This window comes from Euprymna scolopes, chromosome 6 (assembly GCF_053919585.1).
Source record: "Euprymna scolopes isolate OS-2025 chromosome 6, ASM5391958v1, whole genome shotgun sequence".
NCBI classification, from domain to species: Eukaryota; Metazoa; Mollusca; class Cephalopoda; order Sepiida; family Sepiolidae; genus Euprymna; species Euprymna scolopes.
In genome coordinates, this window is record NC_136487.1 from 42,269,564 (window position 1) to 42,557,921 (window position 288,358).

At 34.3% G+C, this 288,358-nt stretch overlaps 1 pseudogene; it reads left to right on the forward strand.

The window, feature by feature from the left end:
• The first annotated feature begins 265,788 nt into the window (after positions 1–265,788).
• LOC145278158 (elongation factor 1-alpha 1-like) lies at positions 265,789–266,519 on the forward strand (annotated as a pseudogene).
• The last annotated feature ends 21,839 nt before the right edge of the window (positions 266,520–288,358 follow it).

Consider the following 288,358-nt stretch of genomic DNA (forward strand, 5'->3'; position numbering starts at 1 on the left):
TACCAGCAGGACCCGTGGAAATTCCACGGTTGTTGACAAATATTTTAAACGCTTTATGATGAATAAAATGAATAAAAACTAAAATAAAACAAATAACAACGAATTTAAAACAATTTTTAGAAAATTTTCTTTTAACCATTTTATAGCTAAAAAGAATTGATTAAAAAAATTTAGACGTTTTCAATCAAAATTCAACACAACACATTATTTTGTTTTGTTTATTCTGAATATTTTTTTATAAATTATAAAGAAACAGATATCAATTAACTTGCACATATTTGTTTAATTTTAAAAAGAAACTATAATAAAAAAAATAACCTAAAACTTTTTTGTAATTATAAAATAGCCCATTTGAAACTGTCAAAAGGTAGCCATGTTTTTTTTTTCAGATGAAATGGTTATAATGATTGTTAACTGATAAAAAGCGCCTATAAAGGGAGGTAATTAATTTCTCATTAATTAATGTTTGCGATAATAATGTTTTAATGTTTTTGTTACACTGGACGTACGGTGAGTAAATTAATATTTAGATTTAGATGGTTAAAGATAAATATTTTAATCGTAAGCGTATATAATTTTTATCATAGAACTGATATTCTTATACTAATGTGTCAACACTAACAAGGCTAAAATCTACTCGAGGATAAGTATTAATGAGATTCACAATAGATAATGAATAAATATCATCAGCGAATTGAAAACAAAAAGATGGAATTAGCAAAATTTGAGAATTGAAGAGGATGCTTCCAGAAGTATCTGTCGATACTACACTTGAAAAAGATCATGTGCCAGTAAGCAGGAGTTCTGTCTTATGGTAATGGTATCCAAAAATTGGTAGTTTAAAAAAAAACTCTGTTTATGAAAGTTTTATTTGGATTTATGGTTGAGCTAAAAAAAATCATACATGAGTCATATACTGCGATGATGATGATGATGATGATGATGATGATGACGACGACGACGACGACGACGACGACGATGATGATGATGATGATGATGATGATGATTTGGTCTTTCACTGTTTGTTTCCTGATACTGTGGGGTTAAAAATCTCTTATTAATCTATAACCTTAAAGAAGACTTTTTCTTTGCTGGAACGAGACATTTTGGTTCTTGCTAATTACAAGTAAGTAACGAATAGTAACGATATCTTGTTCGTTATTCACTATCTAATTACCATAGGTCACCCTTTGCTTGGGAGGAGAAATGTATCCTCTGTTTTCCCCTGATAATTTTAAACAAATTCGTTTTATTCGTTCTACTCGATTCTCTTCCAAACGGTTTCTTACTAATAATCTCATATAACTTTCTTAATATGCTCATATAAACCATCATTTCGTGCATACGCATGCTGAACTAGACGTATTGACCTTTCACTGGCAGAAAAATTCTCATAACTACCCTTAAATGGATTTAAAACCACCTAATATACAACAAGTATACGAAACTGTGTACATAAATATCATGTAATAATATGTTTATGAATTTTATTTCTGACTCACAATGTTTTTAGTATTTATGCAGAAAAAAATGCCGTGTTGAAATAATAATAATATTCTTATTCATAAAAAATATTTGTAACTAAATTTTTATTTGTTTAGTGCATCTGTTTATTTTCTAAAATAGGTACGATCCATACCAGGACCGTGTATAAGTATAAGGATCATGTTATTGTCGGAATCGTCCGGGCTATTTATGAAAATTGCCGGAAGTCTCCAAAACGTTGAGCACATTAATTCTAATAATAAAAAATCGTAAAGAAAACATTTGTTTATTATAAAAGAAATCGTAAATATTTATCTTGATTTGGAAAAGCACACCATAAAAAATCATTTAAAATTTTTTATTTGCTATCTCGTATTTTTTATTAAAAAAATATGTATTCATTAAATGTTTTATTTTCTTGAGTTGAATGCTAATTTTCTAAAACTTTCATAAAATTTGTCCAATAATTATACACGAATATTGTTTTCATTTTTCGATTAATTGTGCATTGAATTAGTTTAGCACTGAAAGAAATAACATTTTTCATGAAAGAAAATGGACAGTGTTTACGTTAAAAAGAAATCACGAAACTTTTGTTCGGGACCTTCCGGCTTTTTCCGAATACCAATCGGTGATTTCAACGATGGCACGGTCCTTATAGTGCTTTCGTACCCTAAAATCTTACTGGAGTCTCAACGTTTAAAGATTAAAGAGTTATCAAAACAATCCTCAGACTAAATCCGGAAGTTTTTATTATTCCCTCGTTTAAATCATTCCAGAAAGCGCAATCATTACACGCAGCATCTGGAGTTGACGTATTCTACGAGAATTCGTTTTCAAGATTTTTGTAATAGGATATTTTTTTCTGCACTTTTCCACATATGTTTTCGTCGTATGGTATAGTAAATAACGCAGCCTCAATTCGCATGAGACGCAAAATAAGAATTTTTCGGATTATTTGATTCTGCTACGCTGGCATTGATTTCCCCTAGGTACGCTCGAGCAGGACAACGTGAAGTTTACCAACATTTCTAATGTAAATTAAGCGATCGATCTGACAGGAACCTGATAATGTCATTTTATCACTGGTATCCACTGTCACCAATACACAGTGATGCTTATTAGCAAACGTACTCTTTTTATTATCTACTCAATTATAATATGTGGGTAATTTGTAGTTATGGTCCCATCTTTAACACCTATAAAGTGCTATGATATTATAATTGTTGCTTACGTTTATGATTATGTAGTTTAAAAATTCCGTACACAAAGCTATAAAAAATATAAGAGGACCGTTCTAAAACTAATGCCTCTTACTTTTTATCGTTTTAATTCAAAATGACAAAGACGGGAGTGGTATCATTATCAAAACTACCTTTTGTGTTACAGAATTTATTTTTCTGCATTGTCACCATCATCCTGAATGCACTTTTGCCAGCGATAAACGATGGCTGTTTATGGGCGTCCGGAGCTCGCTTTCTCATACGAAGGTTGTTCTAAAATTAAAGCCTCCTATATTTTAAGTACGAAAGTTGAAAAGCTATGAGACGGATAATTTGTATTTATTGTTCAATTTTTATGCACCGTAAGAGTTTTATAATATTATTACAAATTTTGTCTATTCCATTTATGATGAATTTATCAATCGCACACATGTCATCAATCGCACAGTATGTCACACTAGAGTCGGAAAGTATGATTAAAAGGAGCATTCTGGCCTACAAAAAATGCCTAGGCCGCCCCGTTAGCATTATTAGCTAATGACGCCCCAGGAAAGTAACAATAAAGTAACCCCTTTCCCAAAGAGAGAGGGCAAAGCCTGGGAAGGTTGGTATCCTAGAACTGCACATGACAAGCATCATACCGCAATTAACAGAAAAAAGTCTGTCAGAAATGGTTGATTTTGATGATGAATGAAGAAATCTCATGTCGAAGATTTCATTTATGATTATTGTAATTAAAAATCCGTACACAGAGCTATACTTCATATTTATGGACATAAAACAATGAAATTAAAGTTAATGACGAACAAAGATTTATGAAAACATTTTTATTAACAAAGTTTGATAACTCACCGCTGTCCATTAAGCTTTTTAATTTCATGTAAGCCATTATTTTATGTAAATTGAACCTCAAATTGACATGATTGTTATGCATTCCTCGTTTTTTATATCTCTCTTATATATATATATATATATATATATATATATATATATATATATATATATATATATAATTGCGTGTGTGTGTGTGTGCGTGTGTGTGTGTGTGTGTACTTACTATATGCCTTCGATAAGTTTTCAGACTATTTTCATATGGGGACTTTTATTTATAGTACACAGGAAACCCTAGTCCCCCTCGAAGTAATCTCCTTCGGCTGCAATGCATTTGTTGTACCGTTTCCACAACTTCTGGAAGGCACCATGGAAGTCCTCTTGCATGAGGATGTCAATGATCCTCGTCACAGCCTCTTCCATCTGCTCAATTGTCTAATAACGACAGCCTCTAAAGTTTCTTTTGATCTGAGCGAATAACCAAAAGTTACAAAGAGCAAGATCTGAACTGTAGGAAGGGTGAGAAACTGTCTTGGTGCCTATATTGGTCAAATAGTCTGTTTAATTTTGATTTTTGTTTGATTTCTGTTTGACAAGGATGCAGTTGTGAACTGGTATATTGTCCTGGTGGAAATGCCATTGACCTAGTTTGAAGAGTGCTGAACTCATCTAATGGAATCTCTTCTTAAACTCCCTTAAAACTTCAACATAGTATTTCTTTGTTGACTTTCTGTCTAGTGGGAACTCGGTGCAAATAGATCATTCTCTTGCTGTTAATAAAAGGGGTGATCCAGTTTCTGGGTGAATTGGTTCTGTCTGGCCTTCTTGAGTCTGTGAGAGCCTGCATGCTTCCACTACGAAACCCTCTCTCTCTCTCTCTCTCTCTCTCTCTCTCTCTCTCTCTCTCTCCCTCTGTCTTTCTCTCTCTCTCTCTCTTGGCCTCAGGGTTATAGCAGTAGATCCAACTTTCATCGCAGATCACCAGAGCCCCACGAACTGAAGGATCTGAATTGATCAGCTCGACCATCTCACTATTGTCATGACAACGTCTTCTTACTGATCTTCTCTGCACATCCTTGGGACAAATTCGGGCAAATTGCCCGCATCTTCATTTCCCGCGAATAAGTGTGTACAGTTCCCACACTGACATCAAAATGTGCACTTATTGTCTCTATAAACACACGAGTTCTTAGCAATGAAATTCTTTGTTTAGCCAATCAACTCGTGTTCTGACTACCTTACTTCTCCCACACTTTTCATTATCCCTCACAAACTCCCTGCTTAACTTAAATCTCTTGTGCCGCTCAAAAACTACTGTTCGATTTATGTAAGATGATCCAAAAGTTTTCTATACGTTAATGCGAAATTTTTTCTATGTTTAAAACAGAATCTTGTTGCATGTTGTTCTTCTAAAGTGTTATCACCTTTAGATTGCCTTTCTGAGATTCACTAGCTACGATAGGCTGTAGTTAGATGTATGCTAATTCCTCCTGTAGCCGTTTATTAGAATCTGAAATCATAAAAATTGGCCAGTCATCTCCTAAGATGTATAGCAATAACATGCTTAATTTTAAAGAGCTTACAACAATTATAAATGCCTGTACAAAAAAGTCTGCAAACTTATTTAAGGCACCTCATACAGAGATTAAATGAATTCAAAGGTATTGAATTAAAAAAACGATAGCTTTTATAAGTGATGCAGACGTTTGTAAGTAAAATAAAATTATTTCTAATATTTATTATGATTTAAATTTTATATATATATTTTAATTATAAATATTATATACCATATATTTTATATTTATATTACACTAGCCTGGTGCCCGGCATTGCCCGGCGTTGCGCGGCGTTGTCCGGCGTGGCCCGGGTGTTCGAAGGCGGAAAAGAAAGTGTTAAGGTTAAGGGTGTTGGTTGAGCAAAAAAACAAAAACGAAAATTGCAAGCGCAAAAAAAAAAAAAGAAATAAAGATTTTTAAAAAAAAAAAATGGTAGTATGCAGGCAGGCTCGAACCCGTAGTGCGAATGAGGAAAAGAAAGTGGAAAAAAAAACGTGACGCGTACGCTGTTGCGCCTATCGCCAAACCGGAAGTGACGTAGGTTTAAATTAAAACTAGACAATCGGAAAGAGGCGATGACTTTTTGAAAATATCGGTGAAAAAAATGACCTCTCTCTGTAAAAAATTGCTCAGTTGAGGGTGAAAAATTCATGTTTTTGGCCAATTTTTCGATATTTGTCGTCCGAAGGGTCGAGGTTCAAAATGATACCGGTCTCGTGAAAATTCGTCGCCTTTCTCGAAATTTTAGGCAGAATGCAAGCATACATACATACATTCGCACACATACACACACACACACACACACAGAGATGAGATCCATGTAATAGACTAGTCTGGGTGCCCAGTGTTGCCCGGGTGTTTGTAGGTGTGTTGAGTATTAAAAATGTTGTAGGGGGCAGGCAGGCTCGAACCCTTGACGGGAAGGCAAAAAGGAAATTGGAGGTGTGTGTAAGGATGTTTGTTAAGCAAAAAAAAAGTGGTAGTAGACAGGGAGGCTCGAACCCATACCGCGAAGGAGGAAAAGAATGTGAAAAAAACACGTGACGCGTTAGCTGTTGTATCCATCGTCAAACCTATACATTTTAGCAGACAGGTGAGATTTATATTATAAAAAATTATATATATTGCAGGTTACATATATTTTATATATAGGCGATCTTACTATTTTTATTCCGCCCGAATGGATCAGATAAGTTTGTAAATTGCATTGCTCTTATGACTAAACTAATGCATTCATACACTAACAGTTTCATGTTTTTATTGCAGATGTGTGAGAATCTCAAAAAGCAACAACTCTCATGGACGTACGTCAGAGGGAGACTTATGTCATTCAATTTTTTTATGCAGAAAATCGCTGGCAAAAGTGCATTGAAAATGGTATTGTCTATGTAAAAAAATAAATTCTGTAGCACTTTAATGAATAAAAAATACAGTTAATAATATAGTTTTTGGTAGTATGCTGGTTTTTTACATTCATTTTTGTTTCACTCACTTTCCATTTTGTTTGCGAAGCTGGAAATTGTTAACATTATTACATATATATATATATATATATGTGTGGGTGTGTGTGTGGGTGTGTGTGTGGGTGTGTGTGTGGGTGTGTGTGTGTGTGTGTGTGTGTGATCATTTGAACGTCAATCAATATATAAGGGACATTTATTTTCGCTATAAGGTCTTCTCACACAGTTAGAAACTACGTTATTTTAACGTAGTCTCCCAGCCAATGCCACACGTTTTCCCCATCTGCAAACAAGCTTCCGTATTCCCTCAGCGTGAAAATCTTTGAACTGATGTCTCAGACAGTCGCTCATAGCACTTGACTTCATCGACACTTTCAAACTTTGTGCTTCTCGTGAACGATTTCAAGTGACTAGTCAGGTGAAAATCCGAAGGGGCAAAGTCTGCGCTGTAAGGGGTATGAGGGGGCAGTTCACAGCCCAGATTGTTGATGTTCTGTACTGTTTTGGATACTGTGTGATGGCTTGCGTTGTCATGAGGCAAAATGGCTTCTTCCAGTGACGGTCTGATTAGTGCTTTCTCTCCTGGGTCTTTCTGCACTTTTTGACCCTCCTCGATTATTTGGTGTAGCGCCAATTTATGCCAACACTACAATTTGACGGAGGGGGGGTAACTTAAATTAAGTTAAGTTTCAGTTTTTATGTTTACACGTGGGGTTTATTATTATTAGTTTTATTATTATTATTATTAGTAGTAGTAGTAGTAGTAGTAGTAGTAGTAGTAGTAGTAGTAGTAGTAGTAGTGATATTATGTACAGAGATCGACTCAAGGATGTAGTATGGAATAGCTAACTAAATTTTAAATTTAGATTTTCTTCTGTTATTATGATTTGGGCAATGAGAAAAGATGGTTGTAGAAACTATTTCGGTGTTTAACAGTATTAGAACTACATTATATATATATATATATATATATATATATATATATATATATATATGCATATATATATATACATATATATACACACCCAAATTGTAAACCCAAGTAATATGAGCCTTCTACATTGTTAGTAACTCTTCTGTTCTCCAAATATTATAGTAAAAGTCTGACTTATTTCTTTACTTTTTTCACCTCAGGTGTATTGTCAGCTACATGGAATGGACTACTATTTTGAATCATTTTAACAGAGAATAGAGAGAAGTAGTGTAGTGAGATGGCTGTTCTTATTACATTTAAAATTGTACATGTCAGTATAGTTATGGAAGCTGAAGCAGGGAGGGAATTCCAAATGAAGCAGTTCGATGAAAAAAATGTTTTTTTTTTCTCAAATTTAGGAACTTCAAAAGTGAAGGGGTGTAATTTTGCCGCTTGTCGGATTAGTCGAAATTATCTGCGTCGAGAGGGCACAAGGGCTATAAGTTCATCAAAGCACATTCAACTCAAGTACTTGTAAAGTAGACACAGAGACGGCACATTGCGGCGATGGGACATACGTTGGAGCCTGAGCGATAGTGCGAGACTTTTTTAGATTTGAGACTGTTTTTTTTTTTAATCTGTCAAAAGAATGACAGACTAGTGGTAAATGTACCAGCCCAGGCAACAATATTCTATGAATGAGCGAATGTATGCTTCTAGATGTATAAAATACTCTCAGGTGCGAGTAAAGTGTCCTTAATGTATTTGTTCCAATTCATGTTGCCTGTGAATGTTAAGCTGAGGAGTTTGAGCGTTCTCGATAGTGTGTTATTTATCATAGCAATCGGTAGTTAAAAATGTTGTTCTTAATTGTTAAAAGAAAAGAAGCTTTGTCTTAGTGGCATTAAATGTTACCAACCAACTAATACAGACTAAAGGTCGTTTTCTATAGTTTCTATCATTGCACTGGATTGGTGTTAATTCGTTGTTCCCTCATATCTACTATAGAGCGTGATATCATCAGCATATATACATACTATGAACAAAATATTATCAGGGAGGTGGTTAATGAACACTGAATAAAAAATACAAGCTGGAAATTCCACAGGGGACTCATTCATATGTAATATATTGATGTTGGCATTCTGTAGATTTCAGTGTAAATGGAGACACTCTGATATTATTGTTGCTCTTTTGTTTTAACTGAAAAAATAGTGATCTAAGCTAGTAGAGACGTCTGACGTAGCCCGGTCGTAAAGTACGCTTAAATATGATATTTTAATTCTTGCAGATTTCGTATATAGTATTATAGAGTTAATGTTCTATTGATTCTTATATATTGTAACATTGCGATTTCCATAATAAAAAAAATGTATCTATATGATTTGTGTTCATCAGCTTGAATCGAAATCGAATCCCAAACTTATGAATATATAAGTTTAGTTCCTTCAGCTATAATCGAAACCGAAACCAAACCTTTTGAAGAATTCTTGGTAAAATTCTTTATGACAGGAAATAGAAGTACATAACAATTAAACGATCCGGATACAAGCGTAACACAGAAAATAACACACGCTATCGCATCAATATATAGAAAATAATATGAAAGTTTGCTGTAGTTCAGCGGTTCATTAAAACAAGATTATGTTGTTGCTTCCTTCTGTAATTCCAATGGATAATAATGGAAAACAAACAAATTATAAGTTTTCAAGATATCAAAAAGATAAATAAAAATATTAACTTATGAATACACATTTCGAATAATATCATCTACAAGTCCAATAGCTTATAAAATCTATACACGAAGTAAATGTGAATACTCTTAAATTGTAATATTAATTTTCGATAATCAGAGAAGTTTTATTGCTTTTTTTTCTGTTTCAATCTAAATCTTCCAGACAGAAATTATTTCATCTTATTTCTAGTTAGCCGCTTCGCATATAACCTTTCTAAAGGGGAAATAATCAATTCTACACAAATAAGTAAAAGTCTATGGGTCAACAACATTTCTACTAGAAGATTACCCACTTACAAAATAATGAGATAAATCCCCAGATCTACTTAACGAAGCATTGGAAAGTAAATGAACTCCACCCTCATAAAGTATAAATTTAATTAATATATATATTATTAAAAATTAAACATTTATATCCTGCTTATCTATCTATCTATCTTTCTCTCTCTCTCTCTCTCTCTCTCTCTCTCTCTCTCTCTCTCTCTCTCTCTCTCTGTATGTATATATATATATATAATATATAAATATATATATATATATATATACGTAGGATGAACTCGGATATGTGTATACCTTTAGCTAATTAGGATTGAGCTATCCACAGCTACGAAGTGTTTTAGGTGATCCACGAGGCGCAACTTTGTGTCTTACACAAGTCAGATGTCACTATTCGCTGCGGCAAACATGTGCTTGACATGCAGGTTCAGAAAGGCATCTTGCAGTAGTTGCATGTACACCATAACACGGGGAACACCTTATTACCTACCTGCCAAAGTTTATTCAGAGGCGTATCTCTCCCAATTAATTAAACTCACCCCAAGATACCAACCATGAAATTTCTACGATTCGGCTGTATATATATATATATATATATATATATATATATATATATATATATATATATATATATATATATACTCATTGATACAATAATTGATTGATTTTGTGTTACGAAACAGACATTGTCAAGAATTATAAGTGTCAATTGAATTAAAGGAATAAACTGAAGATGATTAACATCATAAAATTTGTAATATGACTTCTGTCATTTATTTATTATGTGCCCTGTAATTGTATTCAGCCTCTTAAATAAGAATTGGGATGACTTTCGAAAATATCGGCGTAAAAATCAAATCCTCCCTTATGAAAAGTGTCCAGTTGAGGGTGAAAAAATTAATGTTTTTAGCAAATTTTTCGGTATTTGTCATCTGAAGGGTCTAGCTTCAAAACGATATTGATCTTGTAAAAAGCTGTCGTCTCTGTCGAAAGTTTTAGGAAGACATGCAAACATACATACAGTCATACATACATTTATACATTGGTAACTAAAAAATTTCGACCCAAACCGATTAAAACGCTTGCCCTATCTCTGAATACCCTTTATGAAAAATTTCAAACGTTTAGACCAGAAAGTGTCTGAGTAATTTGGTAGAGACCGCAGAGATTTAATTTTTTTAACTTTGACCTCTATTATGACCCCGTAACAGTTATTATTTGGGGCTTAAATCAAGTTATTAATAATATCCATGTCCAAGGAACTTATATCTAAAATTTCAATTGTTTATACCCAAAATTGGCGGAGTAGTTTGGTAGGTGAAATCGTTGAACTTTGACCCCTGAACAGGCAAATTTCTGGCCCAAGAAAAGGTTACAAAGATTTTACCAAATCTCAGTACCCTGTATATCAAATTTTGAGTCTGTAGGCTTCAAATTGACAGAGTTATTGCGTAGGGAAATGTACACACACAGACACACACACACACACACACACACACGTTCACTTTTGTAGACATACTGACATGGGTGCCCGGCGTTGGGTGTGAGGTGTATGCTGAGCAAAACAAAAAACAAAAAAAACGGTCAATTTTTTTTTTTTAATTTGACCCCTATTATGACCCCTTAGGGTTTATTGTTTAGGGTTCAAATCAAGTTATTAAGTAAGATCCATGTCCAAGGGACCTATATCTAAAATTTCTACTGTTTAGACCCAAAATTGTCGGAGGGGTTTGATAGAGTTGTCAATTGTCAAATCGTTTAACTTTGACCCCTTAACCGCCAAATTTCTGGCCGAAAACCCATCACATAGATTTTCCCAAATCTCAGTACCCTGTATATCAAATTTCGAGTCTGTGGACTAAAAATTGTCAGAGCTATTGCATAGAGAAATGTACACAGACAGACACACAGACAGACACACAGACGCGTTCACTTTTATAGATATACTAGCATGGGATCCAGGCGTTGCCGGGGTGTTTGGAGGTGTATGCTGAGCAAAAAATAAAAAGCGGCCAATTTTTTTTAAACTTTGACCCCCATTATTACCCCTTAACATTTATTGTTTTGGGCTCAAATCAAGTTATTAAGTTAGACCCATGTCCAAGGAAACTATATCCTAAATTTCAAGTGTTTTGACCCAAAATTGGCGGAGGAGTTTGGTAGAGTTCTCAAAGGTCAAATCGTTGAACATTGACCCCTTACTAGTAAGATTTCTGGCCGAAAATCGATCACAAAGATTCTCAGTACCTTATATATCTCAGTATCTTATATATCAAATTTCGAGTCCGTAGACTGAAAATTGACAGTTATTACGTAGGGAAATGTACACACGGAGACATACAGATACACATAGACACGTTCACTTTTATAGATGTACTAGCATTTCAGCCCGGCGAAGGAGAAAAAGAACGGAAAAAACCTGATGCCTTTGCCGTTACGACCACTGCCAAACCGGAAGTGACTAATGTTTAATTTAAGGCTAGACAATCGAAAGAAGAGGATAACTTACAAAAATATCGGCGAAAAAAGCGACCCCCCCCCCTGTAGAAATATGTCCAGTTGAAAGTAAAGATATTAATGTTTTTAGCCAATTTTTCGATAGTTGTCGTCTGAAAGGTCGAACTTCAAAACGATACTGATCTAGGTAAAATCCATTTCCCCTTTCGAAAGTTTTAGGCAGACATGCAAACATACATACATACATACATGCATACATACATTTATATATTGGTAACTAAAAATTTTTGACCCAACCCGATTAAAAAGCTTGCCCTATCTCTGAATACCCTTTATGTCAAATTTCAAATGTTTAGACCAAAAAGTGTCTGAGTAATTTGGTAGAAACCGCAGGGATCAATTTTTTTTAACTTTGACCCCTGTTATGACCCCTTAACATTTATTATTTTGGGCTCAAATCAAGTTATTAAGTTAGATCCATGTCCAAAGAACCCATATCTAAAATTTCAAGTGTTTATACCCAAAATTGGTAGAGGAGTTTGGTAGAGTTCTCGAAGGTCAAATCTTTGAACTCTGGCTCCTAAACAGCCATATTTCTTGCCGAAAACGGATAACAAAGATTTTCCCAAATATTACTACCATGTATATCAAATTTCGAGTCTGTAGGCTTAAAATTGACAGAGTTATTGCGTAGGGAAATGTACACACACGCACAGACACACACACAGACGCGTTCACTTTTATAGATAGATAGATAGATAGATAGATAGATAGATAGATAGATAGATAGATTAAACAAAAATATATACGTAAACATGAATTTATATAGAAATAATTTTGTGTTTACTGTAAACTTTTTACGCAAATATTATGCAAGTATAAATCATGTAGAATATATGCATGAATATAATTACACGTAATAGTAAAATGACCATCCCATAAGAAAACCGAAAAAACTAACAGGGAATTAATTAAAATGATGTTTAAAAGAATATGCAAATTAGCTAGATCTTTTACCAGTGAATGTAATTCCACAGCCCATATATAAGAAAATTGTAGTTTCTTTTTAAATAAATAGAAAAGAGTGTTTTTCATACGAAGATCAATACATACAAAATACACACAAAAGAAAAACGAATTTAAAGGAGTGTAGATATAGATAGATCACGTGTAATTATATTAATACAGATGTTCTACATGATTCATACTTGCATAATAATTGCGTAAAAACGTTAAATATAACTCTTTCCATATATATTTATGTATACGTATATATTTTGTTTAAAAATTTTTGCCTACTAAACTCTTTCTAGAGTTTTTAATCTACAGACATGAAACTTCATATATATGTGAAACTTTATATTTGGGTTTTAGCCCTTGAAAATCTGTACAAGATGTAAAAATTGAAAAAAGTAAAATTTTCCAGGTGAAGGTGGAACGAAGGTTGAATATGCATGCATAACGTAATAGTTATTGGTTCATGTTTTAATTTATAACCTTGCAGTGAACATGTCTTCATAATCTAGTCATTAACGGCAGAAGCGAAAATAAATCGCAAGCTGAACGTTCTGGTTTCAATTATCGGTTGTGCCGCACGATTTATATCTTTGTTTAACTTTTTAAATCATTATTATATATTGGGTCCAATATAATTTATAATATAAATCCCACCTCTCTATTTAAATGTACGTATATACGTTTGTATGTCTGCCTGAAACTTTCGACAGAGGCAACTGATCATTTTGAAGCACGATCCCTCGGAAAACAAATATCGAAAAATTGGCTGAAAGCATTAATTCCTTCACCTTCAACTGAGCACTTTTCTACAGGAAGTGGTCGCTATTTTCGCCGATATTTTTTAAAGTCATCGCCTCTTTTCGATTTGCGATGGGCACAACAGCTAACCCTTACGTTTTTTTTTTTATTGTTTTTGTCACTTTCTTTTCCTCATTCGCGGTACGGGTTCGAACCTGCCTGCGTACAAACACTCGGAAAACGCTGGGAACACAGGCTAGTCTATAATATAAATCTCGCCTTTCTGTTTAAATGTATGTATATATGTATGTCAGCCTTAAACTTGCGATAGCGGCGACCGATTTTAACCTGATTGATATTGTTTTGAAGCTTGACCCTTCGGATGACAAATATCGAAAAATATGCCAAAAACATTAGATTCTTCACCCTCAACTGGGCACTTCCCCACAGGCAGGGTTCGCTTTTTTCACCTCTTTTCCATTGACTGGCATTGATTTAAACCTACGTCACTTCCACTGTGGCAGGGGGGTGACAGTAGAGACGTCTCGTATTTTCTCACGTTCTTTTCTTTCGTGTACGGTTTCGAGCCTGCCTACCTACTACCACTTTTTTGCTCAACACATACCTTCAAACCCCCGAGCACGTCGGAAACCTAGGCTAGTCTATGATATAAATCTACCCTGTCTGGTTAAATGCATGTACGTATGTATGTATGTTTGCTTGACGATGGATGCAACGGCAAAGACCTCGCGCTTTTTTCTCACGTTCTTTTTCTTCTTCGCGGTACGAGTTTGAGCCTGCCTGACTAATACCATTTTTTGCTTTGTTTTTGTTTGCTCAACAAACACGCCAAACATTTGGGAAACGCCAGGCACCCAAGCTAGTCTATATATAAATCTCATCTGTTTATATAAATGTATGTACGATGTATGTATGTGTGCTGCCAAAACCTTTCGAGTAAGGCGACGGATTTTAACGAGATCGGTGTCGTTTTGAAGCTCGATCATTCAGACGACAAATATCGAAAAATTTGTAAAAACCAATAACTCCTTCACTCTGAACTGGGCACGTTTCTGCATGGATGCGTCGCTTTTTTTCACCGATATTTTCGAAAGTCATCTCCTCTTTTTGATTGACTAGCCTAAATTTCAACATTCGTCACTTCCGGTTTGTCGGTGGGCGTAACAGCAAAGACATTAAGCTGTTTTTTACGCTCTTTTCCTCCTTCGCGGTACGGATTCGAGCCTGGTTGCCGACTACACATATTTTCAAACACCCGGGCAACGGCGGACACCCAGGCTAGTATAATAATAAATACAAAATCTGCATTAATCAATATATCATATTTAAACGTATTTTATGACCGGGCAATGCCGGGAAATGCCGGGCGCCCTATATATATTGGACTAGGCTACCTGTGGACCGTTGGGTCACTGTGTTATATTAGCTATGGAATTAATGCATGAACGGGACGGCTGTGACGTAAAGAAAATAGTTTTTGTGACATAACAGAAACATTTCTATGAAAGTATATTAAAATGAAAAAAAGAATATAAATAGATTTTTATGAGTCGTTCTGTTTATAATTGTTTATTTTTGAAAAAAAAAACTTACAGCCATTGAACTATAAGTGGTTTGCCATACTTATGTAAATGTGCACTGAACAGATACCATAGTACCTAAAGTTAAATTCAAATTTGGTATATCTTTTAATTTAAACGCGAAAAAACAAAAGAATTGGGGCGCTGAAAATGTACACAGTAAAACAATAAATTTTATTGTCGCGTTGATTATTTATTTGTAATGCAATTTTAAATAAACATATTTTCAAGGTTATTTATTTATGTTGGTAGTGTAGAAGCAAATGTATGAATGTTTTTAAGAAAGATATATTAAAAAATGGAGAATAAATTTTAAAAAGAGGAAGGCGATTGGTAAATCGCCGTTGTAAAATGCTTTTATGGTATCAACGGGTTAAAATAGATTTATTTGTAAGAAAATTGCGGTAAAATACATTTAATGTAATATGGAAATGAACGATGGAAAAAAAACAGAAAGTATAAACAATTGTTTATTTGGACAATTTACACTTGAAGAAATAAATTGAGACGCTGAAAACGTACACAGTAAAATAATACGCCGTATTGTCGCGTTGATTTAGTATAATATATATATATATATATATATATATATATATATATATATATATATATATATATATATATATATATATATCGTAATCATCGGTCGATGATTATACGCATTATTTGTAATCACGTTTTGCGTTTGCATCTCATATCTTGAAGTTTTTTATTCCAAAACGTAAAGATATTCGCTTTTCTAAGGACACCCGTTTGTTTACGCTGTTATGTATGGGTTTATGTTTATGTACGCATGTGCAACTGGAAGTCGCAAACCGGATGTTTGGTTACAACACCCGTTACAAGGTTGTTTGAGTTTTATTATTATGATATATATATATATATATATATATATATGCATATATATATATATATGGGGGGGGTATGTGAACATACAGGCATATGTTTTGTCGTTAAGAGCTAATGATCAGCGTTATCAAATTTAGCAGATTCGAAACCGAAAAACCAGTTGATGAAAAGCGGTACATTTACCGAACTATGAACACCTGTTAGTAGTAAAAGATAAATATATTGCACTTTGACATCGTCAATTTGTTTCTGCCACAGTAGCATATATATATATATATATATATATATATATATATATATATATATATATATATATATATATAGGTGTGTGTGTTTGTGCTTGTGTATATATATGTATATATATATGAATATATATATATATATATATATATATATATATATATATATATATATACTTCAGAATAATGAAATGCAATATATCTACTGGTATGCAAATCTAGTTATTATCGGTCTTACAAAATATTATTAGATGTAATATTTTATATAAAACAATCCCAGCCAAATAAAATTGCCCAACATACCATATAGAGCAAATAAATCATAATTTAGGTATTTGAATTTTATAATTTGAAAAGGTTAATTTTCAATTATAGAATTTGTTTTTTGTTGTTCATATTGGCATTAAATACTCATATTTATTTAATCCCTAATGTGCATCAAAGATATACTCAAATACTTAGCTCGTTTCATTTTACCATAACAAAAGTTTATATAAAAATTTCACCAAGAACGACCCTAAATTTTCCGAGAAAAAGTGAAACGGGCAGACGGAAAGAATAGGAGAAATACAAGAGGCATTACAAAAATAATGCACAATATTGTTTATTGCGCTCGAATGTTTGTAAATTGAATTCTTATAATGACTTAACAAATGCATTCATGACCTAAATATTTATATCTGTTGCAGTTATTGATGCTAACAACTCTAAGAAAGTAACTCCTCTCGTGGACGTGCGTCAGAAGCAGAGATGCGTCATTGAATTTCTGGGAAAATACATTGTGAATAGAAATGACTTTTCGAAAAAATAAATTCTGAAACAGAAAAGGTTGTTAGTTAAAATGATACAACACCCGTTTTGTAGCTCTTCAACTTTTTTAGTTAAAAAAAATAGGAGACTTTACTTTTGGAACAACCCTAGTATGACAAAGATGACCCAGACTACCAGGAACACTTATCATTCACCCCTTGAAAAATTGCTTTGTGAATGGTGGTGACTATGTAGAAAAATAAACTCTGGAACACAAACGGTATTTAGTTTTAATTATGGTACTATCTCCAGCTTTCACAGCTCGTCAAGTTTTGAATTAAAGCAACAAAAAATAGGAAGCTTTACTTTCAGAACATCATTCTTATAATCTGTATATCTTTGTGTACAGGTTTTTAAACTGCATAATCATTAACGTAAGCAACATTTATAATATAGCACTTTACAGTTTCTAAATATTGGACCCTAAATACAAATTACCCACATATTATAATTAATTAGATAATAAAGAGAGCATGTCTGCTAATAAACATCACTATGTATTAGTGATGGTGAATACCAGTGATAACGTGACATCATCAGGGTTCTGTCAAACCCAGCGCAAAATTTTCATTAAAAATATTGACAAATTTCATGTTGTCCCGTTCGCGCATACCTAGTTCTGAAGAACCAGAGGAAATTACTGTCAGTATAGCAGAATTAAATCATTCGATAAATTCTTATTTTCCGCTTCGTCTGAATTGAGATCGCGTTAATTTACCGTACCATCCGACAGAAACATATGTTTAGTAAAAAAAAAATAAATAAAAAGGAAGAGAAAAAGAAAAAAAAAGTGACACAAAAATAAACTTAAAAGATTTCCGGGATAGTACTAAATAAAATAAAGAATATTGTCATTTCTTAAGACTGATAGCAATGCTGAATACCGAGAAGATAAAATATAACAAGTAATCAGATACAATATTTGTAGCAGTAATCGCCGCAATTATGTATTTTAATAAACTTTTCACATGGAATATCTTAGTAGATATAAAAGTCACTGCTTATAACTTTTAACTAGAGAAATTTTAACTAAATAAGAAAGAATCTACGTTCACACACGTATTTGTTTTTTTGTTTTGTTTTGTTTTTTGTTCTTTTTTTTTGTAACACTCTGCTTGCGTATTTGTTAGTTTTTTTGTTTTGTTTTTTTTGTGTTTTGGAGTTTTTTTGGGGGGGTTGTAAAACTCTGCTAGCGTATTTGTTAGTTTTGTTTTGTTTTTTGTTTTGTTTTGTTTTTTTTTGTTGTTTTGGGTTTTTTTTGTAAAACTCTGCTTGCGTATTTGTTAGTTTTGATTTGTTTTTTTTTGTTGTTGTTTTTGGGGTTTTTTGTAAAACTCTGCTTGCGTATTTGTTAGTTTTGGTTTGTTGTTGTTTTTTTTTTTGCTTCTTTTGTAAAACTCTGCTTGTGTATTTGTTAGCTTTGATTTTTGTTTTTAGTGGATTTTTTTTTTTTTTGCTTTTTTTGTAAAACTCTGCTTGCGTATTTGTTAGGTTTTTTGTTGTTTTTTTTTTGTAAAACTCTGCTTGCGTATTTGTTAGTTTTGTTTTTGTTTTTTATTGCTTTTTGCTTTTTTGTAAAATTATGTTTGCGTATTTGTTAGTTTTGTTTTGTTTTTGGTTTGTTTGTTTTTTTTAAACTCTGCTTGCGTATTTGTTAGTTTTGTTTTGTTTTTGTTTTGTTTTTTTGTAAAATGTTATTTGAGTATTTGTCGTTTTTGTTTTGTTTTTGTTTTTTGCTTTTTTTGTAAAGCTTTACTTGTGTATTTGTTGTTTTTTTTTAAACTTTACTTGAGTATTTGTTGTTTTCGTAAGATTTAACTCGTGCGTTTTGTTACTTTAATTATTTATTAATTAATTTATTTATTTGTTTATTTAATGTAAATTACGCTTAAATATATTTGAATTCATGCAGATATCGTAGTTATTATTACAGAGCTATTTCTTTATTGACGATTATATTGAATTCAAAAATTAAGAAAATATGTTTTGGCTGCCATCAACTAATCGAAACAAAAACATTTAGCGCTCCAGTCACGTAGCTATCAAGAGATAGGTAAGAAAGATTTAATATTAAATTACTTGGATGAATTGAATTGAATTTGGAAAGAATTAAAAATATTTCGGCAAGTTGAAATGAACAGATTGCACTTTAAGTTGCCGGTGCATGGTATGTCTGTACGCGTCATTCACCCATCCAAACAAAGAGTTTATTCTTTACTTTTTAATTTTTATTTATACAACCAAATATCGCAAGCGCATTTGAGAAATTTTATTCCCGCACAACCAGAAAGGCACCGCATATAAAATTAACAGTAGGTTTTTGATATGACAGGGGTGCATTCGAAATGAATGTTTCTGTTTAGAGAACAGTTGAACCATAATACATGACTTTTACATTCACATTTTTATTCAAGCCATTATATAAAAATTTATTCATAAATTAATATTAGGTTTTTAACGGCACAATGGAAACTAAAATATAGTGTGAACTAAGTCACAGCGAGGAGGCATGTGAAGCTTCCTCCCGGTCCACCGCGTTCGGTCCCCAGAGAGAGCATACAATTAGTTGATTTAATTGAAATATGGACGATTTCACCGATTTCAATACCAATAAAATGTGGAAAGGGTGGCATTTTCGTTTATCTTCATTCAATCCCGTGCAACAACGTGTCTCCCTGCTAGTTTTTAATAAGAATTTTAAAGTTTAGTTTATATTTTAATCCTAAAGTTATTAATTGAACTAAATTTTTATAAATCTGCAGCAAGGTACAGTATGTCAATTCATTTTTATAAAAGCATTGGGCGTAAATAGCCTCCAAAAATTTGAAAATATTAATAAATGAAAATTTTCTAAAAGTTGTGAAGCTATTAATTACTGTCAATTCAACAGTTTAAAAATGGTAAGAATCAAGATTCACGCCGGGGACACATTCTTCGAAAATTTTGTATAGGCGATAATATAAAGAAAGAAACATAAATGATACATAGTTACTCCTTTGTAAAAAAAAACTGAATAAATAAAAACATTTTATCACCTATTACTTTATCGACATCTGCCGCCGACTCCAATCTGGACTTTTACCGGAAATGCTTCCGAAAATATCAATCATCGTTATCTAATCTAGTTCAATATATGTGTAAATTTGCTGACACTCTCATTCTTAATATTTACAACTTTCTATCATTCCTCGATACAAATAAAGTAAATGCCTTATTGCAAAACGCCATGTTCATTTACTTCTTAGTTTCTTTTATATGTCGACCGGTTTGTAGGTAGTGTTGATCCTAGATTTGATAAATAGTAGACGATTGTTGCGTCTTTCAGAGACACCAGCGGCTAGGTTATTGTTGGGGTGACTTATTCTTTGTTGACTAAGGTGTGTGGGACTGCGTCTTGTGCAGTTCTAGAAGGTCCGTCCTGTCATGCTCTGATTTCTCGCACTTCGAGAAGTGGTTAGTCGATTGCTGAAACGTCTTTACCTGAGACCTTACCCGGGAAGTCAATGAGGCTATCCAGGTATTTTTCAGGCCGGAGTGATCTTTCTCATTTCAAATTCTACATTCCTGATTTTGTGTCACATATTTTCAGCTTGGGATACGGCTGATAAGATAAACATGTGTGTTGTTTTAAATTACTTTGTTTATTTTAAAGACGCTGCTTCTATACTGCCTCTGACGTGTACTCTCCTTGAGCTGCACTTTCCAGTGCCATGCATTCTTCTTCAGTTGCAAATAATGCAACACAAGTATTTTCATATTTATTCAGCTTATAGTCATCCCATTTGATTTAAGCAGGAAATCTGAGGTTGATCTTCTGTCATCAAAATAACCAGTCTAGTCTACATCTGAATCCCGCATGACTTTGGTTGCCTTCTTCTTGCCATATAATAAGCCATACTTCCCTACATTATTCACAAAACGCTTTATATTCTTTACAGAATTTTAATTTTTCTATTGTAATCTAGGAATATATTTTTTCTACATTTTTGACGCCATAGGCAATATTGGGTGATGCCCTTCTTGACAGATACATTAAGCTCCCATGTGGCTGGAATATCTCTAGAGAAGATCCTAAGTTACCTCATATGTGCTTGCGGGTCGCACTTGCTTGCACCACTGCATTTATATTTGCCCTCTATCGGCCCCATAACAGTGGAGTTACTATCTTTAAGAGTATATCTGAGAAAATTGATCACATCCTGTCTGCACATCCCTCGGCTAACATTCACATTTGTGGTGACTTCAACCTCCATAACGTGGAATGCCTGCCCCACACAAATAAGACAGAAGATGAAGGGAGGTTCTGTCATGATTTTGCCATTGCTTATGACTTCACTCAGATTGTTCGCGAGCCCACCCGTGTGCCCGATACTACAGGTAAGTATGCAAGCCTTCTAGACCTTTTTCTCTCAACTTCCCCTGAGCTATGTTCATGTTCCGTTCTTTCTCCTTTAGCATCCTCCGACCACTCCGTCGTACCAGTTAAGATAAAAAATGAAATGTAATAAGCCCTCAGACATACCCCTCCACCGTACTGTATACCGATACTCCATAGTTGACTGAGATAGCTTCCGTACATTCATATCTGATCTACTTCTGCATTCCATGTTTAAAAAGGAAGTGTCCTCTATAGTATCAGACCTGACCGAATGGCTAATTGTAGGCATAGACCGATTCATACAATCTAAAAAATTCCAACAAAAACCCAACAGCCAGCCATGGTTCTCCCCAGAATGTGCTGCTGCCATCGCGCACAGAAATCACTTTTTCCATAGCTACCAACGTAATAGATGCACTGAGACCAAAGCCACTTTCAGGAACGCCGGCAACCACTGTAAAAGAGTAATAAAAAATGCAAGAGAGCTATATGCTCAGTCCGTTAAATCCAAAGTAGCTGATCAGCGGCTTGGTTCCCACCAGTTTTGGCAAATAACAAATAGAATTCTGAACAGAAGTGTGCGTTCTATCCCAACCATTATCAATGGACCCGAGGTCATCTCGTCAGCATCAGACAAGGCCAAACTATTTGCCAAGAACTTTGCAGCTAATTCTACCCTATGCGACGAAGGCCATCAACTCCCCATATTTCCTTCTATAATACAGAACACGCTAGGTAACATACAAATATCTGTGCATGAGGTCGCCAAGCTAATATAGAACCTAGATTCCAGTAAAGCAACTGGCACTGACGGCATCCCAATCATAGTGTTAAAAAAGCTTCAACCTGAACTTGCTCCCATACTTAGAAACTATTTAAGCGTTGCCTTAAGGAGAAGTGCTTTCCAACACCCTGGAAAACCTCATCAGTATGCCCTGTATTTAAGAATTCAGGTGATAAGTCATCTCCCTCTCAGTACAGACGAATAAGTCTCCTGTGTGTCATGAGTAAGTTGCTGGAATCCATATTAAATAGAGAAATAGTCAACCACCTCAGCAAAAATAACCTTCTTAGTAACATGCAATATAGTTTCCGTTCTGCAAGATCTACCGCAGATGTGCTAACGGTTATATCTCATAGGATTAGTGAATCTCTTGACAAAGGCTTCCTTTCTAGGACAATCTCTTGACATATCAAAGGCCTTCGAAAAGGTATGGCATAAAGGCCTACTTCACAAGATTTCCAGCTACGGTATCACTGGTAATGTTTTCTCAATCATTAAATCATTTCTCTCCGATAGGCTCATGAGAGTAGTGGTCGATGCGATGGACAAAAAAGTGGTTGATGGTCAGAAATCAGAAGCCCACAGTATTAATGCTGGAGTCCCTCAGGGGTCCATCCTAGGCCCAACTCTTTTCCTAATCTACATCAATGAGGTCCCTAAACACATACTTAAATCATTCGTTGACATCTATGCTGATAACACGACCATCTACGGCAACACATCAAAGGCTGCACATGACAAAGTTCTCTCTGATTCTCTCTCCTCTGATCTCGGACACGTGGTTCAGTGGGGGAAGACGTGGCTGGTTACCTTTAATGCATCTAAAACCAAACTCCTATCTTTACATCATCAACAATTTGATCCCCATCTGGCATCAATTGAAATGGATGGCTCTCGTCTGGGAGAAGCCCCATGTTTAGACAAGCTTCTGGGCTTGACTTTTGCTCCTGATCTGAAACGGAACACGTACATCAAGTCTGTTGTCAAGGTCGCTGGAAAGATGCTGGGATCTTTCTACCGCTCAAGAAGATATCTCACTACTGATGCAATTTTCTATCTATATAAAAGCCAAGTATGCCCAAGGTTGGAATACTGCTGCCTTATCTGCTAAAAACACCCTTGACAGAGTACAAAATAGACTTCGTGGCTTCGTGGGGGATGCCCTTTTCTCTTTCTTGCAACCTCTCTCCCAAAGAAGAGATGTTGCGAGCCTATCCTTGTTTTATCGTTATTTCCATGGCAGGTGCTCGTCTGAGCTCCAATCTCTAGTCTCCCCTCGCAAATCTTTTATGAAAAACATCCGTCTAGCTTAAACCACTGTCAAAATTTTCCCCACTCTTTATCTGTGCCTAAATCAAAACGTAGATTCCATGAACAAAGCTTCTTTCTCAGAAGTGCACGCCTGTGGAACTCTGTTCCATCTGCCTGTTTCCCATCTGACTACAATCTGGATGTCTTCAAGTCCAACGTAAACAAATTCCTGATGAACCGCCCCCTTAAGTAGACATTTTTATTAAACCCTCACACTAACGTACTGTACATGCAATAACCCTTTTCCCTGAGTGACTTCCGGGCCTTGATAAGTTGTGATTACCTTGTAAAAAAAAAGCTTGAAATTGCTAATTGATACAAATCTTTGTTATCTTGCTTTCTTTAGCGTCTTACCCCGCATCAATTGTATTTACAGTAAGTTTTGACATTTTCATTAGGAATATTTCTGACATTTCTATATGTCCGATGCATCTTTTCTCTCATGTGCATTAAGCAATTTTGACAACCAAGAAATGATATAGTTTTCACCATGTCTTTGATGCTGAAAGTTTCCGAAATTGTTTAGACAAATTCTTCGATGCGTGTCAGAGACTTGCTTGCCAGAATGATATCATCAACATAAAAATCATTTTTTAATATCTCTTCTCAGAGGAATAATATATAAATCAAGGATCATTCTTTAACTGCTTCGGGCGAATCTTAGTTGACAAACAAGTGCTGCATGCCAATATATTGATGCTCGATTCAAACCATAAATGTAACGCTTAAGTGTGCGGACAGGGTATTCTTTGTCTTTAATTAAAGCCATTCTAGTTGCTTTATATATTTTATTCTTCTGTCTACCATTTAAGAATGGATCGATTATGTCCAACTGATGCAATTCCACTTCATGTTCTTCTGCTAACTTATTCAAGCATAACCACTCGATAAAGAGTTTTAGCATAAATTACTCCATTTTTCAGAAGAAAACATCAATTCATCAGTCGAACCTTATGTTGTTCTATGTCTCCGTCAGCTTTATAGTTTCGTTTGAATAGTCATTTGCTACCAATATCTTTCCGCCCACTATGCCATACGTTATTAGAATGTAATCAAGCAATTTTTATTATTCATTGATTTTTTTCATGGTCATTGATCCGGACAAATTATAAATCCATTTGATGTAAGGAACTAAAATACCACTTTAAGGTGAAAATCAAGGCATTAATACATTTTATATTGATAACTTCTGACAATAGTAGTTATTTCCCCTTTGCCTGAAACATCGCTCATTGAAAGTAAGAACGAAAGGTCTAAATAAAAATAATGCCAAAATAAATCTAAGGTCCACTTGCTATTTTCCTTACATTTACAAACGTTAAGTAGCCTTGAACTATTTTAAGCTAATCTACTTTATCTGTTACTAGCGGAGGTACCCGGCGTTTCCCGGTTGTTTGTGTGTGTGTGTGTGTAAATGATTTTTAAGGGTAAAGTAAAGAATAAGCGAAGTAATAACCTTGTTTCAATATACAAAAAAAAAACAATGTTAAATTTCTTTTCAAAAATCGGCAAAACCAAAACAAACAAAAAAACAGCAAACAAATGTAAAACTTCTTTAAAAAAAAGAAATCGGAAAAACAAAAAGCAAAAATCAGGAAAAAAATGATGGACGTGTTCGAAAAAATAAAAACAAAAAAAAACAGCGAAAAATGGCATATATATATATATATATATATAATTATTTACTATAATAATTATTAAACACCCATAGACACTACTGTTTCATCCTTTCAGGAATCATCGATTAACACCAGTCAATAGATTCGAACCCGGCGACAGTAGCAATCCCTGGCTTCATTTGCAAGGACCTAATCCATTCGGCTACCGTTAACCGCGCTAAATACTGTTGAATTTAAACACTTATTTTTAAATGATTTTTAAACGTCTTTCAAAGTGATCTAATCATTATATGATGATCTGCGCAAAAGAGCTAAATTGACCGACTTTTATTCAACTGAAAGTTCTTAACGATAAGAAACGAGTTTCTTAAAGTGGCTGACATAATTATTTACTAGATTAATTAGTAAATACCTATAGACACTAGTGTTTCATCCTTTCGGGAATCATCAGTGCAGGCTGTCACGATTAACACCAATCGATAGATTCGAACCTGGCGACAGAAGCCATCCGTTGCTTTATTAGCAAGGACCTAATCCATTCGGCTACCGTTAACCGCGAGAAATAGTGTTTAATTTAAACATTTATTTTTAAATGCTTTTTAAACGTCTGTCAGAGTGATCTAATCATTATATGAGTATCTGCTCACACACACGCACACACACACGCACACGCACACACACACGCACATACACACACACACATATATATATATATATATATATATATATATATATATATATATATATATATATACTAGCAAGAAGACACAATGTTTCTCGGGATTGAACGAAGATCAACGAATACTCCACATTTCCAATATGCTTATAACGCTATCGTTTACCCTGAGAGAGTTACGAGATTGGGAAACGTCCTGTATACGGCAACCAGCTCTATGGATATTAGACAGGATCAAACGATAGGGACCAAATTATAACACATCCGTTTACCTTTGAAGAGTACCCTGGCTGTCATTGGGACTTCTCTCGTTTCACCGGTGTTAACAAACGATTGTTTGCCGGGGAAAGTTCCTTGTTTCGTCGTGTGGAGGACATCAGGCCCCTCAAGTGTTAACAAACGGTATTTCAAAAACAATAAGAGATACCTCAATGGTGAGGACTTCTGCTTGATTGATGTCCAGTTCAGTTCAATTCTTCTTGGGTCGTTCTGGCTGTGATGTTTGCTTGGTCTTGATTTCTGGTTGTGATGTCTGCTTGGATGGCAACGCAACTAACACGCAACAAACGTTTGTAGAAAAAAAATTTTTACAATATTTAAATATTTTACAATATTTATTTATACATTATGCATTAATAAAATAATTATGACTGTCTTCTTTTACTCTAGCTAGGCTACCTTAGTTAATTCTTTGCGCATGAAGTAGGGAATTGTCCCTCCCCCCTCGTTTCCACAGGAGACACCAAAATATGCGTGTTCACTGCATGCTGGTCAGACGAGAAAGAAAGAGAGAGTTGTAAGAATAGGATTATGGGAAATCTATTTACTAACTCTTCCGCGACAGGCCTCATCACTCAACACATAAACAAATAGTGCCACATATTATTGTCATCAAAATCGACGAAATCGACAATTTTTTAATCAAATCGAGTGATTAGTTACTCTAGTCGGAAACACACTGCAGTGCACAATAAGGAAGCTTGACATGCCTTCCCACAGTGTATTAAATCACGATATATTGTATTCTACATTGGACTGTAGAGAATCTACCATTGATTTAAAAAAATATATTCGTATATGATAACTTAAACAACAGAGCATATATACAATAATATCAGTATGGCTACATTCCATGATTCAATACTTATTTTTCTTATCAAATAACTCTTTCAGCCTATTAAAATTTCCGTACATTTTACATGCCCGTTTCGTTATGCAGAAACAATCATATATCATGTTGTCAATTTAAAATCTTCTTGTGCTTTTACTAATCAGAAAAAATGATGTTTTTGCTTAGAAAGAAAAAATACATGACAATATAATGCCAGAAAACGGGAAAAAAATAATAAAAAGGACAGAATCGCTTATTTGTTAAGGAAAGCATCTTCAAACATTACAAACTATTCTGGTATTAGTTAACGTTTGAATTAAACATATTCTAAAAATGTCTGAAGTATACATATAAATTATTTATATATATATCTTATTATATTACTTGATTTATTTCATTATATATTTATTACCTGTAATATGTTAACTTGGTTCATATCTAAACTGAGGTTACATACGTAGTTGATACGAAACTACTCACTTTTAATAAATTTTATTTCAATTTTTTTATTAAATTATTTGGTAATTTACAAATATCTATGAAGTATAAATATACATATTTAAAAGCATAAATATATATCAAATAAAGCAATATACTTTAATTTAAATTCATAAATTAATATCGTATTCTAAGAGATTATTCTTTAATTAATATAACCTATTAATCGGCCTAGTCTTAAGGAGATATTTTAATGAAAAAGTTTTATCAGTTCGCTCCGTTGTATTATAGACGTAATTGCATTTTTCCCCAAATATATTTTATTTCTTTCACATATATTCACATATATATACATATACACAGGCACATACGAACACACACACATATATATAACTACTTCATTTACTCACATAAAATTAATATACGAAAGTATATATTTATGCGTAAACTTTAAGTATTTACTTCAAAAGTGCTCAATACGTAGGTAGAGCTAGTTAGTAATTTATAAAATATATATGACGATTAAGCTACACTGAATATTCGGCGTTTCATCCACTCTAGGATTCCTAGAGTGGATGAAACGCCGAGTATTCAGTGTAGCTTAATCGCCATATATATTTTATAAATTACTATATATATATATATATATATATATATATATATATATATATATATATATATATATATATATATATATATATATTGAGTAAAATGATTTCTAATTTTTTAATTGAAAATCAGTTTAAAAAGGAAAAAACGAACAAAATCAATAATTTGTACGATCTTTTCGGAAACGATGTTTTATTAAAATAGACAATATGTCTTGAACAATAATTTCATAAACAGATTTTTTATATATATTTAAACAAAATCTCCTCATCAGCAAAAAAATGCTGGTGGGGTGGGTAAAAACAACAAAATAACCTAGTATTTTTGTATTAAAGCAGATATTCCTTTTTTCCGCCCGTTTTTAAAGTTAGTTCGTATTTTAGTCCAAAATATAATTATTTCAACCATTAAGAGACAAATTTTAAAAACATGCCAATCAATAGATTTTATTCTATGTCGTTTCTACATAGTTCTCTGACCCATTTAGCTAAAGATGTTTATTTCTTATTAGTGGCCTTATTTTTTTTTTAAGAATGCTATATTGTTCCGTAATCTGTCCTTAAACCGACATCTGTAGGCTGTATATATATTTCCAGGTTTAATTATTTTCAATGACTTCGCATTTATATACTATATCATTATTATTACATCCAAGAGACATTCAATATTGTTTATAGTTCCAGAGAAGGTCATTTTTAGTGTTCTGGCTACTATGTTGTTCACTTTCCTTAATTTCTTTACTTTTTGCGTTACTAGAATTTATTATAATTTTTGCTAGGTTAACGACGTTAAGAATGACACTTGTACAGTATTTTTCTTAACTTACTTAAATTACTACATTTAGGAAAGTTTCTATGAATCTGGTAAAATTCCCTTACGAATTGTTTTGGATGAGTGCACTGTAAGACGGATTAAACTATATAGAATCTCAAGGCCTGTTTTTCTTATTATTCTTATTTTCATAATGATTGTTTTGAGTATCTATTCCTACTTAATTGAAGTTAATAATGCCTTTTCTAATGTTTTCAGGATTGCTCAGCACCTCAAAAAGAATATCTAGGTGACGTTATTACGAAACGATATTTAATATTTCGTTTCTGACTTTTTGAAAAGAGACTTGGTTTTGTATTATTTGAATTCATCGAACTACTGCTGTTATTTTGAGTGTCATTTCCACAACGTTTAGGTAGATGTAACATCTGTCCTTCTTCAGTAGTATCTTGTCGAACTTGGGAATGTTTCTGCTGAACTCAGAATTTTGGTCAGCAAATGTCTGTGTCGCAGTTGTTAGAGTACTGGAAAAATCGATTGTAAAAGTGATATTCTTTTAAAGGTTGAAGGTTTAATTCTCAGGCGACCGAAAAATACAACTGCGAATTATTTATAACCTCTATCCCATCATGGCTGATGGACCAAGGACATACTAAACCCCCCCCCCCGTGAATTAAATAAAGGGGTCCGTTCGGAATCCGTCCAAATTCCCGAGTTCAACAGAAATATTCCCAAGTTCGACAAGATACACGTGAATAAGGTCAGAGATTGCATCGATCAAAACGTTGTGAAAATGACACTCAAGATGAGAACAGTAGTCTAATGAATCCAAATAATGCAAATGTTTAATAGTAAGAAAATATAGTATAACGAAGTGTTAGCTAGATCAGGTTTTAATTGTAGAAATTAAGTATATTAGCATGAACATAATAAACCTAAGGTTGGCAAGAATGAAAACGGGACGCACCATCTTATTTTTCCTGCTGACTTCCATGAGATAGTTTGCCTTCGATTATTTGTGCATCGAGTATCCGTTTTAACAGGCAATCATCGAGTTCAAGAGTTTGGGTTGAGCGTATAAGTGGATGATGAGATAAATATTTGACCCCAACAATTGATAACCGTGACGGAATATGTCACTATGACGTTGAAGTGTGCCATCCAGATAGCTCCTTGTGGTTCGTTTTTTATTTCCTCAAGTCTCAGTTTGTATCAGTCTCTTCATGCTTAACTCTAGCAACAACAATGCTTGCCCATGAATGAGCCAGTAGTCAACTTCCCCCATTGAAGTAAGTAGTTATGCTGCAACCGTTAACCTTTTCTGACTGTGCAGTATAGATAGTGCAGTTGTTTTTCTCTTATGATCAAGTGGACCAGTCAATGTTTAATGCCTTTGCAATATTCCCCTCGGCTTTCATAATCTATTTAGCTTTTGATTATTTGTGCGTCAAATGTTTGTTTCAACATTTTACCAAGTTCAACGGAGAATGCAATGATTGATTGCGGCTTCAGCGAGCTGGCGATGATCTGTTTGCTGCGTCAAAATGGTATACTTGCTTCAGAAATGATGAGAAACTAATTCCACAGCTCATATACTTTTGTAGCAATTAATTTGGCTAATTATGTAAACGAAATTAAATCATAGCAAAAGCATCTCGTAATTTATAGTACTTTAAAATGAATGTGAACCTTTGAAATAAACTTGCATGTAGCATTTGTTTCTCCTGTGATTTTCTATCTAATGTATACATAACGTTTGGTTCGAGTATATACTTCGTTATTTGCATATACAGTTTACATTCTTAAACTAATTAACTGATCAGTATAAATTTTAAGAATTAAGCTGTTGAATTAAGGATTAATAATGTGGGCTATATATATATATATATATATATATATATATATATATATATATATATATATATACATATATATATATATATATATACTTTAATTTAGTTTCCTGCAAATGGAATAAAATGGGGTCTTTTGTGAAAATTGAGATATCTGTGATTTAGTAAAAATAGACATCAATTAATAAGTAATCTACAAAAAGGTTATTTGGAGTATGATTATATATGATTAGATATTTCAGGGTACGTAAAATTTAATTCACAGTAATTAAACATCAATTAAGTATTTATCATTATAGAGTGAATTTGCTATTAATTATTATATAATATATACAGTAGTGATTTTAAAATGATTTTTATAGTATGGTTTGGATACTGTCAGCTAAAATAGAAATCAACGCATGTGACGTTTCAGTGGTATAAGCTACCAAATAACCTAAGCACAGATGATAATCAAAGCTTAAAAAATTAACACAGTTTAACGTATAAATGTAGATTTGCACACACACACACACACATATATATATATATATATATATATATATATATATATATATATTTATGCACTTTAATTCTACTTATGTATGCCAAGTATTGATTTTTCAATTTTGAACCCATAACAGCTATTTCACTATTTGTTTGTCTATTGTGTGAGGAACGGTCTCCACTGAACTATTTTTTGGTGTACACGAGTGAAACATAATATATAGGAGATTTGAACCTGTGAAACAAATTTGACTTAGTTTCTACTCGATAAATAAAGTTGCTAATCTGTTAAAACATTTTAAACTCGAACTTGGTAGGCATCAGTCGACTAAACGTATACATTCTAAGTATGCGCAAATATACATTTAGAGGTTTAACACCTTTATTTTTTAATTTTTTTATGATTATGGACGTGGCTCAGACAATAACAAAAAATGTAGAATAGCTATATGTTTTAGGTTCGATTCTGGCTTATTGCATCACAATAATATTTTTTTTAACTTTTGAAATCAGTTGAGTAGATTAAGGAAAGTTGGCCACGTAATCTACCTTATATTTCTTCCACTAGTATTGAGATGATTGGTTTTATCAAACTGAAAATTTGCATATATGAACAACACACATTTTTTCATGATATGGAACAAGTTTTACTTATCTGATGATGCAAAAAATGTTGAGAACAAAATTCCAGACATACCATGCATGCGGAGAGTTGACCTGAGTATTGGGTGACTTGGTCACTTCAGTGGGAAGAATAGGCCACAGATGGGGAGGGTTGATCATATTAAAAGAATACAGCTTTATCTAGCTTTCAATAACAAAATGAGCATATTTACTAGTCTTCACATTTCTGCATCATAATAATACCTGATAATATTCTGAAATGTTCTGGGCCCAGCGATATAGTGGCATTCATATGATCAATACTACACATGAATGATGAAATATAAATGCACACACACAAACACACAAACACACACGCACTCACACACACACACACACACACACACACACACACACACACACACACACACACACACACACACACACTAGTTAGACTTTTGTGCACCAGATTTGTTTAATTAGTAAATGTTCAAGTTTTCCGATGACTCTTGAAAGAATCAAAATGTTCTTGGTGCGTCCTGTTGTTCCAGAGAGTTTGATTCGGGTCAGATTTATTTGATAACGCTAAGTGGCGCTGTATTAATGTTTTCAATTTGAGGCTTGATGATCTTTCCCTGGACTTTTACGCTTCTTCTTAGAAAATCACTCTCTATTATACTCTCTGTGTCCATGTCATTAATGACTTCACCAATGTACAAAGACGCACTTTTTGCCTTCATACTGACACAACATTAAATCTCCAGATCTAACACTGTCTATGCTGCACAAAATCAGTTCTCGATCTTCATCTTCGTTACTTTCACTTTCGTAGTCATTGGATTTGTTATCAACCGAAGTATAACCGTTGTCATATCATCGATGGGGACAGTTGTGCTAACTGATTTAAGCGCCACTTTCCTTCTTTTTTTTTGGGGGGGGTAGTTACTTTTGACTAAAACTTTTCATTCAGTTCCTCAAGATATTCTGGCGCACTTGCTTCTCTTGTACTGTTTATCCTTGATGAAGCTTTGGGAAATCCTCTGGCTGAGCTGGGGAAACAAAAAGGGTTGCGTTGCTTTTTTGATAGAGGCACAGGTTTGTTTCAGTTGGTGTAGTTCGAATAGATGTTGATGTTGCTCTTGACAAATTGGTGCTGACTCCGGATGTGGAAGGCTGTGGAGAATTAGGTGCTTGATCTGATTTGGCGATGGTTCGAGGCAGTTGAGACACCTTGTTTGAAGTAGGATGAGAGAGTTTCTGCAAGCTTGTCAAAACATGGGGCTTCTCCCAGACGAGAGCCATCCATCTCAATTGATGCCAGATGGGGATCAGAGCGTTGATGATGTAAAGATAAGAGTTTGGTTTTAGATGCATTAAAGATAACCAGCCACGTCTTCCCCCACTGAACCACTCGCTCGAAATCAGAGGAGAGAGAATCAGAGAGAACTTTGTCATTTACAGCGTTTGATGCGTTGCCGTAGATGGTCGTGTCATCATTAATCAGCATTAATACTGCAGACCTCTGATTTTTGACCATCGACCACGACTCTTATGAGCCTATCAGAGAGAAATGATTTAATGATAGAGAAAAAATGGTCGTGTCATCATTAATCAGCATTAATACTGCAGGCCTCTGATTTTTGACCATCGACCACGACTCTTATGAGCCTATCAGAGAGAAATGATTTAATGATAGAGAAAAAATTTCCAGTTATACCGTAGCTGGAAATCTTGTGTAGTAGGCTTTTATGCCATACCTTGTCGAAGGCCTTTGATATGTCAAGAAACATTTCCCTAGACAGGAAGCTTTTGTCAAGAGATTCACTTATCCTATGAGATATAAACGTTAGCACATCTGCGGTAGATCTTGCAGAACGGAAACCATAGTGCGTGTCACTAAGAAGTTTATTTCTGCTGAGGTGGTTGACTATTTCTCTATTTATATGGATTCCAGCAACTTGCTTATGACACACAGGGGATTTATTGATCTGTACTGAGAGGGAGATGACTTTTCACCTGAATTCTTAAATACAGGGTACACTGATGCGGTTTTCCAGGGTGTTGGAAAGCACTTCTCCTTAAGGCAACGCTTAAACAGTTTTGTAAGTATGGGGGCAAGTTCTGGTTGAAGCTTTTTTAACACTATAATAGGAATACCGTCAGGGTCAGTTACTTTACTGGAATCAAGGTTCTTTATTAGCTTGGCGATCTCGCGCACAGATATTTCTATGTTACCTAGCGTGTTCTGTGTTACAGGAGGAAATACAAGGAGTTGATGGCCTTCGTCGCATAGTGTAGAATTTGCTGCAAATTTCTTGTCAAATAGTTTGGCCTTGTCCGTTCCTGACGAGATGACCCCTGGTCCATTGATAATGGTTGAGATAGAACGCACACTTCTGTTCAGGATCCTATTTGTTATTTGCCAAAACTGGTGGGAACCAAGCCGCTCCTCAGCTACTTTGGATTTAACGGACTGAGCATATAGCTCTCTTGCATTTTTTATTATTCTTTCACAGTGGTTGCTGGCGGTCTTGAAAGCAGCTTTAGTCTCAGTGCATCTATTACGTTGGTAGCCATGGAAAAAGTGATTTCTGTGCGCGATGGCAACAGCACATTCTGAAGATTACGATGGCTGGCTGTTAGGTTTTGGTTGGAATATTTTGATGGTATGAATCGGTCTATGCCTAAAATTAATCATTCGGTCAGGTCTGATACTGCAGAAGACACATCCTTTTTTTAAACATTGAATGCAGAGGTAGATCAGATATGAATGTACGGAAGCTATCCCAGTCAGCCATAGAGTATCGGTATACAGTACGGTGGAGAGGTACGTCTGAAGACTTATTACATTTCATTTTTATCTTAACTGATACAACGGAGTGATTGGAGGATCCCAGAGGAGATAGAACGGAACATGAGCTCAAGGGAAGTTGAAATAAAAGGGTATGGAAGGCATACTGGCCGGTTGTATCGGGCTCACGGATGGGCTCGCAAACAATCTGAGTGAGGTCATAGGCAATGGCAAAATCATGACAGAACCTCCTCTCACCATTTGTCTTATTTGAGTGGGTCAGCCATTTCACGTTATGGACATTGAAGTCACTACAAATATGAATGTTAGCCGAGAGATGAGCAGACAGGATGTGGTCAATTTTCTCAGATATACTCTTAAAGATAGTAACTCCGCTGTTGTGGGGGCGATAGAAGGCAAATATAAAGGCGGGGGTGTAAGCCAGTGCAATCCGGAAGCACATATAAGGTAAATAGGGGGTCTTCTCTGGAGATATCCCTGCCACACGGGTAGCTATGTTTAATGTAGGCACATAGTCCATGCCCATGGTGATCTTAGGGATCAGACTTTGATGTTAAGTGAGAGTATCCTTTAATTATGAACTCGTCTAGGGAGGAGGTCGACCCTATTCCAGTTTCGCTTAGAAAGAATATGTCCAGTGTCGTCTCCTGTAATTGGGTTTCAACCTCTGGAAGGTTGGAACGTAGACCCCGATGTTGGAGAAGGAGACATGGTAGTAGGGGTTTACGTTGGAGGGTGGGGTTCTCGGCTTATTCGTGTTTTCTTTGTTGTTGTTTTGGAGATATTTCATGCTGAGGATTTGGGGATTTGTGGAACAGGTCGACAGACTTGGTTAGAGCAGGACAGAGAGGGAAAGTAATAGAGAAAGGACAGGATTTTTTTTGTAGCACATGATAAGGTAAAGCCGTAACAATCACCGACTAGTATGGCATCGAGAGGGCCCACTTGAGACTACTGCATGGTTCAGAGTCCATTCACCAAATGGCAATACAGCAGCCCCAATACTTTCCGCCTTTGTTGATAGGACATCCTCCTTAGTGGTTAATCCAAGTTCGGGTCCCTTACTATCAGGCGGATAACATCAACCCAGACAAAACGTTTACCTCCATCACCCTTACTAGTGACATGGCCGCAAGACCACATTTGGACTCCCATACACGCAAGTGCAATCATCTTTCGTGATGAGTAGGAAATGTTTCCCTCTAGCAACACAATATATAAGGAATTGAATATTCTATCACCCGTCGTCACCTTCTGTAACAGACCGCGTATGGGCGCGTGTGAGAAAATTAGCAGCAGCCGAAGGATAGCTGATTATCGAAAATATTAGCAGCAGCCCTTAAAGCACGTATGCAAATTAGCAAGTGTGTGCAAGCTTGCGTCACAAGAAATGGAGAGAAAAATAAACCACGTAGTTAGGGAGAGAAGAAAAAGTTGCGTGCGGGGAAAATGGCTGTGTGAATACGAGATTGCGAAAGCGCTGGTTAACAGCCGGCTTCAGGTGGTGGGGACAGAGACTTTTAAAATGCATGTGTGTGCGCCAAAATAATTTTGAAAGATAATGGAATGCGTTGTTTTGGAAGAACCACGAGTAAATGCATTTCATTTGCACTTAAATAAAATGCGTAGTCGAGTATGTCCAAGAGCTTTGACGTGTAATGACACGGCTCGAGTGTAACGGTCACGTTACATTTCTACTCTTGATCCATCCAGATTTATTTCTACATCTTGATATGCATATCAAACGGAAATTAGATTTTAGAATTCGAACGTCCCTCTTTTTACGCCGAATTGTCTTTGATAAACAAACCCTTTTTCTGTCTGCTTTCGCGTTCCTTCGGAACTCATGTTTTTATTCTTATTCCTATGTTACATGACATCGTTTATCCATCGTATTTATTATATCTCATCTCTTCTTTCCATATACATTGTCTCCTTCTCTATTATCATCTCTCAGTTATCTTTATGTTAGCTCTTCCTCATCTTGCAACTTTATTTTTTTATATACAACCTCCCCGTTGTCCTACCTGTCTCTCAAAGCCCTTTTCATTTTTTCTACCGTTTTATCACATTATCTATATTTTCACCATAAGCTTCTTTATGCACTACAGATACCGTATTAGTAATATTACTTTCATTTGATATTTTATATCTTTTATACTTTTCATTCTTTCATTTTCATCTTTCTATGTTATTTATTTTTTCAGTTTAATTTTTTCAGTTTAATTCTTTTTAATTCTTTTTATTCTTTTCATTGTTTTTACATTTATGTAATTTTTTATCTCTGTTTTATTATTGTGCATTTATTTTATTTTTATTTTTTTACTTTATTATAATTTAATCCTTGTTTAATGCTGCATTGTATTTCTATGCTCTTTCTTACATATACTGGCTTAACTTCCGTTCTCTATATCAAGAAACTCTCCTCTATAATCATGTCCCCTAATTCCTTATGTTTGTAAAAGCCTCTACCTATATACCTATTGCGTTCTTCTTCTATTGTTTCTCAATGTTAAATGTACATCTCTACATATGACTCGTGTATTAAACTTATACTCCCTAACGTATCGTGGCAAACCCTCTAATCCATTAATACCACGTACATTTTTGCATGTGATAATCACAATTGTATCCTATACCACCTTAATCAATTTAGTTCTCCAATTTTCCTCCCTGTTATACTGTTTAGCGTCTACCATGGACAATCAAATTATTTTGCTCCTAATGTAGTTATCGCTAGACGTCACATTTATAATATATTACCTAGCACTGTTTCTCCTGTTCAGATAAGAAGTTTTAGTTTCCAAATACCTAGGTATAAAAAGTATATATATCCCGTACAGCTAATTGATGTAATCTCAGTATTAAATGAATAATTAAGATTATTTGCATTGCAAAGTGGACCGATTTATTTAAAGGTTAAATGGTATAGGGTTGAACGATAAAGTTGTCACCCTAAAGAAAACAAAACTTCAGCTTTAATTTAAAACTTTTATTGAAAAAGTTAATTAATGTAACTTGATTATGCAGTAGAACTGACATCTATTCAATGCAGTTACCTTCAGCCTCAATCACTACCTCGATATCGGTTCAAAACTGGGAGCATGCATTTCCACAAGCGCCGTTGGGAGCTCGGCGAATACTCGGTGGATGTCAGAGATCAGGCTGGCTTTAATCATGTTGGTAATGTTCTCGACGTATGACCAAACGAATTAGTTCAACGGGTTCAGGCTGAGGAAGAAGGGGGGGTAGTGAGAGAAGGGTACAAAGTCGTGACACTCCTTCTGCATCTTTTTAAGCAAAAAAAATGCGGGTTGTCAATTAAACTTCCACTATGAATCCGAGTTCTCTCTCCTCTAAAAAAAAGAAAACAGTTTTATATTCCCATTGTGTAGTTTCTTTTCTCAACAGACAACCAGAAAGAAAACAAATAAATTAACTTTCTTGTCGATGTTTTATTTGTTTTTCTAATTTGCGACGAGTACCTGGCTTTATGGCTTACGAAAAACACAAAAGGAAGATATCTTCATGAAAACCACCACATTAAATATCGGCAGTACAATGCATTTGGACTTGTGTACCGGAACCGAGTCCTGCTGCAACACCCAGGATCTGCCACCGGTCATCAAGGTACATTTTGGTGTTGAATTTCAAGCCGACTTCAAAGATGTGAGGTGGCATAATGTGACCCTCATTTGAAACCACATTGAAGACTATAACTTTGGCCGAAAACTTCGTCGAGCTGTGCCCTTAAGCATTTAACCGTCCAGGTTTGCATTTTAAGGGTGCTGACAATGGTCCTGTTGTCATAACTTGAATTGATAGAGAGCATGAGTTGTACAGCAGCACATCTTCGATCTCGCACTTTGAGCATTGTGTCACATTCAGACATGATAGAAGGCTCCTATCAATTTTGGGATTTGTACACAACTGATCAACTAGTAGATGGTTTGCAACAAAAACTTATTTCATCAAACGGAAATGGACACGCCATCTTTGTAAGGGCGACAATTTAGTATATATCTTTATATCCTTGTTTTTTTTCCTTTTTCCTTCCGTATATAAGCTCCAACTCAACTGACGAGCTTTGTATTATCCCAGTAAGTTTCATTTTAAAGAATTTCTCTAATTCATCTCGGTTTCTTCCATTATGTAAATATCCTGTAAATATACTTTTTCCTAATACATTTCTTATTTGATCTACCTTTGTTTGTTGAGTCGTCATTTGTATTGCTTTCTACGTTACTTGTTTCAACCTGCAAACTTAACAGATAGATACGCGGATAATCGCAAAGATAAACAAAAAAACTAAGGTGAGATAAATCTTTGCTATTCTTATAAAGGTATTTTTGCCTTAGAAGAAAAATTGATTTTGTTTTTCTTTTGTTTTGCTGACGCATTTAATCATGACGACCGGAAGTTTATGATCAATTGCTATCGGGAGGGTGTACGAAAAATAATTAACCTACATTGCAATTTTCGTTCAATTTTCTAGAAAAGAAAGCAACATATTAACTTCAGAAAATATACAAATATATACGCGTACAGCTATTGCATCAATGTATGCGTGTGTATATATATATATATATATATATATATATATACATGTATATATGTATATATATATATATATATATATATATACATTATATATATACAGTATTATAGATGTAATTGCATTTTTCCCCAAATATATTTTATTTTTTCACATATATTCACATATGTATACATATACACAGACACATACGAACACATATATACATATATATATATATAAAAAACTACCTCATTTACTCACATAAGTTATTATACGAAAGTATGAATTTATGCGTAAACTTTAAGTATTTACTTCAACAGTGCTCAATACGTAGCTAGAGCCAGTTAGTAACTTATAACATATATATGGCGATTAAGCTACACTGAATATTCCGCGTTTCATCCACTCTAGGATTCTTCAGGTTTCAGGCATATATATATATGCATATATATATATATATATATATATATATATATATATATATATGAACAAACAGTTAATAAAATATATTAAAAACACTTTAAAATGAGTTAAAGACATATTTAATCTGAAAAGGAAATACTAGATAAATAGATATTATAAGCTCCATTTCCTATTTGGTTTTATCGAGTTTTTACATCTGGCTGAGATAATTTTATAAATATTAATTCTTTAATATTTATAATATATTTTAATTTTACCATCTTGGATTATTTTGGTAAATTTAATTGTAATTTTTATTTTATATATATATATATATATATATATATATATATATATATATATATATATATATATATATATATAAAGTGGATTTTTTGTTTGGTTGAAGTATTGTGCGAAATGTGAGAGTCATGTTAAAGTGCTATGGAAATGGTCTACTGTAAATATTTATCTCCGAAAAAAGTGTGTCGCATAAGATGCTAGGTGTGTGCATTTCCCTAAAATTTAGAAAATATATCCTCTCTTTAGAGAAGGGTAGGAAGCGTAAACAGCTCTCTAGTATATGTTTGTGTTGGCGCTGAATGTTAGATGTTGGATGTCAGCGTAAGTCCCGCATTCAAACCGGCTCGCATATTTTTAGCTCAGTTTTTAGAATATTGATTTGGAATTCGATGAATGAAAGTTGCTGTCTAAAGTATTAAATTTTTTATTTTATTTATTGAATTTTGCTATTGCTGTAGCTTGTTTCGTGCAAATTGTATGTTCAGGCGTTCAACGTTACGTGCGGATGCGCGTAAAAGAGAATCGGTAAAATGGGAGCAACCAGTATACAGAGGTATTCCCCCTGTACACGGAAGGATCGAAGGGAGTTCTCTAGTGCAGAAGGAAAAGAGGAAAGCGTGCATGTTAACATGCGCGCACGTACGCAAATAGACACACATATGAGCTTTTCAGTCAAATCGATTAATGGACTTGCTTCCCCACACTGACTATTCCACAATAAATTGTAGCTTACATTACCCTGTGGAGAACCTGCTGTTGATTTTATGAAATTATTTTTATATAATAGCTTGAATTAAAGTTTAAAATGAAAAAGATATCGTGGTCCAATTGTGCAAAAAGAGCAATATATTAATTTATCAACTTTACGCGAACAAAAATACGTTTAGTCGCGACAATAAATCTACTGCTTCAGTCTAAAAAGACTTCATCAGGAGACAGACGCAGGCATGATCTTGTGATTTAAAGATCATGCGTCGACTAAGACCAGAGGATGTTTTTATCGCCTAATAATTTTTTCAGACTGAAACAGTAAATTTATTGTAGCGATTAATGGTAATTCTGTTGATGTCAATTGAAAAAATAATGCATTGCTCTTTTTATTGAGCACTATTAACAATCTCGTGAAATTATTTACATCAATATTATATGTTATATCTCGACTGAAATGTTACACTCCTCAAGAAAATCGAAAAGGATTTTGCGATGCTTTCTAATTCATTGTTGATGGAAAGGAGAGGTAAGTGGAAAAGTGTACATTGGAAGGCTCTAGTTTTGATCCTAGAGGAGTTTATATATAAGTTAAATATTAAAGTTTTTTTTTTAAATCTGAAGAAATTCGAATTTTTATATCTTCAAATCTGGCGAAAAAACTGACCCAGTAAATTATCGCCCCGTTACCCTCCTCCCGCTTTTCGCCAAAACATTTGAGTTCATAATTAATCAAGCACTAGTCCATCACCTTATAGCTGCTAAACTTCTGGTCGATCAACAATATGGATTTAGGCAAGCTGGTTCTACAGCAGATATCCTTATTGTAATCTCTAAACGTATATACCATACACTGGACAAAGCAGAGGAGGGTAGAGCAGTAGCCCTAAAGCTATTTGACAGTGTATGGCACGATGGTCTGCTCAGGAAAATCAGATCATACGGTATCATTGGGCGAATACTTAACCTAATTAAATTCAACTTAAATAAGAGAAAAATTCAGGCTATCCTCGACAGTCGTACATCTAAACAATATTATATAAATGCGGGAGTACCTCAGAAGTCTATACTTGGACCTTTATTATTCCTAATATTCATAAAAGACCTCCTACTTTTTTCTCAGATGAGTAAATTTGCTGAGGAAACCACGCTCTATAACAGATACGAGAGGAAAACAAATGAAAACATATCTAAGGAAATTGCAGAAACAATAGAGGAAGACTTCCTATCTGTAGTGGAATGGAGACAAAAATGGATGGTCACATTAAATGCTGCCAAGACTAAGATTGCTTCCTTCAATAATTACAAGAAACCTTCTCAACAACTAATATCTATGACTAAAGATACATTATCTGAAAATACTTCTTTAAATCTCCTCAACTTAACGTTCATAAGGAACATGAATTGGAACAGATACACTAAGAGCATTGCCAGGGCCGTTGCGAGGAAGGTGGACTCTCTCTCTAGCGTGTTAGAAAGTTACCTACGCCTGAAAGTATCCTGTACCTCTACAAGACCACCATATGCCTATATATAGAGTATGTTATATAGGAGTCTTAGAGTCTTAGAAAGAGAGAGAGAGATGTTGTTGAGAGACTTAGAGAGAGATGTTGTTGTAAGAGATCTTGTTGTAACAAGAGAGATAGATTGTTCGTTTTATGAAGATATTCATATATATTAAATGTTCGTACTTAGACGTGTTGCTATGAGATGTAGAGTTCACATTGTAGATATGAGATGTGTATGTCAAGACATTTTAAACCGCATGATATACAAGACATATAATAACAATTTTCACTTTACCTTTTGGTAGAATTACAACACAAAGACGACGTTTATAAAAACACACGATGAGTTTATTTCTTCTGCCGACCGGCCGTGGTTTTCATCATCAAGAATTCAAAGCTTCACATATTAAGTTTCAAAAGTGACCGTCTCGCTTCTAGACGTTCGAATGTCCATGTCTGGACTGTCGTCTGTCGTCCCCAGACTCTCTCTGACTCTCCCCCAATCTCTCCTCAAGTTTCTTATATCTAGAACTTCCCATTTTCCATGACGTCATACACATGTTAAAACATGTGTCTTCTTTCACGTGTTCTGGACATGCGTGTCCAAAACTTTTTCCTTTGATTACAAAAGGAATTTTAACCTATATTCCCAGTAACCTATTTTTCCAATATGTTAAAAACATGTATATTAAATTATCAATTGAATTTTTCATAACAAAATTGACAACGCACATTCTTTTCTTGAAACTATTTTATCTCTAAGCTAAACAATGGTTTGTTTTACATTCCATTTTCTAATTCTCTCTCGTTATCTATTTCTAAACCTAATTTACATATTTGGGCTGATACACCTGTTAAACCTAATTTACATATTTGGGCTGATACATCTGTTACTAGACTCTCGCTCCTGGAAAGGGTTCAAAAGAGTCGCCAACCTGATAGTTCCGGAACTGTCAGCCAAGCTTCACCCTCTATCCTATCGATGAAATGTTGCCCCTGTTCTACAAGTCTTTTAATGGTAGATTATCTGACGAACTACAAGCCCTTGTACCACCTGGACGTAAATCCCCCGACAAACCCGACAATCAGCAAAATCCCACCCTTACACGGTAGAGATAGTTTCTTCCCCAGAACTGCTAACCTCTTAAACTCCTTCCGAATTTCTGTTTTCTCAACTGTACTGAAATGCAGATGTCCAAGTGAATAGGCATATTGCTACATAACTTCCTACAAAGTATCCTTGCAACTTATGTCCCCGATAGAAGCCCCCTACATCAAAGTGGCACTTTGCCTTGTTTGGAGTGAAAATGGAAGTTAAAAAAAAATGAAGTGGCTTTTACTTTTGGAAATTTTACATTGAACATATATATTAGTGTTGGGACGATTACTCAGAATCGTGAATCGAGAAAAATCGGAACATTTGAAGGTATTGGAATCGGTACCGGAATCAGAAAAATCTGAGCCAAATTTTTACTTTCCAAAACGATCTTTTAATATAATTTAAATTTAATTTTGTATTTCTAGTACTGATGATGAATATTTATTGTTTTTAAACTAGCAGTACAACTTATAGAGTATAATATCATCAAAATAAGATGTAAATTTATTTTACTTGCGAAAAATGAAGAAAACAAAAATAGAAAATTTACGAATATTCGCTGGGTAACCTTTAAAAAAATGCAGTTTATTTAGAAGGTTTCGATAAAATGTTTAAACGTTCGATAAATATTTTGCCTACAAAAAACAACCAAACATTATTAATCAAATTGAAAGCAGAAAAATATTATTTTTAATCATTTCAATTTATTTATTTTATGCTGTTCCACATTTGTCCAGTTAATTCTGTCCCATAGACTTTTGTGCGGTCCCTCGGCCAACATTGGAAAATATTACAAAGAATGGGTAAAAAGTGTGGAGAAAGCTTGGCCTTGAAATGAATAAATGGATTTGCGATTTTTCACGTTTCCGTATTGAACAACCTTTGGCGTAATTTTTCTTTGATTCTGTCTGTATTATCTACTTACTTAGACTTAGGGATTCCTGCGGGGACTGGAGCAGTATAACCCGTTGTTTTCAGTCTGAAGCCAAATCCACCTCACCTAACATGTCTGTATACTGATTGTAATAAAAAAATAATTAAGGTTGTTTTTGATGGATATAGAAAGTAATACATTCGCGACTATTAATAAATCCTTGGTTATTGATATTATTGAGGCCTTTGGGTGGTTTATTTGTAACATTTCTCTTCCAGTAACGTATTATGTTACTGGCTCCCGGAAAATACTGGGTGTGTGTGTGTGTGTGTGTGTGTGTGTGTGTGTGTGTGTGTGTGTGTGTGTGTGTGTGTGTGTGTGCGCGTGTGTGTGCGTGTGTGTGTGTGTGTGTTTGTGCGCGCGCGCGTGTGTGTGTGTGCATGTGTGTGTGCGTGCGTGTGTGTGTGGTAAGCAAATAAGAAAAAAAACGAAAACATACACACGCACACAATGAGAAAATATATTTAAGTAATTAAGAAAAAAGGCGATATGCTGCAATGTGTTATGTCAAAAATATCATGAAATATAATGTTCGTGAAACAACATTGCTGAATATGTGCCAGTTTAAAGTTAACAGAGAAAGATGTTAGACTGTGTTAAGTGAAAAGAAAAAGGCAGAACGATAAAGTTTTGCATACGTGATATTTGTGAAAATGTTATTATCGCCATTTTGTTTCTTAAGATCGTTGTGAATTTTTCAATCACACAACTCAAAATATGCCTACAGCGCCGCTATGTCGAGGTATTGCTCTTTTTGTTGATGTTTTGTTGTACCTAAAAAGGTGTTCAGACGATGTTCGTGATAAATATACTTTTGTGTCGAGGTTGCAATATTAAACTTTTCAGTTTTTTAGTGTTTTCTGAAAAAAAAAACAATTGAAATGTGTTGCTGTATTAACATTATATTGTGTTTTGTGGCATCATCTAGAGAATTATTTTTTGTTTGTTTTGCAAAGGACAATATTACTGAATGCATGTGAATGTTATTTGAACTATGTGTAATTTTATAATGTATTGATAAATGTATGTGTTTTGTGGAAGCTACACACTGTATATTAATTATTTTTTTATAAAAAAAGAGATAGAGAGTTAAGTAAGAGAAATTGATGGTCAGCAAAAAGATTAGTTACGAAAAATAAAATAAAGGGAGAGTTACGACGTTTTGGTGAATTACTTCACTATTTTTGATGATTCGCGAAGAAAAATGTTGTTGTTGTTGTTGTTGTTGTTGTTTGGTGTTAATCTACAAATCTGACATTTTTATTATGAATAGTAGTAGTAGTAGTATTATTTCTGTTATTATCATCTGTATCTGGTTTACATAAAAACAAGCCAATGTCTATATAGATAAAGTGTGTGCGTGTGTGTGTGTGTGTGGGGGGGGGGTATACAACTCTCCACTACAGCCCACATTATTGAACCGATCATGACCAAATCTGGCATAATGATGGTCCCCCACCTAAGAATGGTGCACAATATTTTTCAAGGTTAAGGTCAAAGGTTAATGTCATAGCCTATGTATATATACTCTCCTATATCCCACACCAGTACACCGATCATAAATAAACCTGGCATGATGATGGTCCCCCACCTAAGGAAGTATCATACCATTTTCCAAGCTAAAAGTATAAGGTCAAGGCTATAGCTTATATATATAATTTCCCACACCCTACATCACAATACCGATCATGACAAAACCTGACATGATGATGGTCTCCGATCTAGGGATCGTGCACACCATTTTTCAAGGTCAAGGGTCAAGGTCATATTTGGTGGGGCTATTACAACATCCACTTACTGCAAGGGTGTCCATGAAGCAGGTACCAGAGCGTACAGCAAAGTCCCGCAAAAAGCGCTCGTAACTTTGTGAGTACTACATATCAGCCATATTGTCAGTGGCAATAACCGACCAAATATTTATAAGTAGAGTCAACACATGAACATTATTTGGTAGAGGGGGCAAACAGAATAGATAACAATATATCTCTGTCTTATTTTTCCTATGTTAAGAATAGTTTTCTAAATATTAACAATGCTATTTAGGAAATTATTCTTAATATAAGGACGTAGTTTTGTTAACTATTCTGGACCTAAGTCTTATTTTGCATACCAATTAAAAATCCTGGGGATCGGTTATCTGACTTTAACTACAGATCAATAAATCTCCTGATGAGTAAGTTGCTGAAATCTGTGAAATAAAAACGTGGTTAACTACCTCAGAAAATAATAACCTACTGAATAAAATGCAATATTGATTTCCGTTTCTGCTAGATCTACAGCTGATGTGCTAACTGTAATACCACACAAGGTTAGAAAATCTCTTGACGAACGCTTTATTTCTAGAGCAATTACTCTTGACACATCAAAGGCTGTTGATAGGGTTTTGCATGAAGGTCTACTTCACAAGATTTCCAGCTACGGAATAGTTGAAAATGTCTTCTCGATTATTACATCCTTTCTCTCTGATAATGTTATAAGAGTAGTCGTCGATGGGCAGAAATCAGAAACGCATAGTATTAACGCTGGCGTTCCTCAGCGTTCGATCCTTGGCCCAACTCTCTTCCTGATATTTATCAATGATTTCTCAAATCACTTTCTTAGATTATTTGTAGATATTTATGCAGACAACACTATCATCTATGGCAATACTTCAAAGACCGGCAATGGCAAAGATATTTCTGATTTTCTTTCTTCGTATCTTGAGTACGTGGTGACAATTGGAGAAATATAGGCTGGTTATTTTAATGCACCTAAAACCAAGTTTCTCTCTTTTCATCATCAACGCTTGTACCTCCAGAGTGCCAATTGAAATGATCGGCCTACGTATTGAGGAAGCACTATGTTTTGAGAAGCTTTTGGGACTGACCGTCGCTCGTAATCTGTAATCAAATTTGTTGCAAAGATCGCCAGATAAATGGTTGAATCATACTAGCGCTCAAGTAGGATCTCACTGCCGATGTAATCCTCTACCTGAATCAAAGCAAAGCACTCCTAGCATGGAATATTGTTGTCACATATAGGGAGATGCTGCTTATAGTATTCTTTTCTGTTTCGGTAGGATACAAAACCGACTTCAAAATTAGGTGGGTGATGACTTTTTCTCCTCTCTGCATTACCTGTCGGATAGAAAAGATTTTGCAAGCCTCTCTCTACTCTATTTTTATTTTCATGGCAGGTGCTCGATTGAATTTCACTTTATAGTTCCCCCGCCAAGTCTTTCACAGCAAAACACCTGACTAACTACAACAACTAACAGCGATTTCTTTACTCTCTCTCTCTCTTTCTCTTTCTCTTTCTCTCTCTCTCTCTCTCTCTTTGCGCCTAAATCTAAACGAAAATTTCATGAGGTGCTCACTTGCGGAACACAATACTACGAAGCTGCTTCTGAACTGGTATGGCATGGTTGTTTTCATGCCCAATGTGAACAGATTTTTAAAAAGCCGTTTTCTAAAATTAATTATTAAATTTCCATTACGATACCAATTAAACTTTATCCTTGAGTGGACTACCTGGCTTGATGTGTACTGACTATAGGATGCAAAAAGAAAACTAGTAAATAATAACTTATAAGTCATATTGAGGTAAGAAATACAAACATAGAAAGACACGAGGAACGGTTACACAATATATAGAGATCATTTCATCGCTTGATTCGGCCCGTAGACCCCTGTATTTACTACATTACTGACACCATTTTGACTCCACTTTTTTTTTAATTCGACATTTTTATTCCAACCAATTGAATGTTATTGAGATAATTATATTTTTGTTCCTACTTGCTCCACTCTTTCTTTTTTTTTATCTTTTCGTATTTCATTTCTTTTATAAACAAAATATTTTATGTTTACTTCACTATAGAATTATTGGGTGTAAGAGCGGTCAAGGGCATAATAATATGGACTGTTTAAAATTCGAATCTAATTCGTTCCACAAAATCACTTTCGCTTAAAATGTTGGCAACCTTCACCCGATCCCCGTGATGACTTTCTCGAAAGAATTAGAACATGAAATAACGCCAAGAATAAAATCCTCAGATTCATATGATATGATGATAGTGACTATGCATTCTCTCTTTAAAAAGGTTTGTTCTATTACTGTTAATAATACTCCATGTTTTTTCTTATAATTATCATAATTATTATTGTTGAATTCCTGCATTCACTTTTGTGTTTTCCTTCTTCCTCCTTTTCCTCTTCTTCATGATCCGCCTATTCTTCTTTATGTTATACTTTCTTTTCTTCGTTTTCTTTCCCCCTTTTCTTCTTCTTCTTTTTCTTCTTCCTACCCTTTTTTTCTATTTCTTCCTCTTCCTCTTCCTCTTCTTCTTCCCATTTTCTGTTCGTTTAATTTTGTTTACATCTTTTCTTTCCACTCAACATCTGACTGCCTTTCTTATCGCATCACTTTTTATACTATTCTTTCTTTTCTTGTGTGTTAAATGATTTTCTGTTGTCTTTTTTCATTTTTTTTTTCTTTAAAATTTTTCTTGGCCTTTTATTTATATATAGTGGCTTCACCTTTTTTTGTCATTAACTGCTTCCATTTTCTTACTCTGGTGGGAGACCAGAAAGTATTTAAAAAGAATCTATTGATTGTAAAAAGGTCAAAAAACATAACCATCACCGGAATGGTTGTTTCTTGTGAGTTCCATTTGCCACTTGAAGATTAATATTTTTTGTTTCTTTGTTTAAGGACAAAGAATACCTACAAGAGAAAAAGCACAATGCAAAATCTAACCTATCGAATACCGACAAAAGTTGACAATTTATTCGATCTCTACAAACGTTGAATTCGTATTATCCTAAATATACATTGGATTGATTACATCAGAAATGACCAAACACGAACAAAAGGTCAGGTCCCACTTGTATTGAGACTTTGCCGCTCAAAATCTAGCATCTATGGGATAAGAAAAGCATGTCTCAATATTGAAGGAGATTCGACGTAAATATCATTTTCTGTTGGGAGCGTAAGAAGTGTTCCGAAAGAAACAATAGAAAGTTTTTATCAAGATGTATACAATCTCGTATGGAGAATAAGAAGAATAAGAATAATAAGAAGAATAATTATAAGAAGAAGAAGAAGAAGAAGAAGAATAGGAAGAAGAAGAAGAAGAAGAAAAATAAGAATAAGAATAAGAAGAATAAGAATAAGAATAATAATAAGAAAAATAATAATAATAATAATAATAATAATAATAATAATAATAATAATAATAATAATAATATAAAAGAGCATCAACATGTACCCGGTAGCATGCAAAAGGAAAAGCTATAAAGTATTCATGTTTGTTGGTTCACAATTTGTTTAATATATATTAAAGGTGAAACGTTTCACAAATGGGTTTTAATGCTGAAAAAAAATGACATACTTTTATTTCCGTATGATTTCTATATATACTATTTATTCGAACAGAATCAACATTCAGGGTGTGGTCTCATTTGCATATTGCATTAAAGAAATTAATTCTAATTTTTTTTTAATGGAAGATAGTAATAAAATATTTTTAATAGTCTATGTAGAAATATCATAGTATGTTCATTTATTTAATTTATTTTTAATTTAATTCAATTTGATGTATATTAATTATTATTACAACTAAGATCAGCTGCGTTATAAAACGGAAGTAAGTTTTTATTTAATCTATTAATTATTTGCCTTTCTGCTACGAGATTGTATTTCCCCGTGTGAATTCCATGGGTGAAGATTGCTGTTTTATGCTTCCAAGAATCCCAAATATGGTCAACTTTCCAAAGAATTTTTAAAAATATAGGATATTTGGTGTATCTTAAAAAGTATAGGACTAAACCATCACCCCGTCAATAGGTTTTACACCTGAAAAAGTCTTCTGTGTACAGCTAGTATGAGATAAGTTAAAGTGTATTTTCGTAATATTAGCTGAAAAAAGTTTTGGACGAAAAGTATAAAATACTCAGTTCAGTTTAGGGTAAATCAGGTAATTCCTTTGTAGCAGCATAACCATCACATAAGTATTAATTTCATGTTTGCTTCAGTCATGAAGAAACGTATATTCGATTGCGATTTTACAGTTTCTATAAAATTTAAATTGGAAAAATATCATTCGTTTTATTTTATGTTCTCTTGTTAGCAGTTATTTATGTTTTATTTATTAAGTGCCCTTAAAAAGTTTCCAGTGTTTTCGTATAAACACTTCTTTATAGTACACACATGAAACTCTAGACCCCTTCGAAGTACTCTCCTCCGGTTACAATGCACTTGTTGTACCGTTCCAACAACTTCTAGAAGGCTCCATTGAAGTCATCTTGTGAAACCGTGTCAGTGACCTCGCCACAACCTCTTTTATCTCCGCAATTGTCTAATAACGACAGCCGCTAAGGTTTTCTTTAAGCTTAGGTAATAACTAAAAGTCACAGGAAGCAAGGTCTGGATTATAGGGAGGGTTGGGAACATTTTGATGCTCATCTTGATTAAATAGTCTGTGACAAAGATGGATGACCCTTGGAATAAACTTCGTGGAAATCTTCCGCATCTTCAGTTCCTATCGAATAATTGTGTGTACAGTTCCCATACTGACATCAAACTGTACATTGATTGTCTCTATATATACAAAATGGTCGAAAAGCAAGTTTGAAGCATTCCATATGTTTCTGTGACATTTTATTTCAAGTTTAAAATATAATGTGATTGCATATTGTTCTTCTAAAGTGTCCTCACGTCTAGATTGCATTTTTGAAATTCACCAGCAGTGACAATCCGGCTTTGGTAGGATCTTTCCAATTACTGCTGTATCTTTTCATTTGAAACTGTAATCATAAAAATTGGTCAGTCATCTCATAAGATGTACAGCAATAGCATACCAAATTTTCAAGAGTCCATGGCGATATAAAATGCCGGTACAAAAAGTTTGGAAACTTCTTGAAGGCACCATATATGCTACTAAAAAGAAATAATATTTTGGAGTTTTGTTCTTTCGTATGCAAATAGAAACGTATGATTGATTGGCAAAAAAAGATATAGACAGAGAATATATTGCTAAGGCAGTAGTTTTTACGACCTCAGAATCTTCGTTCGAATCGCAAATGCATTTGAAGGATTTTAACTGGATACATATTTTATTGGTTTAAAGAAATTATCATACTATTATAACATATGGAAAAAGTGTATGCATATAAAAAAACAAAGTGACATTTTGTTGTAATATTTTTTATATAATAATGGTGGACGATTAAAGAAAGTTGACGGTTCTATTTATAGGCACTGGCGATAGGAACTGACCAATCAAATGGAGCCACGTTCTGCTCGCAACCAACCAGAAACCGGAATCGCTCCAGAAAAATACTTGATATGTTAGAATTCTTGCACATAATTTTTCGTGTCTACATGAGAAAGATCTTTGCTCTTCGCCTGCAAACTTTTGAAGTTCAAAATTTATACAGATTATCTACCCATTGGAAACACTATTTTTATCTTCTAAAATTAAACATGCTTTCCAATTCAACACATGTTATAATCCTCAAATAGTACACATAAAAGGTTATTAGGCTTTTGTTTAAAATGATTTTTTGGGACTTATAAAAATGTTTTTGAAAATAAAAACAATACGAAAATACATTTATCATAGTTACTTATTCTCTAATGCAAATAAAAAGTAGCGCATTTTTACACCGAAATTTTTTGTTCATTTCATTATTCTGTTGTTGTTTTTTTTTTGTTTTTATGTTCTTCATTTTTTCCTTTTGTTTTCTTATACCTCGCCTTTTTTTTCATTTATTTTATCTTTTTTCTTTCTTCGTCTTTTTGTTCTGTTCTTTTTTGCATTTTTAAGTACTTTATTTGTTGCTTTTGAGATCTATATTCTTTCTTTCGTTTTGTAAACCTTTTTTACTATTTGTAATCATTTTCCTTTGTTCTTTCAATATGTTTATTACTTGTTTCTCTATTTTTAATCAAGTACGTTCCTGTTTCATTTTTGTTTTTCATTTTTATGTAATAATAGCTAACTGATTATAAAGGCTTATATGCTACTTAATGAATTTGTCAAGTGGACGGCGAGACTACACCTTTTAGTAACAATAGTTGAAACTGAGCAGAATTTGATTATTGTGTAAAATTGAATCGAACTTGTTTTGTTTTGCGGCATATCAACCACATTTGGATCATTTAATGCCAAAACGTTTATTGTATCGTGCCAGGTGTTAATTGGTTATTATTGTTTCTGTGAAATATTTTGGTTATAATTTGTTATATATTTTTATAACCTTCCCTTAAATTATCTTCATTATAATGTCTCATTCGAGTTTGTTTAAAGTCTTGAATGTATGCTGTATCGTATAGAGTCTTTGGCATGTTGTGCAGAAATGGGCTTCTTCACTTTTCAATACATAGAAGTGGGTAGCATAGGGGTGTCCTATTCGGAGTCTGGTCAATGTTTCTTCTTGACATTCCTTCTATGTCTTCTACTGAGGGACGGCTCACCATTGGATTTTCAAACGCACATGTTGTAGTTAGCTGGAAATTAGTTCCGTGATAATCTTTCACAGACGCGTATTTTTTTTTAAATAAATTTTACTCATAGATGCTTCGGTTTTTAGTTTTGAATTCTTGCTTATTCGTCTATAATTTTTTTTCTTGTAATTTTTTTCTATTCATTTTTCCATCCATCATTTTTTTCATTCTGTTTTCTCTTTTCTTTTATTATATTTTATTTCGGTATTTTTTCCTTCCTTTGTTTCCGTAATTTTGCTCTCCTATGTTAACTTTCCAACTAATTTTAATTCCGTATTTTCTTTTTTATTTTGTCTTATTTTCTACTTTAATTTCTCATCGTTTTTTTTCTGTTACCTTACATTTTCTCTCATTTTATTTTTCGTCGTTCTTTTCATTCTTTATTCCATTCTTTACTCTTTCTCTTCCTTGTTAGTTCCTTTTTAGTTCTTACTTTGCTTGTTTCTTTTTCGTTCTTTTAACTGTTAGTACATCTATCCTCTTTTCTTTATATTTGACCTCCATTGTTATTTTTAGAAACTCATGGAATCACATCCATTCAATGCATTTTATAAGTTAAAACTGTCAATGCTGAATTTCTTTATTGATCACTTACAGATGTTACCACAGGAAATACTTCCGGCAAATTGATAGTATCTTCAATTCAATAAATTCAAAGGAATTGCTACAAGCTATTCTCAGAAATAATAAATATTGCATAAAACTTTCGATATCTAGATATAACTAATTCAGCCTAAAGGATTTGAGAATTGTCTTGAAACGGAACAAAAAAATGCACAATCCTGAAGCTACAAGGGTGAATGTTCGTTAGTTCCGCTTTACAACTGAATTATTGTGCATTGCGGCGAAATAACAATATAAATAATCCTACATATTATAAGAACTCCGTTTCAATTCTCTTATCGTGTTTTCTCCACCGGTTATTTCAAAGATTCCAATCTAGTGATCGTTTTAGGAATCTTACTGCCCTTTAAGCTCAATTGTTTTGATCTGTCTTGCACTTAGTTCGCTACATATATTCTCCAGATAGTGTTCGATATTTTTGATGGGCTCAGTTACTAACTAACTAACAAATATTATAGCGGTATAATGGTTCTGTTGTTTATGTCATACATAAAACCTCAGTATTTAGTTTTATTCTTGCTTGAAGTTCTGTTAAAGTTAGCATCATTACGCATACTAACTTTACGAGGGGCGTGCAATAAGTAATGCCCCTGACCCACTTCATATAGCAGTAGAGCAACGAAAATTGGCACAGTTATTAGTCTTTTCTACATAGGAACCATCCAGAGTTATGCATTTCTCCCATCGTTTGATGCAGCTCTGGAGACCGTTTTTAGTCGCGTGCAAGCGACTCTATAATTCACTCCGTCGGTCGGTCAGTGGGTCGGTCGGTCTGTCGGTCTGTCTGTCGGTCTGTCTGTAACACTTTTGTGCTTGGCCTTTTTGGTTGAGATCAAAGGTCTGTTGTTAATAGATGCTGTTCTTAGCTTTTCAAGCTTTTCTTGGCCTTTCGGCAAAGACTACATGCTGTACTTATTGTGATATAAAGTGGGGGATCACTTTACTGTATTAATTTAATGTAAAATGATCACCCATTTAACAACCAGTCAGTCTCAAAGCCATTCAAGTAATTCTCCAGATCATTCAAGTTGTTTTTGAAGGATTCCAGTTATTTTTTAAGCATTCAAGTCATTCTTAAGGGCATTCAATTCATCCTTAAGTTCATTAAAGTCATTCTAAGTCATTTAATTTTTATTTATTTAAGTCATTTCAGCCCATTTTTCGGTCACTTTAGTTTATCTTTAAGAATTTCATGTCAATCCTACATTCACGCATTCATTCATTACACAAGAGCACGTGACTAATGGCTATCGGCCTTGTTATAGAACACCCAGGGTTGGTCCTCCAACCACGACGTGACTTCAGAAATCAAGGCTGCATCATCTGGGAAACGCTTTCCTTTCAAAAACAACTTCATGGCTGGAAAGAGATGAAAGTCAGAGGGTGCAAGGTCAGGAGAGTAGGGAGGATGGGGAAGGATTTCATAACCACACGCCCGTGCTTCTGATCTGGTGACATGCGAGTTGTGGACCGGAGCGTTGTCCTGCAGGAGGAGGATAGCTTTGCTGATCTTGCCCCGCCTCTTGATTTTGATAGCTTCCCTTAATTTCCTCAAAAATGAAGCATAATAGGCTCCTGTAATGGTGGTAACCTTTGCCAGGAAATCTGTCATAACTACTCCGTCCTGGTCCCAGAAGACTGTGAGCATGACCTTGCCAGCGGAGGGCTGCACCCTTGCCTTCTTTGGAGGTGGTGAGTCCAAGTGCTTCAACTGCATTGACAGGGCTTTGGTATCTGGATCATAGTGATGGACCCAAGTTTTATCCTGTGTAATCAATCTTTTGAAAATCTTTGACTCATCTTCTGGCACATCTCTAAATCCATCCTCGAGCACTCGACGCGTTCTCGCTTCTGGAATGGTGTGAGCAACCTGGGAATCCATCTGGCAGACACCTTATGCATATGCAAATGGTCATGAATGATAGTTTCCACACACCCTGTACTAATCTTGACATTGGCGATTAGTAATTCGCCGATCTTCCAAAATGGCAGCCTAAACTTGACAGACAGATGCCTCATCAATGGCAGAAGGGGAGCGACCAGGTCTGGGAGCTGTTTTCACAGACTTCCGGCCATGTTTGAATTCACGGTGCCAGCGTTTTACAAGGTCATATGATGGGGCATTATCACCATAAGTTTTATTCATTTCATCAAAAGTCTCCTGTAGTGTGCGTCCTTTCAAATACAAAAACCGGATCACTACTCGACATTCAACAGGCTCCATTTCACACCTGACTCAGTTCAAACACCTGTAAAACAGAAACCACAATTAGTTCATAGCTGTAATTTGCCACATAATCTGTAGATATATAAATCATTGCACATGCAAAATTTCAGCTAGATCAGACAACTGGAAGTGGGTCAGGGGCATTACTTATAGCACGCCCCTCGTAACTCCCTTTTCTTGTCCTATATCACTATGACAAGTTCAATAGCTTCGTTTTATAAGCATTTATTAGTAGGTATAGCATAGTAATAGTGAACATGCTATTAACGTTTTTCACAGATGATATAACACATATGCTTATACACTCCACTGTTTCATTATAGAGTAGTCGTTCTCTAGCAGATCTACAATACTGGATATTAAATGGCTCACAGCCTTTACATTTGTGTAGCAGGATGTTCATTTTTTTTTCATAAAATTTAGCTTTTATGAAAAAGCTCAGTTTATTATTTGCTTTGCTGAATAGTAAAAGATCACAAGCCGGCATGTAATAGTATAATTATGTAATTTAATAACATCTAATATAATAGTATGCCATGTAATAATGTAACTGTGTGATGTCATAATGCATGTAATATAATAATATAATAATGTCATGTAATAATACATGTAGTGTAGTAATATAGTGCTGTGATGTAATAGAGCATGTAATATAATAATATGTTTTGATGCATTAATACATGTAATGTAAAACTATAATGATGTAACGTAATAACAAAGTAACTGTAATAATATTACGATGTGATGTAATAATGCATGTCATGTAATAATATAACGATGTTATCTAATACCACATGTAATGTAATTATAGAATGTGATGTTGTAACAGAACCGCGGACGCGTATTTAGACGAAGCAGCTGCATGATACGTATGCAAATTAACAATCCAATGGGTAAGCTGACGTCACAGCAGAGGAAGCGAAGGAAAAGGAAAATAGAGAAAAAAAGCACCACGTGGTGAGAAGACCCACAAGGATGTGTGGCCAGGTGTGAGGAACTGGAGAGGACGTGTCGAGAGGTAGAGTTTTGTAAACTTCATGGCAAACGTTTAAAAAGATACAATGCTTTATTCTAGAAAGTATCATTTTATTTTTATTTCAACTGAAAAGCTGAATCGAATTTCTTCCCGATTTTGTTCCTTTACAACTTTGAGTTCGTGTTAACATGTAACACTACTGTTATATTCCTAAATACTTAGGAAATAAAGACAAACGTGAGTTACACCGAGTGGTATGTGTAATGGGGTTTATTTATAATACAGAAACGTAAGGCTGCTCGCCTAAGGTAAATAGAAGTACATAGTAACAAGTATGGGGAAGAAAGTCTGATAATCAACACGTAAGACTATCCGTCTTACTGCGACTGCTTGTCTGCCGCTGTCTGCCGCTGTCTGCCAAACAGTCCAATATATATATACAGTTTGTAACCGGTGTATAGCCAGTTATGTTCCTTCACAACACCTCCCCCTGAAGCTGAAATCTTCCTGATTTTAGCTTAAATACCTCTTCCTTTTAGGGTCAGGGCTTAATCTCCTGGTAACTTTTCTCTTTCTTGCGCTTTTCCTTCTGGTCAGCGTTACCCGGGGTAAAGGTTTCTGTCCAGCCCGTATGGTCGGTTCAGGCGAAATATTCATTGTTTGCGGTACACACGCTGGTTTTGGTATATCAAAAATATCGCACAATGTTTCCATTGGTGTCTCTTCCACATTTGGAGACAGTCTGGGACGTATTTGATTTCTGTGTCTTTTGCAGACAAAACTTAATCCTTGGATGGTATAGACCATGCTCCCAATCCTTTTTTTGATAATACCTTCAACCCACTGATTTCGTCCATTTTGAAAATTTTTGAAATATACATTTTCACCTGGGGAGAAGCACTTGGTATTAAGGTTTTCTTTTTTGAAAACTTTCTTTTTCTCTGGTAGCAGCCTATCGAAGACAGATCTTATCTTTCTTGCAAACATTAGCTCAGCCGGGGAAGAATTGACATTATTATTAGGATTTGGTGTCACCCTGTAAATTGCTAAAAATGTTTGAATACATTGTTCGTCTGTGTCCGTAGTAAGATTTTTCTTAAGTGCCCTTTTAAACGTATCTACAAATTTTTCGGCCAACCCATTCGATCGTGGATGGTACACAGGTGTTGTCATATGTAGAATATTTAGTGAGTCACAGAATTCTTTGAATTCATGAGCAGTAAATGCTGTTCCATTATCGCTCACTAAGGTTTTTGGCACTCCAAAACGGCTAAAAATTTCATTAAGCGCACTCACAGTGTTTTTTGCTGTTGGATGTCTAAACTTAAATATTTCTGGCCATTTTGAAAAAGAATCTACAATAATCAAGTAAAAATAACCATTTATAGGTCCCGCATAATCAATATGCAGACGTGACCAGGGTAGGTCCGTCTTTGGCCATGGCGTCGTTTTTACTGGAGGATCTCGAGCTGCTAATTGACATCCTCTGCATGTCTTGACACATTTTTCAACTTCCTTGTCCATACCAGGCCAGTACACATATCCTCTCATAAGGGATTTCATTCTCGAAATGCCCGGATGACCTGTATGAAATTCCTTCAGAATTTTCCTCTGTAACGTTAGTGGAATTACGATCCTCTCACCATACATGAGCACATCTTCACAGATGGAAAAAGGCGTTGTTTGATCTACCTTTTTATTTTTTTTTATCCATCCCAATTGATTTTTCATTTTCTTAATGAAAATGTCATTTACTGCCTCTTTTTTTATTTTTTCGAAAGTTACCGGAAGTTCACGTATCATATTACAAATTGAACTTGTACATTCACTTTCGTCTTTAAGCGCAGCAATTACCGTTTCTTCGAAACTTTCGCTTCTTTTAGGGATCAACCGTGATAATGCATCTGCGTGTCCTAACTTTTTTGAGGATACATGTTCCATCTTAAACTGATAGTTTAAGAGGGTTACAGCCCATCGCTGTAATCGATTCGCAGTATGTGTGGGAATGCCTTTCTTTGATCCAAATATGGTAAGTAGGGGTTTATGGTCGGTTTGCAAAATAAAAGATCGTCCATGGAGAAATCGATTGTACTTTGTAATTCCAAATATTATCGACAGCGCCTCTTTTTCAATTTGGCTGTAATTTTTCTCCGCTGCAACCAACGTTCTTGAAGCATGGGCGATAGCTTTTGTCCTACCATCCTCATACTTGTGAAGTAATACAGCGCCAACACCGTAATCACTGGCGTCCGTTGCTAGTATTAGTTCCTTTTCTGGATTGAAATGTGCCAATGCTAAGTCTGACAGTAAACATCTTTTGATATTTTGGAAAGCAGATTCACATTCCTTATTCCAGTTCCATTTAACACCCTTTTTCAGTAACTCGTTAAGAGGAGCTCTTAAATTATGTATGTTAGGGATGTAAATTGCATAGTATTGAACTAATCCCAAAAACGATTTTAATTTTGTCACTGAATCTGGAGCAGGCATCTTTTCAATTGCTTCAGTCCTTTGTGGATCCGGTCTTCGACCCTCTTTGTCGATTATTTGACCTAGATATTTAATTTTTTTCATAAAAAAATCGCATTTTTCTGGGCTCAATTTAAAACCAAATTCCTGTATTCTTTTGAATACTTCTTTTACATGCTTCTTATGATCTTGCAAATTTTCACTTTTAATTAGGATATCGTCAAGGTAGGCCATTGAAAATTCCAACCCTGCCAGCATCGTGTCCATAATTTGCTGGAAAATAGCAGGAGCAACCTTTAATCCAAAAGGAAGCCTCTTTAGCTTAAAAATGCCCTTATGAGTATTTATGCCTAAGTATTTGGAGCATTCATCGCTGATCTTAATTTGCAAGTAAGCATCTGAGAGGTCTATCTTAGAAAAAATTTTTCCTCCGTTAAGCTTAGAGAACAGATCTTCTGCGGACGGAAGGGGATAATTATGGTCCAATAGACAGTCATTTAAACCCGTTGAAAAATCTCCACAGACCCTTATTCTGTTATTTTTTTTCTTTACATACACGGTTGGACTTGCCCAATCTGTGTGGTTAACTTTTTCAATGACTTCCAGTTGTTGAAGTCTATCCAACTCTTTTTCGATTGCGTCCATCGCTGAAAAAGGCACATTCCTTTTAGGTTTGAATACTGGAGTGGCATTTTTCTTTAATTCAAATTTTGCCTCTGTCTTAATACAGAGTCCTAGTCCTTCGGCAAAAACATTGGGAAATTCAGTTTTCAAATCCTTCAGGAAGTCTTCCCTTTGGTTTGCTTTTTCTGCAGTTAAAACGTTACAAAACGAATTTATGGGTTTCTCCCATAAATTAAACAGGACAATCCAATCTACCCCAAACAGGCATGTATTCTTTCCTGGTACGACGTACACTTTGGATTTATGAGTCTGGTTAGCGAATGTCACTTTGCATTTTAATTCTCCCTTGAACTCTAATCTTTTGCCGCACACACTTCTCGCCGTCTTTCTGGTTTTCGTTAATTCAGGTCGACCTATCCTTTTCCATATATCTTCATTTATAATACTAATATCTGCACCGCTATCCAGAAGCAATGTAACCAGATGTCCATTTATCCGAACATCAACATATTTCCGTCTTTCGCAGCTTTTTTCTTTATTCATGCGAAGCGTATTTACATTATCGGTCCCTTGTCTTTTCTTCTGGGCACAGTATGTTCCCTTGTGACTTCTGAGACCACATTCATAACATATTTTGTTCCTAAACCAGCAGGTCTTATTGTTGTGTCTTAAACTACCACAACATTTACACTTTAGCTTTGGGTCTTTGTATCCTTTAAGGATCCTGTGTTCTTGGAACCTGGACTTTCTTGTGGTCCCTTGCCTTTTTACTTGCTGCACCTTAAAAATATTTTTCTCTTCAATGCGAGTGTTGTCTTTCTTTATGTTAATCAGACGTTGACACTCTTCAGTGACTTTTTGCAATGTTATGTTAGGATCCGCCTCCATAATTGTTAGGATCCGTGAACGTATATCTTTGTCCCTTGGTGCTGTGAGACCTTGTACAAAGATTAAACATTTAAATTGGTCTGCGGAAATTTCATTCAATTTAAATGATTCGCATAAACAGTTCACAGTGCAAGCATATTCTAGATAGTCTTCAGCTTCTGCCTTCTGAATGTTCAAACATTTGTATCTAGAGTGAAATAGGCTATCCCTTTTATCAAATATTTTCGACAAGGTACTAATTGTTTCCTCGAACGAAACCTCCTCCGGTTTTTTTGGTAGAATTAGATTTGCATACTTGGTGTTTTCATCAGTACCCAGTTTTTGTAGTAGCAGGGTAACTTTTTCCTCATCGGTCCAGTCTAAACATCTTTTCGTAAAAATTGTTTCGTATCTTCTGTAGTATGCAGGGAAAGTAACACCAGTATCCGGGGAGTAACGAAATTCCGTTAGTGAATTTGAAATACCCTCGGCAGAAAAATTAGTCTTCTTCCCGGTCGACGTTAGAATTAGCTTTTCTAAATTCTTTTGCTGTGTCGACATTTGTCGTTGTAGTATGTTTGTTTGTTCTTGTTGTGCCTCTAAAGTTTTTTGTGTTCTTTCTTGTTGTTGTTGCAGCTGTTGCTGTAGCTGTTGTTGTTGAATTTGTTGTTGTTGTTGTTGTTGCGCTAAAAATTGTTGAGTCATTTTTGTCTGTTCCTGGATGCTAAGGGCTAGAGCCTTAGTTAACTCTGCTAATTGTTCCATGTTAGCTTCTAGTACAAAAATGTCTTTTCGAATTCTACACAATAATTCCAAAGAAAAATCGTAAATTTACGTATATCGTAAATTAGTAGCAATATGCAGACACAACACGTTTCAACAAAGTTCATCCATAGTAATTCAACAGGCTTTGTAAAATAATTCTTTTTTTTTTTTTTTTTTTTTTTTTCAACAACGTAAGTTCATACACAAAATATTTCTTACTTCCCACGACAAATAGTTCCAATTATTTATATAAAGGCAATAACAAACAATTAATTTTCCAAAAAAAAAAAATATATGGCTGCCGTTCCCACGTGGCATAAAATGGTACAATAGTCGTTGTATTTATATTTTTTCTTTCGAAACTCGTAATCCTTTAGTGTAGTTTCGAATTCAACTTGCGACCATTTTTTTTTTTTTTTTTTTTTTTTTTTTACTTGTCAAAATAAATATAAATTCCACTTTACCTTGAACATGTTTCTATAATTTCTTGTGAGTTCTTTACGAAGAAAAATCTGTACTTTTCGCTACTTTAGGTAGGAAAAATTTTTAAATTCATTGACGCACGTGGTCAAAAATCCTTGTGTAGTTTGTTTTTTTCGTAAAACAAAAAATCCTTGCATTGTACACAGTCCTTGGTACGGTAATTTATCTCTGTTAAGAGAAAGAACATCCTTTCGTCGCCATTGTTATATTCCTAAATACTTAGGAAATAAAGACAAACGTGAGTTACACCGAGTGGTATGTGTAATGGGGTTTATTTATAATACAGAAACGTAAGGCTGCTCGCCTAAGGTAAATAGAAGTACATAGTAACAAGTATGGGGAAGAAAGTCTGATAATCAACACGTAAGACTATCCGTCTTACTGCGACTGCTTGTCTGCCGCTGTCTGCCGCTGTCTGCCAAACAGTCCAATATATATATACAGTTTGTAACCGGTGTATAGCCAGTTATGTTCCTTCACAACAACTACGTTACAGTGTAATAGCACATATAATTTAATCATATAATGAAGTGTCGAGAAGGTCAACTCGAGTGCATAAATGATTTATTTACGTATCAGTGATGCATGGGGATTAGTTTAATTCTTTTTATGCATGTTCCTATGTTCTTCGTTTTGTCTTGTATATTAAAGACCTTGATAATCTCACAAGTATTTTTTGCTTTTATAATGATTACATTTATAAGACACTTTACATCTGGCAGGTTTCTTGCAAGTTAATATTCCAAAAAATCGAACTTTGCAATAAGTTCCAGGAAGGATACCATATCAGTATATACCTAATATTTAAGTTGTATAGTTATATTGCAAATGAAATTTTTGAAATCTGAACGGTGCTTTAATTTCAAATTGAGATCAACTACGTGTTTTGTTTCTTTCATGGTTTACAAAGATATTTTGTATACTTATCTTCTCTTAGTTGTGTTCTCAACTCATCTTCTGATCTCATCCACATTTTCATAAATCCTATTATAAAAAGTTTAAAAACAAAATATAGACGCAAATCTCAACTTGAAACGTGAATTTTCTTCTAATGGGTTTTCTTTGCCAACGTCAGTGGTCTACAGTCTAAATTGTCAGATGTCTTGTGATTTGTAATTTGTAAAACCCATTCGTAGGATACTAAATTTGACTTGTTGATTCAATGTGACATAGGCAATGCTCCATCAACTTCTATTAAGGACTTTAAATATTTCAGGTCATCCTAATTGAATTCGAAACCCGATCTCCAGCATTGCTAAGAATATGGAATGCGTACCTTTATTAGGGACTATTTTCCATGTGACAGGGACGTCTTCTCTGTATGTCTCTGTCGTCCCCTATTGGCAGTATCCATTCATGCCATACCCACGACTATAAAGTTATTGTCATTTAGAGTATCTAAATTAAATAATGTAATGATCTAGTCTTATTATTCATTCACCAACAATCATATCCGTGGCGATTTCAATGTAGACAATGCTGAATGGTTAGTATATTCCAACAGAACTGATAATGAAAGAAGGATGTGTTATAATTTTTCCATTCAATAACCTACATGGTGGACAAACAAATTAACGTATTTCATTTTGCATGTTGTTGTTTTTTTCTGACATCTTGCCCTGAACAGGGCACATCAACTGTTGATCACTCGGTTGTATTTATCAAGATCATATCTAAAGTCAGAGAGACCTCTGGGGCCTTTTTCCATCGCAAGGTATATCGATACTCATGCATCGATTGTATGAGTTACAGGTCTTTCATCTCGAAAATCTTTCTACGTTAAAATTCGGAGAGAATATGTAGTTTCCGATTTGGAACGAGTGGGGTTGACTTTTATCTCCTCTAAAACTTAAAACAGAAACACAATTTCTGGCGATCATTCACCCATGGAAGTAGTAGTGTCATTACTCATAGAAATATATATTTCAAACGTTATCAACTGAATATATTCTGTAAGACCAACACCTTTATAACCGTAAATGGGTTATAGTAAACGTGAAAGTGGCCTATGTCTATTTTGTAAAAGTTTGGATCGCTGAGAAGCGGCTTAGTTTACGCGCGTATTAAAAATTATAGAGTACCGATCATAAGTAAGATTCCAACAATTATAACTTTTTCATACTGTGATCTCTTTAAGATCTGAAAAGCCGAACTCATATAACAGAGGCCTTTGTTGCAAATAATAACCATTTCGATTAGGATCACCAACTTCCGAAATTTTCCTTATGACTATAAGTATTGTTAGTGATATACATATCTCGTTCTGAGGCGGTGTCAGATTGATTAAAAGCATCAATTACAGCAAGGATTGTGATAACATTCAAGTCATTGTTATGAAAAAGCTGCTAATCGAGCTTGCTCGTATTTTATCAAAATAATACGCCGTTTCTTAAAAGAGGAATGATTTCCATCTCTTTAAAACACTTGTTGGTCTGCCGCGTATTTGAAAATACTGATGATCAGTCATCTGAAACCTTCTATGCATCAGGGATACGTTACTTACAACAAAGCAAAAACAATCTATTTAGTCCAAAAAATACAGTTTTCGTACCGTTGATGTAATAACTATATGAAAGTTATAGGATATATAATAACTATAATATCGCATACGAATCGTTTCACGGGTGATTTGTTTCTGGAAAATAACTCCTGACATATTATTGTACTTTGATAAGATCTGGCACAAAAGGTTGATTCACAAATTTATTTCGCCCTCAACTATCTGGTAGTCAGCTTTTAATTGTTAAATACTTACTCCCAAATAGGTCTATAAAAGTAATAGAGAGAAATATGAAACATGTTGTGTAAATGCCGGTGTGCCTCGAGTATATATCCTTGATTCAATCTCTATTTAATCTTCATTAGTAATTTTCCAAATCATCTGAGATCATTTATTGATATGTACGCAGACGACAAAATTGGAGCAAACTGAATAGCAATGTGATAAGGCTTTCTCACTTATGATTTGCAGCAGGTGGTGCAATAAGGAAAAGTGACATGTCACATTTAATACTTCTAACACCGAGCTGCTCCTGAATCAAGAGCTGGATCGAAATTAATTGCTTTCTCATCGAGAAAAACCTTCTACTTTGATGATATTCTTGAAACTGTTAATTGAGATTTAAAATATAAAACTTACATCCAAATTGTTGCTAAGACTACTGGGAGATAGTTTGCATATTCTATCATTTCAGGAAATACCTGACTTCCGGAGAAATCATCCACTTTTATAAAAATCAGATACTCTTCATATCTGAGGAGGTGCCGGTCCGTCTAGAACACTCTTCGTTACTTTGATAGAGTTCAGGATTGACTTCAAAAGTTAGTGTGAATATTCTTTCTACTTTTACACCGCCTTTCTCTATTGAATATATATATATATATATGATATGGGTGTCATCAGCTAAAATCGAAACTATCTTATTTTGCTCTTCAGCTGCGTTCGCTACTGTTTGAACTAATCTAATATATAGCTAAGAATGCTATAAAATTCAACCACTTTTAGTAATGATTACTTTACGCATGCACAAACTAATAGAAATATCAGCAAGTTGAGCGGAACATTTTGCATTCCAACGCTTTCTTCTGCCCACATTATTTATCCATCCAAACAAAGATTTTATTCGTTATGAACTATCCTGCGTATATAATTACTGATTCCTGTTAATTTCAGTGCTATGTAACTAATAGATTAAAAGTTTAGCAGTTAACTATTTACACACAGGCAAACACATATACACCTATCTACTGTTTTATCTAGAGAGATTATTAGTATTACTATTGTTATTTTAACTAGTAATAAGATTTGTTATTATATAGTATATAGGATGTAAGTTTTCAGTTTGTTACTGAATAGTCAATCGTCTTAATTTCTTTGTGACGTATGTTATCCCTACAAAGAGGGAAGTAATACTTAAGGGGATGTTTTCATGATAAGAGAACAGATACTACACTACCCGACTGAGGCTTTCATACTTGGAAGGAAGATTTCATGACAGCAGAATAAAATTTATGTTACCCGCCTCACCGGAATGGAGCATTAGTTATACAATAGTAGGATGAATGAAACATTAAAATATAGTACAAGATTACAATTAATAGAGATACCCGTGTAGTTTCGGATTTAGGCAGACACGTACTAAATCTGTATTAATAATAAATTAGTATTATGTGATCACTAGGAGCTTTTGCATGGGTTATCCTAGGTGATTACTCACTGATAATAACCGGTGGTGTACTCTGGATTCTGAGTGAAAGGAACCTAAGATATCTAGTACTCTCCACCTTTTTTGATATGTTTTGCAAATAACTTTGCGTTTTCGCAACAGCTACTTATCATTGATCTCTCATTGAAAAAAATAACCCTTGTAAACCGCGTGTAATTATGCCTCCTTAAAGCCTCAGTTCTCTTCGTACTTTTCCCGTGGAAGTCTGGACAGTGTTCCTTCGCGTTGTTCCCCCCCCCTTGATCCTTCATTGTTATTTTCTTTGGTACTAGCTGGTATTTATGCCGTTTTTAGTTGTTTTTTGTCTTCTTTTTTTTTTTGGAGCGGAAACAAATTGTAAGGTGTCTTATATTTTCAGTTTTCTTGGTTTCATACAACGTTCCTTCAACCATTTTGTTTTATTATCTATATATTAATATGCGTGTCACGTCATCATCATCGCAAACATTAATTAATGAAACGCGTCATCATCATAGCAAACATTAATTAATGTGAATTATCTCCCTTTATTGTTCAATCTTTATTAGTTAAAAAATCATTAACCCCTTTTATATTCCAAAACTTCCCGAACAACAACAACAAAAAATAAATATATATGAACTGTCTATTTATGGTTCTGGATATTTTTAAATGCATAGAAGGTATCGTTCCACAGTTTAAATAGTATAGTATTTTACTTACATTTTTAACGATGTCTTCTAGTTATTATTGTAGTGAATACGGAACGCTTATTCTATTTTATTCAGTAATAAATATATTTTTTACATTTAACGTTACGAGTTCGTTCGTTTTGTTTTTTTTACTGTGCTACTTTATCTTTTTTTATATTTTTATTTACTTTTGAGTAAGCCTTACATAACAAAAAATATGTTTCGAAATAAATGTTACAAAAGTCAAGAATGACTTTATTAAATAAATCACCAAAGTCTCCATTCGCAAATACACTGAGTAACACAGAGTCAAAACATATTTTACGTCTTGTTCTGTTTTGCTTTTGTTTTACGGCATATCAATCTTTTTTCGTGTTATTTAATGCAGAATCGAGTAATTTTGTAACATTTATACATCTTCACGTTGTTTACATAGTTATTATTTATGTTTTGTCTGTTTTATTTTGCTTCTTTTACAGGCATTCATCATCTTCTAATGCCCACCGACAGGGCATACATATTTAAATACTATAAAAAATGGACACGACAATTTTTTTTAATGTGAAATATTAACACTTTGTTTCATTACTTACAATTTAATTTATTTAAAGAAATATTTATTTCCTATTTAAAGATTTTCAGTATATTTTATTTAACTGAAGAAATATTTATTGTTCATAGATATATTTTTTCCATTATTTGTATTACATTGTTAGGTGAAGTTTCAGAATAGTTAACCCCCCTCCCCATATTAAGAATGGCTTTCAGCATGATTCTTACAATAGTGTTATCAAAGTTTATTGATTTTTCTTATTTAACAAAAATTATAAAAAAGATACAAGAACATTTTAAACATTTTTTTCATTAAATGGTTATTTAGGTGAAGATTTAGAATAGTCAAACCCTCTCCCCTTATTAAGAATGGCATTTTTATTATTTCAGCATGATGCTTACATTTTTCTTAATATAAAAAAAGATACAAGAAAATGTTAAGCTCTTTTTTTAAATTAAACTGTTAGATCAAAGTTCGGAATAACTTTATAGCCAATTGGCCAGCTGTATTAAAATGTTTTAGCATTTAATACCTAATAAGGTTTTCGCTTCTATTGTCACAAGCAGACGATATCGATTCAAAGGAGGTAATTCGTCAACAATTGTTTTAGCCGAATTCTACGGTAAAGTGTAGTAGATTGGTGGATATATTATACATATCCCCCAGTTTGTATTTATTTGCTTCCCCACTGAGCAAATTAGGCACAAGGCCGTTTTTTAATGTGGAGAGAGAGAGGGAGGGGGAGAGAAATGGGGACCAGCTCCCGATGGGTGGTAAATGGGAGTTGGATAGGAACTGTTGGTATGAAGAGTTGCCCCTACATTGACCAAGGTAGATATGTGGGGTTACCCCTACATATGGTCTTTGCTTGCAGTATCTGTCGGAACAGATGGTATTTATTTGCTCCCCCACCGAGCAAATTAGGCACAAGGCCGATTTTTAATGTGAGGAGTGAAGGGAAGGGGAAGGGAAAAAGGGGACCAGCTCCCGAGAGGTGGGAAATGGGAGCTGGTTAAAGGTCAGACATGTGGGGTTGCCCCCACATCTAGTCTTTGCTAGTCATAGCTAGTCATAGCTTGCAGCATCTGTCGGAACAGATACTATACTTTGATCTTGTCGCCCGGGCCGCAAAGGGCGGGGGCCAGTGTATATACATATCCCCCAGTTATTCATTCGATAAAAGCAATATTTAATGAGCATGGTTCTTCTTGCCTGAACCAACAGGTGATCCTCCAATAGATAATATGACTCGAAATACAAACGGGCCTAATGTTGAATTGTTAAACAATGAACAATTAGAGGTCTTTAATACTATAATCAAGGCTGTCATGGCAACTGAAAAAGAAGCCCCACACAACAATTGCTTCTATTTAGATGCCCCAGCCGGATCAGGAAAACCCTTTTTATTCAACATGTTATATGATTACTTCACCTCCAGCAGTACTGTAACCGCCACTGCGGCATTGCTGCAATGCTACTAACTTCAGGGAAAACACTCCACAGTATATTCAAACTACCTGTACCTCTGACAGAAACCGGTGTCTATAACGTTTCTCCTGTATCAGAGCATGCTTCTTTTTGGAGAAAGGTAAAGGTATTCATCATAGACGAAGCCTCTATGATACCTAATTATGCACTGCTTGCTATAGATAGATGTTTACAAGATATAACGGGTAACGATAAAATATTTGGTGGAAAATTTCTCATACTTGGAGGTGACTTCAGGCAAATTTTGCCAGTAGTGCCACATGGATCACCTACATCTATTATAGACACCTGTCTTAAAAGATGCCCATTGTGGCATCATTTCAGTCAATTACAACTAACACAAAACGTCAGAACTAACATAAATGAACAGGAGTTTTCTAGATGGCTCCTTCATTTTTGTAATGGTACACTAACGAGCAGTCTTAATGACGTTCCTGTAGATGCCATAGATGTTCCTGACTATTCGGTATGTAACGGTTCTCTAATCTCAGAAATATTTGATTGCAGCCCTCAAGAAATGGAAAATAGAATCATCATGACTCCAAAAAATACAGAATGTTTAACAGTAAATGTAGAAATTCTAAATAATCTTCCCGGAGGCATAAGTATATATTTAAGTACAGATTACATCTCCGATGATGATGCTGAACTTCAAAATTATCCTATCGAGTTCATAAATTCATTAACTCCATCTGGAATGTTACCTCACCGACTTAATGTGAAAATAGGGGCAATAGTAAGTATAGTATAGGATATATAATAACTATAATATTGCATACGAATCGTTTCACGGGTGATTTGTTTCTGGAAAGATAACTCCTAACATATTATGGCACTTTGATAAGATCTGACACAAAAGGTTAATTTATCACCATTTTTAATATTTTCTAATGATATAATGTACAGCAAATCTGCTGTCAGTTGTGTATAAAAGCAACACAATGAAATTAAAATCGTTTTATAAATAAGGAATAACGAAGAGTCAATATGTGGTGTTAATTTCACGTGATTAACAAACTTCTGCACCAGCATCGTCCTTGTGAGCAGGTCTGAGACTGGATTATGGTCACACATAGGATTACGGAAGTGTCTGCTTATTTGCAATCTAAGATAATGGGCAGGTTGATTAGTTAGAAGTAGACATTGAAACGATGAAGTAAATTTATTGTATTCATAAGAACAAGCTTCTCTTGCTTCACCTTATCTCGTATTAATTTAACCGTACATAATCGATTTAACTGATTTATGGATCTGATTGCCAGTAAATTTACCATTATGACTCTGGATGCCAAAAGAATATATGGCTATATCTCTTCATAAATACGCACTATCACTCTTTCACACCCACCAAGCAAAAGGCTACTTACAAACATACGGAATAGCGATGCATATATATATATATATATATATATATATATATACTAGCTGTACTCTGCCACGCGTTGCTGTGGCTTAATTTCGTGTAATGGAAAATTCTAATAAAAAGAGATAATGCATGTTTCTTATATCTTTAGTAAAGCAATCCACTCAAAAAGAAAAAAAAAGGCGAACATGAAAAAAAAATGGTACTCTTGCAGAATTGGATCCGGATCCTCGGGAGTTACCATCAATCATGGCTTGGGCTCGACCAAAATTCAGTGGATTAAGCCGAAAGTTGCTAAAACGTTGAAACACTAAATAGTTTTCTTTTTTTATTGTATTCAAAAATGTGAGTTTTTAATTAATATTTCGGTAAGGGGGGTACTATACACAGATTCTAAAAAGTTATCCAAAAACGAATAAATGAAAGCAAGGTAAGGTAAATTACGTTTCTATCTAACTGAATAAGTTTTTAGTGTTTTTATTTAATGTAAAATGTTTAATCGGCTCAATGTTTTTTGAGCCGAATAAACATTTTACATTAAAAAAACAAAAAAATTATCCATTTTGGTAATAAAGTAACATATCTTGCCTTTGATAATATTTGTTATACATTTATTTTTTTACAACTTTTTCGAATCTATATGTACAGTAGTACAAATCCAATAAAAACACTAAAAATTATCCAATTAGGTAGAAAAATAACTTATCTTGCCTTTGAAAATATTTGCTTGTTATATATTTGTTTTTGTTGACAACTTTTTCAAGTCTTTGTGCAAGTACAAACCCAAAAGTGTATTTTTCTGTCTAATTTTATTTTTAGTACCGCACTTAAATTTAAATTTCACAATATCTTTTGGGGGGTATTTTTTTTTACATTAGGTTCACCTTCACAATTTTCGACTATGCTGAATAAGATCATTTAAAATTTGCAGAGGCAATTAGTTTTCGAAATATAAATACCTGTACCATGCACTATAATTCACTGACGGCCATGAATAAACACTCCTAACCTCCCCATACTATGAACGGCTTTCGGAATAAGCAACACCCATGCCTAACCACATGTTTTAACCTTTTACCTGTCTTTCGTCTTTTAAAAACGGCTTTTGGAATAAATACCACCATTCTTCCCATGTTAAGAACGGCTTTCAGAATAAACGCCCCCTAACCTACCCATGTTAAAAATTGTGGAGGTGGACCTAATGTGAAAATTAACTGAAACTTTTAAATAAAATAAAATGAAATGACAGCTCAAGCAAAAGTTACGTTTAAACCAGGACCAAACTCAAAGAAAACCAACCTGCCTCCTCCCTTGAGGCTTGCATTTACTAATATCCGCGTGCTTAGAACTAACTTAGATGATGTTGAGTCATTTCTCCTTGTAAACACCCCGGATATCTTAGCATTAAGTGAAACTAACCTTCACTCCTCCATTCCATCTAATCACTTTAACATGCCTGGTTATCTCCCACTCTACCGTAAGGACTCGGGCAGACATATGCATGGACTTGGAGTCTATATTCGTAACACCCTCTCCCTGACTAGAGAAATAAAACTAGAATCAGAGGATCAGGCCTTTATGTGCTTCAGACTAAATATGCAACACAATATTAGCTACTATTATTTTCTCTACCCCTCTCCCTTAAACCAAGACTGTACCCTAATAAACAAAGTCTCAGACAGCATAGATATAGCACTCTCCCTCGATATTAGCGCACAAATACATGTATTTGGTGACTTCAATGTCCACCACAGTAACTGGCTAGGATTCTCTAATCACACACACGTAGCTGGTAGCGCAACACATAGCTTCTCTATACCCCATTCCCTATCTCAGTTGGTTACATTTCCGACACGTTTCCCAGACCAGCAAGATCAACATGCCTCACTTCTAGATCTCTTTCTGACAACGGTTCCCAATGACTGTGCAACAAATGCCCACAGCCCACTCGGGAATGCTGATCACGCTGTGATAATGGTAGAAATCAGCCTAAATTCTCGCCCTTAAACTGAAGACCGACTACTCAAACCAACGAGGTATTACAAAAAGGATGATTGGGAAGTCATCAGGGAGCTCATCAGAGATGCTCCATGGCAAAATATATTTACTCTTCCAGCGGAACAGTGTGCAAATGAGACCACTGAATGGTTTTAAACTGCTATTGAAGCACATGTTCCCGCACGGAAATTCTATAGCAAGCCCCACTCTCCCCAATGGTTTACTTCTGCTTGTGCAGCTGCCATTTGTCAAAGGCAGCATGCGTTCCGCAGATTCAACCGACATAAGTCCAGCTCAAATAAACGGAAGTTTATAGAAGCTAGAAATAATTGTAAGAGAGTGATAGAGACAGCTAAGACAGATTACTCTGAAACCACCAGAAAACGCATCGAATCACTCTCTACATGAGTACCTAATATTTTTTTCAGTTATTCTTACCATAGAGAGAGGATGGTGTTTTGTAACTATTCTGTGCTTTTTTAACTAACAATTTATTATTAAAAAAAGATATTGTGAAATTATAAAAAAATAAAAAGATATTGTGAAAGTTGAATTTAACTTGAAAAAAAAATGTGAACGGCGCGTTCAACATTGTAGCCGGACCTTATTTGGCAATAAGGTGACGTTAGTCGATTAATGGGTGCTAATGCACTTACTGATCCGCGCTGTTTTTTTAAAATCATATTTCCAAGTTTAATTAAAGTTTTATGTTTTTTTTGGTATTTTTTTATGATGAGATCAACCTTTACAATTTTCTTTTAAATGACGACTTCTCAAGGTTTCCGACTATGCTGAATACAGAAATCGCATTGAAATTTTGCAGAAATAAGTAGTTATCGAGATATAAATAGTTGTTTTATGCATTGTATTCTTTGGCGGCCATCTTTGTTACGTGTGTAGATTTGTTTATGACGCGCGCAAGCGTGTAAAAAAGATGGCTGCCAGAGATTACAATGCATTATACAAATTTTAATATCTCGATAACTACTTATTTCTGCAAAATTTCAATGCGATTTCCGTATTCAGCAGAGTCGAAAACCTATAAAGTCGTCAAATTGTGGAGGTGGACCTAATCTAAAAATTTACCGTTTTTTTTTATTCAATTGTAAGGTTAAAGTACAAATTGGTACAAAACACTTTCTTCTCCCTATGTTAAGAATGGCTTTTTAAATAATAACGTTATTATTTCAGCACGGATCAATAAGTGCATGAGTACCCAATTTCTTTAAAAACATTCATATTTTCTTATATAAAAACAACTTCTGTAAAAAAAAAAGAAAAGAAAAAACGTGCACTTTCAATTTCTGTTAAAAAAGTTTTCTTAAAAAAAAACAAAAAATACGGTAAGAACAAAACGTTATTCGGTATTCATACAGAGAGTGATCCGTGCTGAAATAATAACGTTATTATTTAAAACCCCATTCTTAACATGGGGAGGGGGTTTTGTACCTATTCTGTACTTTAACCTTACAATTGAATAAAAACATATCATCAAACTTTAATTAAACGTGGAAATACGATTTAAAAAATAGCGCGGATCACTCTCTGCATTAGCACCGAAAGTACAGAATAGTTTTAAAAAATCCTCCCTCCATATGTTAAGAATGGCTTTCTAAATAATGTTAATGCTTCAGTACTGTTCCTTGTCTGCTTAAGTTTAACTTTTGTTTATTAAATTGTTAGGTGAAAGTCCAGAATAGTTACAAAACACCCCTATTCCCATGTTAAGAATGGCTTTCTAAATAATAACGTCATTATTTCAGCAGGGTAGCTTCTCTGCATAAGTACCATATTTTGGTTTTAAATTGTTAGGTGAAAGGACAGAATAGTTACAAAATACCATCCCCATGTTAAAAATGTTTTTCTAAATAACATTATTTCAGCACGGTATTTTCTATGCATAGGTACTATCTATTTTTGTTTATTAAACTGTTAGGTGAAAGTATAGAATAGATGCCAAACTCCCTCCTCGTGTTAAGAATAGCTTAACGATAGTACTATTTTTTGTTTATTAAATTGTTAGGTGAAAGTATAAAATAGTTACAGAATACCCTCCCTTTCCCATGTTAAGAATGGCTTTCTTAATAGGATTATTTAAGCACGGTACCTTCTCTGCATAAGTACCATCATTTGTTTATTAAATTGTTAGTTGAAATTATAGAATAGTTTCAAAACGCCCTCCCCATGTTAAGAATGGCTTTCTAAATAACGTTATTATTTTAGCACGGTACTTTCTCTACATAAGTACCATGTTTTGTTTATTAAATTGTTAGGTGAAGTATGGTACTCATGCAGAGAGTGATACGTGCTGAAATAATAACGTTATTATTTAAAAAGCCATTCTTAACGTGGGGAAGGGAGGGTGTTTTGTACCTAATCTGTATTTTAACCTTACAATTGAATAAAAAAACATATAATAAAACTTTAATTAAACCTTGAAATACGATTTAAAAAATAGCGCGGACCACTCTCTGCATTAGCACCAAATATTATTTAAGCAAATTACCAATCCGTAAAATTTATTCGAAAAAAAAAACTGAACTTTTACCAAACAATAGTGTTAATAATAATAAAAAGTTCATATTTTCTTATATCGAAAAATAAAAAAAAACAAAAACAAAAAACGACTTTGACCCAAAAAGCAAGCGACAAACTTTTTTTTGCCTGATATAATAAAGAAAAAATGTTTCAATTAAAACATTTGGAAGATAAACAAATGAATTATGTTTTTTTACTTTTCGAGTAAACAGAAAATGAAATCTTCTAGTTAGTTTCGTCCATTCGTGGGTGTGAAATGAATCGAACCGGAAGTTCAGTTATATAAACAAAACAGGTTCACACTAACGGATTACGAAAATATATTTATTTTATTTAATATTTTAATAATTGGCGATGTCAATTTATTTTAATAACATAAAAACAACCCTCGACTCTAAAGATGGGTTGTCTGAAAATTTCAAATAAATTGTTAATGCAGAAATATAGTTGTATAAACTTTGAACAAACCAAAAATTACATTTATATATATAGATATATATATATATATTAACCTGTTCCACACATTCGAAATAACGGCAATAAAGAACTATGCGATGTTATATCTCTAAAAATATTTTTTATTTTTTTGCTTCATGGATGACGTGCCCAAATGTATTTCATTTCTTTTTTAGGTAAATAAATTCATGTTTTCTAAAGAGCCTACGTGTAATAAATTTAGTATTTATATGCAAATAAATGATTGGATCATGGTAACGAAACAGTTGCTTTAAAAACATTTGGCGTTTTTGACATGTTAAATGAAATATAATAAAAAATTTTGAATATATGCTTTATTATATATATATATATATATATATATATATATATATATATATATATATATATATATATATATATACTATATTGGCCATAAATGATAAAGGTGCGTGTGGTTTTTAGTTTGGAACTTCAGTTTGGAACTTCAGTTTGGAACTTCAGGTTAAAACTTCAATTTTTAGAAAAGTATGAATGCATCTGTTTTACTCGCGCCTATTGGAAAAATGACAAAAGTAAATCCACTTGTAAACTTGGTCTGATACTCAAACGCTTGTATGAAAATATATTTATGGAATGTAAACCACACAGAAACGTTTATGTTATATTTCCAGGGACTATCATCAGGCATTTTGTACATATATATGGTTTGCGATTGTTTATATATCTCAGTAGTGTTTACTGTAACTTACAAATTAGATCTATTGGTTTTCTAACTCATTCCCGTTTAAATTTTTCCATCGGCCCTTATTTGAGCGGAGTTTTGATACTCCCTACTTTAGAATAAATGGAAGTAAAAAAGGTGACTTTACTTTGACACGTGGGAAATGGAAAAATTAATGTGCTTTATATAGTGTTATGTATTGCCATTTTACATTGTTTTTTTATATATATATATATATAATTACAATGTTTGCATTTATTAAGTTTATTTTTGTATTTATTTTTATATAATTCTGTGAAGTTGTTTTTCCCAAATCGCTCTCGCTATTATAGATTTTGTACCAAAAACGTTACATAATAATCTGATCCTCACTCGCGTTTTTCTAAATCCTATGAATTTATCTTTTATTCTTTCCACGTTTTCTACATTTACTTAGGAGTTACGGACTCTCAAAATAAAATACAAAGAGAAAGTTGTTAGTTCAAATAAACACTTTTTTTTACAAGGTGGTCACCACTTATTAAGGCCCGGAACCCACTCAGGGATAAAGGTTATTGTAAGTACAGTACGTTAGTGTGGATATTTAAAGTGTCTACTTAAGGGGGCGGTTCATCAGGAATTTATTTACGTTGGACTTGAAGACATCCAAGTTGTAGTCAGGAGGGAAGCAGGAAGACGGAACAGAGTTCCACAGACGTGCAGTTCCTAGAAAGAAGCTTTATTCATGGAATCTAGGTTTTGATTTAGGCATAGATAAAGAGTGGGGAAAGTTTTTGACAGTGGTTTAAGCTAGACGGGTGTTTTTTGTAAAATGTTGGCGAGGGGGGACCGGAGATTGGAATTCAGACGAGCACCTGCCATGGAAATAACGATAAAAGATAGGCTTGCAACGTCTCTTCTGTGGGAGAGAAGTTGCAGGGATGAAAAAGGGCATCCCCCACTAAGCTAGGAAGTCCGGGCAGGATAGGCTGTTTTTAGCCGCTCCTGCCCAGATATGGCAGCAGTACTCCATCCTTGGACGTACTTGGCTTTTATATAGATAGAGAATTGCATCAGCAGTGAGATATCTTCTGGGGTGGTAGAAGGATCCCACCATTTTTCCAGCGACCTTGGCAACAGACTTGATGTACGTGTTCCATTTCAGATCAGGAGTGAAGGTCAAGCCCAGAAGCTTGTCAAAACATGGGGCCTCTCCTAGACGAGAGCCATCTATTTCAATCGATGCCAGATGGGGATTAGAGCGTTGATGATGTAAAGATACTACTATTGCACCGGATTCACCGGATCTTTTCATGAAAGAGAAGAACTTCTGTTGAAACACTGAAATTATTTCATTCTAATCTCCTTAATATCTTCTACATAATGCACAAGCTTTTGAAAAAAAAATAACAATCGCTCCCTTTTATAAATTAAAGGAATACCCGTTCTGAATGGTTGTTTCTTATAATGTTTGTAACTATTTAAGTTTACCAATTCAATAAATACTGAACACATGGCCGCTTGCAAAATACCAGCATTTAGGTGATGCCTTTAAACATTTTCCGGTGATCTCTGCCTTCCCCATCGTTGCCTTTTATGATACATGGCTACCAATTTTCTTCAGGAGATCCAACAGCAGCTACAAAATAAAAACTCATTTTAGAAACGGAGAATGAATAAACACTCATTGATTTATTCACATGTTTTTATTTTATGATTGATACTTATGTATATAGATAAACCTTTATTACTGGTAATATAGACTCGATAAAATCTGCCACTATGTTAAAGCAATGCCCTATAAAATAAAAATTAAATTATACCCGGAAACAGAAAGCGGAAAACACTCACTGATTTAGTTGCCTTCTTTCATTTTTATGATTATAACTTATATAGATCAACCCACTGATTTATTTATGTGGTTTCTATTCGACAGTATTTTTGGAGTATTACTCGAGTCTCTAATTCGAACTATTAAATGTATTTACATATTTCTGGGGTTGTAATTGTTGCTTTCGTTGTTGTTCATTTTGCAGGGTTTGTTTTGCATACGTTTTAGTATTTTATTTTCGTTAACATTTGGTTACGCCTCCTCCTAAATTTCATGCATCTTTTTAAGCAAAACAAATGCGAGTTGCCAATTAAACTTCAACTATAAATCCGAATTCCTGTTTTTCCAAAAAAAACAGTTTTATATTCACCTTGTGTGATTTCTTTTCTCAATAGACAATCAGAAAGAAAAGAAAACAAATAAATTAACTTCCTTGTCGATGTGTTATTTGTTTTTCTTATTTGCGACAACCACTTGGCTTTATGGCTTATGCAAAACACAAAAAAAGAAGATATCTCCATGAAAATCATCACATTAAGTATTGGCAGTATACTGCATTTAGGCTTGTGTACGAGCACAGAGTCCTGCTGAAACACCCAGGATTGCACCAGAGGATCACCACATATTTCAGCACATCCAGGTACATTTTGGTGTTGACATTCAAGCCGACTTCGAAGATGTCAGGTGACATTATGTGACCCTCAATAGAAATTACACTAAAGACCATAAACCGGAAAGTTCGTTGAGCTGTGCCCACAAGCGTTGAACCGTCCGGATTTGCATTTTTGAGACTGCTGGAAGTGATCCTGTTGCCATAGCTTGAAAGAGTACAGCGGCGTATCTTCGATCTCGCTCATTGAATATTGTGCCACTTTCAGACATGCTAGAAGGCTCCTGTCGCTCTTCGGAGTTCTACACAACTGGCCTAGTAGATGCTCTGCAACAAAAATAGAAAACTATTTTTCATCAAACAGAAATGGAATTATGTGGGCTTTTATAAGGCAGAAAATTTATCGTTCTACCCTGTATTGCATTGCAATATACCTCGCTACTGCATGAAAAGACTACATTCCGATTAAAGTACTAACCTTTTTTATTGTGTTTCACCCATGTTCTATTTCTTTAGCGTTTTGTTTTATTTTTCCCCGTTTTCTATTTTAAAGTCTTGATAGAATTTTATTTTTCAAACACTTACATACATCCTCAAAACATACCAATGTGCGTCTTTTTTCTAAGTTTTATTTTACCGTAATTTTAATAAATTTAAAGCCTTGACTTTTTCTAAATTTTCACTAATAGCCCTAGTAAAGTTATGAATCCATAAATCTTTTAGCCGGATATGGTTGAATTAGTACAGAACAAAAATTCTTTAATAACACCAGGCGTTATCTGTTTATTCTTGCATAGTTTCCCAGCACTTAAGCAGGAGAGATGTGGTTGAGGATTTAGATATAAATATTTAGTCATTAACTCATGCCAGTCACACTTATAAAGCGTAAACATAGCCTCTTGAGATTGAAAGACAAGCCGGATACTTAGCTGTATATATATACTTATATATAAATACAAATATCTATGACTATAGGCATATATATGCATCCATAGACATATTTGCATGTATATACACGAATATATCTAACATATATACGTATTTATATGCATATGAATATATATATAAACTAATACGTTAATTTTAACCTGTATAGATGTGTATGTGTGTTTACATATATATATATATATATATATATATATATATATATATATATATATATATATATATATATATATATTAGCACTTCATCCCAGCGTTGCCCGGGTGTTTGGATATGTGTGTTGAGCAAAAAAAAAAGTGGCAGTAGGAAGGCAGGCTCGAACCCGTACCGCGAAGGATGAAAAGAAGGGGGGAAAATACCTGCCGTCTTTGCGGTTACGACCACCGCCAAATCTGAAGTAACTTATGTTAAAATTAAGGATAGAGAATTGAAAGGAGAGGATAACTTTAAAAAAATATCGGCGAAAAAAGCGACCCCTGTAGAAAATTGCCTAGTTGAAGGTGAAGATATTAATGTTTTTAGCCAATTTTTCGACATTTGTCGTCTGAAAGGTCGAACTTAAAAACAATACTGATCTTGGTAAAATCCGTTACATCCGTCGAAAGTTTTAGGCAGACATGCAAACATACATACATACATTTATATATTGGTAACTAAAAAGTTTCGACTCAAACCGATTGAAAAGCTTGCCCTATCTCTGAATACCCTTTATGTAAAATTTCAAACGCTTAGACCACAATTATCTGAGTAATTTGGTAGAGACCGTAGAGGTAAATTTTTTTATCTTTGACCCCTGTTATGAGCCCTTAAAATTTATTGTTTTGGGCTCAAATAAAGTTATTACGTTAGATTCATGTCCAAGGAACCTATATCAAAGATTTCAAGTGTTTAGACCCCAAATTGTCGGAGGAGTTTGGTAGAGTTCTCAAACTGAACTTTTACCCCTAAACAGACAGATTTCTGGCCGAAAACCGATCCTAAAGATTTTCCCCAAATCTCAGTACCCTGTATATTAAATTTCGAGTCTGTGGACTAAAAATTGACAGAGTTATTGCGTACACACACGCACGGACACAATGACAGACACACAGACACGTCCACTTATATATATTAATCTATAAAAGTGGACGTGTCTGTGTATCTGTCATTGTGTCTGTGCGTGTGTGTACATTTCCCTACGCAATAACTCTGTCAATTATATATATATATGTATGTATATATATATATATATATATATATATATATATATATATAGTTTGTTTATTAAACAAATATTGTTCGTTACATATGCGCATACAAGTTTCAGTGAAATCCTAATTCAGAGACAACACTTCATCAGACCAAAAAAGAATTGATATTGAAATAGGTGTCACGACCACATTGATTTTTATAGTCTGTTTATTATATAAACATTATTGGTTATATATATATATGCAATTACAGCAGCCTCCTTTCCCTCACCACACCTTCGAAAAATCCTATTGCTCACATTTACAAATTATATACCCCAATTTTCCCCGGACTGTAGATCGCACTCAAATATCTTCTAAAAATCAATGTGGTCTTGACACCCGTTTCAATTTCAATTCTTTTTGGGTCTGATGATATGTTCTTTTTTTTTTTTTTTTTTTTTTTTTTACACAGTGATCACCACTTATCAAGGCCCGGAAGCCACTCAGGGATAAGGGTTATTGCAAGTACATCACGTTAGTGAGGAGATTTTATGAAGTGTTTAATTAGGGGGGCGGTTCATTAGGAATTTGTTAACATTAGACTTGAAGACATCCAAGTTGTAGTCCGGAGGGAAGCAGGCAGACGGAACAGAGTTCCACAGGCGTGCAGTTCTAAGAAAGAAGCTTTGCTCATGAAATCCGCGGTTTGATTTAGGCACAGATATAGAGTGGGGGAAACTTTTCACAGTGGATTCAGCTAGACGGGTGATTTTCGTGAAAGTTTGGCGAGGGGGGACCAGGGATTGGAGTTCAGACGAGCACCTGCCATGAAAATAACGATAAAACAAGGATAGGCTCGCAACGTCTCTTCTGTGGGAGAGGGGTTGCAGGGTAGAGAAAAGGGCATCCCCCACTAAACCACGAAGTCTATTTTGTACTCTGTCAAGGCATGATAGGCTGTTTTTGGCAGCTCCTGCCCAGATATGGCAACAGTATTCCATCCTTGGCCGTACTTGGCTTTTATATAGATAGAGAATTGAATCAGTAGTGAGATATCTTCTGGAGCGGTAGAAGGATCCCACCATCTTTCCTGCGACCTTGGCAACAGACTTGATGTACGTGTTCCATTTCAGATCAGGAGTAAAGGTCAAACCCAGAAGCTTGTCAAAACACGGGGCCTCACCCAGACGAGAGCCATCCATCACAATTGATGCCAGCTGGGGATCAGAGCGTTGATGATGTAAGGATAGGAGTTTGGTTTTAGATGCATTAAAGGTAACTAGCCACATCTTCCCCCACTGAACCACGCGCTCGAGATCAGAGGAGAGAGAATCCGAGAGAACTTCGTCATTTACAGCCTTTGATGTGTTGCCGTAGATGGTCGTATCATCAGCATAGATGTCAACGAATGATTTAAGTATGTGTTTAGGGAGGTCATTGATGTAGATCAGGAAGAGAGTTGGGCCGAGGATTGACCCCTGAGGGACTCCAGCATTTATATTGCAGGCCTCCGATTTTTGTCCATCTACCACTACTCTTATGAGCCTATCGGAGAGAAATGATTTAATGATTGAGAAAACATTTCCAGTTATACCGTAGCTGGAAATCTTGTGAAGTAGGCCCTTATGCCATACCTTGTCAAAGGCCTTTGATATGTCAAGAGCAATTGCCCTAGAAAGGAAGCCTTTGTCAAGAGATTCACTAATCCTGTGGGATATAACCGTCAGCACATCTGCGGTAGATCTTGCAGAGCGGAAACCATATTGTGTGTCACTAAGAAGGTTGTTTCTGCTGAGGTGGTTGACTATTTCTCTATTTAATATTGATTCCAGTAACTTACTCATAACACAGAGAAGACTTATTGGTCTGTATTGAGAGGGAGATGACTTATCACCTGAATTCTTAAATACAGGGCAAACTGATGAGGTCTTCCAGGGGGTCGGAAAGCACTTCTCCTTAAGGCAGCGCTTAAATAGTTTCGTAAGTATGGGAGCAAGTTCTGGTTGAAGCTTTTTTAACACTATAATTGGGATGCCATCAGGGCCAGTTGCTTTACTGGAATCTAGGTTTTTTATTAGCTTGGCGACCTCATGCACGGATATTTGTATATTACCTAGCTTGTTCTGTGTTATAGGAGGAAATATGGGGAGTTGATGGCCTTCGTCGCATAGGGTAGAATTAGCTGCAAAGTTCTTTGCAAATAGTTTGGCCTTGTCTGACGCTGACGAGATAACCTCTGGTCCATTGATAATGGTTGGGATAGAACGCACACTTCTGTTCAGGATCCTATTTGTTATTTGCCAATACTGGTGGGAACCAAGCCGCTGATCAGCTACCTTGGATTTAACAGACTGGGCATATAGCTCTCTTGCATTTTTTATTACTCTTTTGCAGTGGTTGCTGGCAGTCCTGAAAGCAGCTTTAGTCTCAGTGCATCTATTACGTTGGTAGTTATGGAAAAAGTGATTTCTGTGCGCGATAGCAGCAGCACATTCTGGGGAGAACCATGGCTGGCTGTTAGGTTTTTGTTGGAATTTTTTGATGGTATGAATTGGTCTATGCCTACAATTAACCATTCGGTCAGATCTGATACTATAGAGGACACTTCCTTTTTAAACATGGAGTGCAGAGGTAAATCAGATATGAATGTACGGAAGCTATCCCAGTCAGCCATAGAGTATCGGTATACAGTACGGTGGAGGGGTACGTCTGATGGCTTCTTACATTTTGTTTTTATCTTAACTGATACGACGGAGTGGTCGGAGGATCCTAAAGGAGAATGAACGGTACATGAACATAGCTCAGGGGAAGTTGTGAGGAAAAGGTCTAAGAGGCTTGCATATTGATTGGGTGTATCGGGCACACGGGTGGGTTCGCGAACAATCTGAGTGAGGTCATAAGCAATGGCAAAATCATGACAAAACCTCCCCTCATCATCTGTCTTATTTGAATGGGTCAGCCATTCCACGTTATGGACGTTGAAGTCACCACAGATGTGGATGTTAGCCGAGGGATGTGAAGACAGTATGTGGTCTATTTTCTCAGATATGCTCTTAAAGATAGTAACTCCGCTGTTGTGGGGCCTATAGAGGGCAAATATAAATGCAGTGGTGTATGCTAGTGCAACCCTGAAGCACATATAGGGTAAATTAGGATCTTCTCTAGAGATATCCCTGCCACATGGGAAGCCATCCTTAATGTAGGCACATATTCCATGCCCATGGCGATCTTGGGAGTCAGATTTAGCTGTTAAATTGGAGTATCCATTAATTATGAACTCATCTAGGGAAGTGGTCGGCCCTATTCCAGTTTCACATAGAAATAATATGTCCGGTTTCGTCTCCTGTAATTGGGTTTCAACCTCTGGAAGGTTGGAACGTAGACCCCTGATATTGGAGAAGGAGACCTGGTAGTAGGGGTCTACGCTGGAAGATGGGGTTCTAGGTTTAATCGAGTTTTTATTCTGGAGATATTTCATGTTGAGGTTTGGGGATTTGTGGAATAGGTCGGCATACTTGGTTAGAGCAGTACAGAGAGGGAAAGTAAGAGAGAAAAAGACAGGAAATTTTTTTTTTTTTTTTGTTCTCCCTGAATTGGGACGCCACTGAAACATGTATACACATATGTAACCAATAATGTTTGTATAATAAACAGAATATATACCAGCTTCTGTCCTGTATTGGATATGTAAATATATATATAAATATGTATGTGTATATATATATATATATATATATATGTATGCATATATATATTTATATACATGTATACATTAATCTATATACATTGATCCATATATATATATATGTATATGTATATATATATATATAACTACTTCATTTACTCACATAAAATTAATATACAAAAGTATAAATTTATGCGTAAACTTTAAGTATTTACTTCAAAAGTGCTCAATACATAGGTAGAGCTAGTTAGTAATTTATAAAATATATATGGCGATTAAGCTATACTGAATATTCCGCGTTTCATCCACTCTAGGATTCTTCAGGCTTATGCGTATAAGCCTGAAGAATCCTAGAGTGGATGAAACGCGGAATATTCAGTGTAGCTTAATCGCTATATATATATATATATATATATATATGTGTGTGTGTGTGTGTGTGTGTGTGTGTGTGTGTGTGTGTGTGTATATATATATATGTGTGTGTGTGTGTGTGTGCGTGTGTGTACATCTTCATTTAACTTAACTGAAGTGTTCTGTTGTATAATATGAATAAGTAATAACATAATTCCAAGCTTTATCATTACATCACAAAAGTTCCGATGCAGGCATAAATGGAAAGCCGACCATCTAGATCTCAGAATGATTTTTAATACTTTCAAGCAGGTATCTTCAATTTGCAAGCAGTCGATGTTGAAATGCCATAACATTATTTGCAAATTAAAAGAAAAAGTTTTATCATTCCTGGCGACTTTATTTGATTTTTAAACTCTAATGCATGCGCAATATATGAATTAAAATTTTGTATATGGACTTAGTGTTAAATTATCATTTAATGAGGTATACAAACATCAAAAATGGCGTAAATTTTCAATGATTATATTTTTTAGCGCTTACTCTTCCATCCAATGCGTTATGGGAGCTAAAAATTAATAATAAAAGAAAGCAGACAAAAGTCTCTCACCGTTGCACTTTTTTACGTCTCGCTTCTGTTCCCCGCAGTAATTGTACTTCTCTCACGTTCTTCTTCTTCTTCTTCCTTATCCGCCTTCTTCCTCTCTTCTTTATATTTACAGTAACTTTTCGTGCACGAAATATCGTTTCATACACACGAAAAAAATTTTTTTTTCCTATGCTGACACTGGAACCCCGACAGTGCCGTCTTTTTTTGTGTCTGATGGATTCCAGGTTCGAACATCAATGCGTTTCTACAGTGGGCACACGCCAACCCTGGGCGATTATTGCTGCGTCTCTCCACTGTTATCACTCCTCCCTGATCTCATGATCACACTGGCGACATCCCGGAGGCGGTCATTTTTGTCGGGTACTCCTTCGCACAAATGAGGCTTTTTCAGAACTGTGGGTTTTCTCAGGGGCATGGGCTTACACTTCTGCCTTATGAAAAATGTCCGGCTCTCTTTCGTCTTCGTATACTAAACTCTCTGAGTTACCAGGAAAGACCGTGAACTTATTATCTCGATTATCCGACCTTGACTGAACTTCGCCATTCAGCGACTCTCCGATACCTTCACTCAAACGCAGTCTCCAATCTGGTAGGAACTGTACTCAGAACATGCTGATGGTTTCATAACATCAACCCCTTTCACCTAGATATCGTAATAGTAAATAGCTCTAACTGCGCGGTAAAATAGTAATCACTGTCTTTTGAGTCACGTTCTGCTAGTATACAAACTCTGGTATAGAACCGCACATCCTGGTCGCAATTCGTTTCATGGTATAGTGGCACTGCTCGATTATACCATTCCCGGTCAGGACATATGTGAATGAAATTTTAAGTTTACGCGCCATTTGTTTGAGAATGTCCACTAAAGTCAGGTTCATTGATGGAGATGGCCGCACACTTGGGGACTTCACCGTCGCCAATCTGAATCTAATTGTAATGACTCCTAATATTTTATCATATCGATCTCTAACAACAGATCAAGCTCAAACAATAGCAGCACGTTGATCCTGATATAGTTGCTTTCGTTTGTGAAAAATGTGACCAGTTCCCTGCCGCAGCTGGCACAGGACTTGCCTCCAATCGTCATGACGTCCACCTGTTCTGTTTTCCAGAATCTACATAAATTCACATCTACGATTGTATGCGATCCTATGTCGATTAATGTCGAACACCGCATTCTATCATCGTAGACGATAATCTCATATAGCACTGCATATGTTTTCCGAATAGTCCTGGGTCCAGTGCCCAGCCTTGCCACATCGGTAGCAATGAGTTCCAAATCTCCAGCAGTATCTCACTATGTGACCCTTGTGGCCGATCTGTAACAGTTTATACCGGTTCCAGGGCTTCTCCTGCTAGGAACGGCAGATTTATTACTGGATGAACTGACGGTTGTAACTACATTGTGGCTTTAGTCTCTAGTCGACGTCAGCACCCTTGCTCTCGCTATTAGTTCTCTCCTGGTCAAAGTCTCAATTTTTGGTGCCCGCTGATGTTCGACGGAGATGGCTTCATGAAACCCCGTAACGAAAAATAAACAGTTTTACAAGCCTTTCTGGACCAACTTTCTTGAAGCCAGCAAATTCTACTAACTGTCTGATGTTGTTTGCGTAAACGTCAACTTGCCAATATTATCACAATCACTTTCCTATAGGCTGTGAACCCACGATCAGTGAATGCCTCTTTTAACCGGGATCTTATCTTCTCGGTGTCCAGTGGGTCACTCTCGTCCATCTCTTAGAGCCAATTATATACACATACATACAAATGCACATATGTATGCACATAAAAGTTTTCTTTGAGAAAGGATTTTATATTTTCGAATCGACTGGTATATAGTATGAGTTGGATTTGAGTTTCTCGATTTTGCAAAGAAGTCAAAACATTTATTTTGTTTTTTAATCCAATTAATATTTAACTTAACAAACGAAAAAGCAAAACAACTTGCAATGTCGAAAAACTAAAATGAAAAACTATAATGTAATAAAGCTAGTCAAATATTTTGCTAATAGACTCGCATTAATGCCAAGTTTTTCGATAGTTTTAAAGAAATAGGATATTTCAATAAGCTAATTTTATTGTCAAATTCTTCTCTGCGTAAGAAAAAACAGATTGTAGACATTTCTAATCAATTGATTTTTTCCAATAAGTTGTATAAACAGCGGAAGTTTAGTGGCGCATAGTCGACGGCGACAATAATATATAAGCTTCAATGTTATAAATAGAATAATAATCTGTTAGTGCTATTGATTGTATGAGTAATGTATATATATATATATATATATATATATATATATATATATATATATATGAGGTTAGATATATGTATAAGTTTATATATTTGTATATCATTTTACTTTCTTCTTAACTTTCATGAAACTTAAAACTTAAATCCCATGTATCATTTAGAATCAAATTATGTAATGGGTTTTGGTAACAATTACAATAATGTTTTTAGGCATAAGCCTTGATGGTATTAGGAAAGTAAGGGAACGAAAAATGTTTTGTATGAACGGATATTCCGCAGATCACACGCACACATACACACACGCGCATTCACACACACGCACACATACATATATATATACATATATATATATATGTTTGTGTGTAGTTTGCCTTAAATATATGTGTATAATCTTACACAAGTATTGAGCACTGTTAAACTAAATGCTGAAGATCTATTCATAATATATTATATACTCTTACAATATTATGTGTGTATACATGAAATAATAGTAATTATATACACCATGTTTATACTTGTTTATATTTGACTTTTAAATGAAATATCCTAGTGTTTATGTCAATTTGAAAAATTAACTTCAAATCGAGAAGGCAAAAAAATAAACTCCGGACAATGGAAAAATTTATTTAAATGAAACTTTACAAATACAACGGGAACATAACGAACTAGTAAATATTTAATAACATAGTCCTTCTGCAATTTAACAGCCTGCAATTTTTAGGCATTCCTTGAATAAGTTTGCGGCAATACTCCGGTGAAATTGCATTCCACTTCTTATTAATTTTTGTGAAAATTCTTTTAGATTTGCAATTTTATCATTACATAACAATTGCTTGATGTAATGCTATAAGTTATCAATAGGATTGAGGTCTGGGGGTTGTGCATGCCAACCCAAACACGGAATATCATGCTCTTCAAGGAACCTCTTAACATTGCCAGCTGCTTGAATGAGAGTATTATCCTGCATTAAGATGTGAATATCATCCAAATTCCGGCCAAAGTAGGGTAGAAAATGCTCAGTCAACATATTAATATACTTGGTCGAATTAACCCTGGACCATTGGCATTAATAACGCCCCACACCAAAACTGAACTCCACCATCTTGTTGCGTTGAAACTGTGCACGTAGGACTAAATTCTTTGGAAATAGACTCTTAAAAATGGTTTTAATAATGTTAAGATTTCATGTTTAATCAATAATAGACAAACTACTGAAAACACTTTGAAACCCTCCCGTGAATTGTGAGTAAAGTTTTATTAGAACGGGATTATCCAGGTGATTGTTAAGCTCTGAAATTTTCAGTGTGGTAATTTTGAACTTTTCCTTCATAGTCTTTACAAGGGTCCTATGATCTCTTTTACGTAGCTTCGGCTTTCTTTCGGAGAATGTTTTCCATTCTTCTTCTTGGCATTTATTGCTTTCGTGAGTTTACCTCTCAAGCACTTCCATTACAGTAACACCTTCTAAGAATCTGACCTCTTTGAAAATCTGATAGATCCGTAATTTTTATTTTTTCTTACTAATACGCACTATCTGAAATAACAAACGAATAAACCAATTTATTTATGATAACAATAATTATCATTGAAAAAATGAAACTAATATTTTATGTATGATTTCACTTTTTATAAATGTTTCAGTTTTTCAACCTTACAGATAATAATGAACTATTTTACTTATTATAAAGACAGGGGAATATGTCTTTAGGCGTTATCCCACAAGTTTGAATACAGTTAGTTTTGGGGAGACCTACATCCTTTTTCGAATGGTAAAACTTCTTATGTGCCACATGCCCTAGTGAGGGGTCCTTATACTAACAAACAGTTATTTCATTGTGAATATATCATTCGATTTTTGTACACAAATTTTTTATTCCCCACCTCCCCACATCATGTATATATTGTCATTTCGGGTTTGAAGTCAGTTATTTGTCGAGTAATTCTGGTATTAATTTATGTTAGATAGGTTAATATTAACCCCAACCCCTTTTTCTGTCTTGCGTCATTTTGTTTTTATAGATTATATTAAATATTGTCGCTAATAATTATTTAGCACACAAGTCATGCACAAGTCATACGGACTGATGTATAGTCATTTTCTTTATGTTTTGTATTTACTTTTTTGTTCAATATACTACTAAATACCGAGTTCTGTCTTTCTTCCCGACCGTTATGGGAGCACAACAATAGATGTTTTAAAATTGATGCAAAATTTACAGGGTGTTTCCATTATTTTGTCCAATCCTTGTATATAAAAGTGCATTTCTTTTTTTAAAAAAATGTTAAATAATTAAACATATAGTTTGAGATATTGTCTATAGTTTTTCTTGACCAAACAATAGTTTTTTGCGAATTAATTCCTATTTAAGTCACGTAATTTTTTCGAGTTTTCAAATTTCTCCCATGAAGAAACGTTCGCTTATTTCTCTAACCTGCAACACTCTCTTTTCTTTCCTTCTCTTTCAGTCTCACTGATCTTTAACTCGCACGCGAAGAACGAAACACCGAACAAACACAAAAACTTCATAATTCAGTATCAACTCTTTCCAACATAAACCGCCGTCATTGTTGTTTCTCGGCTGTCTAAAACTCAAGTTGTTTTTATCACTAATTCGTCACTTTAATCGACCACATGTTGCCTCATTTGCAAATTACTGGCACCTGCGTTACTATTTAAAAAAAAAATACAAAATTATAGCCAATGAATTGTTTACATGCAACAAAAGGATCTAAATCAAATAATGTATGTAGCCTGAGCTTAATTTCATTTCAGTCTGGTTCATCTCTGATTTGTTGGTTCACTGCGTAGGCTCCTCTAGTTAACTGACGCGCGATAATCTTTTCTGATTCTTTTATTTTGCACAATGTGCACATATGCTCAGCCTTCTCAACCCATTCGATGACAGATTAAAAACTCGGGTATAAAGCGAATGTTGAATCTGTCCACTATTTTTTTTAATTGTCACCGCTTATATCAAAGCCAATAAATATAAGAGGTACACATAAAAAGAAAATAAAGAAGGGCGGAATAGCTTGAGAGAACGTCTGTAGTTTTTCGTGACTAAATCATATTTTTTCGCGAATTAATTACTATTTTATTCACGTATGTTTTTCTAATTTAGAAAAATCGATGTCGAAGTTGTGTTCGTATTTATCCTACTAATTCGCACTTTTAATCAATCATATGTCCTCTCATATGCAAGTTATTAGTATCTGCGTTGCTATTTTTTAACCCATCTACAAAATTACGTTTCTCTTTTTTTTCCTTCGCCGATCCCGTTATCTGATAAGTCAAACAAATACGCGATTGCTTGCGTAGATTATGTCTTCTATTACATAGTTTTTAATGTTTCACATTTGGAACCAATAACTATTTTAAAATTGTACATATTTTACAGATTATTTTTTAAAATGATTACGCTTTGGTAATTAATTTTAACTTTATTAATTGTATGGTACAATCCTAGTATTAAATGGAGAATACATTAAGATAACAGACCACAGCGGCGTAAAAATATACAGGGTGTCCACAAAGTCATTGAACGCTTGAAAATTTTTGTCATTTTACCATTAATTATTTATTAAAATCAGGGGTCAATTGTTTTTACTCAAAGAGCTTATCGACGGTATTTTCATAAGAGATAGCCAAAGTCACAACACAATTCGAAACATCGTGCACCAATACAAGGAGTTGTATTTGATCTTCTGCGAGTTGGCATACTTGGAAATGTTATGACAAATGAAAATAGGAAAAGAGTGCGAAATAAGGGAGTTAAATCGCAATCCAGAGATTTTGCAATCTGTCATGAATATTTTTTGCTAAGAGCACAAATATGCGAAGCCGAAAATGGGCAATATTTAAAAACATTATATTTCCTAAATAAAGACTGTATGGATTTTGCATTTTTTTTTTATTTTACAGTGTCTTAGTAAGATTAAAGAAAGATATGAGAAATAAAGAATCTATTTAAGTTCAAAGCCCTTCAGTGACTTTTTGACAGTATAACCTCAAAATTAGCATGAATGTTAGATATTTTCTTTCTGAGATAACTTAAAGGAATCAAGATGGTGACATTTGGGATGATGAATCCGAAAAAAAATAAGTGAAAAAGCTTTCTCAACGAAAGTAAATAAAATAGATAAATAAAATTCTTTTTTCCAACAATCAGATATTATCGCAACTAAAAACGTCTGGCAGGAGGAAAATGAAGGTGTAATATAAATCTTCGACTCCCCTGCTTTTCTCCACGCCTCTCCTTCTCTCTCTCTCTCTCTCTCTCTCTCTCTCTCTCGCTCTCTCTCTCTCTGTTAACAAGCATCTCTCCCCCCCTCTCTGGCTTTCTTACTCTTTCTATTTTCTCTCTCTGTGTCTCTATAAGAGAATAGAGAGGGAGAGAGAGAGAGAGAGAGAGAGGTGAGTAAACGTGGAGGTAGACACGTTTACCAGAACCAAAGGTCAGCTGACCAAATTACGTATGTGTGACGTGGTTGGCTAGATCTGTGAGATTTGATTTGAGCTTTGAAGAAGACGGACGTTTTCCGTGGTCTCCCTCCTCTTAACTGGGGAGGGGGGAGACTAACGCTGACGTGTGTGAAGAAGAGCCCACACAAGCGATTTCACTTCCACTTCTGCAGAACCTCTGGGGAAAGTGAAATAAAAAACTATAAAACCATTTCATCGTCTTGGAGTGATAAATCTTCGTCAAACAGGTATCAAGTCTCCCTCCAGGATGAGAAATTTCCAGATGATCCGTTTTGCAGAAGCAGAGGTAGGTTCATAAATTACATGTCACACACACGATTCCCTTTATGATAATCAAACACACAACCATTTATATTAGAGACAATCACACGGAATCTTTCTTATGTTATATAGAAAACGTAAAAAGTGCCCCTAAATGAAGAACTCTATATAACATATTCAAATGTAACGAAAGCTCAATTTGATACCCTCAGGATAACCAATCGATGATAAGAATATATAACATCTCTCTCTTTCTCTCTCTCTCTCTCTCTCTCTCTCTGTCTGTCTCTTTCTGTCTCTTTCTCTCTCTCTCTCTCTCTCTCTCTTTCAAATATTTCAGTGCGCTAAAACGTTTTTATCTTAAATTCTACGCAATTATGCAGAACGTGGAAACTAAGTATAAATAGAATTTAGCATAAATAGTGAAAGGAAACTAATCATCTAATAGGAAACTATAAAAACGTATAAGCAAATAATTAACGCTCGTTATTAAAAGGGATGTGCAAATTAGTAAACGTTTAGTAGTCGCAAGTATATCCATGATTGGGTATATTAAGAAGTTTGTTTTAATAATTTTAAAATAGAAAAGGTTGGCTTTTAATAGCAATGTCAGAGAGAGAAAAAAACTCAACTTTATGGGTATTTAGATTAGATAGACATTTGATGACTGTCCTTTTGGTTTCAAGCACAACCATCTCTTTTATTTAATGTTGTCTCCTCTCCCTTATTCTCCCCCACCCAAACTGTATCCGTTCGCATGTAATTCTTCATACTAGCCTTACAGATAGATTTTTGCAACAGAATTGACACATCCGATCAGTTTTGTTTAAAATTACACTATTGGGGTGCGAAACAAGCTTTACAAATTTACGCAAATGGCTTTTGAGGCCAACAAGAGATATTCACAATTTTTCACATATATTACAGTTAGTGTGGTGACTTTGTAGATACAGAGCTGGGCCAATTTCGCTTTTGCAAATGAAACGTACTCCATAATACGACAATTTTCATAGGATCCTACGTTTTCGTGAATCAGTATGATTCTATCTAAAGCCGTTTTTTATTGGTCCACAGATAGTCTATATCGTTTCAGATAAGATTTTATTGCCCTAAAACTTCTTCATCGGTTTTGTATTCACTTCTCTTTTCTTCCCACATATTATCATAGAATAAGTACCTTGAAAGACGACCGTCATCCATACGAGAAAGTTTTCATTACTATCGATTGAATATGTGGTAGCTTTGCTTTACTTAGTACTTCTGTATCTGAGACATGGGAATGCCATTTAATATGGAGTATTCGCTTATTTAAATTTGGCGCCCCAAAGCGATGGTTACTCCAATTATAATAGGGGCGAACTTATCTAGGGCGTGGGGCTTAACGTTTGGTTTGTAATGTGCTTTATTTTTTTTCCAGATACCCCAGTGAGCATCATAGAGTGGACGAAGTTGGAACACGCTTTCACTATTAAGGCATTTTTTCAAGCGGTCGCTCAATTGTCGCAACGCAAAGTGCATTCCGTAGAAATTTAAATATTGTCCCTGCCCCGTAGTTGTGTTCCTGGCCGGCAGTCGATCAGTAAATAACTTCAGGGAAATGGGTTATGCAAAGAAAAAGAATCTTGGCCTCCCACAAACAGCAACGTTACCCCAAAACATTGACGCAGTGAGACAATCTCTTTTGAGATCTCCCCGGCGGTCTGCCTGCAAACGCGCAAATTGAAATTTCATCCCTTCAAATTGTTTATGGTGCAGGAACTTAATCCACGCAATTTTATTGCTCGTGAAAATGCATGTGAGACGCTTGTTTTCTTCAGTGATGAGTAGGGATGTGACAACAGCATATTCTTATCATTGGTTTGACTCTCGATTATATATCTAATACAGTTAGACACAATTAATCAACCAAGAACCACATCCCTCTATATAAAAGCATATAAGATATCAACGGACAAACACTCGAGAATCAAAACAATGAAAAGAATATGCTGTTGTCCTAACTCCAGTGATGAGGTTCACTTCCACCTTTCGGAATCTGTAAATAAGCAAAACATTCACTATTGAAATCTTGAAAACCCCAGAGAACTTCATCAACGTCCTCTACACGCACTATGTGAAACTGTTTGGTCTGCTCTATGGCGAGTTGGGATAATTAGGCCATGGTTTTTGAAAGAAAACGAACAGGCACATTCAGTGGAATCTGACCGTTATGTCAACATGATCAATGAGTGTTTCTTGCCAACACTGAACCGGATGGATGTGAAAAATGTGTGTTTCACAGTACACAGCACGCACGTCAATGACTGCTTTGCGCAAGAACTTCCCAGGACATCTTATCTCCTTGAGGGGCAATCTGCATTGGCCAGCACGGTCCCATGATTTGTCACCATATAACTATTTTTAATAGGATATATGTAATCAATTGTTTATAACGATTTTCCTAGCACCTTGACTCACCTGAAAACAACATTCGTGGAGTTGTCGCCAACATACACATCGATATGCTGGAAATAGTTAATTAACTCAGTGTATAGAGAGGAATTGATGTAATCTTACTATCATCTTTAAAATAGGTAAAAAATGAAATGTAAATATTGTACTAATTGCAGTTTAAAAAATTATATGTATACCTGCATCACTTGTGTTTTAATTGATATTCCAAATAAGTAAGTTACTCTGCCCCAGCCAGGGTCACATTGTGGGGAACTGTAGGTGGCGGTTGGCAGCTGTTTGCTGCTACCGGTATAATGTGTAACCACTTCCCCGGGCAGAAAGTAAAAGAGGCGCTTCAGATCATTCAGGTCTAAATTAATGAGATATTGTGCTCAGCACTCCTCGATTCCGGCTGCTCCCTCATCATAGTGTGCGCGGACCTCTGCTGCACTTGGAAGAAGAAGAGTTCCAGAGTGACGATCATCAGTGGAGAATCGCGGATATGTTGCGGAGGGAAAGCGGTAAGCATTCGTACAACTGGAAACTTGGCTAACGTCGAGGCGCTGGTAGCGCTCGAAAAACCGCTGAGCGTTGACCTACTTCTAGGTTATGATGCTATCAGAGCCCGAGGTGATGTTTATATAACGTAAACGAGGTCAGTACAGTTTCACGATGGCGCTCGTGTCTTGGGCCTGAACGTTCAATAGGGGCGAGGGACTTTGAAGTGGGGGTGCGGACCTACAGTTCTCTGAAGTACCTGATGTCTTCAGGAGATGAGCTGTATTCTCCCTGTGTGGAAATCTTGTGGGGCACCTACCAGTGTGTGGATGGACTCGTGCGGCAACAGGCACCATAAAGAGGGAGGCAAGCGCAGTCAGCAAAGGCTTGGACGATAAAACAACAGACGATCTGTTGGTTCGAATGGAGACCATCGCAAGGGTAAATCTGGATGACCCCGGTAAAGGAGACTAGTGCGTGTAGGAAGCTGAACTAAACATGTGGGTAGATGCGAGCTCTCTGGCGATTGGTGTGCTGTTGAAGAAGAATGAGGCTGCGATTGATGACTCCTGCTGGTTGTGACCAGCAAATTACGTTGCTCATATCAACCTGGCAGAGCTTGAAGCAGTGATAAAAGGTAACAACCTGGCACTCCAGTGGAAAGTCAGGAAATTACGCATACACACTGATTTACTATGCGTGTACCACTGGGTATCGGACACACTGACAGTCAAGACCAGTGTGCACACCAAGGCAGCCCCGAAATGCTAATCAGATGGAGGTTGGAAATCGTAAGACAGCTGGTGACAGAGTACAACCTGTTTGTGGGTGTGGTACTTGTCACTTCAAAGTGCAACCTTGCTGATAGGCTCACTCGGTGCCACAGATATGGTTTAACGCCATGAAGAAGGAAGCTGGGTCAGTAACATTACCTCTATTGAAGCGGCGGACAAAATCAGGGAGATACACCACAACAGTGAGCACCCTGGAGTGAGACGAACATGCTATTTCGTACAGTTGGCCAATTCGTCATTGTCCAAAATTGCAGTGAGAACGGGTGTCAAGGAAGCCAAACATGCCAGTCAATTAACCCCGCCCAGCTAGAGCTAGGAGTAGACACGACTTGGAGCCAACTGGGTAAAGACATAATCTATTACGGCAGTCAGCATTTTCTCGTACTGATTGACTGCGGACAGATGAGGTTCGCAACCTAGAGCCCATTAATAAGACATGACTCCTGCAGTGTAATCCGTGACTTGGATCCCATATTTTACGAAATGGGGGCCGTCTGAAGAGATCCTTACTGACAATTACACGGCTTTCTCCAGCAAGGAGTTCATGCGTTTAGTAGAGAGTGGAAGATCGGACTCAGACACCGATGTGTGTATGTGCCAGGTAGCAATGGCATAACAGAGCGGTGCCACCGAAGCGTGAAGAAGATCGTGGCTAGGAAGCAATGGACGATCGCGGAGGCGGTCTATAGATATAATGTAACACCAAAGTATGCCGTGACAGTTGCGAGCGCTCCCGCCAATGCGATCCATTGCTACCGAGTGCGCGTCAAGGGCGTTGACGCGAGTCTGCCTCATCGGCAAGGAACACAACCGGGTGAAGCCTCCCAATAGCTGGTGCACCATCAGCTTTCTAAGAGGACGAATTATCGGCATCGTCAGTGAACAGGCCGTGCTCAATGCAATATGAGTGATGTCCGACCCACCTTAAATACAAACCAGTTGGTAAGTAGTGGCAATAGTCAATCATCTAACGATGAACTGTGGATCCGACCTATGCCTCGTGGGCCTGATCGTATGACTGCAACCCCCAACGGTGATGCCGATAATTCCGACGCGTCTTCTGAGAGCTCCGATGAAGATGAAGAAGTCCAGCCAATCCTCTTTCGTAGGAGTGCTCGAGACAAACGACCATGGGAAGCACGATCTACAGGTTAAATGTCTAAAGTCAATTGACCTGATGTTCAAGAAAAAAAGTTCAACTAAAAACATCCAAAGGTTGAGACAACTATGGAATAATAATAATAATAATAATAATAATAATAATAATAATAATAATAATAATAATAATAATAATAATGGCGAATAAATGAACACATTTAACTAATCACTCTTCCAAAATAGGATATTACGTTTTTAGATGATTACGTGACGCAATGAAAAAACAATTATTTTAGAATTTCCAGTAGGAATGCTATTTTTTTTTTTTTTTTTTACAAAGGCATCACCACATTATCAAGGCCCAGAGGCCACTCAAGGATAAGGGTTAAAGAGTGTACAGTAGAAGTTGGTCAATATAGTAATCATTGGTAATGAAAATTTGGTAAATTTAATAACTTATATGGAACGGCTCATCAAGAACTTATTTACCTTAGACTTGAACACAACCATATTGTAGTCAGCCGGAAAGCAGGAAAACGGAAGACAATTCCACAGGCGTGCAGTTCTAAGAAAGAAGCTTTGTTCATGGAATCTATGTTTAGGTTTAGGCACAGATAAAGAGTGGGGGAAATTATTGATAGTGTTTACAGCTAGACGAGTGTTTCTTGTGAAAGTTTGGCGAGGGGGGACCATAGATTGAAGCTCAGTTGAACACTTTCCATGAAAATAACGATACATCAGAGACAAACTCGCAACATCTCTTCTGTGAGATAGAGGTTGTAAGGAGGAGAAAAGGACATCTCCTACGAGGCTACGAAGTCTATATTGAACTCTATCAAGGCAGGACAAGTCCTTTCTAGCAGCTCCTGCCCAGATGTGGCAACAGTATTCCATCCTTGGACGTACCTGGCTCTTATATAGATAGAGAATAGCATCAGCAGTGAGATATCTACTGGATCGATAGAAAGATCCCACCATTTTTCCAGCGGCCTTGGCAACAGATTTGATATACGTGTTCCATTTAAGATCAGGAGTAATGGTCAAGCCCAGAAGCTTGTCAAAACTTGAGGCCTCCTGAAGACGAGAGCCATTCATTTCAATTGATGACAAATGTGGATTAAAATGTTGATGATGTAAAGAGAGAAGCTTGGTTTTAGATGCATTAAAAGTAACCAGCCACTCCTTTCCCCATTGTACGACATGCTCAAGATCAGAGGAGAGAGAATTGGAGAGTACTTGCTCGTTTACTGTCTTAGATGTGGTACCATAAATGGTAGTGTCGTCAGCATAAATGTCTACAAATGATGTAAGGATATGATTTGGAAGATCATTAATGTAGATCAGGAAAAGAGTTGGGCCCAGGATGGATCCCTGAGGGACACCGGCATTAATACTGTGAGCTTCTGATTTTTGCCCCTCAACTACTACTCTTATGAACCTATCAGAAAAAAATGATTTAATAATTGAGAAGACTTTTCCAGCTATACCATAGCTAGCGATCTTATGAAGTAAACCTTTATGCCATACCCTATCAAAGGCTTTAGATATGTCAAGAGCAATTGCCCTAGAAAGATTGCTACCGTCGAGAGATTTGCTAATCCTATGCGATATAACTGTAAGGACATCTGCTGTAGATCTAGCAGAACGGAAACCATATTGAGTGTCACTAAGAAGGTTATTTTTGTTGAGATGTTTGATTACTTCTGTATTTAACACAGATTCTAGCAACTTACTCATGACGCACAGGAGACTTATTGGCCTGTACTGAGAGGGGGATGAGCGATCACCTGAATTCTTAAATACAGGGCATACTGATGAGATTTTCCAGGGAGATGGGAAACTATTCTCCTTAAGACAACGTTTAAACAGTTTTGTAAGTATGGGCGCTAGTTCAGGTTGAAGTTTTTTGAGTACTATAATTGGAATACCATCAGGCTTTACTGGAATCAAGGTTTTTGATTAGCTTGGCAACATCACGTACAGATATACGTATATCACATAGCGTGTTTTCTGATACAGGAGGAAATATTGGGGGTTGGCGGTCTTGGTCGCAAAGGGTAGAATTAGCTGCAAAGTTCTTGACAAAGAGTTTGGCTTTGTCTGATGCTGACGAGATTACCTCAGGTCCATTGATAATAGTTGGGATGGAGCACACGCTTCTGTTCAGGATTCTGTTTGCTATTTGCCAAAACTGGTGGGAACCAAGCCGCTGCTCAGCTACTTTGGACTTAACAGATTGAGCATACAACTCTCTTGCGTTCCTTATTACTTTCTTACAATGGTTGTTGGCAGTCCTGAAAACGGCTTTAGTTTCCATACATCTATTACGTTTGAAGCAGTGGAAAAAGTGATTTCTGTGCGCAATGGCAGCAGCACATTCTGGAGAGAACCATGGCTGGCTGTTAGGTTTTTGCTGAAACTTTTTAGAGGGTATGAAATGGTCAATACCTACAATTAACCATTCAGTTAGGTCTAATACTATAGAGGACACATCCTTTTTAAACATGGAATGCAGAGGTAGATCAGATATAAATGTACGGAAGCTATCCCAGTCAGCCTTAGTGTATCGATATACTGTACGATGAAGTGGTACGTCTGGGGACTTATTACATTTCATTTTTATCTTAATTGATACAACAGAGTGGTCGGAAGATCCAAGAGGCGACAGAACAGAAACTGAACATAGTTCAGGGCAAGTTGTGAGAAAAAGGTCTAGTAGGCTCGCATACTGGCCGTCATTATCGGGCACACGGGTAGGTTCCTGAACAATCTGAGTGAGGTCATAGGCAATGGAGAAATCATGACAGAACCTCCCCTCATCATCGGTCTTGTTTGAGTGGGTCAACCATTCGACGTTGTGAACATTGAAGTCTCCACATACGTGAATGTTAGCTGAAGGATAAGTAGAAAGGACTTGGTCAATTTTCTCAGATATGCTTTTAAAGATAGTAACTCCGCTGTTGTGGGGGCGATAGAGAGTAAATATAAATGCAGTAGTGTGAGCTAAAGCAACCCGGAAGCACATATAGGGTAAGTTAGGATTTCGCACATAAACGTAAAATGATAACCATTTTTATCATTTCCAACTTTTAATCTTATTTAATCACTAAAAAAAATGAAAATTAAATCAAACGCTCGCAGAACGTAAATTTTCGCCCAGTTGTTTAAATTTATTTGGTGTGTTTCTATCGACATTTGCTTAATTTTCGATTTTGAGCGGCTATCAATTTTCGGTTTTGAGCGGCTATTGAGGTCGTTGTGCATGATAATATTTATTTGTTATATATTTGTTTTCCATATCGAGTTTTGTGCTATTAATTACAGTAACAAATCTCCGAATCTCATTCTTCTTTTTAGGAGCGTGTGTTTACGTTTTTATGGGGATATAATTTCCTTTTATATTCGGAAAACTTCTAAATTTATACTTTCATTTATGTATTTTATCCAAGATTTTGATAAACCTATTTTGAGATTTTCATCCATATTTTTCACTTTGTGTCCAAAGCGAAACCATACAATAAATCGTTAATTATTTTAGAAGAAGCCAATATCAGACAACAACAGTGTCTACCCCATGCCAACGAAATCAAATAGCCTTGTCCAGAGCATTTTAAAATCTTTTAATAATAAATTGTGAACTCTCTTAGACGTTTAGCAAATAGATGTAAAGAGGTTTACACAGAGAATAGGCAAGATAATTTTTAGATGTTTCCTTTGTTTACAGTAACTGACTAGAAATAAATTTGACTATGAGAATAAATGTTAAATCTGGGAATGGGATTTATTACCAATTCAATGATCTTAGCCTTATAATGTAAAATAAACAACTTCTAATCAATAAATAAATAAATTTGTGTTTGTACCATTATTTTATTGTCGAGGAAAAAATAAAAGAATCGTTTGGGAACCTGAAAATTAGGTGTATATATATATATATATATATATATATATATATATATATATATATATATATTACATAGGCGTCACCACTTATCAAGGCCGATAAGGCTGAAAATTAGGTGTGTATATATATATATATATATATATATATATTTTACATAGGTGCCACCACTTATCAAGGCCGATAGGCCACTCAAGGATAAGGGTTAAAGAGTGTACAGTAGTCAAAAGGACAATATAGTAATCGATAGTAATGGAAGTCGGTAAATTTGTTAACAAGTGGGGGAACGGCTCATCAGAAACTTGTTCACGTTGGAATTGAAGACAACCATATTATAGACAGCTGGAAAGCAGGAAAACGGAAGACAATTCCACAGGCGTGCAGTTCTAAGAAATAAGCTTTGATCATGGAATCTATGTTTAGGTTTAGGCACAGATAAAGAGTGGGGAAAATTATTGATAATGTTTTCAGCTAGTCGAGTGTTTCTTGTGAAAGTTTGGCGACGGGGGACCATAGATTGAAGCTCAGTCGAACACTTTCCATGACAAACTCGCAACATCTCTTCTGTGAGATAGAGGTTGCAGTGAAGAGGCCACGAAGTCTATTCTTAGTTTAAAGAAGTTGCGATATAAGAGAACATCGAGAGGGTGGACTCTTCTGAAATTAAACTAGTGCCGTTATAAGTAAATTCAACATAAAATGAAAAAAAACAGACATTGAGGGGGGGTCTGAAAGAAATATAAAATTGTTGAGTATGCTATCCTTAAGATTAACTTGGTAGATATAATAAACATTGAAGACGAGAAAACGCTATCATTAAATAAAACAATCAGGAGATAAAAATATAAATTAAGTACTGAAATAGAATGTAGTTATTAATATTAGAAATTAAACATAAAATTAAAATACACTTATCTCGAACACGCATTCGTTTCCAGAGTGCAAACTGATTTGAAAAGACTTTTAGCTTTAATATCAGCGTTCCAAAAGACTTTTTATTTATTTATTTATTTATTTATTTTAATTAACCGTTAAAACAAAAACGTGATCGCTTTCTGAATTTTTGCGAGGAACGTTTAAGAAACTGCGATATAGGAGAACAGCGAGGGGGAGTCTTCTTCGTCTCCAGAGTTCAAACTGATTTGAAAAGACTTTTAGCTTTAATATCAGCGTTCCAAAAGACTTCTGAAATTCAACTAGTGCCGTTATATGTAAATTCATCATAAAATGAAAGAAAACAGAAATTAATAAAACAATCAGGATAAAAAAAATATACATTAAGTACTGACATAGAATGTAGTTTTAATATAAGAAATTAAACATAAAAATTAAAATACACTTATCTCGAACACGCATTCGCCTTCAGAGTGCAAACTGATTTTAAAAGACTTTTAGCTTTAATATCAGCCTTCCAAAAGACTTTTTTATTTATATATTTTTTTAATTAACTGTTAAAACAAAAACGTGATCGCTTTCTGAATTTTTGCGAATGACGTTTTAAAAAATTGCGATATAAGAGAACAGCGAGTGGGGTTCTTCTGAAATTCAACTAGTGCCGTTATATGTAAATTCATCATAAAATGAAAAAAAAACAGAAATTGAGGTGGGGGGGTCTGAAAGGAATATAAAATGGTTCAGTATGCTTTCCTTAAGATCAACTTGGTAGATATAATAAACATTTATGACGAGAAAACGCTATCATTAAATAAAATAATCAGGAGATAAAAATATAAATTAAGTACTGAAATAGAATGTAGTTATTAATATTAGAAATTAAACATAAAAATTAAAATACACTTATCTCGAACGCGCATTCGTCTCCAGAGTGCAAACTGATTTGAAAAGACTTTTAGCTTTAATATCAGCGTTCCAAAAGACTTTTTTATTTATTTCTTCTTTTTTTTTTAATTAACCGTTAAAACAAAAACGTGATCGCTTTCTGAATTTTTGCGAGTAACGTGTCAGAAATTGCAATTTCTGAAAGAAATATAAAATGGTTGAGTATGCTATCCTTAAGATCAACTTGGTAGATATAATAAACATTTATGACGAGAAAACGCTATAATTAAATAAAGCAATCAGGAGATAAAAATATAAATTAAGTACTGAAATAGAATGTATTTATTAAGTCTACAGACTCGAAATTTGATATACAGAGTTCTGAGATTACGGAAATTCTATGTGATCAGTTTTCAGCCAGAAATTTGGCTGTGAAGGGGTCAAATTTCAACGATTTAACCTTTAAGAACTCTACCAAACTCCTCCGAAAATTTGGGGTCTGAACACTTGAAATTTTCGATATATGTTCCTTGGACATGGTACTAACTTAATAACTTCATTTGAGCTCAAAAGAATAAATGTTATGGGGTCATAATAGTGGTCAAAGTTAAAAAAATTGACCTTTTTTTTTTTTTTTCTCAGCATACACCTCCAAACACCCGGGCACCCATGCTAGTATATATATATATATATATATATATATATATATATATATATATATATATATATATATATATATATATATATATATATATATTCATTAATTTTAATTATTATGTTAGTTTTTGAGGCATGCCAACGATGTGGTTTCTATGTTTAATATTTTTTTATATTAAAAAAATAAATAAAATGTAAAAGTGCGATATCGTTTTCATGCTTCAAAAATCTTCATAAAATTGAAATTATTATTCTAGAAGCATATGTTGACTTTATAACATTATATATATATATATTTGTGTGTGTATATATATATATATATATATATATATATATATAAATTCCAACCTAGTATTAGGCATTTTTATAAGTATTGATTTTAAGTTCATTTTAAAAATACATTAGAACTTGTTTATTTAACACACACGTGCGTGCGCGCGCACACACACACACACACACAAACATATATGTGCGTGTGTGTTTTATATATATGAACGTAGATTCAGATATATTTATGTATATTTTTGTGGGTATCCGTCATCTTATTATATTGCTTTTGGCTTGATACGTGCATATTTTGATTGCAGCTGACATAATTGCATCTCAAGTACCCCATATGAATTTACCTTCCATATAAAAATAAAATTATATTCCTGATTTTTAACTGAATTCAAAGAGGCAGAATAACTTTTTGCTTTTTTCTTTCTTTCTTTTTCTCGTATTTTTCAGTTTGCACTGAGAAGCTTCGTCTATTGATTTACGCTTATTATTATATACATTTTACATTTTTAGACATCAAGAGGCATGCGTTCAAAATGACGGCCATTTATTTTTCTTGATTTTGTGTAAAATTTATGCCGTTTATTTTTATATTCATTTTTTTTTTTTGTAAAATAATATCGCTGTGCCTTACTTTTCATACAAAAGCTAAATCGATACATAAAAAGTTAATATTTATTTACCTAAAAAAGGTTAAATTTGGTTGTGTTATAGAAATCAGTTTGTTAACAGTTTAACAAATCAGTTTCAATTAGTGTTAGATTAATCAGAGAACCTACAGATAACCTTGAAACATTTCCTCCGATTCTATGTGAGGTCACAGAAGGAAATTATTGGTTAGGTCGATAAGATAGAAAAATGCATTAGAATATAAAAAATATAATTCATTGTTAAATAGTTTTTCTTTAAATATAATTCATTGTTAAATAGTTTTTTTCCTTAAATATAATTCATTGTTAAATAGTTTTTTTCCTTAAATATAATTCACTGTTAAATAGTTTTTTCCTTAAATATAATTCATTGTTAAATAGTTTTTTTCCTTAAATATAATTTAAATAGTTAAATAGCTTTTTTCTTTAAACATAATTCATTGTTAAATAGTTTTTTTCCTTAAATATAATTCATTGTTAAATAGTTTTTTTCCTTAAATATAATTCATTGTTAAATAGTTTTTTTCCTTAAATATAATTCATTGTTAAATAGTTTTTTCCTTAAATATAATTCATTGTTAAATAGTTTTTTTCCTTAAATATAATTTAAATAGTTAAATAGCTTTTTTCTTTAAATATATCTCATTGTTAAATAGTTTTTTTTCCTTAAATATAATTTAAACAGTTAAATAGTTTTTTTCTTTAAATATAATTCATTGTTAAATAGTTTTTCCTTTATTTTTAAAATAAAATTAGTTAAAGCATAAGTCGGTGCGGAATGAAAATTTCTAAATTTAAATCGTAATTTTCTATTGATTGTTTAGATTTAAAATAATTCGTATTCGTTTCAATTTATTAAAGTGATTTCCCTTTTCTAGTGATATCTGTATGAAGCGCAATTCATTTTAAGAACAGGACGGCCCAAACAGTAGTTTTATTACTTACAAATTCTCGTCTTTTAAGTAGTTATATTGTTAAGAACAACGCGACACTAACAGTGCTTTTAGGTACGTGCAATTTGATGCTGGAGACAGATAGGAGGATATGGTTTGAAAGCCGGCTTATCATAATGTTTTTGTAGATCTTCGATTATTTTTGTATTATCTTTGAAAGATTAACGCCTAAAGTTAATCTCTAAATGGTAAAAATATTCTTACACGTGAAAAATATTTATAATGAAAAATTTTTCCACCGCGGCATCGCAAACTGAAATATTCAGCTAAATTTGGAAATTTAATAAATCCATTATAAAAACCGCCATAAAAGTTAAATATTACTTTTTGGAACTACAGTAGAACCCCGGTTTACGGCATTAATCCTTTCCGGGGTTGAGATCATAAGCTGAAATCGTCGTATGGCGGGGCCTAAGCAAGTAGTAAATATTAAAAATTAATTTAAAAAAATACAGTACAGTATATAATACACATGTATATAATTAAATAACATCATAAATAACACTGTAAGGCGGGGAAAATACCGTAACCAGGGTCCAGAAACTTATCGTATTTTATATCGTAACCGGGGATATCGAATAGTGATGTGTTACCGTATCCCGGGGTTCCACTGTATTTCAAATATAATTATTAAAGTCTTAAGATATTGAATTAAATTAAAACACACTTTATTTCTACAAAAGATTAGCTTGATTAGCCTCCAAAAGCGATAGTTTAGTAATATATCCAGCTTCGCACAATGAAAACAATAGGCAAAGCATCACGCATAAGTTCTATGGAAGCCCAAAATGTTACAAAGTCCATTTTATTTTTAAATTTATACAGGAATTGAGGCATTTTTAAACCTCAATTTCTAATCTTTAATTACTAATACTAAGTTATTTTTTTACATGATGACGATCTATTCTCAAATATATTAAATGAGTCTTCTTTAAAATAAAAGTGAAAGTGGATTTTAAGTGTGAAAAAGTCAATTAAAAATAGAAAATGAGAATGTCTGGCATCTGATAGGATGCCACGTCCATCGCTTTAACAAAATGATCAGGAAATTTAAAAACAGCAGGTCTCACCACAGCTGCGTAGACGGTGGATGAGCTTTTGATAACAAAGGATGTCGATGGTAATGTGCCACTTAAGCGACGTCGCATTGATAAATGCAGCTAACTTTTTGCAGTTTAATATGATGTCGTCCTCGGTAAGTGTCAAACCGAGATATTTAATAGATATTTTAGTGATTCTTTTGTTGTCGTTGTTGTTGTTATTATTATTATTATTATTATTATTATTATTATTATTATTACTACTACTAGCATGGGTGCCCGGCATTACCCGGGTGTTTGGAGGTGTGTGTTGAGCAAAATAAAATGGTAGTAGGAGGCAGGCCGACCCGTACCGCAAAGGAGGAAAAGAATGGGAAAAAAACGTGACGTCTTTGCTGTTAAGACTACCGCCAAACCGGAGTGACGTAGGTCTAAATTAAAACTAGACAACCGAAAAGAGGGGATAACTTTCGAAAATATCGGCGAAAAAAAGCGACCCCACCCTGTAGAAAAGTGTCCAGTTGAGGGTGAAGATATTAATGTTTTTTGCCAATTTTTCGGTATTTCTCGTCTGAAGGATCTAGCTTCAAAACGATACTGATCTTGTGAAAATCCGTCGCATCTATCGAAAGTTTTAGGCAGACATGCAAACATAAATACATACATCCATTTACATATTGGTAGCTCAAATTTTCGAAACAAACCGATTTAAAAGCTTGCCCTATCTGTGAATACTCTTTATGTGAAATTTCAAATGTTTAGACTAGAAATTGTCTGCGTAATTTGGTAGAGACCGCAGAGGTCGATTTTTTTTTTAATTTTGACCCCTATTATGACGCCTTAACATTTATTGTTTGGGGCTAAAATGAAGTTATTAAGTTAGATCTATGTCCAAGGAACCTATATCAAAAATTTCAATTGTTTATACACAAAATTGGCGGAGGAGTTTGGTAGAGTTCTCAAAGGTCAAATCGTTGAACTTGGACCCCTTAACAGCCAAATTTCTGTCCGAAAACTGATTACAAAGATTTTCCCAAATCTCACTACCCTGTATATTAACTTTTGAGTCCGTAGACTGAAAATGTACAGAATTATTATGTATGAAAATGTATACAGACAGACACACAGACACGTTCAATTTATATATATATACTAGCATGGGTGCCAGGCGTTGCCCGGGTGTTTGGAGGTGTGTGTTGAGCAAAAAAAGAGGTCAATTTTTTTAATTTTGACCCCTATTATGACCCCTTAAAATTTACTGTTTTGTGCTCAAATCAAGTTATTAAGTTAGATCCATGTCCAAGGAACCTATATCTAAAATTTCAAATGTTTAGACCCCCACATCTCAGTACCCTGTATATTAACTTTTGAGTCTGTAGACTAAAAATTGACAGAGTTATTGCGCAGGGAAATATGCACACAAAGACACACAGACAGACAGATACACAGACACGTTCACTTTTATATATATACTAGCATGGGTGATCGGCGTTACCCGGGTGTTTGGAGGTGTATGCTGAGCAAAAAAAGCATAAAACAAAAAAAGACGGTCAATTTTTTTAACTTTGGATCCTATTATGACCCCTTAACATTTATTGTTTTGGGCTCAAGTCAAGTTATAAAGTTAGATCCATGTCCAAGGAACCTACATCTAAAATTTCAAATGTTTAGACCCCCCAAATTGTCGGAGGAGTTTGGTAGAGTTCTGAAAGGTCAAATAATTGAGCTCTGACCCCTTAACAGCCACATTTCTGGCCGAAAACCAATCACGTAGATTTTCCCAAATCTCAGTACCCTGTATATATAATTTCGAGTCTGTAGACTAATAATTGACAGAGTTATTGCGTACGGAAATGTACACAGACAGACACACACACATACACACACACACAGACACGTTCATTTTTATAGATATATAGATATAGATAGATAGATTATTATTATTATTATTATTATTATTATTATTATTATTATTTGTACTCACTAAGAGTTCTAACACAAGCTATCATCAAAGATTCCTCTCTGTCAACAATCTGTAGTGTTTCTTGGAGTATTATCCTCCTACTAGCGGGGGCGTTGTAGGTGTGTGGTGTTAAATAAAAAAGAAACCTGGGGTAGGATCGAACTCGAAGCCCTGAGGCGAAGTTTGAAATTAAAATCGGCCAGCCAGAATGAGTTAGTGAAAGATGTTTGAATTTATTTAAGTAAGAACCAAATTGACAGGTGCGCACCCGGAAGTCGTCGAGCGTTACGAAGACGACGACGACGTAGGTTTGCTTGTTATAAGCGAAGTAAAAAAAAAGAAAACAACGTTAAAACTTAAGCGGGAAAAAACACAAAAAAACTAACGTAAGGCAAACGAACGATGAATACAGAAAACGAACACGTGAAAAATGGCTTAAATAAGCCTGTTTTGAGATTAAAATGTAAAAAATCGATGGGTATCCGGGTGTTTTTGGGTGTGTGGTCGGAGGTGTGTGGTCGGAGGTTTGGGTGTGTGGTCAATTTTCTCAGATATGCTCTTAAAGATAGTAACCCCACTGTTGTGGGAGGGGGCATAGAAGCACATATAAATGCAGTGGTGTATGCTAGTGCAACCTGTAAGCATATATAAGGTAAATTAGGGTCTTCTCTGGAGATATCCCTACCACATGAAAAGCCATCTTTAATGTAGGCACATATTCCATGCCCATGGCGATCTTGGGGGTCAGATTTAGATGTTAAGTTAGAGTATCCTTTAATTATGAATTAAATTTAATTATGAATTCGTCTAGGGAAGTGGTCGGCCCTATGCCAGTTTCACTTATTATATATTTGCAATATTTATCTATAATTAACAATAATCTCGCAGAAAAACACTCAATTTTCCAGAAGGTTGATTTATAGCTTGGAGTTAGCTCTCTCGATAAGAGAAAGTTGGATAAAATTGTTTCATGCTGTTTGCATCACTCCAGGTAGGCTGGTACTGCTGTGCACATAAGATCTATCCATATACCTATGAAGCTGAGTTTTTTCTCCCTCTGACATCGATATAAAAATCCTACATTTTTATTTTAAAATATTAAAACGTTTTAATGTAATCGGTCATTGGTATGCGAGCGACTACATAGAAGGTTAACTACTTTGCATATTCCTTTGAAAAACGAGCGTGAATTAATTACGTATTCATTTTTTATTGGTTCTTATTAGATGATTCGTTTCATTTTACTCTTACGCTAATTTAGGGTGGATAGGTTGTAGCACACGGATATAAATATAAATATATATACATATACATATACATATATATATATATATATATATATATAATTGGCTCTATAATTAAAAATAGAAAATCTGCCTGAATTAAAATATAATATTTAAGCGTATTTTACGACCGGGCAACGTCGGTCTACCTGCTAATTTTTATAATCTTATTTTAAGGCAATATTAAAATTACGGCGTTTCCAAACCCTATCATTATTTTTTCTCCGTTAAACTTTTTATTCACATTTTTGGGCGAACTCATAATTCAATAATAACTTTTCGCTTATTTCTAACCACGAAACAAGTTGTACATTTTTATACTCTAATGCCATATGTTCATATAACCACCAGATTTGCACTGACAACTTGGCACGACAAAATATGCCTGACTAATGCATCTTAATTTAGGTGACAATTCTTATCAAAGTTTTTATTTTTGGCCAGAGCTAGCTCCAAACATAAAAGTAGGTGCTTCTTTATTAGAGCAAAAATTGAAAATCAAAATATTGAATTACAATTAAAACAAATAGTATCAGCTTAATTGTCATGTCGGAAATTGTAAAATATCAAAAAATTACGAAAAACGATGGAGTAGAAAATTAATTAATGAAAATAGTTTCCGAAAGAATCTTCAAGCTAAACTTAAATAAACAACATGGGAAAGTAATTGCAGTTGGTCTTGTTATAATTAATGATAGATATCACTGAATAATTGAATTATTTGAAATGCATGTTTTATGTAATAATGCAGTAATATTTAACTAACTGCGACATAATATTTAAATAGATAACATTACTTTTAGTTGAAAATGATATTAAAAAAGAATTACATAACATTGGTTTTTAATTAAGATTAATTTTTTCGACTTTCGATATTCTGCTCAAATTGTAACATGGCCGTTATACTTGTCGCAGGAACAAAAAATCTATAATAGAAATAAGAATAAATAAAAATTCAGGTCGACATTTTTTCTAAAAAATTTTATTACTATTATAACTGTATCGACACCACTTAAAAGTCTCTTATAATCGTCTATCATGCTCGGGTACATTTTTTCTCTCCAATCTCACGCCAGCCATTTCTCACCTTCGCTTTACAGGTCTATTTTCTTCGACGTCCATTTTGTTTCTGTCCCGAGGACGGGCTGTATTTCCTTCCCTTTTGTTTTAAATTATTTTTCTTTTTGTGTATACTTTCAAATTTGCATATGTGCGTTTTTCGGATACTGCTGTTGCTAATCTCTTCGCAAGCCGCTATCATTCGTTGCTGCTGCTGCTGCAGCTATTTTCCCACGCACTTATGTGAACAATGTTACATAATAACGAAAGAAGCATCTTAATGGATGTTTCGAAAAAATGCAATGTTTTACTGCAAAATTATTTATTCGTGGGAAATTTGATTTTAGCTATTATCTCAAGTAATGAAATTAATTAAATGAAAGTTTGCTAAGCGATTTCACTTCAATCTGTATCTTAAAATTCTTCATTTATATTTTAAATATAAAGTTCTTTAATTTATATTTGCACTATTTTTTTTTTTTTTTTAGTATTAGTTTAGCGTACTTTTCGTCACGAAATGTTATACTTTCCATGACATTGTTAAGCATCGATGTTGATAGAAATTCATAACTATAAAAAAGTTTCTTTTATTTGCATAGATAAAATACTTGCTGTAGTAGGACTATTAATTATCACGTTGACAAGAAAGTTCTTGCGGTTTTGAACTTTTACATTCAGATGAACATATCTCGGCTCAAGCAAAACTTTATTGGTCGAAATAACCACCATCAGAATCTACACACTTTCGCCCACGCAAAACAAGTGTATGTTTGGCAGTAACGTAAAAATCATGCGTTCTAGTCGCGATGAAGTTGCTTAAGTCGCTTTGAAATCGCTTAGGTTTTTTATGTATTTCTCGCGCAGAAAGTTGTCGAAATGCTTGAAAAAGTGTCAGCCGGTAAGTGAGACGTCTGGAGAGTATGGCTGATGAGGCAGAGTTTTGTAACTCAATTGGTTCAACTTCTGCAGAGTCGGTTTAGCAAAGTGCGATCGGGTATTGTCGTGGAGGAGAATTGGACCTTTTCTATTAACTAATGTTGGGTGTTGTTGTCAAGTTTCTGATGCATTTCATCCATTTGTTGACAGTACTTTATCGCCATAATGGTTTCGCCTGCATTCCAAAATCTGTAACGGATGAGACCGGTCACGAACCACCAAACAGTCAGCATGACTTTCTTTTGGTGTAATTCTGGCTTCGGGAAGTGTCGTGGATCTTAGTCGGCGTCTAACCACTTAGCTGAGTGTCGCCGGTTCTGGTAAAGAAACCACCTTTTTAATCGCAAGACACAATTTGGAAAACGGGTCGTTCTTGTTGCGTAAAAGAAAGGAAGATGACACTTTATTACGGTGTTTCTTTTGGTTATCGTCCAATTTGTGAGGAAACAATTTATGAAGTTTTTTTTTCCAATCTCTCTTAAGTAGTTGGAAATCGTCGTATACGTTACGTTTAATTCAGAAGCAGGTTCTCGAACAGTTGTGCGTGTATTTCCTTCGACTAAAGATCCTTATTGATCGTTGTCAACATCCAATGGCCGAGCACCACGCTCTTCACCTTCAAGACTCTCGTCGCCGCTACGAAATTTCTTAAACTACCATTGTTCTGTGCGTTCAGTAGAAGTTCCTTGGCCAAACACTCCACATATATCGTAAACCGATTCAGCAGTTTTTCGGCCTAGCTTAAATTGAAATAAGAAAATTGTGCGAATTTTCTTTTTTTTACTATCTTATATTCAACGTTCTGAAACGAAGACATACTTGTTTTAAATTCGATTGTAATTTAAACGATTAAACGCTCTTTAATATGACATATAAATAACAATAGTATAATGAAAACTTATTTGAAAATACATCATTTAAAACAAAAATTATAAATTCCGCAAGAACTTTCTTCTCAACCAGATACAATATGCATTTCCTATAATGCTGACCTCTTTCAGAATTAGATATGATGAATTTCTTTAGGAATTCTTTCGCGATTAAGTGACGCCAATGTGGTCATTCGTTTGAAACAAATTAATTCCCCAGCGATTCAGGTCTGTCAGAAGCTGGTGGTAAATGCGTTAATCAAAGACAAGTCCTCCCACTTGGGAAGGAAAACAATAGCTGCGCAAATGAAGTTTAAACGCCGTTTCTATTAGTGTGAACTCGTACGATACAATTCGGCCACACAGTTAAGACCAGATATTATTAAAACAAGCCTTTTCTGAAGGCAAGTTCAAAATTAATGGTGCAGACCGTGGAAACTGCTAACGGTGACAGGTGATGAAAATTCGAGTTTAAATTTAAATATGACAGACGAAGTTTATTATTTATTGTTGTTTTTTACAAAGAGGTTACCATATATTAATGCCCGATGGCCATTCGAAGATAAGGGTTAATGTGTGTATTGTAGCCATTGGGACAATTGCGTAATAATCGTTTGTAGAAGGAAGTTGGTATAATTTGATTATTTACGAGGAGGGTTCAATAAGAACTAGGTTACATTGGATTTGAAGACAACAAAATTATAGTATTGAACAGCAAACCAGCGAACAGAGTTCCCCTAGAGGGTAGTTCTAGGAAAAAAGCTTTGTTCATGGAATCCCTGTTGAGATTTAGGCACAGAGTGTATTTATTGATAGTGATTTTCACTAAATGAGTCCTTTTCAGTCGAACACTTTCCATGAAAATAGTGATAGTGCGAGGACAAGCTCAACGTCTTCTGTAGGGAACAGGTTTCAGCAAAGAGAAAATGGCGTCGCATACTAAATTACGAAGTCTGTTTTGAACTCTGTCAAGGCAGTATGGGTAATTCGAACAGCTCCTGCCCATATGTGGAAACAGTACTTTATCCTAGGACGTACTTGGCTCTTATACGGGTAGAGAATTGCATCAGCAGTGAGATATCTACTGGAGCGGTAGAATGATCCCACCATTTTTCCAGCGATTGTGGCAACGGATTTGATATATGTGCTCCATTTAAGATCAGGAGTAAAGTTCAGACCAAGAAGCTTGTCTAAACATGGAGCGTCCTCATTTCAAAAAGGGGCCAGATGTGGATTAGGGAGTTGATGATGGAAATGTAGAATCTTGGTTTTCGATGCATTGCTGTTATAACGTATCGAACCGGATATGAAACAGTATATAAAAGAGCTACCATTTTAAGGTAGGGGCGTGTTGTCTTGTTTGCAGTCTAGTCTAACGTTTTAGTCTTGCAAGTCTTGCCTTGTAGCCTTGCGTCCTACAAGTCTCGCATCTTACACTCTACAAGTGTATTCCGGTTAACCAAACTTCCCAGAGACGAGTGTTTAGTTCTAACGCGCTAAGTTCCTTTTTATATACCTTCATTTACATTTATCTAACTTCAAAAGCAAGTAGCCATTTTGTATTTGCATTATTGCAAAGTACTAATAAACCTTCTTTTTGTTATGCATCCCAATCGCCGTATTTTGTCATATTATTATATACCCTTGAAATCAGATATAACAATTACAAACTTAAATATGTTTGGATGAAAATGGTATACCCAGCTTAAGCCTAACAGACTCATAGAAATGTTATTTCAATAGAACACTTACAGATAAACAAAAGTGATATGCCAAGAAAAAAACGACAAAAACTCTCGTTCAAACTATATCGTGACAAACTAAGAAAACTTATTTTAAACTTAGACATGACAGACCACAAGAAATTCTAATTTTCTGAATGTTTCAGGTGAGAATTGTTAAGTTGTAGGATTATGTGACTAAAAATTAAAAAAAAATAATTTAAAGTTCCGAAAATCCATGCTCGCACAGTACGTAAGGACCCGAAGCGTAACGGATAAAGTACTAGGTTAAATCAGTTATAAGTAACAGTACTCTGAAGGATAAAGGTTCAATCTTCAGTGCGAAAAATTCAATTGCGAATTACTAGAGAATTTTACGTGGTCCTGGTTGAAGGAACGAGTGGTTGCATAAAAGATTCTGTTTGATATTGCATGCAGATTCTAGAGTTAAACACAAAGATTCTCGAGTTCGACAGAAAGATTTCTGTGTTTGACAAAAAATACCTGAAGAGGATCGGAGGTTACATCGATCAAAACACTGTACGAATAAAAATCAAGTAGCATGAATAAAACGATGAAAATAATATTTAAACCTTAAGAGTAACAAACTAACAAATTTTCTCTTTTAAACTTGGACATAATAGACGAATTAAAATTCTATTTCAAAACTAAGCATGTCTGACTGATAAAATGTTCTTTCAAATTTGACCATGATAGATTAACAAAAAAAAAGTTCAAACTTAAGCTCAAGAAAATGCTTTTACAACCTTAAGCGTGAGATTAATTGAAAAGATTATATTTCAAATTTAAGCATGGCAGACCAACAAAAATGCTATTTCCAGCATACGCGAGATAGATTGACGGAAATGCTATTTCAAATATAAGCACGATAGACCATGAAAATGATATTTTAAAAAATATAATGCCAGATCGATTACATGCCAATTATATTTATTTTATAATCTAATAAATTTAATCAAATAATAGAAGTCTTAATTAATTAAAGGTTTTCCAGACAATCTCTCATCGTGTCACAGGGGTGCCGCCTCCGAGTTTCACATGGATCTGGGGTATTGCAATCGATGAATGGTTTTCCATCTAACGATGAACACTAATGGTTTAAGTGTCTTAGCTGATCGGTCATGACGTTGTGTTCATTTGATTCAAGGTCAGGATTTGTTTCTAAGAACAGTATAGATTAGGAATGAAAATGCATGGAACACAATAAGGAAAAAAAACATATACATTAGAACCCCGGGATACGGAATTAAAAATTAGTAACAAAATACAGTACAGTATATAATGCATATGTATATAATCAAATAACATTATAAATAATACGTAAGGTAGGGAATATATCGTACTCAGGGGCTGGGAAAACGTCGTATTCCACATCGTAACCTGAAAAAAATGTATCCGGAGGCACTGTATCCCGGGGTTCTATTGTGACAGGAATATTCTTAATATACCAATAAGAATATATTATCGTAAAGAAAATAAAGTGTTATTCTCTACCTATATAAGAGCCAGGTACGTCCACGGATGGAATACTGTTGCCACATCTGGGCAGGAGCTGCTAGAAAGGACTTGTCCTGCCTTGATAGAGTTCAATATAGACTTCGTAGCCTCGTAGGAGATGTCCTTTTCTCCTCCTTGCAACCTCTATCTCACAGAAGAGATGTTGCGAGTTTGTCTCTGATGTATCGTTATTTTCATGGAAAGTGTTCAACTGAGCTTCAATCTATGGTCCCCCCTCGCCAAACTTTCACAAGAAACACTCGTCTAGCTGTAAACACTATCAATAATTTCCCCCACTCTTTATCTGTGCCTAAACCTAAACGTAGATTCCATGAACAAAGCTTCTTTCTTAGAACTGCACGACTGTGGAATTGTCTTCCGTTTTCCTGCTTTCCGGCTGACTACAATATGGTTGTGTTCAAGTCTAAAGTAAATAAGTTCTTGATGAGCCGTTCCATATAAGTTATTAAATTTACCAAATTTTCATTACTAATGATTACTATATTGACCAATTTCTACTGTACACTCTTTAACCCTTATCCTTGAGTGGCCTCTGGGTCTTGATAATGTGGTGATGCCTTTGTAAAAAAAAAAAAAAAAAAAAAAAGTACAACAATGTTTGTGGGATACCTTGAATTTGTGCTGGCTCTTTCTGTTATTTCTTGTCATGTTAAGAGCATTAATCTCAAGACGTTTTCTCTGGCTTTCTGTTTTTCCCGCTTTGGTCTTCTCTGTCCCTCGTTGAAAAACTGATTTTCTTTTATTTATATATAAAATATAAAGGAAAAAAGCATTATCATTTCTCAGCAGAATAATCTCTCTCTCTCTCTCTCTCTCTCTCTCTCTCTCTCTCTCTCTCTCTCTCTCTCTCCTGAAGATATGTCCATCATGTTACAAGAACGTATGTTCCGATTTTATATGCCTTAGATTTTACAAGTTGCATGTGTCAGTTTGCTGTTAAGTCTATCAACACGCTCGTCTGTCAAAACGGTCGATTTGACTTTATCAACGTCAATGATTCTACCTCGCCACATTGCAAATTTAATACTTTCTAAATAAACAATTCGTCCTTTACATGAAATCCCAATTTAAATCCTCTATTAATGCAAGTGTTCTCTAATTTCCGTGTGTCCCTTTTTTCTGTCCACACTTAGATCTTCTGTGAGAACTAAAGGAGTTAAATATTTTACCTTTAGAAAATAATAAGTTAAATATTTTCTTTGAAATCTCAACGTAATGTATTAGTAATCAAATTACAATATGGAAATCATTATATTACGAATAGAATTAATAAACGTAAGAAACACTGGTATAAACCTGAAAATAAATCTTATTAAAAAAGTGGGAATCTTCAAGTACTTACTTTTATGAATTAAAAGTGAAATTTCAAAACTAAATGATATATTAAGGAATATGACATTTATAATAATAGATTTTTATTATATAAGTATACTAGAAGGGATATCCAGCATTGTCCGGGATTAAATGATGATCAATAAATGGTCCACTCTTCCATGCTTTTATTGTCATCGAAATCGGTTAAATCGCTCAGTTTTTAATTAAATCGATTGATTACCTGCTTAATTTAGTGTCACCCTTGCAGTCTACCGGTTGGAAGCTTCACATGCTTCCCCGCAGTAACTTAGTCCTCAATATATTGTAGTCTACACTGTGCTGTACAGAATCTACTGTTGAGTTTATAAAATTATCTGTAAATAATGGCTTCACTTAAAATTTAAAATGAAAAAGTCAGCATCTTGTTTCAATTGGGCTCTAAACAGAAACATAATTCCGAACGCGCACTTGTCTTATCAAAAGAAGGAACTGTTGATTCTATGAAATTCTTTTTACATACTAACTTGAATTAAAATTAAACGCACAAAAGTCAAGTATCATAGTACAGTTGTGATTCAAAAGGAAAACATTTATTTGAAACGCGCCTCTGGTAAAATAATTTACAGTTAATTTTATAGGCTGGGCCTTTCTGATTGTGAGGTGATAAAACTTCTTAGATGCAGTTGTAATGTTAGGCTGTATAAAAGGGTACATGTGATCTAATTGGATTGTTTTCTTTAATTGAATTGTTTTCGATTATAGATTTTCGATACGTATCAGATGCATTCTAATACAAAACCTATATAAGAACACTCCCAAACACATCAAGTACTTTCGTGTGATTTTTTTAAATCGGTCTAGCCGTTTTCGAACACACAAGGAAGGAGCTCATACGCATACAAAGTTTCCTTTTATATAATAGTATATTGATACTCTAAAATAGATCTTGTATTAGCTAAGAATTATAAGGCATTTATGTAAATAAAATTACTTAAATAATATATATGTGTATATATAATTATCTATAACAAGCACTTTATCTGTGGGTGATGTAGTTCCCTATGGAATCCGAAACTACTAAGCCTATTTTCTTGAAATTTCACACAAATGTACTGCATGTGTCTGGAAGTGTTCTTAGACCAGTTTTATATAATAATGCCTCTAATAATTATCGATAATCGAAAAAATCAGATTAAAGAAAGAACCGTGCAATATCAACAAAAGTTATATAGCCTAACATCAAAAGTTCAGTTGAGAAGTTTTATTAAAACATAAACAATAATGCCTGGCGTATAAAGTCAACAGAAGGTTATTTGATAAGACAGGGTCGCGTTCAAAATGAATGTTGTTGTTTAGAGCACAACTGAACGAGATGCTTGACCTTTGCATTTTAAGCTTTAATTCAAACTATTATGCAAAAATAATCTCATAATATCAATAGTATATTCTCTTCGGTGCAATGTAGATTACAATGTACTGTGGACTAAGTCACTGCGGGGAGGCATGTGAAGCTTCCATCTAGTGCATTGCGGTTAGTTCCTGATTAAAGCAGCGAATATATACGATTTGTTTGAAAACTGGTCGATTTAATCGATTTCAATAACAATAAAAGTATTAGAAGTGTGGAAAATTTGTTAACCCTCACTCAATCACGGGGAATGTTGAGTCTGCCTGCTAGTATATATATATATATATATATATATAATATAAAGCTGAATGTGTGTGTGTGTGTGTGTGTGTGTGTGTGTGTGTGGTCACGAATAGGCTCCTATATGGTTGACTATTTTAAAAAAACTGATTACATGTAATGATAGAAGATGTATCGAGACAAAGGAATGGGTATGTTTAATCTGGCAGAACGGTGGTTCATTAAAATTGTGGGGTCTGCGTTTGCGCATGGTCCACAAAGTATGGAAATAAAAAAATTAAAAAAAAACGTTTACAAGTGTTTTTGATATAGATGTACATAAGAATACTTTGATAAGAATGTGTTAACTTAAATAGGGATGGTATAATAAAATTGTGGGGTCTACGTTCGCACCTGGCCTCCATGGAATGGAAATAGGCACAGACTTTAATAAAGACTTTTCATATCTATCTGCATAAGTATACTTTGATAATAATGTTTCAGTTTAAAGAAATATGGTATAATAAAATTATGGGGTGTTCGTTCGCACCTGACCTCCATAGAATGGAAATATGTCACAAAGTTTAACAAGGTTAAATATAGATCCACAAAATATTGTGATAAGTGTTTCAGTGTGAACAGGTATGGTATAATAACTTATTGGGTTTATCTATTTTATTTTTACTTTCATCATATTTTGCTTTGGCTTTGATACCCCCAAATTCGAAGCTATCTCTTTACAACCCTTCCTTTTCATAACCTATCATACTTTCATAAATCAGAGTCCATTTTCTGTATAAAGATAAAGATAGAGAGAGAGAAGAGGAGGACGAGGAAAGGAAAAGGCAGATACACCAATCAATTTAATTAACTTTTCGTGTGGTGATATTTTCTATTTACCATTTGTTACCAAAAGTTGCAACAGATAATATGGTAAGTCTGCAAAATATAGGCAAACTCAATGAATACATTGATAATGTAAATAATTGCATAAAGTTTAGGTAAATTTGGAATCAGTGGAAGGATTAACACCATAGAAAGAACTGCACTGATTAAAAAAAGTTCGCACTTTAAAAAACATTATGTTATCAGGAAAACTGACAACAAAATGTATTTTAGGATTAAAAGATTAAGGAGATATAGTGTCATCTAAGAAGCCTCTAACAAAAATGAACGAACAATAATGGAATATTGATTAGACTAATTACAACTCAAATTCCAAAGAAAACACCGATCGCTATCAGGAATAGAACACTAACAGAAATGTGGATGTTATTAACACGTGTTTTTTATAGTAATACTTTCACGAACAGCCTTGGCGAAGGTATAAACCATTCTATTTATGTTATCAACGTAGACCACGGCGCATTTTGTATAATTGTTTTTTTTTCAATAGAAAGGTGGTAGTGCCGAAGTTGTTTACGACATGGACTGACAACGTGAATGTACAAAATTCAAAGCCAGTTCGTTCCGTAAGCATCCGTTGTATTTCTAGAAATATTAGCTAACTAGAAAGATATTCAAAACTTGAATAATTTGATTCATACGAAATGAATGAATGAGTGATCTTAAGAACCACCACTGGGAGACGAGGTCTATTAACTGTATAAATGGCGTCATGCATGGTAGGCAAAGCAAGCAAGATGTCGAGCAGTTAGACTGTCGATAATAAATGACAGCTTTTTGTAATAAGATTAAAAATATTTTTGGAATATATTAAAGCAGAGAAAGGATTTATACTTTAATTTAACTTTATGTAATCTTAATTGAAAATAAAACAAGAATTGATTAAAAATAAAGATGGTGTAAGTTGTCTCTTTTTAAAAATATAAACATCGTGTATATATATATATGCGTGTGTATGTATGTATGTATGTATGTATATATATATATATATATATATATATATATATATATATAACATTTAAACATGATAAGCGGAAATACATTTAGAGCTCTTTCAACTATCGTCTCATCGGAAGAAAATCGAGAGCATATGTGAACTTCTTATTGCTGACAATCGATGACTACTCTTATAAACTTATCAAAGTGAAAAGATTTAATAGTTGAGAGAATATTTTGCAACTGGAAATCTTGTGAAGTAGACCTTTATGCCATACCGTATCAAAAGCCTTGATATGTCAAGAGTAATTGTTCTAGAGACAAAGCCCCCGTCAAAAGATTTACTAATCCTGTGTGATATTACAGTTAGCACATTAGCGTTTGATCCAGCAGAACCATATTTCATGTCACTGATTAGATTGTTTTTGCTGGGATAGTTGGCCACTTATTTTTTTATGACAGACTCAAGCAACTTACTCATGACGCAAAGGAGACTGATTTCTCTGTACTGAGAGGCAGATGACCGATTTCCAAAAAGTTTTAGTTCCAGGGCAGACTGACGAAATTTCTAAGGTTTTAGGAAGCATATTTCCTTAAAGCAACGTTTAAACAGTTTTGCAAGAATGGGGGCTTAGTTCCGGTTGAAGCTTTTTGAGCACTATGTTGGAATGCTGTCAGGGTCAGCTGCTTTACTGGAATTAAGGTTTTTAATAAGTTTGGCAACATCACGGGCAGATATATATATATATATATATATATATATATATATATATATATATATATATATATATATATATATATATATATATATATATATATCTGTCGCACAGCGTAGTTTCAGTCACGGAGGAAATACGGAAGATAAGCATCCCTGATCGCAAAGGGTTTAATTTGATGCTGCTCAGCTGCTTTAAACTTTACGGACTGATCATATGACTCGTTCGGATTCATTATTACCCTTTTCAGTGGTTTCTGGCAATCCTGAAGGTAACTTTAGTTTCAGAACGTCTATTTCGTTAGAAGCAATGAAAATGGTATCTTCTGTGCGCAATAACAGCGCCATACTCTGAAGTGAACCACGGCTGCCTGTTTGGGTTTTGTTAAAAATTCTTGGAGGGTATAGATCGGTCTAGACCGACAGGTATATATAGTTATAACCAATATAACATATATATATATAGGTTGTATAGGTATAACTAATCAGTCAGGTTTCATACTATAAAGGACGTTATTTTAAACACGGAACGCAGAGGTATATCAAATGTTTAAGTTCGGAAGCTATCCCAGTCAGTCATGGAATATCGATACACTGTACGATAGAGATGAACACCTGAAGACATTAAATTTTGTTTTTATCTTCATTGAGACAACTGAGTTGTCGGAAGATTTCAGAGAAGGCAGAATGAAGGATGGGCACAGTAGAAGGTAAGTTCAAAGAAAAAAGTTCTAGGAAACTTGTAAACTGTCCGTCAGTGTCGGACACACGAGTGGGTTTATTAACAATCTGTGTTATAGTCCAGTCAAAATGTGGCTGAGCCTATAACATATTGCTAACAAAATGTTTTAACTTGCATATTGGGCATGAATGACCTGTCTTTCGGATAAAAAGTTTACCACCAATAATCTTGCAAAAAGGAGTCAACATAACAGTATTAAATTTCGAGATATAAAATTCCTGACATTTCCTGGACAGTATGTCCTATACTTCTGACAATTACTGACAAAAGTCAAAGTTTTTTCTAAGAAAAAACTTTATTAAATTAGAAATAAAAAAAAGCATTTTTTGCATGAAAAACCACGTAGGGCTCACCCCAAGCCAGATTGTCATTTTCTTCGTGTTTTAAATTGTAATGATAGGTAGCTATATGCTTAATAATAAACTAACACTAGAAAATTGTTTCTATGCTTTTTTTTATTTCTTATACAAATATGAATATAAAAATACAAAAATAGAGTAAGTAGATTTTTTTCAAAGCAACAATTTTCACATTAATTCCTGACATTTTATTAAAAAAATAGGTACAAAATAAGTACAATTTACTATAAAAGAAATGGTCAGTTGGTCGAATGCTGGGGCAAGGCTCTTGCATAACCAACACAGAGCTACTTCATGAACGGACCAAAGAACATTTCTTATCGAGAATTAGTCAAAGGTAACGTCATCATTATCAAGATCTGGCTGTGGTGAGATGGTTAAGTGGGGGCCTTTGCAATTACCGCTAAGTTTGAACAGTGAATGCCATGTTTCCTGCAACTGCATTTTGCTGTCGTACACCTTGAAGTACAGTTACACCTAATTATAGCCAACAGATTTACAGGATCAGATGGCGAGTCAGTAATTTACCATCTGAAAGTTTCCATCCCCACTTGTCAGGTTTTAGTTGGTCTCTACATTTCCATTCCTGAATTTGAAAGTAAATTTGAAGGCTGTGGAATTTCGTAGCTGCTCTTGTTGGTGGCAATGATTTGGCCTTAACATACTTTGAGCTTTTTGCAACCTTTCCTTAAAGCGCCTCAGTCGGAGATGATTGATGTTTTCCCTATCATTACTATTGTACAAGCACACTAAAGCCTTCTGCACTGCTATCCTTGCCAATCACTTCTACCAGTTTGAGGAAGTTTCTATTGTTCATCAGCTTTCGAAAGAAACGTTGCTTTTCCTACTTTATAATCTGCTTCCTCCAAACTCTTTCTCAGCAAATTGATGAACAATTGTTTGTTTTGGTGATTAGCAAGGCAAACATTTTTTTTTAATTTGAACACCATTAAAGAAGTCAGTGACACGTTAACACCAACGGAGCCCCATGCTCGGCGTCGGCGAGTCGTTTATAATGGAGGGACCACTTTTATACCCATCAAAGATGATACATGCTTCTCTATATCTAGTTGTTACATATCTGCAGTATTGGGCACAGATCTCATTAAATGTGTCACCTTTTTTGCCATGGGAGGTGTTGAAGTAGTGCTCCACCATCTAAGAGATATTGCGGATCTGAAAATTGTGGACTTGATTGTACAGAAGTCACTTCCCATATTGCGTTTGCCAAAGCCGGTTTTTTGTTTTTTTTTTGTTTGTTTTTTTTTTTTGCTTCTGGCAGATATAATTTAAAACTAAAATATTTCTCAATATTGAATCGTAATTTTATTTATTTATTTTTTTTATTTTTTTTTTGTACTAGTTTATACACATTGGTTCTATTTGTTTATTCTGAGTATTTCAGAAAAATCCATGCACTAATTTTTTAAATATACATGAATAATTGTAATTTTTCCGTTCCTTATATTATGGCCGATACTGTAGGTTTGAGTGACAACAAATCTTTTCTATATTCTAGGAACTTCTCATTTATCTTAGCAGACATCGATAAGGTCACTAGATAAGCGTTTCCAATAATTCTCTTGATTTTTAGCTCTTCTATGTTTTTGTTTATTTCTTTAAAATTGCTCCCCTTACAATTTTCTTTTCACGTTGCATCTACTTTTCGCTTCTCGCTTTTCTAATGAACGCAGACATTTCTCTGGCCAACCATCTTCCACAGGCTTACACTTTTCAACCATCTTGATTGCTGTTTCTCAGGGAAAATCTTCACTAATAAACATACGACTCTAAATGCTTTTCTGGAGTTTGTCTAATCCAGAAGTTAGAAATTATAGGCAAATATATAGATCCAAGCTGATATCTTTATAAGGTCGAACACCGATACTAATTTCTTTGCCAACAAACAATGCAACGTTATGTAGTGGCACCTTAATCTGGCGCTTTTTGTATTGTAAGGGTGGCATTACTCTCAGGGTTAAATAAGAGCATATTCCTCTGTGTACATGAAACTACTTGGGAATTTCCATGAACATAGTTTCTTTATAATGATCTGTGAATTATATTACTGCAGTACTCCTTCCTACAAAATCGTCGTCAGCGAGTTCAATGTCAGCAAATGCATTTCGGGCTAATCTCGTAAGTAGTAAAATTTTGATAATTCTGTCCATTTTAACCCTTTCATAGTATAGTCCGTGCTCCAGACGTCGATCTTATTAAACCTTATTTTTGTAGTAAATATTGGCTTTGATAAACTTTGCGAAAAATCTTTAATGACGAGTTAAAGTAAACAAGATAAATAAATAGTTGAAGATGCTACAAAGAGTGAAGAAAAAATAAATCATTAAGACCAAGAAAACAATGAGGGGGAAGAACTGTATTAAAACAAATATTCAGATTGGTTTCCAGTAGCTTAATATTAACGTTAACTAGCGGGACCTGTGGAAATTCCACAGGGGACTCATTCATATGTAATATATTGATGTTGGCATTCTGTAGATTTTCAGTGTAAATGGAGACGCTCTGATATTATTGTAGCTTTTTAGTTAAAAACTGCAAAAGTATTTATCTAAGCTAGCAGGGACACCCGGCGTAGCACGGTCGTAAAGTACGCTGAAATATAATATTTTAATTCGTGCAGATTTCGTATATATTATTATAGATTTAATGTTCTATCGATTTTATATTATAAAGTTGCGATTTCAAAAATAAAAAAAATATATCCATGTGACTAGGGTGCATTAGCTTGAATCGAAACCGAAATAAAGACTTATGAAAAAAAATATATATGTATGCATATATATATATATATAATAAAGTAAGATCTTTGACTTACTTGCAGTTTCATCAAATACTTTTGTATGCAAAATCCGATCCCGCATTTTGCTAATTCCTACCCTCTGATGAGAAGGAAAGTATTTCTTCGAAACTCCGCGGATTAAGGACTATCCACTTATTAAGTGTTTCATTTTCAGATTAAATATGTTCTAGCAGACATTTATTGCTTCAAAAAGAATATTACTGTTAACAGTAAATTATATAGTTCGGGGTAGAAAGAACTGTGGAATTTTCACAAGGTTTCGCTAGTACTGATTAATGCGCCTAAACAAATCGCTAACAATTCTCCGCGAATGACAATATAAAATCTACACGTGCACATACATTAAAAGAAAAACGTGTACATTAAATCTTCACGAATAATCATAATGACATTTCAAAGGTCAGGAGACCCAAGGATCGACCGATTGATCGACAGACCCTCTTATCTAAATACGTGGACAGATATTATAAATTATTTACACTCATTTCAAGTCACTGATTTAATTCAGTTTAGTAATGGAAATGTTGTTCCAGACTTAAGCGTTACGAAACGCGATTAACCAACCGGTTGCTAAAAATTCTATTTATGAAAGAGATACAAAAAATGATAGATTACTTACGATGAAAATACTTAAAATCATTATATCAGGAATAGTTTACTATGTATAATCGTATTATAAACAGAACTTATTTTATTACAAAATGGACTACGTAGACAGACTGACAGTTTAGGAAGTATATAAGATATAGATTCCTAGGGTTCCATTGTTTTACTTAGAAGTTATTGAGTTAAAAATCTGTCGCGATCACAACTGTGATTAGCTGTGTAAATAGATCATAGAACAAGTGCAAAGTTAATCATTGACACATATCCTAATTGTTGTCGGATTGTAACTTTACATGACCAGGTGCGGGCGGGCAATTGACGAGAGAGAATCAGTCTTGTGAAATCAGCGAGGGTAAATAGAAGATAGTTACTGGGAGCAGACTGTGATTAAAATATAGCTGAAATTCAAGACAATCATCACCTTAAGATGAGAATTAGCGAAAATTTGGCGATACGTTTCCGAGCCGATTCGTGAAGAAGAATAAAGCTCTACTATTCAAAAAGAACAAGAAGACTGGCGTTCATTTCTTACTGTGTTACAAAATCTTTGATTTGCAGAGAGCGAGGAATAATGGAGCAGACGGAAGTGAACATGAATGCGACCGGACACAAAAGAAAAGGACACAGAAAGGCACGTTGCATGATATTTTTTTTTTAATGAACACATTTTAGTACGAGCCGTAAACGTTGCTGAAACAACATTCGGTTTACATACTGTAGAAGCCTTTTCCTATGTGGGAATATTGTTGTAAAACATAAGAAGGGTTGATGTGCCGTAACTTGAACTGAAGTAAATAAGTAACATGTTATAATGCATGAACAGAGTATACATAAGTACAAGCAAGAAGTTATAAACCTTTATGAACTGAAAACGTGCAAAAAAGTTTTAACGATTTTAAAAAATTATGTATGAATCTATTTTTATTTTTTATGCTAAGATAAAGGCGGAAAATGCAGTCGCATTAAATAAAACAGTTAGCGAGATCATAACCCACATTTTATTGATTGCAAACCAGTTAAAGCTTTTTTATGACTATAACGCAAAGATATTAAATATTATCTCAGGAAGAAGTGGAGACAACAATGAAAATTGTTTAAGTGTAAAAATAAAAGCACATCCTATATATATATATATATATATATATATATATATATATATATATATATAATTTAAAGGGGATTAGAACAACAGTCTAGAGAGCAGAGTTTTATGTATTAGTAAATTGATTAATACAATTGAAAGAAAAGAAAAGCAAACAGTGCTTGTTGTAATGTAGATATATAATAAGCTCGATGGGCATATATGTCCTAGAGCTATTTTAATATTGAGTAAGGTGATTTATAATTTATAATTAAAATTAAAAATTAAAACTCGATTTCATAAGGAAGAACAAACAAAATCAATAAATTGTACGATCGTTTCGGAAACGATGTTTTTATTGAGATAGACAATAAGTCTTAGACAATAATTTTATCATTTGGTTAGTCTCATCAGCAAAACTATTGGGTGGGTTTTTTAAAGACACCAAAATAAAACTAGCATTTTTTTAATTAAGGCAGATGTATCTTTTAATGGTCCGCCTTTTTTGAAACTCGTAAGTATCATTGTCAATGTATTCATTGGGATGTTAAATGTAGTTTATGAATGCTTGAAAATCAAATAATTTTGCTGATGAGGAGACTATGAAACCGATTTTTAAATTTTAATTTTAATTATAACTTATCAATCATCTTACTCAATAAATATAAAATATAAATATATATAAAAGAACGATTTTGTAGAAAATTGTAAGAGGGAAACTCATGATACAAATTTTTTTAAAAGAAAAGACTTAAATAAATCCCCGAAAGACATATTAGACAGAGTAGTAAGTTACTACGGTTCAACCAGACAATTTTCTTATCTTATTTACAGCACCAGCTGTATCAAGAAAATTTTAATTTTAATTATAAATTATCAATCATCTTACTCAATAAATATAAAATGTAAATATATATCAAAGAACGATTTTGTAGAAAATTGTAAGAGGGAAACTCATGATACAAAATTTTTTAAAAGAAAAGGCTTAAATCCCCGAAAGACATATTAGACAGAGTAGTGGGGTTCAACCAGACAATTTTCTTATCTTATTTACAGCACCAGCTGTATCAAGAAAGGTACTCAGTCATGTATCATTTTTATTCGCGTGAATACGATTTAATATATTTTAATTCATCTGGATTTTGTATTTATTATTACAGAATAATTTTTCAATTCTCTATTAAGAATTATATTGTATCTAATATACAGTACTGATTCCAAAAGTATTTTAAATGACTTAGTTGCCATCAGTTAGAATCGAAACCAAAACATTTAGCGCTCCAGCCGCGTTAAATACTATTTGAGCTATATATATATTATTCCTTAATTGGAATTCATTTTTGAGATAAGCATTATATATTAATTTATTACAATTTTTTTAGATGAGCATTATATATTAATATTTGAGATGAGCATTATATATTAATATTTTTGAGATGAGCATTATATATTAATTTATTTTTATCGAAGTTCCTATCCTTCGCGGTTACCACCTGACGAAGGCCAGAGGAATAGTTAGCCGAAACGTTGTGAATAAACAAAACCAATAAAAAAAAGATCAAAAAACAACAACTAATAAAGATGAGAATAATATTCCGAAATAAAAATAAATTAATTTACTATTTGAGCTATCGAGAGATAGGTAAAAAGATTAAAATTATATCACTTCATGAATGAATTTTCGCAGTAAAGTAAGAGAAATATTTTAAATTGAAATGAGCAATCTGCATTTAAACTTACCTATATATTTCTGTACGCGTTGTCCATCCATCCAAACAAAGATTTTACTCATTATTAACATTTTTGGCGTATGATTACTATTTCTTGTTAATTTCAATGTTATGTGACCAGTAGTTTAAGAGTTTATCGGTTAAATATTTTCACGCGGACACACCAACATACATACATCTAGTGATTTTTTTATCTACATAAGTAATTTTGAAAACCTTATTAAATGAACTTTTCTTACGATTAAGTTTTAATATATTTAAATTGTAAAAGTTTCGATGAATCGAAGTATATTATTGAATTGACTGAAAGAAATTATAATACTGGCATAAGCTAATGCGATGCTTAAATTACTCTCAAAGATGAAAAAAATTAATCCTGGGAAATTATTTATATTCATTCATTGTAAAAAAATTTCAGTGCCATCAAAAACCGAAAATACAGTCTCTATCTATTTTGTTGAAAAATCGCACTTATTTGAAGACTCCAAACGGAAGCATACGTACTATTGAAGAATCTCAAAAGTCTAGAAACCGAACAAATACATTCTCTGAATGGAGGGTATGATATTTTAAGACATTGCAATAAAGAATTTTTTTTCTTGATTTGTAACAAGCTGTTAAAAGTACGAAGGTAAATAATAAAAATATTTTGTGAAATTGCACTAAAAGTAAAATGTGTCAAGAGATGAATAAGAAAGCGGGGGAAAATGACTTCATTTCATCTATGCTGATTTAGCAGATTCAACAGAACCAACTTTGTTAAAAGTGTTGGAATATGTAATAACTAGTTATGACTTATTACAACTTATTTTCGTAAAAATAAATTTAAACCAGAATATACATTTGGAGAAAGTTCTTATTGATAGAAAACTGGGATACAGTTAAAACAAAGAATAGATAATGAAAAGTAATTTACTTTTTTTTAGATGTGTGTGTGTATTTATGCAGCGTTTTTCATTTAAGCAAACATTGTTTAAAATAAGAGATTACTTCTGCTTACTTATACTTCAAAAGTTTCTTTCTCCAAATGGATATTCTAGTTTAAATTTATTTTTACTAAGACCAACACGTTGTACCAGCCTACGTCGCAAAATAGACTAAGACAAAGAATAACTCGAACTCAATTCTTTGTGCAACAACGAAATTTATTTCCTCATTCTCCCGCGATGCGTGACTTCTCTTTACAGCTGTCTCATTTGTGTGATCGTTTTTTTAATGTGCTCTCTCTCCTTTGTATAAGCTTTTCCTTACAGTGACGTCATTTCGCATTTCGTATGTATTTATATATGCACGTTCGCGCTCTGTTACACTTTCTTATTTCTTTCGGTCTTTTTTATGCGAAAACCAAAAATAATAATATAAGATCCATAGATGTCACGAACGTTTTCGATATTTTGTCGATTCATCATTGAGTGCAAAAAATAAATTAACAAAACAGCTGAAGAAAGGTAGAAAATCTCAAGAAGCGGCTGCAAAGTAGACGTTTGTAGAGAGTTACATGCTAGAACATCCTCAGGCTATTCAGCAAAGACATATATTCCGTGTGCCAAAACTAGCATTTTAAAATATTATTACTGGTTTCATTAGCATTATTATTAATTATAGAGTGTTGAGTTTTCATGTAGATAGTTTGGATTCGAAATGTATTATTTTAGTGTTATTAACAAGCATTTGTCTTAAATAAAAGATGGGGGCAATTATGTTTTAATAGATATTGACAATTTGAGCTAGAATTTACATATAGTGTGAAGGTTGGATGAGGTTGTTCTAGTAAAACCATTGTAGCTATTGTCTTTAATATTATCATGGGAGTTACATTCTTCTAAAGGGGCATTTGAACTTGTAGATAACGTTGTTTCTTTCTAATGTTTTAAGGGTTCTTCTGAATTTAAAAATCATATAGTTGAAAGAGTACGATTATATGTTTTTCTAGTATAGTGTCGGAGGTCTAGTTTATTCATTTAGTTTTCCAGGCTGAAGAGCGATATAAAGTAAGGCGTATACATTTTAGAAATTTCAAACAAACGCATAATAAATCGTATATATATACACATATATATATATATGTACATATACACATATATATATGTATATATACACATATATATGTATATATACACATATATATATATGTACACACACATATATTTATATATACATACATACATATATATATATATATATATATATGTATATAAAGAAAACACGTAGGAATAAAAGTATAAAGAGTTAAGTTTTCAGTATTAAAATTTATTTGTGAAACAGTGTATTTTTTTAACCGAATTGTGAACAAACAGACAGAAATAAAGCTTTATTATAAATATATATATGTGTGTGTGTGTGTGTGTTTCTAAATACACGATATATCTATATAATTCTAAAATTCAAATGACCTTGTAACGGGTGTTGTAACCCAACATCCGGTATACGACTTCCGGTTGCGCATGCGTACACAAACATAAACCCATAACAGCGTAAATAATCAACTCGACAATAAAACGTATTTTTACTGTGTACGTTTTCAGCATCCCAATTGTTTTGGGGGTCTTTTTCTCGTTTAAATTATCCAAATAAACAATTGTTAATACTTTCTGCTTTTTTTACATCGTACATTTCCGCATTGTCTTAATTAGTTTTCTTGACCTTATTATTAACACATAAATTAACTATTTGACCCAATGGGTCTAGAATGTTAAAAATAAATGAAAAAAGTTACATTTTATTTCCATTTTCTATTTAAAAGGCATTCTTAACATGGGGAGAGTATTTTTAACTATTCTGTACTTTCAGCTGACAATTTAATTTTAAAAAATATATATTAAAATTTGAATTTAACTTTAAGTATTATTAATAGATGGACATCTATAAATTCTGACGATGCTAATTGAATATTTCCTCTCTTTGAGGATCTTCCTCTAGCTGAAAGAATATGTAAACTCATTCTGGACTCACAGTAATAAATTTCCTATATACTGCTCTGGCTACACATTGAGCACTCTAGTCCGGTTTTTTCACCACTTGTAAATAAATATATATATATATATATATATATATATATATATATATATATATATATATATATGTATACTAGACTACCCGTGACCCGTTCAGTCAGTATGTTATGTTAGCTATGGAATTAATGTATGAGCGTGACACTTGTGACGTAAAGAAAATAGATTTTTATGACATAACAGAAACATTTCTATGAAAGTATATTAAAATGAAAAAAGAATATAGATATATTCTATGAGTCGTTTTGTTTATAATTGTTTATTTTTGAAAAAAAAAACCAAACTTGCAGTCATTGAATTATAAGTGGTTTGCCATACTTATATGTAAATGTGCACTGAACAGATACCATAATGTTACATTCAAATTTTAATATATATATTTTTAATTAAATTGTCAGCTGAAAGTACAGAATAGTTAAAAATACTCTCCCCATGTTATATATATATATATATATATATATATATATATATATATATATATATATATATATATATATATATAGTTCCTGTATTTAAACAACATTCTTTCACAGTTTTTTTCCAACTCTTCTGATAATCTTTTTGTGCTAACACTTAAAATAATTTAAAACAAATTTAAGTGAATAGGACAAACATGTTCGATTCTAAAATTATTTTCTAGATTAAAAGTACTTGAATCTATTTTTATTACAACCCAACAACAAAAAATAAATAAAATTACACATGAAACAAGTAACAATCTTTTTAATTGTTTACCGTAATTACAATCCACCTGTGGCGGTAGTTCTGGCGACCGGGAATTTAAATTATAAATGTTTTTTTGTTTTTTGTTTTTTTTTCATTAAATTGCTCCGGTTTGTTGCTTCGCCAACTGCGACTTCAGTTGTGGCATTCTTGACTAGTTTTTATTCTTTTATTGACAATTTTTGTTTCAGTATATATATATATATATATATATATATATATATATATATATATATATATATATATATAAAGATAGAGAGAGAGAGAGAGAGAGAGAAGGAATAATTTATATAGTTCAGACCGGTTCCTATAAAAATATGCTTCTAACTGTATAATACGATCGATCGATGACTCCGTTCAATCTCGAAAGACAAAGGATACCCCTATAGGGGCAGTTGCGCTTGTAATTGTTAGGCAAGGGTCGCGCAGTCTCTAACCACACCTGTCCTAAATCGACACTGTTTGGGTCCAGTTGCAAGGAGAAGACCAGGATTACTGGAAACAATGCCGAGATAAGCGGAAAGGGCCTACAGCACCTGGAAGTCCTAAATGGTGACCCATTTAGTACTGACCAGGCTCAACTGTAGAATAAAAAGCTCGATAGTAAAAATATTAAATAGAGCTTATAAATAAAAAAATGTTTTATTACGAGATTTTATATATCATTTTATAATAACGTTCTTCAGACAATTGTTTCGCGCGTATTTTTGTAATGCCAATTATATTTGTTTGGTTTTTAAAGCAATTTTAATAAGTATTACCATCAGACAAAGAACATGTTTTTAGATTCAATTAAGTATTAGGTGATGTCAACCAATTTGCGTCCGTCCCAACAGTTATTACCATATTTTTCTTATATTGTCTCATTCCACAAAAGAAAATTGATGCTTTTATCCTAGTGACAAAGAAAGTACATCTTTATTTTCTTAAATGTTTTTGAAAATTTTGCAATAAACTTATCTTCTTTATTGCAAAAGCTCTTTTGTTTGTAATCTACAGAGTGTGGGGAGTTTAGAGGTAAGGTGATTGTAGGAAATTTGTTTGTAGTTAAAAATGAAACGTTAATAGTTTGTAAATAGTATTGTTAAATTATGCCGGAAACATCAGATAACCTTGCTGATAGTCGATTTAGAACATCGATTATTATTATTAAAAAAGTAAAATGCTAATAAAACTAATAAACATTATCATTGTTTTGTAATTGTTCTATTAAAAAAAGAAGTATGCTGAGACAATGTCATTGAAACAATGGAATGTTTAGTAAAATATTTAACTTAGAACAAAGAGATCCTGGAATTTAGCCTAGACAAGAATATCTGCTGCCAACAGCAAATTAAGCATGGAATTATGAAACGAGACTAAATAAAGTATCAGAAACGTGTTTGGAAGTCACGTGTCAGGTTATGGAAGTAAATGACGTAATATGATCTGTTATTATTATATATATATATACGAGTTAGTCACAGAGACAGCAAGAGTACGGGTCAGAATCACCTAGGGGAGAAGTCGAGGAGAGACCATAGGATGGGTGAGTCCCTAGCGACCTGGTGCCAGGGGAGTAGATTAGACTAGCGTGCAGTGTTCCAATAATGAAACATAGTGAAATAAATCTGAATTAAAACCGAAGAAGTCGTTTCTTTGGAAGAAAAAAAAAGATCCGAAAAAAAAAAGGTATGGTTTCTTTGTTGGCAAGATACATAATTAACCCAGAAAGTGTTTCATCCCTTTGTTGTTAAGGAAATGTGTGTTATTAAATGTTATGTCCTGTTGAACTGGATATATCTGTAATTTACATATGTAAGCATTTATGAACATTAGACGACAATTAAACTTTACTAAATACACAACTCATCATATACCCAACACATCTTACATGCAGCGTTTTACATATACATAGACTTTATAACCCCCACAACGTAACATTCTTTCTGGCGTAATGTCATATAGAACACCACTCCATTATACAATAATATGAAGGTTTCGTTTACTGAAAAGGGGAATATAAAAGTTTGCGATCGATTCAAAACCACACCAGTAACTTTGATTTAAGTAATACCAGCAATATGAAAAAAAAATAATAGGGGCCGATTACATTTTCAGGGTCCATTAAGTCAATGGTGGTAGTTATAAAATTTTCCCAGATGTGTATATGGCAACCATATTGGAATTTCCAAAATGGCTGCCATAAGATGTATGTTTTGTAATATCTCGACCTCTAAATAAGCTGGTACACTGATTTTAACTGCTAAACCTACATTTTCAGTGTCAATGATCCACGTTATCATTTCATCTTTTGTAACCCCACCCAATGAAACACATAATCACCATATGGGTAAAATACTTAACAACACTGGCAGTTAGTCAGATACTAAATCAGAGTTATTTTTATTGAAATGGCTTTTAACTGTAAACTTTGAATGTTTGTGCAACCATCTTAAACAGAATGAGATGTTTGATCATAGTCTATGCATAATAATCATCATCAACATCATCAACAACATCACTTTCATACATTCCAGCTTCGGAATCTTCATCGTTTTCGCACTGCCTGCTGCACTGACACATGTTAGTACATACAAAGTCTTTAGACCTACAAGAACATCTGCCAGAAGAACAGTCAAATATACATTTCCATGTGACCATCTCAAGGATGGCTTTAGGGGCTGGGAGGACCTCTGTGGTCATTGGTTTCAGGATGCCATCCAATTGTTTGTAGTACCCATTTTCCAGGGGATCCAGTTGTGAAATCTGCAGAGCAATTTCTGCTTGTGCCCATACTCTTGCTTGGACATGGACTCTTAAAATATGCTGCTTTCTCCCTATGCTTGCAGAACAGATGCCATTGCAGTTCAGGAATTGTTTTATGTCGATTTCTTTTAGCGAGTAAGCTGCACATACAAAGGACTCCAGTGTTGACAGCATTCCCTCTGTCACTTCTGCTTCATCCATAAGCATTTGCAGAGCATTGACATCTGCATCTGCTTTGAGGTAGATCTGCAGCCAGGTTGTCTTGCATATATGAGAGAACCTCCTTATATTGTCGGCCCCAGTGAGCACATGGAAGGCTGATAAAGCCTTTGCTCTTTCTATACCTAGAGCTCGCCACAGTGGTTCAATTTGTTAACAGCAGAGGCCATAAAAATGGACGTGTTTTTCGGCAATAGGTCATAGTTAGCTGTGACTAGCACTAAAACGTCCGTATCTGGGGAGAAAAATGCTAACTGTGCATCAGGTGGGTTTCGCTGTGAAGCCAGCACAGCCTGGTGGATCAGCAGCGTGTCTGATTCCCCATGGTTATTTACTTCGAAGACCAGGTCTTTGTTGCTCTTAGTGTATCCAGAAGCAGATGTGATGATCAGCTTGGATGATCCCCTGTTGTACTCTAGAGTTTGGGCAGCAAGATAGTCAGTCAGATAAGCCTTCGTCTTGTCATGAGAGAGGAACCTCCTTATTGGGATGTTTTTGATGCCAGTATCATCTCTGACTTGATATTGAACAGAAGCTTTTCCTTTTCTTCGTTTATCTCTGGTTGCACTCTTCAGAGAATCTGCTCAGTATGTGTCAAAAACAAGGATGATTTCATCATAATCTCATGTTAGTTGCATCAGTCTGTCATTGAATCAGCCACTTGGACCCTTGACTGTCACTATGCCATCCACCAGTGCTATCTTCCGACTTGGCTGATCAGTAGATGTGGGCTCTGTAAATCCTGGATCCATTGTATTTTGGTGGGTAGAAATTCCAGCTTGAGGTGACTGGTCTTTATGGGGCATGTCTTCTCGTCAGCTACTCAAGTAGATGGATTAACTTGAACTTGCATGGCATAGCAGCATTGTCCCATCAGGAGCAAACAGTTCTCTTGGTGTCAGATTGAATTCATGGTTTCCTATGATTTCTTTCTGGTTGATGTCTCGGCTTGACCTCGCAAGTACCATCAGTATTGTATCTGAGTTTCACTGTAATCTTCTTGTTCCCAGAAATGAACATCTTGTTGTTCTCTTTCTTCACGGGTCTCCTTCTTCTGTGGTACATAGAGGCCTTGGTATGCCCTGGTGTTTTCTACAACAGCATTTGCCAGAGCAGTTTCCATGAGCCGGACACGACGATGTGAAATAGTATAGCCATGAGCATTGAAAGATTCAACAGCTTCTTGTTGTGTGTGTCATGGTGGACAGTCAATGCCAGTCCCAGAACCTGAGGGTTCCATCGTGCATTGGGTGACTTCAATGCTGATTCATTGCTTGGCTTGTTCCTTACCTATTTACTAGATTTGAACCCATACATGATATTCTGGCTCACGGCAGTGTTGCTCGGTCAACATCTTTGGTTCTCTTTACAGTTTCCAGCTTTTCAGCAGACCCAACCATTATCCAATCGATTAAGGTGTATAATTCAGATTGAATATCGTCATTGTCACTAGATATCTGTATGACATTTATTTCCTTGAGCTCTTTGAAGAGCAGTGTTTTTCCTTATCACCTGTGCTGCTTTGTAGATTGTCTTCATGATGTTCTCCTCCTCCTTACCAGTTGTCATTGATGTATTAACCATGTCCTCTTCACATACATCTGGGGAGGAGAGAGCAATTGGCTTTCTTATGTTTGGTCGAACAGACTTCAGGTGTGGCAAATAAGTAAGGATCCTTTCTTTCAGCCATTTTTTACAGAATATAGATACATGACTTTCCAAAACTCCCGAACCAAGCATATTAACATAAGTCATTTAAATATCATCCATCCCAAGAATTCTAATCGAGGATGTTGCACCAAGACTCGTTTCTTTTTATCATCAGACTGGCAGAGAATGCACTACTTACAGTTAATAGACTCCTAGGTTTGACATGCCTCCTCTCTACTTTGCGACTCATCACTCATGCTTAACCTACAAACACAGAGAGAATTACAGTAATGTTAGAATAGCAATACAAAGACTACAAGTTCTCAAGGTATCAGAAGTAAATTAACAATTTGAATTAGTGATATAAAAGCAAGATTTTTTAGGAACAGCTGAAGTATGAATTTATAAATGATACATATTTTTATTACAAAGATATTGCAATAAAATAACACCACATCAGTTTGAACCCAGTTATGCATCTAAAGGTTATTGTTAAAAATGTTGTCCCTTTATAACTACCACTATTGGCTTCTATGACCCTGAAAATGTAGGTTTAACAGTTAAAATCAGTGTTCCAGCTTATTTAGAGGCCGAGATATTACAAAACGTACATCTTACAGCGGTCATTTTATAAATCCAATATGGCCGCCATATACGATTCTGGGCAAATACAAACATTGATTTTCTGATTTCTGAGACAAAAACCTTTCCAAAAATGTATAAGTTTGCAAATCTTCAAAAGGTTCCTACAAAATTACATTAAGAACCTGACTATTAGTTGATCATCGAATCACAGCCACCGCCCACAAAATTATGATTTACTCATTTGATTGTTTTCTCTCTTTTTATTTATAAGTTTTAAGTTAGTATCAGCCATATTTTAATTTATTTTTCAGTCAACTAACATGTAACCAGTCCGCTGAGAATATCAGCCTTGTGACTGTGAAATAAGTAAGAAATAGGAAAGAATATGAAAATCATTATTTTAATAAACTGTAATCGAGTCATTTTTGCATAAAATTTCCATTGCATTTTATACGTTTGAATAGAATAATTGTGAACAGAATAATGCGTTGTCTAAAGAGCAACACTTCTTAAAAGACAAATATGAAGTGACAGATATAAGAAAGGAATTGAAAGTCATAAACTAATACATGTAACTGTAACTGATCATGCCAAGACACGTGCGAATATTTACGTCTCAGGGGCCGACTAATGTCACGTCAGCATTTTAAGGCGTGGTATAGGCGTGACGTCACAGAGTAAAATGCATATATAGGTATTAAAACTGGAAGGAAGTGTAGGGGATAAGAGAAGAAAAACGAAAAGACACGTGAAGATTAAAAACTACGTTCGACAAGCACGCCAGTCTCCACCGTCGGAAGCGATCCGGCCGACCTGTGAGTTCAAGACAGAATTACGGCAACACCCCAGCTAGATGTATGTGAAACACAGGACTGTTGTCTGACTAGAAAGAGAAAGAAAGAGCGAGAAGCGTCTTCTGGAAATAAATGTTAGTATTTTAAAACTATGTACAGTCGCGAGGACTTTATATATTTTTCTCTGAAATAGAGCATGGCCATGGAATATGTGCCTAGATTAAAGGTGGCTTTCCATGTGGTAGGGAAATCTGTAGAGAAGATCCTAACTTACCCTATATGTGCTTCCGAGTTGCACTAGCTCATAGTACTGTATTTATATTTACTCTCTATCGCCTCCACAACATCGGAGTTACTATCTTTAAAAGCATATCTGAGAAAATTGACCAAGTTCTATCAGCATATCCTTCAGCTAACATTCACGTATGTGGAGACTTCAATGTTCACAATGTCGAATGGTTGACCCACTCAAACAAGACCGATGATGAGGGGGGTTCTGTCATGATTTCTCCATTGCTTATGACCTCACTCAGATTGCTCACGAATCCACCCGTGTGCCCGACAATGACGGCCAATATGCGAATTTATTAGACCTTTTTTCTCACAACTTGTCCTGAACAATGTTCAGTTTCTGTTCTGTCTCCTCTTGGATCTTCCGACCACTCTTTTGTATCAATAAAGATAAAAATGAAATATAATAAGTCCCCATACGTACCTCTCCATCGTACAATATATCGATACACTATGTCTGACTGGGATAGCTTCCTTACATTTATATCGGATCTACCGATGTGTTCCATGTTTAGAAAGGATGTGTCCTCTATATTATCAGACCTGACGGAATGGTTAATTGTAGGTACCGACCGTTTCATACCCTCGAGAAAGTTCCAGCAAAAACCTAACAGCCAGCCATGGTTCTCTCCAAAATGTGCTGCTGCAATTGCGCACAGAAATCACTTTTTCCATTGCCTCCAACGTAATAGATGTATGGAAACTAAAGCCGCTTTCAGAACTACCAGCAACCATTGTAAGAAAGTAATAAAGAACGCAAGAGAGTTGTATGCTAAGTCCGTCAAGTCCAAAATAGCTGAGCACCGGCTTGGTTCGCACCAGTTTTGGCAAATAGCAAACAAAATCCTGAACAGAAGCGTGTGCTCCATCCCAACAATCATCAGTGAACCTGACGTAATCTCATCAGCATCAGACAAAGCCAAACTAAACTCAAACTCAAGAACTTTGCAGCTAATTCTACCCTTTGCGACCAAGGCTGCCAACCCTCAATATTTCCTCCTATATCAGAAAACACGCTATGTGATATGCGTATATCTGTACGTGATGTTGCTAAGCTAATCAAAAACCCTGTATTCCAGTAAAGCAACCGGCCCTGACGGTATTCCAATTATAGTACTCAAAAAACTTCAACCAGAACTAGCGCCCATACTTAAAAAACTGTTTAACAGTTGTCTTAAGGAGAATTGCTTCCCATCACCCTGGAAAATCTCATCAGTATGGCCTATATTTAAGACTTCAGGTGATCATTCATCCCCCTCTCAGTACAGGCCAATAAGTCTCCTGTGCGTCATGAGTAAGTTGCTAGAATCTGTGTTAAATAGAGAAGTAATCAACCATCTCAGCAAAAATAACCTTCTTAGTTTCACGCAATATGGTTTCCATCCTGCTAGATCTACAGCAGATGTGCTTACAGTTATATCTCTTAGAATTAGCGAATCTCTCGACGGAGGCTACCTTTCTAGGGCAATTGCTCTTGACATATCTAAGGCCTTTGATAGGGTATGTCATGAAGGTTTATTTCACAAGATCCCTAGCTATAAGAGTAGTAGTTGAGGGGCAAAAATCAGAAACTCTGAATATTAATGCTGGAGTCCCTCAGGGGTCCATCCTGGGTCCAACTCTCTTCCTGATCTACATTAATGATCTTCCAAATTACATCCTTACATTATTTGTAGACATTTATGCTAATGACATTACCATGTATGGTAGCACATCTAAGTCAGTAAACGACCAAGTTCTCTCCGATTCTCTCTCCTCTGATCTTGAGCACGTGATACAATGGGGAAAGGAGAGGCTGGTTACTTTTAATGCTTCTCTCTTTACATCATCAACGTTCTGATCCCCATCTGGCATCAGTTGAAATGAATGGCTCTCGTCTTGAGGAGGCCTCAAGTTTTGACAAGCTTCTGGGCTTGACCTTTACTCCTGATCTTAAATGGAACAGGTACATCAAATCTGTTGCCAAGGCCGCTGGAAAAATGGTGGGATCCTTCTATCGATCCAGTAGATATCTCACTGCTTATATAAGAGCCAGGTACGTTCAAGGATGGAATACTGTTGCCACATCTGGACAAGCGCTGCTAGAAATGAAATGTCCTGCCTTGACAGAGTTCAAAATAGACTTCGTAGTCTCGTAGGAGATATCCTTTTCTCTTCCATGCAACCTCTATCTCACAAAAGAGATGTTGCGAGTTTGTCTCTGCTGTATCGTCATTTTCACGGCAAGTGTTCGACTGAGCTTCAGTCTATGGTCCCCCCAAACTTTCACAAGAAACACTCGTCAAGCTGAAAACACTATCAATAATTCCCTCCACTCGTTATCTGTGCCTAAACCTAAACGTAGATTTCATGAACAACGCTTCTTTCTTAGAACTGCATGCCTGTGGAATTGTTTTCCGTTTTCCTGCTTTCCAGCTGACTACAGTATAGTTGTCTTCAAGTCTAACGTAAACAAGTTCTTGATGAGCCGTCCCACTTGTTAACAAATTTACCGAATTTCCATTACTAACGATTACTATATTGTCCAATTTATATTGTACACACTTTAACCCTTATCCTCGAGTGGCCTCTTGGCCTTGATAAGTGGTGTTGCCTATGTAAAAAAAAAGAAAAAAAAGAGTCTGATAAGACTGGAATAAAAACTGTAACAGATGAAAAGAGAAAACCTTCGCTGACGTATTGTGATAATTTTGCTCCATTAATACGTCCGATGTGACACAAGTTCATTTGGGGGGGGGGGGATTCATCCAATGAGATTCGGACGTTAATATGAGAGACAAAAGTGGCAAAAAAGAAAAATATTAATTCTCGTACTTCCCGGTTGAGAATTTAGATGTATGATGCACGCAAAGTTATGTTCGTGGTTTTACGTCGAACCTCGACGGTGTTGAGCAGCGAGTTGCTTTTGGAGGAAACTGCATTGTGAACTCGGCGACTTGTGTAAGAGTGAAACGAAAACAATAGTGCTTTTCTTTCACTTAAAAAGTTCTTTCACTTAAAAAGTTCGCGTCAAAGTGTCACCATATACAACGCTTGGGTCTGTTTGTTATATATCCGTTGCAACCAATCGTCAAATGTGTTTTAAAACCGATCTAATTTCTAAGGATAAACCTTTTTTTAATTTCTCGATATATAAAGTTGCTGGCGATAATAAAACACAAGCAGCTTGTTATAAAAACATTTTGTTTATTCAAAATAACTATTTCGGTATCCGAATGACAGTTTTGACATTAATGATATATATATGTGTGTGTGTGTGTGTGTGTGTGTGTGTGTGTGTGTGTGTGTGTGTGTGTGTGTGTGTGTGTGTGTGTGTGTGTGTGTGTGTGTGTGTGTGAAAATAATGGAAATAGAATTCCGACAAAATAGAGAAATAAAAAGGACAAAACCGTGCCATGTGTTCATCAACGTTTCGTCTTTATTTCATCCAGAGGAAGTCTCGAAATAAAGACGAAACGTTGATGAACACATAACACGGTTTGTTCCTTTTTATTTCTCTCTCTCTCTCTCTCTCTCTCTCTCTTTATATATATATATATAGAGAGAGAGAGAGAGATAGATAGATAGATAGATAGATATATAAATTAGTTAGTCAGTTAGTTAGTCTGTATTTGAGAGGTCCAATTTTCATAAATTCTTAAAACAGGTAGGCTAAAACCGAAAAACGATTTGCCCATGGGTAGCTAAATTTCTTCTTGTAATAAAACTTATCGAACGTACATGTCATGTCAATGTATAAAGTTAAAATATTAATTATGTTGTTTACTGGGAAAGGAAGCAGAATGTTTTTGAAGTATGTTAAGGCATTTATTAATAGCAATATTAATGCATGGTGATTCAATGTCTAGGCTGTTCATGATTTCTTAATTATGTTTACATCTGCAGGTTGATGAGATATTAACTGAATATTTACTGATTTAATTTTAACTGAATATTTTAACCGAAAACTTAAAGGAATGGAAAAAAGTAAACATGTATGAGAGGAGACGAATGTGTTAAAAACGGTTAACTGTTTATCCTTTGGAATAATTTAAATATTATGATTAGTTTATTGGCTTCATAAAGTATTCCTGATTCTTACTCTCTTATACCGTATTCTTCAATCGATGTGTATCGACCTACATTCCTGAGATATCATATGGAGTAGGAATAAGTTATTACAGCTGACGTCATAATAACAAAATATGTCAAATACGAGATTTAATAATATAACCAAAATAAATATAACACTATAAGCAAAGAATAACCAATGTAAATAGTAATAACACAAACAGTAATATCAATCATCCAATTAGAAATAAGACAGATAATAATGAAAAGAAAAGTTATAACTGTAGCACTCGTGCAATTCTGTGTAGATAGGTAGAAGAGTACTTTATCTTGGCTTTGATAACATTTATTTGTTACACATTTTATTATTTTTTGTGTCACTTTTTGGTACATCCGTGGATAAAAACACAAAAAATGAAACAACAACAACAACAACAACAACAATAATAATAATAATAATAATAATGATAATAATGATGATGATGATGATGATGATGATGATGATGATGATGATGATGATGATGATGATGACATTAAAAAATAAATAAATAAATAAATGAAACAATCTCAATAATAAAATAAAATGGCCGCCACATTCACTTAGTAACCTTTGAAATTTGAAATAGATTTTTAAGTCTTTAAACTTTAATAAAGTATTTTATGGCTTGAATTTTAATTTGATTTAATTTAATTTAAATTTAATGTAATTCTAAATAAAAAGTCAAACATTTGTATTTCTAAATCTATGGAAAACTGGAATTTTCGAACGAGTCCATGTCGTATAAAAGAACCAAATGAGTGTTGTTTATAAAGCGGACGACAATTTGAGTTATTTCATCTGTCTTCAATCTTAACGTTGTACGTAAATAAATGAAAAAAAAATGAATTAGTAACCGAAACCATTATTATTATATTATAGCCACAATATTTGCCAAAAAAAAAATGAATAACGATTATTATGTGTGTGGGTTGATTTTTTCCATTCCAGCTTACACTTCAAAATAATTACTCCATTTATATCTGCGTCTTCAAGTGATTTATTGTTCAAATATTGTTTACTTGCAGCTGTCGGGTGTTCTTCACGTCAGTGTCAAGATAATTAACATTCATGTTCAGATTAATTCGTGTTCGTTTTTATTGCTCGATATTAGTTTGTTAATATTGAATTTGTAAAATGTTTAAATATGTTTATATGCTAATGGTTTGGCCCCTTTGTATTTGTTTGAGTTCAGAATATATGCCGTGATTATGAACCCGGCGACAAATGTATAAAGTAAAAATATAGCGTTTCGTGATGCATTTTTTCTATTAGCAACTTTGAATTTTTATTCCTCAAACAAGGAAGAAACGTTGATCAACATGATTCAATGAAATAGGTGAACGCATGGTTTAATCGTGGTCATTTAACATTTCACTACGAAAGTATATATTTGTCGCGATTTGAATTTAGGTCCTCTTTGTCTGTAGATACGTTGCCATGGAGACGTGTTAGTTTTATTTGTCTCAAATTTGATAAGGAAACCAAAAGCAAATAGTTTAAAGATGCATCTATTTAATCCTAACGTTTATCAACGAAATTGCTATATCGAACTTAAGCATGAATGTGCCAAGTAAATTTTAAACGTAAAGGTGACAGGCCGCGAGACAGACAAAGCCGCTTCTAAAGATACACGGATGCATATCAAATCTATTCAACAAAATACAAGTTGCATATAAACCGTGACATAAGAAAGACAATAGAAAGTTGACTTTTTACCTTAGACATCCTTGTAACTACCACCTCCCTTGTTTTGACCTTTAGTCCTTACATTCCATTAGTCATGTTTTGACAAAGGGGAAATAATTGCTATTTTCTAAGGTGGAATCTATCCATATAAAAGTGGAGAGAAGACAATGGACTTTGTATTTACTTTAGACAGAATTGTAATTTCAACTTCTCTTAGTTTGTCCTTTAAGTGTTAGATATTCCATGAGCGTTGTTTTGTACAAAGGGGAAAGAATTGCTGTTTTTTAGGGCGGAATATATTCATGTAATATTGGAGAGTAGAAAGTGGACATTTGGTTTACTATAAACAGCAGAGTCATTCGCACATCTTATTCTGTCGTTTAGCCCTCACATTTCATTGTCAGTATTTTCCCAGTCAGAATAGACCCATCTAAAACTTATTGTTATAGAAAGTTTTTGACTTTTAAGTAGTATTTTAGAGATTTTCCTTACAGCAAGTGGTTTCATGTCTTGTCTTGGGCGATTTTTATATAACATAGTTTAAACTTGATATATATACTTGCATATATTTCAAACTTAAGCGTAACAGCCTAGCCGACGAACATATTTTCTTATAGAAATGTCAAAATAAGCTAGGCCTATTTAATATGTGCATTTTTCTATGGAACCCCCTACTTTAAACTAAAACATGACAGATAAAACAAACGACCGACAACGACGATTAGAAATACGAAAACCTATCTAAAAAATTTACATTTAAATACTATCTTGATTTTTTTTTATATTCGAGTTAATTATCCAAAATAATTAGCTCATTTATACTCCGTCTCTTCAAGTGATTCCTTCTTGCAATTGCTGTTTATTTGAAAATCATTAAATCCACAAGCGATGATAAGAGTGTAGAACCGTCGGCGTAATGCAAATCCCATTCGGTTTATTCTCTTTACTTGGTTCAATTGGTTTGATGAGGCGCGTTTCACATCGATTAATCACGTGTTTTTACAAATCATCACAGTGGTTTGCAGCTGCTTTCTGCTTGATTAGTTAGGGAATAATTGGAAAAGATTATGTTATTCAGCAATAATTTGACTTCTAGTTTAATTGCTCTCTAATGATTTGTTAGTTTAGTTTACCCTACTATTTCATAAAGGATATATGGATCTATTTCTGAAGTCTATTAACGAAAGTCGTTGAATTTCTTCAACAGATGTGTTTGTGTGTTTGAGTTTAACGAACTTTTCAACAATTATAAAGTCATGTCAAGTTAAACCTTTTCCTTGCCTTTTTTCTCCAGGGAAATTTTACAATGTTTCTTTTTGCGAAAGTGTGTAAGATTTGACTATTTATAATATGTTGCCGTTTTATTCGATAGAACTAAAACACAATAAATCTATACAAACTGTGTGGACATTGTCATATTGCTTGCTTCCTTTCTTGTTTGTATCCTTGCACTATTAATGAAGTCATAAAGGCCAACTGGCGTACAAATGACCTAATTAATGACCCGTTAATAGAAAGGATGGAGGAAGAGGGTAAATGTCATAAATAATTAAAAGAAACGGAAAAAAGAAGGAAAACGAGAGAAATAAATAAAGAAGAGGAAGATGAGAGAAGGAATGGTTAGAGATGAGATGATTTGTCGGAAGTAAAGAAGAAAGAGTGAAGATATGTAAAGGGCGATAGAGAAAGAATGAATATAATAACTGTTAATACATATATGTTAATATGGGTACGATTCCTTAAACATGAAAGAAAAACCAAACTGCATACGGGTACTTTCACTAAAATATAATTACGGGCATAGTCTCTATAACTTGACAATCAAACGTATACATTGCAGCGACTTACATATATAGAACTGAAGTCTGGACACTTATCGAAGTCGTGTGCAAATAATTTCAAAAAACAACTTATAACTTAAATGTACAATTTTAATCGATAAGATTTGCTCACGAACTAAAACGAATATGATTTTATAGGCAACATAACATTATAATTGAGAGTTCTTCTTCCGAACTCCTCGGCTTAACATTCATAGGAAATATGAACTAGAACAAATATATTGATGATATTGCGAAGGCTGTTGCTAAGACGGTGGGTGCCCTCTATCGTGCTAGAAGATTACTCGCATCTAAGAGGATTTCGTGCTTTTACAAAGCCACCATTAACCCATGCGTAGTGTATTGTTGCCACATCTGGGTTGGTGTATTTACCACTAGTTTCTCCATCTTGGACAGGATCCACAGAAGAGTTTTTTATCTAATTGTTTTCGCAATGTCAAAAAAGCTTCAACCCATGTCCCATCGCTGAATTGCAGCATCCCTGTGCCTGTTTTCCAAGTATTTTAATGGTAGGTGCTCTGATGAACTCATTGCACTTGTGCCCCCTCGGCGTACATATTCTCGACACACCCGCTTAGCAACCAAATCACATTCTTTCACCATAGAGGTCGGGAAGCTTTCTGCGCTAATAGTTTCTTCCTTCGGACAGCTGGACTTTGGAATTCTATTCCTGTTACCTGATTCTATGAGTGTACTGACACGCAGAAGTTTAAATGTAATGTAAATTAACATCTTACTCGTTTCTCCTAAACATGATGCCGAATGTTATCCACCTTCGACTAAGTGGCGATATGACTTGTTTGATGTGACCCTGGGTAAAATAAAGTTAAAACAGGATCTACCACAACTACAACAACAATAATAATAATAACAATAATAATAATAACAATAATGATAATGACAATAATACTGATAATGATAGCAATAAAAATAATAATAACAATAATAATAACAATAATAATAATAATAATAATAATATCAATAATAATAATACTAATAACAATAATAATAATAATAATAATAACAATAATAATAATAACAATAATAATAATAACAATAATAATAATAATAATAATAATAATAAGTGGGAGAGATTGGAATCAGAGGAATGGCTGGTAAGTTACAAAGGATAATAGTAATGAAAACTGCTCAAATATTACGAAAAACTCTCGAAAATAGAGACCTACAGGCACAAATTGGACATGCAGAAAATGCTACAGATGTAAGACACAAAGGGGTATCACATGGAATCATGAAACTGGAACCTCTTACAGTCCCCCGAATTGTGTGTGTGTGGGGGGGGTGACCAAAATTGACGCCACACTAAATAAGTGAGGAGTGTCAAGGAAGAGTGAAAGAGCGCAGAGAGAAAGCACTAGCCAGATCTCCGCTGGATAAGTGCAAAGAGAACTGGGAACTTGAAGAGGCTTTTTGTCACGCAAATTCGAGTGAAGACCAATGGTCGCCGCCAGCAAGAAATCAATGGTAATCGGTTGTTACGATAACACAAATCTGTCTGCAATGGTTATCGAAAGACGTGGAGAGTACTGGAAATCTGGAGAGACTTGTTGTCACTCAGACTCCAGAGAACAAGTTATTCTCAAAGAGAAATCTTTGATGATGGCCTATGTGACTACTACTCGTGAGTAAATACTACTACTACTACTAATAATAATAATAATAATAATAATAATAATAATAATAATAATAACAATAATAATAATAACAATAATAATAATAATAATAATAATAATAATAATAATAATAATAATGCACTATTGCTGGACTTTATTATTTAATAGCCGAAGATTATAACTATATTATGATTATATTGTATTCGTTTTGCTTAGTCAGATTTTGAGAAAAACAGATAATCGAATAAGGGCAACATTATCTGTTTGCTTCAACTGATAGTTAATCACGAAGTCTCTCTGCTAGATAACTTTAATTATATAAAATTCTTGTATCAAGTATAAATATGAATATAGCCACACTTATTACTTCTTAGTGGTTTGTAATGAGCTTCAAACGGTTATACATAGCGTTGTTTTAAATGATTATGTGTCATGCGGCTATTATCCTCGTTGAGATGATTTAATTGTAACTGACATGATGTTAGATATTAAAGAGAAACTGTAAATCTGGTTTCACTCAATATCTTTCAAACAGTTCATACTCTGGTCTTTAGAGGGTTTTTTTCGGCAGGTTAAATGCAGTAGAGACTGGAATTCATGGTGTTTAACTTTTATCGATAATTTTACACGCATTTCTCTATGTAGGTCGGGTGTTCTACGGGAGCAAAACATGTGGTGGCCTCGTTTCTCCTGAAATGAAGTTGTACTTGTCATTCGTTATATTTATCAGAGTCCGTTTTTATTTTTCACATTTACCACGCGATCGAATACTATTAGAAGATTTCCTAGGTTTGTGGACAAAATATACGTGTGAAAGACTTTAAAATAGTAGGTAGTGACCCAAGACATTCTCTCTCTCTCTCTCTCTCTCTCTCTCTCTCTCTCTCACACACACACACACACACTCACTCACCTACTCTGTATATGCGTGTGTAACGTAGTATACGTTTACCCACGCATTAACATGTAGACACCCGGGACCCAACACGTTGTAGCAGAGTACGTCGACTCACTTATAACGACATTTATTTCCGGGTACTTTCCCGAATAAAGCGTGATCGTGCTCTTTGTTTCTGACTTCTCTCCTCTATAACGTCATTGTTGGTCTGGGAACATGTTCGTTTTATAGTCTTTTTCTTTTGTCTTACCGTGACGTCACTTCGTACACGACATATTATTTGCATGCAATCGACATACGTTTGTCTGCGCTGTTAAATCTCTCTCTCTCTCTCTTTTTTTCTCAATCTCTATCTCTTTCTATCTCTCTCTTTCTCTCTCTCTCTCTATATATATATATATATATATATATATCTAGCTAGCTAGCTCTCTTTATCGTTTTCTCTTTCTCTCATGAGTTTTCGCTTTCTCTTTAATCAAAGCTTTTCTTGTATATATAAAAAAGTGTTTTTAGAGATGGTGAACTTTAAATTGCCAACTCAGGTTTCTTTAATTGCAGATTTGGCAATTATCGGTTATTTTGAGTTTATCTTGATTTGACAATTCATCATAAAGAGACTGATACCCGAGCAGCGTTTGCCAATTGTAAATGATACGATCAATTTGCTGAAAAATTTGATGAACGAATAATTTTACGAAATGGACCTATCATCTGGTTACCTTGTTCGTACGATTTAATACCATTAGATTATTTTCTTTGGGGATATGTAAAGTGCCAAATTACACCGATAAACTAGACACAAGAGACAATTAGGAAGACTACATTCGACGCATTATTGCCGAAATACAGCCTAATTTCTTACGTAGAGTTTATGAAAATATTACTCGTAGATTATGCTACGAACGTGCGAGCCGTGGGGCCATATGCTCGATATTGTAATTAAATTATAAATGGCACAAGCTATCCTTTGGAATATACTAGATATTTGTATAATAAAAATATTTTTCTGGGATTTATTTTAATTTAAAGTCAGCCGCCTCAAAAGAAAACATCTTTTCGTATGACAATGTACGGAATATAAATCTATAATATAATAGTTATTCAATTTGAGATCGACGATTCAATCTCAGATTAGCATCCATACAGAGAATGCTCCTTTATAGCAGAGGAGAACTAATGTAAAAACGTTCACTCATCAACTTCTCTCACATCTTTAGAACTTTCATTTAAAGGTTTTGAGCCGCCGAACAAGTCAAATGGTATATGGTTCATATCCGGACTCATTGTTAGTCAAGAGAAAACGTTGATCGTTAACAAGCTTTATTTGGCTTACAGTAAATCCTTGCTTCATAGTATATATTCATCAATATTACAGTCATCGGTTGCTAGACGTTGATTCATGCACGCTAAATTAACTAGCTATAAAAAAAGTAATATCTATTTCAAATATGCCGGGATTTCAAATCTATGAAGTTCAAATTAAATATTGTGTATTTTTCTCGCTTACCTGCGGCTAATATAATATAATATATTAGGAATCAATATGAGTCAAACTTATTTAGTATCTAATAAACCGTTTAAAGCCTATTAAATAAACGTTCTGTATAGTAAATTAATCGAATTCATCATTAAAAACGTAAACATATATTTGTATTAACTCTGTTAATTAATCTTCACGGATGTGACTCAAGCTAAGATTAAACAGATCCAATATCTGTTCTGTCGGATATAGAAGAAAGGTGTGAACTCTTTAATTTTATGATATTAAACCATTTGTTGTTCGTGTTAACGTTTCATCATTTAACTTTTCATATTTTCTTAGTGTTAGTCCGTGTACTTCGTATAACATGTCATGTGTGTATACAATATACATATAATATATCTAGATCTAATTAATTTACTATATATGTATAAAATAAAAATGGCATCTAATTAATTTATTTCACGTTGTGCACCTGGGCGAATTAGTATGACACAAGGTAGTAGATCCAGATGGTGTACTCGGCGCATGACTTTCATAATGAAAAAACGAATCGTCTATATTATGTATTAGGTTTCTATTAAACAACCCCAGCAAGTGTATATGCCGTAAAACGGAAAAACAACGTATATATTAACGTATAATTGGCCAGTAATTTAGTTATGAAAACGTATTCCGTTACAGTAAATAACATTATTGCTGCAAAACGGTCTATATAATTTATATCGTGTTTATATAAATATGATATGACTGTTGATCGACTCTTTGTGTGTGCACATGTGTGTATACAGTCATGCGCGGGTGTGTGTACGTACCTTCTCTCCTTTCTTCGGTAGATGCCCCTCACGACGGTTGCTTCAATCTGGAAATCAAAACATGCGTGTTCCTAAAACACGAATTCTGTATTATTATTTGTAGACAGCCTTTTTTAGGATCTTCCTTTTTCTGTGAGGTCCTCTGCATCACTGAATCGATTTAAATCTTTTTCTTCTTTTCCGTTTCCTCATCTTCACTATAAGAACTGCAAGACTCTCTCGTTCTAACTAGTTATTTCGTACTGACTGACTGACTTTAGTCTTACCTAAAGTTTACGTGTCTCATTTCCTTTAATATTGTGTGTTAATAGTGTGTTGTGGGGTGGTAAACACAACTAACACTCAACATGCACTAATATGCCTCGTGAACCCTGCTAGCACGCTGGTGAAACGCGTCCGTTAATTAAAGTCAATCATAACCCTCTGACCTCTCTGCGCTTAATTTGAACATAAGTAAGTTGGTTAAAGCTTGCACCGCGTTAACCTCGATATTGACGTATAACATCACAATAAAGCTGAAAACTGTTGTTTCACCATTCTTATGTTTAATGATCTAGAATCTGTGTACCATGCAAAAACAAATGTGAACACAAATATTCCAGATGTATACTTTTATTTAAAATCATGACAAATTTAAATGAATCTAATCTTGACGAAAATTTATCCTTGGACAAAATTTGGTAGAAATCTAACGTATGGTTTTGTGCAGCTTTGCTTAGAAATTTATAAAACAAACTAGTATTGATGGACATTATTCCGGATACAAATTGTTAGAAAACATAATGTTCTATTTTATTTTATTTTTATAGTACAATTGTCACTGTTTACTAAAGCAAACGAATCACCCGAAAGTAAGGGTTATTGAAATTTCCATTTAGATGATAAACAACAGTATAATATGATTGAATGGAACCGACAAAATTTGATCACTTAACAAAACGACCCAAGACGTATTAGCTACCAATAGATTTGAAGACGACTTTGTTGAATTCTTCAGGGAAGCAGTTTCGTGACCACGTATTCTACTGATAGAAAATTCTTGAAAAGAACTTAGTAATAGTAGTTTTAATTGCCAAATTTCTAAGGTCACCTTATTTGTGACTAGTTGAACAAAGGCAAAAATCAGCGCTTTTTGGAGGAGACCTATGTAATGTAAGATCCTACCATATATGGACAGGCATATGAAATTCAGAATACATATTGTAAAAATAATACTAACTTTCTTTGATAGTTATGGAATTATATTTTTTTAAACATGGCGGTTAGGAAAACGGGGAGTTCGAGATCTTGCATTCTATGCTTTTAGAATCGACAAAGTCATTTTTACATAAAACAAATCGTTCTGAATTTAGAAAAAAAAGGCCAATTTTTAGTAATCGACGCATACGTATATGTTTCAAATTATAGAAACTGCAATTTCTTGGTTTAAAATAACGAAATTGCAGTATATATTATAAATGCTGCAAATGTACCTTTTTCCTCACGTTCACCCCTAAACAAGGCATATATCGCCACTTGGACGTAAGGGGCTACTATTTGGGACCATGTCTAGGAAAGATTAACAAGATGCTGATTTACATCGCATTTGAACTTCTGCATATCAGCACAGTCAGGAAAGCAGGTAGTGGGAAGGGAATTTCAAAGTCCAGCTGTTCTAGGGAAGAAACAGTGTAGAAAGCTTTTTGGCATTTAGAGAGCTCAGCAATGAAGATATATGATTCTGTTGTTACCCAGATTTGTCGGGGATATGTACGTCGAAGGGGTACAAGTGCAAAGAGCTTATCAGAGCACATTCTATTAAAATACCTGTAAAACAGGCACAGTGATGCAGCATTTCGGCGATAGAACAAAGGTTGGAGATTGGTTGACAAAGCGGGACCTATTAGATTGGAGACTCTTCTTTTGGATCCTATCCAAGAGGGAGAAACTTGTGTTGTAGATGCACCAGCCCAGATGTGTACTGACAAATCATATCAAATGGCTTACATGTTTAACATAACAATACACTATTGGTTCCTTACGTTTTTTCAAACGGTAACCCAAAGCAGCTCATATAAAAATGGATGCACAGTTAAATGAAATAAAGTATATATGAAGCAAAACTATTATCGTTGCCTTACTTTCACAAGTATTCACGAGAGATAAATATTCGGAGTACATTAGAGTGATATAAGGCAGTTCCGTCATTGGCAAGTTTTGAAACGTTTTAAGGCGCGATTAATCTAGACAAAGTCTGAGCAAACAGTCTAAACACTTATTGGTTATTTGTAAATGCAGAGTAATTCAATAATTTATACGTTTATAAAGTTTTCTAAATGTTAAATTTTTTATTCATTATAACTGATTGCTTTGTAATTATTAATGTAAATCTCTCTTAAATGTAAAAACACTATATTTATAAAATATAGAACATTTTAATGAAATTATTTATTTATTTATATTAAAACTTTTACCAAAATGATCGGATTCGGCATTTAAACACAAAAACGTTTATATAACTAAGTGTGACAGACAGAACTAAAAAACTCAACTCAAAGGAAGTCCCATGTGTCCACAGATATACAAGTGTAGTCCTAGATGGTTCAGCTCGAACATCCACAAAATTCATGCGACGCAGTTTCGGTCGATTTCAAGAAGACAGGATTGATATGACGCTGGGTTAAGCAGTTTGACGATTCTCCCTCTCTTCTTCTCCCGCTGAAAAAGATCATTCAGCTTGGTTGTTTTTCTTTCAGTTCTCTTGCAAGTAATAATAATAATAATAATAATAATAATAATAATAATAATAATAATAATAATAATAATAATCGCGCTGATGCTGGTTGTAGTTTTCGTATAAAATTAATTACTCACAAGAAGAGAAAACAAAAAAAATAATTATGTACAGTTTTTCACAGGAGGGATAAAATAAAAAGAATAAAAATGTCGATTATAATTTTTCTTTCTGGTAGTTCGATAGTATTCAAACAGCACATTTTTTTATTTTAACAACCGCTTCCTTGCTTATTGGACAGGTTCTTTCGCAGGGTTGTGTGGGGCGGTGGACAGTCTCTCTTCGAGTTCAACATACTTCGGAACTTGAGCTCCAAACTCTACTTCAGGCTCCAGACTGAACTTCTTTACTCAGCAGTGCCTTATGTATAGAGGAGTGGTGTACGTCGGAGCGTACATGGGTTTCTATCTAGCCAACCCTCGCTCGATACGTCACACTGGTTTGCCATGATTGGATAATTAGGCACCTCCCCCATACATCTCAATCAGGTAACTTTCCACAGATAAGAGGTTCTCAGCGACGATTATCTCATGCACTTGACGACTTCGGCCTTGGCCCAAGGTCATCCATTTAGTCCAAAATAATCGGCTAGATACCTCCAAATAATGACTTTTGCAGCAATATTGTTTCACTAGCGGGACCTGTGGAAATACGCAGGGGACTGATTCATATTAATATATTTATGTTGGCATTCTGTAGATATTCGGCGTAAATAGAGACGCTCTGATATTATTGTACCTATTTACTATGCCTCCCCACGGGACAGATAGACAGGGTCGTTTTTTAACGTGGAGAAAAGGTACAAAAATAAAAATTGTCTCAGTCGTGAAGAATTTCTCCTCCACTGAAAGAGAACGAGAAATGGAAGTGCCGCATCTGGAGAACAGATACTACACTTTGATCTTATTGTAGCTATTTTGTTAAAACTGCAAAAGTATGTATTCAAGCTTGCAGGGGCACCCGGCGTAGCCAGGTCGTAAAATACGCTTAAATATGCTATTTTAATTCTTGTAGATTTCGTATATATTATTATATCAATTTTTTATATTATAAAGTTGCGATTTCAAAAATAAAAAAAATATATCTATATGACTTGGTTCATCAGCTTGAATCGAAACCGAATCCCAAACTTATGCACATATATATATATGACTTTAGTTCCTTCAGCTATAACCCAAACTGAAACCCAAACTTATCAGGAATTCTTTATAAAAAAAATAGATTACCAAGGTGCCATCAGCTAAAATCGAAACCGAAACTAAGACTTATGAAGAATTCTTGATAAAATTATTTTTAAAAAAATAGATTATTGGAGAGACATTAGATATAATCGAAACCGAAACCAAAATTATGAATAATTCCTAGCAAAATTATGAAAAAATTAAATGACTTGAGTGCCATCAGCGATAATCGAAACCGAAACCAAAACTTATGAAGAATTCTTGGTAAAATTATTTATTACAAGAAATAGAAGTACATAACAAACGATCCGGATGTAATCGTGACACAGAAAATAACATACACGCCATCGTATTAAAATATAGATATTTTCGACTTTGTTTTTTTTTTCCGTGACAAAAAAAGTATTTCACATCGGCAACCACGCCATTTCTCTTTCTAGCTTACAGAGTTACCTGCTATCCTCCGGGATCTGTCATTAAAATAAAAAGACTCTAATTCCTCTCTCGCTGGCCCTCTTCTGGGGCAATTTTAAAGCATAGTTCATCTTCAACTCTACTTAACCCCCTCACATGTATATGTCATAAAACAAAACAATAAAACAAACTTCATAATTGAATAGTTGAAGATATTAAAAATTTGAAACATAAATCTTTTGTTGAAACAACACTATTCGGCATTAACTTGAAAAGGTTATATTTTTTTACTTGGAAGTCACCACTTATCAAAACCCGAAGATCACTCGAGGATAAGGGCTAATGAATATAAGGTAGTGGCGTGGTTATCACTTATGGTGTAAATTGGGTAGAATTTGATTATTTATGAGGACGGCTTAACGGGAACTTGTTTACATTAGATTTGAAGGCTACCATGTTGTCTTCAACCGGAAAGGTGCCAGCGAAAAATGTTCTACAGGCGGGCAGTTCTGGGAAAGAAACTTTGTTCATGGAATGTGTGTTTATATATAGGCACAGATAGAGTATGGGGAAAATCATATATACTGGTTGTAGCTAGTCGGGTGTTTTGTGAACGATTTGCAAGGGGGTCGTAGATTGGAGTTCAGTCGAGCACTTACCATGAAAATAGAGTTGATTTGCCTAAAACCAAGAAACATAACTAAACACCATGAATAAATATTTAGACATTCAAAAGACTTGAAGCATAAAAAATATTTGCCCAAAAAATCGGATTCTGAATTAAATGAACCGAAAAGGGGTGATATGCCGTAATATAATATAGCCAAAGCTACTTTCTCTCCTTCTCCTTGATCTTTAAACATTTCCCCCTGCTTCCTCTCTCTCACCCTCTCTCTTATTCGTACAAAGGCATGATAAACGAGTTACAACTATATTATTATACATAGATAATAGCCCATGTACTTTAGAAATAATGGGTAATAAAGCTACAGGCTCCATGCATTATTTTCTAAATGTGTGCATCTTAGATAGCGATCTATATTATTTGTGCGGTCTGAATACATTTTGAATTAATTTATTTTGTAATTAATGCTTTAGAATCATATGCAGAGTGGTTCGGTGTACGACGAAGTTTCGGTGTGACGAGATAAGAAAATGATTCAACTTGAGATCGTAATATTTAGATTTTCTGCTAGTGACTCAATACACCTAAGACACAGAAGGAAGTTTAACATTAATATTTATATAGCATATACAACTGCTTAGAGTATATTATTATTTTCCATACAAGTCTGCACAAACAAACACACACACAAACATCATATATATATATATATATATATATATATATATTATATATATATATAATATATATATATATATATTAATGTGTATTTAGGCAGCATTCCTTCATTCAGGCAAACATTATTAAAAACAACAGAGATACCTTGCTTAATGATTCTTTTTTTCATTTTTTCGATCATTCGTAACTATATATTTCACTTCTATTTTTAATATTTTATCTCCACCTGATGATGATTCAAGAAAGAATCGAAAGCGCTCGTGTGAACCAGCGAACATTTATAAATACCTTCCATCTTGAAGTTAAAAAAAATCTTACGAAAAATCGAAAAAAATGAAAAAAAGAATCATTAAGCAAGGTATCTATCTTGTTTTTAATAATAATGTTTGCCTGAATATATATAAAGGGGGACGCCCGTGCAATAAATTATTTCCGTTAGCGTACTTTTGATTTAAAGACGCTACGCACAAACATTCTTTTAAAAATAACTCTCTGTCAAACCAAACTACTCTATCCAACTATATTTGGCAACTAAAAAATAGCAATATTTCTTTCAACTTAAAATGGCGAATAATTGAGACTTGCAAATTATATAAACCAGGAGATACATTTTGTGCACTATGTACAAAAGAGACCCTAAAAATTTTAAAATATGAAGATATAAAAAATGCAAACACACTATTAAATTCAAGACAGGAACTAATATTTACATGCTGTCATAAACGTTGGTTTAAATTTAATAAATATAAACCATCTTAAATCATTAAAAATTACTTATTAGTAAAAATAGATTACAATTTTTTTTTAATAAATTAAGTTAGACTAATTATCCCCCTTACACCCTTTAAATAAAAAAGTAAAGAAAATATGACAATTATCTCCCCTTATAACATGTAATTACACAAACAACACTCGAAATATAAACCGTAGCGTCTTTAAATCAAAAGTACGCTAACGGAAATAATTTATTGCACGGGCGTCCCCTCTTTTAAAATTCATCATTCAATAAGGTAAAAAGCTATAGCAAACATCTAAATGAGTATTTTAACCATCGTTCCTGATTTCAAAAGGCGAAAAATTAAAAGGTAAATTTCTCTATATATTTTATGTATATACCTGTATATCTATGTATATGTATATATGTGTGTCTATTTTTTCATATATATGCATGTATATATTTGTAATGTGGTACTTAAAGCAAACTTATAATTTAAATTCAAATCTATAGTTTACTCTATTTCTTTTCTATCTCTAACCCATATTAATTTTCTTATAAATTTTAAATCCGGACCTTTTATTTCAATTTTTTTCAGATACATCTGCCTTACTTTTAATGCTAGGTTTATTTATGGTGTCTTTTAAATTTAATAAAAACCCTTCAAAATTTGCTGACGAGGAGACCTTGCTTATTAAAAAACTATATGTAATTATTGTACGTAACTTGATGTCTACCACAATAAAAAGCATTGTTTTCCGAAACGATCGTACAGATAATTGATGTTGTTGTTGTTCCTTCTTATGAAACGCATTTTTAATTTAATAATTTGATTTTTAAATTTTAAATTATCAATCACATTACTTAATATGGAATTAGCTCTAGGATATTTACCTATCGAGCTTATTATATATCTAAATTACAACGGGCACTTTCTCTTTCCTGTATTTTAATTAAACTAGTAATTTCACTGTTACTTTGAAATACACTCAGCTCTTTAGACTAGTGTTCTAATCTCCTTTAAAAAATATATATATATATAAATCCTCGAAACAGTGTTTCATGGTAAACAACTGATGATCCCTTGAAAAATAAATTATTGGTATTATAATAAATTCGAGAGCGAGTTGATGCAGTGATTGCAGGTGATTAAATGACTTACTGACTAAATGGTTTTCTAACGAATGATAAAGATTATCATTTTTGTATAGTTTTAAAGGTTAAAAACTTCAAAGACTATATATATATATATATATATATATATATATATATAATAGAACAGTTGTTTCCTAGTTGTAAATTCAATAAAACTTCTTTATTAAAGAGTTCTCGATGAGTGAACAGAGCGTGTTTTTAATATGTTTAATTCTACAACATTATTAGTTACATATGTGCATACATATTTCTGCAGAGATTTCTCGTTGGAGATTATGGATCGTCAGCTCACCAGAGTGAGAGTCAGGCTCTGCTGGCCTGGCGACTCAAGATCTCCAACTAAAGATCTCTGCAGTAACATGTATACAAACATGTAATCAATATTTTTTGTATATATATATATATATATATATATATATATATATCTTCTACAGAATTTGAATGACTACTAAAGATAATACAGACAGAATTTGAATGCCTACTATACACTACGAAGAGGGATACTCCATCAGACTAAATTTTACCCTGGAATCGCCTGCACTGAAGATTGAACCGTCAAAGATAAATGTCACTTACAACTAAATTTTCTCCATTACTTTATTTGTAACGCCACGGCCTTTAAAGACGCGTATATCAAATAAAGGCTTCCGTTCGAAATTCCGTTCAGATGCTTGTATTCAACAGAAAAAATCTCGAGTTCAATACTATACACTTAAATAAGATCAGAGCTTAAATCGGTCAATGACCTTATCAGAATAACACTCAAGAGCAGTGGTTCGGATAGTCTAAATAATATAAATACTCTTGTTTTACTTATTTATTTACTTAGCTATGTATTTATTTATTTAACTATTTATTTATTTAGATCTGCATTTATTTAGCTATGTATTTGTCTTGTTTATTTATTATATTTTATATAATTTTTAGTTAATATTATTCGATTTTATTTTATTTTTCTATTCTCGATTGAATAGCATAAATTATATAAATTCATATGGATTGTCTCTCGTCCATCGTTGACAGTTTATCTATTGAATTATCTTATCTTAGTTTTCTAGACTTTTCTGATTTAAGAATCTACCAAATTAAAGTAAATGTCGGTTTTCGAATTTAAATTTATGAGCTTAATTTGGGTATTTTCATCTCAGTTTCTTTTATTAAATGCAATAGTGACTTTTCAATGAATCGTTTTTAATTTTCTACCAAACGTATCGATGTACAGGCAAGATTATTTCATGACATATGAATAATTCAAATAAAAGGTGGATCAACTCCCATTCGCCATTGTGGTTTGTAGTTTTTTCTTTAAGCTTTATTTTCATTCTCCTATTAATAGGAGTTTTCTTTTGCTTTTATATTCGAAAGTGACAATAAAAGACGGTATGTAGTAACTTTGATTTATATATATTTATATGCATATATATATATATATATATTGTGACGATAGTTTAAGTATATCAATATCGAATTTAGAAAAAACAAATAACTTTAATGATTAAAAATCCAAAAACGTGAGACAAGTAAGCCGTTACAATAGCAACAACGGCGATATCTAAGACTGAAATAAAAAAGAAGGAAAAAAAACTTGATATATTTAAAATTCAGAAAAAAAACGCATCTAGCGTCTCTTTCGGAAAAGGCTAGCCGTTAAGAATTTTAAACGCCAAATTAGTTGCAGACAGGAGTCCGAAGAAGAAAGACGTCTGAACTCCGCTGATAAAATGAACATCACGAGAAATACATGAATTGTATATCATCGTTGTCCTTCAGCGTAAAACAAAGGTTGGTTCATCTTTCACTCTTTCCATTTATAAATAATAAAAGAAATATCGGATCTCTTTACAAAAAGGAAAGTTCATCGCATGAAAGAAAGAAAAAAAACAATATAAACAAATGGCGAATCAACCATTAAGAGACATAAAAAGCAAAATCAATTGTAAAAGGGGAATAACTCTATAAACCTGCTTTTTGGTTGTGAATCGGTTTTGATTCGTTGTTGAGAGCTCAAAAAAAAAGGAAATAAGTCTTATGAACTGAAATATTTGTATATATTATCTGTTCGTTCTTTTATTCTGTTCATTAAAATAAAACAAAGAAAATAAAAAGAAATATATATACATGTTGAATTAATTATCTCTTCATGTCCAAAATATATGCCGAGACTTTTCTAACGCACATTCTATTGCAGAGATGATTAGCTGATGGCTAAGAAAAAGCTATCCATCTATCTAAAATATATTTTATACAACATACAAGTCTATAGACCGTATTTAAACCAGAGAAGAGAGCGGATAATTGTTATCCCCGGTTGGATGCTCTTTTTTATTTTTGGTGGAGGAAGTCGATGAAATACGGGCTGGCGCGTACCCCTCTACAGCGCGATCTGAGATAAAACATTCCTTTTTTTTAATTAATTTATAAAGAAAGAAGATAACCTCAGAAGGGGTACTTCATATGTGGGCTCGTCCGGGAATGAATTTTTATTAAATCTATATATCTATAAAAACAGAGATGTGTGTGCCACAGACGATTTCTGACTGGTTAATCCAATAATCTCATCTCCTAAAAAACTATGGTTCGTACGCTCTTAACTTTACCATAAAATATTATGGCTTTATTTATTGTCCATCTTGGAAGGGTTTAATTTTTTCATAACTTGTTATTTACAAATTACAAAAATACGAAACTTATATACGAAACTAAACTACACGAAATCAAACGCTCCTACAAACTTATTAGTACTACTAGCAAGCACACGCGCACACACGCACACACACACGTTCACTACCGTCACGTTGTTATGGCAACCAAACCCGCTGACTTACATAAACAGTAAACACACACAGTAAATGTGATTTTCTTCGTTTTCTCATTTCACTCGTGGTCTTAAATTCATTTCGGGTTTGTATTACTGTACACATAGATTCGAATAAGTTGCCAAAAAACAAATATATAACAAATAAATGTTATCAAAGACAAGATAAGTTACTTTTCTACCAAACTGGATATATTTTTCGTGTTTTTATTCAATGTAACATATTTATTCAGCTCGAAAAACGGGTGTGTATTACTGTACACATAGATTCGAAAAAGTTGTCAAAAACCAAATATATAACAAATACATGTTATCAAAGGCAAGATAAGTTACTTTTCTACCAAACTGGATATATTTTTCGTGTTTTTATTCCATGTAATATGTTTATTCAGCTCGAAAACCATACCGTGTTTACCGATGTATTGGAAAATTCAAGATGGCGCCTCACTCCCTCTTTGACACAGTAAGTATGGGAAAAGGTGTTATAAATGAAAAACTAGAAAAAATACTATTAAAAACCCGCCGAATATATGTCAAGGTAACATATATTGAGCGAGTTTTTAACAGTATTTTATTCAGTTTTTTATTTATAACACCTTTTCCCAAACTTACCGTGTTAAAGAGGGACTCAGACGCCATCTTGAATTTTCCAACACATCGGTAAACACTGTATGGTTTTCGAGCCGAATAAACATGTTACATTGAATAAAAATACGAAAAATATATCCAGTTTGGTAGAAAAGTAACTTATCTTGCCTTTGATAACATTTATTTGTTATATATTTGTTTTTGGCAACTTTTTCGAATCTATGTGTACAGTAATACAAACTCATTAAAAATATTGTTTTTGATTTTGAAAAAATATTGTGGTTCATTTGTATTTAAAAATATTGTGGTTCATTTTGATTAAAAAATATTCATTTTGATTAAAAAAATATTCATTTTGATTTTAAAAAAATATTGTTCATTTCGATTAAAAAACATTCATTTTGATTTAAAAATATCATTTTGATTAAAAAATTGTTTAATTTTAATATTTGTTTATTGTCTTAACTCATATCAAATGTTTTGCTTGTGTTCTGCTTCAAATATTCATATTCTTACATGCATAATTTTCATTTAGTTATATTAAATAAACTTAAAGTTTACTACAAATCAAATCGTGTTCCTTCACTTTTTAAAATATAATTTATAAGTAATTAAAGAACGCATTCTAATCTTTAAAATCTATAATACAACGAAATATTCAATTGCTTATAATACTTAAACAAACAACTTGTGTTTTTTTATTATTTTTTTTATTATTAATATTAGATGAGTTTCAGTATAACTCATCGTGTTCTTTATTTAAATCCAATTTGGAAGTTTTGTAACGCTGTCTGTAAAAATATATATGATGTTTATAATGACCTATGATTGCGTATTTATATACATTATTTTCCCTATCCTTCTGTTCATCGTACATTTTTTACTCCCAAACTTAAACATGGTGGGTGCATGGAATTCATTTACCGATACAAAAGAAATGATAAGTAAATAAATCCATAAATAAATATTATAAATGGTTTATTTTAATACTTGACAGGATGCGGAAGAAAATGAATGAAGGGGGAGGGGAATAAAATAAAAACATTTTGGAAACAGATTAAGTTTGAAAGAATTGCTTTGCACAGAAAGAAATTAATGAAAAAGAATAAAATCAAATTTCTTTTCCTTCTTGATTTTTTTTTAGTTTTTTATGAAAAAGAAAGTCAAAATTAAGACTATAAAAAAACAATTTTTATTAAGAGCGAACCTCAGTCGTCAGGTCTGTAAAAAAAACGTGGAATAATCAAGAAATGTTTTCTAATACAAATTTTTTTTTACTTATGTGTTCATTTGTCTCTTTGAAGTTCGTTTGTTTAATATATCGGTTTGCAATATCACTTTGTCATTCTGTCAGACTCAAATTTTAAATCTATATATCTATAAAAGTGAAAGTGTGTGTGTCTGTGTACATTTCCCTACGAAATAACTCTGTCAATTTTTAGTCTACAGACTCGAAATTATACAGGGTACTGAGATTTGGAAAAATCTATGTGATCGGTTTTTAGCCAGAAATTTGGCGATTAAGGGGTCAAAGTTCAACGATTTTAGCTTTGAGAACTCTAGCAAACTTCTCCGACAATTTTGGGTCTACACCCTTGAAATTTTAGATATAGGTTCCGTGGACATGGATCTAACTTATTAACTTGATTTGTAGGCCAAAACAATAAATTTTCAGGGGTCATAATAGTGGTCAAAGTTTAAAAAATTACCCCCTTTTTTTTGCTCAGCATACACCTCCAAACACCCGGGCAACGCCGGGCACCCATGCTAGTGAGTAAATAAAAATCAAAAGGATACTTAATTTTCTCGGAAAAGTAAAATTATACGGAACCCAGTAACCGGGAACTTTGGAAAAAAATAATAACTTTTTTTGTCAATATATAAACAACGAGACTATTCATTACATTGGGGGCTCGACGGTCAAATCAAAAGAAAACTTACTGACATAAATTGCGTCAACTTGTGATACAACCAACAAAGATGGATGGGATAGAAGAGTTTTTCATAGAGCCATCACTGGAAAAAAAAGGATGTGGAAGATCAAAAACAAAAATGTCAGATAACGTGAAGGACAACTTGAGTTTTTGTTCAGGTAGATATGAACTCGAGATAAAAGTTTTAGAGTTTGCATATGTGAGAAGATTATGATGTAAATTTACTTAATTAATACGCACAAGTGATTTAACCAATTTAGCCAATCAGGGCGAATTCATATAGTGTCAGTATATCGCTGAATTCCTCAAAATGGCGCAGAACCGGAATCAATAGCGACGATTCATAGAAAGAGCCACGACTGCACTTCAAAGAGAGAGAGAGACAAAGAAAAGAGAGACTGACAGAGAGAGAGAGTAAGAGAGAGAGACAGAGAATATGTGTGTGTGCGAAGGTAGTAGGAGAAAATCCCATCAGAGTCCCTGATTATTAAGAAAATTTCAATATAAGAGCGTGGTATTTATTAATATATTTGATACAGAAGATCAAGACAGCATCGATACTGTCCGTTTCAACTCCAAACAGAAGGGATAAATATCTGGTCGCCCATTACGGACTGTTTTCAGCCTTATTTTATATGTCTCTCCGGAGAGGACATTTACGAGGAGACCGATATAAACTGGGTCTGGATAGAGCCCAACACGGCCGACCAAATATTGGCCTCCTCTTTTGAATTTGAAACACACACACACGCACACACACACACACACACACACACACACATATATATATATATATATATATATATATATATATATATATACTAACGACCTACATCAATGATCTCCCTAAATACATACTTAAATCATTCGTTGATATCTATGCTGATAACACGATCATCTACGGCAACACACTAAAGGCTGTAAATGACAAAGTTCTCTCTGATTCTCTCTCCTGATCTCGAGCGCGTGGTTCAGTGGGGGAATACGTGGCTGGTTACCTTTAATGCATCTAAAACCAAACTCCTATCTTTACATCATCAACGCTCTGATCCCCATTTGACATCAATTGAAATGGATAGCTCTCGTCTAGGAGAAGTCCCATGTTTTGACAAGCTTCTGGGTTTGACCTTTACTCCTGATCTGATACGGAAAACGTACATCAAGTCTGTTGCCAAGGTCGCTGGAAAATGGTGGGATCCTTCTACAGCTCCAGAAGATATCTCACTACTGATGCAATACTTTATCTATATAAAAGCCAAGTACGTCCAAGGATGGAATACTGCTGCCATATCTGGACAGGATCTGCTAAAAACAGCCTATCCTGCCTTGACAGAGTACAAAATAGACTTCGTGGCTTATATTTCTCTTCCCTGCAACCTCTCTCCCACAGAAGAGACGTTGCGAGCCTACCTTTGTTTTATGGTTATTTCCATGGCAGGTGCTCGTCTGAGTTCCAATCTCTGGCCCCCCTCGTCAATTCTTTTACGCAAAACATCCGTCTAGCTGAAACCACTGTCAATAATTTTCCCCACTCTTTATCTGTGTCTAAATCAAAACAGATTTCATGAACAAAGCTTCTTTCTTAGAACTGCATGCCTGTGGAACTCTGTTCTGTTTGCCTGCTTCCCAACTGACTACAACCTGGATATTTTCAAGTCCAACGTAAACAAATTCCTGATGAACCGCCCCCTTAAGTAGACACTTTATTAAATCTCCACACTAACGTACTGTACATGTAATAAGCCTTATCCGTGAGTGGCTTCCGGGCCTTGATAAGTGGTGCTCACCATGTAAAAAAAAATGACCCGGTGTTGCGCGGGATTCTATGATGATCGACGAATGTTTAACAATCCCCTATTTTTACTGTCATCGAAATCGGTGAAATGGCTGATTTTTTTACACCAGGAGGAAGCTCACATTCCTCTCGCAGTGACTTAGTTCACAATTAATTGTAGTCTACATTGCATTGTAGAGAACCTAGTTGATTTTATGAAATTATGTGTATATATGATAGCTTGAATTAAAGTTAGAAATGCAAAAGTCAAGTACCGTGGTGCAATTGTACTCCAAAGAGAAACATTTATTTTGAACGCGCTTCTGTCACATCAAAGAATCTCCTGTAGTTTTTATACGTCGAGGCTTTCGGTTACTGTGGAAATATAACTTATCAAATTCACTTGTGATGTCAAGGTGTTAACTTTGATCAAAATCGTATGTTTCTTCTTTCATCGGATCATTTCGATTACCGATTCGGTACTTAAACATAGAAAAGAACACTGCCGGGGATATTAAGTAACTACGTGTTAGAATTCATAAACATCCACCCACCCGTTTTCGTGTCCATATAGCACGAATTCACAGACAAACATACGAAGTTCCTTATATATATATATATATATATATATATATATATATATATATATATATATATATGTGTGTGTGTGTGTGTGTGTGTGTGTGTGTGTGTGTGTCCCAACCATTTCTGATCGTCGAAAATTGGTTAAATTAGAGCTTTTTTATGTGAACAATCCTGAACAACACCGATTGTCTTACTGGTTCTATTTGTTTGGTTGGTGACGCAAACCAAAGGAAGGAAAAATAACCTCAGTTGAGTGAATTAAGGATAATAATATTAATAGTAATATTGTTTTGTGGAGGAAGCCATTGCATGGCGTATGGTAGTAGGCACGATTGTTTTGTCAAAACTTGAGTTTTTGGTCAGGCATATATGAACCTGAGATCAAAGTTTTAGACTTTGCATATGTGAGAAAATTATGATGGAAATTTACTTAATTAATATGCACAAGTGATTTAACCAATTTAGCCAATCAGGGCGAATTCAATTTTGACGCTATGAAGACGGACTGGCTAAATGAAAACTCAGGCCTCGTCCAAACTCACCTTGTTACTTTACTATAAGAAGGTGTGCGGAGCAGGGTATTTTGCAGTTGAGAGTTGGAGAGTTGAATTGAGTTGAGTCTGGCTGTCCCTCCATCCACGCTACACTACAGCTCACTGACCGAAAGAGATAGAAGGGAAAGAGAAAAGAGAAACAGAGACAATCAGTTGTCGCAGAATTTTTTCCCTTTTTTTTTTGAGCGAACTGTTCACACACGATGCGTTGTTGCAAAAAAGGGGGAAATCGCATATATTTTTTATATCTGTAAATATTGGAATCGGTAGTTGTTTAATAATTAATCTTTATTAAAACAAGAATTACGACTGGAGTTGTTTTGTTCGCTGCCTACGTGACGTGGAATCCGTGACTCAAATAACAAACGAATGTCATCTACTTGAATTGATTTCTTTCAGGAGACCGCAAGCAGGAAAAAAGGGACTTCAAACCTAACACAGGCCAGACTGTGGCCCGGCACTCATATTTCCCTGGAGACTGAGTTGTTCCCTTTGTTTTTTTCTCTAATATTTTTTAATTATTTTTTTATTTTTCCTATGGATCATTGGTGAAGAAAGGAATAACAGGAATCGCCCATCAACCCTTGCTATCGTATAGGCGACCAAGACTACTGAACTTGCTTGGATGTTCCGAAATCAGAGCCACCTAGGACCACATTCATGTCCTGTGTGTTATATATATGTGTGGAGAGATAGAGACTTAAACGTCCATATAGAAGGAACGAAACGCAGGTGAAAATACATAGATTAAATTATACAGACAAAAACAGGCACGGATTTTCTTACATAAACATATAAATCATTTTCTAAACTTCACTTGACAACTGACAGAAAGAGATAATTTGTCAAAATTTTCAAAGAATAAAACAAAGATTTCATGATGAATTTCCAAGCATAATAAGCATCATTCGGACGAAAATAATTTACACGGATTTATTGAAAAATAAAGAGACCATAAAGAATATACAAAGTGACTGCCAAAAACTGCGTTAGTTTATCGTCCTAAGGTAGCAGCCATTGATTTTGTGTTGGGCATTGTCCAAAACAGTAGGTTAAAAATATTCGACGTCTGTTCAGACTCAGGAATGAAGCATTGAATAATAAAAATGAGAACTATCCACTATGCATCATCATCATCAGCAGCAGCAGCATCATCATAATCATCATCATCTATTTATAATAAGTTATTCCTGACATTAGATTTGAAAATGACCCTGCTGTAATAAACAGAGTAGAAGTACTGCGTCAATTTATTCCAAAGAAGCTCTGTCCATGAAAATTCCACTTAGCGCTAGGAACACAAATAAATGAAGGATTTTTCCGTTGCGGTGGAAGACGATTCATATCTGTGAATGGCTTACAAATAGGAATTATAGACTGAAACTCAGTTGAGCAATTTCCATGGAAATAACGGATAGAAAACGATGAGACTAGAAACGTCTATCCTGTGAGAGATTGGCTAAATATTCACGTCGATTTTGTACAAACGCCGAAAAGATAAAGATGAATGAGATTTTTTTTTCAAGTTCGCCCCTAACAAGGCATATCGCTTCTTTGACGCAGGGGACTATTATTTTGCAGCAGTTTTTGCAATGACTTCAATGTATTTTTGAAGTTATATATGAATTTGTTAGTGGATAGATGAATTTATATAGAGAGGTTAATATATATATATATATATATATATATAGAGAGAGAGAGAGAGACAGACAGACAGACAGACAGACAGACAGAGAGAAGAAGAAGAAGAAGAAGAAGAAGAAGAAGAAGAAGAAGAAGAAGAAGAAGAAAAGGAGGAAGAAGAAAGAATAGACAGATATATATATAGAAAGAGATAGAGATAATTTCATTTATATCTGTATTTATGCATTTTTTTAAGGAAATGTTTCCAAATCATTTGATTTCTTTGCGTGGTGATATTGATTGGACCACAATACCGCCTGATTTAAACCTCTTCGATTTTTTCTTGAGGGGATATTTGAAGTTAAATGTATTCAGCCACCGCCATCGATCTCTTGAAGAATAAAAAGGAGTTATTCTTTCTGTAATTATGCTATTCTACGCGAAATGATCCATCGAGTTATTGAAAACGTTTCTAAACGTCTACAGCCGAGTGTTAGCAGTGATTCGAAACATTTCGTAGATTCAATATTAAATACTGTGTGAAATAAAATGTTCTTCTAGATACATTAAAGTCTAAAAAAATAGTTTTTATTTAATTATTAAATTGTTTTAATAACAAATGTATCATATCATTTTATAACACTCTGTATATATGTTCGAGTGTGAATTTTATTATTATTATTATTATTATTATTATTATTATTATTATTATTATTATTATTATTATTATTATTATTGAGGGAGGTGCCTATAACAATCTAAAATAACTATCTGTTATTTATGTTTGTGCAGACTTTAAATGTCTCCATTTCCTTTTATCTGCAGTTTTCCGTACCAAATCCTTTCGCACCCCATATAAAAATCTTTTAAACAGTTTTTTGAGAGACATAAATTTTTCTCTGATAAGTTGTTTGATTATTTTCGCTATTAAACGAAACGCATGTAAGGCGTATTTCATAAAACAATGTATAAAACTTATGTGTTTATTAAATTCATTTTTTGGTTTATATATATATATATATATAAAAGCGAAAATGTGTGTATGTATGTTTGTGTGTATGTATGTATGTTTGTGTGTCTGCTAAAAACTTTCGACAGACACAACAAAAATTCACAAACTTGGGCTCATATGAAAGCCACACCTTCCGATCGACAAATATCGAAACATTGGTCCAAAGTGACTATCAGAAGCGCGTCAACTGATCGATTTTCTGCAGAGGGGGTTAAAAAAAGTGACATTTTAATGTTAAACATTACATTATTTTTAAATCGATTTATAACTGCCCCAAAAAATACGGCCGCCAACTCTTATACGTAAAGTATACACGCAGCCGTTTATTTTGGGTCAACTTGTATTTAAAACCCGCTGAGTCATGTCACGTGATCTTGACGTCAGCAAGCTCTAATGGCGGTCTTAATTTACAATTTAAAAATGTTGTTATCGGTAAAAAAAAAATTAATTAAAGCAAAACTATGAACTTCTACGCTATAGCAACGTTACCAAAGTTATTACAACATTCAAAATAGGTAGATACGATATTTAAACGAAAAATAACAAGACAAACATGTGAAGTAAAAAAAAAATACGTTTACAAAAAATATTAACGAACGAAGTTTTTAAAAATAAAAACAGCCAGACGCCATTTTCCAGTCTTTAGAGTAAGGAAGACAAAGTGAGAGAGAGAGATAGTGGGTGAGAGAGAGACGCAAACAGAGCGAGAGAGTGAGAGAGTGCAAACAGAGAGAGAGAGAGAGAGAGAGAGAGGTGCCTAGACAGAAAACGAGAAAAACGTTAACTTTTTTACCCCGAAATTGACAGAGGGGAGAGTAAACAACGCATGCGTCAGATGACGTCATAACGTCGTGACCTGATTTACTTTAAATAGTTGATAAACCAAAAAAATTTTAAAGACGTAGCTTTAGCTCAGGTAGTTAAGGCCTTGGTTCATTATCTAAACGTTTTGGGTTCGAATCGTGGTGTGAGATGTCTTCTTTTTTTTTTTCGATTTTTTTAATTTAAATATTGAACCCTGTATTATTTAAGCCATTTTTCACGTAACGTTCGTTCATTTTTCTGTTTTAATCGTTCGTTTGCCTTACGTTATTTTTGTGTTCCTCCCCCCTCCGCCCCGCTTAATTAAAACGTTGTTTTCTTTTCTTACTTCGCTTATAACAATGCTTACATCGTCATCGTCGTCGTGGTAACGCTCGACGACTTTCAAACATCTTTCACTTCTGGCTGGCCGATTATATTTTCAAACTTCGCCTCAGGGGTTCGGTTTCGATCATACCCCCCCCCGGTTCCTTTTTATTTAACACCACAACCCCCTACAAACACCCGGGCAACGCCGGGTACCCCTCGCTAATTGAATCTTGCAAACCATATAAACCAGGAGATAAATTCTGTGCACTATGTTCAAAAGAGACCCTAAATATTTTAAAATATGAAGATATAAAAATGCAACTACCCTATTAAATTCAAGACAGGAACTAATATTCACATGCAGTCATAAACGTTGGTTTCAATTTAATAAATATAAACCACCTTAAATCATTAAAAATTACTTATTAGTAAAAATAGATTACAATTTTTTTTGTAATAAATTAAGTTAGACTAATTATCCCCCTTACCCCCTTTAATTAAAGAAAATATGACTAATTATCCCTCTTGCATTATATAATAATACAAATAACATTAACTTACAATTTCTTTCAAATTATAAACCGTGGCGTCTTTAAATCAAAAGTATGCTAACGGAAATAATTTATTGCACAGGCGTCCCTTTTTAAACATTCATCATTCGATAAGGTGAAAAGATATAGCAAACATCTATATGAATATTTAACCATAGTTCCTGATTTCAAAAGGCGAACAATTAAAAGGTAAATTTTTGTACCTATATTTTTATGTATATACCTGTATATCTATGTATACGTATATATGTGTCTATCTTTTTCATTTATATGCATGTATATATTTGTGTATGTGTGTATGTATAATATTGTACTTAAACCAAATTTATAATTTAAATTCAAATTTATATTTTACTCTATTTCTTTTCTATCTCTAACCCATATTAATTTTCTTATCAATTTTAAATCCAGACCTTTATTTTCATTTTTTCCAGATACATCTTCCTTACTTTCAATGCTAGGTTTATTTATGGTGTCTTTTAAATTTAATAAAAACCCTTCACAATTTGCTGACGAGGAAACCTTGTTTATTAAAAAACTATATGTAATAATTATTGTCCGTAACTTGATGTCTACCACAATAAAAAGCATTGTTTTCCGAAACGATCGTACAGATAATTGATGTTGTTGTTGTTCCTTCTTATGAAACGGATTATTAATTTAATTATAATTTGATTTTTAAATTCTAAATTATCAATCACATTACTAAATATATATATATATATATATATATATATATATATATATATAATATATATATACTGCATAATCGTTTTGACACACCGGTTCTCGTCAGATCACCGAAGTTGAGCCTGGTTAGTATCAGATGGGTGACCATTTGTGAATTCTCCGCTTATCTCGGCATTTGTTTACAGTCGTCCTGTACTTCACTTACCACTGGTATTTAACAATGTCGTCTCAGGAGAGGTGTGGTTGGAGATTGCGCACCTCCTGCCACAAAAATTTCACGCGCAAGCAACCCTTCGTGGGTATCCATAGTCTGTCCAAGACTGAAGGAGCCTGCATTTTTTGCATATATATATATATATATTGTATGTATATTATTTAATGTATCCTAATAAAATAGTAAAGAAAGATATAATATTTTACGTAGCAATTTTTAGTATTTAGTAAAACTGTGATCGATGCATGAATAGAGCTAGATAGCAATTTATGGAAGTATTTATGGCAATGAAGCTACACTGAGCTGTCCGTGTTTTATCCCGGTTGAGAACTGTCCGGTGAAATGAACGTATACATATATCAAAAGTTAAAAAATATTCTATCGCATATTTCTGTATTTATCGATTTTCATTCGATGGTGACTAAACAATGGAACGTTGTTTGGTGAGATGCGATTAATGTTTTTCGGTCGAAACTTTTATTTATATGCAAATCATTTCTATTGTTAATTTTGAAGTTATTCAATTTCTTTTTAAAACTACGCTGAGGAAAATTTACATTCTGATATAATTCTTTATAGTTCTCCATCTTTACCTCTCTCTCTCTCTCTCTCTCTCTCTCTCTCTCTCTCTCTCTCTCTCTCTTTCTCACTCTCTATCTGTCTCTCTCTCTCTTACTCTCTCTCTAAAGGATGTACTAAACTGTAAGTTATTATTCGTGAATGTGTAAATTAATGTCACTATAGCTAATTACGTTATGTATATATATATATATATATACATATATATACATATATATATATACATATATATAAGTATTTTCTGTGATTCTAAAACAAGTTAATGCATTTTGAACCAAACATGTCTAACATCATAAAACCTTTCAATGTTTTTTCACAGAATAGAGTTCAGACATGAAATATTAATGGAATTTTATTGTTTCGGGTGCATGAGGAGAAATAATTTATAGAAAATGTGTTTCAGCGAGAAAAATAATTAAAAATAACTTTGAAGCTCAAAAGAACGGCAACTAATTGATTATAGTCTCATTAGAAAACGTGATGTGCATCACATTTGTAGTGTTCATGTTATGCGTGCCGAAGATTGCTAGATTGACCATTGACCAGTCCGTGCTAGGATAATGCTCGTGATGAAACCAGAGGACAAAGCTAATAACATCATTCCAATGCGGTTGAATATGGCTTAGTTAATTACGATGATCTAGTGCGCGTCAACAGACGAAATATTTTAAAACATTTGCATAACACGTGTGCTAATTTCCATGGGTTAATAAAGAGATAGACTGGGATTGCTTCGATAAAAATAGAGATGCAGGGTTATTTCTCTAAGAAACGATTTTTGTTGTTGGCAGATTCTACCGTTGTTGTTATTGTTGTTATTATTATTGTTATTATGGTTGTTATTGTTGTTATCGTCGTCTTCATTTAACAGCAAAACCCACAAAAGAGAAACGTAATTAAACACTTATATGCTTTTCTTTTATGTAAATCTTTCGGTCGCTTATTGTGATGGTGAATCATTTGGCCAATATCTGTCCAGTTAGTGCGTGCGTGCGTGCGTGTGTGTGTAATTGTGGTTGTTTACTCTGGAATTGTTTTTTTTTTTTCAATTTTTCTAACCTACTTTTTCCCTGTCGATGTGAACATTTCGTGAAACATCCGATCCTTATTTTAAGTCAGATTACTTAATTCTAAGATTATGTGTTTCAGCATGTTATTTACAAATATGTTTTTTTTTTATTTCTATTCTCCATCATTATTATTGCATTTCAACCAGATATGCTCATGTTCCTTTGTACTTACCACATTATATACAACTTAATCATGTTGGAACACCGTTTCCCGTGACAACACCGAAGTTAAGCATCGTTGTGGCTGGTCAGTAATAAAATGGTTAACTACTTGGAAACATCAGGTACTGTATGGTCTCCCACTTATTTTGGCATTGTTTACAGTCGTCTTGGACTTGTCTTTGCCACTAGAATCAAGCAATACAAACCCGAGAGAGAAGTGGTTAGAGCTTCCTCAACCATTATTCAGTGTGTGTAATCTATCATCCTGGAGGGATGATCACATGGTCCTCGTTACTCTGACAGAAGAACATCCAACTTTACCACATTACAGGCGTGAAACCATTACTAGGCAATACTTGCTAAAATGAAGAAATGGTCGTTTGGGAATGATGAAAATCTATATTAGTAGATAACATCAACTGTACAATATAAAATCTCAATTATGGAAGACACTTGGTGTAGTAAACACATGGATAAAATTTAATCAGTATTTGATATTAATAGCGCAGCTTTATGATACAATATTTTGATGTTATAGCTAATATTTTCGCCAATAGTCCCAGTGCTCTCTAAATATGAGAAATGTAATGATCTTTTAATTAACTCTACATTTGGAAATAATTCTTCATTAAGTGAACATCTAATTAAATAATTATCAAAATGGTCTAATCTAAGAACGGTGTATTTTGGATACAGAAGTAACCGGTTCTGACAAGTCTACAAAATATTTTCTGAGACAGATTTCTTCTTCTGAAGTATTTTATACATCTGTTCATATAATAGATAATTATAAGTCATCTGGTCAGAGTTAGGGTTAGGGTTAGGGTTCACAAAGCTTAATATTTAGAAGTTATACGTTAATGCTTACGATGACGTCTCAGTTCAGTCTCAAGAAACAATAAATACCTCCTTAAAGTTAGCTGCGCGAGTAATTGATCGTAAGCGTTGCGCAATCACAACCACACCTCTCCTGAATCGGTACTCCTAGAATCCAGTGGCAAGGAAAAGTGTTAGATGATTGAAAACTATGCCGAGATAAGTGGAGAGCACATAGAGCACCTGTAGTTCTCAAATGGTCGCCCATTTTAATACTTACCGGGTTCAACATTGCTTTACATTAATACATATTTTGGTACAAACATTTTTTAATGAAAAATATGCTTCAGAAAGCTGGAATCATTTTCTCGTGCTAGCACTTTACAAGTGATAAATGTGGAAAATTTGCTTTATTCTGTTGAAAAGATTTTTTTATTCTTCTATATTGTTTATATTCTTTATATTGTTTATAATGCTCTTCAAAAATCGTAAATCACTTTCATAAATGGTAGTAGAATCAAAGACAAATGCAATATAATGTATTACAGGAGAGAATGTACGAAAATGAGGACTATACAAAAACAAACATGGCGTCCATACACGCGCGTTCCTTTCACGTTCATTATCTGGTTATGTCTCCAGAATAAGCTGTATTAAACATTGGGTTTATGATGTTCAAGTTTGTTTTTTACAATAGCGACGTTATAAACACGAAGTCTGAGTCACGCACTTTGTAAGTATATTTCCCAACATTTCTCCGTGCACTTCAAGTTTTGACCATTGAATTTATAGACGAGGAAAACATACACAAAAGAATAGCAAAGCTTTCTCTTTGCTTTTTGTCTTTTTCTATTCTGTTGAACTCACACACATATGTATATATATGTGTGTGTCTGTGTGTGTGTTTTATTTTTTTATTACCGTTTTATACGTTTAGTTACACATGTTTCGGTTGCCGAATCATATTTACGATCCAGCAACTTTGTCAGACTTTACAGAAAATATGATTCGGCAACCGAAACATGTGTAACTAAACAGATAAAACGGTAATAAAAAATAAAACACATATTTGCTCTGCAATAGCATTGAGCACTAGTATTGAGCAATTTTCAGATTTTTACTAATTACCATTATATATATATATATATATATATATATATATATTTAAATAAGGGGGTAGTTACGAACAATGTGTATTTTTTAACATTATTTTATTATTCCGTGTCTTGGTTTTTCATTGAAAATTATGTTTGGATTATTGTAATACTGTTTTTAAATCATTGAAATCGTTTTTACGCGTTTCAGACGTTCTGTGAAGCGTCCTCGTCAGAAATTATTTTCAAATGTGTTGGAGATGTAAAAATGGCATTTTCGTAGTTCATTTGAAGTGTATCCAAGGGGTGGATGCATGTAAGTGTCAAACTATTCATTGGAATGTTCAATTTTTATTACTCTTTTATTGGGCTTGTCAGGGCCGCTGACCTCGGCTGTGGTCACTCCTGTGTTGTGTTTCTCTCTCTAGCTCTCTCTTTCTGCTTGTGTTTTTCCTTTCCTTTAGGGTAGGGTAGGGTAGGGTAGGGTAGGGTAGGGTAGGGTAGGGTATGGTGTGTGTGTGTGCTTTCTTTGGTCTGAGAATGTGTGTACTGTTTTATAGTATTATGAGGTTATTTGCTTCCCTAGGAAGGTGACTGTGATCCAAGGTCGTTACTAATGTGTATGTGTGAGGAGGGGAGGGGGAGAACCAGCTCTTCTGAAATAAGGGTAGGGGTGCTTTCATTCTATTTTGATATTTATTGTTTGGATTCTTGGATTTTAGTATTGTGATTTTTCGTTTCAGTCTTTTCGGGTATTCTTTATATTATGTTTGCTTAGATAGAGGGGTGTATTTAAAAATATGTATAGGGGATTTTTTAATGTTTCTATTTATTTGTCTCCCCATGTGGGTATGGCCAGACCCAGGATCGGTTCCTAGTGTGGGGAAGATCTTGTTCCCCAGAGGGGAGGGGCCAATTGGAGGGGTATAGGTATGGGAGGGGGTGATAGAAGGGATGATAGTTGTCTCAGTCATGAGGGGTTTCTCCTCCACTGACTGAGGAGGGAGCGAGGTGTTAGAACAGATATTATACTATGGTTCTAGGTGTTTCCTAGTGTTGTTGGTTTCGAGGTTAAGTAGGGTTGGTATTGTTCAGTGTGTTGTATTAGAGATAGGGGTGTTATGTCTGTGTGTGGTTGTATGCGTGCACGTGTGTGTGTTTTAATGTGTCGGTTCTGATTTATGTGTGGGTTTGTATATGTATATGTATATGTATATTTGTATGTATATGTATATGTATGTGCATGTGAGTGTGCTTTGCATTTCATGTTTTTGTGTGTTGATATTAGGCTCTGTTCAGTTCAGGAGTGAATCTTGTGATGAAGTTTTTTTCCTGTGTAAGTAAATAAAAATAATTGTCTGTTTGGAAGATTGGCATTATTTTGAAGCTGTTTCCACTGTATGTGTGTACGTGTTTTGAAACATAGAGGTGTCTGTTATCTGCAATTTTGATGTTGCTCTTATGTAAGGCCACTCTATTGCTGAAAATTTTGGTGGCGCCTATCTAGGATTTGTTATGCATGTTGTGCATATTAGTGCATATACTACATTTCTGGAGGTGCAATTTAGATCCTTTTTTATTTTGAATGTTTGTGTTGGGTTTTTGAATGTGTATGTGTTACCTTCTATTATTATGTCACATACTCCACATCGCGGTTTGTTGCATTTTGTAACCTCTTTTGTAGTATGTGGGACGAGTTTTGAGGAAGTTAGGATGTGTTTTAAGTTTTTGGGTTGGCGTTTGCTTTTTACTATTTTTGTTGTTTTAAGTATGTTGTTTAGTTTGTCGTTCTGATTGAGGAGGATAAGGTTTTTTGCTACCTGTGTGAATAGTTCTGGGTTGTTTGTGTTGTGTGTAGAGACGTATGCTAAAATTTGTTCTTTGTTGTGTTCTTTTGGGGTTCTTAGTTGGTCTATTGGAATTTTTTCAGCCAGTTCAATACCTTTCTGGTTTAGTGGTAGTGGATATTCTCTTTTCCGCAGTGTTATTTGTAGTTCATTCAGTCTAGTTGAACGGAGGTGTCTGTCTGTTACTATGGTGCAGACTCTACGTGCTAGGGAGTAGGGTATTGATTTTAGACAGTTTTTAGGATGGTGGCTTTTGAAGTGGAGGTATTGTTGAGTGTCTGTGGGTTTGTGGTAGATGTCTGTGATTATGTTGTTGGTTTTGATTGTTACTAGGATGTCTAGGAAAGGTAGTTCTGTGGGGATTTGTTCTAGTGTGAAGTTTATTTTTGGGTGTAGATTTTGTAGCAAAGTGTGGAGTTCTTTGATATCCCCCATGAGGTTCTCCAGAGGATAAAGAAATCGTCTAGGTATCTTTTCCAAGATTTTATGAAGAGTGTTTTTATATTGTGCTCGTACTTTTGCTCTATCCTTTCATAAAGGGTCTCTTCTAGGAAGGCGAGTGTAAGGGGGGCATATGTCGGTGCCATTTTAGTACCTATGGTTGTGCCTAGTATTTGGATGTAGTTGTCTTTATTGAATTGGAAGGAGTTGTTATTGAGGATTATGTCGATCCTATCAATCACGAATTGTTTATTAGATCTGGGGTGTAGAGTATGTGTATGTTTGTCAATCCAATATGCGATAGCTTCTTTTCCTAGATTGTGTGGGATATTGCTATATAGGCTGCTAACATGGAATGTGGCTAGTATTGTCCCATCGTCTACTGTTTGTGGTAGGGAGCTAAGGAAGTGTGTGTCATCTCTTACAAAACTTCTGACTAGATTGGTGAAGGGCTGTAATAGTATATCTATTAGGTTGCTAATGCTTGTTGGGCATGATGGTCCTGCTACTATGGGTCTGAATGTGAGGTCGTTGGGGTTTGGGGTGCTTATGTACTCTGACTTTTGTATGTTGATGGCATGTCTTACCTGGTTAGATTTGTGTATTTTGGGTAGCCCATAGAAGATGTTTGTTTTTGTTGTGAAGTTTGTAAGGAAGTCTTTTTCTTTTTTAGTTAATGTACTATTGTATGTTGTGCAGAGTTTTGTTATTTTAGATATGGCTGTGTCGTCTATGTTAGAGCTAATTCGTTTGTAATAATTTTCGTTCCCTAGTGATTCTAAATTTTTTGTTTTATAGAAGTTCTTATTCATTATAACCACTGCACTACCTTTGTCTGCTTCCTTTATAACTAAGTTATTATTGTGTTGGATTTTTAAGTGCTTGATTTTGTTTTCGTGTTAGATTACTATATATATCGAATTTTAAAGTAACACCCCTCCTCCTACCCCCCACATATCCCCTTCCCCCTCCATGTATCCCTATGCCCTCAGCCACACCAGAAATGAACTTCCCAGACCCTCCACCACAAGGCCCTTAAACTCCAAAACTAAAACATTACCGACATACCAAGCACCCCCTCCCACCGTTCTCCCTTTAGTTAAATTACGTAAATTATAAATATCCTAATTAAATTAAGAAATTTTATTTGTTACCATGATAATAGCAGTAGATTTTGTAGATAGATCCATAGTTAGTAATAGTAGTTGAATTAAGAATTAAATGAGAATAGATAAGTAGAAATTATAGAAATATAGTTCCGGTTTGAGAAAGGCAATTGTACAATTAATATAAGCAAAAGTGCAGTCCTTACTGTTAAATTGACGCTCGCTAATTCCCGATAATTATAGAAGCATGGAAGAGAGGTTCGATTGAAACCACGATTTTAAAAATTATGAAGCTTTTATTATAAAAGACTATCATATCAACCTTAAAATCAACATAAATCTGGCATATATGCATCATGCTTTTAATTAACATAGTCTTTTAGTCGAATTTAGATTCGATATATTCACCCCTTATTGTTTGATGCCTTAATTTGAAGTAACGTATAAATAGGTTCATGTCCATATATATATATATATATATATATATATATATATATATATATATATATATATATGCATATATTTTTGCAGCACGTAGTTATCGACGCAAGTTTGGTTTTATTTATATATATATATATATATATATATATATATATATATGTGTGTGTGTCTGTGTGTGTGTGTGTCTGTGTGTGTATGTGTGTGTGTGTGTTTATAAGCTATCACTGTAATTATCTTAAAAGAAAAATGTTAATTCGTTTATAGACATTATTGAATAAAACCTATTAATTCAGGCAAGGGAAATATATAATTATTAACGCAGTAATTATGACGCTATTATTGAGAAATTGCCCTGGGGTTTTCTTATTTTTAACGTCGAATCTAAGATTATTTTAGTATTTTATTTTCAAAATTTCCTTTACTTATTGTTATTCTTAATTTAATTCCTAATAAGTAATGCAAATTAATACTTTTCATTAAATAGTGTGTGATGGAATATCACACAAAAATATAATTTGATATTACATATACCGCTGTTTAACTTAGATTTAATATCAGTCTTAGGATTTGGGGGTACCCAACTTTCGTATATTTGAATTTCACATAAGTTTAGGTTTTAACTTTATGATGCTTTTATAATAACTTTTTAGTGAATAAAAAAATATTTTAATATAAGCTTTGAATTTTTGGGTAGTATTGTTTGCATTATTTGTGATTATGGCTTTGCAATCCGGTAATAATCAAGACAAACACAATGGTATAATTAACGAAAGTATGTTACAGTCAGGATTTGGGGGCAATCTCTAGTACTAATCAAGGCGTTAAGGAGTAACTTTATCTTATGTGTTTGAGTAATATCTATTTTTAAGCATACACTCCGTAAGGAGTTAATATATTTTTTCTCTAGGAGTTGACCTATGTCGAGTTGATTTATTTTATTTTATTTATTTATTTATTTTTTTGTGCTCGTTTTTTTAGGAACTACTTGCAGGACTGATAACTCGAACGTGTCAAATATGAAGTCCACTATTTCTTCTTCTGTATAGTTGTCATCTATAGTGTCGGAATGCGTTGTGCAGATTTGACATTTCGCCATATAAAGCCTATTCCCATTTTTTTTTATCTACAATCTTTATTTCTCAAACTGAATTGCGCTTTTTAAACATTAAAAAAAACTTTCTCAAATTTTAAGACGTTTTTTTTTATATTTATTTTTTTTTCGGTTTTTTATGAGTCTGTAATTCTTCTGATCATTGTTCTTGGCATTATTACCAATTTTATCCGCTGGTTCTATGCAAGTTGGAAGGTTATCATATAATGGCATTGACAAGTATTGACAAATCATTCCGCTGGGCCGATTCTTCTTTTAACCAAATTATTTAATCCAAATTATTTCATCCAAAGCCATCTCTATTACACAACAGTTGGAAGTTTTGAACCTTACAAAAATACGTTGAGGATTTCACGCCTTTTGCACGGTAAATTGAGGTAAGTGTTAATGGCATCAGATACTTCTTGCTTTTGCAGAAAAAATGGTGGCGAACAGGCTCAGAGATCTAACACTCAAGTAAATAGCTGAATACTGCCAACTGTATATTAGGATACGTTAGGCTTCGAATGATATTGGATAGTCTGAAGGGTTCTACAGAAGAAATTTTCGACAAGAAAAATGACCTCCGCAGTAAAATTTGATAGCCAAAAGTTAAGTATTCTGCCCCTTCAATCGTGCTTCAGTTTAGGATTGGTGCATTGGTACAGAGATTACCTTTATAAAATAAGATTTGTTTTAAATGCGATCGCATATAAAATAAAAGTATTCATTGCAATATAAAAAAAGATAAAACGAGAAATATTTTTATTAGCATTGCTAAATGTGACGAAATTGAAAATGTCATGGAGTTTGCTCAAGTTAAACCATTCTTAGCATAAAAATGCATTTAGACAGCGGTTATATTCTAGTGACTGGCTTGATACTCCCCATCTTCCGATCTCGTGTCACATCTTTCTGTGGCGTGGAAAAAACGGCATACAATGATTCGTGGCATTCAGGAGTCACTCGATCACGGACACATGCCAAACGAGTTTCCGATCTCGACAATCAGCCTAGCAGAAATTGAGCTATTTGGTGATCTTTTATCTGTTAATTTGGGAATACGTTTGCGGAAGTCCGAAAAGGTTCCCCCTCACAGAACTTGCCTTTCGTCTTCTGGGTGGAGTAAGTTTATTCCTGACAACTTAATGCACCGCAACCAGTGCATTTCGACACGTTTGCCCAGGAAATTTTAAAAAGTCATATTGCTCCTATTTTAGAGATGCTGGATTCATTCTCCCCACGTTTCAAATTTGTGTCACATTTTACTGTGGTTGGAAGAGAGTAAATGCCGCAATTTATGGCAGTTAGAATCATGAGGTGAACTTCTGTAACATATTTTTGTTAATATATTTTAATTATACTACTGTGTCTTGATTATTATCTGCATGCAAGGCCATAACAATATATATATGTGTGTGTGTGTGTGTGTGTGTGTGTGTGTGTGCGTGTGTGTGTGCGCGTGTGTGTGTGTGTGTGTGTGTGTGTGTGTGTGTGTGTGTGTGTGTGTGTGTGTGTGTGTGTGTGTGTGTGTGTGTGTGTGTGTGTGATCTACACGTATTGTATTTTATTTTCTTTGTGTGAAATACGTTCGTAGAAACTTTATTTCTAATTAGCGACAGAAATTATACGGACCGATTTTGGTTTATTTTGCTTTGGGGGATTTAAATTTTTAAAACTGTGTTTACAAACTAATTCGGTCTATTTAGAAAACGTTGTCGTTTTCGTTTTGTTTTTTTTCGTGCCGTTTGAGTTGTTTCGCAGAATTAAGATTTTGCTTGTTAAAATTTAAAATGACATTAACTATTAACCTTTGTTTTTATCCGATAATTCAATTGTCGTCATAAGTTCGAATTTGTCGGTGCTAATGTTAGTGTGAAACTTAAATCCTGTTTATTTCCGTGTTTGAATCAATTCGAATGTTTTGTCGTCAAAGTTGTACGACATATGTTCAAGAAAAAATGTTAAATTCAAATATCTTGTTTCCAGGTATGTGGGCTGTAGATTTCAAATCCTCGTTCCCAGTGTTGCTTCACAAGGATTTGGGTAATGTTTGAACAAAATCCATAACGTCTGTGTTATGAAATGTAAATTACAAATCTTTTCTATCTGCGTTGTAGCAAAGTAAATATCGAATCCTTGTCGCCAGTGTAGTGACCTTGCATATATATATATATATATATATATATATATATATATATATATATATATATATATCCCAATACAGCAGAAAAAGGCAGACGCCGCAAAAAACTATGCTTACCGCAAATCAAGGAATGGACGTGTTACCGTGAAAACCTTAACAGCCAGCCATGGTTCTCCCCTGAATGTGCTGTTGCCATCACGCACAGAAATCGCTTTTTCCATAGTTACCAACGTAATAGATGTACTGCCAGCAACCACTGTAAAAGAGTAATAAAACATGCAAGAGAGCTATATGCTCAGTCTGTTAAATCCAAAGTAGCTGAGCAGCGGCTTGTTTCCCACCAGTTCTGGCAAATAGCAAACAGGATCTTGAACATGACCACCCTTTCTTAAGTCCGATATTAAAAGCCACTGCTGCCATACAAAGCATACACAAGGTCAACTGTATTTTTTTTAACTTATTTTAACGTGTTTTCCTAAAAAATAAATGTAATTTAACCCCATTGAGTTAAAAAAAAATTATTTAAATATAAGTATACAATATATAACTATAATCATATCGATAATCATAATTACTGCTTTTAGTAGCGCTCCTGTGGATTCTGACGATTTATTATTTTTTTCATGCCTTACTTTAAAAATATATTCTCTTCAAGGAGGAGGGGATAAAAACTTTGTTTAAGTAGTGCTTTTAGTAAGGTCTCCTTAATTTTAATTAGTGCTTGCAATAGTGCTCTGGAGGCTTCCTGAGTTTTATGTATGTTCCGAACATTTTTAAAATACGTAGGAACACTTTTAAAACGTATATGTGTGGAAGGAGTTTTTTTTTTTTTTTAAGATTTGCTTTGAAAATGTTTCACCGTTAAATATTACTTAATCAGTTAATTATTATTTTTAAGGCTGTTTACACACAAAAAAAGAAACTAGAGTGGACCTGTACAATGCACACTCTCTTCTTGTATTTTTTCTTTTCGTGTTTTTTTTTTTTTCAATTTTTTTTTTCAACGGATTACACCCCTCTTAAATAATAGATTTTTTGTTTAATCCCTGGGCAATGATGTTAAGATCTTTATTATCCAATGTATTCCGTATTGTTTTTGTTGGTCGCCATTTTGGTTATCGTGCATGCGTGCGTGCGTTCGTGCGTGCGTGCATTCAATTTTGCGCGCGCGAAACTGCGTATTGTTTTCAAGGATACGCCACGTTTGTTTTCGCACGCGTGCATTCAAGTGTTACGCGTTTATACATAAATTCTGTATACTCTCTATTCCATAGGTAGCTATAACATATACTGACCCAACGGGTCACGGGTTATTTAATAAATTTATAGATTCCTAGAATAAATTATGAAGCCCTCAAATGAATATCATTAAATCCAAATTCGGTTCAAAGGAAAACTCAGTGTTTGAGAAATAAAGAACTTAAATAGAACTTTCGAATATCTATATATCTCATATAGACTTCAGGTTGTGGGCCCCTTGATTTCTGAGAACTTCGACTGAAGTAAAATACAAAAAAAAGTGAAATCGCCTTTTTCTTCCCCCTATTCCCTCTGCTTTACTATTTTTTACCAAGTAAGATCTATGACTTACTTGTAGTTTCATTAAGTACTTTTGCAAGCAAAATCCTATCCCGCATTTTCTTAATCCCTACCCTCTGATAAGAAGGAAAGTATTTCTTCGAAACTCTGCGAATTAAGGACTATCCACTTATTTTGTGCTTCCTTTTGAAAATTAGATATGTTTTTAACTCTTTTTCAAAATGTTTTTAACATGTTTTATTAACTACTTGTTCTTATATATATGTATATATATATATATATATATAGTATTATTTATATATATATATATATATAGTATTATTTATATATATATATATATATATATATATATATATAGTATTGCATCTAGTCTGGTGGAGTGTCCAGCTTCGTTCTATTACTTGGGGGAACATAATTTGGAGAAGATGCACTATTCCTCGTAGTGTGTGTTAGCAAGCAATACCGATGGTATCTTATTTGTTCCGAGAATAATATGCGAAACCTTAGAAACTCGCAAATAGTGTCTAGTCTATTAATTTATTTTTTAATACGGACTGTTATTCTCATCTTTATTAGTTGTTGTTTTCATCTTTATTGGTTGTTGTTTTTCACAACATTTCGGCCAACTATTCCTCTGGCCTTCGTCAGGTGGTAACCGCGACGGGTAGGAACTTCGAATCTCCTAACTGCATTCTCAGTAATCACTGCCATCCGTAGTAGTTGTCGTCTCACCACGTTTTGGCCAAGTAAACCTCTGTCCGGCTTTGGGGAGGATTGAAACTGCTATCTTCAGACAATGTCCATCTGGAATCGTAGACTACTACTACTAATAAAGATGAGAATAATAGTCCGAAATAAAAATAAATTAACATATATAATGCTCATCTCAAAAATGAATTCCAATTAAGGAATAATATATAGAGTGTCTAGTCTAGTTCAACTCCTGTTCATATATATGCGTGTGTGTATGTGTAAAAGTGTGGCAGAGTTGCATATTGAGACAACATATCAGAGAGTATAGCGAGATGACAGATGAAGGGGATACACTCATAACAAGTGAATGAGACGTTTATATACGCTTACACGACGACGTCGTTTGTATAACGGCGTAAACAGCGACAACGGTGACGGTGATAGCATTTCTATTCGTTCATTATTATTATTAATAAAAGACTGAGAGATATGATGTAGCAGTTCTTGTTAACGCATATAGAAGGGAGAGTCATTATTGATTATGGTGGTGGCGACGCAATACTTGGAAATAATATACAGAGATGATAGACAAAAACATTTATCTTTCTTTGTTGGTTGGTTGGTTGGTTGGTTGTGTTTGTTTACGGCATATCAACCCTTTTCAGGTTCTTTAATGCCGAATCGAGTGATTTTAAAGAACAAATTTTTAATAGAATATATATATTTATTTTTCAAATCAGTTTCTATTTAACCCATTGTTGGGATCCTAACAGGTACTAACACTCCGGGTCAGAGTGGATCTGGGAGCAATGGCAATTAAATGGTGGCTCCACACTCCCTAAAGCTCGCAAACTTGTTGTATTTTCCCTTCTTCGTTTTAAAAGGGTTTCAGCTACCTCGACTCGAACCTCGTCAACTCTACCTTAACTCACTAAGTCGCTCTCTGACTCTGTCTCTCTAACTGACGCGAACCCATCTCAGTACATTGGAATTCCTCCTTCTTTATGACGTCAAAGCGTGCCCCACAATGTGATTCATTCACATTGATTTCACCTATGTATGTCCAAACACGCTTTTGGCAAACAAAGAAATTCCTAAATGAATTGTTTCATTTATAACGTATTTATTTCATCATTATTTATAAACTGGATTGTTTATATTTAACTCTGACATAAATAAATGACAATCGTTCTACATTCCTAAGGTTTCAATATGTATTCTTTTTTAATTTATCTTACTGGGTTAGATTCTAACTTTTTCCAAATATCATTTTCAAACAGATCTAGTTTGCTCTTTTAATTACTGAGGTCTGTCATTTTTCATGTAACAAAGTACATTAACTTAATTTATATATATATATATATATATATATATACATATATATATATATATTTAAATGTAATTTTGTCTGTGTGTGAGAGTTCATTTCTTATAGGCTCCAAACGGCTGAACAGATTTTCTCTTATATTTGCAGAAATTTACTCTATAAATTTGATAGTGATCTTAGTTAAGTTGTGTCTCAGATACGCCCGATAATTGAAACTGTTATTAAAATTTATCCATCATCATTAAAGCTATTTCCCATGTCGTCGCTTAGCAACAATGATCGAACAACGAGCCGTGAAAATTCTACTGTGGGTAAGTTGATAGCGTGCTTTTTGTTTGTTTTGTTTTGTTTGTTTGTTTGCTTGTTTGTTTTGTTCGTTTTCTTTTCTTTTTTTTTCTTTTTTTTTGCTTTTTTCTTTTTTGCACGACGTGGTCTGTATGGTAACATTCCGCACGAAATTTTTTTTTCATTAACTGCAATGAATTTTATAAGACTTTAAATTTACGTGTTTTTAAGCGGTGCAAAAGTAAATTATTTTTCTGATTTTGAACGTCCATTGAATAAGCAACTAATCCTGAAGAAATTGCAAAACAGTCTACACACATATTTAGTGAAAATGTGATTTTGAAGCTTCTCATATGTCGGTTTAACAAAACATATGCCCCAAAAACCAAACACAAGTAGTAGACGCGGCAACATAAGATATGGAATTTATTGACACAGTTGACTAATTGTAGAACTATACAGCGACAACCACATACATTCTTAAAACGAATAGATAGCCGATGTTGATCCTGTGGTTTATTTCGCATACGGTTCAAGAAACCATGGCCCCCAAAACCTCGCCAAAGTAGTTGGTTTTGATCTTAAAGAATACGTGCTAAAAGGGACAAATCAGAGGAATTGGATTGTTGCTGTCAAGTTGCATCCACTGTGATGGAGCTACACTTAGTAAAATAATTTTAGGATTAGAAAAAGAAAATATTAGAATTACGAAAGATACAGATGAAAATAAGCATAAAAAAGACATCAAAGCAACCTCTGATCAAGGCCGAGTAATACTGCTAGTGTATATATATACATATATGTGTGTGTGTGTGTGTGTGCGTGTGTGTGTGTGTGTGTGTGTGTGTGTGTGTGTGTGTGTGTGTGTGTGTGTGTGTGTGTGTGTTCATTCTTTCATGATTGGGTTTTCTTGGTTTATACGCAGGTGTTGTAATTTGTTGCAGAAGTCAAGACCTATCTTGTTGATTATAGTGAATTTATATGCATGTCAGTAAGGGCCATACACTTTGGCGTAGGCTAAAACTATTTATCATTTCTGTAATCCACAGAATCTGCAATGATCATCGAATCATGACCAATAACTGGTATGACGGATACGCTTGGTCGGCACGGTATTTTATTACTAAGAGCATCATCTGAAAAAAGATGAGTTTGTATTGATTAGATCGCGTAAACTGTTCATAAGGAAAGATGGATAATTGAGCTACGTTGCTCTCTTTCCTTTTTTCCTTATTCTCTTTCTATCTCTTATATATATATATATATATATATATATATATATATATATATATATATATATATATATCGCCTGGAGTTACTCGGTTGTAAAATACGCATAAATATTATAGTTTAATTCATACAGAAACTGAGACATGTACATGCGATTATTATGGGGGGGTCTAAACAGTTCACTTCTTGAAAGTAGAAAAAATACTCGAGCTGAGATCGAAACCAAAATCTAAAGACAGTGAGTCGAGTACGATAACTATTAGGCAAGCTTGACACAATCTTTAAAAAAATGTTTTCAAACCTACTTATATTTAAAATATGGAATATATCAATTGAAAGATACACGCAAGCGTATTCGTGAAACAGCTGACAAACAGATAAAAATCCAATGGCCTTTTAGCCACCATTTTTTCCGGACGAAAACAGATTAAGCAGTTTTCTATACAACTCAATGCCGTGTATACCAAATGTCATGTTTGTCGATCAAAAATCTATTGAGTATATAGGTTGAGAATTGTCTTCTCTCACACACATTCTCACTTTTATAGATATATAGATATATAGAGATAGATAGAGAGAGCTATATAGATTTTTAGATATAGAAATAAAAATAGTAAGGTAATAAGGTATAAAATATATATGCCAATTAAGCTACACAGAATATCCCGCGTTACATCCCTGTAAAATGCTAGTCCTCTGGGAATGAAACACGAAAATTTCTGTGTAACTTAATTGCCGTATATATTTTTAGAAATTACTACCTAGCTCTACTGACATGTCCAACACTGAAAATCGATATATAAACATTACATATAATTATTACATCTAGTAACATTTTATCTGGATACATGAAATATTACACACACACACATACATATATATATATATATATATATATATATATATATATATATATATATGCTTACTGTGTTTTGGGGAAAGAGTTCCGACAAAGTGCTCGATTACAAAGAAAAACGTTTTCGATATAAGAGCTAAATATTTATTTATTAGTTTTACAGAAGTTCAGAAAAACATATATTTATATATATATATATATATATATATATATATATTAGTTTTACAGAAGTTCAGAAAAACATTGGTACCGTCGGTTTCAAGCCCAAACACAACGGGAAACCGTTAATGGTAACACGTAAATAATGTTCGGCTCTCGTCAGCCCCAGGGGGCAGAAAACAAGATGACTGACGAGAGCCGAACATTATTTACGTGTTACCATTAACGGTTTCCCGTTGTGTTTGGGCTTGAAACCGACGGTACCAATGTTTTTCTGAACTTCTGTAAAACTAATAAATAAATAATATATATATATATATATATATATATATATATATATATATATATATATATATATATATATATATTCCCAACACTTTTGGCCTTAATGAAGGAGAGACTAAAACTTTCTGCTATGGTTTCAAATGATCTGAAAAAAAACAGCAAGGGAAGACTTGATTAACAATTTTTTCTCAAATGTTATATGTCTCGTCTTTTGAAAATATGGTACAATTATTAATATCTCCAGTATCTAATAATACTCCTTATAAACTGTGAAATTTACTTTATTTATGAAAACCAAGTATGGTATATATATATAAATTTATATTATATACATACACACACACACACACACACGCACACACATATACATATACATATATATATATATATATACATACATATATATATATATATATATATATATATATATATATATATATATATATATATATATACATACAGTCCTGGTCAAAATAAAAAGACCACTTAAGAAAGTAAGCGTTTACGCATATGATATAATTTCTAAGTTACGCCTAGAAAATAACAGATTGGAACCTCGCTCACCATTCATAGTATAGCTTAAAATAACCTGACCTCACAATACTAAAACAATTTAATCACCTAGATCATGTACCATGATTTAACAATCCAATAATACCTCCTCCTATTAAAAATATAAAAGAAAGAAATATTATCAAAATCAAATGAAAAATAATTATAATAAATATACACAGTAAAATAAGTTTAAAAAAAAAAACAACTAAATATAAGTAAATAAATTTATCTACATAGATGTGCGTATATATAAGAATAAATAGTTAATAATATTTTTTAACAACTCTGCGCCTGTACAAGAGAAACTACCCACAGAAAAAAATAAATAAAATAAATATATACAACATTTAAAAAAAAATGAACATCAATTAAAAATAAATTAATAAAATGAATAAAACAAAATATTTTAAAATGTATATATATATATATATATATTTGTAGGATTTATTTTAGATTTCAGTAAACAAACTGTAAAATTACTTAACCTAGATTTGATGGCCTGTGTTTGATTAAGTACAATCTCCTAAATTTGCACATAATAATATATAGTTACACACACATAAAACTACTTTGATAAACCATATAATATTAACTACAATAAATTCTGAACTTAAGCAAGTGCCATTTTGATCATATCAATAATAACATATTACAGTATTCCCTCCCCATTATATAAAATATTAAAATGATAAAATACACTATGTTAAAAAATAATACATCCGATCCGCTAAACAAATGAATACATTAAACAAATATATAACAAAACTAAAATAAAAAGAATGACATATTTTTAGATTAAACTGAATTAACACATAATTTAGGGAAAAAAATCAAGTTTAATAATAAATAAAGTAATAATATTAGTAATATTAACAATAACAATATTGATTATAACAACAAATGAAGAAATAAATATGTAACTAAATAGTTATAACAATAATCAGTAAATAAACGAATAAGGTAAAAATAATAAATTGGAAAACAAACTTTGAATGTAGTGTCAATTACCCAATCACCAATTTCAATAAAACGTAAATTTGACGGATATGTTAAACTTTATTCCACTCCATTAATTACAAGATATCATCCATTGCCAAATACTGACACAACGACAACTTCCACATCTAAGTACAAGAACATGTTTAAACCAAATTAACAATAAATAATTTTAAAGGAAATATCCAAATTAAACTGATGCAAAAACTAATGATAATATTAATGTTTTAAAGAAAAAATAGAAGTATGTATGTACATACATAGGTGTGTGTATACGTGTGTTTGTATGTATATATATATATATATATATATATATTAATTTATACCGTTTCGTCACTTGCACATTTCACTCTTCTATATTCTGCGAGACAATTCTTCTTATAAAACGTTAATTAATAAACAGAAAAAATAATAAACCATACCGCTAGTCGATTATCAAAAATACATAAATAAATAAGATAATTGACTTTAATGATAATTAAATTAAATAAAAAAATAATTAATTAAACTAATAAAAAAAAAATTATCAATATTAATATTTAAACATATATAACTAAAAGTGTACATATATGCACATGCGCACGCAAACACACGTGTGTGTGTGTGTATATGTGTGTGTCTGTCTATGTGCGTGCGTGTGTGCGTGTGTGTGTGTGTGTGTGTGTGTGTGTGTGTGTGTGTGTGTGTGTGTGTGTGTGTGGAAAAATTTTTTCATCAGATTCACCTGTTTAGATTTGATTTCGTTTTCTGCGTGTTTAATGTTTTCCTATCAAGACTTAATTAATTTTTTTTTAATAATACAACAAATAAAATAATCGCTAATTAATTAGTGTACTGAAAAAATGAAAAATTAAATAAAAGTAATAATAAAAAAGTTATATTGACTAGAAAAATAAAATAAAGATAATAAAATTTTTAATTTAAACAATTCATAATTTACAGTCAACCGTGAATATATAAAATAACTTCACCTCATTTACCGCTGAGATATTTTCTGTGACCATGTTTTCACTCTGATTCCAAGTTCACACGATTGAAGGAGATTTCTCGAAATAAATTATGCAACAATGTTATGTACAGTATTTCCCTATGTGTAAGTTTCACTTTTCAAGTAAGCCTTATTATTGATATAAAAAATTACCATATATTGTGTCGCCAAAAACAAAGTCCGCACTTGTCATTTAAAAAAAACACAAACTTATGCTATATTGAACGTAACTGTTTAAACAACCTATAATTCATTTGGCATCCCTTTTATTCATCTATAATTTTAGATGTTCATATTTGACTTTTAATTGAAGTGTTCTAGTGTTTACGTCAATTTAAAAAATAAACTTCAAATCGAGAAGGCAAAAAGAAACTCCGTAGCAAAAAGTTAGCTTAAAACCAGCTTAAAACATTAACTGTTTAGCATTTCTAATCGTAAAATATCTACCTTTTAGCATTTTTAATGGTAATTGTTGTTGTACCTAGGTTGTACAACGTAAAGTTTAGCCTATATACCTCGAGTCTCTCTTAGTGATTGTCTGGAGCTCATTAGTCTCCACATTTCTGGATTATCCAATCGAAAAATCGGCCGCAGATTGAAATGTAATAAGAAAACGGTACGAATGACTGCAAAAGCACAAAAAACCGGCAGTGTTCGTGATGCTCTGAATCTGGTCGTCCTAAAGTTACAGGTAAGACAATGCTATTAGGATCCGCAGCCTCAGAAACACATTTGAACGGCTTCCCAAATCCAACAACAGTGTCATCTTGTTAAAAAGTGCTCTCTTTCCACAGTTAAGAACAGATTGAAAGGATTTAATTTGCCAGGCTGTGTTTGCAACACAATGCTTTCTGTAAAGAACACAAAGCATCGTCTGGACTTTGTCAGATTCAAGGAAGATAATTACTCTTCATATTAATCGAAAGTGATTTTTAGCCACGAAATCAATTTCAATGGGCTGGACAGTAATGGTACACAGTGCGTCCGCGAAAGAAGGACGAAGAATTTAATCCTAGGCGCACAGTTTCAACTACAAGGTGGTGGATGTTCAGTTTTGGTGTGGGGTGTTATGATTGCAAATGGTCCAAGGCTTATAGGTCGCTTGCAAAATCGAATTAATTCGACCAACTAAAATATGTTGGCTGAGCATTTTCTGCCCTACTTTGGCCGGAATTTGGATGATAATCTCATCATCATCATCAACGCTCTTATCCTCATCTGGCATCAATTGGGATGGATGACTTTCGTCTGAGAGAGGTCCCGTGTTTTGACAAGCTTCTGGGTTTGACCTTTACTCCTGATCTGAAATGGAACACGTACATCAAGTCTGTTGCCAAGGTCGCTGGAAAGATGGTGAGATCCTTCTACCACTCCAGAAGATATCTCACTACTGATGCAATTCTCTATCTATATAAAAGCCAAGTACGTCCAAGGATGAAATACTGCTGCCATATCTGGGCAGGAGCTGCTAAAAACAGCCTATCCTCCCTTGACAGAGTACAAAATAGACTTCGTGGCTTAGAGGGGGATGCCCTTTTCTCTACCCTGCAACCTCTCTCCCACAGAAGAGTCGTTGCGAGCCTATTCTTGTTTTATCGTTATTTCCATGGCAGGTGATCGTCTGAACTCCAATCTCTAGTCCCCGCTCGCCAATCTTTCACGAAAAACACCCGTCTAGCTGAATCCACTGTGAAAAATTTCCCCCACTCTATATCTGTGCTTAAATCAAAACGTGGATTCCATGAACAAAGCTCTTTTCTTAGAACTGCACGCCTGTGGAACTCTGTTCCGTCTGCCTGCTTCCCACCTGACTACAACCTGCATGTCTTCAAGTCCAACGTTAACAAATTCCTAATGAACTGCCCCCTTAAGTAAACACTTCACCAAATCTCCGCACTAACGTACTGTACTTGCAATAACCCTTATCCCTGAGTGGCTTCCGGGCCTTGATAAGTGGTGACTACCATGTAAAAAAAAGGATAATACTCCCATTCCCACTACTGGCAACGTCAAGAGGTTCCTTAAAGAGCATGAGATTCCGTATTTAGATTGGCCTGCACAATCTTCAGACCTCAATCCTTTTTTAAAAAAATGTAGTGCATAACATCAAGCAACAGCTACGCAATGATAAAATTACAAATCTTGAAGAACTTTGGAAAAAAATTAAAGAGAAGGGTTTATGCCCTTTCACCGGAGTATTGCTGCAGATTAATTCAAGAAAATGGTCCAAAATTTGCAGGCTGTCAAATTGCAGAATGACTATGCTACTAAATATTAACTAGTTCATTTTGTTCCTGTTATATTTATGTTGCATTAATGTTCTAAGGTTACGTTTAAAAAACAGTTTTCCATTGTATGGAGTTTTTCTTGCCTTCTCGATTTTAATGTATTTTTGTTAATTGACGTGAACACTAGAATACTTCAATTAAAAGTCAAATATTTACAGCTGAAATTATAGAGGAGTAAAAGGCGAATCAAATGAGGTATAATTTGTTTAAACAGTTACATTCAATATAGCTTAATATTGCAGTTTCGACAAAATGACCAGTGCGGACTTTCCTTTTGGCTGCACTATATATATAAATATATATATATATATATATATGTATATATATATATATATATATATATATATATATATATATATATATATATATATAGGTGTATGTGTGTGTTTTTGTGTGCGTGTGTGTGTATAGATTTATTTAATATCACTTAATTTTTTCTTTCTCCAGTACACCGACAACATTTCATTCCTTACATTATGATAGCCTTCTACCATTTTCCTAAACACACACACACACACACACACACACATATATATATATATATATATATATATATATGACTAGTTCATCTAATCACATAAATAAATATACGAAAATAAAATTTTATGTGTAAATTTTCAGTATTTACTTCAACAATGCTCAATGCATAGGTAGAGCTAGGTTATAAAAATTGCCATATGTATTCTTATAACTTACTATATATATATATATATATATATATATATATATATATATATATATATGTGTGTGTGGGGGGGTATATATATATATATATATATATATATATATATATATATATATATATATATATATATATATACCTCGGGTATATATATACATATATATATATATATATATATATATATATATATATATATATATATATATATACCCGAGGTGCCTTCAATAAGTTTCTGACTTTTCTTGTACATGCATTAAAATTGTCTTAGACTCTTGAAAATCAAGTATGTTATAGCTATACATCTTATTTTTACGATTTCATATTCAAATGAACAGCTACAGTAGAATTGGAATTAACCCTACTGTCAGATTGTCACAGCTGGTGAATTTTAAAATGCAATTTGGACGTGAGGTCACTTTTGAAGAACGATATGCAATAAAATTCTATTTTGAACTTGGAGAAAATGCCACAGAAACGCATGGAATGCTTCGGACTGCTTTTGTACCATCTTGCATGAATCGAGCAGCGGTTTCTGAGTGGTATATGAGATTCAAGGAAGGCAGTGTGCCTGTGAGGGATGATGAGAGGTGTGGGAAAGTAAGAACGTTAAAACACTGGAGATAATAGGCCAAATAAAGAACTTCATAGATAGGGACGGCCATGTGTTTACAGAGGCAATAAGTGCACACTTTTATGTCAGTGTGGGAACTTTACACACAATTATTCGCGAGGAACTGAAGATGCGGAAGATTGTGCAAAGTTTGCCACAAGGCTCCAGTCCACAATTCCATCCTTGTCACAGACTATTTGACCAAGATGGGCATCAAGACAGTTCCTCAGCCTTCCTATAGTCCAGAACCTTGCTCCCTGTGTGACTTTTGGTTATTCCCTTAGCTCAAGTAAATCTTTAGAGGCTGTCGTTATGAGACAATGAGGAGATGAAAGAGGCTGTGATGAGGGTCATTGATACTCTCACGCAAAATGACTTCCATGGGGCCTTCCAGAACTTGTTGGAACGGTACAAGTGCATTGAAGCCGGAGATTTTTTCGAAGGGGACTAGAGTTTCATGTGTGTACTACCAATAAAGGTTCCAAAGGTTTAAATATAGGATTTGGATTCTGCTACATTTACACTCAAATACACGCCGCTGAACTAACTTGTCACTTTTGTGTTCTCGTGTTCTTGTTGATACTGTTAAAAGAAGTTGATCATATTGTAGGGAAACATTTGTATTTTATTTGGAATCTAGCGACCATTTTTTTATTTCAAGACATGTATCTACAGCTACAGCTAACTCAACAACTGTTGTCATATTTAGATTGGTGAACGCCTGTCTCATCTAGGAGCCCTTGGTAAGATGCAAAAACGTATTTGATCGGATCAACCCTTTTTTGTCGCATCTCTCTCTCCTGGATGTGATGTTGCGAGTCTAAACTTTTCTATAAATACTATGATCGTATAATCCATAATTGTCTAATCTGTTTCCTGCTTTTTTGTTCCATCTCGTTTTACTTTGTAGGAGGACAGGATGGCGTGTTTATTTCATTGGGATCCCATCCTCCAAGTGTAGTTTAATGAATTGAATGGTAGAGTGATTTGAAAAGCAACGGTCGCATAATGATGACGAAGAGATACCGTTATATATTAGCGAAAAAATGCAGATTTATTTACATAAATTTATAAGAGAAATAATAAAAATATAGAAAGTGAGAATGAGAATTCGTTGAAAATGCGAGTTCGTTGAGAATAAGGAGTTACGTTACTTGTGATTGATGAGAGGCTGACAGTTAATCAGGAGCACTAGTTGGTGGCGATGCCAACCAGGAGCGGCTCTAGTTACATTTTGACTGGTCGGGAGTTCAGCGGAAAAAAAACGAGAGATAAAAGAGAAACAGGAAGTGACGTGGCTGTGTAACTCTCCGGTTATCAGTTGTAAAGGGCGACAATCTAGTTAACCCTGGAGTACTGTTTTGTGTCTGTGTGTCGGTTGGCTGGGAATTTCCATTTTCACAACTCGTTGTTTTAGTGGTCTTGATCAATTCGCTGTTTTGATACCTCCTTGTAACACACATTACTATGCAAATAGCTTTTTACAATAACGGCAGGCGTTTGGAAACCCTTTCTCTGGCTATTTTCCTCTTACCTATAGCATTGCTATTTTCTAGGCTAATGCTTATAGGTCTTTGCTATAATCGTCTTGGCTAGCTTCTTACATCAAGCGGATTGATGCTATCTCTCGTCTTGGCACCAACCACCCGCTATACAGTTATGGTTATAAGCAAGTTAAAATATACTTTCTTCTCTGAAACTAATAGCAGTTACCAGATGAGATGTTACAAAGAGGTATAAAAAACAATAAGCATCTCATGCCTTTGCGATAATCATCTTTCCTTCCCATTAGTTCCTTATGTTGATTGGCTTTGTGCGCTGTTTGGGTTGATTTCCATTTTTTTTTAATGGCTACTTCCCATCTCGACACCAACGAACCACTCTATAGTATTGAAGTTGCACAAGTTGAAATGCTGTATTTCTTCTTCAAAACTAATAGTAGTTAAAAAGTGAGATATTGAAAGATGTATAAAAAAACAATTATACTAAAATACAATGGTCATCATCGATAAATGACAACTGACAGGCGAATAGCTTGTCATACTCGGACAAAAATAGGTTTATAAGATTCTTACCAAATGTTTTTATATTTCTCGTATCTTTTTTTAAATATAATACTAGTTTATCTTTCTTAAAAAGCAACACAACTTGTCTTTTTTCTGATGGCGTCCACACTAACCGTTGTTACGCAATGCATATAAAGAGTTCCTATTTACAATGCCTCCCCACGGGACAGAGTTAGACACCAGGGTCTTTTTTAACGTGGAGAAAAGGAACAAAAATAAAAATTGTTTCAGTCGTGAAGGATTTCTCCTCCACTAACAAAGAACAAGAAATTGAAGTGCAGCATCTGAAGAACAAATACTACACTTTTATCTTGTCCCGAAGGCCAAGTGCAATGCATATAAATAGTTAAATAATTATTTTTAAAAAGTTACTTCGTAAAGACGCTATGATTTTAAGGTATTTTAAGATTCATTTGTAAGATTCTTACCATATGTTTTAGATTTTCTGTTAACTTTTTTTTTAATATAATACTATTTTATCCTTCTGAAAAAGCAGCACGTCACGTGTTCTTATAAATGCGCCCACCCGAAACCTTATTGCGTAAAAATAATATAAAGAGTTTAATAATTATAAAAGAAAAAGCTATTTTGCAAAGTCGCTATTATTTTAATGCATGATAAAAAAGTTCCAGAACTTTAAAAGTAGTAAAGGCATTAAGCTAAAAAGAGAAAAAGGTTTAAAAAAAATTAATTTGTGATTTGTATTAGAAAATATTTGATTTCGTTTGTTCCAAAATGCTATTCAACATTTTAGCCGCGGCGGTGACAAGCGTGTACTTTTATGTGTATGTGTTAGTATGCATGTGTGCACATGTGTACGTGTTAGTGCACGTGCCAGGTATGTGTATGGTTATCAAAATGTAATCTGTTATGAGACATTTTATTTTATTTTATATTTCTCGTGTCATTCTTCAAAGAAAAACTATTAATTTCTATAATATTTCTCATTATTTTATTTGAGAAATCACCCTAGAGCAGGGACATTAATAATATTTAAAACGAACATAAAACATAAAATTAATCAGGTTATTTTCTTCAAATATTATGCTGCCATAGTGATAGAGACTTTTAAACCCAATAAACAACTGAATAATATCTATAAATAATTTACACAAGTAGTTAAAATATGAACAGTTTTAACAATATTTTGTACATGTTTATATATATATATATATATATATATATATTATATATATATATATATATATTGTGTAATAGTTTGGCTCATACAAATATCTATGTATAGAATCTATATAGCCTATATCAGATAATATTTTAGAAACATCCCCATTTTTTCACATATCTCTTTCACATCCTATATTTCAACTCTGTCCAGCCCTTTCCTCTCTTTTGTTTTAAACTCAAGGTAAAAATAAGTTAGTCAGTTCTCCTTTATATATTAGATAACATTGAAAATCGCTGAGATTTTTTCTTAATTTTAGATATTATTCATTCGATTCGGTACAACGCTAATCAAGAATGTACCAACTTTTTTATTCATTCGGGACAAGCTAATCAAAAATATACTAATTTTGTGGGTGTTTGTTTTGTGGGTTTTTACTTTTAACTGTAAACATACACCCATACAGTTACTCTTATAATATGTTGTGCAGTCATTTCATTTTTAGTGAGAAATTTATTTTTAAATGGAGTTCAAAATTCAAATTTCTAAGACAGTCTGCACTACAGAGAAGAAGAAGAAAAAGAAGAAGAAGAAGAAGAAGAAGAATGAATGAACAAATGAATGAATGAATGATTTGTTTATTTTATGGCATATTAATCGTTTTGGGTCAATGAATGCAAAATTTAAGAATCATGTTAAAGGGTTTTTTATGGTTGAAGTTTGTGTTGTCCTGGGAACAGAAGTTATCAGATATATATTTTACTATATAACATAGCAATGTCCAATATGCATGGTTGTAAATTTCCAGTTATATCCAAAAATACGCAATAGGTAAGGCGATTAGAGAGCCTAAAAAGTTTAGTAAAATATCCGTCGGAATTTGCTTTAAACTTTATTTTAAGATAGAGTTTTTTCAAAGGTTTTTCTGTCGGCTAATAGCTTTATTCTAAAAGCGAATTAATCTAAAGCTGCAAACATAGGAAAAAATACAAATATAACCAATTCGAAATTACACAATTATTTCCATGCCCTTCACCTTTGAGTAATTGGCTGATCATTCTTATACCATCCTAATCTGTACTTTCCCTTTTACCTATAATTCCCTTTTTCTCATTTATTTATCATTATTTAAATACTTTTTCTCCTCATGCTTACTGCTTCATTAATCCTTTTTTAAACCTTTACATTATTTTAATTAGAAAATTATCATTTAGCTCTAATTTCCTTTTATATCTTTCTAATTGTTGTGGTGGCAACCACTTATTTGCATATGCGAATAACATAACACTATAAATGGCAAGCCTAGGTTGGCCTTGGTGTGTCTTACTCAAATGCCACCAGAAGTGACGCCGAAGAGCGTACATGTCCTCCCACCAAGACTCTCTGACTCGACACCGTCATTTGTACATATTGTAAATATACCTTTTCTTTAATACACTTATTATTGCGTTATCTTGTTGTTTGCGTCTTCATTGTATTTCCTTACTAATTATTGTTCAACCTTGCAACCACAACAGTTGGCGACGAGATATGAAGCGTCAAATATAACAGTTTGACGAAGAACTATTTGAAAAAAAGTCTAACGTGGCAAAAGCGACAATTTACGCCGTTTTCTGGGAATCCGACTTGCAAACGAATGTAAAAGTGAATTTTTGTTTTGTCGCTACACGACAAATCTTACTAAAGGACCAACTTGCAAACGAAAAGCGAACTTTGTTCTGTCGCAAACACGACAGGTCAGACCCGTATTACGAAAAGCAAGGAAGTAACCTACGAAAAAAGTTCACCAGTGGATTCTAATTACTGTTCTCCGTAAACAAAACAACAACTAAAGGACTTTTTAATTAATGTTTTGGTTGACGTCGGTACTAAAAGGAAATACCACAGCTAAAACTAAAATTCAAGGAAAGGATTTTTTTCTTGAAGTTGTCACTGAATAACGGATAATACAGTAAAACGTCACGGAAAAAAAGGTAATCTCAATTTAAGAGGTATTTTAATTACTAAAATACTAGAGAGAAAAAAACTCAAAGAACTAAATGTACTGCATACATTTATTCAATTGTGACTCGATTAAAAAAAACCAAACTTTTATTTTGTGGAAAGAGTTACTTATTAGTAAGTGCCTAAAAACGGAAAGTCAATTCCATTTCGTGATTTCAGATAAACCTGTTTTATATTTTTTGCAGCGTGACTCGCAAAAAGAATATATTATTGCAAGCAGCGATATTATTATTATTGAAAACAGGAGCTTACAGCAATTTGCTTTTTTGTTGTAACCCAAACCGGTGTATATGGTACATGGTACAATATTTTTTTAACTACACACTAAAAAAAAAAAAAAAAAAAAAAACATGGAAGACTTATCAAAAATGTTCATGCAATTTTTACAAGCACAAGCTACACAAAACGAGCTTTTGCAAACACAAATACAGGCACAGGCTGACCGCGAGGAAAAAAAAGAGGACAGATTATTGAAATGGCAGCAGGAACAAGAAGAAAAGCAGAAAATGGCACAATTAAATCAGAAAAAACTGCAATTGGAACAGGAAGAAAGGCATAAGAAACTACAATTGGAATATGAAGAAAGACAAGATGAACGTTTTGCTAAAACACTGGAACTACTAAAGAGTAATCGAGAAAATGTCGATAGTGTTAATTTCTCCCATACAACTATTTTTAATAGCATGGGCACATTTCATTATGTGCCTGAGGAAGAGAAGAATTTTGAAGCATACTACACAAGATACGAGGATGTTTTTCAACTGGACTGTAAAAATTGGCCAAATAGTCAGAAAGTGAGCCTCTTACTCAGAAAATTGGGTACATCAGAACACAGCAAATTCGTAGATTACATATTACCTAAAAAACTGCGGAATTAGAGTTCATGGAAGCTGTAAAATTACTAAAAGAATTATTTAATCCAAATATATCTCTTTTTCATTAAAGATGGCTGTGCATGAATCTAAGAAAGATGGACAACCAAGATTATTTGACATACGCATCAGTTGTCAATAAAAACTGCGATAATTTTAAGCTTGCAGAACTAACGGTAGAAGATTTTAAATGTCTAATCTTCGCTCAAGGGTTAGTTTCCACGAAAAATGCAGAAATACGCAAACGAGTGTTGTCTAAGCTGGAATCTGAGCAAGATTTAACCCTCCAGAAACTGGCAGAGGACTGTGAAAGGGCCATTACACTAAAAAAGGATTTAAAAAATATAGAAGAATCCGGAGTGGCATATGTAAGAAAAGTTAGAAAACCATACGCACCAACCAAGAACTTTACAAAGAAAAGCAATGGAACGGGATATTCCAAAGATAATAACCATAAATATAGTACAGAATATAACAAGCCTCTTCCTAGATATAACTGTAAGAGATGTGCAGAAAAGCATTGGGAATCAGATTGTCCTTATAAGAAGAAAAATGCTACATTTGTAAGAAGGTGGGACACAAAAGCGATTGCTGCAGATATAAATATTACACCAGAAAGAGAGTACAGCAAACAAAATCAAATACAAAATTAGACAAAGATCGGCGAAAATACGTAAAAGTGGAAATATTTAAAACATCAATAAAGTTACAACTCGACTCCGGCTCCGATGTTTCTATTATAAACCTGAATACGTGGTAAAAGTTGGGAAAACCGGCCATGATGAAAACTAGTAAAGCAGCCCGGACGGTAACTGGTGGTGGTATAAAATTTGAAGGAGAAGTTGTCCTCCCGATAAAATTGAAAGGGATTTCGAAGAAATTAAAAATATTCGTACTAAAAAATAGTGAAAATCTGTTTGGAATAGATTTAATTGAGAAATTCGGACTATGGGATAAGCCAATCAATACATTCTGTAAAAAATTAGAATGTTCTTCTCCAACAACAGTAAATATAAAAGACGATTTAAAAGAATTATTTCCTGAGGCATTCACGACTAACTTAGGTCGCTGCAATAAATTCGAGGCCTCGTTTGAACTTAAAGAAAACGCCAGCCCAATTTTTAGAAAAAAGCGAAATGTTCCGTTCGCTGGGTTGGAAAAGATTGATAAAGAATTAAATAGATTGGAACAGACGGGAATTCTATCAAAAATAGAACACAGCGAGTGGGCAGCCCCCACCGTATACGTAAAGAAAAAGAATGACGAAGTTAGAGTGTGTGCAGATTTTTCGACCGGGGTCAACTCCCTATTAAAAGATCACCATTACCCCTTACCAAGCCCAGAGGAAATATTCACGAAGTTGAATCGGGGTAATATCTTCTCCAAGATAGACTTGAGCGACGCGTATTTGCAAATACCGGTCGAGGAGAATTGCTCAAAAATACTATGCATCAATACGCATAAGGGGTTATACAAATACAACCGATTGCCTTTTGGCATCAAAGTAGCGCCTGCCATCTTTCAACAAGCGATGGACACCATGCTGAGTGGTATTGAGTGTGCATGTGCATACCTGGACGACATTGTTGTCAGGAGCAAATCCCTAGAAGAACATAAGGAATATTTGAAACAAGTATTTACTGGAATACAAGAATTCGGCTTTGAAGTAAAAGAAAGTAAATGTGACTTTTGTATGAGCGAGATTAAGTATCTTGGACACATAATAAACAAACATGGACGACGTCCAGACCCAGACAGATCTGCGGCAATAAAAAATATGCCAGCACCCGATAATGTAACAACCTTGCAGAGTTTCTTAGGACTCGCAAATTATTACCAATCTTTTATTGAAGGAATGCATAACTTGCGAGCCCCCTTAAATAATCTGCTTAAAAAGGATACACCGTGGAACTGGACGCAAGAATGTCAAACCGCTTTTGACAAAATAAAGAGCGCACTAACATCCGAATTATTCTTAACGCACTTTGACACAAACTTAAAAATAGTCGTCGCTAGTGACGCTAGCTCCTACGGCTTAGGAGCATGCATTCAACATATTATGCCGGATGGGTCTAGAAAACCAATAGCGCACGCTTCGAGAACGCTGATACCAGCCGAAAGGGCATATTCACAAATCGAAAAAGAAGCGTTGAGCATAATCTTTGCCGTGACTAAATTTCACCGATATTTATATGGTAGACAATTCATACTTGAAACCGACTGTAAACCGTTAGTCACGATCTATGGATCAAAAAAAAAGGATTGCCGGTATACACCGCAAATAGATTGCTGCGCTGGGGTACAATACTACTTAATTACGATTTCCAGCTACAACATCTAGCATCAAAAAAGATTTGCCATGCGGATGGACTGTCAAGATTGATATCACAGAAACACAATCTGGAAGAATCAGTCATTGCAGCAATTCGGACAAATGTTGAAGCAAAAAATATGGTAGCAAACCTCATTAAGGAACTACCCGTAACTTTGTCGGACATTAAAAGGGAAGTCGAGAAAGACGAATATATAAAGGACATAAAAGAGAAAATTATAACGGACACAAAGGTGCAGGAAGTTTTCTCCATATGTGACGATGTGTTACTGTACAGCGAGAGAGTGGTAATACCCAAAACATTGCAGAATAGGATGTTAAGAGATTTCCACACAGGACATCCGGGGATAAATCGAATGAAGTCGTTAATGAGAAGCTACGTGTACTGGCGTAACATTGACACTGACATAGCGGCAACAATTGATAAATGTAAAGGATGCCAGTTAGCGGCAAAATCTCCACCTATAGTACACAAACCTTGGCCGAAAACCGACCAACCATGGTCGAGAATCCACATGGACCTCGCTGGTCCAGTAGGTGAAAACTATTATTTAATTGTAGTGGATACTTTCACAAAATGGCCGGAGGTAATGCGTTGCAGGAATCCAACAACGAACAACTCAATAGGGTTCCTACACGAGTTGTTTGCAAAATTCGGTGTACCAGACACACTGGTCACTGACAACGGAACGCAGTTCACATCAGCAGAGTTTAAGGAATTTTGCGACACGTTCCGAGTGAAGCACATCACGACTCCGCCGTATCATCCAAGGTCGAACGGCCTCGCGGAAAGGTTCGTGGACACGCTAAAACGAGCGTTAAAGAAATCCATTGGAACACCAACAGAAAAAGTTTTGCAACAATTCTTGCAAGTATATAGGATTATACCACATCCTAGTACACCATCAAACATATCACCAGCTGATCTAATGTTTGCCAGAAAGGTAAAATCAGCGTTTGACAAACTATTGCCAAGGCAGGCAATTATCCGAAACACTACACACACGAGAAGAAAGAAATATAACTCGGGAGATCGAGTATATTTTAAGTGCTACAGAAATAACATATCTTACTGGGAATGTGGAGTAGTGGATAAACGCATTGGTGATTGTACATACATGATTAAAGGTCCACAGAATATACATAAAAGGCACCTAAATCAGATAAAAAAAACGTCATATCCAAGATGATGATGATACGACAACAGTCGAAGAGGAGGACACCATAGATATCATATACGAATCTTTTAATTTGGAACCGCCTCAAAATGCACCTGAACCCCGAAGATCAGGTAGGAAAAGAAAAGTGAATGAACCATTAATGGTAAACCCAAAAAGAAAAACATATTGAAATCTGTGTGACTTCAAATCTTGGGAGGGGGGTGTTGTGGTGGCAACCACTTATTTGCATATACGAATAACAAAACACTATAAATGGCAAGCCTAGGTTGGCCTTGGTGTGTCTTACTCAAATGCCATCAGAAGTGACGCCGAAGAGCATACATGTCCTCCCACCAAGACTCTCTGACTCGACACCGTCATTTGTACATATTGTAAATATACCTTTTCTTTAATACACTTATTATTGCGTTATCTTGTTGTTTGCGTCTTCATTGTATTTCCTTACTAATTATTGTTCAACCTTGCAACCACAACACTAATATATCCACTTTTTGCATTTTTCTCACCCCTTACTTCCTTTAGCGTTAAAGAGCCCCCGATTTAGTGCCTCGATACTATTTTCCGCTTCAGCTATACATGATTCTTCCCTACGTTTTTTATTCTATACCGGTTTTCTTCTCTAAAAATATAACTTCCTTATTTGCTTTTTTCTATATTTCGTTACTCTCGATTTTCCTTGACCATTCACTCTCATGTTTTCAATTCTTTCTCCTGAATCATATTTTAATGTTGATTACTATCTATGCATTTATATCCTCACTTAAATTTATTTCCATCACTCATTTAAACATTTGCTAGGCCCTCCTCCTTTACAACTTTTTCGAGACCAGCATGTTTTATTAGCCTCACTTTATTCTCCAACTAGATACACATAACTTTGAATGTTATACATTTTCAGGTTTACTTTCTCACTATTTTAATTTTATCAATTTTAACAGCTCATTCATACACTGCTTATTTCCCAATATTATATTTATTAAAACTTTTTACCAATGTATATAAAGAGCGTTTAGAGAGTATATGCAAATAACAAATTATAAAGTAGTTTGAAGGAAGTTGTATTAATTTTTCGTGTCTTGAATGTTATGAATTCTTTCGGATATTGTACACATCGATTTGTACTCACTTAAAAAAAGCAATTGTTGGCCTTAAAAATAATTATTATAATTAACAAAACAAACTAATCAAATAGTTTAGTTACAACTATCATTTTTTCACGTTTATTATATTTTTTCTAAAAAAAACGTTCCAATATTTTATATCAATTTATAGAGATGCTTCAAACATAATATCATAACATACATATGATTTTACAAAAAACAAGTGAAGCATGCATGGTCCCCCGTAAGTGCACAGTGAACGAGGCCTTAAAAATGACTAAGTTCAGCATTGCCCACCCCCATTTAGCCCTAAAGTCCCCAGGGGAGTCAAATCCTGGTGAAAATGAATAAATGGTGCAGTTTTAGGCCTTAACACATGTAAATTTGAGTTCTGCACCATACAAAAAAAAATGACTAAGTCCATCATTTGTCTCCCCATTTAGCCCCAAGAGTCCCCAAGAGTCCCCAAGACCTTAACATATTTAAATTTGAGTTTAGCGCCATGCAAAACTGATAAATAGACATGCACAGAATATTTTGGACAAATATGGTAAAATGGTCTGAAAAATGAAATGTTTTTATTAGCTCTAAAAGAGCCCCTGGGGAACACGCAAGAGTTATCGCAAAGTATAGAAACAAAATTATATAGAAATCAGTTAGTTACAACTTTTCAGAAAGTTTTATAAATATCCAAGACATCAATTTGTTTTAATAAGCACAAAAGTGTCAATTTAAGTCATTTTAACCCGAAAGGCACTCGGGGGGGTGAGTTTTCCCGGAAAATCTGTTCTGTTACTTTTTTACTCATATCACGTTTAATGTTTGCGCAAAATTTCAAAAAATTCCAAGGCGTAGCATTGAGAAAAGTGCGGACAGACAAACGGATGAACGGACAAGGGCGAATTTTTACAGGTCCACTTTCCTTTTGTCGGGGGACCAATAAAACACAAAAACAATAAAACACAAAAAACAATAAAACATTAAAACATTTCATCATTTATTGCACGGATACACTTCTCTTTTCAAGGACTCTCGCCAGCCTGTTATCAACAACTGATGTAAACTTTGCAATTGTAGAAGCTGATATGTTAATTTCAGCAACTTTACCTGCTTTCAAAATGTCATGCTCCGCTGTTAAATTGCCTCTCATTGCGATAAATTTCGCTTTTGAGAATGCTTCGCATGTTCTCAATGGGATTTAACTCACAATTATTTGCGAGTCAGTCCATATATGTCTCTCCAGAAAAAAACATTTTCCTGCAACTATGATTTTTGTAAACTGATGCGTGACTTAGTGCGTTGTTTTGCATAAAAATCAATGGGTTATTTACCCAGCCATTCAAAGAAAGGTTGATCTAAAAACTCACAGTAACTTTTGGAGATCATTTTAACGCCATCTCCAACTTTAAATGGACCCACTAGCTCATTGTAAACAATCCCAGCCTAAATCATGATAGATCCGACACTATGTTGACGTAAAACAAAATGTTTGGAGTCACGTTGGTTACAGACCCATCCTCGACCCAATCCATCCAGCGCACCGTGTGATTCCGTCACGTCAGTTCTCGTCAGTAAACAAAACTTTGTTAAAATCTGGTTTCATATATTTCTTCGCCCAGAGTAACCTCCCCTGTTTTAATGTTTCTTTGTTAAAATATGATTTTTCGTTTGATTTCTTACATTAGCAATCTTCCTTAATGCTTTACATCTTGTTTCTCTTGACAATTTAGGAGTTCCAGCTGCCTCAAATATGAAAACACTTGATACATTTGGGCTCCTAATTACTTCTGTACGGATACGAGACAGATCACGCTTAGTTAATTTCCCGAATTCAGCCTGCTCTTTTTTTTTTCTTTCTTGGTTTAATTTCCATTTGACAAATTACTTTGATTGTTCGATCGTCCATATTTAAATCTTTCGAAATTTGCAGAGACGACTTTCCTTTGCCAATTTCTTGAATTATACAGTTTTTTCGTCCATTGTTCGTTCTTTTTTTTGCGAGCTATTTTGCTAAATTCTACCACTTGCAAATAATCTCTTCACATTGAAAAAATATCAAAAATTTGCAAAAATCTTATCCGAAATAGAGAATCGAGATTTTAGTGTTTGAAATTTATTTGCCTACATATGTGCTACGAATTATATCATTAAACATAAAAAATCATTATATTTAAAGAAATACTTGCACAGATGCAGCGGGCAGACCAACTCATAGCTTCTCTATATCTCACTATCTCATATTGTTACTTTTCCAACCCGTTTCCCTGACCAGGAAGAACAACACGCATCACTTTTAGATCTGTTTTTGACCACAGTTCCTGATGATTCCACTTGGGAACGCTGATCATGCAGTTATAATGGTTTAAATCGCCCTAAACTCTACAGCCAAAACTGAAGAGCCAGTGCTCAAAACAACGAGATATTATAAAAAGGCTGACTGGAAAGCCATCAGGGAACTAATCAGAGATGCCCCATGGGGAATTTTTTTTCTCTTCCTGCTGAACAGTGTGCAAACGAGACCACTGAATGGTTCAAAACTGCAATCGAAGCGCCTGTTCCCTTGCGGAAATTCTATAGCAAGCCCCACTCTCCCCAATGGTTTACTTCGACTTGCGCAACTGCATTGCTCAAAGGCAGCATGTATACCGCAGATTTAACCGGCATACGTCCAGTTCAAACAGACTGAAGTACATAGAAGCTAGAAGTAATGTTAAGAAAGAAATAGCGACAGTTAAGAGAGAATTTACGGAAACCACTAAAAACGCATCGAAGCACAAAAACTAGGAACTCGTGACTTCTGGAAAATCTACAACAGTGTAGTAAACAATGGGCAATCAACAATTCCCCCACTAACCAACAATCACGAGGTTGTTTGCTCAGCAACCGAAAAGGCTAACATGCTTGCCAGTCGGTTTGCCTCAAACTCCACACTGAACCCTTCCAACCACCCGCTACCTGAATTTCCTATGCGGACAAACGCCACGCTAGACGATCTGGAAATCACCCCTGCTCAGGTGCAAACTATCATAAAAAACATTGGCACTTCAAAAGCATGTGGACCCGATCTCATCCCAGCTGTGCTATTAAAAAAGTGCTCAGCCAAAGTAGCTCCAGTTCTCTCCAAACTCTACAACAAATGGCTTAATGAATCTTGCTTTCCGGGCTGTTGGAAAACTTCGTCTGTGGTACCAGTATTCAAGAATTCTGGCGAAAGAACTGACTCATTAAATTATCGCCCCAGTAGCCTCCTCCCACTTTTTGCCAAAATATTTGAGACCTTAATTAATCATGCTCTAGTCCATCACCTTACAGATGCTAAACTTCTGACTGGCCAACAATATGGATTTAGACAAACCCGTTCCACAGCAGACATCCTAACTGTAATCTCTGAACGTATATACCATTCACTGGACAAAGCGGGGGAGGGCAGAGCAGTAGCTCTAGATATATCTAAGGTTTTTGACAGGGTATGGCATGAGGGTCTCTTCAGGAAGATTAGATCATACGGTATCATTGGTAGAATCCTTAACATAATTAAATCATTCTTAGATAAGAGAAAAATACAGGTTCTCCTCGACGGTCGTACATCTAAACAATATGATATAAATGCGGGAGTATCTCAGGGGTCTATCCTTGGACCTCTACTGTCCATGATATTCATAAATGACCTTCCCGACAAAAGTGCCTCTGAGATGCGTATATATGCTGATTACACCACACTCTATAACAGGCACGACAGGAAAACAAATGAACATATATCTAAAGAAATGGCGGAAACACTAGAGAATGACATCCAATCAGTAGTGAAATGGGGACAAAAATGGATGGTCACGTTCAATGCCGCCAAGACTAAACTAGTTTCATTCAATAATTACAAGAAAACTTCTCTACCACCAGAACCGCTCGACTTTGGAATTCTATTCCAGGTCACTGCTTCCCCAACTGTACTGACACGCAGAAGTTCAAGTGCAACGTGAACCAACATCTTGCTGCTCAAAACCCTATATAGTACCCCAGTAGTTGTTGCCCCTGATAGTAGCCCCCTACACCAAAGTGGCAATGTGCCTTGTTTGGTGTTAAAATGTAATAAAAAAATAAAAAATATGTATTGCATATAATTTCTAAACGCACTTTATATTTTATAATGATACATTTTTCTGAATCTATTTATTTATTTATCTTTTACCGTCTTTCCTTCTTAAACCAAGTAACCTGACACTTCCTTCTTTATTGCAATCCTCCTCCCCCCTCACCTTACCCCATTTCCTACTCCAACACCCCTCTGTCCCATTTTATTCCCTTTTTTAGTGCATACATCAAATATTTTCTGATACAAATCACAAAAAAAAAATGTTCTTACTTTTTTTCTTTTCAGCTTAATGCTGTTACTACTTTTAAAGTTCTGGAACATTTTATCATACATTAAAATCATAGCGACTTTGCAACTAATTGTAAAATACGCCTCCTCCTCCTCCTCCTCCTCCTCTTCTGTTTACTTCTAAGTTTGAGTCCTTCACTCGTTTCCATTTTAACATTAAACATAGAAAATTGTCTTCAGATCTAGTTCTTTACTTTTCAATTCTTTTCCGTTTGAACTCAATATCTTTTTTAAAAAATGGCTTCATATGCACAAGAACGATTGATTCTATGGATTGGATTTTACTCCTGCATATCGCTACAGGATTTTTCTACACTGACTTCTCACTCCTTTACTATTCCCGGATAATTCGGAAAACAAATTCCAAAGGATATCTTACTAAATTCTTTTAGGGCTCATTAATCGCCTCACCTATTGCGAACTTTATATTTTACAATATTTACAACCATGAATGTTAGACTTTACTGAGTATCCCCTTTCATTTTTTTTCTATAAACTTTTACTTTTCTTTAAATTTTCTTTCTCGGCTGTTTTCAAAAATTGAGCTACCCAGCAAAAATAGATACTTATTTATACTTAAGTTTTGCTAACTTTTCATCTGAAGAGACGTTTCTTTGAAACTTCATGGAACAATGAAGCATTATTTCGTACTCCTTGTTTCGAATAAAATACAGTAAATTTATTTCTACAATATTTTGACTTTTTCTACTTACGGGATATCCCAATAAAATGTATAAACTCTTTAAATTATCTCAACTTGCTACATGAATACGCTAAACCACGTTCCCAAGAGGTGTTTAGGAATAAAGAATGGCACTTCGAGCAGGATGGACACTTCCCCACTATCATCATGACGTAAGAGCACATCTTGATAGTTACCTGCGAAACAGATAATTAGGACGAAGAGGAAGTATCGAGTACTGTCCAGGCTCACCTGATTTGACCCCCGCCCCGGTGAATTTTTCTTTTTTTAGGGGAGGAGCATGTTAAACACAAGACGAGCTACAATGAATGAGTTGAAAGCAACCATAGAAAGAAGATGCGTCAACATACCAATTGACTTAATTAGGAATGTTTTCGATTCAATCAGTGAGCATTGTCAGTTGTTCATGGACCACAATGGCCAATAATTTGAACACTTTCGATAATTAGCTGGTTTCTATATTTGTTCACAGTATTTTGATGTATGAAACTTTTCTTTCTTATGATAAATATTGGTTTTATGGCCATTTAAAAAGTGTATACATTTATATCAAAAACCTACTGTCTTACAAATTTTACTCTAGTAGGGAAAAAGTGGGTACGATCAGTATTATTATCAGTGTTTAATCATGCATGGAAAGGAATCTGGTACCTACATCCGGGTGGCTTTCTTGATAAAGATAGATAAAGATTCGACTAATGGTCTCTTTGCGTGTGTGCATACTGACGTCAAACAAACATCAAATTTGTCCAATCTACTGTACGATAAAATTGGAACAATTATATAAAATGATATCCCAAACGAAAAATGATATCAAACCAGACACTTACGTAAACACTACCAATTCGACTTTTCCACTGAGATTCGCATTTACAAATATATGAGAACTTGTTACTAGCCAAGACGATGCAGAATTGTTTGTTCTGGCAAACTCCCCTAACACTGATAATACGAGTACGATTTCCAATGAAACCTGCAACGAATTTATATTTTTCAATGTTTGAAACCATGAGCCTTATTGCATTATCTGTTATCAGTTGGTTGTTTGGTTGGTTGGTTACTTTACGGCGTACCAACCCTTTTCAGGTTTTTTAATCCCGAATCCAGTGATTTTGAAGAAAAATGTTTTAATAGAATATTTTTTTAAAGTCGGTTTCTATTTAACCCATAGTTGGGACCCTAACATGTAATACCACTGCGGGTCAGAGTGAACCTGGGAGCAATGACAATTAAGGGTGACTCCACACTCCCCAAAGCCCGCAAGCTTGGGCTTCACCATCGGATATAGTTTAAGGTCATATCCAGGACCCTTGTTATCAGTGATTCGTTACCAACATTTAGATTGATATCAAATAAAATAAATGTTTCTCTCTCAAGCATTAATTTGATGTATTTTTAAAACTGGTAAATGTAAACTTTTATATGTAGTTTTGTACGTAAAATTATTAATTATACTGTATTTTTCTTCATGATTCTGATGTATAACTATTAACGGATTTTATGTCAACAAAAGAATAAATTTCATTTTGTATCGTTTTATTTTAATCAAGTAAAAGAATTATCCTTGGGTTTTACAAGCATTTCACGAAATGCTGCACAAGTATCCCTTCATCATAAATACTCCAGGCTAAGCCGTCAAGCAACCAGAACTAGAGCACATCTCATCACTGTAGAGATCCGTATATGCCAGAAGACGTTTTATAGTTGCTTACTTCCATTTTTGAAGGGTAAAGTTATCTTTATAAGAAATGTTTTATGATTTTTTTTCTTTATAAGACATGCTTTAAGGAGTTTTTTAATATTTTTCGTTAGAAATGCTTGTTGTGTGTGTGTGTGTGTGTGTGTGTGTGTTGTTGTTGTTGTTGTTGTTGTTGTCGTTGTTGAGAAGAAGAAGTTTGGGGCGGGTAGACATTTCGGCAATCAGATGTGACTGAGGTTATATCTGATTGTTAATTCTTTCAACGTTACGTTTTTTTTATTGACAACAGGAAACCCTTCTTCTCGGTGGAGTTAAATCCTTCGAAGACTCAGAGAGGGCCGAAAAGCCTCCCAACATTATGCTTCCTCTTGTTAAAGCGATTCATCAATTTCCTGTTCAATGAGCTTCGGTTCTACTGAGGATTCCTTAATAAATATTTCTGGCAAATGTTTTTAGGAAATCCTTCCAATCGATCACAATGTGTTCCGACCTGGTCTTATACTTTTGCTATAAATTTTATACAATTGCTATATCGTGGGACCACGTGTATATTATCTTAATTACTTGTCCAATTTCCAAATGGGACTTGGAAAAACTCCGATTTTATTTTGAACGATTTTAATTTTAGCACGATTAAAACTAATATTTTTCCAACAGCGCCTTTTTATTGTTGTCAGGTCATGCGATTTTTCATTGGCACAGTGTTTAGCCATATTCCGGCGGTTTACGTAAGCTGGCAGAATATGCCGAGGAAAATTTCACGGAAAAACGGGTTGTTCACGAAATAAGTACCGAAAAATCACTCGGTATATATATGTTTATAAAGTTAAGTATGTTTATTATATTTTTGTGTATTACATATAGATAGATAGAATTCACTCTTAAATAAATTAACCCGTCATTATTAGTTTTTTAACAACGTTGTTAGCCGTAAATGGTTATACATTTAGATTATATTCTGTTAAAATCTAGTTTATACAAATGAGGGTAAAAAAAGGGAGTGGAAGTTTTTTGTGAAATTTTAGTATGTATTAAATAATTAATAGATAGTCTCCGGGGGACATAATATAAGCATCATTTGAAAATACAATTCTATTAGATTTTCTTTTATTATCTTTCATCCTAAATGAGGCACATAGCTAGTTGGAATGTAAGGAGTCAAGTCTAAAATGACAATGTGAAGAATTCTGCAGCAAAATTTCTGTTTGCGTGACATTTAAATTTCTGCAGTCACGGAAGCATGAAACAGGGTAATTCCAAAGTTTAGCATTCCGACGGAAGAAACTATTCGTGAATAAGGAGTTCGGTAATTAGGGACTTCAGCGATGTAGAGGTGGGATGCTTATCGGACCAGTTTGGAATATGTACGTCATGTGGGCGCAGGTGCTATAAGATAACTAGAACATATTCTTTTAAAGTACTTGTAAAACAGGCAAAGGGGTTCAACATTATACCAATGGGTCAGAATTGGAATTGTGTCGATAGTGCTGGTTATATTACATTTAAGAGCGTTTTGGAACCCTGTTTAAGAGTAGAAGATTGCTGATAACTGTATCAGCTCAGAAGTGCAATGAATTTTGTCCAGAGATATTAGACCCCAATAAAACTATATTACATGTGTATAGAGGTAAAACTAAGGCGATTGCATGAATAGTACAGAGTGCAAAAATAGACTTCGTGGCTTAGTGGGGGATGTCCTTTTCTCTTCCCTGAAACCTCTCTCCCAAAGAAGAGACGTTGCGAGCCTCTCTTTGTTCTATCGTTATTTCCATGGCAAGTGCTCGTCTGAGCTTCAATCTCTGGTCCCCCCTCGCCAAAGCTTCTTTCTTAGAAGTGCACGCCTGTGGAACACTCTTCCGTTTGCCTGTTTCCCACCTGACTACAACTTGGATGTCTTCAAGTCCAACATAAACAAATTCCTGATGAATCGCCCCCTTAAGTAAGACACTTTGTCAAATCTCCAATACTAAAGATTACCACGATACTATCCCATTGATTACTGTACACGCAATAATCCTTATCCCGGAATTGCTTCCGGGCCTTGATAAGTGGTGACATCCATGTAAAAAAAAAGACTATGTGCGATCACAAGAAAAAGAAAAAAGAAAAGGGCATTTTGTATAAAAATTCAAATAAAATAGAAAAGAATATATTAAGTTAATTCAGTTAATGAAAAATCTAAAACTAAGTTCACCGCAAGCATGTAAAAACATTCGTTAAATATTTAGTATCAAGCCGATGGGAGCTTTTCTCACACTATAAAAGAAATAAATGTACTTAATCTTTAGTTGAGTATGCTTTAGGTCGAAGTTTAGAAGTTTCAACCACACACACACGTCACATAAACACTAATTGTAAAAACATGTTTGAAAGGAATACACTTATTCATATACACACAATCTGCAGAGGCCTGTCGCTTGCCGGATTTATTTCAACCAAAATATTCTGGAATCAACTGTATAGTTGTACGGTTTTTAAATGCTTTATACTATTGTACGTTTATCTGATGCTTGTGAATAAATGTATACATTTTAACATGTACGAATTGTGTTATTAATTTTCAAGATGTTGAATAAATGAATGCTTGTTTAAAAAGTTAAAACATCGCACGTGTCTGCGTGCTTTTAAAAGGTGGATTTCTATTAATGTTTACACATGTGCGCGTGATCGTGCGCTTACCTACTGGACTGGACGATACAACACCTATCTTTAACAAATAGAGATTGCGCCGAACCACACCATGGCAAATAAGAAAAAAAACTATTGTTTAAAAAAAAATCCTGATGATGGCTTTGTTATAAGCCGAAAATTAGAAACTTTAAATAAATGAATGTTTATTGAAAAAATAAAAAATATCGCACGTGCCTGATCTTCTAACCGTCATGTTTTGAATTTCATTTTCTCTGTATTTCTAAAAAGTGGATTTATATTAATTTTTACTAATTCTTATTTTAAGGAACTTAAAGATAGAACTGGCGCTTATTAACTAGTTAGTTGTAAATTCTATCCCGGACTTGGGATAGGTATTAGTCTATTCGCACTAAAGAGCTGCCATACGACAAAACAGTAAGTATGTGGATGACTATTTATAAGCCCCCTTCTTGACAGTTTCGTAGAATTATATCGTCTGCTACTTACTTAGCTAAAAAAAAAAAAACGCAAAGCACTTTAAAAGTTGAAGTCAATAAAGACATTGAAGATATGAATTACGAATGAGGATCCTGTGGCTTAGGAGTCGAACTGCCGGCTATCGATATGATTTTAGATTTGATTCCTTGCTTGTCATGGGTACTAGTCAAGCGGAACAGAAGAGTCGTGATACAGTGAAACAATCTGCATGTGGCTGACTATATATATATATATATATATATATATATATAATGGGCGGAAGTCTCTCAGGAGCTCTTTCAGCTATCATCTCATCAGGAGAAAATCGATAGCGTAAAATAATAATACTATGTCGAAAGTAAAGAGTTCTAATAGGGAACTATTGAATGTGCCAAAAATACGGGGACACTAAAATAAAGAGTATTAACGTTTAAAAAAAACGATTAAAATATTGGCACAACGAGGGAAAAAAACGGGAGAAAAGATTCAAAGTTCCCCAAAGAGAAACAATGCGTTAGATGTTTCTTTCTGTCGGCACAAAGAAGGTTTCCGCACCGCAATAGAGACATACTCCAAAATCTTTAAATGGTTTCTGGAGTCCGCTCTATGTAGCACCTCGAACCATTCTATTTTATATCTATCGGCACAGCACGGGTTGTCAACCAATGCTGGCCAATAGCAGAGTCCAAGGTTGCCGAAGAAGGGAGACTACCAGACCTCATCCTCCCTTGTCTGATCTTCGATGTAACATGCTGGTTTATACGAGTCAAAAGATGCAAGGATGTTCGCCCAGCATAACCAGCATCTCACTGGCATTTGAATTGATATACAATATTGCTATTTTGGATGTAAGGCAAACTTACTTGCGAAAAGAAGGAAATGCAGGTCTCGTAGTATATACCAAACGCAAGGACACAGAATAAAAGCAGTCATAAATACTTCTGTGCATCTGTTTGGAAATTCTGTTATTCTTTTCCCCAATCCACGGTAATTTTAAATAAACCGGGCATTTCAATGGTCCAAACTTTTTAGGGGATTTAAAATCCGCAACCTTTTTGAAAATACAGTCATCAATAAGGTCAACAGGATAACCATTATTGATGACTGTATTTCCCTGATCTTATCGAGTTCGGCGTCCAGTCTGTTAGGTGAACAAATCATCAGGGCTCTATGTACCAAAGTATTAATTAAGCCGACCTTACGTGATTTTGGTACAAAAGACAACCAGTTCACATATAGGCCAGTAAATGTCGGCTTCCTATAAATTGTAGTGAGAAAGCCCTCTCCCGTGAACATTCGCAAGAACATCCAAGAAGGGAAGCGAATTGTCCTTCTCACTTTCCATAGTGAACTTTAGAGCTCCATGCATAGAATTCAACCTATCAAAAAATATCGACGCTTCACTTTGCGATGGAAAAACAGCAAAAGTGTCGTCAACATATCTGAAATATGCAGTGGGTTATGTTATAGAGTTAAACAGAACGGATTCATTGTACCCGACGAAAATATCCGCTAAAGTTGGGGCCAACAGACTCCCCATTAAAACCCCGTCGACCTGACAGTACATAATATCACAAAAACTAAACTCCGCAGATTTTGTGCACATTAAAATGAGTTCAATAAGAATCTCTTTAGAAAAACGTGGAGCAGTCAGGCGACCATCGTAAAGCACGTGGGTACATATACGTATACTCATCCTACGGTATGTTGGTAAAGAGACTAGAGACATCAAATGAACACATAAACGATTTCTCTGCATTAGAATCAAACCCACGTACATAATCAACAAACTGAAAAGAATCAGGGGTACAGTGCGTGGTATATAACTCGCGCACAGGTTGCAGAATTTCCACAAGCCACTGAGCCAAAGAATGTTGTGCCGAACCAACCATTGATAAAATAGTTCTTAGTCGAAACCTTGCTTGTGGATTTTGGGGAGACCATACATTCTAGGACGTTGTGAACCAGAGGGTCTAATCCTGTCATAGACGTCCCTGCAAAAAACTTTCTTTTTAAATAAGGCAAGTAGACGTCTTTGCATTTTTGCCTCGTTCTTGCAAGTATTATCCGTCAACTCGACAGGACCGAGTTTACGGAATTTAGAAACATCATTGAGAATAACTGCCATTTTCTCAACGTAGTCCGATTTGTCCAAAATCGCGACTCCTGCACCTTTGTCTAGTTTGCACATATAAATATTGGCATTGGATTTTAACGGTTTCATAGTTTTAAATTGCGTTATGTTCCAGACAAAGTCGCTATAATCAACAGGTGTGTTACTGTATCGGTGAGCTAAGGCAACTAAACTAGATTTCATCCCAGAAATTCTTTCCTGGGAAATAGGAACATTATGTCTCAGTTGGGAGAACAAAACTTCAAAGGCAGAAAGTGGTCTCTCTTTATTTATACTTGTTGTGGGAATACAAAAATCCATTCCCTTAGACAGAACTCTATTTTCAATTTCTGTAAGTTCAGTTTTCGAAAAATTGAAAATATGTTTGCTTCCATTAATGGGTTCATACCCATATCTTCTACGAACCAGAAGAGCAAGATGTTTATTATTGCCTTTGGAAGCACGTTCCTTAGCAAATTGATCACCAATGGATAAATACGCAAAAGCGGAAAAAGTCAAAAAAGGACAGGAAAACTTTAACTACAGACCAGAGGTAATGACGATTACTAATATACACCTCTAGCTTCTCCGTCGACTTATTAATATCGTCTCGTATAAACGCCCGCTCCATAGACAAACTAGGTTTCACCCGAGATGCAGCAATGCGTTTACTGATATAAAGTGGGGCCACATCTTGTTCCAGACAAGAACGAAAAAAAAACATGGAGAGGTTGGTAGATCTAATTCTACTCCTTATTCAAATAATAGTATTACAAGTGTCAATTTGATGTTGACTGTACCTTTTCCGAAGATATTTAAATAAATGTTTAGAGGTACAGAATTTAAATACAGTTTTAAATATAATGGGCGGAAGTCTCTCGAGAGCTCTTTCAGCTATGATCTCATCAGGAGAAAATCGATAGCGTAAAATAATAATACTATGTCGAAAGTAAAGAGTTCTGATGGGGAACTATTGAATGTGCCAAAAAATACGGGGACACTAAAATAAAGTTTATTAACGTTTAAAAAACGATTAAAATATTGGCACAACGAGGGGGACCTGCATCCGGAGAGCCAATTACAACTTCGAAAGGTATAACCACAGCAGGTGTTGCAGTACACCAAACTAGATGTAGAATGCCATTGTCTTATTAGACAGAAGATTGCCATCATATTAATAATATTACAACGTTGAAGTTGAATGGATTACCTCCCTTTCTTCTGCACATGCGTGTCGGTGATGTTACGATCACGACGTTATTTTTAGCTCCTTGTGTTTTCTATTTATGCTGCTGGTCTTAGCAAAGAATCCATTGTTTCTCTATCATTTTCTAGCTCGTGACTTGTTTGAATGCTGAATTGTATTCATTGTGGTTTTCTCTTAAATGAGATGTACAGGTTATCACGAAATTCCAATGTTATTTAAATAAACATCGTAAATCTAAAGAGTAACCGCCCATTAAACCGATATTTTCGAGGTGTTTTGTTAGTTTCATGCACGCTTTTAATATGTTTCAAATCTACCTGATGAAAGATTATTCATATGATAAAATGCACTTTTCTGTGAGTGATTTGAAGCCAAGTATTTTGCTGATATCCAATATGCATGACTTTGTTTACTTTTAATTAGTAGAAAATACGGAACAAACATTAATTACTTTAAGAATACTTTTTGTATTCCTTATATAATTACATATATAGACAAAAATGTCAATAATTAAGGATATATATTTGAATATATATATATATATATATATATCAAATAGACACATGTGCAAACATAAAAATAATAGTATCACGCATTTGTATTTATGACGTTCATCTTGTAGCAGTTACATTAATAAGATCTATTTGTTCTGTATATGAACGCAATACTTTGCGTAATGATTAGTTGTGATGCAGTTGGTAAAAATTTGCGTAGAAATACAGCGGTCAATTTGAATACTACATTTGCACAGCTTTTCTTAAACCCTTCCCCCAGTTATTTATGCAGACGATTACAAATTAGTTCCTGTCAAGATGTAAACACCGTAAGACATCGAATTCATAGGTCGTCTCTCGTTGTTATTTAGCAGAGAAAAATGTTCTAAAGGCGACGATAAATATATGACCTGAAGAACATTTCTATTCCAATACCCGTATATGAAATTAACTTGTTTTACAGTTCTTTGATCTCATATCTCTGGCGACATTTTTAAACAAAGTTGAATTTTTTTTTTAATTTCTTTTATTTGCGGACTATTATCCTCACCTTTATAGTTGTTGCTTAACGACGTTTCGGCCAACTATTCTTCTGGCCTTCGTCAAATTGTTAATAGAGTGGACAGAGACGTTGAATCTCTATAGTTCCAGGTGAGCACTGTTTGAAGATAGCGGTTTCAATTCTACTCAAATCCGGCCAGAGGATTAGTTGGCCAAAAACGTGGTGAGACAACAACTATGGAAGGCAGTAATTACTGAAGATGCAGTATAAGATTCTTCATTCCTACCCCGTCGTGGTTAACAACCTGACGGGGGCCAGAGGAATAGTTGGTCGAAACATCGTTAAACAATAATAAATAAAGATGAGGATAATAGTCCGCTAATGAATAAATAAAAGAATTCCAATAATTCAAATAATATAAAGTTGATTTAATTGTAGAAAAGACATTAATATTTTATTTAGAAACTGGTGCCACTTTTTTTCTTGATTTCAAGTCAGATAACTACAGACATGTCAGATTCAACAAATTGTTTTCATATTTGGGTTGGCGAATCTCTGTCACATTTTAGGGTTATCGATAAGATGTAAAAACCTGTGTATGATTTGATTAGTCCAGTCCCTTTCTTATCCTCTGTATCTCACAGATGTAATCTTGCAAGTTTCAGTCTTTTCTATAAATACAATTATGGCATGTTTGCTCTGTAATCGTCTGATCTCTATTCTGCTTCCTTTGTTCCAGCTCGTTTGACTTGTTGGGTTATGTATATCCATCAATTCGGTGTATTTAAACATCGTTCTGATACAGATTCATATTTTATAAGTCACTTTCAAATAACTGCAAGCTTGTCGAACTCGCTAATTGCTGACTATTTTCCTCCTACTTGTAATCTTGAGTGTTTTTCGGGATTGAAGCCAATAAGCATCTCATGCCTTTGCGATAATCATCTTTCCTTCTTATTAGTTCCTTGTATCGATTGGCTTCATGCGCTGTTTGGGTTTATTTCCATTTTTTTAAATAGTAACCTCCCATCTCGACACTAATGAACCACTCTACAGTATTTAAGATGCGCAAGTTGAAATGCTGTATTTCTTATTCAAAACTAATAGTAGTTAAAAAGTGAGATATTGAAAGACATAAAAAACAATTATAATAAAATACGACGGTCTTTCATCGATAAATGACAACTAACAAGCGAATAGCTTGTCATACTCAGACAAAAATACGTTTATAAGATTCTTACCAAATGTTTTTATATTTTCTCGTATCTTTTTAAATATAATACTAGTTTATCTTCCTTAAAAAGCCACATACCATGTCTTTTTTCTGGTTGCGTCCTCCCTAAACGTTGTTGCGCAAAGCATATAAAGTGTTAAATAATTATTTTGAAAAGACTACTTTGTAAAGTCGCTATGATTTTAAGTTTTTTTTAGATTCATTTACAAGATTATTACTATATGTTTTTAGATTTTCTGTTAACTTTTTTAGATATAATACTATTTCATATTTCTTAAAAAGCAAGACATCACGTCTTCTTATAATGCGTCCACCCGAATATTATTGCGTAAAAAATATAAAAAGTTAGATAATTATAAAATAAAGCCATTTTGTAAAGTTGTTGTGATTTTATTGTATGATAAAAAGCTCAAGAATTTTAAAAGTTATAAAGATGTAAACCTTAAAGCAGAAAAAGTTTAAAAGCTTTTCTTGTAATTTTTATGATTTCGTTTGTCAAAAAATCTTATTTGGCATTTTAGCCGCGGCTTTTACAAATATGTGTATGTATGTGGCTAATATATGTGTGTGCATGTGTACGTGTTAGGGTTTGTGTGGCTATCAAAATGTAATCTCTCATCAGACGTTTTATGTTTCTTTTTTATTCCGTTTTGAAGAGAAAATATTAATTTCTACAATATTTCTTATTAATTAATTTTACAAATATCCCTACAGCAACGACATGAATATTATTAAAAACGAACATGAAATATAAAATTAATCCGGTTATTTTCTTCAAATGTCATGCTGACCTAGTGATCTAGACATTTTAAATAACATCAAAAGATTACAATTTAAAAAAACGTAACTGTTTCTCAAAAGATTAGAAATAGTTAAATATTTTATTACATCAGATAAAACCAGAAATTCTAATAAAAATTACAAAAATATAACAAACCCACCAAACAAAATTTCCAAACATATTACAAAACTATACATTAATAAAATAGACAATTTATAATGAAAGTAAAATGATAAATAAACAAAAACCTTAACTAAAAGTGCATTAATACCGACAGATACTTATATCTCCCTAAAAGATTATAAGAAATAACTTCATAAGCAAACATGATTAATTATCCTAGTAGAATGGAAATAGAAAACAATAAGTGAGATCATTTTATTAAAACTAAAATAATTATATACAAAAAGGACTTTTTATCACTGGATTTATACTGCAGCATCTAGGGTTAAATAACAGAATTTTTTTAAAATAACAAAACATCTGACATTGTGGATGTTTATCTTTTAATTTTAGAGTATTCATTGAATTCATAAAAATTTACACCTAAATTTCCAACTGAAAATATTGACTTACAAAAGATCAATATCAAATAATTACGATGAAAACTGTGATAAAACTAATTTGTCTTACTTATTTTTCAAGCAATGAATTCGCTTTATTCAGTCGAATAATTAGATTAAAGTAGGCTGTTTATTTTATACCGGTGTATACCTTCAGAATGACGGCGAAAAAAGATATGCTTCGCTTATGTCCGCACTTGCTATTTGTCTAGACATATTACTAAGATATCCATGAAAAATCATAAAATTACGTCAGTACTTAAAGTTTTTATATATTATCATTTCTCATGACCAAAAGAAAAACATCCTTGTTTAATTTTTATTATAAACTATTTCACCCGGCGAGGTGGAGTGTTTTTTTTTCTTTTTTTTTTCTTTTTTTTACCTTACCACTTGAAATTATTTCGTCCAAACTCTGAAAATACAAGTGTTTTACTTGCTAAACTTTACGTAATTTAATAGAAGTTCATATATTTATCTAAGTTTCGAAAGTTGTTTTAAGTGATGATTGGTAATTTGCATGTTTTTGGATTATTCGAACAACCGTTCTCATCTTAGATGCTATTCCCACAACGTTTCGTTTGATTTGATATTCTATTTCTTCAGATTAACTGAACTCGCGAACTTCGAACGGTATACTTAATTAAATGCACTGATGTCGTTTGCTCTCAATCTGACACCAAAGTTTTAAATAACTCGTGGTTGTTTTCTTAGTATTGGTCATATGTAGGACTGAATCTTCAACACTCAGAAGATTCTCATTAGAACTGATTATTACTTTTATCCTTTGCGTTATTGATTATAAATCGATTGAAATGTTGTAGCAATAGCACTCAGGTGGATACAGTAGTCCGAACAATCTAAAAAAAAATGCACGTACGAGGTGCCTTTAGTTAGTTTCCAGACTTTTTGTACAGACATTTAAAATTGTCGTAGACTCTTAAAAATTCAGTATGTCATTGGTTTACATCTTATGAGATGAATGGTCTTTTTATTCATTTCAAGTTCAAATAAACAACTACAACAGGGATTGGAATACACCCTACTAAAGCCTGATTGTCGCAGTTGGTGAATTTCAAAACTGCAATATGGACGTGAGGACACTTTAGAATAACGATATAAAATAAAATTCTGTTTTAAACTTGGAAAAAATGCCACAGAAACAAGTCATTGCAATTTTCCGCGTGATAAGACATGAATTAACATTAAAAAGAAAAATCCCATTTTTATTATTTGTCTTTAACCATTCAATCGACCTCGTGTAATTGAGCAATTATTTTGCGTTTCAAGAAAGTTCTTATGCTAATCAATTTTGGTTCCATTTCTTTCTCATGACAAAACCAGGGCAAATTTAAAAAAATTCAAGTGTTTTTCCAAGTAATTTATTCCGTCATTTAATTTCATTTGTTTTAATTTTTACTCACTTAAATAGTTGTCGTCTGCTTATAAATATTTTTAAAAAAAATAATTTTCAAGCCTGAATTCACAAATGAGATAGACCGTCTTCCATCACAATTCTAATACAAATTTTATTTATTATTTCTTTTTTTAATTGTATTATTTTAATTGATTTATCTCTTTTTTCCTGAATCGATTAGATCGACACCAGACTAGTTCATTGTCATTTACTATTAATCGAATATTGAAATAAAAAGTAATCAGACCAAAATGTTTAGAAATGCTATATTTTTTCATGTAGACATGACTATTTTTCGAATGACTACTCTGAATTTATTCTACGAGCTCAATGTCGGATAAAAACGGCTTGAGGTATACTGGCTTCCCATTTGTCTCAAATTGTTCAATAAAATCAAACCTTTAGTTTTATTCACACTCAGGTGTTAACGATTCCACAAATCATCCAATGACGGAGGACTCAAAAGCGGCACATCAAACTAAAAATAAGATGTCGACTTCGACTTAAATTTATAGAAGGACAACTTTTGTAAAAAGGTGATGATATAGCCTGCATTCTAGATAAGAGCATGAACAGAGAAAAACTAAAGATTTTAAAGGGACTTGTCTGAACATCGTTAACTGTCAATCCTCAAGTCCTCGTAATTTTGTAGTGTGTCTGGCCACGTCAAATTTACAACCTAGACTTACTAAAATCGTTATCATATTTCTCCTAGACGGATGTGACGTAACATCCGCTTGATAATCGTTTGCTATATGAGTCAATATTCAGCACGTTGATATCTGCTGATATTTTGGCTGTAATATTTCCTGTCATTATCAACGGCCCAGACTAAAGTAAAATATGCAGTACTTGATCTAGTTTACTAACTTGTTAAACTTATATTATTATTATTATTATTATTATTATTATTATTATTATTATTATTATTATTATTATTATAATAATAATAATAATAATAATAATAAAGAAGAAGAAGAAGAAAATGAAGGAGAGAAGGAAAAGGGAGAGGATGAGAAGCATACAGCAACACAAACAATGTTGCCAACCTTCTGTTAACTTGAAATTTTAAAAAATTACAGAAAGATGTTTTCATAATGCAATATGTTATTTATTCTAAAGATGATCTATTATGACGTCCTTTTCTTATTTAAATACAATTTCGGGCATATGGCCCCGGTGTTTGCGCATATATGACTTAATCTAGGGGTCAAATTTTCAAAAGCTCTAATCATTAATTTAAGCTGTATATCTGCAATAAAGTGTCGATTATTGTCTTTTGTGTTTGGAATATCAGCGTTATCATGTGACTTTCCAAACCCCCAAGGAAAATAATCTAATTATGTTAAATTGCACGAGCAAGTCTGCCACCTGACTAGCCAATTTCATGAAACTATTCGTTCATTAAATGTTTCTGTCAGTAAATTGACGGTATCATTTGCAATTTGCACACGATGCTCGGGTTTCAATCTTTTAATGCTGAATTTTCAAATCAAGCTTAACTTAAAATAAACGATAGGTGCTAAATAAGCAATTAAAAGAGTGTTTCTAATTTAAAGTTTGCCGCCTATAAACACTCTGCATTTGCCGAAAGTATCATGACGGCTGTAAATATTTCGGGTGGAAACGGATAGGTGTCGCCTTAATCTAGCAAGAACTTTTTTTTAACTTCGATGATCTTACAAGAACTCTTTTAATTTCAGTTGTTTTACGAGAACCTTTAAACTTCAGCTATCTAAAGAGGACTAACTTTACTTTGGAAATCTAACGAGAACTTTCTTAACATCGGGGATCTTACAAGAACTCTTTTAACTTCAGCTGTTTTACGAGAATACCCTTCAATAACACTTATCCCTGAGTGGCTTCCGGGCCTTGATAAGTGGTGACTACCGTGTAAAAAAACTTCAGCTATCTAAAGAGAACTTATTTTCCTTTGGAAATCTAACGAGAACTTTCTTAACTTCGCTGATCTTACAAGAACCTTTTTAACTTCAGTTATTTTACGAGAACCTTTTAACTTCAGCTATCTAAAGAGAACTAGTTTTACTTTGGAAATATAAAGAGTACTTCCTTAACTTCGGTGACATAACAAGAACTCTTATAACGTCAATTGTTTTAAGAGAATCATCGGATAAGACATCGGCTATCTAAAGTGGACTAATTTTAATTTGGAAATCTAACGAGAACTTTCTAAACTTTGCTGATCTTACAAGAAGTCTTTTAACTTCATTTGTTTTTCAAGAACCTTTTAACTTCAGCTATTTAAAGGGAACTAACTTTACTTTGGAAATCTTCTATTTTTTTACAAGGTGGCCACCACTTATCAAGGACCGGAAGCCATCTGGAATAAGGGTTAGTGCATGCACAGTACGTTAGTTTGGAGATTTTATAAAGTGTCTACTTAAGGGGGCGGTTCATCAGGAATTTGTTTACGTTGGACTTGGAGACATCCAGGTTGTAGTCAGGTGGGAAGTAGTCAGACGGAACAGTCCCACAGGAGTGCAGTTCTAAGAAAGAATCTTTGTTCATGGAATCTACGTTTTGATTTAGGCACAGATAAGACGAGTGGGGAAAATTTTTCACAGTGGTTTCAACTATACGGGTGTTTTTCGTAAAAGATTGGCGAGGGGGGACCAGAGATTGGAGCTCAGACGAGCACCTGCCATGGAAATAACCATAAAACAAAGATAGGCTCGCAACGTCTCTTCTGTGAGAGGAGGTTGCAAGAAAGAGAAACGGGCATCCCCCACTAAGCCACGAAGTCTATTTTTACTCTGTTAAGGCAGGATAGGCTGTTTTTAGCAGCTCCTGCCCAGATATGACAGCAGTACTCCTTTCTTGGACGTACTTGGCTTTTATATAGATAGAGAATTGCATCAGTAGTGAGATATCTTCTGGAGCGGTAGAAGGATCCCACCATCTTTCCAGCGACCTTGGCAACAGACTTGATGTACGTGTTCCATTTCAGGCCAGGAATAAAGGTAAAACACAGAAGCTTGTTAAAACATGGGGCTTTTCCTAGACGACAGCCATCAATTTCAATTGATGCCAGATGGGGATCAGAGCGTTGATGGTGTAAGGATAGGAGTTTGGTTTTAGATGCATTAAAGGTAACCAGCCACGTCTTCCCCACTGAACCACGCGCTCGAGATCAGAGGAGAGAGAATCAGAGAGAACTTTGTCATTTACAGCCTTTAATGTGTTGCCGTAGATGGTCGTGTCATCAGCATAGATGTCAACGAATGATTTAAGTATATGTTTAGGGAGATCATTGATGTAGATCAGGAAGAGAGTTGGGCCCAGGATTGACCCCTGAGGAACTCCAGCATTAATATTGCAGGCCTCTGATTTTTGTCCATCGACCACTACTCTTATGAGCCTATCAGAGAGAAATGATTTAATGATTGAGAAAACATTTCCAGTTGTTACCGTAGCTGGAAATCTTGTAAAGTAGGCCTGTATGCAATACCTTGTCGAAGGCCTTTGATATGTCAATAGCAATTGCCCTAGAAAGGAAGCCTTTGTCAAGAGATTCGCTAATCCTATGAGATATCTGCGGTAGATCTAACGAGAACTTTCTTAACTCCGCCGATCTTACAAGAAGTCTTTTAACTTCAGTTGTTTTTCAAGAACCTTTTAACTTCAGCTATCTAAGAAGAACTTATTTTACTTTGGAAATCTAACGAGAATTACTTAACTTCACTGATCTTACAAGAACTCTTTTAACTTCAGTTGTTTTACGAGAGCCTTTTAACTTCAGCTATCTAAAGAGAACTAATTTTACTTTGGAAATCTAACGAGAACTTTCTTAACTTTGCTGATCTTTCAAGAACTTTTTTAATTTTACGTACAACACATATTTAAAATGATTTTCTCTACCCTCGGACGGGTAATTTAAATACGTATATGAAATAATTAAACATACACTCGACAGGTATTGTACAACATATAAGAAATATTTTCTCTTCACATCAAGGCTACCATAATTTAAAGAAAATTTTACTCATTTTTAGAAGATGGATCATTAGGATTTCCAAATTAATGCATAAATACATGGTCCTGATTAATGATTAGACAACCCTTGATTCACCATAAATTTCAACATTGCTGGGTTTCTTTCCTTCCTCACTATCGGCACTATGATTGTAAGAAAAATTATGCCATTTTTTGGAATATGTCTCAGCATGATTTTCAAATTAATGCATAATATATTGACACAGTTAAGTAATTAGACAACACTTACTTCATTATCAAATTCCACGTTACTGTGTTTCATTTTCTTTCACCACTACCGATAACAATTTTTTTTTGAAAGACGTCATTGAAAATTAAGAAAGTATGAGTGACCCCCAACAGAAACTTGCCCAATTCCGGGCGACGCCTTGCCTTCAGCTCGTATATATTTCCACCACCCCACTGTCAAAATTATACATGTAATAAAGTAATGTTTAACTTGTAAACTTTTTCAGCCATTTCCGGAACTGACTTCATATTCTCGCATCCCACTGTTAAAAGTATACATGATATAAAGTAATGCTTCAATCGTAAAATGTTTCAGCCATTTCGGGACAGACTTCATATTCCAACCCCATCTGTTAAAAATATATATGACATAAAGTAATGTTTAAATCATAAACTGTTCCAACCATTTCCTGGACTTACTTCATATCACCTTACCTTACTGTTGAAAATATACATGTAATAAAGTAATGTTTAAATCGAAAACTATTTCGGCAATTTTCGGGACTGACTCCATATCCCAGACATCACTTGTAAAATATGTAAAAACTGACTTCATATGCCCCGCCCCACTGATAATGAGCAATCTCAATGTTGCTTAACTTTGGTGATCTACATAAACGATTTGGTATTTCCAAGTTGCCACCCATCTGATAAAAACTACGTTCAATATTGGTTAACTTTGATCTACATAAAGAATTAGGTATTCCTAAGTAGTCACCAATCTGTTAATGACCAAGATCAATGTTGCTTAACTTTGATGATCTACATAAAGTGTTTGGTATTCCCAAGTAGTCACCCATCTGATGAGGACCAAAACTAATCTTGCTTAACTTTGATTAACTACATAAAGGATTTGGTGTTCCCAAGAAGTCACCCATCTTATTGTGACCAGGCTCAATATTGCTTAACTTTGGCGATCTACATAAAGCATAGAGTATTCCGGACCAGCCACCCATTTGATAATGACCAGGTTCAATGTTGCTTAACTTTGGTGATCTACATAATGCATTTGATATTCTGAAGTAGTCACCCGTCTGATAATGACCAATCTCAATGTTGGTTAACTTTGGTAATCTACATAAACCATTTAGTATTTCCAAGTAGTCACCTATCCGATGATGACCAAGTCTGATCTTGCTTAACTTTGGTGATCTACATAAAGTAGTATCCCAAGTAGTCACCCGTCTGATAATGAACAAGCTCAATGTTGCTTTACTTTGGTGATCTACGTAAATCATTTGATATTCGCAAGTAGTCACCTATCTGGTAATGACCAAACTCAATGTTGCTTAACTTTGGTGATCTACATAAAGGATTAGGTATTCTGAAGCTATCTGATAATAACTAAGCTCAATATTGCTTAACTTTGGTGATCTACGTGAATGATTTTGTATTCTCAAGTAGTTACCCATCTGATGATGATTACGCTCAATGTTGTTCAACTTTGGTGATCTACATAAAGCATTTGGTCTTCACCCATCTGATAATTTACCAAGCTGAATTTTGCTAAACTTTGATGATGTTGACCAAGCTCAATGTTGCTCAACTTTGGTGAGCTACTTAAACATTTGATATTCTCAAGTAGTCACCCATTTGATAATAACCAAGTTCAATGTTGCTTAAATTTAGGAGGAGATAATGCCTAGTAGAAAACTACTTGGTTACTTGGTCTTTTGGCTAAGATCAAAGTGTAGTATATATCTGACGTTGCGCTTCACTTTTGTTCTGAGTTAGTGAAGTTTTTTATGACTGAGAAAATTATTTATGTTCCTATCACGAATTCCTCTTTTTGAGGAGCTGGATTCCCTCAATATTAAAAACCGAATTTTTTGCAACTCTGCACTCGCGGGGAGGAAAGTAAAGAAAAAAACACAAAAAGTACAGAATAGTTAAAACATACCTTCCCCTCTCCATATTAAGAATGGATTTCTAAATAATGTTATTGTTTCAGTACGGTCCGTAATTCTTATGTCAGTTTTTTTATTTATTGTATTGTCGGGTGAAATTACAGAATAGTTCAAAACATACTCTCTCTTCGCCATATTAAAATGGTTTTCTAAATAATAACTTTATTATTTCAGCACAATCCGTATTCCGTGTGTCAGTTTCTTGAATTGTTAGGTGAAAGTACAAAATAGGTTTAAAAACCTCCCCTCCCCATATTAAGATTAACTTTCTAAATAACGTTAATATTTCAGCACGGTTCTTATTCTATATGTCAGTTTTTTATTTAGAAAATTATTAGGTGAAAGATACCTTCCTTTCTCGATATTAAGGATGGCTTTCTAAATAATAACAGCACGGTCCATATCCTGTGTGCCATTTTTCAATTTTTATATTGTAAGATGAAAGTACAGAATAGTTAAAAACTTACGCTTCCCTTATTAATAATGTCTTTCTGAATAATAACGCTATTATTTCAGCACGGTCCGTATTCCAAATGTCAGTTTCCCTCCCCCCCACCTCTTTTAAAAATATATATGAAAAAAAGTATGAAATTGAAAATTGCTTCAACTATTTCCAGGACTGATTCCATATCACCCATCAATTAAAAAAGATATGAAATAAAGAAAATTTGAGCTCGTAAACTGCTTCAGCTATTTCCGGGACTGACTTTATATCACTCCCCTTTCTTAAAATTAAATATGGAATAAAGGAATATTGAGATCCTAAACAGCCTCAGCCTTTTTCGGGCCTGACTCCGTATCCCTCCCCCCTCCCCTTCCTTTAAAATATATATAAAATAAAGTATTATTGAGATCATAAGCTGCTTCAGCCATTTCTGGGATTAACTCCTTATCCCCCCCCCATTCTAAAAATATATTCTGTGTCGATTATTTTATATCTTTGTTTTGTTTTGTAGTTTTTTTAGGAGGAGATAATGACTTGTAGGAAACTTTATTACGCTTACTTGGCCTTTTTGCTAAGATCAAAGTGTAGTATCTGTTCTGGTGCAGCATTTCAGCGACCTCATGTCCCCACTCCCCATTTGTTATTAAGGAGGAGATAATGCCTGGTGAAAACAACTTGGTTGCTTGGTCTTCATGACTGAGACAATTATTTTAAATTCTTAGAAGAAAGTAAAGATCAGTAAAAAAACATGCCCTACCTTCCCCATATTAAGAATGGCTTTCTAAATAATAACGCTATTATTAAAGCACGGTCCGTTTTTCAGTTTCTTATTTAATAAATTTTTAGGTGAAAGTACAGAATAGTTTAAAAATACCTTTCCCTTCCCATATTAAGAATGGCTTCCTAAATGTTATTATTTCAGCACGGTTAGTATTCCGTATATCATTTTCCATCCCCCTATCTTAAAAATATATATAAAATTAATATGAGATCGTAAAATAAAAGATATATAGACTTACAAATTCAAAATCACGAGTTAAATTTACGTATTATTTCATTCTTTTTTATTAGTACAAAAAAAGAGTTGGTGTTATTGAAATTAAAACATCTAGCATTTCAGCCTAATGTTGTCCTCTCTAACAAGTGTGCGCATACGCATGCGCATGACCGCAAAAATGTCTGTTCGGTGTTAGTGTACATATTACATGTAAATTTGCCTATGTCTGTGCGCATTATTCATGCATGTAAGCAAAAATATTATTTGCTATAAACCATTCTTGGTTAATGAATATTATTTCCTGAAAAAGTCAGTGTTATGTAACCAGTAGTTTACGAGTTTACGTGTTAGATATGTACACACACAAGTACGTGTACTGTTTTATTTATATAGAAAGATAACTCTATTACAAATCCAATATTCTGTCTATTGTTATGCTGTGTCAGTTTTGAGACGCGGACAACTACTTTTCTTTTATCTTAAACCGACGTGTATGAATGGAAAGCTTGCCGGACATGAATGCCAAATAAAAGATACCATTCTATCCTTGTTTGACATCATCTTTGTCCATGATGCGAAAATTTGTATCTTAATTAATAACACTAGCTCTTTCCTCGGGGTATATTATCGTATGATTCTATTCATAAAATGATTGGAGACATCAACATTGATTTTCTGTTTGGTCATCTCCCCTAACTTAGCGACCTGTTTCTTTATCTTATATCTTTCTTTATCAATGACAAAATTCTTGCGCACGAGACTCTTAACATTTTAGCTTTTCCTGTACCATTTCTTATAATATCGTGAATAGATAATCAAGCTACTGACCGGACTACCTTGCTAATGATAAAGGTGATTACGGAGAGAAACTTATATAAGTCTTCGTTAATAGGGTTTCTGACCAAATAGCATACAGTAAGATGTTAGACGCATTAAATAGCTAAAGATATATACACTAATAGCAAGGTTGCAGCACAAGTAGTCATATAAAACGCCGTTTCTGAAGGTAACTGATTAAATTTTCAGTCGCGTCTTTGCCATTCCATAAATTCGTTCGAATTTGCTCGCTCGTTAGACTAGTCACTAATAGCGAAGCGTGTAACTTGGTTTCTATCAGCAAAATGTAATGTATTATATCAAATTATATCATCTCCTTAATCACGTCATTTACTTTTACTAATATGTATGTATGTATATATATATATATATATATATATATATATATATATATACATATATATATATATACATATATATATAGAGAGAGAGAGAGTGAGAGAGAGAGAGAGAGCAAGTTATAAAATATATATGGCAATTAAGCTACACAGAATATTCCACGTTTCATCCATACATATTAGTGTTGGGACGATTAATTGGAATTGGAAAAATCGAAACTATTTGGGGTATCGGAATCGGTATCGGAATCGATATCGGAATCGGAAAAATTATTGTCTAATTTCCGGTTCCAAACCGATTCTTTAACATTTTTAAATGAAAAATAGACCAAACACAAATTGTTTTTTATATTATTAGCTGTTCCTGAGAAGGACTAAAGAATTAGTTAAAAATCTTATTTACAGATTTAACATTTATTTATTGGTCATTTATAACTTGCCTATTGCCTTTGTAATCGTTTCGCATCTATTTGCTAAAATGTCTATGTGCCCTCATTGGAGAGAGTTCATATGATTATTAACAAGTTTTAAATGCTCTGGACAGGGGGGGGTAAATTTCATTGGCGTTGGGGAAGTCATAGGCTTCTTTTGAAATAATTACAGTTTTATGGCACCTTTTTGACACAGGACATCCTCAGACTCTCCAACCCTAATTTAATTTGTTTTTATTAGTTTTTATTGTAAGCAAAGTAAACATTCTACAGTTTACTTGGCTATTCAATATCACATATTTTAAAAAGATGTTCGCAACTATTTGATTAATGACCATATAGTGTCTATTAAAGATTTCGCACTTTAATATTAAAGGTTTAACATGCTTGGCATTTTTTCTGGCGCTGGTTTTGTCTAATCATCATATCCTTTCAAATATTTCATGTTTCCTTATATTTTGTTTGGTTTTGGCACCAGTGGAAATATAGATGAAAATCTAACAAGTTTATCAAGAGCAAATATTGAGAAGTTTGTTAACTTAAAAATATTTTCATTTACATTTAAAATACTTGAAACATATGAGATTTTACTACGATTATGTGTGAACACACTGAAACTTTATTTTAAAATTTAGAATGTTGGTTCAGTTGTGCATATAATAATAATAATAACTGATCTCATTTCAGTACATTACAACTTTTTAAGCAGTTAAGTTATTTTTGCCACTGATTCTAAGGCAGATCAGCAAAATCATAAAATCACATGCAATTTGCTATATTTTTCGTATTGCCACCCGTACTTAGGGTTAGTAGTAAGAGAGGAGCGTGGTTTTTATGACTTTTAACAATTCTATATATTAATACGATAGCGTGTTTGTTATTTATTTTGTGTGTCATGATTTCATCTGTCATGATTGCTTAATTATGGATTCCTATTTCTTATAATAAATAATTTTACCAAGAATTCTTCATAAGTTTTGGTTTCGATTTCGATTATAGCTGATGGAACTTAAGTCATCTATTTTTTTTCTCTGGTGCCCAGAAAACTCGTACCCGTTGCTTATTGCTAGGTAGGAAAAACGGGTCCCTTATTGAATAAATATCGATTGAAAAGACATTTTATGATTGCTCTTGAAGATACTGTTTTTATAGGCGACTACGCACCCCCCATAATATTTTTTTAAATTATTTTTAAAAAATGAACTTGATCACGGAGTCAAGACACGAAAAACGAAACCATATATTTATTTTAGAAAGTACTTTAGTTTTAACACTTTCTGTGTTATTATTACGAAACAAAAATAAAAGAAAGAAAACACGTATTATCAAAGAAACCAATTATTTTCTTTAGAAAAATGAATTCAGTTTTAAAAACTTGTGTGTCTTGTGTTATTACGAAACAACAAAAAAGAAAACACGGTACTTATGTATTTTTTGGTACTGCACTGAAATAATAACGTTAATATTTCGAAAGCCATTCTTAACATGGGGAGGAGTGGGGATCGTTTAAAAGTCATTTCGGGGACACTTCTGCGGTATGCAGACGACAAATATTGTTAAGGGCGAGCGATAACTCCAATTTCTTCTTGGTCAACTAACTTGGCAAATAACTAAAAATAAAAAGATTTTTTTTCCGAACAGAAAAATATTTGAAAACCGAAACATTTATTGTATAAAAATGTATCAATATATAATCGTAAAAACATTTATTTAAAAGTCTGCGTAAGAAAATATAATTTTAATAAAAACAATTGTGTAATAAAAAAAAAAACATTGAATTCTTATAAAGTAAAATAGCGTTTTTTTTTTTGTTTGTTTGTATTTTTTTTCGAACAAATAAATTTTGAAGGGTCAACAAAAAAAATAATAATTTAAATGTTTTTTGACCGAGAAGCGCCACCTGGCGACAGTTTAGTTAAACGCACCAAGAAAAGATAGCCGCCGTCCGCCTTTTGTTGTTTCGTGAACACAAAAAGTGTAAAATCTAAATTAATTTTTCTATATAAAATATTGGTTTTATTATTTGATAGTACAAGAAGTGGTTTCTTTTTGTTTGTTGTTTGTTAAAAACTAAAATATATTTTTAATAAATATATGGTTTCGTTTTTCGTGTCTTCGATTCGGTTTCGTTACATAATCAACCGCATCCACTTCCGGTACCTTTTTTTTTTCAAAGCAGTGATCTTGGACATTACCTTAAAATATGCACATTTATTTTTTTTTGGAGAGGGAGGGGGCTCGTTTTAAAACTATATCTACCTCTACCTCTGTCAGAAATATATATATATATATATATATATATACTAGCAGAATTACCCGTCAAAAAATGCTGTCAAAAATGGATCCAGATGTATGATAGCATGGAAGGTTATGAAAGGGAGGTGTACGTGTAAATAAATGAATTCAAATTCTGAGGTACCGAAATCAACGCAAAATATGATGAAAAGAAAAGTAAAATTTTGCAGAAATATATTTTTTATATCAACTTCGTTATCCTTCGTAGCTAAGTAACCAACAAGGTACATGGTTTTAGAAAAGAAAAAAAAGAGATTCTATTAACCGCACCCATTGACCCATTTTAATTTCTCAATTGCACAGAGAATGTAAAACTATGTAAAACAATATAATGTTTTCCAACAGTGTGTGCATCAACCGTTCTTAAAATTGAAATTGAAATCGGTCCTTTTATTTCATGACAAAGGAGTCTCAAAAAAGAAACATTCATGGTGACGTGGATGCACAGAGTAAATTCTTTCATTCAAGTGTAGTGTCAAATTTTACACCTTGATAATTGCATGTGGTCAATTTAGTCTAATAGTAAACCATATAGGAGCCTATTCGTGTACAGACACACACACGCAGACGTTCAGCTTTATATATATATATATATATATATATATATATATATATATGTGTGTGTGTGTGTGTGTGTGTGTGTGTGTGTGTGTGTGTGTGTGTATATATATATATATATATATATATATATATATATATATATATATATATATAACGGTATAATGCAATGTATATTTTATTTTATATTACAAATCCTACATCGGTAGCACAGTAAGGCTCCTGCGTGTTAAAATAAAAGAACACCTACCAACACGCACCTTTTCCTTTCACAAACATGAATACTTGCAATAGCAACAAATGAAAAGTTTAGGCTGGACAGCATTCACAATATAGAATAAATACTTTCTCAATATTGCATGTTTAATTAAAAAATACATAAAATAAGGAATTAATCGATTCATAATTATTGAAACACCCCACTGCTTGGAAGAATATTCGCTTATGAAAACAATTGTAAACATTAATAGTATTCCCTGTGTGGAGGTGATATACTTATTTCAACATCGAACATAAATTAGAAAAGAAAAAATAAATGAATGAAACTAACAAATGAATAATAATGAGCCTTTCGCCTTTATAGACAAGTCAATTAAAAGAGATCTTAACTAACAAGGGCGACTACTCTCGGTGGAATTTCTTTCTTTGTCTAGAAAAAATAAATTAATTAATTAAACTAAACTATCCGCGAGAACAATCAAAGAATAAATAAAATTACATTTTAAATAAAATTATAAAAATTATAAAATATACACAATAAGAAATTAGAAATGAAATGATATAATATTGGCATAGGTACTTATAAAATTTCTGGCAAACAATCGATTTGAAATAAATTTCAATTTAAAAAAAAACTGCTATTGTTAATGTTTTTATTCAAATCAAGTAGAGAATAGACAGGCTGGAGCTACATCTTTGTATAGAGAGTTGTCTTCCCTTCCATTCTAATTGATTATATAATTCAAGATAACTGAAATCTCATCCCGTAGTGTTAAAAATTTAATCTGGCTGTTAGGTAGTTATTTCGTTGATGCAATGAAAGTCTAAATATAATAATTTCCTTTTTTATGAAGTTCAAATGTGTAGAGAATTTAATTGATTCTATAATTGCTGCAGTATTTAAGAATGAACATTGATAAGAAATCGAAAAAATATATCTTCGTAAGATTCGTCCATTCAATCTACGCGGATAATGATGAAAAGACTTATTCAGCCCAAATCATTGCAAACACACGACAATTATATTTCAACCTGGAAGTGTTTTCTCAATCATTAAATCATTTCTCTCGGATAGGCTCATAAAAGTAGTGGTCGATGGATAAAATCAGAGGCTTGCAGTATTAATGCTGGAGTCCCTCAAGGGTCAATCCTGGACCCAACTCTCTTCCTGATCTACATCAATGACCTCCCTAAACAATGACCTCCTTAAATCATTCGTTGACATCTATGCTGATGACACGACCATCTACGGCAACACATCAAAGGCTGTAAATGACAAAGTTCTCTCTGATTCTCTCTCCTCTGATCTCGAGCGCGTGGTTCAGTGGGGGAAGACGTGGCTGGTTACCTTTAATGCATCTAAAACCAAACTCCTATCCTTACATCATCAACGCTCTGATCCCCATCTGGCATCAATTGGGATGGATGGCTCTCGTCTGGTAGAGGCCCCGTGTTTTAACAAACATGGATTCCATGAACAAAGCTTCTTTCTTAGAACTGCACGCCTGTGGAACTCTGTTCCGTCTGCCTTCTTCCCACCTGACTACAACTTTGATGTGTTCAAGTCCAACGTTAACAAATTCCTAATGAACCGCCCCACTTCATCAAATCTCCACACTAACGTACTGTACTTGCAATAACAATGATTGGGTGATGAGCTCAATAACTGACCGACCGACCTACTGTCTGACCGACAAGGCCTTCAATAAAAATGCGTAAACTTATACAAAAAATAAACGAATTTATGTAGTAGTTGTGATATAACTTTTGAACTAGAAAAAACAAATGAAAATGAACTTGCGTCAAAACAAAAACAAGGCGGCATTTCAACAAAAAAGCGAAATTACATTTACAGCAAGAAAAATACTCACCGTATGTTTATTTAAAAAAAAAAAATGACGAAAAGAACTAATGAAGCCTTTTCAATAATTTTTTAAATGGGAAAGTTAATGTTATAAATGTTTTTCAAAATTGAGCTTTTGAACTAGAATTAAACAACCGTTTTTTTTGTTTTGTTTTTTTTTGTTTTGTTTTGTTTTGTTTTACTTTAATCTTAGCCCAACTCCAAACTAAACCTAATCTAACCCTAATTTGATCCCAACCTACATTTATTGTGTTTGATAACAGTTTTTTTTGTTTTTGTTTTTTTTTGTTTTTTTTTTTTTTGTTTTTTACTTTGATCTTAGTCCAACTCCAAACTAAACCTAAACTAACCCTAATTTGATCCCAACCTACATTTATTGTTTGATAACAGTTTTTTTTTTGTTTGTTTGTTTGTTTGTTTTTTTTTTACTTTCTTTCTCGTTTTTTCTCCCTTTGGAAATTCTTGACAATCGCCAAATTACGATGTAACTAATTTATAATTTAACTTTTCTCGTTGTTTTGATTGGATAAGTGTTTCGGCATCTTTCGGGTATTTACGAAAACAATTGAGAAAAGCCGAACGGAAAGTTGGTTTTGTCTTGCTCAAAAACTGTACCAGTAATATTAAATGTAATACACTTGGCGCTACAATATATATATATATATATATATATATATATATATATACATATATATATATATATATATATATATATATATATATATTAGGCACCGCCAAAAATGGCCGAAAAATCAAGTTGTTGTTGTTTTTTAAAACGAAATTACATTTATTAAAATCCATTATTTCTGAGTAACTTTTTTTTCCAGAAAGATAAAACCCTGAATTTTATCATATAGAAAACAGAATAATGTAAAACTTTTTCTACTATTTTTAATTAAATTTTAAATGTTAAATTTTCCCAAAAAGTTAACAATTGACATTTTTGTCTTGCACAAAAAACGTACATAAATATTTAAAAAAAAAAAAGGTTTTTGAAATAATTATTTTATTTATTTGTTGTCTAACTAAGATTTATGATGATTTTCTATGAGAATATGCAAAAATATTATAATATAAGTACCTGGATTTCAAATAATTCCACTTATTCATATAGGCAACCAGTTACTTCGCGTCGATCTAGAGTCTAGATCGACAATGTTTACGTTTGTAGTTGATAAAAAGCAAACTATGGAAGACCAAACAGGCCAAAAAAACTTATTTTTCAGTGACGAAAATTTCAATGTATTATTAACGCTGAGGCTGGCCAGTACCAGATGGGTGACCATTTGTATGAGTTTGGTTTTTAATGTGTATGTGTGTGGGGTCCAGGCTCCCCAAAATGGGGGGGCGCAATTTAAAGCAGAATAAAAAAAATTATTTCAACGCGTTTGGTCCACGTAGTCGAAAGGCGGCAAACGTTTTCAAACGGGATCGAAAAAATGATGCTATTTTTAACACAAAGGGCACAATATTTATCGATTTTTTTTATCGATTCTTCAAAGCATGCCCTGTTTAATAATGGTCATGCATTATTCGGCTCGCTAAAAAAATTGTTAATTTATTTATCAAAGATTTTAAAATAGCTTTTTTCGTATAAATATTATTTTTTTTGTGTGTTGCTTAACTTAAATGTATTATTTTACTTAACATATTCACCGAATTTCACACTTCAAAACTCAAAAGCAGGATAATTAAACACAGTCGAAGTTCTGATATTCAGACGTCAAAATAAGGTATGCAAACAATTTTTTAAATCTATAATTCTGTCCCTTACAACAACACAATATGTTGTGTTCAGTTTCAGATGATTATTTTAAGCATATTTGTACCCCCTCAAAACAAGGGGGGTTGTAATAAAAATATATATATATATATAAATATCGTTTATGAAAAATAAGTACACTGTTATAAAGGTCATTCTTTTCTTAATAATCGCTGAAAATTTTGTATTGATCGGATAATTACCTGAGTTTTTGGTAGATTTTTAAAAAGTCGGTCCGTCAAAAAGTACTTATCTGCCCCCCAGTTTATTGCGGTGCCTAATATATATATATATATATATATATATATATATATATATATATATATATATATATATATATATATATATAGGGTGACGAAAAAAACGGGCCCCAACTCTAATTAGGCCCCGTTTCTTGGTTTTTTGTCCGAATGAAATGAAACTTTGGCCATAACTAGTTTATTATATTCAAAACATCACATCAAAACACTAGGGTCTTTGGCCTTTTTTTCTCCGTTTTACAGCATATGTTCTAGATGGCCTCCATTTAGCTCCGTGCATTTCTTGAGGCGCAGCACGAAGTTGTCCATGACATTCTTACAGACCGAATTGGTAATGGCTCTCATCTCCTCCCTGATGTCTTCCTTGAGTTCCGTGATGGTTCTGGGTTTCCCTGCGTATACTCTGTCCTTAAGATAACCCCAAAGAAAACAATCTGGGGGGCTTAGGTCCGGGCTATGGAGTACCCATTCAAAATCAGTCTTGAGATTGATCACTCGGCCTCCGAAGTTCTCTTTCAGCCAATCTCGGAACAGGTTTGAGGTGTGAGAACTTGCTTCGTCCTGCTGGAACCAGAACTTGCTCATGAGCGACGGGTAGATGGTCTGGAACTCACTCTTGAAGGTTTTGAGAACCTACACATACCGCTCCTTGATGACTGTCACTGTTGCGCCAGATTCTTCATTGAAGATTGGTCCGATGATGCCTCTGGCCGGGATTGAAGCCCACACCGTGCACAGGAGGCTTGGTGGCTACTTCATTGGGTCTGGTGGCTACTTCATTGGGTCTGGAGGACCCTCAGAAGACATTTGTCTTGGAGTTCGCCTTTCCATCAAGATGGAAGTGGGCTTCATCTTAGGTCTAAAGGAGGTTAAGGAAACTTGGTGTCTCCTCGATCTTCTGCCATAGCGCTCCTCTGATTCTTGTCTGAGGCTGTAAGTGTCTGTAGCGTCTTTATTCTGTATGGGTAAGCCCTGATATCGTTCACCAGTACTCTCTTGCAAGTCTCACGGGATATATCGAGGGACTGACTTCGCTTACGCACATAGCGTTTCGGACTCTGCTGGAGAGACTCTCTCACTCTTTCGACCAGCTCGGCTGTTCGCTTCTTGGAACGTCCCGAGTGGCTTGGACGGTTCTCTCTGGCAGCGTTGAGGTTCTCCACGGTCCAATACTTCTCGAAGTGGTCCACCCAGTTCTGAATTCTGCTTTTGGATGGAGCCTTTTCACATTCGAACTGACGCATGAAACTGTCCTGGGTTTTCTTAAACGAGCCTGTCTTGTAGTCAAATTAACACAGTGTACTCTGGAGTCTTCGTGTACTCATGGTCGTAGATTCTGCCATGTCCTGTAAAATAAGGACAATCGGTGAATAAATAATGGAGATATCACATAAAGTGTACACGGGGCCATTTATTTTTTTTGGGGGGGGGTCACCCTGTAGTAATAATATACTGAATTTCCAAGAGTCAACAAGTCTGGAAACTTATTTAAGACATCTCGTATTTTAATGTTTTTCTCGAGTATTCACTTTTTATTATTTTTCCTTTTCTTGTTCTTTGATGGTGCTTGGTTCCAGAATGCCCACGTATTTATAATTATCGCGTTCGTTAAGTGCTGATGCTACTTACCTATTTAGTAGCTCGGCTGTTCGCTTCTTGGAACTCCCGAGTGGCTTGGACGGTTCTCTCTGGCAACGTTGAGGTTCTCTACAGTCCCATACTTCTCGTAGTGGTCCACCCAGTTCTGAATTCTACTTTTGGATGGAGCCTTTTCACATTCGAACTGACGCATTAAACTGTCCTGGATTTTCTTAAACGAGCCTGTCTTGTAGTAAAATTTAACACAGTGTATTCTTTGTACCAGCTCCCACTGGGGTCTTGGTGTACTCATGGTCGTTGACTCTGCCATATCCTGTAAAATAAGGGCAATCGGTGAATAAATAATGGAGATATCACATAAAGTGTACACGGGGCGTGTTTTTTTTTGGGGGGGGTCACCCTCTATATATTATTTTGTGCTTCCTTTTTAAAATTAAATATGTTTTTAACTCTTTTTCAAAGTGTTTTTTAACATGATTTATTAACTAATTGTTCTTTTATATATATATATATATATATATATATATATATATATATATTACTAGCTCACCCACAAGCGTTACCCAGAAATAACTGAGAATCTCTATCTATGCTAGTTTTTACTTCTTATATATATATAATATTAAATCTCATAGTTATAAATAAAATGCACACTACCACGTTACTACTTCTTTGCAGATTATAACATGGATGTCTTCAAATCCAATATCAATAATGGTGCACTGTTGCTACATCTGGAGAGACTTTAAAGCATCCTTTCCTGGACAGTGTTCAAAACTGACTTTGAAATCTAGTAGGTGATATCTTTTTCCTCCTTTCAACAATATTCTTATATAGGTGACCTTGTGAATCTGTCTCTGCTATATCGATATTTTCATGGCAAGTGCTCAAATGAACTTACATTTACGCTTCCCAGTAAGACATTCACAAATAACTCGCCTATGTAGAACCGCAATTAATAATTTCCCCTACTCTCCATCTGTGTCTAAAACAAAAAAAAATCATATGAACAAATTTTCTTTCCTAGAACAGTCCGTCTATGGAACTTTATACCACGAGGCTGCTTCCCCACCAGACTACAACATGGTAGCTTTCAAATCCAATGTAAACAAGTTCTTGTTGAATCATCCTTTTAAATAATCAAATTCTAACCAATTTTCATTACGGCCGATTGTTACTGTGTTGTTTTGCTGACGACCTCACACTCATTTTATCCTCAAGTGGCCTTCGAGCCTTGATAAACGGTGACTCTCTTGTAACAAATATTCCTTCATTGCAGTATACCTTATCTTCAAATGGATTTTTATTTTGATAAGTGGTAACTCATTAATAAAAAATGTTAAATTAAAATTTAGTATAGCATCAATTTCGCTCTCTAAGAGTGTATAGCTCCAACAATATTATTGAAAATAAAACTAATACTACAGTAGGAATTAATCGTATCAAAGTTAATATCGGCACAAAATGGCAATCTGGCGTGTTTGAATCCTTTCGGATCCATAGTACCGTGGCCTTCGTTATAAAGATGGCCGGCCAGCTGAAAAAATGACGTCATCGCCGAGGTCCCAACAAGCAAGATATGTGGAACTCTTAGACTGTCAATAATGAACAGTAATTTTTACAGACAGTGTTACAAAACTTCAAAATTGGATTGAAATAAAGAAAGAACACGATGATTTATACTGAAACTCATCTAATATTAATGATAAAAAATAATAAAACACAAGTTGTTTGTTTAAGTATTATAAGCAATTGAATATTTTGTTGTATTATAGATTTTAAAGATTAGAATGCGTTCTTTAATTACTTATAAATTACATTTTTAAAAAGTGAAGGAACACGATTTGATTTGTAGTAAACTTGAAGTTTATTTAATATAATTAAATGAAAATTATGCATGTAAGATTATGAATATTTGAAGCAGAACACAAGCAAAACATTTGAAATATTAAAATTAAACTATTTTTTTAATCAAATGAACAATATTTTTTGAATCAAAATGAATTTTTTTTTAATCAAAAGGAATATTTTTTAATCAAAGTGAACAATTTTGTTTTTAAATCAAAATGAATATTTTTTAATCAAAATGAACAATATTTTTTTTAAATCAAAATGAATATTTTTTAATCAAAATGAACCACAATATTTTTAAATGCAAATGAACCACAATATCTTTTCAAAACCAAAAACAATATTTTTAATAAATTCATGAAATATTGCACAGTAAAAAAATAATTAACCTAAAGAAAAAAAGCATGCTTCTTATTTAAGATTATTTCACCACATCACAAAAATAACATGCAAAATCATTTTTTTATATCCATATTTTCAGTTTGTTAAAATACGTGGGTTTGTATTACTGTAAACATAGATTCGAAAAAGTTGTCAAAAAACAAATAAATGTTATCAAAGGCAAGATAAGTTACTTTTCTACCAAACTGGACATATTTTTCGTGTTTTTATTCAATGTAACATGTTTATTCAGTTCGAAAACGATACCGATGTATTGGAAAATTGTATAATAATAATAACTAGACAAAATACTCTTAGAAATTTGCTCAATATAAGTTACCGTGACATAACTTGATATATATTCGGTGGTTTTTTAATAGTATTTTGTCTAGTTTATTATTTATAACACCTTTTCCCGAACTTACCGTGTTAAAGAGAGAGTCGGCCGCCATTTTAAATTTTCCAATACATCGGTAAACACTGTATGCTTTTTGAGCTGAATAAACATGTTTAATTGAATAAAAACACGAAAATTATATCCAGTTTGGTAGAAAAGTAATTTATCTTGCCTTTGATAACATTTATTTATTATATATTTGTTTTTTGACAACTTTTTCGAATCTATGTGTACAGTAATACAAACCCGGAAATTTCAAGATGGCGTCTGACTCCCTCTTTAACACGGTAAGTTTGGGAAAAGGTGTTATAAATAAAAAACTGGTTAAAATACTGTAAAAAAACTCGCTCAATATATGTTACCGTGACATAGCTTGACATATATTTTTTCTAGTTTTTTTATTTATAACACCTTGTTTTTCGAGCTGAATAAACATGTTACATTGAATAAAAACACGAAAAATATATCTAGTTTGGTAGAAAAGTGACTTATCTTGCCTTTGGTAACATTTATTTGTCATATATTTGTTTTTTGACAACTTTTTCGAATCTGTGTACAGTAATACAAACCCGAAATGAACGCACGTTTTTTTTTTACTTTTAAGTTTCATATATATATATATATATATATATATATATATATATATATATATAAGTATTTTTAAATTTTATCTTTCTAGCTTTAAAAAAAAAGTTTAAAAATGTTATCAGCCGGCATAATTTATTTTTAAATATTGAAAATTTCAGGAAAATTAATTTTTGCTAAATTTTTAAAACATGTGTCAACAGCTTAAAAAATCGTCTCTTCAAAAGAGTCGATGTTGTCTCGCATTTTCATTAGTTTTGTATGCTGTAAAAAAATTTTTTTTTAATATTAGCAATTTATTTGACGCTTCTTTTGAATGGTAAAAAACTTAGGATGATAATATTGAATTAAATTATAGTTACATCGTGTTAAATACAGGGGGAGCACGTTAAAACTTACTTTGTTGAATGGAGATATCCATGAGTCACTACCGGTGTTTACCGGTGTAAACAAGCAACTAATGGACTACCCGTGATGACGTCAGCAGATTAAATTATTTTTGCCCACCGGCCATCTTGTCTTTTAAGACGGTCTTGATAGTACTTTCATGATAGATGTTTGCAACCTTCAAAAAAAGGATCGAGATAACCAATGCCAACAACAGAAATTAAATAGGTTAAATAAATTTAAAAGATAAATTCATAGGAAAAGAATACAAATATCACTGTTGGGTACCACACACAATTGTAGCCTGGAAAAGTTCTATTTGATCTTCGTATAGGTGTTTATATTTAATTGCATCCCTAGACGTAAATCAAGCAACAGCAAAAGACACCACAAATACAGCACAAGTTTGTACATTTTTGTAAGTAATTGCTTGTTCTATTTAAATCGATATTCTAAAAGGGGGTACTGTTCTATTGCAGCGTCTCTCTATATCTCTTCGTAAATCAGAACTGCAAAAGAATTCGCTGTTCTAAAGATGTGACACTTAATGAGCGTTGCCCGCGGCCTATTTCTTTTTCTTATATTATACTCGTTTTGGGTTTTTGTCCCCTCCATGGACTTATTTTTACTTCTCATTTTATTGGTGTTCTTAACATTTAAACTAAAGGCGAGTTAAACTCCCACGGGAGAAATCGCTCAACCATTAATTTGGAGAACAAAAAGATCGTCAACAAAGAATATCAGATGTCTACGTTACATCGAATGGCCTATCGCTTATACAAAACAAGATAATTGTCCACGTAGTTTTTATCGTAATATTTTTGCGTAGGATGTTTATTTATTCTTGCAATTTTCTGAACAAGATACAGGAAACCTTTTTCACAAAATTTCACGTGATATGAAGATATTTAGATCCTAAATTGTTATCTCGATTTATAAAGCCATCTTAGATGTGACGAGTAAATGGTCGAGTTTCCCTCCACTAAAAGTCAACGAATATAATTCTAAATAATTTTTTTTTTTGCCTTTGTTTAATCTCATATTTCAATGCTGCGCAAATGAATACTTAATTAGATAATAGATTGCTTTATTCTATTTCAACTGAATCGGTTTAATGACAAGAATCATCTTGTTAGCAATTGAAAATTAGCTTTCCGCCATGTTCCAATTATTTTTCTGTTGCCAAGTTTCGGTCAAACTTTAAACCATTTAACTCAGCTTTATATATACAAACATGATTGACCCATACTAGGCGTTGTGCAAGACCTAAAACAAATTTAAATTTGATGCAATATTAAATTTTAGATTATGTTTCAGTAAGACATTTAAGAAATGCTTGGCTGTATGTAATCTTCATATGACCATGGTACTCAGGCGGTTGAAGGCCGCTTGTGAAATTAATTTTCCTTGTAAACTTTCTTCTTCGAGTGAAGTCAGTAAAGCATGACCATGTATTACCGGTCCGTTAACACGGAAAGAAACTTTTTTCTAGAAAGAAGTCTCACTAATCAATACCGCAGGCCACTCGAGGATAAGGGTTAATATGTGTATATTAGTCATTCGAATGATAGTGTAGTAATCGTTAGTTTATATAGTTATAAACTTTTCTTCTTTCCTGTCGTCATTTTTCATTTCTTTCTCTGTTTCTTTCATTCATTCTTTCTTTCCTCTTTCTGTTTTCTTACCGCTTTTTTCCTCGATTTATTCTTTGTTTTTGTTTTTTTGTTTCTTTTTTGTTTCCTTCATTCTTCTTCTTATTCACCCTTTTCCTGTTTCAGTTTTTCTTTTCTCTTTACCCTGTCAGCATTATTATTTTCTTCCTATTCTTCTGCTTCTTTTACCTTGCTTGCTTTTACCGTTTCTTTTTTTTATTCTTTCTTTATTTCCTTTCTTTTTTTTTTTTTTGCTTTGATTTATTTCTCTCTAGTTTCCTTCTTTACTTACGTAAAAAAGCCTTTCTATTCTTTCTTCTTTGTTACATTTTTCTTCTTTCTTTACTCTTTTTTTTGTTTCATTTATTCTTTTGTTTCCATTTTTCCTTTATATCTTATTTTTCTGTCTCGTAATTATTTATAGTCATTCATCCATTGATTTGTTCATCCATTCATGTTTCCTATTCATTAGTAAAGTATTGAAATGACACTTCGCTTTGTGAAAAATACTAATATATATAAAGTGTCGAAGAAAAATGAGAGAACGTACATTTTGTCATATAAAATTTTCGTCTCTCTCTCTCTCTCTCTCTATATATATATATATATATATATATATATATAATCTTCTTGCCATACTCTCGTGCTTTATCTCCTTTTGCTTTTAAAGTCAGAAGCTCTTGTTACTGATATTAATCCACGCAACCTCACAATACGACGTGTGTATAGCATTAAATTAGAAGCAAGCGTTTGTTTCCATGTCTTCCGGCATTTAGTTAATGCCGCTTCTAAACCTACATTTTAATGGTATTTTCGTTACTATGTAACGTTTGAAATAAAATTTTCGTCAATCTATAACGATCAATTTTCGTGCCGAATTCATCAATATGAGCTAAATAATTCGTAGCACTTGTGCTCATTCGATGTAAATACATCCGACTAACCCGACAAGCAGCAAAATGGCACGCCTTCATTGTAGATAACCCCAGATGGTAGAAAGCTTTCTATTCTATTAGTTCCTACCTTGGTCTGCTAGACTTTGGAAGTCCCTCCTTATTTACTGCTTCCATGATTTTATCAGCATGTTGAAATTTAAATGTAGCGTGAATATATATCTCGATTCTCAACGCCCTGCCTAGTTCGACTATAGACATGATCCCAAATAATAATAATAATAATAATAATAATAATAATAATAATAATAATAATAATAATAATAATGTATATGTTTAACGCCATATAGACGAGTCATTATATAAAAAATAACTAACATTTAACAAATTGATACAAAAAAGACTTTAATTAATGACTGTACTGTTAAGCTTGTATTTATTTATATATTAAAAATATTATATGGATCTGGTTTGTGCGTTTGGTTTGTCCCGTGTACACCTGATTATGTGACTAAAGAATGAGTTCTTCCTTTACAACTAAAACTACGAGATAATCATCGATTATGTTACAAAATTATATCAAATACAAAAAGGAAGAAAGATCCTTTATCTAACTTATCCGTAACCCGGGATATAGTAATATGCTAAACTTTATATATATATATATATGTTAAAAATATTTGAAAAAGAGTTAAACACATGTTCAATTTTAAAAAAGGAAGCATAGAATAAGTGGATAGTCCTTAATCCGCGGAGTTTCGAAGAAATACTTTCCTTCTCATGAGAGGGTAGGGATTAGCAAAATATAGGATCGGGTTTTGCTTGCAAAAGTATTTAATGAAACTACAAGTAAGTCATAGATCTTACTTGGTAAAAAATAGCGAAGCAGAGGGAATAGGGGGAAGAAAAAGGTGATTTCACGTGAATGGATGGTCTAGTGAAGGGTAAAATATCCAATAACAGTAAAATCCAAAAAAGTTGATTAAATTTACATTTCCACAAGTAAACTCCAGAGAAATCGCGTTAATGGAAGATGTATCAAAGTAATCCAAAAGGCAGAATACCGTGGGATAGTTCACAAATGAGTACAAAGAAAAAAGGAATGAGTTTAAATAATCTTATTAAAAGAAAGATAAATTTTGCGTAGAAAGAAGAAATGGAGAGATTGTAAAATACGTCTGTTAAGGCTGATTTAAGAAAAATGAGTAAAGAAGAGGAAGAAATTGAATGGTGATTGAGTTATTTTTAGAATAGAAAAAGCAATGTCAAAATAACCCAGACAGGATAACGTTGAAGTGGCGCCAAATTTAAAGTAAATAAAAGGGTCAACTGAAATAGACAAGTTATTACTTTAGAATTAAATTGTCAGCAGGAGTCATTAAAAGAAGCAAATGAATTGTGAGGAATGATAAGTTAAATACATACAATTATATGCATATATATACTTGCATATATATATATGAATATATTCAATTACACATATACATATACATATATATATACACAAAATACACGCACATACACACACACATATACATATAAGTAAATAGATGAGTAAATAAATAAATAAAGAGTTCAAGAGAAAAAATTTAAAAGGAAAAGATGGCCGGTATCTACAAGTTCCGGAATAAGGCAAGTAAGTGTGTATGTAAATGCACATAGTAAAATATAAGTAAACATACATACAGAATATAAATGTGTAGGTAGATGAATATATTTAATTTATAGGAATACTTCTACACTAAAATGAAGAATGCAGGTGCAAAACCGACCAAATAAAGAAAAAAATAATTAATTACAATTAAAATTACAAAGTTATTAAATTCTAAGAAAGTATGTAGTAATATGTGATATTATAGGAATATATATATATATATATATATATATATATATATATATACCTGAAGTGTTAATTTAATAGCTATGTAATTTCAGATTTACCATACTTAAATTTGGACTTATGTTTGCAATAGGAGATCAGTTCGTTTTTAGAGTTTATTATATTACTACTTTGAGGGGAAGTTATTATAGTTATAGCTTCGGTGGTGCAGAGTTGACATGACTTAGAGCCTGGAGTATAAGACTTAACCTTTTTTAGGGTAGTTCATTTTATTGAGAAGGGGTATTATTAGAATAAAGTTTTTTAATTAAAGTGGTTAGAGAAGTTTCTTGGTTATTATTAGAATTTTGGTTGTTAAAAGAAGTTTTGATTGATATTCTTTTCTTTATTAATGTTGAAGAAGCGCCGATATATGTATGTGCTTTATTGACAGCTACAGATCTAAAATTTATATTAATTTGATGATTTGTACTATGGAAATAGTTTAAATTTGGTTCATTGTGATGAACAAAGGGCGGGACAATGATTGTACGTGGAGTGTTTTGGAGGGGATAATGAGTGTTGTTAGTGTTAGGATGGTTGTTAGGAGAAATATTATTATTCTCATTATTATTATTATTATTATTATTATTATTATTATTATTATTATTATTATTGCTAGTTGTATGATTGTAAATAGAGGGGCTGCTTGAATGTTTTATTTGATTAGTAATTGTAGCAGATGGAGAGTGGGAAGAGGGATAACTTGATGATAAAATATTAGTGTCTGTTATGGGAGGTTTGCGTGGGAGCTCTGTAATTGTGTATGAATATATAGCATCTTTATAAATGTAATTATTATTGAGTGGTCAAAGATGTTTGTTATTACAATTGTAGTTATTTTGGGGTTTAATTAGGAAAGGGATTTTTTGGGTTGATTTTATTTTTTGTTATTAGATGTTAAGATTCATTGTACTAAATTAGGCATAGTTGAATAAGAAATCTTTATTGAATTTCTATTAAGAATAGAACTATATCTGTGTGGGTATTTGAAAGAGTTTTGTAAAATGTCGAAGAATTCCTTAGGTATATTGGTTTTGACATTTACGCTAAATGGAGGACTAAACCAAATATTTTCTTTCTCCTGATGTCACTGGGTTGGTTTGAGGTATTACGATTAGTATGTTGGTTCGGATTATACATGTAGAATGGTTCAGTGCTATCTATAGCGACAGATCTTGTTATTTGAACTGGTTTCTTGCGAGTCATATTGTGTGTGATTACAGATTTAAGACGGCCAACAGGAGGAGCATAATGGTTGTATTTAATCTTTTCATTTTATCCTGAATTCCTTAAGGCATTATTGAAGAAAGTAGCATTTTGATTAAAAGTTTTTCATCGACAGAAAGAGTAGAAATTCTTCTAGAGACGGATGGTACTATAGATTTTATAATTGAGTTGGGGTGGTTAGAAGATTTATGGACGTATAAAAGTATAAGGTTGGGTTTGTGATTGTTAAGGTGTTAAGATTAAGTGTAATGTCTAGAAAAGTTTAAGTTTTTTGTTTGGTTCGATAATTATTGAAAGCCAAAAGTTATTGAAGAAGTTATGTAATGTTTTAATTGTTTTGTTGTACTCTCTTGGTCTGCCAATTTTAGTGAATAGGATATCGTCTCTATAAAGGCACCCTTGGATATGTTTTAAATGGTATTTGAGTTTCTAAAGTAAGAAGAGCCCCACTAAATCCGTAACCTCTGTAGAGTCAGAAGGTCCATTAAGATATCAAAATTATTGGGGATGCCTTTTCTAGTCCAAAGCTTATTGTTAAATTGTATAAGGGATTTCCTGGCTAGGAGAATTAATTTAATTTCTAAATGAGTTAAGTCAGAATTTCTTTTAGCAAATATTAGAGCCTTATTTAAAGGGATCGGAGAAATTGATTGATAATAATTGTTGATGCCAAAGGTTATGAAGTTAAGGAGGTGTTTATTTTTAAGAGAGACAACCCAATTAATTACGGAATCTGAATTTTGTTAAATTTATATATATATATATATATATATATATATATATATATAAATTTAACAAAATTCAGATTCCGTATATATATATATATATATATATATATATATATATATATATATATATATATATATATATATATATATATACCCTGCACTGAAGATTCCCGAAAGGATGAAACACTAGTGTCTGTAGGTATTTAATTATTATAGTAGAAAATAATTATGACAGCCCCTTTAAGAAATTCGTTTCTTATCGTTGAGCACTTTCAGTTGAATTAAAGTCGGTCAATTTAGCTCTTATGCGTTGATCATCGTATAATGATTAGATCACTGTCTGACTGACGTAAATGAACATTTAAAATTAAGATGTTTAAAAATTCAACGTTATTTCAAGCGGTTAATGGTAGCCGAATGGATTAGGTCTCCGCTAATCGAGCCAGAGATGTCTCGTGATACGGGGTTCGAATCGTTCGACTGGTATTAATCGTGACACCCTGCACTGAAGATTCCCGAAAGGATGAAACACTATTGTCTGTAGGTATTTATTTATTATAGTAGAAAATAATTTTATATATATATATATATATCTATATATATATATATATATATATAAACACCTTGAAACGATTTATTTCATGGATAGTATTTAACTGGTTGATTTAAACTTATACATCTCAATAACTTTTTAACCTAGAAATACTATTTCTACGTTTTAACACATTTTATCGTGCTCAGAATTTGGAATTTGTTAAATATATATTATTATTTATTATTAATTTGGCATCGGTTAAATATTTCTTGCCGAATTCAAGATGGTGTCTTACGTTGTCTACTAGATTATGCAAGAATAATAACAAGTAATAAATATTTACTTTTAAAATAAATTCGGCAAACTGTCACATTTAATATCTTGAAATATATTATCAGAAATTGATTAAACCAGGTTTACTCGCCCGTTAAGTTCGGCAAGTAACTTTGTTTTAATTAAAATTATCATTTATTAAGTCATCTACAAAACTCATGTCGTGTGGATTATCACCTTCTTCACACGATCACAGAAACTGTTGTGACTTTTCACATCGTTATACTAACATAGCAAATTAACTTCCAGAAAATGTATTTTTCAATATATCTCTAAGATGTGTGTGTGTGCGTGCGTGTGGCGTTAAGTGACTATATCCCAATTCCTATACGTAGGTTTTATACGTCAAGGAATACGATAAAATAAGTAATTTATAACATTCATTAAAACAATGTCACTTTTATAGTCAATGTAATATTTACTTTAATGATTCGAATACGAATATCAGGTTTGAATTAGTGCTCTATTGCTGTTATATAGTTCAGAAAAGTATCATAAATCCATATATAATTGTAGTACTTATGACGTTTTAAGTGCTATAAGTTCTATAATATACAGGGTAATTGGAAAGTAACTCTCTTTTATAATTTATAAAAATAAATAGTCACTTGTAGAATCGGTTGATGTTGTTCCCAGGTGTCTTAAGAATCTGGTGGCAATGGTGGTGCCAATATTGAACTATAAATAAACCTCACTTTCTTATGGTATTCATCATTGTAATAATTATATTCCAGTAATAAATTACGATTCTTAAAAATAACATCCTCGTAATTCTCGCTTCCTTTATTTTGTCCTTCAATCTTTACATTCTATGAGGATTGAAATTTTGATCTACACATATAACCTTCATCGTTGGCTAGTTTTTTTTTTACCTTGTAGTGATATTCTTAGTTTCCTGCAATCAAGTAGTTCCGTTTCTTGTCTCAAGCAATTTCCGTTAAGAAAACATCAAGCATCATGGAACTGTAATACATATACTACAATCATTTATTGCAACCCAGTAATGTAGACGTTACGTTTAATTGTTACCATTCGTGTCAACGGTTAATAGTGCTGGTTGATGTGGCAACTTTGGCTTTGGCAGTATTCTAGGAATACCAGCATTGATAAACGCTTCCGTTTCTCTAAAAGACTGGTTGTGTAGTAGTGCTTTAATTAAATAGACTGAACCTCCCCTACGCCGTGTGAATTGATCAGAAATCTGATATCCCGTTCAATCAGACTAATAAGAAATACATATAAAGCAAAGCAATGTATAAACAACTCGTCAAAATATTCTTAAGATAAACATTAAAATATATTTGCCTGACACTGAAGGAGTGTTTGCTATTTTAGGTCAAATTTTAACTTTACAACACATCAGCCCTTTATTGGGGTTTATGAAATATAAGCAAAACGTAACTTTTTATATCTTCTTCACATCTCTTGCCGTGTCCTCGAATGGTTTGTGTCCCGACGTCGGCTCCTAAAACCATAGCTCTCTCATGCATAACAACAAACGCAAGTCTCATTTCTCTGGATATTTGGAACTTTATTCGTTTCACGGTCCTTAGAAGGAAAGTGGGAATTTCTCTATCGATTCATCTGTCAAACATCGCTACCTCTCGTCGCCTCTACAAGAAGTCTCTCATCTTCTCCGTCGAATGAACTGTCGACTCTAAATTCGTACTGAACTCTGTTTAAGCACGTATGCTCCTTTCTTTTTATATTTGCGAATGCAGTGTTTTGTGGGTGGTCTTTGGCCGGATGCACTTGCAGCCAACGCGTTCACAACACGTAAGAGCGGTATCGCAGTGTTTGATGAGTCTTAACGTTTGACCTCCATCGCACTCAAAGACATCCTGCACTAATCGCGCTATTCATGTCACGGACTCCACAACATTTGTAGTTACAAGAACAAAAGACTTTTGTTGAGTAGATATACATCTTGATTTCTGAACTAGTTTTAACTTCAAACTTGGTCTCACTAACTTACTTAAAGTTAATGTATAAATTATTGAATAAACGGGAATAGGATTATCTACTTCTCTGGCTGAAATAATACAATTCTTGTTGAGTTTGAAAAGACAGTTTCCTTTGCTCCAAAACTTTGAAACTATCTTAAAACTGAATAATATCAAAATAATTGTAGTACTTACCAACACAACAAACGCCCTCGTGTTTGTGCCTTGTATAGGCATGCACGACAACAAAACTTGGGTTTTTATAAGCGGAAGTCTCGAGGTTGTCAGGAATCTACAGGCGCATGCGCAAGAGAAGGGATTGAGATAGTGGTATAAAGGCAGGTCGAGTGAGAAGGTTGTTGTTGTTGTTGTCATTGGACGTTACAGTGACGCGTGCGTTAGCAGGTGATTAAGAGGCGGTTTATTTTTGTGTGTCAAGTCGCGCACCTCGGTGAAGGTCATATAAATCGTTCACCTCGGTGAAGGTGAAGGTCATAATAATCGCGCATTATATTAATTGGCAAGGTGACTAGATACTGTACACCCAAAGTTCACATACCTTGCCTCGAAATTTTCCATTGCGAATTTCTCCTGTCAATCACAGATCTTCCGTCTTCTCCGAGTTCGCTCGTTGTGCCCGGCCATAACACAACTCTACTGTTTTATACCAGGTCCTATTGTTTAGATTTCGTTAACACCAGGCAAACTCAACTTCGGAACAATAACAGCTGGTGACAATTCTCACATTTAAATCCTCCTTTAATCTAGATCCCCATCCTTTAAATCTAGATTTGTCGCTCCAGCTCGAAACGGGAAATAATATTTTGATTTAAATCGAGAAAACAAAATTTTCTCAGCGAATTTACGGCTATGATGTTTTTCTTTTGACTATCCTGCGTGTGCCCCACAATATATACTAGTGTCCCGATCTTTCGAAATTCCCGGCTATGTACCACCACAAACCGTACTCAAAGTCTTACAGATAGTAGACAAATAGAATAAAAAGTGATATTCATGTCAAGAAACGTTATGACAATTTTTGTGAATAAGTAGACTCTTCCAGATGCTATGTGGAAAAAGAAATTAGGTTTGCTTCGTATTTCAGACGCTACGATGTCTTTACAATACGAGGCGAATTGGACCAATTTGAAAAAGAGACGTTTTCGGCTAAACAATTGTAAAGTCGAACAGAATGAATGTCTGCGCGTGTTGTCTTACCTGCTGGAAGGATCACAGGGAGGGCAGAAATCAAAAATGGCGGGTGTGGCTTTTGTAAGATTATTGAGCGATGACGTCACCCCTCACGTGACTGTTTTTCTGGCCGCCGATTGGCTGATGACGAACGCTTGGACAATAAAAGGAGTATGTTCAGAAGATCGACGACAGTGTGTATCAACTGCATCAGTGTGATTAGAAGTTCGATGTGTGTGTTAATCAACTGCCGTAGTTGTGAAACGAATTCAAGCTTTAGAAGTTCGACGTGTGTGTTAATCAACTGCCATAGTTGCGACACGAATTCAACAATGTAGTTACAAATTGTATCGCTTCAACATATGTAAGGTCGGTGGTTTTTGTAATCACATATAGTTTACGAATTTGATATGTTCAACCGTATCCAATTTCCTTTATAGCAAAAGGTTTATCAAAATTTCTTAAACTGGCGATGTTGAAAATATCAGAAACTAGTGCAAATAAAAAAAATTCAAATTGAATCTGGCTCCGATTTGTTAGTCATTGTTGAAAAATTGCAAATGCTATGTTTTTCATGGAAAAAATAAAATATTTTGGTCAATCTATATACAAAGATGGTAAAAAACCAGACCAAGTCCATCGGGAACTGGGCCTTTTCCGTGGTTTTTTATCCGTCGGGCTGAGATATTCGTCATAGCTATTCCTAAGAGGATCACTCTCTTTGGTATTGCTTTCCTTCTTTGTGGTGGAGTAAGTTATTGCTTACTGCCTAAAGCGTCTTCACTGAGGAATGCCGACAAGACTGTGCAAGCACTTTCTTTATCTTCTAACCTTGTGTTATATCTTCTTAAGATGGGAAGGGAATAAATATTAGCAGTCTCTTAGCTTGATAAAGTCGAGAATCCGTTCTCGGCAACCAGTCCATCATTTGATATTGGTTCTGTGATATTGGTTCTGGGTATTCCTAGGAAGTCAACATTTCTGGGCCTTAAAAGGCACCGGGAGAGCAAGCCATGTGTAATTATGATGTCCAACGTAAGAAATGCAATGTCGAAAAGATATTTTTCCCCAGCTAGGATTCAACAAGAACAAAGGTTTTGAATGCTCTTGGACGTACAAAACGCGATTTGGCACAAAGCTGCTTTCTTTGAACAGTTTTTAAATAACAATCTTAGCTGTAAATTTTGTTGTGCTGCATATTACGACACTGGTGTGTGTTACACGGTATCAATTTAATATGGATGGCACGTATGTGCAAGACGATTGCAGTTAAAAACGACAAACGCACTGCGTAAACACAACTATAACTGTAGATAGAACATTAAGATATTTAAATTACATTAACTAGACACCCCCTCCTTTGTCCCACGAAAACAAAAAACAACGCAGTGGCAAAAACATTTGTTGGTACTACGGAAACTGTCTGTGGATGGATATGAGGGAATAGAGAAGTGAAAGGCACCATCCAGATCTCGACCGGGGGGAAATTGATAGAACTGGAATCACAAAATTCCTTATTTTAACTCAAATTTCAGAAAAGATAAAACTAGGTAAACGACTCGTGCTCGAACGAAAAGCAACTTCAAAAGAAACAGCGAATATTGTTGATCTGAAGAGATATTGTTTTAATCAATTTTCATGGAACAGTATCTGATAATGAAGCATGTGATATCTCACCCTATAATAATAATAAATATCGATAGTTTAAAAGCCATTGATCTATTTTTTTCTATTTTAAACCCTAATAGTCCGTCACAAAGAGTTACAGAAAAGTCACACTATATGTGGTAGAAGAAACAACTCACGAAAGCGACAGCGCACCTGTCTGGCATATCTAGTGCACATCTCAGAAAAAAAAAGAGAAAAAAATGACTACCTCAATTCAATGTTTTAAAAACTCGCATTATCAAACTCGCAAGTGTGAGCAAAATTTAGCGTGCACATCGTTAAATAAAATAAAAAGGAAAATAAGCAAAAGGGGGCGAGTTAATAAACTCAAGCATTGCGGTAAGTGGTTAAGAGACCCCATATTGAAACAAGCTTTTTCGGCGGCAGATGGTCCAGTAACATATCGATCAAACTCTGATATTGAATGAATATCGAATGCGCAAATAAAAAATCTGAATCCGGTAGTGCACCAAGTGTTAGAAGGTTTTTACCCAGACACGGTCTACTACTTTATACGGGGTGTTCACAATTCTAGTCGGTAACGGTGTAAAATCTATCCTCTTTATTAGAAGTTTTATTACTAGCACTTAATCATAAATAATAGAAGATTTCAGAACGGTCAATCAAAACAATCTATATAAATAACATTGAATGTGTATACGTTTGTGTGTTGGTGTTGTTTACCAGCATTACCATGACCGTGTAATATAATATTGGAATATCTACATCGAGTCTAATACAACGAGCCCCGATAAAAGCAATTTTAAAATAGGAAACACAATTTATTCTGTATTCTAACTGAATGACAAGTGATTAATTTCACGTGAAATTGAGCAAGCACACGTACACACACACACACACACAAATATATATATATACATATATATATATATATATATATATATATATATATATATATATATATATATATATAATTGCAATACCTGAAAGCTTATCAAGATAAAACAAGACATAATTTATAGGCAATCATTGCAAATTAATAAGATTTGCTCGGATAGCAATGAATGTGATACAAATATAAGTTTTCAAACCAGGCTCTTCTTACTTAGAAATGACTCTCTTTCACTTATAAAGAAATGCATAAAATTAGTCTCCACTAAAAAAATAGGAAAAACCATTTTACTCTACAAAATTAATGTAACTGGATAAATATAGTAAAAGAATGCGGATAAATTATGAAAGTGATGAAGAATGAAAAGACGGTAGTTCAGCGAACAAGTCAAGGAAGTGATGTAACGGATATGAAATATAGAAAAACCAAAATCTCCATCTTTAGTTTTTGTCTGAAAGGGAGTGTTTCGGAGACCTTCTTATCCCCTCTACAGATCGATGAGGCAGAACAATATCATGTAATACTAATATAAACAGTTAAGAAATATAATATTTCGAAAAAGTTATTAAAATACCAAATATATGATCCGTTGTCATTATATGCTGCTAATTTGTATATCTGGTACTTCGTGCAGCATTCAACCTGGTCCGACTGACCTGACTTCCTTCGGGGGGAAAAGGTTTTATGAGAATTGTTATAGGTTTATTGATTTACTCATTCCAGGAATAATAGACTTGGTGATTTTCAGTATTTTTATAGAGATTTCGCCGTCCTCCCGTATATAGCAGGTGGTATTCCAAAATGGTCACCCATCTGGCACTGATCGGGCTCAACGTTGCTTTACTTCAGTGAAATAACGAAAATCGGTGTCAACGTGTTTATACCGTAGATAAAATTCGCAAGTGTAGACATGATGAACAATGTATGATGGTATTGCAATTACAAGGTGGGAAACAGATGAACTCCGCAATCAGCTCTACTACTACTACTACTACTACTACTACTACTACTATCACGACTATTTCTACTAATACTTCTACGGAGAAGCGTTAAAAGACCATAGGACATTAGTTGATGATTTGTTACATATCTAAGAGTGGACTGTGCTATACGATACAAGTAGAACATCCTTCGGGATACCGACAAATTATGCAGTCATAATAAAAGAGAATTCCGCAAACTTGACCTCACTATGCAAATAACTATACATCATTCTATTAGTACAATACTTCATCACTACCTTACACGTATCAATATCAACCAAGCTTCACCTGTCATCTTTAAAAGCAACAGAACATGAAATGAACAGATGAATAAAATATACGAGTGCATTACTACTATAATCATCTTTTGTAATGTTTTCATTTCTTAAAAATCTATTTACGTGAATATTATACGCATACAGAACAAGGGAGACTAAGTTGTTCGTTGTGAGTTTTAGATTCAAGTTTATCAGAGGCAAATAGCTAATACACGAGACGGAGGCTACATTTCTATGAACTAATTAGTCAATTATCTTATTAAGGATGGAAACAATGAACAGAGATGTAAGGGGGCATTTCACTTTCAGCGATTATCAACGTTTTCCTTTCAGTTGTTACAGCATTATTGGTGATCTGTCTTGAGCCCGTTCCATAAGCAAACTGACTGAACCTTAGTTTCTTTGTCAACTTCGATACCTCTGACGTTATGCGTCATCAATTAACACCTCTTTGTTTTGGTTCTAATATGTATATATTTAACCTTATCGATACAGAATAAGTCTTCATGTTCATCTTCTCTTCAGGGTAAATCGATTTATTTTCCAAACTGTCTGTCACTTTGATTTGTACTTTGTTCGACCCTTCTCAAGATTAACACTAGCTGATGAAATCGCTGTCCGACATAGGACCATCCATTATGTAACACTTAATTTTTCCATTTCTTAAAATCTAATCAGCTGTATATTATATGCGACGACATTATGGTTAATCCGGTTGTGAGACACCTAATTTAGAAGATTTGATGAGCGCAGGGAGCATTTGAATATAACTACTCTCGGGTCCATCCTTACTAGAAGTGCTAGCATCTGTCATAACTGATCTATTAGTTGAGTATTTTTTCCTGTGCAACACTAAATTACGTCGTGCACACCTTTACCGATCGCACAACATCGAGATCCATTTTTCCCAACTCTTTCTCCCTTTATCAATCAACCGCATCAACTAATCGCCTCCAAACTGTCCTGGGTATGACTAAAAACTGCATCCCCTAATAAAACCCCAATTTGGAAGTTTTCGTGGAGTGTGGGGTCATTTCTTAGTTATCACTACTACCAAGTCAATTTTGACACAGAATGTTAGTATTTGTAAACCCCTTATCTATATGTTACACAAAAATAATCGTTTACGGAATGCTTGTTTGCGAAACCTACGTGTACAAAACTATTAATCCAATTAAGTTGCACGGAGAAATATGCTACAAATGGTAAGTATTTATTTAAATGCTGCCCACATCAGCATTATTTGGCACAAGGCCTGGAAAGTGGGATACCCGCAGGCTCCCCTAAAGGAGGGGCACTCCTGCAATTCTAAAAATTGCCCTAGTAACCCCGTAGGCATTCCCCGGTCGGGGCGCCTCAGGCAGCAAGCAATAAACTTGCCCCACCGGAAAGCCCGGTGGCAAGGCCTGGGAGGGTGGACCTTCTAGGTATTACCCAGGCGGTGTACCTCAGTCCAACAGGTGCTGGTTCGGTTCCCGGCCCCTCACCTGTTGGGCTGAGTGTCAAGTGACGAATCCTTGACTTGTACTACCCTGTCTCCCTGCAGCCGAAGCCGCTAGGAGACACATCCCATCAGACAAGAAGTATAATGGTAAGTAAAATCACAGATAATGCACATTAAACACCTGAATATCTAACATCTAAAACGCACTATGTTTGTCTTGCTGTCTGTCTGTCTCCATATTTTCAAACTCTATCTCTCCAAAACTAAAAGTCGCAGATGATTGAACTTTTTATGGTCTTTAGCCAGTGGAAATAGTTTCTAAGGGGTCAAACAGAGGTCAACATTGAAAACATCATTATACATTTTGTACATTCATTTTAGTTTATTTTTAATCAGTTCAAATACGTGTCACGTTGGTATAGTGGTAACGTCACCAGCTTTGAATGCTACAGTTTTGCTTTCAGTTTCGATTCTAGCTGATGGTGCCCCAATAGTTTTGTTTTGTTTTGTTACTTTGGAAATCATTACTCTATAATAATATATACGAAATCTGAACAAATTAAAACATCATATTTAAGCGTATTTACGACAGGGCAAAGCCGAGCATCTCCTCCCCGCTAGCCTAATTTATAAAACTCACTACGTCTGTCTGTCTCTATATTACATTCTCTATCTTTTCCGAAACTAAAAGTCGCAGAGCAGCACTAGGGACCTCAAATGATTGGATTTTTAGGGATCGTTCTCTTATGGATCTTTAACTGGTTAAAATAGTTTTTAGGGATCAAAAGGGGGTCAAAATTGAAAAAAATCATACGTTTTGTCCATTTAATTTTGTTTATTTTTAATCTGTTTAAATGCGTGTCACGTTGGTATAGTGGTAACATCACCAGCTTTGAATGCTACAGTTTTTCTTTCAGTTTCGATTCTAGGCGATGACACCCAAATACTTTTTTTTAATTTTGAAATAATGACGCTATAATTATATATACGAAATCTGGACAAATTAAAATATCGTATTTAAGCGTATTATATATATATATATATATATATATATATATATATATATATATATTGCAAATCCTCAGCAGTAAGAAGAATTATACATTTTAATTGTGCCAACATTATTTCCATAATTTCCAATGAATGTGTTGAGAGAGTATTTTATTGATTTTTGGTCTTGATGTTAATAATGATGGGATGGGTACAAGTGAAAGAAGGGTTGAAAAGTATTCTTCCTTTGTTTCTTCTTGAATAATAAAAATATTCTATCAGGAATAAATATAAAAATGTGCCGTAACCAACTCTTCAAACAGATTTAATAGTGTACATTAGTATTACAGGGCATTCGTCTTTCTCATCCATCCCCGTAGAGGGATGGATGAGAAGATCTCCGAAACACCTCTTTTTAGATAAAAACTAAAGATGGAGATTCTGGCTTTCTATATTTCACGTCCGTTATGTCACTTCCTATTAAAAGCAGGGTTTTATTATCATGTTGTTTATGTTAAAAGCCAAACTATATTATTTTTCATACAATATTTTAAGTACGGGGACAATACAAAAAGAATCTACGATGGCCTTCAGAGCACTGCAGAAAATTCTATTCCTGAAAAAGCAGATTGGGACTTCCTCTTCCCAAATTTGTTCTTTAGCATTCCAGCACATAAGTTTTTTTTTATGTCAAAATGAAAAAGATCTTTTGCTCTTTGCCTTTAAAATTATAAAGTCCAGGACCTGTACAGAACAGCTACCCACTGAAAAGTCTTCATCTCCAGAGCTTGTACAGAATAGCCACTCTTCGGAAATTTTATGGGCCGTTTTTTATAGGTCTTTATCCGGTGGAAATAGTTTCTAAGGGGTCAAACAGAGGTCAACATTGAAAACATCATTATTCATTTTGTACATTCATTTTAGTTTATTTTTAATCAGTTCAAATACGTGCCACGTTGGTATAGTGGCAACGTCACCAGCTTTGAATGCTACAATTTTGCTTTCAGTTTTGATTCTAGCTGATGGTGCCCCAATATCTTTTTTTTGTTGTTTTGTTTTGTCTTTAAAATTATAAAGTCCAGGTCCTGTACAGAACAGCTACCCACTGAAAAGTCTTCATCTCCAGCGTTTGTACAGAATAGCCACTCTTCGGAAATTTTTCTGAAATTAAACATGGCTTCCAATTCAAGAAAATATTTCTGTGTTATGAACAGAATGTGAACTAGGCATATTCAGGTTGTCAGTCGTTAATCACCACGGTCATTCCCTATTGTTGCTAAATGCCACTGCATATATTTTTTCGCACAATGATTTAAATACTATGACAACAAATAACCCTGAAGGTCTCCAGAGTCATGTTAAAGCTATCCCTTCCGGATATTCTCATGCATGAAAACAATTGCTGCTGTTAAAAGTTAAGAATGTAATAACAGTATTGAAATAATGTTTCGTGAAAAGAAAGAAATCTTGTGGTGTCTCTTTCCGTTTTTGTCTTTAACATGTTGATTGATAATTCGTTTCGATTCTTAAGCCTGCAACTAAATGCGGCATGTGCTATCTGGAGAGCGACAATCCTACAAGAAGTCAATTATTTTAGCATTGAAAACAATTTCTGTCAATGCTCGTTCGCTCCAGGGCCGATAGGATTGACTTTATGTGTTGAGTTACATGATTGAATTTTACGGATTTTCATTTGTGTGTAGACAAGGAAGAATTAAGAAGATTGAAAAACCTCAACACCAGGTTTTAATGGTGGCTGAAAAATAACACGTTGGAAAATCATACGCACAACAACAAAAAATAGAGACAAAGAAAAAGAGCGAGCGATAAAATCAATGATAGGAAAGAAGGTTTACAACGAAGTGTTCGATATAGAAGGGAAATACGAAAGAGTATGAAATAGAATAAAGAATAGGAACGAAAAACGAGAGACGAAAAGATATAAAATTAACAGAACGATAGGATGGATGAATAAAGTGGGTATGCAAGAAAAGGGGATATTTAAATGGCTATAAACGAAACGAATAACAAAATAACGAGAATACGGAGAAGCCATTAGAAAAGTGAAACAAACCGAGGGTAAATAGAGAAGCGAATTGAGATAATAAAAATGTGTTATAAAAAATATGAGAAAAAGAGTCAGCGAAAATGTAAACAACGAAAGAAATGGAGAAGGAGGATGAGGTATTGACTACAAATATAAAAGTAATAAGAAAAGAGAAAACGATATCTAAACAGAACTTAGGGAGCTGGAGAACAGAGCGAAAGAAAAAATATGGACTCATCGCAGAGTAAGAATTTAACACATACTTATGTAAACAAATAAACACCGAGGAGACTAATTTAAATAGTGTTACACTGATTTAATAAAAAGTATTTACACAGTATCGATTTGTCATTTAAACATTATCAACTTTAACGACCTATATCACCAGAAGTCGTGCTAACTGGAAGTGATTTCAGATTTTCATACAGCACAACTGCGCATAGAATGATATTTCGTTTAAATATAATGGTTAATAGTTTAAAATGTCACTATAAAATTATCAATCTCATCATACGTTTTTATATTGATTTATGAACCTACTTGTTTTTATTGTGTCAGTCTTTTTTTTATTCCAGTTTCTCCTAGTATTTTAGGTGGATTTTTTCGGAGTCAGAAGTAGTATTTCTATAATCATTATATTATTATTATTATTTCTCTATTATTTCATGCGAATTATTACACTTGATCAATCACTACCAAAAACAGGCGGTGTTCCCTGGAGCCCAAGGCACTAAGTCAATTGTTTTAAAACCTAACATATATTAATGTCATACTTATTCATAACATTATTATTCTTGGCTTTTCAGAAACGTTTCCCATCTGAGTACTCATTAAAGCAAACATTAAACAGTATGTTATTTACCGAATGCAGTCGTTACATCCAAGTATATTTAAATAATAACCGTAATATCTGTAAAGAATGTTTATAATATAAACACTGGAATCACTATTAGAAAAACCTATGCGAGAAAGTAAGAAAATTGGGTAATTAATAGACAACATACCAAATCTTTTATTAAAGTTTTCAAATCCTAAAGAATCCAACTAAATACATGAGAAATTGCCATTTAACTTAAGATAAGCAGAAAAAACATTCGAAATGCTGTAAAAATATGATTTGAAGCTAAAATTTTAAAGAAGAATATTAAAACACGTATTGCCAATAACTATGAAGGAAATAAGATTGGAAAGGTTCAATGGAATTATTACATGTTTCAAGAAAAATCCTCCATTTTAACGATCGTTTCAGATTAAAATATTATAGGTTGGTCCAAAAATAATGTTTTATATCAGACATATATGCATCAAAACACATTATTTTTGCGTTAACCTAATATTTACCATTGCTGCTGTTCTGACCTACAAAATCGACAGCTGAGGTTAAGGGGACATTCAGAAATAAACATTCTGCTCCAGTTATTGCTTTTCGATGTTGTGGCTTCTGTCCGATGAAAAGAAAATGACTATAAGTTTCTACAAAGCTGATCAAAAGATCAATGTTAATACTAGATTCTGAGATACTAACTTAACGTGGACTATCGCGATGATAACTATATATGGACATTTATGTATATATATATATGTGTGTGTGTGTGTGTGTGTGTGTGTGTGTGTGTGTGTGTGTGTGTGTGTGTGTGTGTGTGCTGTAGCCCACACAACTATGCTGTAAATAAAATTTTAGTAATCGGGTTTATGTGTTACATAAGGGTGTATATCTTCTGATACGCCTCTGTTTCCCCCTTCCACCGTATTCTTAATGACAATAAAAGTGGAAATTCCAGAATCGACGTATCCAATGACGACGATGTTAATATGTTGCTTATGCTTTAACCACCTTGAAGAACAAAATCTTCTTTTGTTGATTTGCTTTAAAGACTAAGAAAACAACATCGACAGGAAAGCAGCATATTCGTCGTTTGTGGATACGTCGATTCTGGAAGGTTAACTTGTCCTGTTCATTTGACTTACAAATACGGCGATGTCGACAAAAGAATTACTAACAAGATAAGAAAGGTAACACAAGAAATGGGTAAAAGTTTTTTTTTAATGTGCCTGGCTATTCGACAAACTGAAAGGCGAACGTAAATGTGGAATCAGCATTAATATCGATTTATGGAAATTTGAAACCGAGAAATATTATATTACTATTATTGGTAATTCAGGTGATTGCGATTTGTGATTTCATCAAAAACATGATTACAGAAACATCTCAGACTGATTGTGCCGTTTTAGGTGTGATTGCTCGTGTTGACGAGTTCGTGATCGGTATTTGCAAAAATGACCAGACTCGTGAACACACTCTTCTTGCTGACACTCTTGGCGTAAAACAGATAGTACCAAATACCTCCAGACCCGTTTCGAAAATTGGTTACAATACGAAGGTCGTCCTGTTTGTTCCCCATGTTCGCCAACAACACGATTTTCCCGAACTCAAACATTCCCTGATACAAAGGATTGCCCATCACTAGGAAAGCGGTCACTTTCATCCAGGCATTGGATGCTATTTTCTCTCTCCATCGTCCCATCGACGGTCCTTATTGTCTCCCATTGTAAAATATATGCAACATTGGAGGTATTGGAACTCTGCTAGCTGGCCGAGTTGAGGCTGAAGTCCTTAAACCTGGTGTGGTTGTGACCTTCACTCTAGGAATTTCCACTGAGGTAAAATCCGTGGGAATGTATCATAAAGCTTTGACCGATGCGAAACCAGATTACAATGTGTGTTTTAACGCCAAGAACGGTTCTGTCAAAGAACTTTGTTGTGATTATGCAAGCACAGTGATGTAGAGAATAGGAACGACCGTTAAGACGGGACACACAAAAGAGTGACACCGTCGTCTGATGAGTAGTATAAATAGAGCACGCACGCACGCACCGGTAGAAAAACTACGACTATGACGATAGTCGACTCGGAAACTTTACATGGCGCTACGAACAGGATTTATTTTTCAACATAATTTCTTTTGCACGATTTTTGGAGTATAATGGCGTCAGGACAACACGAGGACGGCCAATACATACAGTTGATTCAACAACTAATAAATCTGCAAAGAGAAAACAATGAGCTTCGCGGAGGGAGTGCCTCGAGTCGGTATAACACCAAGAAACCAGACCGGCCACGTATCGAACATGGATTCACCGACGCGGACTGGGCGCTTTTCATTGATTCGTGGGCCCGATACAAACAAATGTGCGGACTTACCGACCCCGTGGAAATCCGCAATGAGCTAAGGACAGCCTGCTCAAATGAGGTAAATAGACTTTTATTTGACTTAGTTGGGCCTGGAACCCTCAATTCTGTCACAGAGGAACAACTCTTAAGGCATATACAGTTCATTGCGGTGAAAGGTCTACACTCGGAGGTGCATAGACATAAATTTCATAACATCAGACAACAGACGGGGGAGGGACCCACACAGTTCTTGGCAAAGCTTCGGTCCCAGGCACGGTTTTGCAATTTCACGGTTCTGTGCCCCAACGAGAACTGCCGGCAAGCCGTAAACTATTCGGAGGACATGGTAGCTGGTCAACTCGTAGCCGGTCTGGCAAATGCGGAGTACCAGTGTAAATTGCTGGCCGAAGCAAATATTCTAACCACTGTGGAGCAGAAGCTTCACAGGCTGGTTAGTTTAGAAACTACAGAGACGTCTGCTCCTCAGTTACAACGAGGCTCAGAGGGACACTCAACTTTTGGCCTACTAACAACCGAAAAAAAACCAGCTCGGAAGGAGCAGCCGCTCAAAAACCCTCAGAATAGTCCTTGTGAAGGGTGTGGGAGGACCTCACACCCCAGTGGGTTAAAAGGGCGGAAGAACTGCCCGGCGAGGGGCTTGAAATGTTTTAATTGTGGCGTCACAGGCCACTTACAAAGAGTGTGCCGGAAACAGGAGAGGTCGACGGCGGAGTCAACAAACGATGCCACACGTCAATCGAGTATTTTCGGCAGCAGAATGGAGGGGGCACCGGCATGTTACAATCAAAAAGGTAGAATAGCAGCAGTGCCACACCTTACATGGAGCAGTGGTGGGTTCAGGAGAAGTCCCCCTGAGCCACCACCCTCATTAATGGTCGATGTGTCCCTGATACCAGAGTCCCAGGCTAAATTCGGGTGCGCTTTGGATAAGGGAGTAAGCCGTCGAAAACACCGCATCCAGGCCATTGCAGATACCGGTGCCCAGACGTGTTCGAGTGGCCCAGAAATATTGAAAATATTAGGGTGCACCAACAGGATCCTGATACCTACCACCCACAGGATACGAAGAATCACAGACGAACCCCTAGATATCAAGGGGGTGGTCCTGACTCAGATTAAGCTCGGTCAGAAGGAAACGCGACAAGTGGTCTACGTTTCAGAAAACACGTCAGGATTCTACTTGTCAGAATCGGCCCTCAAGACCTAGGAGTAATCAATCGCGACTTCCCGCATCGAGTATCAAAGGCCGATTTATCGGCTTAAGAAAGTGGGACAGCACCGTGTGGATGTCCGAAAAGAGAATCCGTCCCAGACAAGCCAGCGAGGATCCCGTTTACCCCCACTGAAGATAATAGGGAACGGTTAGAGAAGTGGTTACGTGAACACTTTAAGTCCAGCGCATTCAACACCTGCCCCCATCAACCGTTACAAGTCATGGTAGGGAGGCCGCTGGATATAACTTTTACCCCGGGGGCGAAACCATCGGCCATACACACACCCATTCCAGTCCCTCATCACTGGAAGAAAAGGGTAAAGGATGATTTGGATCGAGATGTTGCGTTGGGTATTATCGAACCGGTACCAGCAGGCACACCTACGATCTGGTGTTCGAGGATGGTAGTCGCTCCAAAGAAAGACGGGTCACCAAGAAGGACGGTAGACCTACAAAAATTGAATGCAGCAACGATGAGAGAGACTCATCACACACCGTCCCCTTTTTATCAGGTGTCCGTGGTGCCTGCCCAAACCAAAAAGACTGTCTTGGACGCATGGAATGGGTACCATAGTCTGCCACTCTACCCAAAAGCCCGGGACGCGACCACGTTCATAACGGAATGGGGCCGTTATCGGTATCTCAGGGCTCCCCAGGGTTTTCACGCATCCGGGGACGGGTACACGCGCCGGTTCGATGACATCACAATTGACATGCCTCGAAAGACCCGGTGCATAGACGACACACTCCTATGGGACAGGTCCTTAGAATTGGCTTTCTGGCATACTGTGGACTATATTACCCATTGTGGTAAAAGTGGGATAGTCTTTAACCCTGACAAATTTCAATTTGCTGACGATGAAGTTGAATTTGCCGGCTTTGTGATAACCTCGGACGGCGTGAAGCCAACTAAAAAAATGACGGAGGCTATTCTCAATTTCCCGACCCCAACGAGCATTACTGGTATCAGGTCCTGGTTTGGTTTAGTTAACCAGGTGTCGTATACATTTGCACAGGCCGATATAATGGCCCCTTTTCGAGAGTTGCTGCGGACAAAGAACCGTAAATTTTACTGGGACGACACATTGAATAGACTTTTCGAAGAGTCGAAGAGGAATATCGTTCAGAAAATCGAAGAAGGGGTGAAAACCTTCGATATGAACAGAGCGACCTGCCTTTCAACCGACTTCAGTAAGGTTGGCATTGGGTATTTTCTGTTCCAGAAGCATTGCCAATGCCCAACGGAATTAGGTCCCAACTGTGGTAAGGACCACTGGAAGATGATTTTGGCCGGGTCTCGCTTCACGAAAGATGCAGAATCTCGTTATTCCCCTATAGAGGGGGAGGCTCTAGCGCTGATTTATGGCTTGGAGTCTTGTAGGATGTTCATCCTGGGATCCCCAGACCTATTGGTCACCGTGGACCACCAGCCCCTAGTGAAAATTTTCTCGGATCAGATCCTGGAGAATATAAAAAATCCCCGCCTGTTCTCATTCAAGGAGCGGTCGTTGATGTACAGGTTCCAGATTAAGCATGTTCCCGGGAAACTCAACGCAGCACCGGACTGCACATCCCGATACCCGGCGCCGTTAAGACACAGCAGACTAAAGGGCACTGACACTTCCCAGCAAATCGAGGGGAGTATACAAGCATCTATCATAGCTGCATACGCACATGACCCCAAGTTCCGAGCGATCACCTGGGATAGGATAGTCGCAGCTGCAGCCACCGATGAGGAGTGCCGAACGTTGGCGTCATACATTCAAGACGGGTTCCCAAGGTCACGCAACGAACTACCACCAGAAATCCGGCAATTCTGGCCGATGGCAGACCAACTATATTGTCTGGAAGGGGTACCCATAAAAGGGGACAAAATTTTGATACCAAAACGGCTTAGAGCCGAGGTGTTAGAGGCATTACACTCCGCCCATCAAGGGGCGAATAGTATGTTGGCTAACGCCAGACAGCGGTTATTTTGGCCTGGTTTAGACGCCAGCATCCGACAAACAAGGGCGCAATGTCGGAGTTGCAATTCGATCGCCCCATCCCAGCCTAGGGAACCATTAATGCCACCCATAAACCCGGAATTCCCATTTCAAAAGACAGTCACTGACTTGCTAGATATGCACGGGAAAAGTTACATGGTATACGCGGACCGATATACCGGTTGGATTGAGGTCACACCACTACCATCAGGAAGGGCTGCAGCGGTGTGTAACGCCCTGAGGGTTTGGTTTTGCACGTATGGTGCGCCGGAGGAAATATCATCCGATGGAGGGACACCATTCGATTCACTAGAATACAAATCGTTCCTAGAAGACTGGGGCGTAAAAAGGCGCATATCATCTGCACATTACCCCCAGAGTAATGGCCGAGCTGAACTGGCCGTAAAAACGGCCAAAAGAATGCTGATGGACTGCGTTGATGGCTACGGACACCTACATCATGATCGGGCAGCACGGGCGATGATGACTCATAGGAATACGCCCAGTCAGGACCTTGGATTGTCGCCGGCGGAAATGCTATATGGTCGAACAGTAAGGGGCCATCTCCCCGCACTTCGCAAAAAATACTGCATCCACAAGCGTTGGACGGAGACCAGAGATTTGAGAGAGAGGGCGATGGCGAAAAGGCACGTACTTAACAAAGAACAGTACGACATACACAGCCGCCCCCTCCAACAGCTCCGAGTCGGCGAGTCTGTGCAGGTGCAGAATCAGGAGGGATCAAATCCACGACGATGGGCGAAAACTGGGAGAGTCTTCGAGACAATGGGTAACAGGCAGTACAGGATACGGTTGGATGGTAGCGGCAGGATCACATTACGCAATCGCCGTTTCCTCAGGAAAATCAAACCGGTCATGGATACGCCGGAGTATCCACCCACTCAACAACCCCATCAACCACCTCCCCAAACACCAAGAAGGGAGGACAGCAAACCACCGTGCAACATGCATGAGATGATGGAGGTGGAAGAAGCTGATTGTGACACATCAGAAACAGATATGGAGGTGGACCAAGATCCGATCAACCACAAGCCAATGCAGACGAGTCCGATCCCACGACGCAGCATGAGGGTAACACGAGCACCAAGGCCACTTTCCCCTCAAATGCAAGGACCAACTCACTACTACACGGAATTCTCCAGTCACATGACCACAAAACGTCGGTAGTGTGGTCACATGGTGGGGGGGGGGCATGTAGAGAATAGGAACGACCGTTAAGACGGGACACACAAAAGAGTGACACCGTCGTCTGATGAGTAGTATAAATAGAGCACGCACGCACGCACCGGTAGAAAAACTACGACTACGACGATAGTCGACTAGGAAACTTTACAAGTGAGAGCAAGCACAGTCCAACAAAAGAGACAAAATAATTTGAGGCTCCAAATTGGATATGTTACATGCGAGTGTATATTTTTCGGTATGCTTTTGTTTTTCACTCTAGCTGTATTCATGACACCAATCGTGTCCGATAAGTAATGTCGTGTCTATCAAATAAATAGCAAAGTCTTTGGTTATAAAAGCAATCGTTTTTATTTGACAAATAAGCGTCTGACGTAGAGCGGAAGAGAAAAAATAGAGGGGGTTGTGACAGACGGAATTCGGTCGACGCGTTTCACTCTCGGTCGTGACTTAGCGTTTTTCGTAGAACCGATTTATTTTTACCAAGTTCATATAACTCTGCTTTCATTATTTATTCTTCCATTCCTTTGTCTAGAGTTTACGTTTGCTTTTGCGTCATCGGTCAAAACTCGGCTCTTTCGGGTCGTCTGGTATTGCTCGAGAGTTTTGTTACTTGACTTTTCATTTCCGCTTGTTTCGACGTTGTTCGCCTCATATTATTCTAGTCCAGATCAAAACCCTCTTGATTATGCTATCTGAGGCGTATCAAACATGTTATCAATAGAGCATCACACAGCAGTGTCGACTCTCTTAAGATACTATTAACGCAGAATGGAAGACGTTGTTTCCATAACTTTTTTTCAAACGATAAAGGGTTTGAATTTATCCGAATGGTCTTGAAACAATTGTAACGAACGATGAAATACACTATTTGTTGCTATCAATCCATTCTTTGATGTCTTGATTTTGTTAAAACAATATATGAATGCTCAATTACAAAACATGGCAATTTTGAAGCTTACAATTTAAGTCATCTCAATCTAACTTAAAATTTATTGGTATATGAACGGTTACCGAATTATAAATTCAATAAACCCAATAAAATTCGGAATACTATAAATAAGATATATAAATATATAGAGCGTCGCTTATATATAAATATATAAGCGACGCTCTTTGTGTAAACAAATCGAGCGGAGGTATTTCGGACGATATCTAACACATCGTTAAACTCACTACTCGTTCAAGCAGCCGCCAATAGCGTAATGGTTAGAAGCCTTGACTGCCGTATAAACGGTCGGGTTTCAATCCTGGCTTGAGGTAGTTGCCTGTCTAGCCGCACTGATGAGCTGTGAAACAGCGAAACAGTACTGTATGTGGATGACTATAGTGCTCCTCACCTTGAGTTGAGCATATTGAGAAGTGAAAAACGAATTACCATTAGCATATAAGCGACGCTCTTTGTGTAAACAAATCGAGCGGAGGTATTTCGGACGATATCTAACACATCGTTAAACTCACTACTCGTTCAAGCAGCCGCCAATAGCGTAATGGTTAGAAGCCTTGACTGCCGTATAAACGGTCAGGTTTCAATCCTGGCTTGAGGTAGTTACCTGTCTAGCCGCACTGATGAGCTGTGAAACAGCGAAACAGTACTGTATGTGGATGACTATATATATATATATATATATATATATATATATATATATATATATATTGAGTAAGATAATTGATAATTTATAATTTACATTCAAAATTAAATATCTGTTTGATAAGGAAGAACAAACGAAATCAATAAATTGGTCGATCGTTTCGGAAAAGATGTTTTTATTGTGATAGATAGTGAGTCTTGGGCAATACTTTTATGATATAGTTTTGTTAAACAAAGTTTCCTCATCGGCAAAAATACTGGGCATTTTTTTTAAAGACACCAAAAGTAAACCTAGCATTTTTTTAAGTAAGGCAGATGTATCTTTTAATAGTTCGTCTCCTAAAAGTCGTACGTATCATCGCCGAAGCATTCATTTACCAATATTAAAATAGCTCTAGAACATATATGCCTATCGAGCTTATTATATATCAACATTACAACGAGCACTGTTTTCTTTTCTTTTATTTAATTTTATTAATTAATTTACTAATACATTAAAATATAATTTGCTCTTTAGACTCTTGTTCTAATCCCGTAAATATATATATATATATATATATATATATATATATATACTAGCAAAAGTACCCGTTGTTGACTGGGTTCAAAAACAGCCTGCAGGAAATGGACTCTGATTTATGAAAGTATGATAGGTTATGAAAAGGAAGGGTTGTAAAGAGATAGCTTCGAATTCGGGGTTATCAAAGCCAAAGCAAAATATGATGAAAGTAAAAATAAAATAGATAAACCCCATAATTTATTATACCATACCTGTTCATACTGAAATACTTATCACAATATTCTGTGGATCTATATTAAAAAGCCTGTTACACTTTGTGACATATTTCCATTCTATGGAGGTCAGGCGCGAACAAACACCCCTATAATTTTATTATACCATATTTCTTCAAACTGAAACATAATTATCAAAGTATACTTACGCAGATAGATATTAAAAGTCTTTATTAAAGTTTGTACCTATTTCCATTCTATGGAGGCCAGGCGCGAACGCTGACCCCACAATTTTAATGAACCACCGTTTTGCATGATCAAACATACCCATTCCTATGTATCGATATGTATCGATACATCTTCTATCATTATATGCAATCAACTTTTTAAAATAGTCAACCATATAGGAGCATATTCGTGACCAGACACACACACACACATTCAGCTTTATATTATATATATATATATATATATATATATATATATATATATATATATATATATATACCCACAACTATATACTTTTGATTATAAAAATATATGCATATAATATATGCAATTTTTTAATTGACACAATTAATTAAGCTCGATGAAAATGCCTTTGCATCTCCAGGGCGTATATATATATATATATATATATATATATATATATATATATATATATATATATATATATATATATATATATATATATATATATATATTGAGTAAAACAGTACAATGGGTATTGTTTTGTTTTAAAAGTATTAATACATTTACTGATACATTAAAATAAACTCTGCTCTTTAGACTCCAAGTCTAATTCCCTTTAAAAATATTATATATATATATATATATATATATATATATATATATATATATATATATATATATATATATATATATATATATATATATATATATATATGTGTGTGTGTGTGTGTGTGTGTGTATATATATCTGAAGTGAATCACGTGGAGATTTTTCCTTGGATTAAAGAGGATAAACATTGATTCATAAAAATTTATTAAAAAGAAACTCACTTATTAAGGCCCAGTGTAATTTTAAGAAGTAAGTATATACACCTGTATATAAATTCAATGCATAATAAACTAAATTAAGCAAAGGATTAAATAATGTTTCACACTAATATGCATATAATAGAACATAAACTATAAAGAAGTTAACTTAAATAAGAGCGAAAGGTTTGATATTTTAATGTGGAGTCATCTTATATTTACCCCAGTAAAAAGACTGGTACTCGCATATCAACCCTCAAAGCGTAAAAATGCTAACGTTTTTTGTTTGTTTGTTTACTTCATTCCCTCCACTGGAAGAAAAATTTTCTGAAGTAAGGGGGACTCACGCCAGCGTCTTTAAAATAAGGAACATTCGGGCTTATTAAAACTTGCCTAGGTAGCCCTGTTGGTGTTCCCCGGTATTGGTGTCTCAGCCGCTAAGCAATAAATTTACTCCACCTGAATAATGAGATACAGCAGTGTATGAAGATGAGCCTCCTAGAACTGCACATTTTTCAGTCCACAGGGAAAAAGCCATTTGATATTATAGCCTGGACTCTATTGACTTTGGTGGCAAGAAAAAACTCCTAGCTGAGTTAGTGTTGACAAGATCGAACCAAGTTTACAGTTATTAGAGTGTACCTCCTCTCAGTGAATAGCACAAGCTAACCTCAGCAACAAACAATACCAAATAAATGAACAAACAAATGAATATTTCAATACACAAATAAATAATAATCAATATGTGATTTCATTTCAATCACAATATTAAGTGATTATTTTGTAAAGTTGTTAATTTTCGTTCATATCTGGAAAACAGAAAAGTGAATTAATTTGTCACATTTCCAAATTGTATACATTTGCCCGCAAGATAATGTCTACATAATCGTGTATGTCAGTCTGAAACGTAGATATAAATAAATCAATTTAGCGTTAATTTTCGACTTTTCTTTCTGGTCTTTATCTCTTATATTAAAAGTAATTATTTGAAATATTCGTGTTTTATTATGAATTCTTCGTTATAAGATTTGACATTTAAAACGCCAACATAATTACTCTGTGTATATTCAACTACATCTGTCTAAATTAACGTTTCCGACATTATATAGAATGCACACGCATACGGAGCACACTAGCATACTTAGTTGGTATTCATTCTTTACATAAAACATTAAGTCACTAATGAATAATAAATGGTTTATTCGATACACTTTCTTTCAACGCTCATAACTTGCATCTAGCTTTCGTAATATGAACGACAAGTGGTGCTATACTTAAAATAAACAAGGCGACAATATCCTTCTCTTAACGTAGAATTTTCGAAATTTTCCCCGCTTAATGTTGATGTCACCTTCTATTAGTAAGTAGTTAATAAAACATGTTAAAAAGCACTTTGAAAAAGAGTTAAAAACATATTTAATCTGAAAAGGAAACACTAGATACGTGGATAGTCCTTAACCCGCGGAGTTTCGAATAAATACTTTCCTTCTCATCAGAGGGTAGGATTTAGCAAAATGCGGGATCGGATTTTGTTTGCAAAAGTATTTAATGAAACTACAAATAAGTCAAAGATCTTACTTAATAAAAAAAGTGAAGCAGAGGGAATAGGGTGAAGAAAAAGGTGATTTCACGTGAATGGATAGTCTGGTAAAAGATAAAGTATCCAATGGCGGTAAAATCCAGAAATACAAATCCAAGAAAGTTAGTGAAATTTCCATTCGCACAAGTAAAATCCAAGGGAATCGCGTAATTGGAAGATGGTCCAAAATAATCCAAAAGGGCGAAATCCGTGGAATAATTCACAAATAGGTACAAGGAAAAGGGGAAAAAGTCCAATAATATTAATAAAAGAAAAATAAGATATGCGTTAGACTCGGCTGCCGAGATAAGGATTCTCTTACAAACAAAAGGTTTATTTAATTTGGATCATAACACATCGTACTCTTATTGTCTGTTCAAAAATAAAATTGGATAAGAACTGAAAATTATTACTTAACCAATACTGCGTCTCTTTTTGATGTGATTGGGTCAATAATCAGGAGGAAAATAATTGAATTTTCACTATTAAAACTCAAAGGTCCAATTCACATTCGTTCACGGACAATATGTGAGAAATTCGTCAAGCAAATCTGCTTAACGGTTGAAAAACTCTCTTTTCTCTTTAAAGGTAAGCGTTGTTTTTTCTACGAAACCATTAATGATATCCTCTCGAAAAATCGTTCTTCATCCAACCATATAATTTAGAATGTAATTTTTGTGTTGACTACGTCGGTCAAGCAAAGTTAAGATTGGATAGCAGAGTCAAACAATGCATACCAACGGCCGTTTTAAGTAATAGACCCGGGTCTTCTATAAAACTGACTATTTACCATCATGCACAACGAATTTTGACATTTACTCACTTTTCGTTCTAATTCAAATTCTATCTGAATACCGTGGAGATTGTTCACGTTCGTTTAAAGAGACATTTTCTTTGTAAACAGAAAGAATATATTATTAAGTTTGAACATATTAGCCTCTAACATATTCCAGCATTGTACTTAGATCATAACGCTGTTTTTCTAATATAAATTCCATTCCATCCTTTTAGTTCACCCTTTAAATAAATCATAAGGCTATTTGATTGTAGGTAAATATGATTTTCTTCGAGTTTCTTTCCCATTTAATTACAAATAAAATTCCACTTTACAGCTTTTGAGGAGGGAGAGCGAAATCGGTCAATTGATTTTTTTTCTCATTCAATCATAACAAAAGAAAGCTTATATATATATATATATATATATATATATATAAATTTACTCATTTTCTTATTTACTTATATATAAACTGTGCCAATGCTTTATTGCAGATTAGTAAAATATCAATATTTCATTAAATATACGTCACAACAAAATGAAAGCTATATCATCAAACGACTGTTTTAAGGTTAGTTGTTTCAAAAAATTTATTCAAATTCATGCGATATTCACAAAGTTATGACATTTTACTTTGTATCTTTCAATTTCCACTGTCCATCGCTTTATTGCAGGTTTCTTAAAATGTTGTTTTAGGGCAAAAGTACAATGTCTTATCATGCGAACTTTATTTTTTATTATATTTTTCTGTCAAAGAATAATGAGAAAAAGCACATCCTAGGTGCTAAGCCTCAAATAAATGAATTATTTATCGACATATCCACCAGTTTTTAAATAGCTTAACAACCTTTTGTTCCCCGGGGAAATCAACTGTTTGATCTCAAAAAGGAGGTATGGCTTTAGCAATTTCAGCTATGTTCTCCACAAAGCATCCTTTGAAGTAAATTGCTCTTCTCCCCCATAAACTCCTCTTTTTGATATTAACCAGAGATATTCAATGGGGTTAAGGTCTGGAGAATACGGTGGTCAGGTCTTGAGAGTTTCTCCAAAGAAGTCCATAGATTCAAGAAAGGCTGTATTCGCCCTAGCAGAATTGGATGGTGCATTGTCATGCATACAAATCATCTGAAAATGACGTGACAATGGTAGATCATAAAGCGATGGTGACAAATGTTTATCCAAAAAGGCTGTGTACGCATTGCTGATAAGTTTTACACCCTCCGGAACTCGGAATGGTCCACCCAACTTATCCCTAATGATTCCCGCCCAAAACATGATGACTCCACCTCCTCGTTGGCGATGAATTCTGTAAGGGGTTGGAGTTCCGTTCGAGTTCCAAACTTTGGCCCATCGATCCGGCCCGTCAAGAGTAGCACGGGTCTCATCTATAAATAGGACACGTTGGAAATCCATGCTGTTTGCTCAATAGAGGCCCTGGAATAGTTTTTTATGTCCTTTGCCATCTCATTCAACACATTACATCGGGCCTATCTGGATCTTGCAAAAAAAATGGAAGCACTGATGCTGTTTGAGTTTCGGTTGACTACGAATTTTCCGAATATGACGATGTGAAACGTTTCTCCTGGTTCCCTTATCCTTTCTGGATTTGGTGTTGGGTTGTTCACGAATGAAGCCAAAGTTCTTGGAATCCTTTCCAGCTTCATAGCTAAATCTTTGATGAACAATCACTTTGCGAATCCAGCAACAATCCATTTCTTTTCGATAACCATTAATCGCCCCTTTTTGGGGGCATTTTAAAAAACCTGCAATAAAGTGATGGACAGTATAAATTACTTGATAATAAAAGAAATGTTATAACTTAGTGAATATCGCATGGATTTAAAGAAAATTTTGGGAAATAACTAATCTTGAAACAGTCATTTGATTATACAATTTTCATATATATATATATATATATATATATATATATATATATATATATATATATATATATATATATATATATATTGATGTATAGAGTTTCCCGGATTTCCCCCCTTTTAAACGTATTTTAAACGTATATTTTCCCTTTTGGGCTCATCTCGTATTTAAAATTAAGATAAAATCTATCAAGCCAACCCTAGCCTGGCCTCCAATCTTTTGTAACCATAAATACCAAAGTCTTTTCCTCATAATTACAATGTATATATATATATTATATTATATTATATTACATTACATTGATCGGTTCAAGTATGCGAGTGTGCATGTGTTTGTTAGTATGTGTATTTTACATCCAAATAAGTTTAGAAATTATAATCACCAAAATTAATTGCTTTATACTAAAATATTTTTTATAGAGAAAATATCTCGTTGAGCTATAGAATTTTCATTGCCATCGGCATGGCAAGATTTCGAAGGGAAATTAACGATACGTCGGATCGTCTGCAGAACTTACTCATATAATTAATTTCAACTGATGTAGTGTATTCAGATATCTATATTTATTGCTTGAATCAAAGAATGCATAGTTTAAATTAATAATTAATTAAAATTAATTTAAACTTTGTATTCTTTGATTCAAGCAATAAATTTTGAATTTTTTTTTTAATTGATTCTTTTAAATAAAATTAAAACATATAAACTAGAATGTTTATTTGCTCTATCTAGTATATTGAGCAATTTTATTTGGTTGGGATTCTCTTATATAAGGATTTCTTTCTAGTATTCTATAAGAATAGGAACTATTAGATTCGCCAACCTGTAATCGATATCAAAAATATATTCAGCGTCTTCATCGCCACCAGAGCGCATGATTTTACGTTACTGGAATAAATACACTTGTTTTACGTTTGCAAAAGTGTGTTGATTCTAAAGGTACTTATTTCGGTCAAAAAAAATTTTGTTTGAGATGGGATATGTCTATCTAAATTTAAAAGCTGAAAAGACAGCTTTAAGGTACTTTGGTCCAAATAGCTTAAGTCTACTTCAGTTCACACTGTTTAAACTGATATGTAAAGTATTAGCCAGATGTTTGCAATATTGATCTAAACAATGCTGCCGCCAAATTACAAGCTAAAGTGTCGGCATTTTCATGAGAGTTCTGAATCTTTTTCTATGGAAATTCTAGCGCGGATGATTAACTGAAAATAAGACTGTTTTTCAAGACTACAAATCTGAATCAAAGAATCAAAAACGAACTGGAAAAACTTTGGTTATTCGCTCCGGAAAAGTTTTAATTGGCAGTTGTGATGGCTTCTGCTTAGGTAATGCCGAATACGGAATAAAGGTAGACTACCTGAAATTTAAAAAAAAAAACTATTTATAGAGAGTACTAAGTATTACGATTTTCATAGAGGATTTTAAACTAATTAACTGATCTTTGTGAGTTTGGAAACACAGCTGCTAATCGTCAGAAGACGTAATGCTTATTATTTTTAGTTTAATTAAATTATGTAAAGGGAGTAAGATGAAAAATTCGGATAATTTCAATTTTTGTGAAATTTAAAAAAATAAGTATTAGAGATCAATTATGAAATAGTCTCAAAACCCAGGGATGTATTTGAAAATGATTTAGGGGAATAATATAGAAACAACCTCCCATTTTAAAATTTAAATGTTTTATATGTGACGCATCGTAATTAGATATCAACTACACAAGATTCTTTTAAGAGCCCTGCACCGTAAACCTGAAATTTTAGACTATACGACCAGATAATTGATTTCATCACAAGTAGAAAAATAGTCTTTATATAGAGTTTATTATCAATATTAGGATTTATTTAGACATTTATGAATAAATATTCCTCAAATTTTAGTTTTCTTTATAAAACCAAAAGTAAGTTCTCTACAGTGCAATGTAGACTACAATATATTGTGAACTTACTCACTGCGAGAGGCATGTGAAGTTTCCTCCAGGGGCATCATGATCAATTTGATTGGAAAATGGTCTATTTCATCGATTCCGATGAAAATAAAAATATGAGAGCGTGAAACATTCGTTGATCATGATTCAATCCTGGGCGATGTCGAGTCACCCTGCTAGTATATATAAATATATTGATTAGTACCAGATTGGTGACCATATGGGAATTCTAGGCGCTGTGTGTGCTCTCCGCTTATCTTGTCATTTGTTTACAGTCGTCCTGCACAAACACTTCAATTGCCACTGGTATTTAACAATGTCAACCCAGGAGATGTGTGGTTGGAGATTGCGCACCTCCTGCCACAAAAATTTCACAATTTCACGCACAGGTATCCTTTCGTGGATATCAATAGTCTGTCAAAGACTAAACTGATCCCTTTTTTCATATATATATATGTGTGTGTGTGTGTGTGTGTGTGTGTGTGTGTGTGTGTGTGTGTGTGTGTGTGTGTGTGTGTGTGTGTGTGAAATTTATTTATACAAACATTGATGGCTACATATGTGAATACGTGTTTCTGTAGTCACCAGTCATTGGGGAGACTATGTCTTTATGCCAATATATATATATATATATATATATATATATATATATATATATTTATATTATTATTATTATTATTATTATTATTATTATTGTTGTTGTTGTTGTTGTTGTTGTTGAGGACATATTTTGTTAAATATTACAGATGATTTCTGCTATCATAATTTATACTACATTTTTCTAGATGCTTGATAACTTTACAAGTTTGCAGCTGGAAATAACAGATGAATTTATCGTACTTTTTATGTACTTGGGTACTTTCGATTCCTTCCTGAGACATTTTCAAAGGCTAGGTATTGAGTAAAGAAATTAGTGATGATGTTGGTGGGAACCATGTGATTTCATGTAGTATTAATAGAGTATTAGTATTAAAATCATTTTAGGGTGTTTGTCTTGCTTTTTACTCAAGGCCCACCTCTGAAGAAAAACGAGAGAGAGGTAGAGAGATAAAGAGAGAGAATTAAGAAAATAGAAAGAATTAGATGAATTATCTCACAATGTTAAAATAAAGTTTTTCTTTCTCATCTTAAAAGTGTTAATTCTTTTAGCACATTTTCATCTACAAATTTGTAAAATGTTTGAAAACTTTAATATTTGAATGTGCTTATAGGTAACCAAGTATCGCCATTTTTCGATGTTTATTTTTCGACTTTTTTAATCATAAATTTAAAATGTTTATTGAATAATGTTTAATCAAATGATTAAATTAAATAATCTCCTAAAACATCGAATGTGTGTCTTATTAAGCTATATTTATATTTTTTTCAGTGATTTTTTTGCGAAATTGTTTGACAAGTTACTTTAAAACACTGTCAATTGTATTTAGAATAGGTTATCTAATAGTTTTATTAGAACTATTCCATTAATATTCTGTAAAATACACTTAACTTGTACAGATTTCGTATATATTATTATAGAGTCAATTTTCTATCGATTTTTATATATTATAAAGTTGTGATTTCAAAAATAAAAAAATATATCTATATGACTTGGGTGTATCAGCTTGAATCGAAACCGAAACAAAAACTTACGAGGAAAAATATATGTGTATACATATAACTTGAATTTCTTCAGCTATAATCGAAACCAAAACTTATGAAGAATTCTAGTTAAACTTTTTTATAAAAAAATTAGATAACTTGAGTGTCATCAGCTATAATCGAAACCGAAACTAAAACTCATGAAGAATTCTTGGTAAAATCATTTATAAAAAAATTAGATAACTTGAGTGTCATCAGCTATAATCGAAACTGAAACTAAAACTCATGAAGAATTCTTGGTAAAATCATTTATAAAAAAATTAGTTAACTTGAGTGTACTCAGCTATAATCGAAACCGAAACTAAAACTCATGAAGAATTCTTGGTAAAATCATTTATAAAAAAATTAGATAACTTGAGTGTCATCAGCTATAATCGAAACCGAAACTAAAACTCATGAAGAATTCTTGGTAAAATTATTTATAAAAAAAATTAGTTAACTTGAGTGTACTCAGCTATAATCGAAACCGAAACTAAAACTCATGAAGAATTCTTGGTAAAATTATTTATAAAAAAAATTAGTTAACTTGAGTGTACTCAGCTATAATCGAAACCGAAACTAAAACTCATGAAGAATTCTTGGTAAAATCATTTATAAAAAAAATTAGTTAACTTGAGTGTACTCAGCTATAATCGAAACCGAAACTAAAACTCATGAAGAATTCTTGGTAAAATCATTTATAAAAAAAATTAGTTAACTTGAGTGTACTCAGCTATAATCGAAACCGAAACTAAAACTCATGAAGAATTCTTGGTAAAATTATTTATAAAAAAAATTAGTTAACTTGAGTGTACTCAGCTATAATCGAAACCGAAACTAAAACTCATGAAGAATTCTTGGTAAAATCATTTATAAAAAAAATTAGTTAACTTGAGTGTACTCAGCTATAATCGAAACCGAAACTAAAACTCATGAAGAATTCTTGTTAAAATTATTTATAAAAAAAATTAGTTAACTTGAGTGTACTCAGCTATAATCGAAACCGAAACTAAAACTCATGAAGAATTCTTGGTAAAATTATTTATTACAAGAAATGGAATTTCATGCCAATTACGTAACAGAAAAAGATGTAAGCGTGACACACAAAATAGCACACATTGTATTGATATATAGATATTGACAGTTACCGTGTTTATATATAGATGTTAACAGTTACAATTTTATATAACTGACAGTATTTTTGCTGCATAATTGAAGATATAAATACAATGTAAACTATGCTTACATCCGTTCCATTTATTTCACAATTTAATGTCTTATGTTTTTGTTTAGTGTGTAGTATTATTAGGATTTCCATCGAATATGAAGGGATTAAACCATTGATCTCTTGTGAAAACGTGTCGGTTTCCCTGAATTCTCAACAAGAATAAGTCTCCGTGATTCCGCAGTATTTTTAATATCTTCTGTAATAATATTTAGATGCAAGTATATGAAAATAAGATTAGAATGAGAATTTCCTACATCGAAGCAGCACATGTGAGAAAAGATTACAGTTACGAGAAACTACTTGAAGATTGCTAACACATTTATCTGATACGGTTGGTTGTAGAGGATTGATTGAAAAAGATGATGGAAATGGCTAATTAAAATTATCTGCAACGACCGACAGAGAAACAACGCGATAAAGGAAACAGCATATAGTTGAATCTGGTAAAAGAGATGTGATACCAACTGACTAAAAAGATGACATCAAATACATACGCAAACTTACGTCACAAGATAATATCATCTCTACAGCATTAGCAGGGTGGTGATATTGATTCAGTGGTTAACGGTGCGGGCTGACAACCTTGGCGTGTCAAGTTCGAATCCAGTTCTGTCCACAGAAACACTTTCACTTGGGAACAGTGGCAACCTTCGCGTGATCCCCCTCGCAAGTATCAGATATTTTCTAGAAATAATTCTTAACAGAAAGATATTGGGGAAACGAAGGCCAACAAAAATCATCATCAGGAATGATAGTGAGGCAGGTTATCTCAATATTCCATGAAGAAAAAAAAACACGAATAAAACTAGAACCCCATCCTCCAACGTAGACCCCTACTACCATGTCTCCTTCTCAAACACCAGGGGTCTACGTTAGAACCTTCCAGAGGTTGAGACTCAATTATAGGAGACGAAACCGGACATATTCTTTCTAAGCGAAGCTGGCATACGGCCCACCACTTCTCTAGACGAGTTCATAATTAAAGGATACTCTAACTTAACATCTAAATCTGACCCCCAAGATCGCCATGAGCATGGAATATGTCTCTACATTAAAGATGACTTCCCATGTGCCAGGGATATCTCCAGAGAAGACCCTAATTTACCTTATATGTGCTTCCGGGTTGCACTTGCTTACACCACTGCATTTCCCCCTCTGTCGCCCCAAAAGAGTGGAGTTACTATCTTTAAGAGTATATCTGAGAAAATAGACCACATCCTGTCTGCACATCCCTCGGCTAACATTCACATTTGCGGTGACTTCAATGTCCATAACGTGGAATGGCTGACTCACTCAAATAAAACATGATGAGGGGAGGTTCTGTCATGATTTTGCCATTGCCTATGACCTCACCCAGATTGTTTGCTAGCCTACCCGTGTGCCCGATACTACCAGTCAGTATGCAAGCCTTCTAGACCATTTTCTCTCAACTTCTCCTGAGCAATGTTCATGTTCCGTTTTATCTCCTCCAGGATCCTCCGACCACTCTGTTGTAGCAGTTAAGATAAAAATTAAATGTAATAAATCCTCAGACGTACCTATCCACTGTACTGTATACCGATACTCTATGGCTGACTGGGATAGCTTCCGTAGATTCATATCTGATCTACCTCTGCATTCCATATTTAAACAGGATGTGTCCTCTATAGTATCAGACCTGACCGAATGGTTAATTGTAGGCATAGATCGATTCATACCATCTAAAAAATTCCAACAAAAACCTACCAGCCATGGTTCTCCCCAGAATGTGCTGCTGCCATCGCGCACAGAAATCACTTTTTCCATAGCTACCAACATAATAGATGCACTGAGACTAAAGCTGCTTTCAGGAACGTCATCAACCACTGTAAAAGAGTAATAAAAAATGCAAGAGAGCTATATGCCCAGTCTGTTAAATCCAAAGTAGCTGAGCAACGGCTTGGTTCCCACCAGTTCTGGCAAATAGCAAACAGGATCCTGAACAGAAGCGTGCGTTCTATCCCAACCATTATCAATGGACCAGAGGTCATCTCGTAATCATCAGACAAGTCCAAACTATTTGCCAAGAACTTTGCAGCTAATTCTACCCTATGCGACGAAGGCCATCAACTCCCTGTATTTCCTCCTATAACAGACAACATGCTAGGTAACATACAAACATATGTGCATGAGGTCGCCAAGCTAATCAAGAACCTTGATTCCAGTAAAGCAACTGGCCCTGACGGCATTCCAATTATAGTGTTAAAAAAAAGCTTCAACCAGAACTTGCCCCTATACTTTCCAACACCCGGAAACCCTCATCAGTATGCCTGTATTTAAGAATTCAGGTGATAAGTCGTCTCCCTCTCAGTACAGACCAATAAGTCTCCTGTGTGTCATGAGTAAGTTGCTAGAATCCATATTAAATAGAGAAGTAGTCAACCACCTCAGCAGAAATAACCTTCTTAGTGACACGCAATATGGTTTCCGTTCTTGAAGATCTACAGCAGATGTGCTAACGGTTATATCTCATAGGATTAGTGAATCTTTCGACAAAGGTTTACTCTCGAGGGAAATTGCTCTTGACATATCAAAGGCCTTCTATAAAGTATGGCATAAAGGCCTACTTCACAAGATTTCCAGCTACGGTATAACGGGAAATGTTTTCTCAGTCATTAAATCATTTCTCTCTGATAGGTTCATAAGAGTAGTGGTTGATGGGCAAAAATCAGAAGCCCGCAGTATTAATGCTGGAGTCCATCCTGGGCCCAACACTCTTCCTGATCTACATCAACGATCTCCCAAAACACACACTTAAATCATTCGTTGACATCTATGCCGATGACACGACCATCTACGGCAACACATCAAAGGTCGTAAACTACAAAGTTCTCTCTGATTCTCTCTCCTCTGAGCTCGAGCGCGTGGTACAGTGGGGGGAAGATGTGGCTGGTTACCTTTAATGCATCTAAAACCAAGCTTCTATCTTTACATCCCCAACGCTCTGATCCCCATCTGGCATCAATTGAAATCGATGACTCTCGTCTAGGGGAGGCTCCATGTTTTGACAAGCTTCTGGGATTGACCTTTACTCCTGATCTGAAATGGAACACGTACATTAAGTCTGTTGCCAAGGTCGCTGGAAAGATGGTGGGATCCTTCTATCGCTCCAGAAAATATCACACTACTGGTGCAATTCTCTATCTGTATAAAAGCCATGTACGTCCAAGGATGGAATACTGTTACCACATCTGGGCAGGAGCTGCTAAAAAACAGCCTATCCAGCCTTTACAGAGTACAAAATAGACTTCGTGGTTTAGTGGGGAATGCCCTTTCCTCTTACCTGCAACCTCTCTTCATCTGAAGAGACGCTGCGATCCTACCTTTGTTTTATCGTTATTTCCATGGCAAGTGCTCGTCTGAGCTCCAATCTCTGGTCTTTCACGATAAACACCCGTCTAGCTGAAACCTCTGTCAATAATTTTCCCCACTCTTTATCTGTTCCTAAATCAAAACGTAGATTCTATGAACAAAGCTTCTTTCTTAGAACTGCACGCCTGTGGAACTTTCTACCGCTTGCCTGTTTCCCTCCTGATTTCAACATGGATGTGTTCAAGTTCAACATAAACAAATTCCTGATGAACCGCCCCCTTAAGTAATGGCACTTTATCAAATCTCCAATACTAATGAATACTGCAACACTATCCCATTGATTACTGTAAACAAAATAACCGTTATCCTCGAGTGGCTTCTGGGCCTTAATAAGTGGTGACCTCCATGTAAAAAACAAAGAATCTTTCACTTAGTGATACAAACACCAAAACTGACGTTCAGAACATACATTTCAAGAAAAGAACGTTAGCCATCAGAAAATTTAAGATCCAGTATTCAAGATGGCTTCAGAAACAAACCTGACAAATTTCAATTTTTGAAGAGGAACTCCGACTGACACAATTTCTTCATGGCCCAAAAATGAAATGAATGTATCCTCATATAAATAAGCTAATTATGCCTTGAAAATTTCAATACGGCCAACATTTTCCAAAATGGCGGCTCATAGTATGTATGTAGTGATGTTTCCAACTATAACCCTGCCTGTTCCTATGCTCTGTGTCGAGTCTGTGGTGAGAAAGTTCACTGTCAATTATTTGTTGCACTAATGTAGTTTAATATTAAATCTTTTGGCTTGTGATACCTTAAGAGTGATGTCAAAGCACAATCAGAGCACACTGGTGACATCACTGCTGTGAAATTCAGCATGGGGTTCAGCGTCGGCTTGTAGTGTATTAACTGTAGTTGTAGTTACTAACTGTTGTGGTGGAAAACTAACTTTAGACAGAAGTATCTATAAGTGTCCCAAATGCTATCTAATTAACCCCTTATGCATCTCAACTAGAAGTGTAGTTGTAGTGTAGTTGTTGGATAGCCGCGCCTGAATTGACAGGGTGTGCCAGCGCACGAGAGCCGAGCCAAGGGTAATGGGCTTTAGTTACCCGGAAGGTGTACAAATTGCACAGGATCTAAACAGCGTTGGATGATCGATAGGATTACGTGTAGGGCAACAGATGCCTGAGCCTAGTTGTGTCCTTCAATGTGCTTTGATGTTTTGTACAGTTAGGCGGTAAAAGGATAGCCCCTCGGCCTTCAACGGTATACGCAAAATGTCTGCGAACAACCCATTGAGTATCAGAGTGAAAACTGATTAGGGGATGTGTTACCTCTGTCAGACAGACACGACAAAGAAGT